Below are 288,358 nucleotides of genomic sequence, written 5' to 3'. Positions count from 1 at the left end.
GGTGTAAGAGAGGCTCCCTCAGCCTGTACTGGTGTAAGAGAGGCTTCATCAGCCTGTACTGGTGAAAGAGAGGCTCCCTCGACCTGTACTGGTGTAAGAGAGGCTCCCGCAGCCTGTACTGGTGTAAGAGAGGCTTCATCAGCCTGTACTGGTGAAAGAGAGGCTCCCTCGACCTGTACTGGTGTAAGAGAGGCTCCCTCAGCCTGTACTGGTGTAAGAGAGGCTTCACTCAGCCTGTACTGGTGAAAGAGAGGCTCCCACAGCCTGTACTGGTGTAAGAGAGGCTCCCACAGCCTGTACTGGGGTGAGAGAGGCTTTACTCAGCCTGTACTGGTGTAAGAGAGGCTTCACTCAGCCTGTACTGGTGTAAGAGAGGCTCCCTCTGCCTGTACTGGTGTAAGAGAGGCCTTCCTCAGCCTGTACTGGTGTGAGCGAGGCTTCTCTCAGCCTGTACTGGTGTAAGAGAGGCTCCGGCAGCCTGTACTGGTGTAAGAGAAGCTCCCACAGCCTGTACTGTGTGAGAGAGGCTCCCACAGCCTGTACTGGTGTGAGAGAGGCTTCTCTCAGCCTGTACTGGTGTAAGAGAGGCTCCCGCAGCCTGTACTGGTGTAAGAGAGGCTCCCACAGCCTGTACTGGTGTGAGAGAGGGTTCACTCAACCTGTACTGGTGTAAGAGAGGCTCCCTCAGCCTGTAATGGTGTAAGAGAGGCTTCACTCAGCCTGTACTGGTGTAAGAGAGGCTCCCTCTGCCTGTACTGGTGTAAGAGAGGCCTTTCTCAGCCTGTACTGGTGTAAGAGAGGCTACACTCAGCCTGTACTGGTGTAAGAGAGGCTCCCTCTGCCTGTACTGGTGTAAGAGAGGCCTTTCTCAGCCTGTACTGGTGTAAGAGAGGCTTCATCCAGCATGTACTGTTGTGTGAGAAGCTCCCTCAGCCTTTACTGGTGAGAGGCTCCCTCAGCCTGTATTGGTGTAAGAGAGGCTTTACTCAGCCTGTAGTGGTGTAAATGAGGCCTCCCTCAGCCTGTATTGGTGTGAGAGAGGCCTACCTCTGCCTGTACTGGTGAAAGAGAGGTCTCCCTCAGCCTGTACTGGTGCAAGAGAGGCCCACTCAGCCTGTACTGTTGAAAGAGAGGCTCCACCAGCCTGTGCTGGTGTAAGAGAGACCCGCTCAGCCTGTACTGGTGAAAGAGAGGCCACCTCAGCCTGTACTGGTGTAAGAGAGGCTCCTTCAGCCTGTACTGGTGAAAGAGAGGCCTCCCTCAGCCTGTACTGGTGAAAGAGAGGCTCCCTCAGCCTGTACTGGTGTAAGAGAGGCTCCCTCACCCTGTACTGGTGTGAGAGAGGCTCCCTCCGCCTGCACTGGTGTAAGACGGGCCCCCTCAGCCTGTACTGTTGAAAGAGAGGCTCCCTCAGCCTGTACTGGTGTAAGAGAGACCCACTCAGCCTGTACTGGTGTAAGAGAGGCTTCACTCAGCCTGTACTGGTGTACGAGAGGCTCCCTCTGCCTGTACTGGTGTAAGAGAGGCCTTTCTCAGCCTGTACTGGTGTAAGAGAGACCCACTCAGCCTGTACTGGTGTAAGAGAGGCTCCATCAGCCTGTACTAGTGTAAGAGAGGCTCCATCAGCATGTACTGGTGTAAGCGAGACCTTCCTCAGCCTGTACTGATGTAAGAGAGGCATCCCTCATCCTGTACTTGTGTAAGAGAGGCCTCCCTCAGCCTGTACTAGTGAAAGAGAGGTCTCCCCCAGCCTGTACTGTTGAAAGAGAGGCTCCTGCAGCCTGTACTGGTGTAAGGGAGGCCACCTCAGCCTGTACTGGTGTAAGAGAGGCTTCACTCAGCCTGTACTGGTGTGTGAGAGACTCCCTCAGCCTGTACTGGTGTGTGAGAGACTCCCTCAGCCTGTACTGGTGTGTGAGAGGCTCCCTCAGCCTATACTGGTGTGAGAGAGGCTTCACCCAACCTGTACTGGTGTAAGAGAGGCTCCCCCAGCCTGTACTGGTGTAAGAGAGGCTTCACTCAGCCTGTACTGGTGTGTGAGAGACTCCCTCAGCCTGTACTGGTGTGTGAGAGACTCCCTCAGCCTGTACTGGTGTGTGAGAGGCTCCCTCAGCCTGTACTGGTGTGAGAGAGGCTTCACCCAACCTGTACTGGTGTAAGAGAGGCTTCACTCAGCCTGTACTGGTGTAAGAGAGGCTCCCTCAGCCTGTACTGGTGAAAGAGAGGCCTCCCGCAGCCTGTACTGGTGTAAGAGAGGCTCCCTCGGCCTGTACTGGTGAAAGAGAGGCTCCCTCAGCCTGTACTGGTGTAAGATAGGCTCCCTCAGCCTGTACTGGTGTGTGAGAGGCTTCCTCAGCCTGTACTGGTGCAAGAGAGGCTCCCTCAGCCTGTACTGTTGAAAGAGAGGCTCCCTCAGCCTGTACTGGTGTAAGAGAGGCTTCACTCAGCCTGTACTGGTGTGTGAGAGACTCCCTCAGCCTGTACTGGTGTGTGAGAGGCTCCCTCAGCCTGTACTGGTGTGAGAGAGGCCCCCACAGCCTGTACTGGTGTGAGAGAGGCTTCACCCAACCTGTACTGGTGTAAGAGAGGCTCCCTCAGCCTGTACTGGTGTAAGAGAGGCTTCATCAGCCTGTACTGGTGAAAGAGAGGCTCCATCAGCCTGTACTGGTGTAAGAGAGGCTCCATCAGCCTGTACTGGTGTAAGAGAGACCCGCTCAGCCTGTACTTGTGAAAGAGAGGCCATCTCAGCCTGTACTGGTTTAAGAGAGGCTCCTTCAGCCTGTACTGGTGTAAGAGAGGCTCCCTCGACCTGTACTGGTGAAAGAGAGGCTCCCACAGCCTGTACTGGTGTGAGAGAGGCTTCTCTCAGCCTGTACTGGTGTAAGAGAGGCTCCCGCAGCCTGTACTGGTGTAAGAGAGGCTCCCGCAGCCTGTACTGGTGTAAGAGAGGCTCCCGCAGCCTGTACTGGTGTAAGAGAGGCTTCACTCAGCCTGTACTGGTGTAAGAGAGGCTCCCTCTGCCTGTACTGGTGTAAGAGAGGCCTTCCTCAGCCTGTACTGGTGTGAGCGAGGCTTCTCTCAGCCTGTACTGGTGTAAGAGAGGCTCCGGCAGCCTGTACTGGTGTGAGGGACCCTTCTCTCAGCCTGTACTGGTGTAAGAGAGGCTCCCACCGCCTGTACTGGTGTACGAGAGGCTCCCACCGCCTATACTGGTGTAAGAGAGGCTCCCACAGCCTGTACTGGTGTGAGAGAGGCTTTACTCAGCCTGTACTGGTGTGTGAGAGGCTTCTCTCAGCCTGTACTGGTGTAAGAGAGGCCTTCCTCAGCCTGTACTGGTGTGAGAGAGGCTCCCGCAGCCTGTACTGGTGTAAGAGAGGCTCCCACAGCCTGTACTGGTGTAAGAGAGGCCTCCCTCAGCCTGTACTGGTGTAAGAGAGGCTCCCTCAGCCTGTACTGGTGTAAGAGAGGCTCCCTCACCCTGTACTGGTGTGAGAGAGGCTCCCTCCGCCTGCACTGGTGTAAGACGGGCCCCCTCAGCCTGTACTGTTGAAAGAGAGGCTCCCTCAGCCTGTACTGGTGTAAGAGAGGCCCACTCAGCCTGTACTGGTGTAAGAGAGGCTCCATCAGCCTGTACTAGTGTAAGAGAGGCTCCATCAGCATGTACTGGTGTAAGCGAGACCTTCCTCAGCCTGTACTGATGTAAGAGAGGCATCCCTCAGCCTGTACTTGTGTAAGAGAGGCCTCCCTCAGCCTGTACTAGTGAAAGAGAGGTCTCCCCCAGCCTGTACTGTTGAAAGAGAGGCTCCCTCAGCCTGTACTGGTGTAAGAGAGGCTTCACTCAGCTTGTACTGGTGTGTGAGAGACTCCCTCAGCCTGTACTTTTGTGTGAGAGACTCCCTCAGCCTGTACTGGTGTGTGAGAGGCTCCCTCAGCCTGTACTGGTGTGAGAGAGGCTTCACCCAACCTGCACTGGTGTAAGAGAGGCTCCCTCAGCCTGTGCTGGTGTAAGAGAGGCTTCATCAGCCTGTACTGGTGAAAGAGAGGCCTCCCGCAGCCTGTACTGGTGTAAGAGAGGCTCCCTCGGCCTGTACTGGTGAAAGAGAGGCTCCCTCAGCCTGTACTGGTGTAAGAGAGGCTCCCTCGGCCTGTACTGGTGAAAGAGAGGCTTCATCAGCCTGTACTGGTGAAAGAGAGGCTTCATCAGCCTATGCTGGTGAAAGAGAGGCCCCCTCAGCCTGTACTGGTGTAAGAGAGGCTCCCACACCCTGTACTGGTGTAAGAGAGGTTCCCTCAGCCTGTACTGGTGAAAGAGAGGCCCCCTCAGCCTGTCCTGGTGAAAGAGAGACCCCCTCAGCCTGTACTGGTGTAAGAGAGGCTCCATCAGCCTGTACTGGTGAAAGAGAGGCTTCATCAGCCTGTACTGGTGAAAGACAGGCTCCCACAGCCTGTACTGGTGTGAGAGAGGCTTCACTCAGCCTGTACTGGTGTAAGAGAGGCTTCACTCAGCCTGTACTGGTGTAAGAGAGGCTACACTCAGCCTGTACTGGTGTAAGAGAGGCTCCCTCTGCCTGTACTGGTGTAAGAGAGGCCTTCATCAGCCTGTACTGGTGTAAGAGAGGCTTCACTCAGCCTGTATTGGTGTAAGAGAGGCTCCCTCAGCCCGCACTGGTGTGAGAGAGGCTCCCTCAGCCTGTACTGGTGTAAGAGAGGCTCCCACAGCCTGTACAGGTGTGAGAAAGGCTTCTCTCAGACTGTACTGGTGTAAGAGAGCCTTCACTCAGACTGTACTGGTGTAAGAGAGGCTCCCACAGCCTGTACTGGTGTAAGAGAGGCTCCCACAGCCTGTACTGGTGTGAGAGAGGCTTCTCTCAGTCTGTACTGGTGTAAGAGAGGCTTCACTCAGCCTGCACTGGTGTGTGAGAAGCTCCCTCAGCCTGTACTGGTGAGAGGCTCCCTCAGCCTGTACTGCTGTAAGAGAGGCTTCACTCAGCCTGTAGTGGTGTAAGAGAGGCCTCCCTCAGCCTGTACTGGTGTGAGAGAGGCTCCCCCAGCCTGTACTGGTGTGCGAGAGGCCTACCTCAGCCTGTACTGGTGTAAGAGAGGCTCCATCAGCCTGTACTGGTGCAAGAGAGGCTCCATCAGCATATACTGGTGTAAGAGAGACCCGCTCAGCCTGTACGGGTGAAAGAAAGGCCACCTCAGCCTGTACTGGTGTAAGAGAGGCTCCTTCAGCCTGTACTGGTGAAAGAGAGGTCTCCCCAAGCCAGTAAGAGAGGCTCCATCAGCCTGTACGGGTGAAAGAGATGCTCTCTCAGCCTGTACTGGTGTAAGAGAGGCCCACTCAGGCTGTACTGGTGTAAGAGAGGCTCCGTCAGCCTGTACTGGTGTAAGAGAGACCTACTCAGCCTGTACTGGTGAAAGAGAGGCCACCTCAGCCTGTACTGGTGTAAGAGAGGCTCCTTCAGCCTGTACTGGTGAAAGAGAGGTCTCCCCTAGCCTGTACGGGTGCAAGAGAGGCCCCCTCAGCCTGTACTGTTGAAAGAGAGCCTCCCTCAGCCTGTACTGGTGTAAGAGAGGCCCACTCAGCCTGTACTGGTGTAAGAGAGGCTCGATCAGCCTGTACTGGTGTAGGAGGCTCCATCAGCCTGTACTGGTGTAAGAGAGGCTTTCCTCGGCCTGTACTGGTGTAAGAGAGGCTCCATCAGCCTGTACTGGTGTAAGAGAGACCCGCTCAGCCTGTACTGTTGAAAGAGAGCCTCCCTCAGCCTGTACTGGTGAAAGAGAGGTCTCCCCCAGCCTGTACTGGTGCAAGAGAGGCTCCCTCAGCCTGTACTGGTGTAAGAGAAGCTTCACTCAGCCTGTACTGGTGTGTGAGAGACTCCCTCAGCCTGTACTGGTGTGTGAGAGGCTCCCTCAGCCTGTACTGGTGTAAGAGAGGCTCCCTCAGCCTGTACTGGTGTAAGAGAGGCTTCATCAGCCTGTACTGGTGTGAGAGAGGCTTCACCCAACCTGTACTGGTGTAAGAGAGGCTCCCTCAGCCTGTACTGGTGTAAGAGAGGCTTCATCAGCCTGTACTGGTGTGAGAGAGGCTTCACCCAACCTGTACTGGTGTAAGAGAGGCTCCCTCAGCCTGTACTGGTGTAAGAGAGGCTCCCTCAGCCTGTACTGGTGAAAGAGAGGCCTCCTACAGCCTGTACTGGTGTAAAAGAGGCTCCCTCGACCTGTACTGTTGAAAGAGAGGCTCCCACAGCCTGTACTGGTGTGAGAGAGGCTTCTCTCAGCCTGTACTGGTGTAGGAGAGGCTCCCACAGCCTGTACTGGTGTGAGAGAGGCTTCTCTCAGACTGTACTGGTGTAAGAGAGGCTCCCGCAGTCTGTACTGGTGTAAGAGAGGCTCCCACAGCCTATACTGGTGTGAGAGAGGCTTCACTCAGCCTGTACTGGTGTGAGAGAGGCTCCCTCAGCCTGTACTGGTGTAAGAGAGGCTCCCTCAGCCTGTACTGGTGTAAGAGAGGCTTCACTCAGCCTGTACTGGTGTAAGAGAGGCTCCCTATTCCTGTACTGGTGTAAGAGAGGCCTTCCTCAGCCTGTACTGGTGTGAGAGAGGCTTCTCTCAGCCTGTACTGGTGTAAGAGAGGCTCTCGCAGCCTGTACTGGTGTGAGAGAGCCTTCATCAGCCTGTACTGGTGAAAGAGAGGCTTCATCAGCCTGTACTAGTGTAAGAGAGGCTCCCACAGCCTGTACTGGTGTACGAGAGGCTCCCACAGCCTGTACTGGTGTAAGAGAGGCTCCCACAGCCTGTACTGGTGTGCGAGAAGCTTCTCTCAGCCTGTACTGGTGTAAGAGAAGCTCCCACAGCCTGTACTGGTGTGAGAGAGGCTCCCACAGCCTGTACTGGTGTGAGAAAGGCTTCTCTCAGCCTGTACTGGTGTGAGAGAGGCTCCCGCAGCCTGTACTGGTGTAAGAGAGGCTTCCTCAGCCTGTACTGGTGTAAGAGAGGCTTCACTCAGCCTGTACTGGTGTAAGAGAGGCTCCCTCTGCCTGTACTGGTGTAAGAGAGGCCTTTCTCAGCCTGTACTGGTGTAAGAGAGGCTTCACTCAGCCTGTACTGGTGTAAGAGAGGCTCCCCCAGCCTGTACTGGTGTAAGAGAGGCCTCCCTCAGCCTGTACTGGTGTAAGGGAGGCCACCTCAGCCTGTACTGGTGTAAGAGAGGCTCCATCAGCCTGTACTAGTGTAAGAGAGGCTCCACCAGCATGTACTGGTGTAAGCGAGACCTTCCTCAGCCTGTACTGATGTAAGAGAGGCATCCCTCAGCCTGTACTTGTGTAAGAGAGGCCTCCCTCAGCCTGTACTAGTGAAAGAGAGGTCTCCCCCAGCCTGTACTGTTGAAAGAGAGGCTCCCTCAGCCTGTACTGGTGTAAGAGAGGCTTCACTCAGCCTGTACTGGTGTGTGAGAGACTCCCTCAGCCTGTACTGGTGTGTGAGAGACTCCCTCAGCCTGTACTGGTGTGTGAGAGGCTCCCTCAGCCTGTACTGGTGTGAGAGAGGCTTCACCCAACCTGTACTGGTGTAAGAGAGGCTCCCTCAGCCTGTACTGGTGTAAGAGAGGCTTCATCAGCCTGTACTGGTGAAAGAGAGGCCTCCCGCAGCCTGTACTGGTGTAAGAGAGGCTCCCTCGGCCTGTACTGGTGAAAGAGAGGCTCCCTCAGCCTGTACTGGTGTAAGAGAGGCTCCCTCGGCCTGTACTGGTGAAAGAGAGGCTTCATCAGCCTGTACTGGTGAAAGAGAGGCTTCATAAGCCTGTACTGGTGAAAGAGAGGCCCCCTCAGCCTGTACTGGTGTAAGAGAGGCTCCCACACCCTGTACTGGTGTAAGAGAGGTTCCCTCAGCCTGTACTGGTGAAAGAGAGGCCCCCTCAGCCTGTCCTGGTGAAAGAGAGGCCCCCTCAGCCTGTACTGGTGTAAGAGAGGCTCCATCAGCCTGTACTGGTGAAAGAGAGGCTTCATCAGCCTGTACTGGTGAAGGACAGGCTCCCACAGCCTGTACTGGTGTGAGAGAGGCTTCACTCAGCCTGTACTGGTGTAAGAGAGGCTTCACTCAGCCTGTACTGGTGTAAGAGAGGCTACACTCAGCCTGTACTGGTGTAAGAGAGGCTCCCTCTGCCTGTACTGGTGTAAGAGAGGCCTTCATCAGCCTGTACTGGTGTAAGAGAGGCTTCACTCAGCCTGTATTGGTGTAAGAGAGGCTCCCTCAGCCCGCACTGGTGTGAGAGAGGCTCCCTCAGCCTGTACTGGTGTAAGAGAGGCTCCCACAGCCTGTACAGGTGTGAGAAAGGCTTCTCTCAGACTGTACTGGTGTAAGAGAGCCTTCACTCAGCCTGTACTGGTGTAAGAGAGGCTCCCACAGCCTGTACTGGTGTAAGAGAGGCTCCCACAGCCTGTACTGGTGTGAGAGAGGCTTCTCTCAGTCTGTACTGGTGTAAGAGAGGCTTCACTCAGCCTGCACTGGTGTGTGAGAAGCTCCCTCAGCCTGTACTGGTGAGAGGCTCCCTCAGCCTGTACTGCTGTAAGAGAGGCTTCACTCAGCCTGTAGTGGTGTAAGAGAGGCCCCCCTCAGCCTGTACTGGTGTGAGAGAGGCTCCCCCAGCCTGCACTGGTGTGCGAGAGGCCTACCTCAGCCTGTACTGGTGTAAGAGAGGCTCCATCAGCCTGTACTGGTGCAAGAGAGGCTCCATCAGCATATACTGGTGTAAGAGAGACCCGCTCAGCCTGTACGGGTGAAAGAAAGGCCACCTCAGCCTGTACTGGTGTAAGAGAGGCTCCTTCAGCCTGTACTGGTGAAAGAGAGGTCTCCCCAAGCCTGTAAGAGAGGCTCCATCAGCCTGTACAGGTGAAAGAGATGCTCTCTCAGCCTGTACTGGTGAAAGAGAGGCCCACTCAGGCTGTACTGGTGTAAGAGAGGCTCCGTCAGCCTGTACTGGTGTAAGAGAGACCTACTCAGCCTGTACTGGTGAAAGAGAGGCCACCTCAGCCTGTACTGGTGTAAGAGAGGCTCCTTCAGCCTGTACTGGTGAAAGAGAGGTCTCCCCTAGCCTGTACGGGTGCAAGAGAGGCCCCCTCAGCCTGTACTGTTGAAAGAGAGCCTCCCTCAGCCTGTACTGGTGTAAGAGAGGCCCACTCAGCCTGCACTGGTGTAAGAGAGGCTCGATCAGCCTGTGCTGGTGTAGGAGGCTCCATCAGCCTGTACTGGTGTAAGAGAGGCTTTCCTCGGCCTGTACTGGTGTAAGAGAGGCTCCATCAGCCTGTACTGGTGTAAGAGAGACCCGCTCAGCCTGTACTGTTGAAAGAGAGCCTCCCTCAGCCTGTACTGGTGAAAGAGAGGTCTCCCCCAGCCTGTACTGGTGCAAGAGAGGCTCCTCAGCCTGTACTGGTGTAAGAGAAGCTTCACTCAGCCTGTACTGGTGTGTGAGAGACTCCCTCAGCCTGTACTGGTGTGTGAGAGGCTCCCTCAGCCTGTACTGGTGTAAGAGAGGCTCCCTCAGCCTGTACTGGTGTAAGAGAGGCTTCATCAGCCTGTACTGGTGTGAGAGAGGCTTCACCCAACCTGTACTGGTGTAAGAGAGGCTTCCTCAGCCTGTACTGGTGTAAGAGAGGCCCCCTCTGCCTGTACTGGTGTAAGAGAGGCTTCATCAGCCTGTACTGGTGTGAGAGAGGCTTCACCCAACCTGTACTGGTGTACGAGAGGCTCCCTCAGCCTGTACTGGTATAAGAGAGGCTCCCTCAGCCTGTACTGGTGAAAGAGAGGCCTCCTACAGCCTGTACTGGTGTAAAAGAGGCTCCCTCGACCTGTACTGTTGAAAGAGAGGCTCCCACAGCCTGTACTGGTGTGAGAGAGGCTTCTCTCAGCCTGTACTGGTGTAAGAGAGGCTCCCACAGCCTGTACTGGTGTGAGAGAGGCTTCTCTCAGACTGTACTGGTGTAAGAGAGGCTCCTGCAGTCTGTACTGGTGTAAGAGAGGCTCCCACAGCCTATACTGGTGTGAGAGAGGCTTCACTCAGCCTGTACTGGTGTAAGAGAGGCTCCCTCAGCCTGTACTGGTGTAAGAGAGGCTTCACTCAGCCTGTACTGGTGTAAGAGAGGCTCCCTCTTCCTGTACTGGTGTAAGAGAGGCCTTCCTCAGCCTGTACTGGTGTGAGAGAGGCTTCTCTCAGCCTGTACTGGTGTAAGAAAGGCTCTCGCAGCCTGTACTGGTGTGAGAGAGCCTTCATCAGCCTGTACTGGTGAAAGAGAGGCTTCATCAGCCTGTACTAGTGTAAGAGAGGCTCCCACAGCCTGTACTGGTGTAAGAGAGGCTCCCACAGCCTGTACTGGTGTAAGAGAGGCTCCCACAGCCTGTACTGGTGTAAGAGAGGCTCCCACAGCCTGTACTGGTGTAAGAGAGGCTCCCTCTGCCTGTACTGGTGTGAGAGAGCCTTCACTCAGCCTGTACTGGTGTAAGAGAGGCCCCCTCAGCCTGTACTGTTGTGAGAAAGGCTTCTCTCAGCCTGTACTGGTGTGAGAGAGTCTCCCGCAGCCTGTACTGGTGTAAGAGAGGCTTCCTCAGCCTGTACTGGTGTAAGAGAGGCTTCACTCAGCCTGTACTGGTGTAAGAGAGGCTCCCTCAGCCTGTACTGGTGTAAGAGAGGCTCCCTCAGCCTGTACTGGTGAAAGAGAGCCTCCCTCAGCCTGTACTGGTGAAAGAGAGGCTCCATCAGCCTGTACTGGTGTAAGAGAGGCTCCATCAGCCTGTACTGGTGTAAGAGAGACCCGCTCAGCCTGTACTTGTGAAAGAGAGGCCATCTCAGCCTGTACTGGTTTAAGAGAGGCTCCTTCAGCCTGTACTGGTGTAAGAGAGGCTCCCTCGACCTGTACTGGTGAAAGAGAGGCTCCCACAGCCTGTGCTGGTGTAAGAGAGACCCGCTCAGCCTGTACTGGTGAAAGAGAGGCCACCTCAGCCTGTACTGGTGTAAGAGAGGCTCCTTCAGCCTGTACTGGTGAAAGAGAGGCCTCCCCCAGCCTGTACTGGTGAAAGAGAGGTCTCCCCCAGCCTGTACTGGTGAAAGAGAGGCTCCATCAGCCTGTACTGGTGAAAGAGAGGCTCCCTCAGCCTGTACTGGTGTGAGAGAGGCTCCCTAAGCCTGTACTGGTGTGAGAAAGGCTTCTCTCAGCCTGTACTGGTGTGAGAGAGGCTTCACCCAGCCTGTACTGGTGTAAGAGAGGCTTCACTCAGCATGTACTGTTGTGTGAGAGGCTCCCTCAGCCTGTAATGGTGTAAGAGAGGCTTCACTCAGCCTGTAGTGGTGTAGATGAGGCCTGCCTCAGCCTGTATTGGTGTGAGAGAGGCCTACCTCAGCCTATACTGGTGTAAGAGAGGCTCCCTTAGCCTGTACTGGTGTAAGAGAGGCTCTATCAGCCTGCACTGGTGTAAGAGAGGCTCCATCAGCCTGTACTGGTGTAAGAGAGACCCGCTCAGCCTGTACTTGTGAAAGAGAGGCCACCTCAGCCTGTACTGTTGTGAGAGAGGCTTCTCTCAGACTGTACTGGTGTAAGAGAGGCTCCCGCAGCCTGTACTGGTGTAAGAGAGGCTCCCACAGCCTATACTGGTGTGAGAGAGGCTTCACTCAGCCTGTACTGGTGTAAGAGAGGCTCCCTCTGCCTGTACTGGTGTAAGAGAGGCCTTCCTCAGCCTGTACTGGTGTGAGAGAGGCTTCTCTCCGCCTGTACTGGTGTAAGAGAGGCTCCCTCTGCCTGTACTGGTGTAAGAGAGGCCTTCCTCAGCCTGTACTGGTGTGAGAGAGGCTTCTCTCCGCCTGTACTGGTGTACGAGAGGCTCCCACAGCCTGTACTGGTGTGAGAGAGGCTTCTCTCAGCCTGTACCGGTGAAAGAGAGGTCTCCCCCAGCCTGTACTGGTGTAAGAGAGGCTCCCTCTGCCTGTACTGGTGTAAGAGAGGCTTCTCTCAGCCTGTACTGGTGTGAGGGAGGCTCCCTCAGCCTGTACTGGTGTGAGAGAGGCTCCCTCAGCCTGTACTGGTGTGAGAAAGGCTTCTCTCAGCCTGTACTGGTGTGAGAGAGGCTTCACTCAGCCTGTACTGGTGTAAGAGAGGCTTCACTCAGCATGTACTGTTGTGTGAGAGGCTCCCTCAGCCTGTAATGGTGTAAGAGAGGCTTCACTCAGCCTGTAGTGGTGTAAGAGAGGCTCCCTCATTCTGTACTGGTGTAAGAGAGGCTCCATCAGCCTGTACTGGTGTAAGAGAGGCTCCATCAGCCTGTACTGGTGTAAAAGAGACCCGCTCAGCCTGTACTGGTGTAAGAGAGACCCGCTCAGCCTGTACTTGTGAAAGAGAGGCCACCTCAGCCTGTACTGGTGTAAGAGAGGCTACTTCAGCCTGTGCTGGTGAAAGAGAGGTCTCCCCCAGCCTGTACTGGTGTAAGAGAGGCCCACTCAGCCTGTACTGGTGAAAGAGAGGTCTCCCCCAGCCTGTACTGGTGCAAGAGAGGCCCACTCAGCCTGTACTGTTGAAAGAGAGGCTCCATCAGTCTGTACTGGTGTAAGAGAGACCCGCTCAGCCTGTACTGGTGAAAGAGAGGCCACCTCAGCCTGTACTGGTGTAAGAGAGGCTCCTTCAGCCTGTACTGGTGTAAGAGAGAGGCCTCCCTCAGCCTGTAGTGGCGAAAGAGAGGCTCCCTCAGCCTGTACTGGTGTAAGAGAGGCTTCATCAGCCTGTACTAGTGAAAGAGAGGCTTCATCAGCCTGTACTGGTGAAAGAGATGCCCCCTCAGCCTGTACCGGTGTAAGAGAGGCTCCCACAGCCTGTACTGGTGTAAGAGAGGCCCCCTCAGCCTTTACTGTTGAAAGAGAGGCTCCCTCAGCCTGTACTGGTGAAAGAGATGCCCCCTCTGCCTGTACTGGTGTAAGGGAGTCCACCTCAGCCTGTACTGGTGTAAGAGAGGCTCCTTTAGCCTGTACTGGTAAAAGAGAGGCTTCATCAGCCTGTACTGGTGTAAGAGAGGCTCCCCCAGCCTGTACTGGTGTAAGAGAGGCCTCCCTCAGCCTGTACTGGTGTAAGGGAGGCCACCTCAGCATGTACTGGTGCAAGAGAGGCTCCCTCAGCCTGTACTGGTGTAAGAGAGGCCTCCCTCAGCCTGCACTGCTGTAAGGGAGGCCACCTCAGCCTGTACTGGTGTAAGAGAGGCCCCCTCAGCCTGTACTGGTGTATGAGAAGCTCCCACAGCCTGTACTGGTGTGAGAGAGGCTCCCACAGCCTGTACTGGTGTGAGAGAGGCTTCTCTCAGCCTGTACTGGTGTGAGAGAGGCTCCTGCAGCCTGTACTGGTGTAAGAGAGGCTCCCTCAGCCTGTACTGGTGTAAGAGAGGCTTCACCCAGCCTGCACTGGTATATGAGAGGCTCCCTCTGCCTGTACAGGTGTGAGAGAGGCTCCCTCAGCCTGTACTGGTGTGAGAAAGGCTTCTCTCAGCCTGTACTGGTGTGAGAGAGGCTTCACTCAGCCTGTACTGGTGTAAGAGAGGCTCCCACAGCCTGTACTGGTGTAAGAGAGGCTTCACTTAGCATGTACTGTTGTGTGAGAGGCTCCCTCAGCCTGTAATGGTGTAAGAGAGGCTTCACTCAGCCTGTAGTGGTGTAAATGAGGCCTGCCTCAGCCTGTATTGGTGTGAGAGAGGCCTACCTCAGCCTGTACTGGTGTAAGAGAGGCTCCCTCAGCCTGTACTGGTGTAAGAGAGGCTCCATCCGCCTGTACTGGTGTAAGAGAGGCTCCATCAGCCTGTACTGGTGTAAGAGAGACCCGCTCAGCCTGTACTTGTGAAAGAGAGGCCACCTCAGCATGTACTGGTGTAAGAGAGGCTCCTTCAGCCTGTACCGGTGAAAGAGAGGTATCCCCCAGCCTGTACTGGTGTAAGAGAGGCCCACTCAGCCTGTACTGGTGAAAGAGAGGTCTCCCCCAGCCTGTACTGGTGCAAGAGAGGCCCACTCAGCCTGTACTGTTGAAAGAGAGGCTCCATCAGCCTGTACTGGTGTAAGAGAGACCCGCTCAGCCTTAAGCATGGGCGAATTTTGCGGATCTCGCGTTCGCGAATTTTGCGGATTTGCGAACTCGCAATCCGCAAAATCCGCGAATTTTTGCGAATTTGCGGATTTTTTTTTTTTTTTGTGTTCGCGAGGGTTTCGTACCAGTTCGCAATTGCGAACTTACATTTCGTCGCGCAACGGTCACGAATTATGTTGTTTCTACGTCTGGTTCATCATCACAGGTTCCCAGCACCCTCTGTTTCACCACTGCAACCCTCTGTTACATCAATGCCACCCTCTGGTTCATCATTACTGTAGATTATGGGGGGGAAAAGCAAGCACACCATCCCTGCTTCAACTCAGATGAATTAATTTGGGGTTAGTTTATTAATGTGTCACTGTTTTAAAATTCCAGTCTGGCACCTGCTTCCTTATCTGTAATTTTGCTTTCTGTTGCAGTGCATTTTTTTTCCCCAGGACCTTCTTTGTGGCCTACTTGTAGCTATTGTATGAGCCTGCTGTGAGGGTCAGAGCAGGGTCATACAATTGTTGCAACTAGCAACTGAATTCTGGAGGGGCCCCAGTCAGGAAGCACTACCGGGAATTGTTACTAATGATGAGTTTGAACTCTTGCCCCTGCCGAGTGCTTTCACTTTTGAAAAACTCGTTTTTCTGCAATTTCGCGGGGTTCGCGGGGTGCGAACACGCGCAAGATCGGATTCGGAAGCCGCAAATTCGTGCGAATATGCAATTTGTTTTTTTTGCGGCGTGTTAGTTGGCAAGGTTTTGTGCGGTTTTGCGAGCCGCTCGTAGCGCAAGACGCGAAGTTACCCTCGCGGTCGTTCAAGGGCGCAGCCATCTTGTTTGCCTGACGTATTTCCGTTTCCGGGCGCGAAGTGTAATCTCGCAAAGTCCGCGGCTTGCCAGTACAGTCTCGCGCGTGTTCGCAAGGAAAATCTCGCGCGAACTTACCCGCGCGGTCGTGAACGGGCGCGGCCATCTTGTTTCTCATTCATTGCTATGGTTCTGGGCATGGTCTTTGTATCCTCTGTCAATCTCTGCCATCCTTTGCTTGTTTGAAGTTTTTTTTTATCTATTTTACTTATTATCTATCCCTCTATTTTTCTAGCCCTATATTTTTGTGTTTACTGCTACTTTTGGTTAATTTTAAACTACTTTTGTAAACTCTTTTCTTTTCTTCTCTTCCCTATTCTATTTTCTTTATTCCTTTCCGCCCAGACCATGGTGAAGGGAGCCGGGAAGCATCCCGAGAAGGGGAAGGGTCCCGCACCCCGTGTCCGGCTCCCGTGCGGGCGTTTGAGGGGGGAGCTAGTGATGCCACGGGAGATCTTTACCCCGGAGGAGGTGGCCCAACTCATTTTTTATGTTCAGCGCCGCCTCCCCAGGACCATCATGGGAGGCGGCAAGATCAGTGCCGGGTACGGGGCCCGGGAGCGCCGGAAGCGGTGGGAGAAGGTGTGCCAGGCCATTTACCACCACTCTCGGGTCTGGCGCACCTACAACCAGGCCACCCACCGCTGGACGGATGTCCTGACCCGTGAGCGAGATCTGCTCGACCTCCTTGGCCTTGAGATCCCCGGGCTTGGTGAGTAGTAGTAGCTATGTCTTTACTACTATGTTTTCTCCTGCTGTGTTATTATATTGCAAATTTTTGTTTTTTACCAAGAGCAATAATGCTGCTCATTACATTGTAGGTACATTTTATTTCAAAATCTTCTGTGCATTTCAGGTACACTGCTCTCCTTCTCAGTAGTGTTGCTACTATGCTTATTTGTTTTAGATTTTGTGTTCATTTCATTGGCCTGTGAAATTATGTATGAGTGTAGTTGAAAGAACTGCGCAATGCTACACACTAAGGTTCAGATTTTTAATTACCGGCGCATCCCTGCAAAGTTGCAGGGATGCGCCAGTAATTGTGCGTCACGCCACCATCACCCATGGTGCGCCGTATTACAATGCGGCGCGCCATGGGCCCAAAACGTCACCAAAGCGTTACGCATCTGTGCCGTAAAGGTGGCGCATTGCTGGAGTTGCGTCGCAACGATGGTGCAGCTCCATCAATTCTCTGGGGTGCCCTATCTCCCCAATGCTGCGTCAAGCCGTACGTCTGCTTCAAGCAGGCGCAGGGTTTGAGTCACGCATCATTGTCCTCAAAGTGACTGATTGAAATCTTGTAGATTTCCCTCAGCCACTTTTAGGATGCGTTCCTGCGCAGGAACGCCCTCCCTTGCGCCGGAACACCCCTATTGGCGCAGGGCTTTACAACGTGATGCATCTCCCAGATGCGTCACGTTGTTAATATACGCCGCACCATTGCGCCTCTTTTGTGCTGTCGCTGCGTCACAAAAGTCACGCAACAATGGAGCAAAAGAGCCGCAAGGGCCTTATAAATCAGCCCCTACAGACTCAAGTCCAGTCCTTCCTTTGTACACATGGCGATAAGAAGAAATAGTGGTGGTGGATTAATAGTTTGAGTATTTTAATGACTGGTGAATTTAGTAGGAAACTTTAGTGTTGTCGCTGATCTTCAATCACGATGGACTTTGGCTGTCACTTTGCGTGCTGCGGACTGCTGCCTGCCAATCCTAGGCAAACCTTTTTAGTACTTTGTTTAGTGAGTTACATAGGGTAGTTTCCAATTCGACGGTCCGCAAATCAAGCAATACTAAAGTAATGACGTAGTCGACCACATGAGATTGGTCAATAATATATCCCGTGGAGTCGTTCCCTATTTGCTATTTCGCAAAAATATTTTGTTACTTTGTTAGTTCTTTTTTAAATGTTTGATTTGGTTGAGAAATAAATATCATCCATGTTTTCTGTTTTTCTTTCTTTCATGTTGTACATCAGCTTCCCCCAGGGGCAAGAGGAGGACACAGGAGGAGGAGGAGGAGGGTGCTGTTGTCGATGCAGGCCAGGACCGGGCAGTCGAGGGCTCCTTTGCTGGCCCCAGTAAGTTTTAATTTTAATATAGAGTACTTATTTTTTCCTAGCGTTCCTCATTCGATTTTTTCTAAATCGTCTTTGATCTTCTTGTAGACAGGATCTAAATTCTTATCCCTATGACTCCGTGTGGTATTACTAGATTATTCTTATTAGTCTGTCTGTGTAGCTAACTAAGATTGCACATTTGGCATTTCCATTGGACTCCCATTCTAGTCAGCAATAGCTCTATGCACTGAGTGTAGTCCTCTGGGATTGTCCATAATGTCTTTTCAAGTATTCTAAATGTTTATGCTTTGACCATTGCCAACAATAAAAAGGTGAATGACCACCACCAAGAAATAATAAGATACTACTTTACTTTTGGTTTGGATAGGACAATCCATTCTACTACTGTTGCAGGGACAAATCTGCACAAACAGAACTATGGACACTAAATAATGCATCACTTAGCTTATCAATTATAATAGGTGCTGTAACTGTTAGACTTTCCACATACCTCAGTGATAACAGACTTTGTAGTTGAACCCCCAATCTCCTTACTGACTAGATAGTGTGGCAGAGTCATTTAGCTCCCAAAGTCACCGATGGCAGAGGCACGGACTCATGCTTGCAAAAATTCGAAAACCTTTAGCTCATCCACTCTAGTCTGGAGGACCAAAAACCACAGAGTCTATTTAAGTTTAAAAGCTTTATTAAAAGTAAACACATTTATTAAATTCAAGTTTGTCATAAAAGTGAACGTGTAACTGAAAATGGAAAAGTGCTTAGTGCTGACGATTAATTGGACACATTTCTTGTGGTCGAGCCGAGCTCTCACCTGGTTTGAACTTGATCCTGCTCGTGTTCTTAGAAGTCAAGGTTCTGTCTGTTAGGAGAAAAAGTGGTGCGTGTTAAAAAGTAAAAAGCAAACATTCATCAGTTGTGCCAAAAAGTGCAGCAAGACAACAGCCTTCCCTGGAAAAAGGGACATTTTTACTCTAGAGTACACAGTCAAAAATTATTAAATTGTACACTTTTTTTCACATTTCTTTCTTCCTCCTAGACCAAATATTATATAGTAGTGAGTGGTGTATTCTAACATTATTAAATGTACTTTGTAGGTGGAACATCTGGAGACGGGGCCAGCGCGGAGGTGGTGGCATTGGACGAGGAGGACAACTCTGGGGAGGAGGCGGTGCAAGTGCCGGAAAAGGACATGCCTGTGAGGGTTCACACGGTGGTGGCGGGCAGAGGTAAGCTATACATTCCTTAGTCATTGAGATTGAAGACTGCAGAGTGTGCTTTCTGCACGGGTGTATTATAAAAAAAGCAGGTAGTAGCCTCCTCTAAATGTACTTCGACTTAGCTGTGAAGTTTTTGGCGAGAAGAATCCCAATCAGATCTGAGGTGAACTTGATGGATGGGATGAACGAAAAGCGAAAGAAGGGTGTAAGTAAGTGTGGAAGCACGAGAAATGTAATGATGACTGGCAAAGAAGAATGATATGTGTTTGCTTGGTCCCCGAGGTGGCTGGGAAGGTAAGAAAATGGTATGGTGCATGGCTGGGTGAATGATGAAGCAAGGATGGGTGGAAGGAGAACAGCCTGGGTGGGTGAGACAGAAACTGTATGTGTGCAATATACTTTGAATGGATGGATGCCTGGATCATTCATGGTACTATCTGACTCTTAGATAGCATATGTGAATCTAGAGAGAGTAGACGGTCACTGGATGAACTAAGTGTTACTTTGAAGAGCATGTAACACCGCACCCGCACGTCCGTTCCAGTGTAGGAAAGGCAAGGAAAAGAAGTTGTAACGTTGTCCAAAGACTACCATGAATAGTAGCAGTAGTTTGTATTGCAACTGCAAGCACAGCATATATCCAGTTATTACGGTGGGCACTCCCTACCTCCCTTAATAACTTTAGTTTAGTAGTAGTACGTCATTCATGTGTGGGGGTATCACTGTTCACTCAATAATAAGCAAAGCACCTAAAGTCATCCCATATGTCATCAAATACATCCCATGTGAAGTGATAGATAATCAGATAATTTAGCTTCTTCATTTTCCTTTTCTAATACTCATTTGCACTGTAGGGTGAAAGCTAAATTAATTAAGCAGTAGCCCTTTTAACAGAGTATTCTCAGTGCCACCCGTAATAGAAAAGTAAGAGCTTCACCACCTGCATGTACTGGACCGGTACAGTAACGCAAGTCTGTCTCACTCACCATGGTGTGCGTCTGTTTTTCTCGGGTGCAAGTTCACTGCGCTGGCATTATGCCGGCTTGCATAAGATAACGTACCAATTTTCCTAAACAAGAGAGAAGAAGAAGAATAAGAGTGGTGTACTGTCATAGTCGACTGTAATAGAAGTCCATAGTGCTCGTAGAATTTGTTCCTTAAACTCCCACTAATGTTAGAGCAAGGATGAAGAAGTCGGAGGTTACATAGATACTGTCCTCAATAGTTATGCACTGTGCTTTCAATTTGCTACTTGTACTGTGACAACTTTCTGCTCAATCATTTTGTGTTAATCTTAAGGAGCATTGGTTACAGACTATGTCTTTCTTTTTTCATGTAGTTGCTCCTTCCAAATCCAAGACACCATCAAGGAGGAAGGAGCTGGCTCGAATGGCCCGGCAACGGAGGCTGGATGCCACTGTTGCTGAATATCGGCGGCTGGTGGCCCTGGAGGAGGAGGAGACGCAGTCTGGAACAACAACAACGTCCACTGGGACAGCTGCCTCCTCCTCCGTGCGGGCTGCCAGCCAGCGCAGTGCTCCAGCGGTACGGAGCCGGGCTACCAAAGCCAAACGCCACCGCCCAGTGCAAAGAAAGCAGCTGCCCCTCACAGGATTTGCAAGGCACACCGGCGCCGCTTATCCCTCAGACTGTCCTACCTGGAGCAGGAGGTCCATAATTATAAGAACGTGGTGGAGGGCCTCCGCTTCGAACTTGCCACCCTCCGCAAGGAGCATGATGCCCTGGCTGCTAATTCCAACAGCACCCTGCCATAGTGTCCCTTGCCCCTTTTTTAGAGACTTTTGGGGGGTGGGAATTGGGAGTTGTGATTTTTGGGGACTTTTGAAGGACAATCGTTGGGGTTAGGGAGGGTCTTGCGGGAGATTCTTTTGTTAGGGCTATAAAAATATACTTTTTGAAACTTTATCTGACCATACCTGTTTTTTACTGCTTTTGAGTCTGGTGGGTGGGGGTTTAACATAACAGTAAGTTTGTTTTCCTGAATAGTCCTAGGACTTTAGTAGTACTACCGTCAATCAAATCTCTCGTCTCTCCTAATACTCCATTATACTACCTCCAACCAAACGCCTATCTTACCTGTAATTTCTGTTTGCAAGTAGGGCTAGGCCCAGGGCTGGCTCCACGGGAAACAGCAAATAAGGTTGGCAATCCTGGGCGGATAAAATTTCCTCATAGCGGTGGTACTAGTGGTGTGACACAGTGGCAGTTGCTTGCCTATGAAAAAAAGAAAATGAAATCTGGTTTGTCCTCCTGAGCAATACAAAGGTACAATACAGAATATAGCAGGTGACAGAAGTACACTAGAACAGTGCCACGTTGTAGCCTAACAAATGTTAAAGTATAACTAATTCGGTTGAAGTTCTTTGACATTAGCCATGGGTCTTTGTCAAGCAGAGTAAGAATATATCCTCGGATTTCTTCACCAGCCTGTTGCTATCACCTTATCCTCCCCAGCAAGTGTGTGGATTTATTGCTGTAATTTAGTCACACATCAATCAAAACCACACAGCCCGGGGGAAGAGGGTTAGGGTTTGAAAAATGGATGGGTACGGGGGTTTTTGGGAAAGGTTTTGGGAGACAAGAAAAAGTAGCACAGCATGGACGAACAATTGTGAACATAAACAAATCTTTGGGTACAAACCTATCCATCAATCTTTGAAAGTGCATACACTACTGTAACTGCATGCATGTCATTTAAAAGTAAGTAGTACTTTCGACAACTGTGGAAGAAAGAATGCGACAGTGCAGGGCGTGGGTGGAAATATTGATAACTATATTCAACATAAGGTCTCTGTAGCCAGATACCTGAGAGCCTTGCTGGTCACTATAAATCCATTCACAACAACACTCAATGGGGTTGGTCTGGAAGGTGTCAGGTTTACTCCCCGTGATCCAGTCGATGCAAATATGGTTCCACCTCCAAATGTCACCAACACCCAGAAGTGTAAACACAGGGTGTTCGAGGCATTAGGCGGGGGAGAAAAATAACAAACTAAAATAAAAAATGTGGGATGGGTAAAGGTAGGGTCAGCAGGGAAAGGATACCTGTAACAGAAGACAAGACAGGCATCAGTGAAGTGCTGTCCTAACATACAAGGGTACTCTCATATAGTCTCACTAAATAGTCTGCAAGTCTCCCGCCTACTCATGGGAAATGTAGTTTCATAGTACGGTAGGCGCTTAGGGGCTGCGTAACCTGACAGAAGGTATAGTAGATAGAAAAGGAGAAATTGCTTTTTTTCTAGGTGTCCCCTCACTCACCAGGGTTGCCCCTTGGTGACATGCTTCATCATTGGGGCCATCCCAGTCCTCTACGGCCTGGGGCGTGCTGCGACTTGCGAATTACGTAGGAGCACTTACAAATGACTATGTGTGGTGCAGATGTGATAGTGGAGTGGACTAAGTGATGTGTTAAGGGATCAATGTAGAAGCAGAGAGAGAGCCAAGAAATGCAGTCACAGTCAGAGAAAAAGGCAAGGGATACTGTATCTATGTGGTTGTAGTGGTCCTGTTGGAAGTGGTAAGTAAGTTGCCCGCAGAAAAAAAATCCTCCTATTAGCGGCACTCCTCCATTGCAGCCGACGCTTCGTCCATCGATGTTGGTCACCAGAAGACACCCTGTCCACTGCCTGCCTGATGCTGAATTGTGGCTCGCTACTGTGAAGCCTGACTCCATCCTTTTTTCCCCATTGCAGAGACTGAAACCCGGCCTGTAATTATTCAACGAAAAACAGGAAGTGATATAATATTACAACACCACTGATAAATAAATATAAGGTATGTAGGCTGTGGAGTGCAAAAAGTCACAATTTGTTTTTCCTAGTAGACAGTACAATGTTTTCGAAAGTGCGTACTCTGAGTCACCTTTTGAAGGATAAATAAGTATGGGCAAATTAATGTATCGGATCTTGCCCCTCAAGCTAGGTGTACTTGAAACTGTGTTTTAGAACAAAATTAGATCTTCCTAGCAGTGCTCCCACCCAGACCCTTACTAAAGCCAGTCGCAAAAATGTAGAAGACCCCCAATCAAATCTCAAAAAACGAGGCCTAGCAGAAAACTGGTGACAAAACTTACTTTGAAAGTAAAAGTAGGCCGAAGTACCCTAATTACCCATTACCCACCGTGGATTGCATTCAAACCACTTGCAAGCAACCAAGCAAAAGTAGCCATAGCCAGCATCGCTCCAAGACTCGAAATCCCCCCCACTCAAACACATGCAATAGAAATACTGCTAACCCTAACGAACCCTAAGTTAAGAACAGTGGCAAAGGCTTTCTTTAACTATGCCAAATCCCCCCTTTCCCACCATGGATTTTCTTTAAATGACTTGCAACCAAAATTACACATTCTCACGAGTGCTCTAAGACCCCAGAACTCAGTTTGAAAAATCTAGAACACCCCGAAACACATGCAATCCTGCTGCTAGGGCTAACCCTAACGAACCCTAAGTTACAAAAAGTGCCAAAACTAAAGGCTTTTCCGCGCGGATTTTGTCCCAACCACTTCTACCCGGTATTAGACCTTCCCAGGAATGCCCCAAGACCCGGCAACCCACCTGCCAAGAAGCGTAACACCCCCAAACAGGCCAAAAGCAAAATCTCATACTTGCAATATTTCTGGGCCTTCGGTCCAAACGCGCTGCGTAGCTAGGCCATAAGTCGGGGTTGGCACGACGGATTTCCTGAAAAGCAAATGCAATCAAGATTAGAGTGTCCCAGCAGTGCTCCCAGACCACGAAACTCACCCGCAAACAGACGGAACCCCCCCTAAGAGCACCTCAAAGGCAAGCAAGTCATCAAAAACACAAAAAAAATTCCGCCTGGGATTTGGTCCAAAACACTTTTATCCGGTATTAGAGCTTCCCAGCAATGGCCCCAGAGCCGTCAACCCAGGAGAAAACGAGTAGAAGACCCCCAAACAGCCAAAGAGCAAAAGTACAAAAATGGGGACTTAGTCACTTTTTCACAAATTTCCCAAATCACTCTGCGCGCGCTCTGCAGCTAGGCCCTAAGTCCCCTCTGCCACCATGGATTTGCTTCAAACCTCTTGCAAAGTAAAGTATATATAGCCAGCAGTGCTCCCAGACCACGAAACTCACCCACAAACACCAGGAAGCCCCCCAAACAGGCCCCCGAAAACGCTACATAGAGCAAAATGTCAGAAATAGCCAAAAAAAAAATCGGCCTGGATTTTGTCCCAACCACTTCTACCCGGTATTAGACCTTCCCAGGAATGCCCCAAGACCCGGCAACCCACCCGCCAAGAAGCGTAACACCCCCAAACAGGCCAAAAGCAAAATCTCATACTTGCAATATTTCTGGGCCTTCGGTCCAAACGCGCTGCGTAGCTAGGCCATAAGTCGGGGTTGGCACGACGGATTTCCTGAAAAGCAAATGCAATCAAGATTAGAGTGTCCCAGCAGTGCTCCCAGACCACGAAACTCACCCACAAACACCAGGAAGCCCCCCAAACAGGCCCCCGAAAACGCTACATAGAGCAAAATGTCAGAAATAGCCCAAAAAAAAAAATCGGCCTGGATTTTGTCCCAACCACTTCTACCCGGTATTAGACCTTCCCAGGAATGCCCCAAGACCCGGCAACCCACCCGCCAAGAAGCGTAACACCCCCAAACAGGCCAAAAGCAAAATCTCATACTTGCAATATTTCTGGGCCTTCGGTCCAAACGCGCTGCGTAGCTAGGCCATAAGTCGGGGTTGGTACGACGGATTTCCTGAAAAGCAAATGCAATCAAGATTAGAGTGTCCCAGCAGTGCTCCCAGACCACGAAACTCACCCGCAAACAGACGGAACCCCCCCTAAGAGCACCTCAAAGGCAAGCAAGTCATCAAAAACACACAAAAAAATTCCGCCTGGGATTTGGTCCAAAACACTTTTATCCGGTATTAGAGCTTCCCAGCAATGGCCCCAGAGCCGTCAACCCAGGAGAAAACGAGTAGAAGACCCCCAAACAGCCAAAGAGCAAAAGTACAAAAATGGGGACTTAGTCACTTTTTCACAAATTTCCCAAATCACTCTGCGCGCGCTCTGCAGCTAGGCCCTAAGTCCCCTCTGCCACCATGGATTTGCTTCAAACCTCTTGCAAAGTAAAGTATATATAGCCAGCAGTGCTCCCAGACCACGAAACTCACCCACAAACACCAGGAAGCCCCCCAAACAGGCCCCCGAAAACGCTACATAGAGCAAAATGTCAGAAATAGCCAAAAAAAAAATCGGCCTGGATTTTGTCCCAACCACTTCTACCCGGTATTAGACCTTCCCAGGAATGCCCCAAGACCCGGCAACCCACCCGCCAAGAAGCGTAACACCCCCAAACAGGCCAAAAGCAAAATCTCATACTTGCAATATTTCTGGGCCTTCGGTCCAAACGCGCTGCGTAGCTAGGCCATAAGTCGGGGTTGGCACGACGGATTTCCTGAAAAGCAAATGCAATCAAGATTAGAGTGTCCCAGCAGTGCTCCCAGACCACGAAACTCACCCACAAACACCAGGAAGCCCCCCAAACAGGCCCCCGAAAACGCTACATAGAGCAAAATGTCAGAAATAGCCCAACAAAAAAAAATCGGCCTGGATTTTGTCCCAACCACTTCTACCCGGTATTAGACCTTCCCAGGAATGCCCCAAGACCCGGCAACCCACCCGCCAAGAAGCATAACACCCCCAAACAGGCCAAAAGCAAAATCTCATACTTGCAATATTTCTGGGCCTTCGGTCCAAACGCGCTGCGTAGCTAGGCCATAAGTCGGGGTTGGCACGACGGATTTCCTGAAAAGCAAATGCAATCAAGATTAGAGTGTCCCAGCAATGCTCTCAGACCACGAAACTCACCCACAAACAGACGGAACCCCCCCTAAGAGCACCTCAAAGGCAAGCAAGTCATCAAAAACACAAAAAATTTTCCGCCTCGGATTTGGTCCAAACCACTTTTAGTGCTTCCCAGCAATGGCCCCAGACCCGTCAACTCACCTGCAAAGAGGTAGAACAACACCCCCACAAGTGCTGAGTCTTTCTTCATTGGGCGTAAACCAGCCCTCTGCTTTGATGGAAATAGGAGTCTGGAGGAGGAGGATAGAGGAGCATGTTCTTCTGAACTTGTGAACCTGAGGAATGCAGACTGCGGCACCTTCAAATAAATTAGCAAACAAGTGAAGACAGTTCTGCTGATGGGCTTGTTTTTGTGATTATCTGATTAAAGTTTGAATTATATTAACTGTGCACAACAAAGAAAGACAGACACACAGGAATAAAAGTGAATAAGGATGAAAAAGAAAGTTATTGATTCGTTGTCTCATTTTCAGGGCTCGAAGTCGGTATCACGGTCCAGGAATAAGAATAAGGCTTCGTCATCATACTCTGCGAATTCAGCCAGGGTGAGGTCAGTGCCACCTGACAGAGTAGAAATTCCCTCATCTATGTTGCTGGCCACCTCCTCTTCATCCGGCACGCTCTCTCGTACTCTTATATCTGGTGGTATGAGGTGCTGATTCATCTTGATCATTGTTAACCTCTCCACATTTTTGGGCGAGAGGCGGCTCCGTTTGGGAGTTACAATCCCACCAGCCGCACTGAAAACCCGTTCAGAAGACACACTTGCGAGTGGGCAAGACAAGTAGTTTATAGCCAGGTTGGTGAGCTGTGGCCACAATTCTTTTTTCCCATGCCAATACGCCAATGGGTCAGAATTAACATAGACCTCTGTGGAGTCATTCAGATAGTCCTTCACCATCGACTCAAGGTCCTCCTCCAAGGTTCCTCCACTTTGCGTAGCTCTTGCTGTGCCTCTGACCTTTTGAGAACCAAACCCACGCAGAGCTAGCCAATCCTCTTCAGCCTCCAATGTTTCTGTTGTCTTTCGTGCAGATGATCCGGTTGCCGGTGTCTTTAACGGCTGAGAGGTCACTTGTGCCACAGCCACAGGTGCAGAAGTGGATTGTTTTGACTGGGGATGGCCTGCTGATGTACTGCCATTTCCTTCAATTTCCAGCCGTTCTGTTTCAAACTTCTTGGCTGACAAGGCTAGCCAACGTTTGTACTTTGTAACATCTTCATCACCAAAAGGAAAGAATGCTCTGCCTGCCAGCGCCTTTTTGTAGCGTGGATCCAGAATAGTAGCACAAATGTAATGCTGTTCTGAGTGGATCTTTTTAAGACGTTCATCACCTTGTAGGAGCTCTAATAATTGCTCAGCCAGAAGCAAAGAGTCTTTCTTTTTGTCATCTTTTCGAAACACAGAACACACCTCCTTCAGTTGGTCCTCCAGCATGTACAACAATGGGATAGCTTTTCCCAAATTAGAGTCCTCCTTGCTGACTGCACGCGTGAAGACCTCAAAAGGACGAAGCATGCGTGTTAGGCTTTCAACTATGTTCCATTGCGGCCCACCCATCCTCAGCTCCTCTATACCCTCTTTCAAGAAATATTGATCGAGTTGCGTATACTGCTCATACAGACGCTCAAGCATGTAGAAGGTTGAGTTCCAACGTGTTACCACCTCCTGGATGAGTGCTTTCACTGGCATTTGACATTGATATAGCATGCTCCTCAGCTGCTTCCGGGCCTTAAAAGAATGCCTGAAATGCTTGCAAATTTTTCGGCAGTTCTCCAATACACTGTACGCTGCACTGCGTTTATTACCCAAGAATATTTGGACAACCAGGTTTATACAGTGCGCCAAACACGGCACTCTGAAATAGTAACCGTCCCTCATGGCCTTAACTATATTGGAGCCATTGTCCGTGGAAACATAACCAACCTTGCGTTTTAGTGGGGACAGACAGTTAAGGACCTTTGTGTTAAAGACATCCAAAATGTTTTCTGCTGTGTGACGTTTCTCCAAACCAAACATGGCTAGTGTTGCATGTTTCCGAGCACCTTTAAAAACAATGTTAGTGTCAACACCTGAGTTTAGCTTTGCTTTAGCCCCTGAAAAAGAGACCCAGTGTGCAGTGATGCACATGTAATCAGCGCCTGCGCCACTGGTCCACATGTCTGTTGTCAGATGTATAGTGTGAACAGCACTCTTCTGCAAAGCTGCCCCAATCACCTTCAGAACATCTTCATGTAGTGCTGGAACCGCAACTCGGGCAAAATAGAACCGGCTAGGAACCTTCCATTTAGGGCAGAGCGCTGTCACTAATTCTAGAAAACCAACCCCTTCTACAAAAGAAAAAGGGAGAAGGTCCAGAGCTAGCATTTTAGCCAGCTTAGTGTTATACAGACGGGTCATTGGGTGGTTGCGTTCATATTGCGCTTCTGTAAACAACATCTTTTTAATGTTGCCCTGGACCAATGATTTACGGGATGATGATGATCTCTTCGACCCAGTTACGCTCGCTGATGAACTTTTCCGCATTGATGTCTCACTCTCTCCCACACTCTTAGTGTGGCTCCCATGGGGTGTGCTGCTGACATGGGAACTGGGTGTAAGTGAAGTGTTTGAATCGTCTTCTTCTACCTCCTCGTCATCAGCAGATGACAAATCAACGTTTTCATTACGTGCAATTCCGGCTTTCTTGACCGCCTCTAGGTGCGGAAACCATTCGACAGCGTGCCTTCTCTCAAGATGACCTCTCTGGCCTCCGGTACCATAGTTAGAACCAAGCTTACCACGACTAAATCGAAGCTTACAAAGGCTACAAATGGCTACGTTTTCCTTTTTTGGGCAAACACTAAAGAAGTCCCAAACTGGAGACTTGAAATGTCTTCGGGGGCCGGAGGAGGCGGCGATACTGGTGGTGGTGGTCCTGCTGCTAATGACAGATGAAGTGGAGGATGTGGATTGCCGAACTTCAGTACGTTTTGCACTTTCACCACCACGAATTGAGGTCGAGGACGAGGTGGGTACCTTCTTGCGAAGAAATATGGAAGCGGTAGGTTTTGGTGTACTACTTAACTCCAAATCTAATGATTCCATTTCCATTGCCTCCTCGCCGACATCATCATCACGCTCAGCAGCTTCTCGGGATAGGGTCAAAATGTCTCTTTGCTGCATGCCCGGTGGGGCTGCAGTGACCTTTGTGATGACTGGCTCGTCGTCATCGTGAGAGGCTTCATCACCAGCAGTATCTGTCACTTCTTGTTGAGCCTCATCACACTCCATAGGTTTGAGTTTTTGGACGACCTTCCTTTTACGCTTAGGTGCCGGTGTCAGATCATGGTGTGCCTCTGCCTCACTGTCAGACCGCAGTTGTGGTTCCCAAGACAGATCACTTGCACCAGAACGAGGTGGGCTTGAAGAAGATGTAGACACCCCCCTTGATCTTTTCCTTGCTAGGGATGTGGAAGACAATGAATGATCATCAGGAGGAGTGGCTTCCAATGATACCTCAGCTTCAATGTCGATTTCCAAATGTGCCCCTACTTCGGGAGGAACAACTATTGTGGGCACTTGTGAACCTCCATGCACCTTTGCTTGCGCATCTCCTTTTGCTGCCTCTCCTTCCACATGTACTTGGGCGTGTACTTGCACATGGTGTTGTTGTTGCGGCTGTGGTTGTTCAACACTTGTCAGATGAGTTACAACAACCTGTGTTGATTCAGGGACATTGCTGCTACTTTCTTGCGATGAGCCAACATCACTGGTCGATGGTGATTGGAGAAGTACACTGACTGCCTCTGAAGCACTCAAGGGCTTTGACTTAAGTTGGCGTGGTGGTGGAGGCACTGAACCCAATGGAGCAGGGGTGCTGCTCTCAGGGTGGTCCCCAGCAGATCCTGCTGCTGCAGGCGTACTTTTTTTTTTGCTCCCAAAAAAAGTGGCGGGTGGCACACCAGCCTCCTTGGTAACTTGCTTCTTCTGCTCCTTACTAGCAACTTTCTTGCTAGAGGAGCTACGGAGAACTTTCTTTGGGGGCGGGGCCATCTTCTTCAGAGCAGGTCAGACAGCAGGCCGCAGTTGCACGAATTGTAGAGTTGTCTGAGGCCAGACGTGACGTCGCGTGACGTTATGCTGCACACACACACCGCTGCAGGACTTCTTCCTGGCACTGGTGGTTCTCTTGAGTCTTGTGCACCTAAAAAAAATGGAAGACAGAGGAACATCAGTTCAGTTATAGAGCACAAAAAAAATCGAAAAACACTGCAAAATCAGCACAATCCCAATCCATCCATGCCCTCCATAATGTTTAAATTCAAGACAACCCACAGAAAGACTAGGCCCATGCAAGACTCACTACCCCTGGGCATAAATAAAGGTTGAAAAGTAGGCAAAATGGTTGGAGGCCTAACAACAAAGCCTGCATTCAAAATGGCCACTTGCCTGCCAGCACATGGCCAGTGCCTGTAGCTGCACTCAAAATGGCCACCAGCCACATGGCATGTCCCTCCCCATGAACACACCCAAAAATCGAAAAACACTGCAAAATCAGCACAATCCCATTCAATCCATGGCCTCCATGATGTTTAAATTCAAGACAACCCACAGAAATACTAGGCCCATGCAAGACTCACTACCCCTGGGCATAAATAAAGGTTGAAAAGTAGGCAAAATGGTTGGAGGCCTAACAACAAAGCCTGCATTCAAAATGGCCACTTGCCTGCCAGCACATGGCCAGTGCCTGTAGCTGCACTCAAAATGGCCACCAGCCACATGGCATGTCCCTCCCCATGAACACCCCCAAAAATCGAAAAACACTGCAAAATCAGCACAATCCCATTCCATCCATGGCCTCCATGATGTTTAAATTCAAGACAGCCCACAGAAAGACTAGGCCCATGCTAGACTCAAATACCCCTGGTGAAAAGGCCACAAGTACAGGCCCAAAAATCGAAAAACACTGCAAAATCAGCACAATCCTATTCCATCCATGGCCTCCATGATGTTTAAATTCAAGACAGCCCACAGAAAGACTAGGCCCATGCTAGACTCAAATACCCCTGGTGAAAAGGCCACAAGTACAGGCCCAAAAATCGAAAAACACTGCAAAATCAGCACAATCCCATTCAATCCATGGCCTCCATGATGTTTAAATTCAAGACAACCCACAGAAATACTAGGCCCATGCAAGACTCACTACCCCTGGGCATAAATAAAGGTTGAAAAGTAGGCAAAATGGTTGGAGGCCTAACAACAAAGCCTGCATTCAAAATGGCCACTTGCCTGCCAGCACATGGCCAGTGCCTGTAGCTGCACTCAAAATGGCCACCAGCCACATGGCATGTCCCTCCCCATGAACACCCCCAAAAATCGAAAAACACTGCAAAATCAGCACAATCCCATTCAATCCATGGCCTCCATGATGTTTAAATTCAAGACAACCCACAGAAAGACTAGGCCCATGCTAGACTCAAATACCCCTGGTGAAAAGGCCACAAGTACAGGCCCAAAAATCGAAAAACACTGCAAAATCAGCACAATCCTATTCCATCCATGGCCTCCATGATGTTTAAATTCAAGACAGCCCACAGAAAGACTAGGCCCATGCTAGACTCAAATACCCCTGGTGAAAAGGCCACAAGTACAGGCCCAAAAATCGAAAAACACTGCAAAATCAGCACAATCCTATTCCATCCATGGCCTCCATGATGTTTAAATTCAAGACAGCCCACAGAAAGACTAGGCCCATGCTAGACTCAAATACCCCTGGTGAAAAGGCCACAAGTACAGGCCCAAAAATCGAAAAACACTGCAAAATCAGCACAATCCTATTCCATCCATGGCCTCCATGATGTTTAAATTCAAGACAGCCCACAGAAAGACTAGGCCCATGCTAGACTCAAATACCCCTGGTGAAAAGGCCACAAGTACAGGCCCAAAAATCGAAAAACACTGCAAAATCAGCACAATCCCATTCAATCCATGGCCTCCATGATGTTTAAATTCAAGACAACCCACAGAAATACTAGGCCCATGCAAGACTCACTACCCCTGGGCATAAATAAAGGTTGAAAAGTAGGCAAAATGGTTGGAGGCCTAACAACAAAGCCTGCATTCAAAATGGCCACTTGCCTGCCAGCACATGGCCAGTGCCTGTAGCTGCACTCAAAATGGCCACCAGCCACATGGCATGTCCCTCCCCATGAACACCCCCAAAAATCGAAAAACACTGCAAAATCAGCACAATCCGATTCCATCCATGGCCTCCATGATGTTTAAATTCAAGACAGCCCACAGAAAGACTAGGCCCATGCTAGACTCAAATACCCCTGGTGAAAAGGCCACAAGTACAGGCCCAAAAATCGAAAAACACTGCAAAATCAGCACAATCCCATTCCATCCATGGCCTCCATGATGTTTAAATTCAAGACAGCCCACAGAAAGACTAGGCCCATGCACCACTCACTACCCCTGGTCAAGGCCCCAACAACAGGTCAAAAATCGAAAAACACAAAATTTTACAAAAAAAAAAAAAATCGAAAAACACAGAAAAATTAGCACAATCCCAATTCATCTATGGCCTCCATGATGTTTAAGTTCAAGACAACCCACAGAAAGAATCAGTCCACCCACCACTGAGTACCCCTGGGCAAAAGGCCCCAAAACAGCCCAAAAATCGAAAATCCCAACATTTTAGTTGCAGCAACTGTAATGCCCCAAACAAACTTACTTGTAAACAGTGATCCAAACAAAGTCAAAAAGGCCTCAAATCCAAAGATCCAGCAGCATCCACAAAAAGTAATCCTTCCAGGTCCACATCCAAATGAAAAGTGACCAGGAGATGGACAAAGCACTGGGAGGAGCCTGCTGAACAGGAAGTTGAAGACTATGGGGCACTTCCTTCCTCCCACCCCCCTGCCCCCTCCCCAAAATGGACTCCTCGCTAAAAAAGTGCAGGCAAATGTCAAACTAAGGAGTTATTCACATAAAAATCATCATTTCTAGAAGGTTTATGCTGCTTGCTGGTGGATTTCTTGTGCAGAATTGCAAATTTATATTTTCGCTCGCCGCATCTCAAATCTCGCAATTGCGAAGTACCGCGAGACGTGATCTCGCCGTACTCGCGTTGACAAACTATCGCTGGCAAGCCGCGATGACGTAATCGCGCTCGCCAATTCCCGCGGGATCACACAGCAAGATCCAAAATGGCGCAGCACTTGCAAACTATCGAAAAAAACAACTCGGCAAACGATGATAAACGCCGCGCGCCGCAAAAATTGTATCACCAACGCCGCGCGCCGCCAAAAAAATCCGCTCTGTGCGAATTTGCGGATTTTGCGGGAAATCCGCAAATCTCGCGGATTGCGGATTTCCCGAAAATCCGCAAAATCCGCGAGCGGAACGGATTTTCCGCCCACGCTTACTCAGCCTATACTGGTGAAAGAGAGGCCACCTCAGCCTGTACTGGTGTAAGAGAGGCTCCTTCAGCCTGTACTGGTGTAAGAGAGAGGCCTCCCTCAGCCTGTAGTGGCGAAAGAGAGGCTCCCTCAGCCTGTACTGGTGTAAGAGAGGCTTCATCAGCCTGTACTAGTGAAAGAGAGGCTTCATCAGCCTGTACTGGTGAAAGAGATGCCCCCTCAGCCTGTACCGGTGTATGAGAGGCTCCCACAGCCTGTACTGGTGTAAGAGAGGCCCCCTCAGCCTTTACTGTTGAAAGAGAGGCTCCCACAGCCTGTACTGGTGTAAGAGAGGCCCCCTCAGCCTTTACTGTTGAAAGAGAGGCTCCCTCAGCCTGTACTGGTGTAAGGGAGTCCACCTCAGCCTGTACTGGTGTAAGAGAGGCTCCTTTAGCCTGTACTGGTAAAAGAGAGGCTTCATCAGCCTGTACTGGTGTAAGAGAGGCTCCCCCAGCCTGTACTGGTGTAAGAGAGGCCTCCCTCAGCCTGTACTGGTGTAAGGGAGGCCACCTCAGCCTGTACTGGTGCAAGAGAGGCTCCCTCAGCCTGTACTGGTGCAAGAGAGGCTCCCTCAGCCTGCACTGCTGTAAGGGAGGCCACCTCAGCCTGTACTGGTGTAAGAGAGGCCCCCTCAGCCTGTACTGGTGTATGAGAAGCTCCCACAGCCTGTACTGGTGTGAGAGAGGCTCCCACAGCCTGTACTGGTGTGAGAGAGGCTTCTCTCAGCCTGTACTGGTGTGAGAGAGGCTCCTGCAGCCTGTACTGGTGTAAGAGAGGCTCCCTCTGCCTGCACTGGTATATGAGAGGCTCCCTCTGCCTGTACAGGTGTGAGAGAGGCTCCCTCAGCCTGTACTGGTGTGAGAAAGGCTTCTCTCAGCCTGTACTGGTGTGAGAGAGGCTTCACTCAGCCTGTACTGGTGTAAGAGAGGCTCCCACAGCCTGTACTGGTGTAAGAGAGGCTTCACTTAGCATGTACTGTTGTGTGAGAGGCTCCCTCAGCCTGTAATGGTGTAAGAGAGGCTTCACTCAGCCTGTAGTGGTGTAAATGAGGCCTGCCTCAGCCTGTATTGGTGTGAGAGAGGCCTACCTCAGCCTGTACTGGTGTAAGAGAGGCTCCCTCAGCCTGTACTGGTGTAAGAGAGGCTCCATCAGCCTGTACTGGTGTAAGAGAGGCTCCATCAGCCTGTACTGGTGTAAGAGAGACCCGCTCAGCCTGTACTTGTGAAAGAGAGGCCACCTCAGCCTGTACTGGTGTAAGAGAGGCTCCTTCAGCCTGTACCAGTGAAAGAGAGGTCTCCCCTAGCCTGTACTGGTGTAAGAGAGGCCCACTCAGCCTGTACTGGTGAAAGAGAGGTCTCCCCCAGCCTGTACTGGTGTAAGAGAGGCCCACTCAGCCTGTACTGTTGAAAGAGAGGCTCCCACATCCTGTACTGGTGTGAGAGAGGCTCCCACAGCCTGTACTGGTGTGGGAGAGGCTTCACTCAGCCTGTACTGGTGTAAGAGAGGCTCCCTCTGCCTGTACTGGTGTAAGAGGCCTTCCTCAGCCTGTACTGGTGTGAGAGAGGCTTCTCTCAGCCTGTACTGGTGTAAGAGAGGCTCCCGCAGCCTGTACTGGTGTGAGAGAGCCTTCTCTCAGCCTGTACTGGTGAAAGAGAGGTCTCCCCCAGCCTGTACTGGTGTAAGAGAGGCTCCCTCTGCCTGTACTGGTGTAAGAGAGGCTTCTCTCAGCCTGTACTGGTGTGAGAGAGGCTCCCTCAGCCTGTACTGGTGTGAGAGAGGCTCCCTCAGCCTGTACTGGTGTGAGAGAGGCTTCAATCAGCCTGTACTGGTGTAAGAGAGGTTCCCTCAGCCTGTAATGGTGTAAGAGAGGCTTCACTCAGCCTGTAGTGGTGTAAATGAGGCCTGCCTCAGCCTGTATTGGTGTGAGAGAGGCCTACCTCAGCCTGTACTGGTGTAAGAGAGGCTCCCTCATTCTGTACTGGTGTAAGAGAGGCTCCATCAGCCTGTACTGTTGTAAGAGAGGCTCCATCAGCCTGTACTGGTGTAAAAGAGACCCGCTCAGCCTGTACTGGTGTAAGAGAGACCCGCTCAGCCTGTACTTGTGAAAGAGAGGCCACCTCAGCCTGTACTGGTGTAAGAGAGGCTACTTCAGCCTGTGCTGGTGAAAGAGAGGTCTCCCCAGCCTGTACTGGTGTAAGAGAGGCCCACTCAGCCTGTACTGGTGAAAGAGAGGTCTCCCCCAGCCTGTACTGGTGCAAGAGAGGCCCACTCAGCCTGTACTGTTGAAAGAGAGGCTCCATCAGCCTGTAGTGGTGTAAGAGAGACCCGCTCAGCCTGTACTGGTGAAAGAGAGGCCACCTCAGCCTGTACTGGTGTAAGTGGGGCTCCTTCAGCCTGTACTGGTGAAAGAGAGGCCTCCCTCAGCCTGTACTGGCGAAAGAGAGGCTCCCTCAGCCTGTACTGGTGTAAGAGAGGCTTCATCAGCCTGTACTAGTGAAAGAGAGGCTTCATCAGCCTGTACTGGTGAAAGAGATGCCCCCTCAGCCTGTACCGGTGTAAGAGAGGCTCCCACAGCCTGTACTGGTGTAAGAGAGGCCCCCTCAGCCTTTACTGTTGAAAGAGAGGCTCCCCAGCCTGTACTGGTGTAAGAGAGGCTTCTCTCAGCCTGTACTGGTGTAAGAGAGGCTCCTTCAGCCTGTACTGGTAAAAGAGAGGCTTCATCAGCCTGTACTGGTGTAAGAGAGGCTCCCCCAGCCTGTACTGGTGTAAGCGAGGCCTCCCTCAGCCTGTACTGGTGTAAGGGAGGCCACCTCAGCCTGTACTGGTGTAAGAGAGGCTCCCTCAGCCTGTACTGGTGTAAGAGAGGCCTCCCTCAGCCTGCACTGCTGTAAGGGAGGCCACCTCAGCCTGTACTGGTGTAAGAGAGGCCCCCTCAGCCTGTACTGGTGTATGAGAAGCTCCCACAGCCTGTACTGGTGTGAGAGAGGCTCCCACAGCCTGTACTGGTGTGAGAGAGGCTTCTCTCAGCCTGTACTGGTGTGAGAGAGGCTCCTGCAGCCTGTACTGGTGTAAGAGAGGCTCCCTCAGCCTGTACTGGTGTAAGAGAGGCTTCACTCAGCCTGCACTGGTATAAGAGAGGCTCCCTCTGCCTGTACAGGTGTGAGAGAGGCTCCCTCAGCCTGTACTGGTGTGAGAAAGGCTTCTCTCAGCCTGTACTGGTGTGAGAGAGGCTTCACTCAGCCTGTACTGGTGTAAGAGAGGCTCCCACAGCCTGTACTGGTGTAAGAGAGGCTTCACTTAGCATGTACTGTTGTGTGAGAGGCTCCCTCAGCCTGTAATGGTGTAAGAGAGGCTTCACTCAGCCTGTAGTGGTGTAAATGAGGCCTGACTCAGCCTGTATTGGTGTGAGAGAGGCATACCTCAGCCTGTACTGGTGTAAGAGAGGCTCCCTCAGCCTGTACTGGTGTAAGAGAGGCTCCATCAGCCTGTACTGGTGTAAGAGAGGCTCCATCAGCCTGTACTGGTGTAAGAGAGACCCGCTCAGCCTGTACTTGTGAAAGAGAGGCCACCTCAGCCTGTACTGGTGTAAGAGAGGCTCCTTCAGCCTGTACCGGTGAAAGAGAGGTCTCCCCCAGCCTGTACTGGTGTAAGAGAGGCCCACTCAGCCTGTACTGGTGAAAGAGAGGTCTCCCCCAGCCTGTACTGGTGTAAGAGGGGCCCACTCAGCCTGTACTGTTGAAAGAGAGGCTCCCACAGCCTGTACTGGTGTGAGAGAGGCTCCCACAGCCTGTACTGGTGTGGGAGAGGCTTCTCTCAGCCTGTACTGGTGTGAGAGAGGCTCCCGCAGCCTGTACTGGTGTAAGAGAGGCTCCCTCAGCCTGTACTGGTGTAAGAGAGGCTTCACTCAGCCTGTACTGGTGTAAGAGAGGCTCCCTCTGCCTGTACTGGTGTAAGAGAGGCCTTTCTCAGCCTGTACTGGTGTAAGAGAGGCTTCACTAAGCCTGTACTGGTGTAAGAGAGGCTCCGTCAGCCTGTACTGGTGTAAGAGAGGCTTCTCTCAGACTGTACTGGTGTAAGAGAGGCTCCCGCAGCCTGTACTGGTGTAAGAGAGGCTCCCTCGACCTGTACTGGTGAAAGAGAGGCTCCCACAGCCTGTACTGGTGTGAGAGAGGCTTCTCTCAGCCTGTACTGGTGTAAGAGAGGCTCCCACAGCCTGTACTGGTATGAGAGAGGCTTCTCTCAGACTGTACTGGTGTAAGAGAGGCTCCCGCAGCCTGTACTGGTGTAAGAGCGGCCTTTCTCAGCCTGTACTGGTGTGTGAGAGGCTCCCTCAGCCTGTACTGGTGTGAGAGAGGCTTCACCCAACCTGTACTGGTGTATGAGAGGCTCCCTCAGCATGTACTGGTGTAAGAGAGGCTTCATCAGCCTGTACTGGTGAAAGAGAGGCCTCCTGCATCCTGTACTGGTGTAAGAGAGGCTCCCTCGACCTGTACTGGACTGGTGAAAGAGAGGCTCCCACAGCCTGTACTGGTGTGAGAGAGGCTTCTCTCAGCCTGTACTGGTGTAAGAGAGGCTCCCACAGCCTGTACTGGTGTGAGAGAGGCTTCTCTCAGACTGTACTGGTGTAAGAGAGGCTCCCGCAGCCTGTACTGGTGTAAGAGAGGCTCCCACAGCCTATACTGGTGTGAGAGAGGCTTCACTCAGCCTGTACTGGTGTAAGAGAGGCTCCCTCAGCCTGTACTGGTGTAAGAGAGGCTTCACTCAGCCTGTACTGGTGTAAGAGAGGCTCCCTCTGCCTGTACTGGTGTAAGAGGCCTTCCTCAGCCTGTACTGGTGTGAGAGAGGCTTCTCTCAGCCTGTACTGGTGTAAGAGAGGCTCCCGCAGCCTGTACTGGTGTGAGAGAGCCTTCTCTCAGCCTGTACTGGTGAAAGAGAGGTCTCCCCAAGCCTGTACTGGTGTAAGAGAGGCTCCCTCTGCCTGTACTGGTGTAAGAGAGGCTTCTCTCAGCCTGTACTGGTGTGAGAGAGGCTCCCTCAGCCTGTACTGGTGTGAGAGAGGCTCCCTCAGCCTGTACTGGTGTGAGAGAGGCTTCAATCAGCCTGTACTGGTGTAAGAGAGGTTCCCTCAGCCTGTAATGGTGTAAGAGAGGCTTCACTCAGCCTGTAGTGGTGTAAATGAGGCCTGCCTCAGCCTGTATTGGTGTGAGAGAGGCCTACCTCAGCCTGTACTGGTGTAAGAGAGGCTCCCTCATTCTGTACTGGTGTAAGAGAGGCTCCATCAGCCTGTACTGGTGTAAGAGAGGCTCCATCAGCCTGTACTGGTGTAAAAGAGACCCGCTCAGCCTGTACTGGTGTAAGAGAGACCCGCTCAGCCTGTACCTGTGAAAGAGAGGCCACCTCAGCCTGTACTGGTGTAAGAGAGGCTACTTCAGCCTGTGCTGGTGAAAGAGAGGTCTCCCCCAGCCTGTACTGGTGTAAGAGAGGCCCACTCAGCCTGTACTGGTGAAAGAGAGGTCTCCCCCAGCCTGTACTGGTGCAAGAGAGGCCCACTCAGCCTGTACTGTTGAAAGAGAGGCTCCATCAGCCTGTACTGGTGTAAGAGAGACCCGCTCAGCCTGTACTGGTGAAAGAGAGGCCACCTCAGCCTGTACTGGTGTAAGTGGGGCTCCTTCAGCCTGTACTGGTGAAAGAGAGGCCTCCCTCAGCCTGTACTGGCGAAAGAGAGGCTCCCTCAGCCTGTACTGGTGTAAGAGAGGCTTCATCAGCCTGTACTAGTGAAAGAGAGGCTTCATCAGCCTGTACTGGTGAAAGAGATGCCCCCTCAGCCTGTACCGGTGTAAGAGAGGCTCCCACAGCCTGTACTGGTGTAAGAGAGGCCCCCTCAGCCTTTACTGTTGAAAGAGAGGCTCCCCAGCCTGTACTGGTGTAAGAGAGGCTTCTCTCAGCCTGTACTGGTGTAAGAGAGGCTCCTTCAGCCTGTACTGGTAAAAGAGAGGCTTCATCAGCCTGTACTGGTGTAAGAGAGGCTCCCCCAGCCTGTACTGGTGTAAGCGAGGCCTCCCTCAGCCTGTACTGGTGTAAGGGAGGCCACCTCAGCCTGTACTGGTGTAAGAGAGGCTCCCTCAGCCTGTACTGGTGTAAGAGAGGCCTCCCTCAGCCTGCACTGCTGTAAGGGAGGCCACCTCAGCCTGTACTGGTGTAAGAGAGGCCCCCTCAGCCTGTACTGGTGTATGAGAAGCTCCCACAGCCTGTACTGGTGTGAGAGAGGCTCCCACAGCCTGTACTGGTGTGAGAGAGGCTTCTCTCAGCCTGTACTGGTGTGAGAGAGGCTCCTGCAGCCTGTACTGGTGTAAGAGGCCTTCCTCAGCCTGTACTGGTGTGAGAGAGGCTTCTCTCAGCCTGTACTGGTGTAAGAGAGGCTCCCGCAGCCTGTACTGGTGTGAGAGAGCCTTCTCTCAGCCTGTACTGGTGAAAGAGAGGTCTCCCCCAGCCTGTACTGGTGTAAGAGAGGCTCCCTCTGCCTGTACTGGTGTAAGAGAGGCTTCTCTCAGCCTGTACTGGTGTGAGAGAGGCTCCCTCAGCCTGTACTGGTGTGAGAGAGGCTCCCTCAGCCTGTACTGGTGTGAGAGAGGCTTCAATCAGCCTGTACTGGTGTAAGAGAGGTTCCCTCAGCCTGTAATGGTGTAAGAGAGGCTTCACTCAGCCTGTAGTGGTGTAAATGAGGCCTGCCTCAGCCTGTATTGGTGTGAGAGAGGCCTACCTCAGCCTGTACTGGTGTAAGAGAGGCTCCCTCATTCTGTACTGGTGTAAGAGAGGCTCCATCAGCCTGTACTGGTGTAAGAGAGGCTCCATCAGCCTGTACTGGTGTAAAAGAGACCCGCTCAGCCTGTACTGGTGTAAGAGAGACCCGCTCAGCCTGTACTTGTGAAAGAGAGGCCACCTCAGCCTGTACTGGTGTAAGAGAGGCTACTTCAGCCTGTGCTGGTGAAAGAGAGGTCTCCCCCAGCCTGTACTGGTGTAAGAGAGGCCCACTCAGCCTGTACTGGTGAAAGAGAGGTCTCCCCCAGCCTGTACTGGTGCAAGAGAGGCCCACTCAGCCTGTACTGTTGAAAGAGAGGCTCCATCAGCCTGTACTGGTGTAAGAGAGACCCGCTCAGCCTGTACTGGTGAAAGAGAGGCCACCTCAGCCTGTACTGGTGTAAGTGGGGCTCCTTCAGCCTGTACTGGTGAAAGAGAGGCCTCCCTCAGCCTGTACTGGCGAAAGAGATGCTCCCTCAGCCTGTACTGGTGTAAGAGAGGCTTCATCAGCCTGTACTAGTGAAAGAGAGGCTTCATCAGCCTGTACTGGTGAAAGAGATGCCTCCTCAGCCTGTACCGGTGTAAGAGAGGCTCCCACAGCCTGTACTGGTGTAAGAGAGGCCCCCTCAGCCTTTACTGTTGAAAGAGAGGCTCCCCAGCCTGTACTGGTGTAAGAGAGGCTTCTCTCAGCCTGTACTGGTGTAAGAGAGGCTCCTTCAGCCTGTACTGGTAAAAGAGAGGCTTCATCAGCCTGTACTGGTGTAAGAGAGGCTCCCCCAGCCTGTACTGGTGTAAGCGAGGCCTCCCTCAGCCTGTACTGGTGTAAGGGAGGCCACCTCAGCCTGTACTGGTGTAAGAGAGGCTCCCTCAGCCTGTACTGGTGTAAGAGAGGCCTCCCTCAGCCTGCACTGCTGTAAGGGAGGCCACCTCAGCCTGTACTGGTGTAAGAGAGGCCCCCTCAGCCTGTACTGGTGTATGAGAAGCTCCCACAGCCTGTACTGGTGTGAGAGAGGCTCCCACAGCCTGTACTGGTGTGAGAGAGGCTTCTCTCAGCCTGTACTGGTGTGAGAGAGGCTCCTGCAGCCTGTACTGGTGTAAGAGAGGCTCCCTCAGCCTGTACTGGTGTAAGAGAGGCTTCACTCAGCCTGCACTGGTATAAGAGAGGCTCCCTCTGCCTGTACAGGTGTGAGAGAGGCTCCCTCAGCCTGTACTGGTGTGAGAAAGGCTTCTCTCAGCCTGTACTGGTGTGAGAGAGGCTTCACTCAGCCTGTACTGGTGTAAGAGAGGCTCCCACAGCCTGTACTGGTGTAAGAGAGGCTTCACTTAGCATGTACTGTTGTGTGAGAGGCTCCCTCAGCCTGTAATGGTGTAAGAGAGGCTTCACTCAGCCTGTAGTGGTGTAAATGAGGCCTGCCTCAGCCTGTATTGGTGTGAGAGAGGCCTACCTCAGCCTGTACTGGTGTAAGAGAGGCTCCCTCAGCCTGTACTGGTGTAAGAGAGGCTCCATCAGCCTGTACTGGTGTAAGAGAGGCTCCATCAGCCTGTACTGGTGTAAGAGAGACCCGCTCAGCCTGTACTTGTGAAAGAGAGGCCACCTCAGCCTGTACTGGTGTAAGAGAGGCTCCTTCAGCCTGTACCGGTGAAAGAGAGGTCTCCCCCAGCCTGTACTGGTGTAAGAGAGGCCCACTCAGCCTGTACTGGTGAAAGAGAGGTCTCCCCCAGCCTGTACTGGTGTAAGAGAGGCCCACTCAGCCTGTACTGTTGAAAGAGAGGCTCCCACAGCCTGTACTGGTGTGAGAGAGGCTCCCACAGCCTGTACTGGTGTGGGAGAGGCTTCTCTCAGCCTGTACTGGTGTGAGAGAGGCTCCCGCAGCCTGTACTGGTGTAAGAGAGGCTCCCTCAGCCTGTACTGGTGTAAGAGAGGCTTCACTCAGCCTGTACTGGTGTAAGAGAGGCTCCCTCTGCCTGTACTGGTGTAAGAGAGGCCTTTCTCAGCCTGTACTGGTGTAAGAGAGGCTTCACTAAGCCTGTACTGGTGTAAGAGAGGCTCCGTCAGCCTGTACTGGTGTGAGAGAGGCTCCCTCAGCCTGTACTGGCGTGAGAAAGGCTTCTCTCAGCCTGTAATGGTGTGAGAGAGGCTCCCTCTGCCTGTACTGGTGTAAGAGAGGCCTTTCTCAGCCTGTACTGATGTGTGAGAGACTCCCTCAGCCTGTACTGGTGTTTGAAAGGCTCCCTCAGCCTGTACTGGTGTGGGAGAGGCTTCCCCCAACCTGTACTGGTGTAAGAGAGGCTCCCCCAGCCTGTACTGGTGTAAGAGAGGCTTCATCAGCCTGTACTGGTGTAAGAGAGGCTCCCTCGACCTGTACTGGTGTGAGAGAGGCTTCTCTCAGACTGTACTGGTGTAAGAGAGGCTCCCGCAGCCTGTACTGGTGTAAGAGAGGCTCCCCCAGCCTGTACTGGTGTAAGAGAGGCTTCATCAGCCTGTACTGGTGCAAGAGAGGCTCCCACAGCCTGTACTGGTGTGAGAGAGGCTTCTCTCAGACTGTACTGGTGTAAGAGAGGCTCCCGCAGCCTGTACTGGTGTAAGAGCGGCCTTTCTCAGCCTGTACTGGTGTGTGAGAGGCTCCCTCAGCCTGTACTGGTGTGAGAGAGGCTTCACCCAACTTGTACTGGTGTATGAGAGGCTCCCTCAGCCTGTACTGGTGTAAGAGAGGCTTCATCAGCCTGTACTGGTGAAAGAGAGGCCTCCTGCATCCTGTACTGGTGTAAGAGAGGCTCCCTCGACCTGTACTGGACTGGTGTAAGAGAGGCTCCCGCAGCCTGTACTGGTGTAAGAGAGGCTCCCACAGCCTATACTGGTGTGAGAGAGGCTTCACTCAGCCTGTACTGGTGTAAGAGAGGCTCCCTCAGCCTGTACTGGTGTAAGAGAGGCTTCACTCAGCCTGTACTGGTGTAAGAGAGGCTCCCTCTGCCTGTACTGGTGTAAGAGGCCTTCCTCAGCCTGTACTGGTGTGAGAGAGGCTTCTCTCAGCCTGTACTGGTGTAAGAGAGGCTCCCGCAGCCTGTACTGGTGTGAGAGAGCCTTCTCTCAGCCTGTACTAGTGTAAGAGAGGCTCCCACAGCCTGTACTGGTGTACGAGAGGCTCCCACAGCCTGTACTGGTGTAAGAGAGGCTCCCACAGCCTGTACTGGTGTGAGAGAGGCTTTACTCAGCCTGTACTGGTGTGCGAGAGGCTTCACTCAGCCTGTTCTGGTGTCAGAGAAGCTACCACAGCCTGTACTGGTGTGATAGAGGCTCCCTCAGCCTGTACTGGTGTAAGAGAGGCTTCTCTCAGCCTGTACTGGTGTGAGAGAGGCTCCCGCAGCCTGTACTGGTGTAAGAGAGGCTCCCTCAGCCTGTACTGGTGTAAGAGAGGCTTCACTCAGCCTGTACTGGTGTAAGAGAGGCTTCACTCAGCCTGTACTGGTGTGAGAGAGGCTTCACTCAGCCTGTACTGGTGTAAGAGAGGCTCCCTCAGCCTGTACTGGTGTAAGAGAGGCTTCACTCAGCATGTACTGTTGTGTGAGAGGCTCCCTCAGCCTGTAATGGTGTAAGAGAGGCTTCACTCAGCATGTACTGTTGTGTGAGAGGCTCCCTCAGCCTGTACTGGTGTGAGAGAGGCTTCACTCAGCCTGTACTGGTGTGAGAGAGGCTTCTCTCAGCCTGTACTGGTGTAAGAGAGGCTTCACTCAGCCTGTACTGGTGTAAGAGAGGCTCCCTCAGCCTGTACTGGTGTAAGAGAGGCTTCACTCAGCATGTACTGTTGTGTGAGAGGCTCCCTCAGCCTGTAATGGTGTAAGAGAGGCTTCACTCAGCCTGTACTGGTGTGAGAGAGGCTTCTCTCAGCCTGTACTGGTGTGAGAGAGGCCTACCTCAGCCTGTACTGGTGTAAGAGAGGCTCCCTCAGCCTGTACTGGTGTAAGAGAGGCTCCATCAGCCTGTACTGGTGTAAGAGAGGCTCCATCAGCCTGTACTGGTGTAAGAGAGGCCTCCCTCAGCCTGTACTGGTGCAAGAGAGGCTCCCTCAGCCTGTACTGTTGAAAGAGAGGCTCCCTCAGCCTGTACTGGTGTAAGAGAGGCTTCACTCAGCCTGTACTGGTGTGTGTGAGACTCACTCAGCCTGTACTGGTGTAAGAGAGGCTTCACCCAACCTGTACTGGTGTAAGAGAGGCTCCCTCAGCCTGTACTGGTGTAAGAGAGGCTTCATCAGCCTGTACTGATGAAAGAGAGGCCCCCTCAGCCTGTACTGGTGTAAGAGAGGCTCCCACAGCCTGTACTGGTGTAAGAGAGGCTCCCTCAGCCTGTACTGGTGAAAGAGAGGCCCCCTCAGCCTGTACTTGTGAAAGAGAGGGCCCCTCAGCCTGTACTGGTGTAAGAGAGGCCCTATCAGCCTGTACTGGTGAAAGAGAGGCTTCACTCAGCCTGTACTGTTGAAAGAGAGGCTCCCTCAGCCTGTACTGGTGTAAGAGAGGCTCTATCAGCCTGTACTGGTGAAAGAGAGGCCTTCTCAGCCTGTACTGGTGTAAGAGAGGCCCCCTCAGCCTGTACTAGTGTAAGAGAGGCCTTCTCAGCCTGTACTGGTGAAAGAGAGGCTTCACTCAGCCTGTACTGTTGAAAGAGAGGCTCCCTCAGCCTGTACTGGTGTAAGAGAGGCTCTATTAGCCTGTACTGGTGTAAGAGAGGCCTTCTCAGCCTGTACTGGTGAAAAAGCGGCCCCCTCAGCCTGTACTGGTGTAAGAGAGGCCTTCTCAGCCTGTACTGGTGAAAAAGCGGCCCCCTCAGCCTGTACTGGTGAAAGAGAGGCCCCCTCGGCCTGTACTGGTGAAAGAGCGGCCCCCTCGGCCTGTACTGGTGAAAGAGAGGCCCCCTCGGCCTGTACTGGTGGTCATTCTGCCTCTCACCACGAGGGGCCTGGCTTGATATGCATCAGGTCGGGCTTAGTATAGGTTTGCACAGACTAACTGCAGCCTCTGAGTTTGTGCCCCAGCAGTGGAGGCCGAGGGGTGTCACACAGGCCCAGCGCCCATGGGCAGAGCTCTGCCTTCCAATCCGACCCGAGGCTGGCTAGGGGAGTGTAATAATCCAAGAAATGTAGATCTTCAAAGTAGGTTTATTGAGCAGCACAGCATCAAGTCTAAGCACAGAGGTGTCCAGGTTACAACTGACAATAGCAGCAGAATGCTGTTTGAGGAAAGCTCTGTTAAGAACATAGAACATCTTAGGAAACATAACATGGCTCATGCACTTAAAGATACATAATAATAAAACAGATTAAACTAAACTAAACAGGATGTAACACATCTCCCTTATTAAAAGAAAGATAAAATACATATCTAAACAAAATCTTGTAAGGAAGTGGGTCTTCTCCTGGTACGCACATCATCTTTGACTCTAAAGGCCACAGAATCAGAAGATGTACCTGGAACAGAACTTCTGTTAGCATTGTCACATTGGACAAGATTATCCTGACATTGAGGTTGTAAAACAGTATGTGTAGGACATTTAGCAACTTTACTCAAGTTCCAAACTTTGCCATCTTGTGTGATGACTGAATTATCAAAAACTCTTTTAATTTGAATGGGTATACCATACTTGCTAGTACCTTTGCTAACAATAAAAGGTTTCAGGATCCTAACCCAATCACCCACACAAAAACTATGTTCCTTTGCCCTCCACTTTTTATTGTACCACAAGGCAGACCTACTCTGTTTACAACCAACCCTATTTGCCACACTCTGGATGTCCACTTCATCTTCTCCTAAATCTTTAAATTTTTCCTTAAACCACCACGGACAAATGTTGGACGCAGGATTCCTACCTTTAAGTAACTTAAATGGACTAACTTCTGTCGTGGTATGGGGAGTTATGCGATAGGTCCACAGCTTTTCCCTAATCACATTCAACCAATTATTCTTTTCTTTAACGGCATCAACAACAATACTCTTCAATACCCGGTTAAAGCGTTCGACTTGCCCATTCTCATGTGGTTCATAAAGAGGTGTCCGTAAATGCTTGATGTTATAAGTTTGCAAGAAAGATTGCATCTCGGACGACACTAACTGTACACCGTTATCAGACACTAATACAGATGGGCAACCTTCCCTTGCAAAAACTTCCTTAAAGAACGTAATCACAACTTCAGAAGTAACTTTAGCCACAAATTTCACTTCAGGCCATTTAGAGTGGTAGTCAATCATGACCAAAGCAAACCGTGAGGCTTCAGGTAATATCTGAAAAGGACCTGAAATGTCAAAGGCTATTTTATTCCAAGGAAGCTCAGGCCACTTGACAGATTTAAGTGGAGGAACATGCAACTTCAACATTTTGTCCTTGGTACAACACTCGCTACACTCCCTGACAGTACGGTCAATATACCTGTCCATTCCTGGCCACCAAAAATTCAGCCTTATTAAACGCTTCATAGCAGAAGTTCCAGGATGCGTTTTGTGTGCCAACTTGAGAATGATTTCCTGTACACCCACAGGTGGAATGCATTTTCCAGATTTGAATATCAAATCCCCTTCACAAAATAGCTCATCAGCAACATTATAGAAAGGAAGCTAATCATCCCTGACATTTGTCTTATTAGGCCAACCCTTGAAAATATAGTTCTTTAGCATTCCAAACTTCTCATCCTCCTCTTGACATTTTAACCACAATTGTTCTGTGATATCCTGATATTGAGGAGTAACAACATCAGACAAATTTAAAACAAAATCAACCTCACTGACACTATTAACTTTGTCTTCCTGATCTTTGCAAGGAAGACGTGAAAGAAAGTCAGCAGTGACATTTTTTTTCCCCGGAATGTATTCCACAGTGAAATGATATTCCTGTAACTTGGATGCCAAACGCGCAATCCTAGCTGTAGAGTTCCAACCCCCACCAACTGATAAAATATGTACAAGCGGCTTGTGGTCGGTTCTCAAGACAAACTCACTGCCCCAAATGTAAATCCTATGGTGTTCAATTGCCCATACACAGGAAAGCAGTTCCCGTTCAATCACAGCATATCTGCGTTCTGTCTCTTTCAAAGTCCTGGATGAGAAAGCTACATTCCATTCCATAGCCCCATCAGTTTGAGATAATACACAACCCAACCTGTACAAGCTAGCATCAGTGGTGATGATGCATTTCTTACCCATTCTAAAGGGTTTTAAAGTTGGTGAATTGACAATGTCATGCTTAATGTCAGTAAAGGCTTTTTCTTGTTCAGCTTTCCACACAAATTCATTACTTTGTCTCAATAACTTCCTCAATGGTTCCATTTTGGTAGCAAAATTAACCACAAACTTGCTGTAATACTCACACATGCCCGAGAAAGACAATAATTGTTCCTTATTGCTTGGTGCAGGAGCATTGAGAATAGCTTCAACATTTGATTTTTTTGGAATTAAACCTTCCCCAGACAACGTATGTCCCAAGTACTCTACAGATTTTCTGAACAGTTTGCATTTGTGCGCTTTGAGAGTAAGACCATATTTTTCTAACCTGCAACACACTTCATTTAAATGTGAAGAATGCTCAACCTCATTTTTCGAAAAAATCAATATATCATCTTGAAAGCACTTAACGAACACATCAAGATCTCTGAAAATTTGGAACATGACGCGTTGAAAACGGAAGCAGCTGATGCCAAGCCAAAAGGCATTCTTCTGTATTGAAAAAGGCCTATGGGAGTGATAAAGGCTGTGTACTTTTTAGAGTCTTCCGTAAGTTCAATTTGATGGTACGCAGATCTAAGATCTAAAGTGGAAAAAATCTGCGCACCATCAAAAAGAGACACAAGTTCATTGATATTGGGTAAGGGATGGCAATCAATGATAATATTGGAGTTAAGTGCCCTTAAATCAATGCAAACTCTCAATTTTTGGTCGGGTTTGCGCACCAAAACAATGGGCGAAACCCATTCAGATGATTCAATGGGTTCTATAATATTGTCTTTAAACAAATCATTCAACATTTCTTTTAATTCTTCTCTGACATTTAGGGGAACTCCTCTTAACTTTTGTTTAACAGGCATAGCACCTTCTTTTAAAACAATCTTATGTGAAAAACCTTCTAATTTCCCTAAACGTTCACAGAAAACATTGCTAAACTTGTTGCTCCAAAAGGAAACAACATCTTCCTTTCCATCATTTGAACAAATAGGGTTTATCATTTCCTTTTCGCTGCACAGAGAAATAGGATCTTTGGCTCTAGGATTTAAAGTGATCCCAAGTTCCCATTGGTCATGCCAACCTAGAACATTTAATCCCTTAACAGCAATATATAACTTAATAAAGGCAGATCTTCCTCTAAAATTTAATGGAACTTCCAAAAATCCTTCAATATCAATCTTATTCCCATTGAAACCTTCCGCAAATATATCTGAAGGTTGTAGAGTAGAAATATTGCATACAGATTGCAGTTTTTCATTGAAATATTCTTTGGTAATTATAGTCCATGGGGACCCAGAATCCACCATAAGCTCAATATTAGTAGTAAAAACTTGAAAAATACATTTTGGGGATTTCTTACTCATTAACATTATACATCCAGTTTGAAGAATGGAAACTACATAGCCACGATCTAAATCTTGCTTATTCTCATTAACAATATTAAGTGCAGAAATTTTAGTGGAGGTACTATTGTTAGAAGGCATCTGTTGCCCTGAACGAGACTGAGAATTAAAACGTCTTTCCCTACACACATTACTAAAATGCCCCAATTTATTACAAATATTACAAGTTTTTCCTATGGCAGGGCAACTTTGGAAAGAGGCAATGTGTGATTTGCTACCACATCTAAAACATGAAGGAGAAGTATTAGTATTAGGAATATCTGTTCTCCTATAATTAGAATTGTAAGAATTTTTGTTTCTAAATTGAGTAGATAAAGCATTTTTAGTATCAATCTTGGATTTAACTATACACACCTCTTCAACAATATTACTTTTGCTAGAATGAGAACTTTGTTTATCAACTATGTCCATCCACTTTTCTGACATCTCGGTTGATTTAGCAATAGCAATAGTTTCTTCTAAATTAGGATCACCTATACACCACAATTTGTCCTGCACCTTTTTGTTCTTAACATGGACGATAATTTGGTCACGGATCATTTCGTCACACATGGCTCCAAAACTACAATGAATACTTAATGCTCTCAATGAAGTGAGAAAATCATCAAATGATTCTTCTTGCTTTTGTGCCCTAGTATAGAATTTAAAACGATTTAAAGCAATATTGGCCGTAGGTTTAAACCTTTTTTCTAATCTAGTAAGAGCTTCAGTGTAAACATTCATTGTATCACCACTTCAAGAAGCAACAGGTAAATGGAGTAAAGTTCTAAAAATCTCCTGTCCCTCAGATCCTAAACAATGTAATAAAATACTCTTTTTCCTCTCTGCACCCATGCGTTCTCCATCTATAGCTCGCATGTAGTTGAAAAATTCCTCCTTCCACCTTGACCACGGAATAGGAGGATCACCCTTGACCTGTAAAAATTTAGCTGGAGGATCAAACTGCATGTTAAAATAGTACAGAGATACAAAAGAAATAATAAATCAAAACAAATGCGATACTAATAAAATTTTCCAAACCAATGAAAATAATAAAAGAAATAAATGCAGTACCACAGTAAACAAATGATAAAGTACTTGAATTGGAGGAAAAACGAGATGAATATATAAATTCAATGTAGCAGGGCAGAAGAGCTGAAAACGTTGATAAAATGTAGAATAATTCCAAAGCGCTGCAGTAATTCACAAAATTATCTGCCAAATGAACTTGAAACGATATCAGTAGACTCGCCGTATAATGGTTGCTAAGATACCAGCAAACGAAACAAATCAAAATGGAGTCACGTTGCGTGAATTGCGCAATGACGTTTTGAAAGCTGCGCTGTGACGCAATACGTTGCGTAATGACGTTCTGTAACTTCCGCAATAGACAGTGTTTACTTTTAGAGTTCCAGGCGGTGTCCGTCCACGTAGCGCACCAACAACAGAGCACAGGGATCGGTGACGTATCCGCAGCTGAACAGCACTGACGGAAGCAGCAACGTTCGAAATGACTCGTCACAGCGATGACCGGCGAGAAAGCATAAACAACAAGCGGTTGCCAGGGAACGCCAACGCCAACGCGAGCAAGTACATCAATGAAGGTAGAATAAATCAAAAGATGCAATTGATGTACAGGAGGGTAGAAAGTTCAAAATATTTCCAGGAAAGCAGGTTTAAGGCAGATTAAGTTCCAAGGCAGTCAAATGAAGTAAAGAATTCCTCAAAGTTTTCTTTAAGCTTAAAAAACAATGAACAAATTCCCAATATTTCAAAAATTGAAGAAAATGGGTTCAAACACCGCTCCTGTGCTGAAGATGGCTGGAGTAGGTTATTCTCGTCACCAAAATTTGTAATAATCCAAGAAATGTAGATCTTCAAAGTAGGTTTATTGAGCAGCACAGCATCAAGTCTAAACACAGAGGTGTCCAGGTTACAACTGACAACAGCAGCAGAATGCTGTATGAGGAAAGCTCTGTTAAGAACATAGAACATCTTAGGAAACATAACATGGCTCATGCACTTAAAGATACATAGTAATAAAACAGATTAAACTAAACTAAACAGGATGTAACAGGGAGGCTTTGACTCCATATGTCCTCTGGGGGGGGTGCTGGACGCCGCACTACACCCCGGCACTGCCTGACCTAAACACACAAGGACCCCCGGGCTGGTTCCGGCGAGGGGCTTGGTGGTCCTGCACAGCTGGGGCCAGGGTCGCAGTCTCTCCCGTCCGCGGGGTCGTCTTTTTCAAGCCCTGGGGTTTCGATTTACAAACTATTGTCACTTTGTGGCTGCCTACCCAAAGTACCGTATATCCGGCCTATGTACCTCCTATCCACCCCTTGTACCCGCTATCCGCCCAGGGTTTGCTGTGCTCCTCAAATACCTTGTATCCACCGAGTACCCTTTATCCACCCAGAGCGCCTCTCCGTGTCCAGCCAAGGATGCCTTTTCCACCCAAGTACCTTTGTGCCACAACCACCTCACGTGCCCCCAAGGCACCTCAAACAAACCTCCTGCCCATCCACCCCGCGCCACAAGAGCAGCTTCAGGAAGGGCAAACCCTGCAGAGAGGTACCCGGGTCCGGATGACGTGTGTGAGTAATAGCCAGACTGGTAAAGGGGTTTCAGTACAGTTCCTTCCTCGCGGCACTGGCCTTACACTCCCGCATCCCCCCCCCCTCCCTTCAGGTCTCCAGCAACTTTCAACCTGCGCTTGCCTTGGAGCAGACCAGGCGAAGAACGACCCTTACTCTAACACCCACCCAATGGACGCCTGAAGCCTGGCTCCCCGAGGCCTGCTTGAAACAGAAGCCGCAGCACCCGCCACGGACTGCGGACGAGCGCAGGGCCAAGAGGGGTCCAGCAGAGAACCGCACCTTCACCCCACGCCCGGGACACCCAGAGCCAAGACAGCAGCAGGCGCTGCCGGCTCAAGAGGGGAGGCTCTCCTCCCGGGACCAACCTCAGGAGAGCCCTCCATGCATCAGCCTCACTGCACTGCCCCACAGGACGGGAGAGGCTGGGGCACTAGAGCCAGCCATCGACAGCCTCAAGGGCTCCTTGGCTCCCTTGATCACTTTCAGAGCTGTGACCTGGAGCACTCCTCCCCACCTGGCACGCACCAGCGCCCGCAGCCTTCACCACTCTGGCTGCACGGAGGGCACCAACTTCAGAACCAACAATACTCGGCCGCAAGCCTTTCTGCTGCTACCAGAATCTGAAACTCCTAGACACATCATGGCAACAGGACCCCCACCCCACACATCGCATGCATCCCACAAATAACACACTACACACCAGTGTTCGATTGGGAAGAAACTGCTGCAGGTTTATTACATACAACGTTATGTAATCATTGTGGGTTATCTTACGGGCGATCCAAGGGCAGGCCGCGCTCTCGCCACCTGCCCGCCTGATGAGCCAAGCAGCACCGTGGCGAACCACCATGTGCTGCCCCTTATGGTAAACATTATACTCACGCCCCTTGCGGTGCGAAGCTAGGCAAGCCCCCGGTTGCACAGGCACACAACCGCCCGAAGGACTACTGGGGCACCGACACGTGTTCCCGGAACCTCCCATGAGGCCCCAGGTCTTAGGCTCTGGCACCCCTATGTGCCCGCTGAGGTCCAGTGCTGCACCTCTTCTTCCGGATCGCCCTGTAACTCCGCCACAGCCCGGCCGGCGGCCACCGTCGGCGGGCGGGCCCCCCACTACCTAGCTTCCTTCCTACCTGCAACCTTTGTCATTTGTCTTGCAATTAACTTTTCTCAGTAGCAGTGTCCCTACTAAGGTATCTAGCATAATTTTTATACCTTTGTAGCTTTACTTGCTTACTCGCAGCCATCAATCCTTAGCGTCCACAATTGGCACAGCCTTTTGACCAGACTCGCCCATAAAATCCAATAGATTATTAGTGCATTGAGAGCGTCCATAATAAAAGGGGGAATGCTGTTGGAAGTTCTGTTTCACAGGGAATGCACTTTAGAGAATTCTGAAATAAAAACATGTAGGGTAAGCTACAGGGCACGCTGCCCCAGCTACTCCATGGATTAATGTCAGATCTCCATAATCAGTAACGTGCCTCCACCCTGACATTTCCATCTCTCTGATAACTAAATAAGTTATGGTTAGAAAACGAAGAAAATTACCATGACTATCAGAAAGAACATTTTCTTATTTCTGCAGCACATTCTAAGCCATAAGTGTGGCAGGGTATGCTCAGACGTGAGTCCCTTGCTCACTTTGTCACTGGATTCGAGCAAGCCGGGCTGAAGACGGCTGGAATACCAGAAACCGGTCCTCGGAAGCTTGTTTCCGTGCCAGAAAAGACATGGCTTGGCAGTTCGGGCTGGACTGTTCCCATGAGGCACAGGGTCAGACCGATTTGCATATAGCCATGTCTGAACTGGGGTGGCAGAGTGGGCTAAAGAACGGTGATGGATTAAACCCAGATCTTTTGACTGGGTGTGAGTGTTTGATTGATTCAGATGCTCCGTCCATCACCACCCCCTTTTGTACAGCTTTTGCCGCCATAAGTGTGGCAAGGTATGCTCAGACGTGAGTCCCTTGCTCACTTCGTCACTGGATTCAAGCAAGCCGGGCTGAAGACGGCTGGAATGCCAGAAACCGGTCCTCGGAAGCTTGTTTTCGGTCCAGGGAAGACATGGCTTGGCAGTTCAGGCTGGACTGTTCCCATGAGGCACAGGGTCAGTCTGATTTGCATATAGCCATGTCTGAACTGGGAGTCAACCCAGCACGGCCGCCCAGTGGTAAGCACCGTTCCGCTAGCGTCTTCGAAGCCTCATCGAAGGCACCGAGCAATATGGAATGCAGCTTCAATCGAATGTCTTCAACATCTAAGTCATGTATGGCCCTTTCTCAATAATGTAAAGGAGCTGATTAGCCCTATGCCACCAACTCTCAGAGAGGGGACCCTGCCTACATGCGGCGCTAGGAGAGGGGAGGGGGCAGACCGACATGTATTCTAAGGTAAGTATTTCAATGCATCAATACAGAAGGAATTTAATATTTAAACCTTACATTTCTGATGGGTCATGAATACCTAATATGACACCCGTTAAATTCAATTAAGGATGGACACGATTCAAGATGCCAGCAGGTTGTTGCCAGCACAAGAGTTGATACTTTCGTTAAATTAACCTTTCCACTAGGAAGGTCACATGGGAAGAGGTCTGACGGGTGACAAACAGTATTTAGACCAATTGAAAAACACGATATGAAGAGAGATGAGGGGGCAGCAGTAATTCCTCTCCAACCGACTATGCTAGAAGGAGAAATAATTAAGCTTTATCTTTCAAAAGAGTTCCTAAAGAAGCAAAGATCACAAATTCAACATGAAAGAGCTCGTAGTCCCCGCTTCCCAAGCAAGAGCAGCCCTTCACCCCCAGCCGAGCACCCCAGGGACAGCACATGGGCAATACACAATCGGTACACGTGGACCCCCGCTGGGGCTCCAACGCGCTCTTGAAGCGCGCACTGACTGTGAGAAGTTGGCCTGATATGTAGTGCTCACTATTGTAGTGATCACTGTGTATCATTCCAAACGACCCTTATGGTGAATGGTTGTAAGTCAACCTTATAGACCGGCTATCCTAGTAGCGTGGATACGAGCAGTCTTCGGGCTAAACTCTAGAGGGCGTGTTAAGCCAGCTGTTATACCATCACATATACCCCTTGAACACCAAGTGAAAGGACACCACACAAGTGTTATGAAAATAAACAGTGTATTTATTTAGATCACAACAGCCCTGGACTCTTTATGAGGACAGGGTACTAAGCACACAACAAAACTCTTACGAAAATACTTTAAGTTGCACAATTTACACAAATGCCCGAGGGGCACGAAAAACCATATACTCTGAAAGTGGAATGCGAAATTACTAGCAGGTAAGTACTGGACTAATAGGCTTTGGAATCGCTAGGACTACGTTACTGAACCTTCAGATTACTAGTAGGAGGCCTAGGGGACTCGGGTGCAGAGTGTGCACTCTCACGCGGGATGCGGGACAAAGTCTATGGGAGCTAGTAAAGGCAAAGTTAGTGTTCTCGGGCGAAACCGATAAGGTAGGCTGAAAACGAAAGTGGATCTGGACCCTTGGATAGTGAGGCTATGCTGGGGCACCAAAATGCCGAAGTTACCTAGCCCAGGGGCTGCGGCTGCATAGGGTTCAAGTGTCGTCGGAAACCCTCGTTGACGAACCAGGAGCCTGAAAGAAGGAGTTGCTGGCAGGCGACCAGTGAAGATTGTTCGGTGGATCCAAGCCTGGATCGAAGATGGAAGACACCTGTAAGCAGAGGGGACCAAGTCCTGAATCACTAGCCAGTGATCAGATGGGCACCAGGATGGCACCAGACGAAGTCACCTCGACCAGGTGAGTGGGCGGCGCTGGGCTCTGCAGTCTCTCGGACCAGGAGGCGTTGTCGGCGACCAGGATGGAGGTGCGAGCTGTCCCACGAAGGTCTCTGCTGTCGACGTCGCTGGACCCAGGATTGGGGCAACAAGTCTTGGCAAATTCAAGCCCACGCGGTGGACCTAAAATGGCGTCTGGTGTGGACCAGGAGGGTCCGGGGTGCTCCTCTTTTGGAAGGGAGCAAGGGCCAGTCTGGCGCAACCAGACTAGCAGTGGTGATGTCGTCGGTCATCGTTGGTAAGGCCACAAGCCAGCGGGCTAGTAGCCAGACAACGCGGTGAGCAGCCAAAAAGCAGAAGGGCCCCACGCAGATCTCGTGGATGCTGGGGGGCTGGTCTTCGGTGCTGGAGCTGCTCAGGGTCGGGGCTTCTCAGACCCCAAAGCACTCACCAGAGGATCCCTCGGCGGTCGTGCTGGATAGAAGTCGTGCAGTTCTGATGATGGCCGGTCCCTCGAGGTCTCGTCGCACCTACGGTTCTCAGCTTAGCTGTAAAGGTAGGTAGAGGTCAGAGGTGCCAGGGAAGCCGGGTCTCGTCGTGCTGGTTGGTCGGATTCCGGAGGAAGGACGTGCAGCAAACCGCAGAGTTCTTAGATGGTGCCTGCGGATGCAGGGTGACTACTCCTTAGCCACAAGAGAGAAATCTTGAGAAGAAGTCGAGAGTTCCTTTCGTAGAAAGTAGTATCTTGATTCAAAGATGATCTAATTTGGAAGGGTCCCCGCTCCTGCCTTTATCCTAAAGAAAGGGGTGGGTACGTGACTAGGTCCTGCCCTAGGGGTGGGACCAGGAAGGGGGGTGGTTACACCCCTCTCCCATGCCGGGCTTTCCCCAGCTCAGGGGCTGGTGTGCCCCTGGAACTGGTTCTAGCCGGCAGATGCGTAGTGAGCACCGTGGTGCCACTCTGCAGTCACCTTCCTGTAAAGCCCTGCCTACCCAGGATACACAAAACCCTGTCTGGGATGGTGCTAGCACCGCCCCTGACAGGAAACCCTTTGTCCAAGCTCCCTTCGCTGGAAGGACTCCCAGCTGCAAGGGGTCAGACTTGTGTCTGTGGTGGCAGCATCCATTTTGTGATGCTGAGGCTCGAGTTAACTTTAACTGAGGTTCACAGTTACATACATGTCGTGTCTCTCTAGAAGGGTGGAATGCTAACCTCGTCGCCAGAATTGGCGAGGGGTTAGTATTCCAATTTGTATGACACCTTACTCGACATGTTTTGATAAAGCGATACCAAAGATAGCATTTAACCGCGAGGATTATAATGCACTTAAGAGTATATGGTATGCGTTATCATGGAACAGCTATTAGGACTTGGTTCCGCAAGCTGCAAACGGGCTCAGCTCATGCCAGAGCACCATCTCACACGATTCCAAGCACTCTGCCTTCAGGATTGTCAAGGCCTGCCATAGGAGTGACTGATAGGAACCTGTGTGTCCATTTTAGGGTTAGATATAGGTATACTATATCTAAAGCAAAGGGTGATTACACCACCTTGCCCCAGCTGTCGTGCAGCCAGTTGTGTCAGATTTAGATGGCCAGCCAGGGGTGGCATAATACATGCTTCAGCCCCTGGTAGGCCCTGGGTACACCTAGGCCCTGAGTTACAGGGTCTGATAAGGTGGCCCAGTACCAATTGGATAATGCACCTAAGGTACACGTGTCAATTTAGTGCGAGAACAGCTAGGCTGTGGGTCTGATTAGCAGGCCCACAGCCAGAGAAGTCGTAAACCAGTGAAACAAAAGCAAAAAATCTGGGTGATCATAGGATTGCAGACCCTACTCTCCTACACTGACCACTGCCCGGAGCTCCAGCGGACAGCTCGTAAGGGCCAAATGCGCCCATCATTCAAAACCGCTTTTGCCATGAAAATCAACACCCTTGATCGTGAGATACAATTGTAATGGATTGCGCTTATTTCCAGAAAATTGCAGTTCCTGCCGCTACTAAACCCGACCACATAAGAGCTCAAACCTTGAACCTTCTAGTCCGAGGACGGATGCCTCTTCCATTAGACCACGAACTCGCCATCTGTAGCGAGAGCGATGGGGGGGGGTTCCGTAAATTCAAACAGCTCCCTACCAATAGCGTATAACTTCTGCCGGGCCAGAAAAAGGCCGCGCAGCTCTATGCTCGGGACAGGCCTCACTAAATCAGATTACTATGCCCACTCAGCCATGCCCCGGGAATCATCAAAACAACGACGCCAGACCCAGGACAGGAGGCGTGTCCAGCGGGGGCAAATACCCAAGCCTCAACACCTTCACCTCGCTGTGCACCACATTAACCCGTGAGCCACCAATTGACACTGGGAGCGCCCCAGTGGACGTGGACTCACCGTGAAATCACAGACACAGCTCGATAAAAGGCGCGACGCAGCACAACAAAAAGAGACCCATGGCTGCAAAATGTGTGTCCCCGCCACGAGGTCACCACGACGCGTCTGGTGCAGCAAAGAGGCAGAGAAGATGGCGAGGGGGGCTTAAGTACCCCTCGCCCTGCCTGCTGAGCGGACGTGACCACTCAGCTCCTCCTACCTCCCCTTGGGACTCCACCTGCCCGGGGGAGGAGAGGGGCTAGAGAGGGGCGTGGGGACCCTGTGTCTAGGGGGGCGCCTCCTGATGGCCACTGCGTGGCCTCGGGCAGCCGCATTCTCGCCACAAACTTGAGCAGCCTCTCCCTCCTGCACGCCTGAAACAAGCCACTACACGCTCCACCCACTTCTAAACAAAGCATGGCGAGGAACCTTGTGACCAGTAATCTGTGAGCTGCTCTTGGACACGCTCACTGGTGTCCATCACTACACTCTGTGCAGATGCTTCTGAGCTGGGTTTGTACGTGAGACGTACGTGCACGCACACACACACACACGCACACACACACACACAAGCACACACATAATATAGCTTCAGGTGCAATGAAGTAAGTGTTTTTTACTCTGAGAATCAGTCATGCACTTAAAATAGTTCATAACTTCTCCAGATGCAGGTAGCTTGTTAAAAAGAAGAGCATGTGGTGCTAAGGACCAAGATTGATTGTCATTTGACTGTCAACACTACCACAATAACACCTCGATGTTTAAACCATGCAACGCCTGATGTTGGTTACGGACCCCCACCTCTTGTGCCTGGAGTGCGACCACAACCCTAAGTCGTGCTCCTACTGCTGGGCCATGAATCCGAAGTCTTTGCGAGGTTGGCCCAAATGCTCTTGGGGGCCTGGCAGTCAACTCTGCATCGCTCGCAGTCCTGGTCGAGAGGAAGGTCTTCGGATGGGTCACGAAGTCACCATCACCATTCACCATCCAAGTCTTCGAGATCATCGGGTAAGTCAAAGCACAAGAAGCAGCCTCGCCTTGCACCTTCTCCCCGTCAGTCGACCGACGAGGGACCTGGAGCGCTGTTGCTCTCCTCCTCTGTTGTCAGAGCCTGCTCCTGGGACGGCTCCACGCTTCCCTTATTTTTTCAGAGCCGGAGCATCCCCTACCCAGCTTCGAGTTTTCTACGAAAAGCTTCACAGCATCTTTGGGAAGCCCGACTCAACCGGCGCGTCTTCGGGCCCCGCGGTCTCGGCTGGGGGCCCTGGGCCTTTGATGCCGGCGGCCCTGGCAACAGAGAGCCCCCTGTGGATCCAGGCCTGGATCTAGATCGACGCCAGTCGACCTCAGGGTACCTCCCCCGGCCTGATTCCAGTGACCACGGCCCCGGTCATGTCCCCGACCCGCACCCACCCCCAACTTGTACAAGGTGCCGGACCGACGATGATTGACGTCAGAACCACTGCAGCAAGGTACGTTTGTGCCGCTGTTCATTCCTGGTGTTCCATTCAGACCTGAATGGCAACCAGAAGAGCGATCCCTTCTGAGCCCCTTCTGCCTTCATACCTCTCACACCGTAAACGGTGTGAGAGGTATGATTCCAAGCACTGGAAGAGCCTTGTGTTCAGCTCTCAGTGCTTCCGGTACCAGTCTTCTAGACTCAGACTGCACAACATGGTTGCTGCCTACCAGAGACACGATTCTGCCCTCATGCTGCTGAGCCAAGCTCGAGCAGGGGAAGGCAGAAAAATAGGTATCCCATCACAGGGACGTGCAACTACCTCCCAGGAAGGATTTAGTGTATTGGGCCAGGTTGGCGCACTTGCCAGCGCCACTCAGTCTGCATGAGGGGCACATTTGGTGCCTCCTTTCATAAACCAGTTCTGGGAAATGTTGGCTCCCGCTCTGGTGTAAAACTGGACAAAGGACATGGGAGTATCCTCCCCCTCATCCAAAATCTCCCCTGGGAGGGTGGCCTAAATCGTCCTAACCCTTTCCTTGGAATACTTAAGGGCTTACGTGGGTGTAGGTCCCTAGATTAGTCGTGGGATACGGTTCAATTCAGACCCCACTTCAACTTCTACCGTCTGGGCATTCCGGACTTTGTTGCACTTCGTCTCCCTTCCAGTCTGCTGCATCCTCTGTGCCTGTGCTCCATACAGGAAGCTTCCAAGGCCTGTGGGCATCCAAGACACCTGAAGGAATCTCCCTTGGAGTGAAGGAGTCTCTTCCCTGCATCTGCAGGCACCGCAACTAAGCTGACCGGTCTGCTGATCCTGAGCTCCTACGCACTCCGAAAGGCTCAGCAACACAGGTGGAGGCTCTCCATAATTCTTAAGGCCTGCCCTGCCCTCTCACCAAATTTGAAGCCAGTATCTCTTGTAGGAGCCGCATGAACCGAACCCCTGTGCACCGCATCAACTTGCCGTTGCAAGGGCTTGTTGGCTTCCTTCCACCAAGATCCCAGGACTCCAAGTAGCCCCAACCTCAAGAATCTCCAGTGACCAGAATCTTTGTCCACTCCGCATTGTTTGCACCATGGCCTGCATCTTTTGGTGAGCTGCTAGAGGTCCTCTTGCGACCCCAGTGCCTCCAGCCTGTGGGTCCTATTGAGAGTCACCTTTGTTTCACTTGGGTTCCCCTGATTGCTTGGGGCCTGCTCTGACTCCCCTGCTTGTGGCGAGTCCCCTGGACCTTGCAGGTCCCGACATTGCATCTTCCACTTCTACGTTGTTTGCAGTTGCCAAGGCTTGTTGGTGCTCCGGATGGATATCGATCCCTCCGCTCTCAACATCAGACATGGGTCAGCTCGTGCACAGCTCCTGGTCTTCCACAGCGTCGCCTGGTCCTCACAGCTGCAGAGTCAAGGTCACCCTGAACTCTCCTGCAACTCTCGACGCCTGTGGGCATTCGTCTTCCAGGTCTCCGGGTCACTCCTGAGTGACAGACTCTGTTCCTTCACCTTGCAGGTACTCTTCAACTTGAGCCCATCTTTGAATTCCACTGGACACTTTCTCCTTCTCCAGCACCGGCATTTTCCTGAAGTCCTCCACTGGGTTCAACGGCGGTTTCCAACGCCATTTCACAGCTATGCACCCAGCTTCCCTAGTGTTGGTAACGTGGGTACAAGGGTATCCACGGGTGGGGTGGCTCTCCAACCTTCTGTCTTCCATGGGGTTTCTTCAGGGTCTACTGTATAGTGCCCGAATCCTTTTGGTTTTAAGGGGCTCCTCTTTATTTTTATTGGCCACTGGGAGTGGTCCTTAATCTTTAGAATTGCAACCACGACTTAAACGTTGATTTTTACAGAGAAAGCAGTCGTGTTCTCACACTGCACGCAAACTTCGCCGTGTTCCTAGTCTCTCACCTTGGGTGGTTCCTTGGGTCCCCATCACTTCTACATCCTCTGGACATGGTCTTGACCTGAGTCGTGGTTCTTATACCACTTTCTTAGTATATGGTTTGGTCCCCCCTGGGGTCCACTGTGTATTCTGTGCAATTTGCGTGATTTCTATGCAAAGTATTGTGTGCACTGTGCATTTCTCCAGGCAGGAGATATCTGTATTTGTTAGCAAGTATTATATAAAATAAGTATATTTTTATAAATACATTCTGTGGTACTTTTTCATTTAATCTATACCTATAAGATTGCATTCTAGTACAACAAGCTGCTTTACATTCCTTGTGGACTAAGCCTGAAGGCTGCTCTCCATAGCTATCACTTAGAGAGCTTTCTATGGTCGTCTTATACCTCCTAAATCACCATAAGGGTTGTCTGGACTGGTGCAGGGTGTCCACTTACATAAGTGTAAAAGTCAAGAAGAATCCCTGGAAAAGAGAATTCATTCACTCACTCTAGATATTCTGAACCTCATTCGTAATCACTGGTCAAAAACTAGTTAATAACGTTCACAGACTTTTATTAAAAGATATTTACATTTATTAATAAAACACAATTCATTACATAATAAATTGAGAAACTCGTTAGGGGAACAATATGATAAAAACAATAGTAAAAAAGCAATTTATCAGTGTTTAAACTTATATATAACAAACGAAGCACAGATACAAAACATCATATCTATGTTAAAATTTCAAATCAGAATAGGAAAATCTTACTGCGAGTAAGAAAAAACTAGTAGTACTCTTAAGCATAGAGTGTGCACAATGTATTCCCAATGTATTTCGAAAAGAAGGTGAATCTTTACTCCAAGATGTTTGTCATTTTTGACGATTAGTTTATTTGGATATCATATTGACTTCATATGATTGCACAGTTACGACGTAATTGTTTTGAGCATCAATAATACTTATATATCATGTATGCGGTCCACATAGGTTTTAAATTCCCCAATGCATTTCGCACAGCAGTGCGCTTCCTCAGGGGGTCTGTGAAATGAAAAGAAATAGGACTACTAAGTATAGGAGGAACACGGGGGGCGCGGAATACAAGATGAGGAGAAATGGAGCTAATAAAGAACATGCTCATTACCCTAATGTGATATAGACTATTGGAGGTGAAAAAACCTTAAAGGTGAAAAACCCAAGGTGACAAAAACGATAACTGGCGTGCACTCGAACAATTACAAGTGTCCTGCACAGAACGGTGTTTTGTAAAACGTGTGAGTCCTAAAAGTGAAAAAAGAAATCAGACAACGTACCCAGTGATTATTTAAGAAAATGAGTGTGAACGAGCACAAACTATAGAACCCAACCTCGCGTTGAAATACAGGAAATTCACCGTGCCAAAACGGGTGAAAAAACGGGTCTTACCGCGTTATGAAAGCAATAGGAAAGTAAACCGGCGTGCTCCGTGTGTAGGCGAAAACCAGGCTCCGCTAGCTGGAGGAACCCGGAAGACGCCACGCATGCGCGTGCGAGTGTTTAAAAAAGTAAAAACATAGTCAACATAAAAGGCGGACTAAGGAAACGAGTGAGATGAGGGGACGGAGAGACATAGTGAAGAAATGCATGAATATCGGAGCATACAAATGGAATAGTTAGAAAAGAAAAAATAAAACGAAGTAATTAGGATGAATGAAGAAATAGACTGCAGTATACTAAAGTGAACCACAAGATATGTGGTAGTCACCGAAGATACAGAAGAACATACCAAAGGGGTGAAATAGAGAATATTACAGGAAAAAGAAAGCAAATAGTAAGAGAGGTGAATACAGAGATCAATGTATACTAGAATAGTGGTATACATAAATAATAACTAAATCACAGCTTACTGAAGAGACCAATCAGTATCAGATCATAAATACAAACGGTTAAACAACTCAATCATAGATAATACTAGATCATAAATGACAGCTGAATTCTAGGCGATCATTAAGTCCTTTCGGTTGGACCGCCCTAAGGCGGTAAATCCAGTATAATTCGCGTTGCAATAGGTTTTTGTTGTTGTCTTGATGTGGTAATTTGTCAACAGTTTCCAGAATTAAGAATCTGATTTGGCTGGGGTTGTGTGAATGTTGGTTGAAATGAGCAGCGATACAGGATTTGAGATTTTTGGTACGGATGTTACTGCGGTGTTCGTTTAACCTGATTTTGATTTTGCGTTCTGTTTTGCCAACGTATGGGAGGCCACACGGGCATTTGATCATGTAAATCACGTTGGTGGTATCGCATGTTGCATTCACACGGAGGTTGATAATGGTATCTTGAGTAGGGTGAGTCATGGTCGATCCAGGAATTATGCTGTTGCAGTGACTGCAATTGTGACATGGAATGGTGCCTTTGTAGATGGTCTGACTGGTAGTTGTCGGTTGTTTAATGATCTGTTGTATGGTTTTTGTACGTTTGTATGCAAAAATTGGTGGTTGTCCAAATATTTGATTGAAATCGGTTTCTGATTGTAAAAGTGGCCAGTGTTTGCGAATAACCTCTTTGATTTGGCGAGCATGAGTAGAGTATTTAGATGTGAACACAGACCGTGTATCTTGTTGTTGAACCTTGGCTTTGGGTTTGAGTAATTCTTCACGAGTCTTGAGTTTGACCCTCTCTTTGGCACACTCTGTGATGTTTTTAGGATATCCACGCTGGTGGAATTTTTCCAGAATTTTGGAGCTGTTGGTACTGAAGGCTTCTTCTGTAGATGCAATACGTTTGGCTCTCAATAACTGAGAGTACGGTAAATGCCGTTTTAAACTAGGTTGATGAAAGCTCTTGTGGTGAAGATAATTGTTGCGATCCGTGGCTTTGGTGTACACTGAGGTTCTGAATTTAGTATCATGGAATTGAACTAGTACATCTAGAAATGGAATTTCAGTCTTGTTGAGAGTATGAGTAAATTGGATCCGTTCATTCACAGTGTTGAGGTGGTTTATTGCAATTGAAAATTGAGATTCTGTACCTTTCCACACAAGGAAGATGTCATCAATGTATCTATAGTATGCACATATGAATGGTTGCCATAGTGCGTTCTGGAGTATATGCTGCAGTTCAAAGTTGTACATAAACAGATTAGCATATGCCGGGGCAGCACAGTTGCCCATTGCTACTCCAGACAGTTGTAGATAGTAATGATGATCCGGAGTCTTGAAATAACTGTGTTGTAAGATGAATTGCATAAGTTCCAGTATGAACACCTGTAGTTCCAGTGGTTTGTCGGTTTGTACTAAAGCTCTCTCCAGTGCTTCTAATCCCAGATTGTGTGGAATTGAGGTGTACAAAGCGTTAACATCTATAGTACATAAGATGATGGGTTGGTCATTAGGAATCACAATTTGCTCCAATTTGTTGAGAAAGTCTGTCGTGTCTTGAATATATGTTGTCATGCCTTTGACACTCACTTGTAAATGTTTATCAATGTAAGCCCCAGTGGGAGCGTGTATTGAGTTGGTAGTGCTAACAATTGGTCTAAAAGGCGGTTGTCTTAAATTCTTGTGAATTTTAGGTGCAAGATAAATGTATGGTACTTGCTTAATCAGATATCTTTTGTCTCTGTCAGAAATTGTGTTAGCAGATGCTGCTTTGTTAATTATTTTGAGGAGTGTCTCTTTGAATGCCAAGGTAGGATCAGAATTCAATAACATGTATAGGTCAGTGTTGTTTAGATGACTTTTGAGGCTTTCTGAATAGAACGTTGACTCCATGACGACAATGGCGCCGCCCTTGTCCGCTTTACATATGGTCAAAGTTTGGTTGTTAGCAAGTTGTTGTATAGCTTGTTTTTCAGAAATCTTAAGATTGCTCCGATAGCTCTTTTGAGTGTCAAACATTGAATGTAGGTCTTGTTGAACTGCTTTTTCAAAAACATCCAGGACTTTATGGCTGGTAGGGGCCATGAAATTACTATGGGGACGTAGTCCCATGAGAGTGTCTTTGTCTCCGGTATTTGATGGTATACAAATGTTCTCAAAGAAATGTCTTAGTCGAAGTGTTCTCATAAATTTGTAGAATGAGATGGAAATTTCAAGTTCATTAGTTTGATACGTAAGAACAAAATTCAAGCTTCAGCAAATAACAGAAGCTGACATTGGAAGCAGACGTACCCGTGGTAGAAGTATCCCCTTCACAGGCAAAGACCGGACATATCCACATCCCAGCCTCCTACTCCTATCCTGAAGTGGGTGAGCGAGCAAAAGAAAGAATACCACGGGTAAACGGCATCCCCCCACGGCGGCAGGAGCTAACCGCCACCGAATTGTATCCTGAGAACGGTTCCACATATCCCTATCAAAAGCGACCGTACAAAATCAAGAAAACATTGGGGGTCCCATCCTTTTAACAGAGGAACTTCTTATATCGTAAGGATCATCCATCCACCAGACAAGGCACCCAATAGAGTATGAGAACTACAAATAACGACCGCAGATACTCCAACGGTCGAGTCCAAATATCCAGGAACCCATAAGGTCTTAACGCTATCCTTTATACAAGGAACCTCATTGTGGAAGGAAAGGACACATGAGGTTAACTCCAACCACTCCAAAACTGTCCTGAGGAAGGTGTGCCATTATCTAAAGGCAGAGACACCGAAACGCGTCGACGCTTTTTCTTATGTATTAGAATTCAAGCCCAGGAAATCTCTGTCATTAGGCCTATGGGTGAAGTAGAGATGTGTTAGAATATATAATAAGGGCCTTTGAATCTCGAAATCAGTAACAACCATACATGTGCTTTTTTGTTGGGGTTTGTTTCCAAGTCTAAATGTCATGTGCTTGATTTGAAATTTTAACATAGATAGGATGTTTTGTATCTGTGCTTCGTTTGTTATATATAAGTTTAAACACTGATAAATTGCTTTTTTACTATTGTTTTATCATATTGTTCCCCTAACGAGTTTCTCAATTTATTATGTAATGAATTGTGTTTTATTAATAAATGTAAATATCTTTTAATAAAAGTCTGTGAACGTTATTAACTAGTTTTTGACCAGTGATTACGAATGAGGTTCAGAATATCTAGAGTGAGTGAATGAATTCTCTTTTCCAGGGATTCTTCTTGACTTTTAGTCTTTGGTACCCTGTTCCCTGGAACTTGTGGGGTTGTCTCTCTTTTTTTAAGTCACTTACATAAGTGTACATCATATACCAGGCCAGCCTCTCGCACACACCCACCTCGCCAACCCCCGACCGGCCATCCTGGGAGGGTGGGCAGTGCCGCTTTCTTATTGGCTTCGGGCGAAGGTAGATGGGAACTCATGCTGTTTACCCTTGGCCTTGGGAGGGTCGGCCTTGACACCCGGGCCACCAGTGTACCAGTGTACAGTACAGTCCCCTGCCTGACCTCAAGATGGCTTCCATAATGGCCCCTACATGTTTTACTTCCCCGGGATAACAATTGGACATTGACCAGACCTTGAACCTATCCCCTAACCTGCCTACTCATCAGGACTTAGAACCTGTGGAACTTAACCCAGACTGTGGAGATTTAGCGATTTGGTTGATGCCCGGTGGAGCTACCATATAGCTAATGAGGAGATGATTTGTGGACTCCCCCCCCTCCTTCCCCTGCCATCACCTACCCAGCCGGACTGTGGTCAGATTTTCTCCTTGTCTCTACGTCCTACCTTCCTCCTACCCCTTTACCCTATCCCCTTACCCTTCCTGGCTCCATTCACCTTGTCCCCTATGTTCTTTAAATACCTTTCTTGATACTTATGTAACTTTTAACTGATGTAAATTGCAACATTATTGTTCCTCATGTAAAGGGATCTGATTCCCTCGGGTCTAGCCAGCGCTGTATAATAACTCATTAATTAAATGTGTTCCCATTTAGTACTCTTTCTCTCTTTGTCTACCTCCCTAGCTCCTACCCCCTACCCCCTCTCCCCTGAATCTCTCATCTTGCTTGCTAGTCTGCCTAGCCCCCTGTCCTTTGTGCCCTTTGACTAAGTACTCCTTCTCCCTTTGTTGGGGAAAGGTCCAATATTTATACTCTGGAGTCTCAGTGAACCCGCTGACAGACTCCACTGCACCAAAGGAGCCAATTGCAGCTGAGGTATGGTATGGCACCCCTTGCCAAAGCACTCCCTCTCACCTATTTGGGATAGGATCCAGTATGTAGGACTTGGCGTCTCAGAGACCCCTCTGAGAGAGTTCACTACGTAAAGGGAGCCTCCCGCAACTGAGATAGGGAAGTGATACCACTTTCCCTGGGATCACAGCTTACTTGACTTTGGACGTAGCTTTCACTTGTCTACCAGTTTGTGTTACCCGTCGCCCTTCCCCTCCTCTTTCCATGCGGTGTCCTTCACCCTCCCCTCCTCTTTCCCGCCTTCATTACCCGACTACTTCCCCAGCTCCTTCCCCCTCCCCTGAACCTTTCCCCTTGCCTGCTTTTCCCCTTTCGTATTTGTGCTTATTGTTTATCTCGACCATACAAGTAACTATGCTGCCATGCTCTAATGACTGTGTACCCTTTGTAACGATGTAACCTGTGACTTTGATCTGATGCTCATGTAAAGCGCTCTGATACCTCCGGGTCTAGCCAGCGCTATATAAAACCTTTAAAATAAATAAATAAATAATTGACGTACCTAGCTTGCAACACAAGGTTAAACCACTTACTTCCTGGCCCCCTTTACCTGGCTAGTCGTGTCCTGAGAGAAACATTCTTGGAGCGCCGCATTAAACCTCGCTTAACCTTCGTTTGGGACGGACAAACTGTGGACGGGGACAAGTGTGGGACATTGCACACACCTCTTGAAAGTGGTTCGGGATCAGGCGCTCAGAAGTTGCTCCACGCTCAGTTCTAAAAAAGTATAGGATTCAACACCTCGTGTTCATCAGCCAGGTTGGGATCAAGTGTGGGTTCAGTCACTTGGAGGTCCTGGGTCTCGCAAGGGCGGTCTTGAAAAGCTCTGATACACTATCACAACATTCTCCAAGTGTTGAGAGGTCTCATTGTACCTCCTTTATTGTAGCTAGTAGCTTCATCGGGGGAGGGGGGTTTTGAAGAGAAAGGTAGCGCTTTCGCCTTCGCGTCCTCGTCTGCAGCATGTGCTGTCTCTACCTCCGGGTGGACGGAGGTAGAGACAGCACATGAGACCTCTCAACACTTGGAGAATCAGGTTATAAATTTACCTATTCTTTCACTTTTTTCACTACTCTCACCCCCTGGTCCTGAAGAAAGCTGCCTGACAAATTGTCAACTAGAGCTGAAACATGTCGACCATTTTATTAGACCATTAAAGTGTGCTACAATCCATAACAGATTCCACAGCAGCACAAACTCCTTTTTTAAGAATAGCCCGAATCCAGATTTAATAAAATTTCAAGTACTGGCTGTCCTGACTATTTTTTAAATCACCCACCACTTTCCCGATCACTTTTTCCACGATCACTACGCCTTAAACTTAAGGTATAACCTCCTGGTGGAGGGTGCACACAAATGAATTGACCCAGTGATTACGCACGCACGTGTGATATAAGCGGTGACACATCATATACTGCTAACGAAAACAAGTGAGAACTAAAACACACGTGTATGAGGGTCATTTTATTGGGAGACACCCAGTTACCAACCTGCAGACCTAAGTTTTTGCAGGACAAGTGATCCTTTCCCCATTTGATGAGATGAAGTTCTTGTACTACATCTGGGCACACCGAGAAGGGGCAGCACGCCCGGGCCACAATGATGAGGGCACAAACAGGGTTTAAAAACAAACACTTTTATTTAAAAATATACCACACAACCAAGCGAAGAAGTGCAAACTTTTTACACATGAAAATCTAACTTTCCTGCTCAGGACTGAAGTGAACGGTGCGATTCCAGCTGGGAAGACCCCTACGAAGGCAGTCACCAAATACACCCATGCCAGGGTTCAGCCTGGTCTCAGAGAACATTCCCCAGGGCCTCCCTGTCCATGGTGCAAGGAAATCACCCCTCCCCAACTGCAGCGCACAAGAAAAGACCCCTCTCCTCAAAACAACAAAAAAAGCAGGTTTGGGCTTTTCCTTTGAATCTTTGCTCTGTTGCAGAAGCCATTGCTCCAGGAATGCCCTAGAAGAAGGGGGAAGAGTCCAGTGTTGCTTAGAGTTGGCATCAACTGTGCACAAGCATTGCGTTCTGACTCTTGGGACAAGGCAGCTGGATCAAGGGGGCGTGGACACTTGCATGGCCTGGCTCCTCCGTCCCATGGCTTCTGTGGTGGTGCACGGCCTTCCCATCCAACACTCACACTCTGGGCACCTTCTCTAGAGGAGCTTTGCTCTGTTCCCACTCACCCGTGATATCACCACTCTCACACCAACTGCAGCATAATGTACCAGACCATCCATCGCCAGAGAGGGAAACCCCTCTTGTTGCACCACAGCCATCGTCAGAGAAACAGCAACCCGACCCGTCAGCCGGGATGACCCATTCCTCCAGGCACAATCCTATGAGGTGAAGGGCTTTGTCCCAGCACCATGGGGAACATTTCCCTCCTGACAAATCTCGAGTTTTGCGGCACTGTGCCCTGACTGCTTCTCGCTGACTCATCGCAGCGTTTGAGTTTTCACTGGAGTCTCTTGGCATTCACACGGTGATCCGGCGGCAAACCCAGCGGAAGAGGTCCCCACTAATCTTGCAAGTAGGGCATCCTCTCACACACTTTTCCCGATCACGGACCTTCCGGGGTCTTGTAGATGAAGTATCTCCCCTGCTCAACTCATTGCCTTGCAAGTGGGAAACAAAACACAGATTGGACCTCCTCCATCATTGCCCTGGAAGAAGCCCAATTCTACAAAGAAATGTGGGCCAACACCAGACCATAGATGGGAAAGAATCCTGTGGGAGGAGGATGCCCACCCAGTCCCCTCTTAGACGATGCTTCGAGTCCCAAAGGTACATTGTACTAGTCCGCTATGAACAGAAGAAGCTGGCTCTAGAGTCGCAAGGGTGTATCGTACCACTGGGGAGTCCTTTGGAACAAGTGGCTAGAGCCATACAGGGAGGTCGTACCACCGGGCACAGCCCAGAAAAAGTCAGCTCTAGAGTTCCAGGGGTGGACCTGGTTAAAGAATGTCTTTATTTGGAGAAGTTTGGACTTGCTGCAGAACTTTATCATCATTCAGTTGGAGCAGCCAATTAAAATTCAGCGAGCAGCTCTCCACAGTGATATCGTTGTGATATTTCAGTGCGAACATCATCCTGAAAGAGGACAAAAGTAAGACTTGGTAAACAAATAGAGCACAACACAGTAGGAGATTAGCACGAAGAACAAAGACTCATGAAAAAAGAATAAGAGAGAACAATACAAAGTTACATATGTTTAAAGAGTGTCTCTTTCCTCATGTACAGATAGCCCCTCATTATCAATAGACACACTTGTCCCTCTCTTAACACAGAATCCTACACAGAATCTTCCAGCCCTGAGGAAGACCTTCTGAAAATCATCACGGTCCCTAAACGAAGGTCAAAACGCATCGGCACCCCCTCACTGAGACCAAGGGTTTCCCTGTGTGGAACTACACAGCTACTAGTAGATTTCTAACTAAGCTGACTTGAGACAGCATTTTCTTGAACTTTGCCAGGCTCTCCCTGACTTCATCACTTTGGACCCAAGAGTGACCACAGTATCGAAGGTGCACAAATGAACGAGACTCGATACTTTACAAATTTAGTAGGACTATCAAAAATCATTTAGATGAAGACCCATGAAGTTAATGCAATGCGCGGCCTGTTTTGCTGTCAGTGTATATAGAGCGTTATGTAAATGGACTGTTGAAAAAGTGTTTGTCATGTTTGTATAACTGTGTTTCTGTCAACAAAAGGAAACCAAAGAAAGAAAAAACAAATACACCCTTTTGATGAACTGAACTTTGAGTTTTGGTTTTTAAACTAATGACTGTAGGATGGCTTCAATAAAAAAAGGTACCAAACGTTGTTGATTAATTCAAAGCTACCTGCAGGCGAAATCAAAAGACCTGTGGTAAAAAAGAATAGCGCATTGCGGTCCAAGAGGCACACGCGTGGTGTCTTGTTTAACCGATTCCAGCCTCTTGGCAGCGTTCATAGGCGGGTGCCCTCTGTGGGTACAGAATGCATGGATGTGCCAATGTTTATCTTTATGATGGAGTAGGAACATATACAACTTCACTAACATTAGCAGCCTCACTGCCTGCAGCCAGCACACACGCCTGCTGCTCTACCTCCCTCAGCAGTACAAAAGGGGGTGGTGATGGACGGAGCATCTGAACCAATCAAACACTCACACCCAGTCAAAAGATCTGTGTTTAATCCATCACCGTTCTTTAGCCCACTCTGCCACCCCAGTTCAGACATGGCCATATGCAAATCAGTCTGACCCTGTGCCTCATGGGAACAGTCCAGCCCGAACTGCCAAGCCATGTCTTCCCTGGACCGGAAACAAGCTTCCGTGGACCGGTTTCTGGCATTCCCATTGAGAGCAGAAGGCTTGAGATAGTGGGACAGGAGCCGGGGTGTGACCGGGAGGTGGGGGGGGGGGGGGTCAGAACATGGAGGCTCCAGAGATGCTGGAGTGGTCTTGCCAGTTTCTTGGATCTCTTGAGAACAAATAGATTTGGGAAGAGATAGGATATGGCAGAGGTACGCAGTGTGCAGCAAAGGCAGAGCTGCGCAAGTGTTCTTCTGGGTAGCCGAGTCATCCTAGGATCCTGGAGGGGGGCGTCTGACCTCGGTACCAGCTGTGAAGCTATTCTGTTGGGGCATCTGATGAGCCTCTGGAAATGTGGGCAGGAGCGCCTACTGTGCGTAAAGCTGCTGATCGAGGGATCCCAGGAGCACAGAGGAAGTAGAGTTAGGACAAGTGCTAAGGATGCTCAAGGTTTGAGGTTGCTGGTTTGAAGATGCTGAGGTTTGAGGTTGCTTGTTTGAGGATGCAGAGGTTTGAGGTTGCTTGTTTGAGGATGCTGCGGTTTGAGGTTGCTCGTTTGAGGATGCTGAGGTTTGAGGTTGCTTGTTTGAGGATACAGAGGTTTGAGGTTGCTTGTTTGAGGATGCTGAGGTTTGAGGTTGCTTGTTTGAGGATGCGGAGGTTTGAGGTTGCTTGTTTGAGGATGCTGAGGTTTGAGGTTGCTTGTTTGAGGATGCTGAGGTTTGAGGTTGCTTGTTTGAGGATGCTGAGGTTTGAGGATGCTGAGGTTTGAGGTTGCTTGTTTGAGGATGCTGCAGTTTGAGCTTGCTTGTTTGAGGATGCTGCGGTTTGAGGTTGCTTGTTTGAGGATGCTGCGGTTTGAGGTTGCTTGTTTGAGGATGCTGAGGTTTGAGGTTGCTTGTTTGAGGATGCATAAGGTTTGAGGTTGCTTGTTTGAGGATGCTGAGGTTTGGGGTAGGTTCAGAGGTTGAGAAGCCAATCAATCAATCAATCAATCAATGCATTTATATAGCGCACTACTCACCCGGAGGGTCTCAAGGCGCTTGGGGAGAGGGGGGGGGTCCGCTACTGCTCGAACAGCCAGGTCTTGAGCTGCTTCCCGAAGGCGAGGTGGTCTTGGGTCAGGCGGAGATGGGTCGGGAGGGAGTTCCAAGTCTTGGCGGCCAGGTAGGAGAAGGACCTTCCTCCTGTGGTGGCTCTTCGGATGCGGGGGACGGCGGCGAGGGCGTGGCTGGTCGATTGAAGCTGGCGTGTGGGAGTGTAGAAGTTGAGGCGGCTGTTGAGGTATCTTGGGCCTTGGTTGTGTAGGGCTTTGTGTGCGTGGGTGAGGAGACGGAAGGTGATTCTCTTGTTGACCGGGAGCCAGTGCAGGTCTCTCAGGTGTCCGGAGATGTGGCTGTGTCGGGGGATGTCGAGGATGAGTCTTGCTGAGGCGTTCTGGATCCTCTGGAGTCTCTTCTGGAGTTTGGCGGTCGTTCCGGCGTAGAGGGAGTTGCCGTAGTCCAGTCGGCTGGTGACGAGGGCCTGGGTGACCGTCTTCCTGGTCTCGGTGGGGATCCACCGGAAGATCTTACGTAGCATGCGCAGGATGTTGAAGCACAACGATGAGACGGCGTTGACTTGTCTGGTCATGGAGAAGGAGGAGTCCAGGATGAAGCCCAGGTGGCGTGCGTGGTCCGTTGGCTTGGGTGCGCTGCCCAGGGCGGGGGGCCACCAGGAGTTGTCCCAGGAGGAGGGCGAGGAGCCCAGGATGAGGACTTCCGTCTTGTCCGAGTTCAGTTTCAGGTGGCTGTTCATCATCCACTCGGCTACGTCTGTCATCCCTTCGTGCAGGTTGGCTCTGGCGGTGGCGGGGTCGTTGGTGAGGGAGAGGATCAGCTGGGTGTCGTCGGCGTAGGAGATGATGTTGAGGTTGTGTTGGCGTGCGATGGCCGCAAGGGGCTCATGTAGACATTGAAGAGGGTGGGGCTGAGTGAGGAGCCTTGAGGAACGCCGCAGATGACTTTGGTGGCTTCTGATCTGAACGGGGGAGGCGGACTCTCTGTGTTCTTCCGGCGAGGAAGGAGATGATCCATTCTAGTGCCTTCTCTTGGATTCCGACGTTGCTGAGGCGCTGCACTAGGGTGCGGTAGCAGGCAGTGTTGAATGCCGCAGAGAGGTCCAGGAGGATGAGGGCCGCAGTTTCCTTGTTGTCGAGCAGGGCTCGGATGTCATCGGTGGCTGCGATGAGTGCGGTCTCGGTGCTTTGGTTGGCCCGGAAGCCAGACTGCGAGAGGTCGAGGGATCCGTTCGTCTCGAGGAAGGCGGCCAGCTGCTTGTTGACGGTCTTCTCGATGACTTTGGCCGGGAACGGGTGGAGCGGGATGGGGAGGTAGTTTTTGAGTTCGGTGGGGTCCGCTGATGGTTTCGTCAGTAGAGCGCTGAGTTCGGCGTGCTTCCAGCTCTCCGGGAAGGTAGCGGTGTCGAAGGAGGCGTTGATGATGTCCTGTAGGTGGGGTGCGATGACAGCGTCAGCCTTGTTGAAGACGTGGTGAGGACAGGGGTCGGTTGGAGATTCTGAGTGGATGGAGTTCATCGTGCGTCGGGTTTCTTCGGTGTTGATCGGGGTCCAGGCACGGAGGGTGGTGGTGGGGGGTGCAGGTGCGGTCGTGGGGTGCGTTGGCTGTGTGATGAAGCTGTTGTGTATGTCTGTGATCTTGTTGTGGAAGTAGGAGGCGAGGGAGTTGCAGAGGTCTTGTGATGGGGTGATGTCTTTGTTTCCGGAGTTGGGGTTGGAGAGCTCTTTGACGATGTTGAAGAGTTCCTTGCTGTTGTGTGCGTTGTTGTCCAGTCGTTCCTTAAATGCGGTTTTCTTGGTGGTGTGGATCAGTTGGTGGTGTTTTCGGGTGGCGAGCTTGAGGGTGGTCATGTTGTCTTGAGTTTGGTCTCTGTGCCAGGCTCTCTCGAGGGCTCTGCAGTTCTTCTTGGAGGTCTTGAGTTAGTCGGTGAACCATGGTGCTTTCTTACTGCCGGGTCTGCTAGGTGGGGTCCTCAGAGGGCCGAGGTCGTCTGCGCAGTTGCTGATCCACTTCGTGAGGTTGTTGGCGGCCTGGCTGGGGTTCGCTGAGCTGGCGGGGGGGTCCTGGCTCAGGGATGCGGCGAGCTGGTCGGCTGTGATCTTGTTCCAGCTTCTGCGTGCAACCTGTTGCTGGTGGTGGTGGATCGTGTTCTTTCTGAAGCTGAAGTGGACGCAGCTGTGGTCCGTCCACTGGAGACCGGTGGCGTGGCTGAAGGCGATGTCCTTGCTGGATGAGAAGACGGGGTCGAGTGTGTGTCCCGCGTAGTGGGTGGGGTTGGTCACCAGCTGCTTGAGACCGAGGTTGGCGAGGTTGTCCAGCAGGGTGGTGGTGTTGCGATCGTTGTAGTTCTCCAGGTGGAAGTTGAGGTCCCCGAGGAGGATGTAGTCAGCGGAGGGGAGGGCGTGCGGGCTGATGAAGTCGGCGATGTCTTCGCTGAATTGTGTGCGTGGTCCCGGGGGTCTGCAGATGAGGGTGCCTCTGAGGGTGGTCTTGGGGTCGGTGTGGATCTGGAAGTGCAGGTGTTCGGCAGATGTGAGGGTGTCGTCGGTGTTGGTCGTGATGCAGATGGTGTTCCTGTGGATGATGGCGATGCCTCCTCCGGTCTGATTGCCGCGGTCCCTCCGGGTGATCTTGTATCCGTCCGGGATGGTGATGGTGATGTCGGGTGCTGAGGAGGCGTTCATCCAGGTTTCCGTGAGGAAGGCGACGTCTGGAGATGTGGTGTCGAGCAGGTTCCAGAGCTCTACGGCGTGTCTGTGGACGGAACGGGTGTTGAGCAGGATGCACTTCAGGTAGTTGCTGCTGGGGGTCGGCACGGTGGGAGCGGTCGCAGTGCAGGACCGGATGCAGGTGAACTTGCAGGAGTGGCAGCTGAAGGGTCCGTGGGTGCGTCTCGGGGTGGCCCTAAGTGCGCTGGGGATGCCCAGACGTGGGTCCCAGGCACTCCACACCACTTGGAGTCAAGCTAGCCGGGCTGATGAGAGGTGTTACCTCGAAACCGGTCCGGTCCTCGGATGCTTGATTCAGTTCTGGGAAGGACATGGCTTTTGTAGTTCGGACTGGACTGTTCCCATGGGGCAACAGGGTCAGAGCTGATTTGCATATCGCCATTGTCTAACCCAGGGTGGTGTGGAGTGCAAAAAAACGATGGATTTGGGCCCAGATCTTTTGACTGGGGGAGTGTGTGACATTGATCCACATTCAGTCCATCACTTGTTGTTTTTGCAATTGCCGCCCTAAGTGCACTGGGGATGCCCAGACGTGGGTCCCAGGCACTCCACACCACTTGGAGTCAAGCTAGCCGGGCTGATGAGAGGTGTTACCTCGAAACCGGTCCGGTCCTCGGATGCTTGATTCAGTTCTGGGAAGGACATGGCTTTTGTAGTTCGGACTGGACTGTTCCCATGGGGCAACAGGGTCAGAGCTGATTTGCATATCGCCATTGTCTAACCCAGGGTGGTGTGGAGTGCAAAAAAACGATGGATTTGGGCCCAGATCTTTTGACTGGGGGAGTGTGTGACATTGATCCACATTCAGTCCATCACTTGTTGTTTTTGCAATTGCCGCCCTAAGTGCGCTGGGGATGCCCAGACGTGGGTCCCAGGCACTCCACACCACTTGGAGTCAAGCTAGCCGGGCTGATGAGAGGTGTTACCTCGAAACCGGTCCGGTCCTCGGATGCTTGATTCAGTTCTGGGAAGGACATGGCTTTTGTAGTTCGGACTGGACTGTTCCCATGGGGCAACAGGGTCAGAGCTGATTTGCATATCGCCATTGTCTAACCCAGGGTGGTGTGGAGTGCAAAAAAACAATGGATTTGGGCCCAGATCTTTTGACTGGGGGAGTGTGTGACATTGATCCACATTCAGTCCATCACTTGTTGTTTTTGCAATTGCCGCCCTAAGTGCGCTGGGGATGCCCAGACGTGGGTCCCAGGCACTCCACACCACTTGGAGTCAAGCTAGCCGGGCTGATGAGAGGTGTTACCTCGAAACCGGTCCGGTCCTCGGATGCTTGATTCAGTTCTGGGAAGGACATGGCTTTTGTAGTTCGGACTGGACTGTTCCCATGGGGCAACAGGGTCAGAGCTGATTTGCATATCGCCATTGTCTAACCCAGGGTGGTGTGGAGTGCAAAAAAACGATGGATTTGGGCCCAGATCTTTTGACTGGGGGAGTGTGTGACATTGATCCACATTCAGTCCATCACTTGTTGTTTTTGCAATTGCCGCCCTAAGTGCGCTGGGGATGCCCAGACGTGGGTCCCAGGCACTCCACACCACTTGGAGTCAAGCTAGCCGGGCTGATGAGAGGTGTTACCTCGAAACCGGTCCGGTCCTCGGATGCTTGATTCAGTTCTGGGAAGGACATGGCTTTTGTAGTTCGGACTGGACTGTTCACATGGGGCAACAGGGTCAGAGCTGATTTGCATATCGCCATTGTCTAACCCAGGGTGGTGTGGAGTGCAAAAAAACGATGGATTTGGGCCCAGATCTTTTGACTGGGGGAGTGTGTGACATTGATCCACATTCAGTCCATCACTTGTTGTTTTTGCAATCGGGGTGGCTCGGTAGCATCCAAGGATCCGGTCGGTGTTTAGTGCGTTGATTTCGGTGGCGTTGTAGGTCTGGCGGGTGGGCTGGTGTCTGCGGGGGCCAGGGGTCCGGGCGCTGGGCGCGGGCCAGGCGCGGACGGGCGCAGACGGGCTTACCTTTGGCGCGCCTTCGGCACGCTTAGGGCGCCCCCGCTGCGCGTCAAAGCTGAGCGTTTGCCACTCTGCCATATGTGGAGGGTGGGGGGGGCGGAGCGAGGGAGAAGCAGCTGGGAGGCGGGAGCGGGGCGGCGAATGGGAAGGGCGGCCGAGGGAAGGGGGCAGAGCCACAGGGGGGCAGCAGCAGGGAGCGGGGAGGTGGCGGGAAACGCGGCAGGGGCTAAGCACAACGAGGGGCAACAGGGGACAAAGGCAACGAACTAAGTATAACTAAATACCACAGGGAGGGAATACAATCACAGAAATACAGGGCAGAAACAGCACACTAAAGCGGAACGAGAAAACAGGAAAAAATTACAATACAATACAAGGCAATACAATACAAGGCGGCGCAAGCAGCAGCGGTCGGGGGCCAGGAGCACAGCTGCAGGCAGCGGCGGCACTCGGGGGCAGCCTGGGCTCACACACGGAGGAGTGAGCGCGGTGCGTGGGGTGACCAACCCAGAGGGTCAGAGGCCATGAGCCAGGTTAACCCTGAAGGAGTGCTCAGAAGAATACTGACCACAAAGGCATTATGTAAACAAAGTAAGATTACTCTTTCTTACCACTTGTGTCATCTTCTCGAGGACCGGGATCAGCCGGAGGAGCTCCTCGTCTTCAGGGTCCCCCAACCAGCTCTTCACCGGGACGCGGTTAGAATTCTGCAATGAGAGGGAAAGACATGGATGAAGAGGAGGAGGGTCTGAGCTAATGGAGCGACTGGCTCATTAAGAGCAGTGGAGAATCCACGAATAGATAGGGCTAGGGCTATGAACAAAGAGTTAAAAGGCCCATGAAGACATCCGGAGAGGGTCTGTGACCAGATGGTAGGAGAGTCCGTGAAGTGAAGGAGGCTGGCTTGGTATATGGTGCACACTTATTCGAGTGTAGCACCCTGCACCACCCCAGACGACCCTTATGGTGTTTTTAGTGGTTTGGACAACCTTAGAAAGATTTCCAAGTGGCAGCTGTGGAGAGCAGCCTTCGGATTTAGTCCAGAAGGAGTGTGAAGCAGCTTGGATAAGCAGTATCTGATCTTATAGTGCTCATCTTGCACAAAGACATCCGTCTCTTCAGTAAGGCACCTTATGTTTCATAATCTATTGTCAGACAAACAATATAGACCTTTCTCTCTTCTGCCATGACAAAGTAAGCTTTCAACACTAACAAAAAGAGAAATTAAACCTTTCAGCCACATTCCTTTTGATTCCATTTGATACGGGGGACCCTGCAGCGGCTGCCAGATAAAACTATCATAAAGGAGCTGCGACCCGTGCTCAGGCACAACCAGATTATGAAATATTGCCATAGTATCCATCACAGCATACAAACAACCACCTAACCTATGAACCCTGCTTGCAACATTTTACCAGAAATCAAACTATGGACAAATGAAAACACGAGTTCTTATAGCTGTAAAAAATGCAGAACTTGCAGACGCGTCCAAAGACCCATCAAAGTGACTGAACCTCTCCAGATAACTTTACCTTTCTCTTGGAAACCCGTGAACATGGTCCTTCATCTCTTCAGTGACCCTTACCCGTCTATTCACAGACCCTCTGTCTCTTCAGACTCTTCCCAGTCTAGTCATAGACCCTTTAAAGTGTTCGCATTTAACATTATATCATAAAAAACGTTTAGTCATACAGATGTATACAAAATCTCAAGAGGACACTTTGCAAACGCCCAATCCTGTCCATGGACTTCTTGTGAAGGGGAGTTCTAAGAATCCAGTGGTTTCCAGACGCGGACTGTCTCAGTAAAGTGTCCAGTGTTGAGTGTGTGGAGGTTAACATTTGCATGAAATTGCGGTGGTGAGACACGAATGCCATCTCAGATGCTGAACGCATCTTCGACATGACATAGATGCACCTATGGCTTCGTTCAGCAGTGTTACCCATGAAGAAGGTTTGCATAGTGTGGTGCCATGCATGGTCCCATTACCATGATTGAAGTGCAGGAAGGGTGCACTTCAATCCACAAGGCTTTGTCCAAGGTAATGAAATGTGTGTGCACAAAGATGAAGCCAGTGTTTTCAGTGGTTGCAGTGTCTGGAATGGAGGTTGGAAACTTGGGTCGGCAACAGCACAGTCCTTGGGTTTCAAATGCACGGTGCAGCATTCCAAGCTGTCAAAGGCGGCTTCCATAGAAGGGTCCACTTTTTGTATTTTGCAAAGGAAAGAAAGTGTGGCTTGTATGACACTTTTACTGTCTGAAAACAATATTTTCAGATTCGTTTCAGTGAGAGCAGAGAGGTTCTGAGAAGATTTTAATTCCAGAAATGATTGGCTAACAGACTAATGACTGTGGCAAACCGCGAACCCTTCAGTCTTCTCTGTGGTGAATGTTTATGGATAGAGGTAAACCAGGAGACCAAAGCTGTTGCCATGAGATGTTTGATTACTGTGCAACTCCCGCACCCCGCCCCCGGACAAGGGGCGTGCCGTAGGTTTGCTGCTGCATACCTGTGGATCTTTTTTTAACCCATATTTTCTCCTAGGTATGTGTCCTTGGCACAGTAGCTGTGGCTGTGTACCCCATTATTCATGTTGATGGTTCACTGTAATTATGCAGATGTTCTGTTGCATTCAGTCTTCGGTGGACTTCAGACCTGTGGTCATTTCTGGAGGAGATCCGCTCTCATCCATGGATTAACTCGCCCTCCAATCTTGCTTCACTTCTTCATGGCTGCCAAGTAAGCAGACTAGCAATGCCTTAAAACCCCAAATATGTATACTTTACTGCTAAGTGTTCTCTCTTCGATGTTTACGACTGGTTTGCATTTGCGTAGCAGAGCATATTGGAAGAACATCGCACACGAAAGGTTACGTTTCTCATCTCACTTGATTTCCAGATGAAAGGTTTGGCCAGGATTGATCGTGACTCTGGTGGAAGTGTTTTCTGCCTTTCAAGAGGCTATTATTGCGGGTCCTAGACTCGTGGCCTTTCCACCCTGCATGTTTAGGTAACTATGGCCCCCACTCCATTTTAATTTTCAGCTTGCAGTCAATGTGTAATATTAACCCCTTCGATGCTCATGACGGAACCGTTCCGTCATGACCACACCCATTGCTATTATCCCTCAGCACCGGAGGGGAATATGTGCAGCAGCGATGAGGTTAATACACAATTCTCCACTATGGAATTCATCTTGGGGTTAGCCAGCATGTCCCCAGATCATTACAGTCAAACCCTACAAGCTGCTCTTATCCAACACCAGAAAAAAGGGGCCGGGTCAGTTCAAAGCAAGATTCCACACACAGACATCCACTGGAGGCAGGAACCAGACCAGGGCAGACGTTTTATCCTTTATTGGTGGAGTTAAATTCTGCATCTGATAGAGACCTCTAGCCACAGTTTCCTTAACGTTGAATTTCCCAGGCGTTTGACTGGATCCAGAAGATCTTTCTTTGAGCAATACCCGTGCGCGCCTGTAGGCGGCACCGGTCAGCTCCATGTGATGTTGTTGGCGCTGCTGTGACGTCCGCATTCCCTATAAAGCCACCACCTGACATCACTTCTTTTCTTTCTACTCCAGCCAGCGCAAATTCGTGAAGAGAGCTACCCTTTGTCACTTTTTCGCAACATTTTGTTGACTCCTTTTTTGGTCTGTAGGTTTTTCCTCATGTCCAAGAAGACTGCTGGGTTCGAACCCTGCGTGCTGGTTGCGGTGCCAGGTTGGTGACTAGCCCAAACCTGGTTTGTCTCTGGTGCTTTGGTAAGGATCACGACTCGAAGTCATGCTTTGACTCCTGGGCCATGGCACCGAAAGCTTTGAGGGAGCGGTCCCTAAAGCTGCTTGTGGCCTGGCACTCAGCACCACGTCGGTCTCCTCGGAGGTCTTGTTCACAGTTCCAGTAGAGAGGAAGGTCCGGGCACTGTTCTGGGGGTCCTAAGTCTTCATCCTCCCACTCTAAGTCATTGAGTTGGTCGAAGGTACAGAGGAGTCTTGGCGTTCTAGGCCTCGTTCTTCTGAACATGCGCCTGGCTCTGCTCCACACTTTCCAGTCTTCACGGTAGCAGGAGCAACCACCGCCCAGCAAAAAAGAATTTTAGAACACCATGTGCCTCATATTTCGGTGGCCTGACCCTCCCCGTGTACCTTTGGGCTCCGGAGGCTCAGAGGGGGCTCCATCGCGTTCAGCGCCGGCTGTACTGCCGCTGCACCGATGGCACCCTATGGATCTGGTGATATATCCAGACCAATGCCGGTCATGCCACTGTGACCTTTCCCGGCCGAACACAGAGACTCCCGGCACCAGCCCCATTCTCCTCCCCAAAGACGAATCGGCACCTACTGACACCAATACCAGGCCAGACAGAACCCTTGGGCCCTAGGTTGGTTCCTCAGCCTAGGAATGGAGAAAGCTTGGGAGGGTTCGCTGGACCCTTTACAAGACCAGTCTTATCAACACATGGACTGGTACAAGGAATTGGGTGTGGCCAACGGACTGGATACCTCTCCAGATTCTGGACTGCTTTCTCCCCCTACCATGGCTACGAAGGAGGGAACGTCATTTGCTTTGGTGGTGAAAAGGGCAGCCGAGGTCCTGACCTTCAGCTCTCTTCTGTGGCAATCAAAACTAATATCTTGATAGAGGTCCTGTAGCTAGGTGTTGCCTCTTCAGATCCCTGACTACTCTTCAACAAGACCTTAACTGATGGTCTATTGGGAACCTTTTCCAAGCCAAGCACAGGGCCTCCTGTGAATAAGATAAATTGCCCGCTGCCATCGCCCTGCACCGGCGACCCAAATATCCTCACCAACCACCCTACCCCCGAGCGCTTGGTGGTCCAAGCCTCTACCTGCCATGGTGCATTCCCTTTCACAACCCCAGACAGGGAATCCAAGAGGTTGGACAGTTGGGATAAGAAAATGTTATTTGTAGCATGTGTTGGCTGCAGACACAGATGCTATGCATACTTCTGGCTGCCTTATAGTGTTGGACCTGGACTTTGCAAGTTGTTGTTCTCGTGGAAGCTTTACGATTGGCATTGTGTGTCGAGTCTCCTACCTCTCAAGGCATTGTGCATGTCTAAGTCTTTCAGCCCCACAAGACATACCCCAGCCACAGAACTATGCAAGTTCAGCAACCTCTGTATGGCCGTGGGCACAGCTCATTCCGACCCCTTGGGTCAGTCCACCAGAGGTCAGGTCAGACTCCCAGCTTGCCTGCAGCCTCAGCCTCCAAACTTTCCTAGTCTGACCCTTCCAGATCAGCCATCACCGTAACCACTGGCAGAACATCACTTCGGACAGGTGGTTCTCCAGATTGTCCGAAGGGGCTACTCCCACCCATTCAAGACCGCTCCTCCCTCCTTGCTCCAACTTACGACCGGCTGACGGAGGATCAGCTGACTTTGCTTCAGGAGGAAGTCATAACTCTCTTGGTCTAGGGCGCCATAGAGAGGGTGCTCGAGCCAGAAGTAGGCTGTGGTTGTTATTTTTGCTACTTTTCGGACCCGAAAAAGGACAAGGGTCTTCGCCCTATCCTAGATCTGCAAGCCCTCAACTACTTCCTCAAAAAAGGAAAATTTCAAGACGCTGACTCTGGCTCAGATCTTGTCTGCCTGGACCCTGGAGACTGGATGGTAGTGCTGCCCTTGCAGGACGCTGATTTTCACATTCCCTTCCTGCCTGCTCACCGGCGCTACCTGCGGTTCACAGAGGGCCATGAGCACATTTAGTTACCCATGCTCCTGTTTGGCCTTACCAGCGCCCCTCGGGTGTTCACCATGTTGATGGCAGTGGCCCCGGCTCATCTGCGCAGCTCGGGGGTGCCAGTCTTCCCCTATCTCGATGATGGGCTCTTGAAGGCCCCTTGTCGTCGTCTTCCACCTCCAGACTATGGCGGACCTCCTGCATATCCTGGGGTTCACTATCAACCTGCCGAAGTTATACCCGACTCCCTCTCAGACTCCCCCTTTCATCTGAGCTTTTCTGGACACAGTACAGTTGCAGGCCTATCCTCCCGAGCGGCCAGTCTAGGATACTCAGACTATGATATCGATGTTTCAGCCTCTATCCTGGATTTCGGTGAGAATGACTGAGGCTGCTGGGCCTCATGGCCTCCTGCATTCTGCATCCTGCTAGGGCACCTGCCAGGTGGCGTATGTGCGCTCTGCAGTGGGACCTGAAGTTCTAGTGGGCGCAGCATCAGGGGAATCTCTCCAACATGATCTAGATCGAGGGAGGGAAATGCACAGGACCTGCAGATGGGCTGAACAACCGTGATTGGGTAAGAGGCAGACACCACTCCCTTCCCCAACCAGACACACAGTAGCGACAGATGTCACTTTTGAGATGGGGCGGCCATCTGGTAAATGTTGAGATCAGAGGAATCTGGTCTTTGGCGGAATCCGGACTCCACATTAACTTGCTGGAGCTCTCAGCGAGTTGTTTGGCATTGAAAGCCTTTCTTCCTTCAGTTAAGGGAAAGCTGGTTCTGCAACAAACAGGGAGGGTGGGGTACTGGACATTTGTCAAGAGGATCTGCATCTCTGGACACAGCAGGAACATCAGGGCATATCCTTGATCCGATCAGTTCTCTGAAAGCCAGGGCAAACAAACTTAGCCGTCGATACCTAGTGTATCGCAAATGGTATCTCCATCCGGAGGTGATGCAAGGTCTTTTTCAATAGTGGAGAAAGCCTTGTGAATATCTGTCTGCCTCTGCTGAGAACACACAATGTAAGCAGTTTTGCACACTGGCGTTTCCAAGGTGTCTCAGGCCTCTTACACGCCTTTCCGGCCATAGCACTGCTGTGCAGACTGCTCAAGAAGAGCAGGAGCGACCTGGCTCAAGTCATTCTTGTGGCTCTGGACTGGGCACGGAGAGTCTGGAACCCCAAGCTTCTCCAATTGAGCATCGATCCTCCAATCAGGCTGCCCCCTTCAGGAGAATCTTCTGTCGCAGCAGCAGGGGAGAGTCCTCCAGCCGCATCTGTCAACTCTCCGCCACCTTGCATGGAGATGGAGCGGCGCCAGTTGATAGCCTTCAACCTTCCTCCCGAAGTCCGTAATGTTATTTTGGAGGCCACGCCCTCCACCAAGACAGTATACTCCTTCCAGTAGAAAAAATGTGTAAACTACTGTACAGAAAGTTCTATTAATCCTCTTTCTGCTTCACTTTCTCAAGTTTTGCTTTCTTTGACCCTTGCCCAAGGAAGGCTCTGCACTGGCCACTCTCAAAGGGTACTTTCCGGCCCTGTCTGTCTCCTCCAATGATTGGTTAGTGAACAAATAATAAAACTACAATCTCGGAATCTCCTTCCTTCCTTTTTTAAACAAAGGGAACCTGCATTTCATGCATAAAAGAAGGGTGCAGTCAAGAATTAATATTGGAGATAGTCACAAAAGCAATCAATATTAATATGACTCGAATCGATATCCACCCCTAATAAACTTCCAAGATTTCTGGTATAAGTATAGCGGGATGAGAAGCATAGAAGAAGGCGGGTATGAACGAGATGCCAGCAGAGTGTCATTATCTCCTGGATATAAGCATCATCATAGAGGTCGATTATAGGGAATCATGTATTAATTTATTGAACCGAACATGTATATGCACTCATTTTATGTATATTTATTGTAGGGAGAAAATTGTTGACCCCTCGTATATGACAGAAAAAATTGAAAAGTCTTGATAAAGATGGTGTAACAAACTGTATCCATCGAAACGCGTCGATGCATTTTTCTAGTACAATCTGGGAATCCAACACTGTTGTTTTAATATAGATTGTATTGATGTATAAAACAAAGTGGTAACACAGGAGGTCGGATGTACAACTGTATTGAACAAGTCTGATGTCTTACATGTTTCTGTCTATCTTTAATTATGCTGGTCATAATTAGGATGTATTAGTTTGATTTTAATTGTAACATTTTTGTATTTGGCAAGTTTTTTACTGTATGATGCATAGTAGATTGTGTTTTTAATGTACCATAACAGTCTGTTCTGGGAATTAAAGAATTATTTCCCTATATTTGGTTGCAGAGCAGTTGTTATTGAATGTGTTGAATTTTGGTTAGAGCTTAAATTAGATCACGGGGATCGCTTTGCTTGCAGGCCTTCTGAGGCTGCCAGACCAACCAACCCTCATTCTTCAAGTCTCCCATTGAAATAGATTCCTCAAAGGCCTTGTACATATGTTCCAGCCTTCCCCTTTCATTATGCCTCAGTGGGACTTTAGTTTTCTTCTCACCTTCCTGATGTGCGCTCCATTCGAATCTCTGCACAACGGCCCCCTCCGGCTGCTTACCATCAAAACAGCCTTTTTAGTGGCAATCACATCTGGCAGGAGGGTGAGGGAATTTCAGGCTTTGTCATCCAAGCCTCCTTACCGGACAATATTACCTGATAAATTGTCGCTTTTCTCTAGGGCCTCTTTACTCCCGAAAGTGGTAACACTAGTCCATGTGGAGCAATCCTTCACCTCGCCCACTTTCTACCCTCCTCAGCCCCACCGGAAAAGAAGAGGAGCGAGTCCACCGCCTGGACCCCAAAAAAGAGTTGTTGTTCGATCTTGACTGCACTAATGAGTTTTGGGTGGACGACCAACTCTTATTGGAGTACGTTGGAATGAAGAAAGGTTATGCTGTGCAGAAGAGTATCTTACGATGGGTCATCCTGTGCTTCAGAATTTGTTACGCTCTGGCCAAAAAGCAACCTCCTGAAGGCTTAAGAGCTCATTTCACCAGCACTAAGGGTGCTACAACGGTGCTGCACCGTGGAGTTCCAGTCCTTGACATTTGTCAGGCAGCAACGTGGGCCTCCCTGCACACGTTTACCAAGTTCTGCTGCCTGGACAGACAAGTCTGTAGGGACGGTCTTTTTGGCCTCTCTGTCCTGCAGGACTTCCTGGTCTAAACTGGTCTGCAGTCCCTCCTCTGGGGATGGTATCGCTTGGGTAGCTACTGAAAGGTAAGGAATCTGCGGCTATAGATCTCTATCAGATGAACAAGTTACTTACCTTCGGTAGCGCCTTATCTGGTAGAGACCTGTTCTAGCCGCAGAGTTCTGACCGACCCACCCATCCTCCCCGCACTGTTGACAGGTTTCTAGGGTCAGGGCTGAACCCCTTCAGGGCCTTAGTTCTTTAGAAACAGGCCAATGTCAGAGCACTTCATGGCTCAGAGCTTCTGGCATGGAAAGTCATGAAAAGTAACAGACGTCAGCATGCCGGGGTATTGCCTATATATGTTTTGCTAATGTCACAAGAGCGCAGACGATGCCAACGTCACATGAAGCTAACCAATGCCACCTACCGGAGCATAGGGGTACTGCTCTAAGATAAATCTTTCAGATTGTGAGAAATTGCCTACCGGATCCCCTCAACTACGGTATCCAGACTCCTCATCTGTCTTCGCAGGGATGCGAACGGGAACACAACCCGGAAGTCCCTCCTTCGAACACCGGAAGCAGTTACCCGGGGCCAATAAGAGAGGAGTGGAATGACCGTTACGGGAAGGAAGACGCGGGACCCGGTTGCAAGCAGGAAGACACGGGACCCGGTTTCAAGCAGGAAGACGCGGGACCCGGTTTCAAGCAGGAAGACGCGGGACCCGGTTTCAAGCAGGAAGACGCGGACCCGGTTTCAAGCAGGAAGACGCGGGACCCGGTTTCAAGCAGGAAGACGCGGGACCCGGTTGCAAGCAGGAAGACGCAGGACCCGGTTTCAAGCAGGAAGACGTGGGACCCGGTTTCAAGCAGGAATACGCGGGACCCGGTTTCAAGCAGGAATACGCGGGACCCGGTTGCAAGCAGGAAGACGCGGGACCCGGTTTCAAGCAGGAAGATGCGGGACCCGGTTGCAAGCAGGAAGACGCGGGACCCGGTTGCAAGCAGGAAGACGCGGGACCCGGTTGCAAGCAGGAAGACGCGGGACCCGGTTGCAAGCAGGAAGACGCGGGACCCGGTTGCAAGCAGGAAGACGCGGGACACGACCAAAAGAAGACCTGGACATCAGGAACTATCGAGGGCGAAGACGAAACGTGGTCCGAAGATTGGTGGTGTCCGGAGGTGGCTGGAGAGCGGCCGTGACTCAGGAGAGTTACGGCGGAGCCAGGTTAGTGATTGTAAACTGGGAATAGCCGGGAGAGGGTGGCAAAGAGTGGGTGGGGGTAGCGTTCAACAAAGTGGTATCTCTGAATTCTTTGTGAATGAAAAACGCTGCCTTAGTTTAAAAACCCCCTGTTTTACCGTATAGACGACTTGTTCAAGCACCCTTCTTTTCCAGTCGTACACTAGCTGGTCCTCTGAACAAATAATCCGTGTAATGTTTCGGGTACTATAGAAAAACCCTATTTCTTTTCCTCTTTTTCACCTTTACTTTGGTTGTGGGACTGTTCTCCGAACACTTCAGCACATTAGTGCACCGTGGTAACGGTATGACATTTTGAAACAGCAATACATTGTTCTGACGGCTCCTTTCATTTCTTTGTTCTTCTATGAGCCTCCGGGGAAAACACCACAATCAAGGACAAACCGAAGACCGGACTTCGTCATCCTCGTCGGACTCGGATGAAGCCGTAAAACAACCAAAACCAATAACCCAACAAATTTTTTTGAAAAAGGACAAGATAGAAGGTTCTTCAACTTGCGCACAAATGTCTAATATTTAAGTAAAAACAAATCTCAATGTTGCTATCCAGCGTCATAAACAATGTAGTAAACTACATATGAAACATTTGTAAGCAATATATCCCGAGCAGTTGCAATCCGCGTTAGGAAAAGCAATAAAGAAGAAAAAGTCTTTCAGTATCAATCTTCTTCTTTTAATGTTCTCAAAATGATATTTCTTCAGATCTTTAGCCTTTAGCCAACACGGGTTTCGTCTACAGCAGTTTATGCTGATAGACTTCGTCAGGGCTGTCTGTTTGTTAGAGCTAGATCTGTATTTCTGATTAGATTTCTCCCATAGACAATTTCAATATCACTCGTAAAATCTTAAAAGGACTATCCAGTCCGATGAAGTAGCAGAAAGAAATTAATGTTCTTGAATCGCAAACCCACGTCTGGGTTGGTCAATTCCCACAACTGTGTGCAGTTGAATCTGTATCTCACGAGTATTCCGGGCGCAATAACCCAACAACCTACAACTTCTATACCTCTTATTAATAAACCTTCCTTTAAACCTATCCTTCAGCCTCCTCGCCTGTTTATCAAGCCTGCCCTCCCACACAGATCCAGTCTGACGACGCCTGGGAAATTGAAAGTTAAGGGATCTGCTGCATCTTGTCCTTTTGTATTTAACACGTCTAATGTTAGAAAGCAATTAAAGATATTGCCCATAGGGGGAAATCTAACATAGCAATGCATATTAAAAGAAAATTCTGCTTGTTGTGATGCCACAAACCCACCCATTGCTGTGTTTGTGATGACCCACCCTAATGGTCTCCTTTGGCTAATGGGATGTGCCAACTCTGGTTTTGGGGCAGACTTGACCCTTTTAGAAAGTGAATAACTGCAAACAGGGCCATCGCAAGAAACCTTGCCTAGGTTGGAGTGGGCTCAAGGGTATGCCCAGGGTTCGCATGCGGCCAGGCTTCTCTTTGAAAGGAGTTCTAACTGGTCTCAGCAGAGTGGCTGTATTGAGCGCTGAGCTGCATATTCACTGCTCCGTGGATAATGTATCTCTCCATGGTGAGTCGCACGCTGCCCATAGGGGCAGCATTTCAGGCCTTGTTTTTAGACAGGGAAACAAACTGGATTGCATCGAAATTTGTACTCCCAACAATCTGGTTAATGGGTTATGAAATGTCACAATCTGTCTGCTTTTATGTGGCCGAGTTTGCTCACAGGGTCTGGAAAGAGTGGCCAAAGTGTTGGTCAAGTGTCGGCCTTCTGCCGTGAAGCACCCAAAGGAAGGAACAAACCAACTGTAAAACAATGAGGGTTTGTTGCTATCCATCTTTTCAGCACTGATCTGGGCTCAGGAGTGTGCTTGTGTCTGGACTATGGTGAAGTGCAGTCATTGGCTGATGGCTGGACCCTTGGGATTCCCTGAGGAATGAGTTGTCACTGGTCTTGTCAGTCTCATTTCAAAGGATTGAAGGTCTCTCAAATGTTTCTCCCCAAGGACCTGCAATGGACCAAGGTTTCGACTGCATCCTTGGGGTAAGGAGTAATGAGAGATAACAGGCCTGAGAAGCTAGCTGGCGCTGCTCCTGCGGCTGGCGCAAGATGCTGTACATCAGACAGGTGACGGTGCCCGGGGCTCTTGCGCACTTACCTGGTATGGGCAGGTGTGTGGAGCATCATCCAAAATCACGGTTTTTGCCAAATCCCTCTGCAGCACCTTTAAATTCTTGATATAGTGGCCCAAGAAGCAGACACAATCTTCCTGGAAAAGTCGGTGTCTGAAGAAAGGAAGAGAGGGACACAGATGAGACAGAGACAGAGGAAGAACGTTAGAAGACGCCAGCGCAAGGGTGGTGGTAGGGTCAGGGCATGTTGTCATTATAGCGCAGGGTTCTTTTTGGCCAATGTTAAATATGTAGGTAATGTGGCTAGTAGGGGGTGCAACCACTAACTTGGGACCATATGCCTCACATTAAGTTTATACATGAAAAGAATCACCTGTACACTTGCAGCTTCTTTAAAGAAGTATAAAGTGTTGATCCAGTCGGAGGTAGGTCCCTCCCTATACACATTTAGGCTTCTTGCTCAAGGTAAAGAGTAAGTATGCAGTTTTAATCCCTTCATGTTACCAAGCAATTATTCACATCCCTCCTTTTAAGCTCTTTTACTCAACTCCGTTTCATGAGACTGCTCATGGCTTCATCACTTCCGAACTTTACCAGTTACTTTCTGGGCTGAACTGTTCTTGGGGTGATCACGTGCCTCAGTGGCCTTGTGGGGGTTTCTACTCAGTTTGTTGAAATGAGGATACAAGTAACCGTGACCATCATCTCTTTCCAAGTGGTGGGCACGAAGGGCAGGCTTCGAATGACAATAGAAACTGGACTCCCAGGTGCTGACCTCTGATAAGCACAGGGCCTTGTCCACTAGAGGTATCAGCATCTCTTTAGAGTCTGTTGTGTTAGAATGGGTAGCTCTTGATGGCTTCCTATACAACGCAGCTATGAGCACCTCTCGGGTGCTAGGCTCCCATACACACGACGGACTCATACATTTAACAAATAAATGTCTCTTGGCTCATTTGCTACTCTCATCCTTGTGAGCCTGCCTTCCGGGAGTGCTCAGCAGGGACGTTGCTGTAATCCATTTCTTTTCTTTCAGGACCTTAATGGGTAGTCTCATGTCCACACAAATGCGCACTTCTCTTAGCTGCTTTTGTGATCATGATAGGAGATATCCGGTGAGATAGGCTGGCTTCTTTACGGTGCCCCCTTTCAGCTTTCATATTTCCTTTCCTTCTGTAGGTATGGTATATGAGAGAGAGAGCCATAGCTTTCCTTGCCAGGTCCTACATCTGTTGTCCTACTGCACATCTTTGTAACCATTGCTCTTATTGAATTCAGGTTGTAATTGTCTTCTTCTACCTTAACATGAAATTGATAATTTGCTAGTATTTTCAAACTTAATATGTATTTAGAACATGAACTGAATCCTGTATTAAAACACATTTAAATGTTTGTTTTCTTCACAAAGCAATCGTGGCTTGCGCTAAACACAAAGTTCATGGAAGAGGTCATCCAACATCAATGCCCAGACACTAAACACACAGTCAATGGTTTCAAGAGCTGAGGTGTTTGTGGAGGTGAATCCTTAGGACATTAATGTGTCTGCCTCATGTTAAACGCTGAATGTTAACCTTGAACATGTTGACCAAGTTTGTGCTACAGAAATTCCACAGACATTGACACATACCTATGTGAGGAACAGGTTGAATATCCCAGTAAGTAAGGATCTTACAGTCTTTACGTTACATGAGGCTGGGGAACAAGCGACTGGAGCGTCTCTTATGGAATAACTTGAAAGGATCATATATTTATGTATGGTTGTTTGGAGCCCTTTGGGCCTGTACCTGCCTTTTCTTGGTTCCCTTAGATCATCGATATGGTGGTGTCTGCCTAGAGTTCTGGTCCCCAAACTCTGATGTGTTTTCGGCCATTGTGCTTGTTATGGGTGCCCTGCACTCCACGCACGGGAGGCTTTGGTAGCCCTGTTATATCCTGCTCTTCCTCTCTCTTTGTGCTCTTCCTGTGCCTGTGCTATTTCTGGAATCTGCTGTTTAAAAGATTGTCAGCTCACTTTGTGACTTCAGTTTATTGCCTGCCCAACTTGTGCCAACCTGCTGTTTAAAGGTCTCCTGTTTAAAAAAGCGCTACTAACTGGGACCGTTACAACCTGCACTTAAAATTAAAGTCTTGCTGCATCAATCTGTGTGAACTCCGTGTTTCGGTACCTTGGAGGTTGTGCACTGGCAGTTTGAGTGAAGAGAGGGCTATTCTACTTTGTTATTTGGCTTGCCGTGTGGCCTACGCTGAGACCTGATGCCTATTTCTTGCCAGCTGTTTTTTTCAAAATTTAAAAATAAAGATGTGGCTCGAGCTCCAGGGCACACTCACCTCACTTCTAGCGTTGCGTGGAGGAAGAGTGCTTCTCTTACGTCTTTCTCTCTTCGTTCCTCCATGACTCCTGTTCAGCTGCCTATCAATGCCTGCATGCTTCTGCGTGCCATGAGCCACCCAGCTTGGCGTCAAAAAATGTACCGCCACAAAAAATGTACTGCCAACCATGTCCTTAGCATACTCTGCAAAGCCAGCGCTTGGCTCTGCACCATTTGGGAGTCTGTCTACATTCCTGACTTCGAGAATTGGAACTTGATCTGCACACCATTAACTTCTGACATTACACTACATTTGGATCTACAACCCGGGTGAGAGATCGCTCACCGGAGTTCACTGTTTCATGATTTATTTATTTATTTATATTACTTGGAAAAAAGGGTGTTCCCCAACAAGGTACTGTTTGATTTTCTTTACATTTTCCCATGAAGATTTCTACAAGCCCTTTAGCAGGCCCATCTACTCATGGGGTAAAACTCCACTGCAGGGCCTAAGGTTCAAGGTATGGCCATGAAGTCACTTGGCCATCGAGATTTTAGAGACAGTCGCACATCTGGGATGTGTGGCTATCATGACAACATTCTCTTTTTTGATGTAGGGCAACAGGGAGGTTGGGGGAGGGGGGGCAATGTGGGCAATGCTGAAAGGCCAGAGAACGTCTTCCCACTGCTACTCAACCAGACAGAGCCTGGTCACCAGTGCAGGAGCTCTCCTAACATCGGACCGTCACATGAGCAGTTACGCCCTGGGACAGAACTCAGCAGCCATTCTTTGTGGATGCCCCTTAGCCACCCACCCAGTGGGCACATTTATGCCATGGTCACGTCATTTTAACATAAAAGACCATCTGCTCACCAAGTGTCCAGCATAGATTAAAAATGGAGCACATAATGCCTTTTTTTTTTAGAAATCCAAGGAACCTGCTCCTTTCATTTGAGAAGCAAAGCGGCTACAACACCCCTCTGTGCCCCATACTTAACAGAGCCTTCAACCTCCCCCCCCACCATGCCAAGTTCTACATCCTTCTATAAAATCCCACTCCAGTGTCCTAAAGAGGCTGCATTCCTCACCGTATCAGCTTCCTCTGGGGGTCCAGGACATCCAGAACCTTTTCAGCATACTCCTTCTTTGCTGTGGTAAAGACAAACATCTGCAATGGGAGTAGGGAGAAGTAAAGCATGGAGACCCAGTAGATCTGCTGTTTATCCCTACAGCTCACCTGGTGCGCTGGCCAGGGATTGGTTGAGGCAAAGCCTGTGCACATTTTGTACGTAGGGGAGCCCTCTCCTGCTGTGGAGACCAAGGGAAGCTGGGTTCATCAACCAACTACCGGCCAAGGAGCGGGAAAGCCCCCCACCCCGCAATACAAATGTGTGGAAATTGGAGAAGGCTAATATTCTATGAAAACTTGAGGGGCCCCCACCACACACACACACACACACACACACACAAATCCTCCTAGAAAATCCCCCAACATGAAACTGCAGCTTTGTGGACCATGACAGTCAGGGTACACGGACCTGTAACTACTAACTTGCCTCTCAAAACACCTGGAACCGCCAACCCACCAGGACCATGTTAGACCTGCAACCCTCCGATAGACCCAGGCACGTGGTGACCGGGATTTCATTCATGTAAGGATACTGCTCTAACCAATGTGATTGCATCTTGTAAAATTAACTAAATACTATATTTGTATTTCTCCAGAGAAATTTGTCATGCGTGTATCTGAAAGAAACAAGTTATTTATAGATTCCTTACCTTAGAATTACCCCCAGGCGTCAGACTGGATAGGGAAAGTTTTTTGATCAGCAGTACCTCTGCACGTTAGAAGGTGACGTCAGTTGGCTCCACAACCGTCGTTGGCATTGTAGTCTCCGGAATGACGTCGCAGTAGCTACTTAAACGCCGCCTTCGCGTTCTGACATCAGTGCTTTCTTTTCACGCGCCAGCTAGCGCAGCTCCTGAGAGAGCGGTACCTCCAGTCACTTTTTGAGCGACTTGTCGACGTCTTTGAGTCTACGACTCCTGGTGCTTGAGGGATGCCCGAATTCAAGGCATGCGGTTCCTGTACCCGACTGATGTCGGTTACAGATCCGCACCAAGTGTGCATCTTTTGCGTGGAGCGCGACCACGACCAAGTTGTGCTCGGACTATCGGTCCATAGCTCCGAAGTCTTTGCGGGAGCGGTCCCGGAAGGTGCTTGAGCGCCGGCCGTCTGCTCCGCGCCGTCCCAGCTCCCGGTCGCAGAGCCATCACCATTCGTCCGAGTCATCGAAGTCTTCACCCTCGGGGTCGGGTAAGTCGAAGCATAAAAAGAAGTCGAAGAAGCATCATCGCTCTTTGACTTCTCCCCGTCGGTCGGCTGACGCGACGAGGGATGCGGGCGGTGCCCCTCCCATGACTCCGCGTGCGGAGCCTGGAGAGTCGACTCCGGGCTTGACTCCCTTCACGGGACCTAGATCAATTCCTGCCCAGCTTCGTAAATTTTACGAGGCGATGCACGCAATCTTTGGGCAGCCCGAACCCACTGGTGTGCCTACCGGCCCCCTGGACTCGGTTGGGGGGCCTAGGCCTTCTCCACTGTCAGCTCCGGCTCCGCAGGCCCCCAGTGGATCGAGGCCTGGATCCGGAACGGTGCCGGTTGACCTTACAACACCTCCACCGGCGCCGCTTCCTCTGGCACCGCAACCACTACTGACGCCGGTCATGTCCCCGGCCTCCATCCTGATGTGGACCCAGAGCCGGACCTGTGGCGCCCGACGCCGGACCTGGCGCAGAGAGGTTTTTTTTTTCTTTTTGTCCCTGTTCACTCCTGGGGTCCCTTTTCAGCCAGATTGGCAACAGGAGGACGAGGAGGAGGACTAGTAGGGGTCATCTGACCCGCTTACTGATCAGCTAGAATCTGAACAGGACTGGAGAGAGGAACTGGCGGATGCCAGTGGTCTAGACACCCCCCTAACCGTGGCCTGTTGTCTCCTCCTACCGTGGCTACGGAGGAAGGAGCAGCATACGCAGTGGAGTTGCGTAGTGCGGCCGAGGCTCTCAACCTTGAACTTCCTACAGTGGCGGTCAGGATTAACCTCCTGACAGGTGCTTCAGCCGGCAGCGAGCTCTTCGGAGCCCCTGCCTTTAATGAGGCCCTTACCGATGTCTTTTTGGGCACATGATCCAGGCCCAACACGGGGGCTCCTGTGGATAGGATGATTTCCCAATGCCACCGCCCGACTCCGGGCGACCCTACTTTCCTCTCCCAACACCCCACCCCGGAGAGCTTGGTGGACCCAGCCTCCACTTCCAAGAGCACATTCCCTACTGCTCAGCCTGAAAGGGAATCCAAGAAGCTGGATCATCTTGGGAAGAAGATTTTCTTTTCCGCCAGCTTGGGACTGTGGTCGGTAAATACTGCAAGTCTATTTGGCCGTTATTCCCACTCTGTGTGGGATACGGTGGCACAGGTGCTGCCTCAGTGTCCGGAGGAGGCCCGGACAATGCTCTCCCAGGCTATCGCCGTCGGGAGGGATGCAGCGAAGTTTACCATCTGCTGTGGGCTGGATACCGCCGACTCTCTAGGCAGGACAATTTCTCTGTCTGTAGCACTTCGTCGCTATGCCTGGATGAGGTCGAGTGACTTTTAGGGGGATGTCCAGAACACCCTCATGGACATGCCTTTTGGTGGCCGTCACCTTTTTGACAACAAAGGGGACAACGCTCTAGAGCATTTCAAGGACTCACGGGCTACGGCCAAGTCCTTGGGCCTCTCCAGACGCCCAGCGGAGTCTGCTTTTCTACCATTTCGTGGCTGCAGAATGGGTGCCCCACTACGTCCCGCCCAGAGCAACAGGCCGCATCAAGTTTCCCAACCTTCACGGGGACATGGGAACCACCGTCTAGGTCCACCAACCACCCCTCTGCAGCAGCCTCCAAACCCTCCTAGTCCGACATTTCAGGCCCATCAAATGCCAGTGGGTGGCAGGATACGCCATCACCTCCCCACTAGCGAACCATCACGTCGGACAGGTGGGTTTTGCAAATAGTCCGACGGTACTATGCCCTCCCTTTCAAGGCTACCCCTCCAGCAATGCCACCTCAATACCACTGCATGTCGGAGGATCACCTGGCACTTTTCCAACAGGAACTTTTGGCTCTCTTGGCCAAGGGAGCCCTAGAGCGCTTTCCTGCCCCAGAAGTAGGTTGTGGTTGTTATTCCCACTACTTTCTGGTACCCAAGACGGACAAGGGCCTGCATCCTATCTCGGATCTCAGGAACGTCAACCTCTTCCTCCGGAAGGAGAAGTCCAAGATGTTGACGCTCACTCAGGTCTGGTCTGCCCTCGAACCTGGAGAGTGGATTGTAGCGTTGGACTTGCAGGACGCTTACTTTCACATCCCCGTCCTGTCGGCCCACCGGCGTTACCTGTGGTTCACAGAAGGCCATAAGGATTTTCAGTTCACCGTGCTCCCCTTTGGCCTTGCCAGTGCCCCTCGGGTGTTCACAAAAGTGATGGCGGTGGTCGTAGCTCATCTCCGCAGATCAGGGGTTCCAATGTTACCCATCTCGACGATCAGCTGTTGAAGGCGGCTCGCCCCCGGCAGTCGTCTCCCACCTCCAGACTATATGCCTTCCTTCGGCTTCCAGATTAGCCTTCCCTTTTCAAGTCCCCGTGGTTCATTGTTTCTTGAAAGACATAACTCATCTCTTTCCTCCTATAGTCCCTTATTTACCCCTCAGTGGGAATTGAATCTAGTCTTAACCTATTTAATGTGCGCTCCCTTTGAGCCGCTTCACAACTTTCCTTTGGGGCTTCTAACACTTAAGACTGCATTCCTGGTGGCCATCACATCTGCCAGAAGGGCGAGTGAGCTCCAGGCTCTTTCTTCCAAGTCTCCTTTCTTGCCTGTCCATCCGGACAAAGTGGTTCTCAGTACTCTTCCATCCTTCTTTCCTAAGGCTGCCACCGCCTTTCACATGGGGCGGCCCATCACTTTGCCCACCTTCCTTCCGTCTCTGCATCCTATGAAAGCGGAGAAGCGGCTCCACCCTCTGGACCCAAACTGTGCGCTTTCTTTATATCTGGATCGCACAAAACAGTTTCGGGTGGATGACCAACTCTTTGTTGGCTAGGTGGGCGCCAAAAAAGGTTGGGCCGTACACAAGCGGACCAACTCTAGATGGGTCATTTTGTGTATTAAAGCCTGCTATTCTCTGGCGAAAAAGGAGCCTCCAATGGGGTTACACGCCCATTCCACCAGAGGGACGGCAGCCACTACCGCCTTGGGAAGAGGAGTGCCTCTGAATGACATTGGTCAGGCAGCTATGTGAGCATTGCTGCACATGTTTACCAAGCACTACTGTCTGGACAGCCAAGTCCGGAGAGACGGCTTCTTAGTCCGTTCTGTTCTCCTGTACTTCTTGGTGTTTTCTTGGTTCGCAGACCCACCACCGGGGTTGGTATTGCTGGGATATTTATTCTAAGGTAAGGAATATATAAGTAATGTGTTTCTTTCAGATGAACCAGTTACTTACCTTCGGTAATGATATATCTGTAAGAACCATTAGTTATAGATGCTTTACCAACTCACCCATCCTTCCCGTTCTGCAAACTTATTTCTAAGGTTAAGGACATCCTTTCAGGGCCCTAGTTCTGTCCACCAGTGGTCAGTGTCTTGCATGGCTCTGCGTTTCTGGCGCAGAAAGTCGTGTACAGAACGGACGTCAGCACGCAAGGGTGGCATCTAAGTAGTGTATGCGATGTCATCCCAGCGACCACAATGCCAACGACGGACGCAGAGCTGACCGACGCCACTTTCCGACGTTCAAAGGTACTGCTGATGAAAAAACTTTCCGGATCCAGTCTGACACCTGGGGGTAATTCTAAGGTAAGGAATCTATAACAAACTGTTTCTTACAGATATATCGTTACCGAAGGTAAGTAACTTGTTCGTCAAGTCATTGCAGGCAGCTGTAGCGGCTGGATGGGACCGGTGGTTGGGGAGTGGGGTGACCAGTGGCCGGGGAGTGGGGTGACCAGTGGCGGGGGAGCGGGGTGACCAGTGGTGGGGGAGCGGGGTGACCAGTGGCGGGGGAGCGGGGTGACCAGTGGCGGGGGAGCGGGGTGGGTGACCAGTGGCGGGGGAGCGGGGTGACCAGTGGCCGGGGGAGCGGGGTGACCAGTGGCCGGGGGAGCAGGGTGACCAGTGGCCGGGGGAGCAGGGTGACCAGTGGCCGGGGGAGCAGGGTGACCAGTGGCCGGGGGAGCAGGGTGACCAGTGGCCGGGGGAGCAAGGTGACCAGTGGCCGGGGGAGCAAGGTGACCAGTGGCCGGGGGAGCAGGGTTACCAGTGGCCGGGGGAGCAGGATTACCAGTGGCCGGGGGAGCAGGGTTACCAGTGGCCGGGGGAGCAGGGTTACCAGTGGCCGGGGGAGCAGGGTGACCAGTGGCCGGGGGAGCAGGGTGACCAGTGGCCGGGGGAGCAGGGTGACAAGTGGCCGGGGGAGCAGGGTGACCAGTGGCTGGGGGAGCAGGGTGACCAGTGGCCGGGGGAGCGGGGTGACCAGTGGCAGGGGGAGCGGGGTGACCAGTGGCAGGGGGAGCGGGGTGACCAGTGGCGGGGGGAGCGGGGTGACCAGTGGCCGGGGAGCGGGGTGACCAGTGGCCGGGGAGCGGGGTGACCAGTGGCTGGGGAGCGGGGTGACCAGTGGCCGGGGAGTGGGGTGGTCGATGCAGAGCCCAGCCTTTACTACAGTTGTATTAAAACTCATGGTAAAATCGGTCCTGGTTGGACAGACATTTGCTGGATCGCCAGGGAGTGGTGTACAGCGCCGTAAAGTGACCTCCAGGAGTAAGAAGGGGTGGAGGTGTTTACACGGCTTACCCTTCGATGCCCATACCCTACCTAGGAGAAGGGAGAAATGGGGGGAGGTGGACAGGGGGGTAAAGGCTGTGGGGAGGAGAAAAGGACCAATGAACCATCTTGTGGAGAGGAGGTAGGAATACGTTACTAAGAATGAGTGGTGGGTCAGCCTGACCAAGAGGAAGGGAAGGAATGAGTGAGCCCACCTAAGGAGAGGAGGGGTGAGGAACGAGTCAGCTTGGCCATCAGAGGACGGAGGCAGGAGCGAGCCTGCAGGTGAAAATGAGGGAGCCCACATGAGGCAAGGAGGGTGGAATGAGTAGGCCAACCCATGGGGAAGGAGGGAGGAAGTAGATCACTTAAACAAACTAAGAAAATAAAATGAGCGGAATTTTCTAGAATGCAGAGGGCTTGCAGCATCTTCATTAATATTATGAAGACCATCCCTTCCCACAAAACTGGGTGAGGCGACAAACGCCAGACTCTCCTCGCCCACATCAATGAAGGTACATCTCGTGTGCCCGTGCAATGCTGCGTCCACACACGCCATTGACTGTCCTCTGAAATGGTCCATACATATCTGGCGCTCCCATAGGATGCGCATCAGAGTTGCCCACGCCATATTTGACCCGGGCTGCTGAACATCTATCTGATCGCCTATGCCATACCTTACTCCGGCTACTAAAAGTATGTCTAGTTACCCACGCCAAACCTGACCCAGGCCACTGAATGTTTGTCTAGTTGCCCATGCCAAACCTGACCCAGGCCACTGAATGTTTGTCTAGTTGCCCACGCCAAACCTGACCCAGGCCACTGAATGTTTGTCTAGTTGCCCATGCCAAACCTGACCCAGGCCACTGAATGTTTGTCTAGTTGCCCACGCCAAACCTGACCCAGGCCACTGAATGTTTGTCTAGTTGCCCACGCCAAACCTGACCCAGGCCACTGAATGTTTGTCTAGTTGCCCAGGCCAAACCTGACCCAGGCCACTGAATGTTTGTCTAGTTGCCCATGCCAAACCTGACCCAGGCCACTGAATGTTTGTCTAGTTGCCCATGCCATACCGCACCTTCGATTGTATGTCTAAAGCTTCTCAAACCTGTAAGGAATGATAGAGCTTCTCTTCCATACTTGCCCACACACTTACCTCATAGATCTTGGAAAGTGTTTCCAGGAATTCTCTGACATGAGGCCTCAACTTCATGTAAACCTTCAGAAAGGAATGCAGGGGAAGCATTAGGGAAAAGGATGAAATAGAGCTGCGAAAGAAACATGACTTCAGCAGACTTGGAGGCATCATAGACAAGATTCACTTTTAACAAATAATGTGGTTTGTCAAGTCTTTATAAATTAGATCAACGTTTGGAAAAATAAACCCACTGCAAATGATGTAAAGATGGAACTACTACTACCGTGCAATAAGCCCGACCTGCTTCTGCTATGACAGACAGCCCACGCAGCATGCGCCTGTGGGTCGGAAGCATCAGGGTCCGCTTCAGTGAGCGTTGTCGGACTCAGACAGAATGAGTTTAGGGGGAAAATCTAGAAAGAATATATTGGATCTTTCAGGGCTCAAATCAGTGACCCAAATTACGTTATACGTCGACATTTGGTCATTTAGACCGTTGCCAGCTGAAAGGTTCGAGTGTCACTGGGCAAGAAAGAATGAAGGGGACTGGATGGAGCCACGTGCTCGGCAGCCCCGGATGTGGAGAAGGTGAAGGAGCAGCACATGGACCACACTGGGCAGAGGGACCCTCCGCCTGGACATACAGGAATGTTTCTCATGGTTCAGATCTTTCCATCTGTGGCCAAGCATTGCTCTGCTTTTTCATATTAAGGCCACTTACCTGACTTTTCATTGTGGTTCTGAGCCTGGCGGATTAAGCCCAAGTCCCCAGCCTTACAGTGAGCGTTCAGTTGAGAGAGCTGGGTGAAGGTGGGTAAGGAACTGGTGGAGGAAGAGCGGATCACAGACTGTGGCCAAATGTGTACTCTGCCTTGGTGAATGCATTCGAAAGGGGGACTTCCTAAGGTCTTTTTCTGTGGCCGTCGATCATTTTGATTTGTGCATTTATTTTGTCTTTACCTTCCGGAGAACTCCTTTAAAAGGTGCTGTTCGTCTCCGTTTTTGCATTGCTTGGATTCAGTTTCCCAAAGAAGGTTTGAACTCGGAGTCATTCTGGGTAGAGGACGTGTCCCCTGAGAAGTGATCGAATAGTGTGGTGGTCTTCAGGCTGTGTTAGTCTCAATATTGTCTCAAGAAGGAACTTTCTGCTTTTAGAATACCATTCACATTTGAGGGCGCGCGAGGTCACATTCGAGGAGGACGAGCGCGTGCACATTCGAGGAGGACGAGCGCGTGCACATTCGAGGAGGACGAGCGCGTGCACATTCGAGTAAGACGAGCGCGTGCACATTCAAGGAGGACGAGCGCGTGCACATTCAGGGAGGACGAGCGCGTGCACATTCGAGGAGGACAAGTGCGTGCACATTTAAGGAGGACGAGCACGTGCACATTCGAGGAGGACCAGTGCGTGCACATTCGAGGAGGACCCTCGAGCGCGTGCACATTCAAGGAGGACGAGCGCGTGCACATTCGAGGAGGACGAGCGTGTGCACATTCAAGGAGGACGACCGCGTGCACATTCAAGGAGGACGAGCGCGTGCACATTCGAGGAGGACAAGCGCGTGCACATTCAAGGAGGACAACCGCGTGCACATTCAAGGAGGACGAGCGCATGCACATTCGAGGAGGACGATCGCCCTCGAGCACGTGCACATTCAAGGAGGACGAGCGCGTGCACATTCGAGGAGGACGAGCGCGTGCACATTCGAGGAGGACGAGCGTGTGCACATTCGAGGAGGACGAGCGCGTGCATATTCGAGGAGGACGAGCGCGTGCACATTCAGGGAGCACGTGTGAGATGCTTTCAATTGATTTTCCATTGGAAAGGCATTCTGGCTGGGAGGTCTTGTCCGGTCCCTGGCTTCCATGATTCGACTCCAACAAGTCGAATCTTGCCACATTGAAGTTTCTGCGATCATTTTGATCTCCTCCTCGGCCTTTATTTTGGGAATGTACAAGCGTCAGTAATCGTACCAGTGTTCCTTTTGCTCAAAGGTTTAGACACAGGTTTGTTTTGAAGACAAACAAACAACAAGATAACTGTGGGTCAACAAAGTAGTGTCTAGCATAGAGTGTGTCTGAGTGGCTGCGTGAGTGTTAAGCAAGTTGTTAAAGCAGCACGCAACAGAGTATCGCACTGGATGGGAAGATATCCATCAGTTGATCATACTATTCCACCCTGTCATCATTTGAAACCTTTCCCATAGCAAGGAGGCTGAGTTGTTGAGAAAGAGGTGCTCTGCGGTTATTTGATCAACACAGCTCAGGAAGATAGTGCACCGCTCTGCCCGTCGGTACACTCCCCGAGCCCGTCGGTACACTCCCCGAGCAGCACAGACGGCTGCCGAGTGTACCGACGGGCAGAGCGGTGCACTATCTTCCTGAGCTGTGGCCAGGTGAGGAGAGGCACGCTCCTCTTACCCTATAGGAGGATCACCAGGTTTGAGCAGGTGACAACTGTATCACATACCTTTTTATCGCACACTGAGCAGTAGCAAACACCATAGGTCCTGATGAAGCGGATGATACTTTGTTGATCAAATAACCGCAGAAACATGTCGACCACCACAGACCAGTGACTATTAGGGTTACTCACTGGTTGTTTTGCACTAATCTACTACTATTTTTTAACCTTGGACGTAAACAGCACCAGAATAAAGCTCTTTAGCGTTTACTATCCAATTTTAATATAGAGCACCTCTTTCTCTTTTTTTCACTCACTCTTTCTTGCACTGCTCCTCAGTTATCAAAAAATCCACTTCACCACGCATCTCCCTTTCCATGTTGAAGTGGCAACAACTCAGCCTCCCTGCTATGGGAAAGGTTTCAAATGATGACAAGGTGGAATAGTATGATCAACTGATGGATATCTTCCCATCCAATGCGATACTCTGTTGCGTGCTGCTTTAACAACTTGCTTAACACTCACGCAGCCACTCAGACACACTCTATGCTAGACACTACTTTGTTGACCCACAGTTATCTTGTTGTGTGTTTGTACTTGTGTTAAGGGGACTATGACTGTGTGGTCTTTAAATATTCACTGGGACCCTCTACTCACTAGTTTGTTGTTTTTGTTTTGAAGACATCCTTAAAATACTGAACCCATGAGGCTTATGAGATTTTGAACTCAATACTAGTGGATCTTTTCTGAGGACCCCCAAGCCACTTTCTTCCAGAAGCTTTTTGCATTCAGCATCACCTCCTTGAGTTTCTTCCATTTCTTTTTGAAGAATTCCATTTTCTTTTTTTCGGTTACAACATTCTTACCTCAGGTATTATTTTTATGTTCATCATTTAGAGTGTATTTTGTCCTATCAGCTGCTGCCACAGCTCCTTTTTTCTTCAGAGCACACTCTTCGCCAAGCCAAGTACTTAACAGCTAGACTGAGTTCAAAGTGTCTCTCTGAGGAGGTTCCTCCTTGGTGCTTTTCATGTACATTGCAAAACCAAAGGGGATGATGGACGGAGTGTTGAACAATACAAGCACTCACCCCCAGTCAACTGATCTGGGTTTAATCCATCACTGTTCTTTAGCTCACTCCGCCACCCCAGTACAGACCTACCCCCGACATTGCACCCTGCTACCAAACTCTACTCTACACCCCACAACCTACCCTACACCTTGTCCCCTACGCTGCTCCCTGGACCCTTCTCTTGCAACTCCTGCAAGTTCGACGGCACCAAGAACAACTCCTCATCCACTAACACCAATCAGATATCTGACACCAACCACCTTAAATGCATCCTGCTCAACACCCGCTCGGTCCACAGACACGCCATCGACCTCTGGAATCTACTAGACACCATTTCACCGGACGTCGCCTTCCTAACAGAAACATGGATGAATGCTTCTTCAGCCCCAGACATCACCATTGCCATTCCGGAAGGATACAAGATCATCCGAAAGGACCGCATCAAGCATACAGGAGGAGGCATCGCTATCGTCCATAAGAACTCCACCCGCATCTCAACCAGCTCAGACGTCAACCTCGCTAGCGCCGAACACCTTCACTTCCAGATCCACACCGACCCCAAGACGACACTCAGAGGCACCCTCCTCTACCGGCCTCCAGGACCCCGTGCACAATTCAGTGACGACATCACTGACTTTATCACCCCACACGCCCTCCCCTCCGAGGACTACATTCTATTGGGAGACCTCGATTTTCACCTGGAAAAGAGCAACGACAGCAGCACCACCACCCTTCTGGAAAATCTCGCCAACCTGGGACTCAAACAACTTGTCTCTACGCCCACCCACATCGCAGGTCACACGCTCAACCCTATCTTCACCTCCAGCAAACATATCTCATTCAGTCACACCACAACTCTTCACTGGACGGACCACAGCTGCGTTCACTTTACCTACAATAAGACCACAATCCACAACCATCCTCAACCCACCCTGCGAAGAAACTGGAACAAAATCACCAGCGACCAGATCTCCTCATCGCTTCTACTAAACCCCCCCGCCCACTCCTCAAACCCCGACCAAGCAGCCATCAACCTCACCCAATGGCTATCCAACAGTGCCGACATCCTAGCACCGTTGAAAAAACGCCAAATCAAGCTAGGCAGCAAAAACGCATCCTGGTTCAACGATGATCTTAAGAAATCGAAGAAACTCTGTCGCTCCCTCGAAAAGACCTGGAAAAAAGATCCTAACACCAGCACCAGGGACGCCTTCAAAAACGCTACCTGCATACACCACCAACTAATCCGGTCTGCCAAGAAAGCCGCATTCAAAGACCGTCTAGATAACAACGCCCACAACAGCAAGAAATTATTCAACATCGTCAAAGAATTCACCAACCCCATTGCCAACTCCAACGACATCACCCCCTCCCAAGCCCTCTGCGACTCCCTAGCTTCCTTCTTCCAAAACAAAATCGCAGACATCCACAACAGCTTCGACAACCGACCCGAAGACCAACCCACCCAATCTTCTGCAGGACCTTCACCCCCCTTGAACATCCTTAACGACTGGAACCCAATCTCCACTGAGGACACCATCCGCCTGATGAACTCCATCCACTCAGGATCCCCAACTGACCCATGCCCTCACCACATCTTCAACAAAGCAGACTCCATCATAGCACCACACCTCCGAGATGTCATCAACTGCTCCCTCAACTCCGCCACCTTCCCGGAAAGCTGGAAACACGCAGAACTCAGCGCCCTCCTGAAAAAACCCACAGCTGACCCCACCGAACTCAAAAACTACCGCCCCATCTCGCTCCTTCCATTCACGGCCAAAGTCATTGAGAAAGCTGTCAACAACCAGCTCGCCGCCTTCCTCGAAACCAACAAATCCCTCGACTCCTCACAGTCCGGCTTCCCAGCCAAACACAGCACTGAAACCGCCCTCATCGCAGCAACAGACGACATTCGAACTCTACTGGACAATGGAGACACAGTCGCCCTCATCCTCCTCGACCTCTCCGCTGCCTTCGACACAGTCTGTCACAGCACCCTTCTACAGCGCCTCAGAGACGCAGGAATCCAAGGAAAAGCACTGGAATGGATTACCTCGTTCCTCACCGGAAGAACACAGAGAGTCCGCCTCCCACCGTTCAAGTCAAAGGCCTCTGAAGTCATCTGCGGCGTGCCACAAGGATCGTTACTCAGCCCCACCCTCTTCAACGTATACATGAGCCCCCTTGCGGCCATCGCTCGCCAACACAATCTCAACATCATCTCTTACGCGGATGACACTCAACTGATCCTATCACTCACCAAAGACCCTAACACCGCCAAAACCAACTTACACGAAGGAATGAAAGAAGTAGCCGAGTGGATGAAGCACAGCCGCCTGAAACTGAACTCAGACAAAACAGAAGTCCTCATCTTAGGCACCTCCCCCTCCACCTGGGATGACTCTTGGTGGCCTGAAGCCCTTGGAAAAGCCCCCATCCAGACGGACCATGCACGGAACCTGGGCGTCATCCTGGACTCCTCACTCTCGATGACCAGACAAGTCAACGCCGTTTCATCATCTTGCTTCAACATTCTTCGCATGCTCAAAAAAACATTTCGCTTGATCCCCACCGAAACTAGAAAAACGGTCACCCACGCACTGGTCACGAGCCGCCTGGACTACGGAAATACACTATACGCCGGGACCACCGCAAAACTCCAGAAAAAACTCCAACGCATCCAGAACGCTTCAGCCAGGCTCATACTAGACATCCCGCGTAAAGAACACATCTCTGGTCACCTGAAAAACCTCCACTGGCTCCCCGTAAATAAGAGGATTACTTTCCGCCTCCTAACCCACGCACACAAAGCACTTTACGAACTTGGGCCCGAATGCCTCAACACACGATTATCCTTCTACACCCCCTCCCGCCAGCTGCGATCCTCCAACCAAGCCCTTGCCACTGTACCTCGCATCAACAAAACCACCATGGGAGGTAGATCCTTCTCCTACCTGGCAGCTAAAACCTGGAACTCACTTCCCACTCAACTTCGCCTTACTCAGAACCACCTAGCATTCAGAAAGCAACTTAAAACTTGGATATTCGACAAGTAATTCCCCACCCTCCCTCCAGCGCCTTGAGACCCTATGGGTATGTAGCGCGCTATATAAATCTCTTGACTTGACTTGACTTGACACCGGGACTACTGCTCTGCACCCCATGTTCATATAGACTAAGGAGAAAGAAAGCAATGTCATCCTAACGATAGAGACCGGCATCAGTCTGACAACTGCCATTCTTAGAATGTGCGGTACAAAAGGGGGTGGTGATGGACGGAGCATCTGAATCAATCAAACACTCACACCCAGTCAAACGATTTGGGTTTAATCCATCACCGTTCTTTAGCCCACTCTGCCACCCCAGTTCAGACATGGACATATGCAAATCAGTCTGACCCTGTGCCTCATGGGAACAGTCCAGCCCGAACTGCCAAGCCATGTCTTCCCTGGACCGGAAACAAGCTTCCAAAGACCGGTTTCTGGCATTCCAGCCGTCTTCAGCCCTGCTTGCTTGAATCCAGTGGCAAAGTGAGCAAGGGACTCACGTCTGAGCATACCCTCCCACACTTATGGCGGCCAAAAGCGGTACAAAAGGAGATGGTGATGGACGGAGCATCTGAACCAATCAAAGACTCACACCCAGTCAACAGAACTGGGTTTAATGCATCACCGTTCTATAGCCCACTCTGCCACCCCAGTTCAGACTTGGCCATATGCAAATCAGTCTTGACCTTGTGCATCATGGGAACAGTCCAGCCCCAACTACCATGCCATGTCTCCCCTGGACCGGAAACAAGCATCCTGGGACCAGTTTCTGGCATTTCAGCCGTCTTCAGCAAGGCTTGCTTGAATCCAGTGGCAAAGTGAGCAAGGGACTCGTGTCTGGGCATACCTGCCAACTTTGGGTCATTGCATCACGGCAGACAGATGGAAGTGGTCCTGCAGCAGTAATCTTACAGAAGGAATCTTTTTCCTACCGATGCAGAGTTATTTGCCAGGGAGCACCCGCAATCGTTAAAAGAAAGATGACAAGAGCTGATTTTACAACCAACCCACGAAGCACAGACAAGAGCCATCGAGCTAATTTACAATTGGATCGCTAGGTTCACGCCCTCACTGGGGAACCTGGCTGGGTTTCTGTTCTGACCGACTTTGTGGGCCCTTTCATGAGGGAAGGTGATTGGAGGTGACTTTAGTCTACTATCATTCTAATGAAGGATTAGAACCGTAAATAGAGCCTATTCACAGGGCGTGTTGATACAATCCCGTACCCTTTTCCATAGATCAGGGCTTATAAACCTATGTTAAGGGATAGATTCATGAGTATTAGTGCTAATCCGTCCTTTTGTAAGAGTGTTAGTATACTTTTCTTGGAGTTATGCTGATCTCGGGCCTTGTAGGCCTCAAACGGGAGAGACTCCATCTTTCTTTCTGCCCCGGCAGCTTGAGATGCTTCTAGGTCAAATGTAATGTTTTAGTTACGAGGTGTTGTTCGCTTGGAGAGAACCGGCTCAGGCTGGCCCTTATCGGAAGACTGTATTTTTCTCCATGCAGAAGACATAACATCAGGCCGGCCGGCTGAGAACGTGTCCTTGGTACGGGGAGGTACAAGAATTTGATGGGCGGCAGGTTACTGGCCGTAACTTTCCATGAAGGGACAAGCTTCCATATTAGCGAAGGCATGAGGCAGTGAGTCAGTCAGTCTGTAGGTGGCAGCTAGCCGTTAGCATCAATGCCATTAATTATTTCCAGGCAGACAGTCGCCATTTTGAAGTCCGAGAAAGACCGAGAAGCTGATACTCTCTTAGAAAGATTGAAGTTATTTTAGTTGGAGCAGCTGGCGAGCTCTGACATTAAGATCAGAGCATTCCGAATGAAGCAGTTAGTCAGGAGAACGAAGACCCGAGTGGTAAGAAACTGAGTTATAAGATCGAAGCCGAGAAGTGAAGATGGTCCGTGATTGAGAGGAGAGAGGAGTAGTGCAGAACAGCCAGAGAGAAAGCAGCTGATGAGGGGAAGGTTCCAGTGACTTGGAGGGAAGCGGAGGAGACAGAGCATAGCGGTGCAGACGTGTATCCGTGACTGCAGAAGTGTGGCCCTAAGATGAGCCAAGGCACAGACGAGGAGGGAACCCAGATGACTGCTGAGTCCAGACTTCATATCAATAAGGTGACGTCGACCCTTTCATATTAGCGTGCACATTCTAACCTTTCATTTTCCTTTTCAGGCTATATGTTATAGTATAGTGTTATATTGTTATTGTTATTTTAATAATAAAGACACCCCAGTTCTTAGTGAACCAGTGTGTATATCCTTTATTCTTATACAGTAAAGTTAACCTTTCTTCTAGTCAGGTGCTATTGTATGAACGGATGCTACTCCCGATCAGGTAAATGGTAACTGAATAATGAGGGAGAGAGGAGCCCTTGAAATAGAGAATAAGTTGCACACCGTGTAATTCGGCAATTCTTGTGTGATCCATAATATTGTAGTATTGTACCTCTAGTGAATAGTGAGAGATTCCCCAACATGAAGAGCTAATGGTATTCATCGGAAAGTGATCGTCGTTGTAAGGCGGCGTTAATGAAAGCACCAGGGGGGACACTGGTGTATATACCCACAGGATTGTGGCTTGTAGGAAGGAGAGAGCACCAGGGGGGACACTGGTGTATATACCCACAGGACTGTGGCTTGGGCGAGCACTGGTTGCAGTCAGTGTGTAATGGTAAGTAATCAGAACTGCCCCAGGGTAGATTAGTCTGGGCCCATGTGGTCGCGAGACTATGAGGTATGAGTGTGGTGTTGTAGAAGATCTAAGCATGTATATTGCTAATTCCCCATTCTTGGGTAGGAAACATAGATACCTGTTGTAAATAGGTCCTGAGGAGGGAGGTGGTTGCGTTTCGGCTGGGTTAGTGGTGCTCTGGTGAGCTGATTCTATCTGGTCCGAAAATCCGGTCGTTTCAGTTTCCTAGTGAGTACTTTCTCCTTCCCTACTACACGGGCCGCACACACCCCACTAATAACCTTGCAAGTCTATGTTCAGATGTCCGTAATACTATAGCTCCTGGCAAGACCCTACACCCAAAACAGGGTTGAAACAATGTCGACAGTAAAGAAGAAAGCGAACCACTGAAAACTGCACTCTATGAATGTATAGGGGCTATATATCTGTGAAAATAACTGAAAATTGGTCCCCTTCTAAAAACAAATGTCTTAGAAACCTTGTGAATATAACTTCACAATGTCACACATTTTTAGGTTCATATTTCCCTTGGGGCACTTTACACAACTGTGAAAATGTCGTTTTCTCCTATGTATATATTTGAGCAATTGTCTACTTAATAAAACTACTGAACTAAATAATCAGTGTTTGTGGCTCCATCTTTCTGACACCACCGCTAATCCCTGGTTATTGCAATTTCGCAATTTCCCCTTTTTTTAAATCAATATGAAGTATAAATTCCCACTGGAACTGTTGTTTTGCTTAAAATACTTAATTACCCTAGTTCCGTAGTGAGTAGGGTTCCCTTGTCCTCCCTCTTGGCCTGTTCCCATGAGGCACAGGGGCAGACTGATTTGCATATGGCCATGTCTGAACTGGGGTTGTGGAGTGAGTTATCACCTCTATGCCGATGACACACAACTTCACTACAAGATCAAATCCCACAACGACATCTTACATCTTAACGATGCACTGACCAACATTCAATTGTGGTTCCATCAAATCCACCTCAAATTAAATCCCCAAAAAATGAAAATCATCCTATTCTCTTCCAAGATCAGCTCGCTCCCTATTCAACACTGGATCATTAAAGCTCTCAACTGCTCAACTGCTCTCTCGCCATCTCCTCCTCGGTCAAATCCCTCGGCATTAGCGTTGATCAGAACCTCAATCCTACTCCCCATATAAAAAACTCGGCAAAAGGTGCTCTCTTCCCACTACATCACCTCAAAAAAAATCAAACCCTTCATTCCAGCAGATGACTTTAAATCAGTCGTACAATCACTGGCCCAGTGTAGAATGGATTATGGCAACGCCACTCTTGCTGGTACCCCTAAAGTCCATCTAGCCCCTATCAAATCCGTTCTTAACCTCGCCGCCAGGCTTATCTCAGACTGTGAGCGAGACAATCACATCTCCCCTCATCTCAAAAACCTCAAATGTCTTTCGATCAACCTACAAGATTGCCTGCATCACACACAAACCCCTTCACCAAAATACCCCCTCTTACCTCTCGGACAAACTCCAAAAAGCCGGGGGCACCAGAACAATGAGGAGCACCAACGCTCTGGTCTTAGTCCCTCCTCTGCTAAAAAAGAAATCAACTCCGTGTCGCTCGTTCTCTGGCAACGCCCCTTCGATCTGGGATACTCTCCCCAAAGATCTACGTTGTACCCCATCTAACCCCCGCTTCAAAACAAAACCTCCAGTTGCTCCTTCTCAACAAATATTGGGGTTCTTAATTATACTTCCTGTCACTGGCCTTGAATTCCCACGCGTTTCATTACGTGCCCCCTCTACCTATAATTCGCCTCCCCACTTCCTTCCACTAATGTTTCTAAACCTCTCGCCTTCTCCATCTGTACCCCATCATTCCTCTCAGTCTTCCTGACCGGCTGTCTTCAATTTGCTACATGATTTTGAACTTCTGAACTTAAATCATTCTTAAAATTCAACTGCCTTACCTTATTAAATCAACTGTGCTTCGTTTGGCCTGTCTCTATGTTTAATCAAATCCTGTAAAGCGCTCCGATACTCTTGGGTCCAGCTAGCGCTATATAAACCCTTTAAAATAAATGCATGTTCAACACTCCACCCATCTTCCCCTTGGGTTTGCGTCGATGTACATTGGGCAAACAGGTCTGTTCTCCCCTCGCAGAATACACGGTTCTCACCGGTGGTCGCTCCCGGTGGGAGGGAGGGTTCTTGTCGACAGGGCTTAAGATCTTTCCGCAGTGCGGGTCTGGAAGGTTTATCCCCTCTGAGCACAGGCCACAGAGAGAAGACGGCAGCCGCTGAGCGGCATGTGTGTAGCCTGTTGGCTCTTGCAGATACTGGGGTTCACGCGCAGCTGTTTCTGATAGTTACAGGGATCCCACAGAAGGAAAAACCCAGAAATGTAGTGGGTGGAATGCTCCATTTAATATCCCCCTCAAGGGTTACTCAAGGGTGCATTTCCGTCCATCATCGCTTCCGCGGACTGGTCCATGTCGGATGAGGGTAAGCGATGTGGAGGTCAGCCCGGGTCCGGCTGCAGTAGGTACAGTCCGGCCTGTAACGCCAGGCCTAGACCCCTCCAAACAGAAGGACACGCACCCAGGCATGCCTCAGGCAGTGACTCAGGCTCCCTCTGCGTCCTCACCGAGGCACAGCTGGAGTCCCATGGGTCAGCAAAGATGACAAACGGCTCGTGGCCCAGAGTGATGACCGGTGGCGGAGATGAATTAACATGCCACCCATGACGTCATCCCACAGGCTGGCCAGGTGGCAGCCACAGGGCGAGGGTGCAGGAGAAGCAAGCGTTGCGTCATCGCCGAGTCTGTGGATATCTGGCAAGAGGAACAGAGGACATGAAGTGCATGTGAAGACACATGTATGACGCAGAGCCACCCTCCACTCTGATGCATGCAGGTCTGTGTGCGCGGAGGTCACAGCACAGGTACTCCAAAGTGAGAAGCAGGGCCCTGGAGCACTACACCGGAGTTGTGCCAGGGGTAGCTGCTTGCTAAGCTTCAGTAACAAAAAATTCAACTAGACCCAACGTGTTAAAGACTCCCAGAGGTATGCAGCCTCAGTCAGTGTTACAGACTCCCAGAGGTATGCACCCTCAGTCAGTGTTACAGACACCCAGAGGTATGCACCCTCAGTCAGTGTTACAGACACCCAGAGGTATGCACCCTCAGTCAGTGTTACAGACTCCCAGAGGTATGCACCCTCAGTCAGTGTTACAGACTCCCAGAGGTATGCACCCTCAGTCAGTGTTACAGACACCCAGAGGTATGCACCCTCAGTCAGTGTTACAGACTCCCAGAGGTATGCACCCTCAGTCAGTGTTACAGACACCCAGAGGTATGCACCCTCAGTCAGTGTTACAGACTCCCAGAGGTATGCACCCTCAGTCAGTGTTACAGACTCCCAGAGGTATGCACCCTCAGTCAGTGTTACAGACTCCCAGAGGTATGCACCCTCAGTCAGTGTTACAGACTCCCAGAGGTATGCACCCTCAGTCAGTGTTACAGACACCCAGAGGTATGCACCCTCAGTCAGTGTTACAGACTCCCAGAGGTATGCACCCTCAGTCAGTGTTACAGACACCCAGAGGTATGCACCCTCAGTCAGTGTTACAGACTCCCAGAGGTATGCACCCTCAGTCAGTGTTACAGACTCCCAGAGGTATGCACCCTCAGTCAGTGTTACAGACTCCAAGAGGTATGCAGCCTCTGTGTTACAGACACCCAGAGGTATGCACCCTCAGTAAGTGTTACAGACTCCCAGAGGTATGCACCCTCAGTCAGTGTTACAGACTCCCAGAGGTATGCAGCCTCAGTCAGTGTTACAGACACCCAGAGGTATGCACCCTCAGTCAGTGTTACAGACTCCCAGAGGTATGCACCCTCAGTCAGTGTTACAGACTCCCAGAGGTATGCAGCCTCTGTGTTACAGACACCCAGAGGTATGCAGCCTCAGTCAGTGTTACAGACTCCCAGAGGTATGCACCCTCAGTCAGTGTTACAGACTCCCAGAGGTATGCAGCCTCAGTCAGTGTTACAGACACCCAGAGGTATGCACCCTCAGTCAGTGTTACAGACTCCCAGAGGTATGCACCCTCAGTCAGTGTTACAGACTCCCAGAGGTATGCAGCCTCTGTGTTACAGACACCCAGAGGTATGCACCCTCAGTCAGTGTTACAGACTCCCAGAGGTATGCACCCTCAGTCAGTGTTACAGACTCCCAGAGGTATGCAGCCTCTGTGTTACAGACACCCAGAGGTATGCAGCCTCAGTCAGTGTTACAGACTCCCAGAGGTATGCACCCTCAGTCAGTGTTACAGACTCCCAGAGGTATGCACCCTCAGTCAGTGTTACAGACTCCCAGAGGTATGCACCCTCAGTCAGTGTTACAGACTCCCAGAGGTATGCAGCCTCTGTGTTACAGACACCCAGAGGTATGCAGCCTCAGTCAGTGTTACAGACTCCCAGAGGTATGCACCCTCAGTCAGTGTTACAGACTCCCAGAGGTATGCACCCTCAGTCAGTGTTACAGACTCCCAGAGGTATGCACCCTCAGTCAGTGTTACAGACTCCCAGAGGTATGCACCCTCAGTCAGTGTTACAGACTCCCAGAGGTATGCAGCCTCAGTCAGTGTTACAGACACCCAGAGGTATGCACCCTCAGTCAGTGTTACAGACTCCCAGAGGTATGCAGCCTCAGTCAGTGTTACAGACTCCCAGAGGTATGCAGCCTCTGTGTTACAGACACCCAGAGGTATGCAGCCTCAGTCAGTGTTACAGACACCCAGAGGTATGCACCCTCAGTCAGTGTTACAGACACCCAGAGGTATGCACCCTCAGTCAGTGTTACAGACTCCCAGAGGTATGCACCCTCAGTCAGTGTTACAGACTCCCAGAGGTATGCACCCTCAGTCAGTGTTACAGACACCCAGAGGTATGCAGCCTCTGTGTTACAGACACCCAGAGGTATGCACCCTCAGTCAGTGTTACAGACACCCAGAGGTATGCAGCCTCTGTGTTACAGACACCCAGAGGTATGCAGCCTCAGTCAGTGTTACAGACTCCCAGAGGTATGCACCCTCAGTCAGTGTTACAGACTCCCAGAGGTATGCACCCTCAGTCTGTGTTACAGACACCCAGAGGTATGCAGCCTCTGTGTTACAGACACCCAGAGGTATGCAGCCTCAGTCAGTGTTACAGACTCCCAGAGGTATGCAGCCTCTGTGTTACAGACACCCAGAGGTATGCAGCCTCAGTCAGTGTTACAGACACCCAGAGGTATGCACCCTCAGTCAGTGTTACAGACACCCAGAGGTATGCACCCTCAGTCAGTGTTACAGACTCCCAGAGGTATGCACCCTCAGTCAGTGTTACAGACTCCCAGAGGTATGCACCCTCAGTCAGTGTTACAGACACCCAGAGGTATGCAGCCTCTGTGTTACAGACACCCAGAGGTATGCACCCTCAGTCAGTGTTACAGACACCCAGAGGTATGCAGCCTCTGTGTTACAGACACCCAGAGGTATGCACCCTCAGTCAGTGTTACAGACACCCGGGGTTATGCACCCTCAGTCAGTGCTACGGACACCCAGAGGTATGCACCCTCAGTCAGTGTTACAGACTCCCAGAGGTATGCACCCTCAGTCAGTGTTACAGACGCCCAGAGGTATGCAGCCTCTGTGTTACAGACACCCAGAGGTATGCACCCTCAGTCAGCGTTACAGACACCCAGAGGTATGCAGCCTCTGTGTTACAGACACCCAGAGGTATGCACCCTCAGTCAGTGTTACAGACACCCAGAGGTATGCAGCCTCAGTCAGTGTTACAGACTCCCAGAGGTATGCAGCCTCTGTGTTACAGACACCCAGAGGTATGCACCCTCAGTCAGTGTTACAGACACCCAGAGGTATGCAGCCTCAGTCAGTGTTACAGACACCCAGAGGTATGCACTCTCAGTCAGTGTTGCAGACACCCAGAGGTATGCAGCCTCTGTGTTACAGACACCCAGAGGTATGCAGCCTCAGTCAGTGTTACAGACTCCCAGAGGTATGCAGCCTCTGTGTTACAGACACCCAGAGGTATGCAGCCTCAGTCAGTGTTACAGACACCCAGAGGTATGCACCCTCAGTCAGTGTTACAGACACCCAGAGGTATGCACCCTCAGTCAGTGTTACAGACTCCCAGAGGTATGCACCCTCAGTCAGTGTTACAGACTCCCAGAGGTATGCACCCTCAGTCAGTGTTACAGACTCCCAGAGGTATGCACCCTCAGTCAGTGTTACAGACACCCAGAGGTATGCAGCCTCTGTGTTACAGACACCCAGAGGTATGCACCCTCAGTCAGTGTTACAGACACCCAGAGGTATGCAGCCTCTGTGTTACAGACACCCAGAGGTATGCACCCTCAGTCAGTGTTACAGACACCCAGAGGTATGCACCCTCAGTCAGTGTTACAGACTCCCAGAGGTATGCACCCTCAGTCAGTGTTACAGACTCCCAGAGGTATGCACCCTCAGTCAGTGTTACAGACACCCAGAGGTATGCAGCCTCAGTCAGTGTTACAGACACCCAGAGGTATGCACCCTCAGTCAGTGTTACAGACACCCAGAGGTATGCACCCTCAGTCAGTGTTACAGACACCCAGAGGTATGCACCCTCAGTCAGTGTTACAGACACCCAGAGGTATGCACCCTCAGTCAGTGTTACAGACACCCAGAGGTATGCACCCTCAGTCAGTGTTGCAGACACCCAGAGGTATGCAGCCTCAGTCAGTGTTACAGGCACCCAGAGGTATGCACCCTCAGTCAGTGTTACAGACTCCCAGAGGTATGCACCCTCAGTCAGTGTTGCAGACACCCAGAGGTATGCACCCTCAGTCAGTGTTACAGACTCCCAGAGGTATGCACCCTCAGTCAGTGTTACAGACACCCAGAGGTATGCACCCTCAGTCTGTGTTACAGACACCCAGAGGTATGCACCCTCAGTCAGTGTAACAGACTCCCAGAGGTATGCAGCCTCAGTCAGTGTTACAGACTCCCAGAGGTATGCAGCCTCAGTCTGTGTTACAGACTCCCAGAGGTATGCACCCTCAGTCAGTGTTACAGACTCCCAGAGGTAGGCACCCTCAGTCAGTGTTACAGACACCCAGAGGTATGCACCCTCAGTCTGTGTTACAGACACCCAGAGGTATGCAGCCTCAGTCAGTGTTACAGACACCCAGAGGTATGCAGCCATCAGACAGTGTTACAGACACCCAGAGGTATGCACCCTCAGTCAGTGTTACAGATTCCCAGAGGTATGCACCCTCAGTCAGTGTTACAGACTCCCAGAGGTATGCACCCTCAGTCAGTGTTACAGACTCCCAGAGGTATGCACCCTCAGTCAGTGTTACAGACTCCCAGAGGTATGCACCCTCAGTCAGTGTTACAGACTCCCAGAGGTATGCACCCTCAGTCAGTGTTACAGACTCCCAGAGGTATGCACCCTCAGTCAGTGTTACAGACACCCAGAGGTATGCAGCCTCTGTGTTACAGACACCCAGAGGTATGCACCCTCAGTCAGTGTTACAGACACCCAGAGGTATGCAGCCTCTGTGTTACAGACACCCAGAGGTATGCACCCTCAGTCAGTGTTACAGACACCCAGAGGTATGCAGCCTCAGTCAGTGTTACAGACTCCCAGAGGTATGCAGCCTCTGTGTTACAGGCACCCAGAGGTATGCACCCTCAGTCAGTGTTACAGACACCCAGAGGTATGCAGCCTCAGTCAGTGTTACAGACTCCCAGAGGTATGCAGCCTCTGTGTTACAGACACCCAGAGGTATGCAGCCTCAGTCAGTGTTACAGACACCCAGAGGTATGCACCCTCAGTCAGTGTTACAGACACCCAGAGGTATGCACCCTCAGTCAGTGTTACAGACTCCCAGAGGTATGCACCCTCAGTCAGTGTTACAGACTCCCAGAGGTATGCACCCTCAGTCAGTGTTACAGACACCCAGAGGTATGCAGCCTCAGTCAGTGTTACAGACACCCAGAGGTATGCACCCTCAGTCAGTGTTACAGACACCCAGAGGTATGCACCCTCAGTCAGTGTTACAGACACCCAGAGGTATGCACCCTCAGTCAGTGTTACAGACACCCAGAGGTATGCACCCTCAGTCAGTGTTACAGACACCCAGAGGTATGCACCCTCAGTCAGTGTTGCAGACACCCAGAGGTATGCAGCCTCAGTCAGTGTTACAGGCACCCAGAGGTATGCACCCTCAGTCAGTGTTACAGACTCCCAGAGGTATGCACCCTCAGTCAGTGTTGCAGACACCCAGAGGTATGCACCCTCAGTCAGTGTTACAGACTCCCAGAGGTATGCACCCTCAGTCAGTGTTACAGACACCCAGAGGTATGCACCCTCAGTCTGTGTTACAGACACCCAGAGGTATGCACCCTCAGTCAGTGTAACAGACTCCCAGAGGTATGCAGCCTCAGTCAGTGTTACAGACTCCCAGAGGTATGCAGCCTCAGTCTGTGTTACAGACTCCCAGAGGTATGCACCCTCAGTCAGTGTTACAGACTCCCAGAGGTAGGCACCCTCAGTCAGTGTTACAGACACCCAGAGGTATGCACCCTCAGTCTGTGTTACAGACACCCAGAGGTATGCAGCCTCAGTCAGTGTTACAGACACCCAGAGGTATGCAGCCATCAGACAGTGTTACAGACACCCAGAGGTATGCACCCTCAGTCAGTGTTACAGACTCCCAGAGGTATGCACCCTCAGTCAGCGTTACAGACACCCAGAGGTATGCAGCCTCTGTGTTACAGACACCCAGAGGTATGCACCCTCAGTCAGTGTTACAGACACCCAGAGGTATGCAGCCTCAGTCAGTGTTACAGACTCCCAGAGGTATGCAGCCTCTGTGTTACAGACACCCAGAGGTATGCACCCTCAGTCAGTGTTACAGACACCCAGAGGTATGCAGCCTCGGTCAGTGTTACAGACACCCAGAGGTATGCACTCTCAGTCAGTGTTGCAGACACCCAGAGGTATGCAGCCTCTGTGTTACAGACACCCAGAGGTATGCAGCCTCAGTCAGTGTTACAGACTCCCAGAGGTATGCAGCCTCTGTGTTACAGACACCCAGAGGTATGCAGCCTCAGTCAGTGTTACAGACACCCAGAGGTATGCACCCTCAGTCAGTGTTACAGACACCCAGAGGTATGCACCCTCAGTCAGTGTTACAGACTCCCAGAGGTATGCACCCTCAGTCAGTGTTACAGACTCCCAGAGGTATGCACCCTCAGTCAGTGTTACAGACACCCAGAGGTATGCAGCCTCTGTGTTACAGACACCCAGAGGTATGCACCCTCAGTCAGTGTTACAGACACCCAGAGGTATGCAGCCTCTGTGTTACAGACACCCAGAGGTATGCAGCCTCAGTCAGTGTTACAGACACCCAGAGGTATGCACCCTCAGTCAGTGTTACAGACACCCAGAGGTATGCACCCTCAGTCAGTGTTACAGACTCCCAGAGGTATGCACCCTCAGTCAGTGTTACAGACTCCCAGAGGTATGCACCCTCAGTCAGTGTTACAGACACCCAGAGGTATGCAGCCTCAGTCAGTGTTACAGACACCCAGAGGTATGCACCCTCAGTCAGTGTTACAGACACCCAGAGGTATGCACCCTCAGTCAGTGTTACAGACACCCAGAGGTATGCACCCTCAGTCAGTGTTACAGACACCCAGAGGTATGCACCCTCAGTCAGTGTTACAGACACCCAGAGGTATGCACCCTCAGTCAGTGTTGCAGACACCCAGAGGTATGCAGCCTCAGTCAGTGTTACAGGCACCCAGAGGTATGCACCCTCAGTCAGTGTTACAGACTCCCAGAGGTATGCACCCTCAGTCAGTGTTGCAGACACCCAGAGGTATGCACCCTCAGTCAGTGTTACAGACTCCCAGAGGTATGCACCCTCAGTCAGTGTTACAGACACCCAGAGGTATGCACCCTCAGTCTGTGTTACAGACACCCAGAGGTATGCACCCTCAGTCAGTGTAACAGACTCCCAGAGGTATGCAGCCTTAGTCAGTGTTACAGACTCCCAGAGGTATGCAGCCTCAGTCTGTGTTACAGACTCCCAGAGGTATGCACCCTCAGTCAGTGTTACAGACTCCCAGAGGTAGGCACCCTCAGTCAGTGTTACAGACACCCAGAGGTATGCACCCTCAGTCTGTGTTACAGACACCCAGAGGTATGCAGCCTCAGTCAGTGTTACAGACACCCAGAGGTATGCAGCCATCAGACAGTGTTACAGACACCCAGAGGTATGCACCCTCAGTCAGTGTTACAGACTCCCAGAGGTATGCACCCTCAGTCAGTGTTACAGACTCCCAGAGGTATGCACCCTCAGTCAGTGTTACAGACTCCCAGAGGTATGCACCCTCAGTCAGTGTTACAGACTCCCAGAGGTATGCACCCTCAGTCAGTGTTACAGACTCCCAGAGGTATGCACCCTCAGTCAGTGTTACAGACTCCCAGAGGTATGCACCCTCAGTCAGTGTTACAGACACCCAGAGGTATGCAGCCTCTGTGTTACAGACACCCAGAGGTATGCACCCTCAGTCAGTGTTACAGACACCCAGAGGTATGCAGCCTCTGTGTTACAGACACCCAGAGGTATGCACCCTCAGTCAGTGTTACAGACACCCAGAGGTATGCAGCCTCAGTCAGTGTTACAGACTCCCAGAGGTATGCAGCCTCTGTGTTACAGACACCCAGAGGTATGCACCCTCAGTCAGTGTTACAGACACCCAGAGGTATGCAGCCTCAGTCAGTGTTACAGACTCCCAGAGGTATGCAGCCTCTGTGTTACAGACACCCAGAGGTATGCAGCCTCAGTCAGTGTTACAGACACCCAGAGGTATGCACCCTCAGTCAGTGTTACAGACACCCAGAGGTATGCACCCTCAGTCAGTGTTACAGACTCCCAGAGGTATGCACCCTCAGTCAGTGTTACAGACTCCCAGAGGTATGCACCCTCAGTCAGTGTTACAGACACCCAGAGGTATGCAGCCTCAGTCAGTGTTACAGACACCCAGAGGTATGCACCCTCAGTCAGTGTTACAGACACCCAGAGGTATGCACCCTCAGTCAGTGTTACAGACACCCAGAGGTATGCACCCTCAGTCAGTGTTACAGACACCCAGAGGTATGCACCCTCAGTCAGTGTTACAGACACCCAGAGGTATGCACCCTCAGTCAGTGTTGCAGACACCCAGAGGTATGCAGCCTCAGTCAGTGTTACAGGCACCCAGAGGTATGCACCCTCAGTCAGTGTTACAGACTCCCAGAGGTATGCACCCTCAGTCAGTGTTGCAGACACCCAGAGGTATGCACCCTCAGTCAGTGTTACAGACTCCCAGAGGTATGCACCCTCAGTCAGTGTTACAGACACCCAGAGGTATGCACCCTCAGTCTGTGTTACAGACACCCAGAGGTATGCACCCTCAGTCAGTGTAACAGACTCCCAGAGGTATGCAGCCTCAGTCAGTGTTACAGACTCCCAGAGGTATGCAGCCTCAGTCTGTGTTACAGACTCCCAGAGGTATGCACCCTCAGTCAGTGTTACAGACTCCCAGAGGTAGGCACCCTCAGTCAGTGTTACAGACACCCAGAGGTATGCACCCTCAGTCTGTGTTACAGACACCCAGAGGTATGCAGCCTCAGTCAGTGTTACAGACACCCAGAGGTATGCAGCCATCAGACAGTGTTACAGACACCCAGAGGTATGCACCCTCAGTCAGTGTTACAGACTCCCAGAGGTATGCAGCCTCAGTCAGTGTTACAGACACCCAGAGGTATGCACCCTCAGTCTGTGTTACAGACACCCAGAGGTATGCACCCTCAGTCAGTGTAACAGACTCCCAGAGGTATGCAGCCTCAGTCAGTGTTACAGGCACCCAGAGGTATTCACCCTCAGTCTGTGTTACAGACTCCCAGAGGTATGCAGCCTCAGTCAGTGTTACAGACTCCCAGAGGTATGCACCCTCAGTCAGTGTTACAGTCTCCCAGAGGTATGCACCCTCAGTCAGTGTTACAGACACCCAGAGGTATGCACCCTCAGTCTGTGTTACAGACACCCAGAGGTATGCAGCCTCAGTCAGTGTAACAGACACCCAGAGGTATGCAGCCTCAGTCAGTGTAACAGACTCCCAGAGGTATGCAGCCTCAGTCAGTGTTACAGACTCCCAGAGGTATGCAGCCTCAGTCAGTGTTACAGACTCCCAGAGGTATGCACCCTCAGTCAGTGTTACAGACTCCCAGAGGTAGGCACCCTCAGTCAGTGTTACAGACACCCAGAGGTATGCACCCTCAGTCTGTGTTACAGACACCCAGAGGTATGCAGCCTCAGTCAGTGTAACAGACACCCAGAGGTATGCAGCCTCAGTCAGTGTAACAGACATCCAGAGGTATGCACCCTCAGTCAGTGTTACAGACTCCCAGAGGTATGCACCCTCAGTCAGTGTTACAGACACCCAGAGGTATGCACCCTCAGTCTGTGTTACAGACACCCAGAGTATGCAGCCTCAGTCTGTGTTACAGACACCCAGAGGTATGCAGCCTCAGTCAGTGTAACAGACACCCAGAGGTATGCACCCTCAGTCAGTGTTGCAGACACCCAGAGGTATGCACCCTCAGTCAGTGTTACAGACTCCCAGAGGTATGCAGCCTCAGTCTGTGTTACAGACACCCAGAGGTATGCAGCCTCAGTCAGTGTAACAGACACCCAGAGGTATGCACCCTCAGTCAGTGTTGCAGACACCCAGAGGTATGCAGCCATCAGTCAGTGTTACAGACTCCCAGAGGTATGCAGCCTCTGTGTTACAGACACCCAGAGGTATGCAGCCTCAGTCAGTGTTACAGACACCCAGAGGTATGCACCCTCAGTCAGTGTTACAGACACCCAGAGGTATGCACCCTCAGTCAGTGTTACAGACTCCCAGAGGTATGCACCCTCAGTCAGTGTTACAGACTCCCAGAGGTATGCACCCTAAGTCAGTGTTACAGACACCCAGAGGTATGCACCCTCAGTCAGTGTTACAGACACCCAGAGGTATGCACCCTCAGTCAGTGTTACAGACACCCAGAGGTATGCACCCTCAGTCAGTGTTACAGACACCCAGAGGTATGCACCCTCAGTCAGTGTTGCAGACACCCAGAGGTATGCAGCCTCAGTCAGTGTTACAGGCACCCAGAGGTATGCACCCTCAGTCAGTGTTACAGACTCCCAGAGGTATGCACCCTCAGTCAGTGTTGCAGACACCCAGAGGTATGCACCCTCAGTCAGTGTTACAGACTCCCAGAGGTATGCACCCTCAGTCAGTGTTACAGACACCCAGAGGTATGCACCCTCAGTCTGTGTTACAGACACCCAGAGGTATGCACCCTCAGTCAGTGTAACAGACTCCCAGAGGTATGCAGCCTCAGTCAGTGTTACAGGCACCCAGAGGTATTCACCCTCAGTCTGTGTTACAGACTCCCAGAGGTATGCACCCTCAGTCAGTGTTACAGACTCCCAGAGGTAGGCACCCTCAGTCAGTGTTACAGACACCCAGAGGTATGCACCCTCAGTCTGTGTTACAGACACCCAGAGGTATGCAGCCTCAGTCAGTGTTACAGACACCCAGAGGTATGCAGCCATCAGACAGTGTTACAGACACCCAGAGGTATGCACCCTCAGTCAGTGTTACAGACTCCCAGAGGTATGCACCCTCAGTCAGTGTTACAGACACCCAGAGGTATGCACCCTCAGTCTGTGTTACAGACACCCAGAGGTATGCAGCCTCAGTCAGTGTAACAGACTCCCAGAGGTATGCAGCCTCAGTCAGTGTTACAGACTCCCAGAGGTATGCACCCTCAGTCAGTGTTACAGACTCCCAGAGGTAGGCACCCTCAGTCAGTGTTACAGACACCCAGAGGTATGCACCCTCAGTCTGTGTTACAGACACCCAGAGGTATGCAGCCTAAGTCAGTGTAACAGACACCCAGAGGTATGAAGCCTCAGTCAGTGTAACAGACATCCAGAGGTATGCACCCTCAGTCAGTGTTACAGACTCCCAGAGGTATGCACCCTCAGTCAGTGTTACAGACACCCAGAGGTATGCACCCTCAGTCTGTGTTACAGACACCCAGAGTATGCAGCCTCAGTCTGTGTTACAGACACCCAGAGGTATGCAGCCTCAGTCAGTGTAACAGACACGCAGAGGTATGCACCCTCAGTCAGTGTTGCAGACACCCAGAGGTATGCAGCCATCAGACAGTGTTACAGACACCCAGAGGTATGCACCCTCAGTCAGTGTTACAGACTCCCAGAGGTATGCAGCCTCAGTCTGTGTTACAGACACCCAGAGGTATGCAGCCTCAGTCAGTGTAACAGACACCCAGAGGTATGCACCCTCAGTCAGTGTTGCAGACACCCAGAGGTATGCAGCCATCAGACAGTGTTACAGACACCCAGAGGTATGCACCCTCAGTCAGTGTTACAGACACCCAGAGGTATGCACCCTCAGTCTGTGTTACAGACACCCAGAGGTATGCAGCATCAGTCAGTGTTACAGACTCCCCGAGGTATGCACCCTCAGTCAGTGTTGCAGACACCCAGAGGTATGCAGCCTCAGTCAGTGTTACAGACACCCAGAGGTATGCACCCTCAGTCAGTGTTGCAGACACCCAGAGGTATGCAGCCATCAGACAGTGTTACAGACACCCAGAGGTATGCACCCTCAGTCAGTGTTACAGACTCCCAGAGGTATGCAGCCTCAGTCAGTGTTACAGACTCCCAGAGGTATGCACCCTCAGTCAGTGTTACAGACTCCCAGAGGTATGCACCCTCAGTCAGTGTTACAGACACCCAGAGGTATGCACCCTCAGTCTGTGTTACAGACACCCAGAGGTATGCAGCCTCAGCAAGTGTAACAGACTCCCAGAGGTATGCAGCCTCAGTCAGTGTTACAGACTCCCAGAGGTATGCACCCTCAGTCAGTGTTACAGACTCCCAGAGGTAGGCACCCTCAGTCAGTGTTACAGTCTCCCAGAGGTATGCACCCTCAGTCAGTGTTACAGACACCCAGAGGTATGCACCCTCAGTCTGTGTTACAGACACCCAGAGGTATGCAGCCTCAGTCAGTGTAACAGACACCCAGAGGTATGCACCCTCAGTCAGTGTAACAGACACCCAGAGGTATGCACCCTCAGTCAGTGTAACAGACACCCAGAGGTATGCACCCTCAGTCAGTGTTACAGGCACCCAGAGGTATTCACCCTCAGTCTGTGTTACAGACACCCAGAGGTATGCAGCCTCAGTCAGTGTAACAGACACCCAGAGGTATGCACCCTCAGTCAGTGTTACAGGCACCCAGAGGTATGCAGCCTCAGTCAGTGTAACAGACACCCAGAGGTATGCAGCCTCAGTCAGTGTAACAGACACCCAGAGGTATGCACCCTCAGTCTGTGTTACAGACACCCAGAGGTATGCAGCCTCAGTCAGTGTAACAGACACCCAGAGGTATGCAGCCTCAGTCAGTGTAACAGACACCCAGAGGTATGCAGCCTCAGTCAGTGTTACAGACTCCCAGAGGTATGCAGCCTCAGTCAGTGTTACAGACACCCAGAGGTATGCACCCTCAGTCTGTGTTACAGACACCCAGAGGTATGCAGCCTCAGTCAGTGTAACAGACACCCAGAGGTATGCACCCTCAGTCAGTGTAACAGACACCCAGAGGTATGCACCCTCAGTCTGTGTTACAGACACCCAGAGGTATGCAGCCTCAGTCAGTGTAACAGACACCCAGAGGTATGCACCCTCAGTCAGTGTAACAGACACCCAGAGGTATGCAGCCTCAGTCAGTGTTACAGACACCCAGAGGTATGCACCCTCAGTCTGTGTTACAGACACCCAGAGGTATGCAGCCTCAGTCAGTGTAACAGACACCCAGAGGTATGCACCCTCAGTCAGTGTAACAGACACCCAGAGGTATGCACCCTCAGTCTGTGTTACAGACACCCAGAGGTATGCAGCCTCAGTCAGTGTTACAGACACCCAGAGGTATGCACCCTCAGTCAGTAACAGACACCCAGAGGTATGCAGCCTCAGTCAGTGTTATAGACACCCAGAGGTATGCACCCTCAGTCAGTGTTACAGACTCCCAGAGGTATGCAGCCTCAGTCAGTGTTACAGACTCCCAGAGGTATGCACCCTCAGTCAGTGTTACAGACTCCCAGAGGTATGCAGCCTCAGTGTTACAGACACCCAGAGGTATGCACCCTCAGTCAGTGTTACAGACACCCAGAGGTATGCACCCTCAGTCAGTGTTACAGACACCCAGAGGTATGCACCCTCAGTCAGTGTTACAGACTCCCAGAGGTATGGGCCATCAGACACAGTGTTACAGACACCCAGAGGTATGCACCCTCAGTCAGTGTTACGGACACCCAGAGGTATGCACCATCAGTCAGTGGTACAGACACCCAGAGGTATGCACCCTCAGTCAGTGTTACAGACACCCAGAGGTATGCACCCTCAGTCAGTGTTACAGACACTCAGAGGTATGCACCCTCAGTCAGTGTTACAGACACCCAGAGGTATGCACCCTCAGTCAGTGTTACATACTCCCAGAGGTATGCAGCCTCAGTCAGTGTTACAGACTCCCAGAGGTATGCAGCCTCAGTCAGTGTTACAGACTACCAGAGGTATGCACCCTCAGTCAGTGTTACAGACTCCCAGAGGTATGCACCCTCAGTCAGTGTTACAGACACGCAGATGTATACAGCCTCAGTCAGTGTTACAGACACCCAGAGGTATGGGCCATCAGCCACAGTGTTACAGACACCCAGAGGTATGCAGCCTCAGTCAGTGTTACAGACACCCAGAGGTATGCAGCCTCAGTCAGTATTACAGACTCCCAGAGGTATGCACCTTCAGTCAGTGTTACAGACTCCCCAAGGTATGCACCCTCAGTCAGTGTTACAGACTCCCAGAGGTATGCAGCCTCAGTCAGTGTTACAGTCTCCCAGAGGTATGCACCCTCAGTCAGTGTTACAGACACCCAGAGGTATGCACCCTAAGTCAGTGTTACAGACTCCCAGAGGTATGGGCCATCAGCCACAGTGTTACAAACACCCAGAGGTATGCAGCCTCAGTCAGTGTAACAGACACCCAGAGGTATGCACCCTCAGTCAGTGTTACAGACTCCCAGAGGTATGCAGCCTCAGTCTGTGTTACAGACACCCAGAGGTATGCAGCCTCAGTCAGTGTAACAGACACCCAGAGGTATGCACCCTCAGTCAGTGTTGCAGACACCCAGAGGTATGCAGCCATCAGACAGTGTTACAGACACCCAGAGGTATGCACCCTCAGTCAGTGTTACAGACACCCAGAGGTATGCACCCTCAGTCTGTGTTACAGACACCCAGAGGTATGCAGCATCAGTCAGTGTTACAGACTCCCCGAGGTATGCACCCTCAGTCAGTGTTGCAGACACCCAGAGGTATGCAGCCTCAGTCAGTGTTACAGACACCCAGAGGTATGCACCCTCAGTCAGTGTTGCAGACACCCAGAGGTATGCAGCCATCAGACAGTGTTACAGACACCCAGAGGTATGCACCCTCAGTCAGTGTTACAGACTCCCAGAGGTATGCAGCCTCAGTCAGTGTTACAGACTCCCAGAGGTATGCACCCTCAGTCAGTGTTACAGACTCCCAGAGGTATGCACCCTCAGTCAGTGTTACAGACACCCAGAGGTATGCACCCTCAGTCTGTGTTACAGACACCCAGAGGTATGCAGCCTCAGCAAGTGTAACAGACTCCCAGAGGTATGCAGCCTCAGTCAGTGTTACAGACTCCCAGAGGTATGCACCCTCAGTCAGTGTTACAGACTCCCAGAGGTAGGCACCCTCAGTCAGTGTTACAGTCTCCCAGAGGTATGCACCCTCAGTCAGTGTTACAGACACCCAGAGGTATGCACCCTCAGTCTGTGTTACAGACACCCAGAGGTATGCAGCCTCAGTCAGTGTAACAGACACCCAGAGGTATGCACCCTCAGTCAGTGTAACAGACACCCAGAGGTATGCACCCTCAGTCAGTGTAACAGACACCCAGAGGTATGCACCCTCAGTCAGTGTTACAGGCACCCAGAGGTATTCACCCTCAGTCTGTGTTACAGACACCCAGAGGTATGCAGCCTCAGTCAGTGTAACAGACACCCAGAGGTATGCACCCTCAGTCAGTGTTACAGGCACCCAGAGGTATGCAGCCTCAGTCAGTGTAACAGACACCCAGAGGTATGCAGCCTCAGTCAGTGTAACAGACACCCAGAGGTATGCACCCTCAGTCTGTGTTACAGACACCCAGAGGTATGCAGCCTCAGTCAGTGTAACAGACACCCAGAGGTATGCAGCCTCAGTCAGTGTAACAGACACCCAGAGGTATGCAGCCTCAGTCAGTGTTACAGACTCCCAGAGGTATGCAGCCTCAGTCAGTGTTACAGACACCCAGAGGTATGCACCCTCAGTCTGTGTTACAGACACCCAGAGGTATGCAGCCTCAGTCAGTGTAACAGACACCCAGAGGTATGCACCCTCAGTCAGTGTAACAGACACCCAGAGGTATGCACCCTCAGTCTGTGTTACAGACACCCAGAGGTATGCAGCCTCAGTCAGTGTAACAGACACCCAGAGGTATGCACCCTCAGTCAGTGTAACAGACACCCAGAGGTATGCAGCCTCAGTCAGTGTTACAGACACCCAGAGGTATGCACCCTCAGTCTGTGTTACAGACACCCAGAGGTATGCAGCCTCAGTCAGTGTAACAGACACCCAGAGGTATGCACCCTCAGTCAGTGTAACAGACACCCAGAGGTATGCACCCTCAGTCTGTGTTACAGACACCCAGAGGTATGCAGCCTCAGTCAGTGTTACAGACACCCAGAGGTATGCACCCTCAGTCAGTAACAGACACCCAGAGGTATGCAGCCTCAGTCAGTGTTATAGACACCCAGAGGTATGCACCCTCAGTCAGTGTTACAGACTCCCAGAGGTATGCAGCCTCAGTCAGTGTTACAGACTCCCAGAGGTATGCACCCTCAGTCAGTGTTACAGACTCCCAGAGGTATGCAGCCTCAGTGTTACAGACACCCAGAGGTATGCACCCTCAGTCAGTGTTACAGACACCCAGAGGTATGCACCCTCAGTCAGTGTTACAGACACCCAGAGGTATGCACCCTCAGTCAGTGTTACAGACTCCCAGAGGTATGGGCCATCAGACACAGTGTTACAGACACCCAGAGGTATGCACCCTCAGTCAGTGTTACGGACACCCAGAGGTATGCACCATCAGTCAGTGGTACAGACACCCAGAGGTATGCACCCTCAGTCAGTGTTACAGACACCCAGAGGTATGCACCCTCAGTCAGTGTTACAGACACTCAGAGGTATGCACCCTCAGTCAGTGTTACAGACACCCAGAGGTATGCACCCTCAGTCAGTGTTACATACTCCCAGAGGTATGCAGCCTCAGTCAGTGTTACAGACTCCCAGAGGTATGCAGCCTCAGTCAGTGTTACAGACTACCAGAGGTATGCACCCTCAGTCAGTGTTACAGACTCCCAGAGGTATGCACCCTCAGTCAGTGTTACAGACACGCAGATGTATACAGCCTCAGTCAGTGTTACAGACACCCAGAGGTATGGGCCATCAGCCACAGTGTTACAGACACCCAGAGGTATGCAGCCTCAGTCAGTGTTACAGACACCCAGAGGTATGCAGCCTCAGTCAGTATTACAGACTCCCAGAGGTATGCACCTTCAGTCAGTGTTACAGACTCCCCAAGGTATGCACCCTCAGTCAGTGTTACAGACTCCCAGAGGTATGCAGCCTCAGTCAGTGTTACAGTCTCCCAGAGGTATGCACCCTCAGTCAGTGTTACAGACACCCAGAGGTATGCACCCTAAGTCAGTGTTACAGACTCCCAGAGGTATGGGCCATCAGCCACAGTGTTACAGACACCCAGAGGTATGCAGCCTCAGTCAGTGTTACAGACACCCAGAGGTATGCACCCTCAGTCAGTGTTACAGACTCCCAGAGGTATGCAGCCTCAGTCAGTGTTACAGGCACCCAGAGGTATTCACCCTCAGTCTGTGTTACAGACTCCCAGAGGTATGCAGCCTCAGTCAGTGTTACAGACTCCCAGAGGTATGCACCCTCAGTCAGTGTTACAGTCTCCCAGAGGTATGCACCCTCAGTCAGTGTTACAGACACCCAGAGGTATGCACCCTCAGTCTGTGTTACAGACACCCAGAGGTATGCAGCCTCAGTCAGTTTAACAGACACCCAGAGGAATGCAGCCTCAGTCAGTGTAACAGACTCCCAGAGGTATGCAGCCTCAGTCAGTGTTACAGACTCCCAGAGGTATGCAGCCTCAGTCAGTGTTACAGACTCCCAGAGGTATGCACCCTCAGTCAGTGTTACAGACTCCCAGAGGTAGGCACCCTCAGTCAGTGTTACAGACACCCAGAGGTATGCACCCTCAGTCTGTGTTACAGACACCCAGAGGTATGCAGCCTCAGTCAGTGTAACAGACACCCAGAGGTATGCAGCCTCAGTCAGTGTAACAGACATCCAGAGGTATGCACCCTCAGTCAGTGTTACAGACTCCCAGAGGTATGCACCCTCAGTCAGTGTTACAGACACCCAGAGGTATGCACCCTCAGTCAGTGTTACAGACACCCAGAGGTATGCACCCTCAGTCAGTGTTACATACTCCCAGAGGTATGCAGCCTCAGTCAGTGTTACAGACTCCCAGAGGTATGCAGCCTCAGTCAGTGTTACAGACTACCAGAGGTATGCACCCTCAGTCAGTGTTACAGACTCCCAGAGGTATGCACCCTCAGTCAGTGTTACAGACACGCAGATGTATACAGCCTCAGTCAGTGTTACAGACACCCAGAGGTATGGGCCATCAGCCACAGTGTTACAGACACCCAGAGGTATGCAGCCTCAGTCAGTGTTACAGACACCCAGAGGTATGCAGCCTCAGTCAGTATTACAGACTCCCAGAGGTATGCACCTTCAGTCAGTGTTACAGACTCCCCAAGGTATGCACCCTCAGTCAGTGTTACAGACTCCCAGAGGTATGCAGCCTCAGTCAGTGTTACAGTCTCCCAGAGGTATGCACCCTCAGTCAGTGTTACAGACACCCAGAGGTATGCACCCTAAGTCAGTGTTACAGACTCCCAGAGGTATGGGCCATCAGCCACAGTGTTACAGACACCCAGAGGTATGCAGCCTCAGTCAGTGTTACAGACACCCAGAGGTATGCACCCTCAGTCAGTGTAACAGACTCCCAGAGGTATGCAGCCTCAGTCAGTGTTACAGGCACCCAGAGGTATTCACCCTCAGTCTGTGTTACAGACTCCCAGAGGTATGCAGCCTCAGTCAGTGTTACAGACTCCCAGAGGTATGCACCCTCAGTCAGTGTTACAGTCTCCCAGAGGTATGCACCCTCAGTCAGTGTTACAGACACCCAGAGGTATGCACCCTCAGTCTGTGTTACAGACACCCAGAGGTATGCAGCCTCAGTCAGTTTAACAGACACCCAGAGGAATGCAGCCTCAGTCAGTGTAACAGACTCCCAGAGGTATGCAGCCTCAGTCAGTGTTACAGACTCCCAGAGGTATGCAGCCTCAGTCAGTGTTACAGACTCCCAGAGGTATGCACCCTCAGTCAGTGTTACAGACTCCCAGAGGTAGGCACCCTCAGTCAGTGTTACAGACACCCAGAGGTATGCACCCTCAGTCTGTGTTACAGACACCCAGAGGTATGCAGCCTCAGTCAGTGTAACAGACACCCAGAGGTATGCAGCCTCAGTCAGTGTAACAGACATCCAGAGGTATGCACCCTCAGTCAGTGTTACAGACTCCCAGAGGTATGCACCCTCAGTCAGTGTTACAGACACCCAGAGGTATGCACCCTCAGTCTGTGTTACAGACACCCAGAGTATGCAGCCTCAGTCTGTGTTACAGACACCCAGAGGTATGCAGCCTCAGTCAGTGTAACAGACACCCAGAGGTATGCACCCTCAGTCAGTGTTGCAGACACCCAGAGGTATGCAGCCATCAGACAGTGTTACAGACACCCAGAGGTATGCACCCTCAGTCAGTGTTACAGACTCCCAGAGGTATGCAGCCTCAGTCTGTGTTACAGACACCCAGAGGTATGCAGCCTCAGTCAGTGTAACAGACACCCAGAGGTATGCACCCTCAGTCAGTGTTGCAGACACCCAGAGGTATGCAGCCATCAGTCAGTGTTACAGATTCCCAGAGGTATGCAGCCTCTGTGTTACAGACACCCAGAGGTATGCAGCCTCAGTCAGTGTTACAGCCACCCAGAGGTATGCACCCTCAGTCAGTGTTACAGACACCCAGAGGTATGCACCCTCAGTCAGTGTTACAGACTCCCAGAGGTATGCACCCTCAGTCAGTGTTACAGACTCCCAGAGGTATGCACCCTCAGTCAGTGTTACAGACACCCAGAGGTATGCACCCTCAGTCAGTGTTACAGACACCCAGAGGTATGCACCCTCAGTCAGTGTTACAGACACCCAGAGGTATGCACCCTCAGTCAGTGTTACAGACACCCAGAGGTATGCACCCTCAGTCAGTGTTACAGACACCCAGAGGTATGCACCCTCAGTCAGTGTTGCAGACACCCAGAGGTATGCAGCCTCAGTCAGTGTTACAGGCACCCAGAGGTATGCACCCTCAGTCAGTGTTACAGACTCCCAGAGGTATGCACCCTCAGTCAGTGTTGCAGACACCCAGAGGTATGCACCCTCAGTCAGTGTTACAGACTCCCAGAGGTATGCACCCTCAGTCAGTGTTACAGACACCCAGAGGTATGCACCCTCAGTCTGTGTTACAGACACCCAGAGGTATGCACCCTCAGTCAGTGTAACAGACTCCCAGAGGTATGCAGCCTCAGTCAGTGTTACAGGCACCCAGAGGTATTCACCCTCAGTCTGTGTTACAGACTCCCAGAGGTATGCACCCTCAGTCAGTGTTACAGACTCCCAGAGGTAGGCACCCTCAGTCAGTGTTACAGACACCCAGAGGTATGCACCCTCAGTCTGTGTTACAGACACCCAGAGGTATGCAGCCTCAGTCAGTGTTACAGACACCCAGAGGTATGCAGCCATCAGACAGTGTTACAGACACCCAGAGGTATGCACCCTCAGTCAGTGTTACAGACTCCCAGAGGTATGCACCCTCAGTCAGTGTTACAGACACCCAGAGGTATGCACCCTCAGTCTGTGTTACAGACACCCAGAGGTATGCAGCCTCAGTCAGTGTAACAGACTCCCAGAGGTATGCAGCCTCAGTCAGTGTTACAGACTCCCAGAGGTATGCAGCCTCAGTCAGTGTTACAGACTCCCAGAGGTATGCACCCTCAGTCAGTGTTACAGACTCCCAGAGGTAGGCACCCTCAGTCAGTGTTACAGACACCCAGAGGTATGCACCCTCAGTCTGTGTTACAGACACCCAGAGGTATGCAGCCTAAGTCAGTGTAACAGACGCCCAGAGGTATGAAGCCTCAGTCAGTGTAACAGACATCCAGAGGTATGCACCTTCAGTCAGTGTTACAGACTCCCAGAGGTATGCACCCTCAGTCAGTGTTACAGACACCCAGAGGTATGCACCCTCAGTCTGTGTTACAGACACCCAGAGTATGCAGCCTCAGTCTGTGTTACAGACACCCAGAGGTATGCAGCCTCAGTCAGTGTAACAGACACCCAGAGGTATGCACCCTCAGTCAGTGTTGCAGACACCCAGAGGTATGCAGCCATCAGACAGTGTTACAGACACCCAGAGGTATGCACCCTCAGTCAGTGTTACAGACACCCAGAGGTATGCACCCTCAGTCTGTGTTACAGACACCCAGAGGTATGCAGCATCAGTCAGTGTTACAGACTCCCCGAGGTATGCACCCTCAGTCAGTGTTGCAGACACCCAGAGGTATGCAGCCTCAGTCAGTGTTGCAGACACCCAGAGGTATGCACCCTCAGTCAGTGTTGCAGACACCCAGAGGTATGCAGCCATCAGACAGTGTTACAGACACCCAGAGGTATGCACCCTCAGTCAGTGTTACAGACTCCCAGAGGTATGCAGCCTCAGTCAGTGTTACAGACTCCCAGAGGTATGCACCCTCAGTCAGTGTTACAGACTCCCAGAGGTATGCACCCTCTGTCAGTGTTACAGACACCCAGAGGTATGCACCCTCAGTCAGTGTTACAGACACCCAGAGGTATGCAGCCTCAGCAAGTGTAACAGACTCCCAGAGGTATGCAGCCTCAGTCAGTGTTACAGACTCCCAGAGGTATGCAGCCTCAGTCAGTGTTACAGACTCCCAGAGGTATGCACCCTCAGTCAGTGTTACAGTCTCCCAGAGGTATGCACCCTCAGTCAGTGTTACAGACACCCAGAGGTATGCACCCTCAGTCTGTGTTACAGACACCCAGAGGTATGCAGCCTCAGTCAGTGTAACAGACACCCAGAGGTATGCACCCTCAGTCAGTGTAACAGACACCCAGAGGTATGCACCCTCAGTCAGTGTAACAGACACCCAGAGGTATGCACCCTCAGTCAGTGTTACAGGCACCCAGAGGTATTCACCCTCAGTCTGTGTTACAGACACCCAGAGGTATGCAGCCTCAGTCAGTGTAACAGACACCCAGAGGTATGCACCCTCAGTCAGTGTAACAGACACCCAGAGGTATGCACCCTCAGTCAGTGTTACAGGCACCCAGAGGTATGCAGCCTCAGTCAGTGTAACAGACACCCAGAGGTATGCAGCCTCAGTCAGTGTAACAGACACCCAGAGGTATGCACCCTCAGTCTGTGTTACAGACACCCAGAGGTATGCACCCTCAGTCAGTGTAACAGACACCCAGAGGTATGCACCCTCAGTCTGTGTTACAGACACCCAGAGGTATGCAGCCTCAGTCAGTGTAACAGACACCCAGAGGTATGCAGCCTCAGTCAGTGTAACAGACACCCAGAGGTATGCAGCCTCAGTCAGTGTTACAGACTCCCAGAGGTATGCAGCCTCAGTCAGTGTTACAGACACCCAGAGGTATGCACCCTCAGTCTGTGTTACAGACACCCAGAGGTATGCAGCCTCAGTCAGTGTAACAGACACCCAGAGGTATGCACCCTCAGTCAGTGTAACAGACACCCAGAGGTATGCACCCTCAGTCTGTGTTACAGACACCCAGAGGTATGCAGCCTCAGTCAGTGTAACAGACACCCAGAGGTATGCACCCTCAGTCAGTGTAACAGACACCCAGAGGTATGCAGCCTCAGTCACTGTTACAGACACCCAGAGGTATGCACCCTCAGTCTGTGTTACAGACACCCAGAGGTATGCAGCCTCAGTCAGTGTAACAGACACCCAGAGGTATGCACCCTCAGTCAGTGTAACAGACACCCAGAGGTATGCACCCTCAGTCTGTGTTACAGACACCCAGAGGTATGCAGCCTCAGTCAGTGTAACAGACACCCAGAGGTATGCACCCTCAGTCAGTGTAACAGACACCCAGAGGTATGCACCCTCAGTCTGTGTTACAGACACCCAGAGGTATGCAGCCTCAGTCAGTGTTACAGACACCCAGAGGTATGCACCCTCAGTCAGTAACAGACACCCAGAGGTATGCAGCCTCAGTCAGTGTTATAGACACCCAGAGGTATGCACCCTCAGTCAGTGTTACAGACTCCCAGAGGTATGCAGCCTCAGTCAGTGTTACAGACTCCCAGAGGTATGCACCCTCAGTCAGTGTTACAGACTCCCAGAGGTATGCAGCCTCAGTGTTACAGACACCCAGAGGTATGCACCCTCAGTCAGTGTTACAGACACCCAGAGGTATGCACCCTCAGTCAGTGTTACAGACACCCAGAGGTATGCACCCTCAGTCAGTGTTACAGACTCCCAGAGGTATGGGCCATCAGACACAGTGTTACAGACACCCAGAGGTATGCACCCTCAGTCAGTGTTACGGACACCCAGAGGTATGCACCATCAGTCAGTGGTACAGACACCCAGAGGTATGCACCCTCAGTCAGTGTTACAGACACCCAGAGGTATGCACCCTCAGTCAGTGTTACAGACACCCAGAGGTATGCACCCTCAGTCAGTGTTACAGACACTCAGAGGTATGCACCCTCAGTCAGTGTTACAGACACCCAGAGGTATGCACCCTCAGTCAGTGTTACATACTCCCAGAGGTATGCAGCCTCAGTCAGTGTTACAGACTCCCAGAGGTATGCAGCCTCAGTCAGTGTTACAGACTACCAGAGGTATGCACCCTCAGTCAGTGTTACAGACTCCCAGAGGTATGCACCCTCAGTCAGTGTTACAGACACGCAGATGTATACAGCCTCAGTCAGTGTTACAGACACCCAGAGGTATGGGCCATCAGCCACAGTGTTACAGACACCCAGAGGTATGCAGCCTCAGTCAGTGTTACAGACACCCAGAGGTATGCAGCCTCAGTCAGTATTACAGACTCCCAGAGGTATGCACCTTCAGTCAGTGTTACAGACTCCCCAAGATATGCACCCTCAGTCAGTGTTACAGACTCCCAGAGGTATGCAGCCTCAGTCAGTGTTACAGTCTCCCAGAGGTATGCACCCTCAGTCAGTGTTACAGACACCCAGAGGTATGCACCCTAAGTCAGTGTTACAGACTCCCAGAGGTATGGGCCATCAGCCACAGTGTTACAGACACCCAGAGGTATGCAGCCTCAGTCAGTGTTACAGACACCCAGAGGTATGCAGCCTCAGTCAGTATTACAGACTCCCAGAGGTATGCACCCTAAGTCAGTGTTACAGACTCCCAGAGGTATGGAGCCTCAGTCAGTGTTACAGACACCCAGAGGTATGGAGCCTCAGTCAGTGTTACAGACACACAGAGGTATGCACCCTCAGTCAGTGTTACAGACACCCAGAGGTATGCAGCCATCAGACAGTGTTACAGACACCCAGAGGTATGCAGCCTCAGTCAGTGTAACAGACACCCAGAGGTATGCACCCTCAGTCAGTGTAACAGACACCCAGAGGTATGCACCCTCAGTCAGTGTAACAGACACCCAGAGGTATGCACCCTCAGTCTGTGTTACAGGCACCCAGAGGTATGCAGCCTCAGTCAGTGTAACAGACACCCAGAGGTATGCAGCCTCAGTCAGTGTAACAGACACCCAGAGGTATGCACCCTCAGTCTGTGTTACAGACACCCAGAGGTATGCACCCTCAGTCAGTGTAACAGACACCCAGAGGTATGCACCCTCAGTCTGTGTTACAGACACCCAGAGGTATGCAGCCTCAGTCAGTGTAACAGACACCCAGAGGTATGCAGCCTCAGTCAGTGTAACAGACACCCAGAGGTATGCAGCCTCAGTCAGTGTAACAGACACCCAGAGGTATGCAGCCTCAGTCAGTGTTACAGACTCCCAGAGGTATGCAGCCTCAGTCAGTGTTACAGACACCCAGAGGTATGCACCCTCAGTCTGTGTTACAGACACCCAGAGGTATGCAGCCTCAGTCAGTGTAACAGACACCCAGAGGTATGCACCCTCAGTCAGTGTAACAGACACCCAGAGGTATGCACCCTCAGTCTGTGTTACAGACACCCAGAGGTATGCAGCCTCAGTCAGTGTAACAGACACCCAGAGGTATGCACCCTCAGTCAGTGTAACAGACACCCAGAGGTATGCAGCCTCAGTCAGTGTTATAGACACCCAGAGGTATGCACCCTCAGTCTGTGTTACAGACACCCAGAGGTATGCAGCCTCAGTCAGTGTAACAGACACCCAGAGGTATGCACCCTCAGTCAGTGTAACAGACACCCAGAGGTATGCACCCTCAGTCTGTGTTACAGACACCCAGAGGTATGCAGCCTCAGTCAGTGTAACAGACACCCAGAGGTATGCACCCTCAGTCAGTGTAACAGACACCCAGAGGTATGCAGTGTGAGAAGTTGGCCCGATATGCAACGTTCGCTATTCTAGCGACCGCTATGTATCGTTCCAACGACCCTTATGGTGTTTGGTTGTAAGTCAACCTATAGACCAGCTATCCTAGTAGCGTGGATACGAGCAGTCTAAGGCTAAAGACTCGAGAGGGCGTGTTAAGCCAGCTGTTTACCACACGTGTACCCCTTGAACACCCAGTGAAAGGACACCACACAAGTGTTATGAAAATAAACAGGATATTTATTAAGAATCACAACAGCCCTGTACTCTTTATGAGGACAGGGTACTAAGCACAAACCAAATCTCTTTAGCAAATACTTCAAGTGCACAATTAAAACAAGTGTCCGAGGACACGGAAAGGTTAAGGTCTCGGGCGGACCCGATAAGGCAAGTCGGAAGCGAGGGACTCGGGACCCTAGAGTAAGGAGGCTATGCAGGCACCGAAATGCCGAGTTACCTAGCCACGAGGGCTGCGGCTGCACAAGTCTTACAGGCGTCGGGGTCTTCGCTGACGAGCCAGGAGCCGGAAGAGAGGAGTTGCTGGCCGGCGACCAGTGCTGAATAGTTCGTAGAGATCCAAGCCTGGATCGGAGATTGATGAAACCTGAAAGCAGAGGGGACCAAGTTCGTACTACTAGCCAGTAGTCAGAGGGTACCAGGAAGGCACCGGTTGGCCGTCACCTCGACTAGGTGAGTGGGCGACGCTAGGCTCTGCAGTCTCACGGACCAGGAGGCGTTGTCGGCGACCACGGTGGAGGTGCGAGCTGTCCCACGAAGGATGATGCTGTCGGCGTCGCTGGGCCCAGGATGGGGCAACAAGCCTTGGCAGATCTCAGGGCCACGGGGTGGGCCTAAGATGGCGTCTTGAGTGGACCAGGAGGGTCCGGGGTGCTTCTCGCAAAGATGGAAGCAAGGGCCAGTCTGGAGCAACCAGACCAGCAGTGATGATTCTCGGATGTCGTCACAGAAAGGCACAAGCCAGCGGCGAGTGACCAGACAACGTGCTGAGCAGCGAGCAGAAGGGCCCCGCGCAGATCGTGGAGATGCTGGGAGACTGCACTTCGGTGCTAGAGCGGCTCAGGGTCGGGGCTTCTCGGACCCCCGGAGCACTCACCAGAGAGTTACCTCGATGGTCGTGCTGGTTTTTAAGAGCGTGCAGGTTCTGATGATGGCCGGTCCCTCGAGGTCTCGTCGCACCCACAGATCACAGCTGAGCTGATGACGTGGGTAGAGGTCAGAGGTGCCAGGGAAGCCGGTTCTCGTCGAGCTGGGCCGTCGGATCCTTGAGGAAGGACTTGCAGCAAACCGCAGAGTTCTTAGATGGTGCCCGCTGATGCAGGGTGACTACTCCTTAGTCACAAGGGAGAAATCTTGAGAAGAGTCTTGAGTGTCCTTTCGTAGAAAGTAGTTCTTGATTCAAAGATGATCTAATTTGGAAGGGTCCCCGCTCCGGTCTTTATCCTAAAGAAAGGGGTGGGTACATGACTAGGTCCTGCCCTAAGGGTGGGACCAGGAAGGGGGGTAGTTACGCCCCTCTCCCCTGCCGGCTTTCCCCAGGCCAGGGCTGTCGCCCCTGGAACTGGTTCTAACCGGCAGATGCGTAGTGAGCACCGGGGTGCCACTCCGCAGTCACCTTCTCGCCAAAGCCCTACCTACCCAGAATACACAAACCCTGTCTGGGACGGTGCGAACAGCGCCCTCGACAGGAAACCCTTTGTCCATGTGCTCCTCGCTGGAAGGACTCCCAGCAGCAGGAGGTCAGACTTGTGTCTGTGGTGGCAGCATCCATTTTGTGGAGCTGAGGCTTCAGTTAACTTTAACCGGGGTTCACAGTTACTTACATGTCGTGTCCCTCTAGAAGGGTGGGATACTAACCCCATCGCCAGAATTGGTGAGAGGGCAGCACCCCGATTCGTATGACACCTTACTCGACATGCTTTGATAACGCGATACCGGAGTTACCGATATGGTACGCGTTATCATGGAACAGCTATTGGGTCTTGATTCCGCAAGCTGCAGCCGGGATCGGCTCGGGCCTGAACCTAGCTCACACGAGCCCACGCACTCTGCCTTCAGGATTGATAAGGCCTGCCATAGGAGTGACTGATAGGGACTCGGGTGTCCAGTGTATGGTTAGATATAGGGCTACTATACCTAAAGCGAAGGGTGGTTACACGTCTTCGCCCCAGCTGTCGTGCAGCCAGTTGTGTCAAATTTAAGAGGCCAGCCAGGGGTGGCATAATACATGCTGCAGCCCCTGGCGGCCCTGGGTACACCTATGCCCTGCGTTACGGGGTCTGATAAGGTGGCCCAGTACCAATTGGTAAATGCACCTAGGGTACATATCGTAATTTAGAAAGAGAACAGCCAGGCTGTGGGTCTGATTAGCAGGCCCACAGCCAGAGAAAGTCGTAAACCAGTGAAACAAAAGCAACAAAATCTGGGTGATCATAGGATTGCAGACCCTACTCTCCTACATGCAGCCTCAGTCAGTGTTACAGACACCCAGAGGTATGCACCCTCAGTCTGTGTTACAGACACCCAGAGGTATGCAGCCTCAGTCAGTGTTACAGACACCCAGAGGTATGCACCCTCAGTCAGTGTAACAGACACCCAGAGGTATGCAGCCTCAGTCAGTGTTATAGACACCCAGAGGTATGCACCCTCAGTCAGTGTTACAGACTCCCAGAGGTGTGCAGCCTCAGTCAGTGTTACCGACTCCCAGAGGTATGCACCCTCAGTCAGTGTTACAGACTCCCAGAGGTATGCAGCCTCAGTGTTACAGACACCCAGAGGTATGCACCCTCAGTCAGTGTTACAGACACCCAGAGGTATGCACCCTCAGTCAGTGTTACAGACACCCAGAGGTATGCACCCTCAGTCAGTGTTACAGACTCCCAGAGGTATGGGCCATCAGACACAGTGTTACAGACACCCAGAGGTATGCACCCTCAGTCAGTGTTACGGACACCCAGAGGTATGCACCATCAGTCAGTGGTACAGACACCCAGAGGTATGCACCCTCAGTCAGTGTTACAGACACCCAGAGGTATGCACCCTCAGTCAGTGTTACAGACACCCAGAGGTATGCACCCTCAGTCAGTGTTACAGACACCCAGAGGTATGCACCCTCAGTCAGTGTTACATACTCCCAGAGGTATGCAGCCTCAGTGTTACAGACACCCAAAGGTATGCACCCTCAGTCAGTGTTACAGACACCCAGAGTTATGCACCCTCAGTCAGTGTTACAGACACCCAGAGGTATGCACCCTCAGTCAGTGTTACAGACACCCAGAGGTATGCACCCTCAGTCAGTGTTACGGACACCCAGAGGTATGCACCCTCAGTCAGTGTTACAGACACCCAGAGGTATGCACCCTTAGTCAGTGTTACAGACACCCAGAGGTATGCACCCTCAGTCAGTGTTACAGACTCCCAGAGGTATGCAGCCTCAGTGTTACAGACACCCAGAGGTATGCACCCTCAGTCAGTGTTACAGACTCCCAGAGGTATGCAGCCTCAGTGTTACAGACTCCCAGAGGTATGGGCCATCAGACACAGTGTTACAGACACCCAGAGGTATGCACCCTCAGTCAGTGTTACGGACACCCAGAGGTATGCACCCTCAGTCAGTGTTACAGACACTCAGAGGTATGCACCCTCAGTCAGTGTTACAGACACTCAGAGGTATGCACCCTCAGTCAGTGTTACAGACTCCCAGAGGTATGCAGCCTCAGTCAGTGTTACAGACTCCCAGAGGTATGCAGCATCAGTCAGTGTTACAGACTCCCAGAGGTATGCAGCCTCAGTCAGTGTTACAGACTACCAGAGGTATGCACCCTCAGTCAGTGTTACAGACTCCCAGAGGTATGCACCCTCAGTCAGTGTTACAGACACCCAGAGGTATACAGCCTCAGTCAGTGTTAAAGACACCCAGAGGTATGGGCCATCAGCCACAGTGTTACAGACACCCAGAGGTATGCAGCCTCAGTCAGTGTTACAGACACCCAGAGGTATGCAGCCTCAGTCAGTATTACAGACTCCCAGAGGTATGCACCCTCAGTCAGTGTTACAGACTCCCCGAGGTATGCACCCTCAGTCAGTGTTACAGACTCCCAGAGGTATGCACCCGAAGACAGTGTTACAGACTCCCAGAGGTATGGAGCCTCAGTCAGTGTTACAGACACCCAGAGGTATGGATGGAGCATCAGTCAGTGTTACAGACACCCAGAGGTATGCAGCCATCAGACAGTGTTACAGACTCCCAGAGGTATGCAGCCTCAGTCAGTGTTACAGACTCCCAGAGGTATGCAGCCTCAGTCAGTGTTACAGACACCCAGAGGTATGCACCCTCAGTCAGTGTTACAGACACCCAGAGGTATGCAGCCATCAGACAGTGTTACAGACACCCAGAGGTATGCACCCTCAGTCAGTGTTACAGACACCCAGAGGTATGCAGCCATCAGACAGTGTTACAGACACCCAGAGGTATGCAGCCTCAGTCAGTGTTACAGACTCCCAGAGGTATGCAGCCTCAGTCAGTGTTACAGACTCCCAGAGGTATGGGCCATCAGACACAGTGTTACAGACACCCAGAGGTATGCACCCTCAGTCAGTGTTACAGACTCCCAGAGGTATGCACCCTCAGTCAGTGTTCAGACACCCAGAGGTATGCAGCCATCAGACAGTGTTACAGACACCCAGAGGTATGCAGCCTCAGTCAGTGTTACAGACACCCAGAGGTATGCAGCCTCAGTCAGTGTTACAGACTCCCAGAGGTATCCACCCTCAGTCAGTGTTACAGACACCCAGAGGTATGCACCCTCAGTCAGTGTTACAGACACCCAGAGGTATGCAGCCTCAGTCAGTGTTACAGTCTCCCAGAGGTATGCAGCATCAGTCAGTGTTACAGACTCCCAGAGGTATGCACCCTCAGTCTGTGTTACAGACACCCAGAGGTATGCACCCTCAGTCAGTGTTACAGACACCCAGAGGTATGCAGCCTCAGTCAGTGTTACAGGCACCCAGAGGTATGCACCCTCAGTCAGTGTAACAGACACCCAGAGGTATGCACCCTCAGTCTGTGTTACAGACACCCAGAGGTATGCACCCTCAGTCAGTGTTACAGACACCCAGAGGTATGCAGCCTCAGTCAGTGTTACAGACACCCAGAGGTATGCACCCTCAGTCAGTGTTACAGACTCCCAGAGGTATGCACCCTCAGTCTGTGTTACAGACACCCAGAGGTATGCACCCTCAGTCAGTGTTACAGACACCCAGAGGTATGCAGCCTCGGTCAGTGTTACAGGCACCCAGAGGTATGCACCCTCAGTCAGTGTTACAGACACCCAGAGGTATGCAGCCTCAGTCAGTGTAACAGACACCCAGAGGTATGCACCCTCAGTCAGTGTTGCAGACACCCAGAGGTATGCAGCCATCAGACAGTGTTACAGACACCCAGAGGTATGCACCCTCAGTCAGTGTTGCAGACACCCAGAGGTATGCAGCCTCAGTCAGTGTTACAGACACCCAGAGGTATGCACCCTCAGTCAGTGTTGCAGACACCCAGAGGTATGCAGCCATCAGACAGTGTTACAGACACCCAGAGGTATGCACCCTCAGTCAGTGTTACAGACACCCAGAGGTATGGACCCTCAGTCTGTGTTACAGACACCCAGAGGTATGCACCCTCAGTCAGTGTTACAGACACCCAGAGGTATGCAGCCTCAGTCAGTGTTACAGGCACCCAGAGGTATGCACCCTCAGTCTGTGTTACAGACACCCAGAGGTATTCACCCTCAGTCTGTGTTACAGACACCCAGAGGTATGCACCCTCAGTCAGTGTTACAGACTCCCAGAGGTATGCACCCTCAGTCAGTGTTACAGACACCCAGAGGTATGCACCCTCAGTCAGTGTTACGGACACCCAGAGGTATGCACCCTCAGTCAGTGTTCCAGACACCCAGAGGTATGCACCCTCAGTCAGTGTAACAGACACCCAGAGGTATGCAGCCTCAGTCAGTGTTACAGACACCCAGAGGTATGGGCCATCAGCCACAGTGTTACAGGCACCCAGAGGTATGCAGCCTCAGTCAGTGTTACAGACTCCCAGAGGTTTGCAGCCTCAGTCAGTGTTACAGACACCCAGAGGTATGGGCCATCAGACACAGTGTTACCGACACCCAGAGGTATGCACTCTCAGTCAGTGTTACAGACTCCCAGAGGTTTGCAGCCTCAGTCAGTGTTGCAGACACCCAGAGGTATGCACACTCAGTCAGTGTTACAGACACCCAGAGGTATAGACCCTCAGTCAGTGTTCCAGACACCCAGAGGTATGCACCCTCAGTCAGTGTTACAGACTCCCAGAGGTATGCACCCTCAGTCAGTGTTACAGACACCCAGAGGTATGCAGCCATCAGACAGTGTTACAGACACCCAGAGGTATGCACCCTCAGTCAGTGTTACAGACTCCCAGAGGTATGCACCCTCAGTCAGTGTTACAGACACCCAGAGGTATGCAGCCATCAGACAGTGTTACAGACTCCCAGAGGTATGCACCCTCAGTCAGTGTTACAGACACCCAGAGGTATGCAGCCATCAGACAGTGTTACAGACTCCCAGAGGTATGCAGCCTCAGTCAGTGTTACAGACTCCCAGAGGTATGCACCCTCAGTCAGTGTTACAGACACCCAGAGGTATGCAGCCATCAGACAGTGTTACAGACACCCAGAGGTATGCACCCTCAGTCAGTGTTACAGACACCCAGAGGTATGCAGCCTCAGTCAGTGTTACAGGCTCCCAGAGGTATGCACCCTCAGTCTGTGTTACAGACACCCAGGGGTATGCACCCTCAGTCAGTGTTAGAGACACCCACGGGGCGCTAGATGGCCGCACTGTCGTGAGGCTCCCGCTGCCCGGAGCTATTATCCGCCTAGGTATCCTGATTACCATCGCTGCGCCTTGAACTGACCCCACGGCTCGGCTGGGTTATCGGCTGTCCACCCACGGTCCAACTCCTACGCCGCTCGGAGGTTGCTGGCCGAAGTTACGGGGCCCAAAGGTTTCTCCGACTCGTGCTCTGGAGATCTGATGCCCTCTTGCCCGGCGTCACTGTTCATGCCAGTCCGGGGCTCTGCACGTGGGGTGTAGGCCTAGCTCCGCCCTTCTCCGCCAGGTTCATACGCTGGCCGGGCGAGACGCTTGGCTCTCCCCTGCTGGCGAACTTCTCTCTTGGCTCTCCTGCCTGCCAGCCCAGATACCATCACCCGCGGAGGTACAACGGATTTAACACTTGGATTTTGAAGGTTTGCCCTCCTTGGGCTGGGAACGGCGACGGCCTTTACTCTTCGGTGGGAGTGGCGGGGCGCGCTGGCCTGCTCGTGCCCCCACGGCTCGAGCCGCTTATTGCTTGGCCGGGTCCCTTGGCCGAACTGTATCCTGATTCCCATTTGCCTCGTTTCCCTTCTGTACCACCGTTATGGGGAAGCCGGACACTAAACAGTCTAAACTGTCCTTTGACTCTGGTGGGGCCAAACGTGGGACGCGTTCGCTCCAGGAAGCTGGGGCCTCGCGGTCCCCCCCCCCGAATGTCGCTGAGAGTGTCCCGCACCCTCCTCCGCCGGACTTTGCCCAAATGATGCAGGAGATGAGGCAGGGGTTCGCCACTATAGTGGACAAAGTGGACAAGATTTCGTCGCGCATGGATGCGGTCGTCCAGAAATTGGACGTGCATGAGGAGCGCTTGACGGCGGCAGAACAGCGCATTTCGGACCAGGATGACACGACGGCCACCCATACCACCCAGCTGGCGAGAATGGACAACATTTTGCGTGTTATTGCCGCCAAGAACGAGGAGTTGGAGGCGAGGAGCAGGCGCAACAACGTGCGCATAGTAGGTGTGCCGGAGTCCACGAATGTGGGCAAAATGGAGACTTATGTGGAGAGGCTACTGGTGGGCGCCATTGGGACGGAAGTTTTCTCGTCCCAGTTCATCGTCGAGAGAGCGCATCGGACGTTGGGACCTCGTCCGGCCTCGGGGGCTGCACCGCGTCCCATCATTGCGCGCCTCTTGAATTATCGTGATCGAGACGCTGCTCTTCAGGCCGCCCGCACTAACAGGGCTCTCTCCTTCGAAGGGGTGTCTTTTACCATGTACCCCGACTTCACACCGATGGTGCAGGACCAGCGTCGGAAGTTTTTGGGGGTGAAAAGGAAGCTTCGGGACCTTCAAGTGGACTACGCCTTGCTTTATCCGGCTAAACTTAGAGTGACGCATCAGGCTAAACAACATTTTTTCACCAACCCACAGCACGCTGAGGACTTTGCGAAGCGCCTCCAGCGCGAGCGCGCTGCTGCGGATCGTGGTGACGATCGTGATCCGGAGGGTGAACAATCGGCTGCTGAGGAGGAGGTCGCCTGATTCTGGTGACTTTGGACTATGTGTATCTTTCTTCCGGTTCTTGTAGTATTGTGGACGTGTGACTTTTGTATTGAGACCTGCTGGCTGCCTGCTCAGTATTTGCGGCCTAGCTATTGTCCGTTTTCTGCTGGTGCGTGGGTTGTGCTTGTATTACGATGAGTGGGTGCGTTGATTTGCTGGCTACGTGGGGTTGGGATGGCACCGCGGGATGGTGTTCTGGGATGTCGCGCTCTGGGCACCCACCCCCCCGTGCTGCGCCTGGGGCCGCCTGATACTCGTTGGCGCGGACACTGGCGTGGCGTGAGGGAGTGGCGTCGTGCACCTCTGGAAGGTTCCCCGGAGGGTGTGCCCCATGGTTACCTTTTGTTTGGATTCTAGTCTTATGTTGGTTGACTGGATGTGTGCTGAGGGATGGGGGGGGGGGGTGTATGCGGCCTGATAGTTGGGGCGGTGTCAGGTGGGTGGATGGGGGGGGGTTGTCGCTATCCATGACTGTTTGCTTGGACCGTTTTGGTAGCTGCTACTGTTGTTTGAGTGCACGGAAATCTCGCTGCGCCCGCTATCCGGGCTGTTTCACTTTCCTAACTTATGTGATGGGTTCTGGGATCCGAGCTCTCGTCCATTCTGGGCCCGAGTGCGCTGGCCGCCATTTTGGGCTGCCACGTGCCGGGACGCATTCTGCGTGCGTAGCACATGTGCGAGTTGTGGGTCACGTGGTATGGCTGGGCGGCGAGTGGCGCGTAGATTGCCCTGAGTGCTTGCTACATGGATGGGTCGATTTGGGGGGAGTTGTTGTGTTCTTGTTTGGTTGTTCTGGAGATGATTGGGAAGTGTATGGAGTGTATGTGGAGGTCGTCCCGTGCCTTGGGGCGCGGACCTATCGTTGGCTGTTGCTGGGAGTTGGATGCCCTGTATTTGGTTATTGGGTCCTGTGGGGCCCTTACGTTATGTGATGTCGACTGCTGTTCTAGATCAGATCTCAATTTTGTCCTGGAATGTACGGGGCCTTAATGATGCCAGGAAGTGTCGTAATGTGATACAGTATTTGGACAGGCATGCTATTCATGTTGCTTTTCTCCAGGAGACGCACCTGCGCCCCGCTCCCTCCCCCACTTTCGGCGGAAGGTGGGCTGCGGCCAGGGGTTTTGCTTCATACTCTTCATATGCACGTGGGGTTGTCACCCTTGTTAAGAGGTCGCTTGCATTTCAGGAACTTGGATCTTTGGGGGACCCTGAGGGGCGCTATGTGCTGCTGTGGGGACGGCTCGGGCAGAACACTATACTGTTTGTTAATTGCTATGCTCCCAATGTTGATACGCCAATCTTTTTCGTTACTCTGTGGGGTCATGTTCTTGCTGTGGATGCTACTCACATTGTGTGGGGGGGGGACTTCAATTTTGCATTTCAGGCCCAGTTGGACAGATCTGAGGGCAGCCCTCAGTACAATGTACAGGCTAGGGATGTGCTGCGGGGGATAGTGGAGGAGGCTGGGATGGTTGACAGTTGGAGGTACACCCACCCTGCCACTAGGGAGGGCACCCATTACACTACACATGCTCGGTCATGGGCAAGACTGGACTATGTATTTCTCTCTAGAGGGTTGGTGGCTGGCCTGAAGGGGGCCGCACATTTAGCTAGGACGTTTTCAGACCACTGTCCGGTGAAGGTTGATTTGTCCGTCCCCGGGTTGCACAGGCCGCGCCCGCCTTGGCGTTTGTTTCCGAGTGCTTTGCTTGACCCGGTGTTCAAGGAGGAACTTGGTGTGGAGGTGGAGGCGTTCTTCCCTAGAAACAAGGGCTCTGTGGAGAGCATTGAGGTCATTTGGGAGGCATTCAAGGTCACGATCCGGGGTGTCACTATTTCCAAAAGCTGTGGCGTACTCCGTCTGATCGTTCGGACCCTCGAGAGGCTGGAGGCTGACTTGCGAGACTTGGAGCGCAGGATGCGGGTGACTTCGGACCCCGATCTCTTGGCACAATTCCGCACTAAGCTCTCCGAGTATGAGGAGGAGGCTGCTCGTGAGGCTAAGCACAGGGGGAAATACTGGACGGCGAGGCGATACTGCGAAGGGGAGCGGCCCGGCAAGGTCCTCGCTGCTCTTACTAGACATCCTAGGCATGGGTCGGACGTGTTGGAATTGGTGTCCCCGGATGGCACTCGCTGTCGGGACACCTCGGAGATTCAACGCACTTTTATTGACCACTATGCACACCTCTACACGACACAGCAGACGGGTGAGACTCGATACGGAGGGTTCCTCGATGAGTTGGCGCTTTGTTGGCTATCGGATGGTCATCGGGAGTTCTTAGGCAGGCCCCTGGAGGTGGAGGAGGTTAGGAATGCCATCATGTCTCTTTCTAATGGGAAGGCCGCCGGGCTGGATGGCCTTCCGGCTGAATTTTATAAGTGTTATATTGACGTCATGGCCCCTGTGCTCCGTGAGGTGTTCGAGGAGTCTCTGGAGGAGGGACGTCTACCGGGCTCCATGCGGGAGGTCGCCATCACGTCGCTGCTCAAGCCGGGTAAGGATCCACTGGATGTGGGCTCCTACAGACCCCTCTCATTGCTCAACTGCGATGTAAAAATTCTCGCGAAGGTCTTGGCGGTGAGATTAGCCGAACTCATGCCCGTTATCGTGTTGCCGGATCAGTCGGGTTTTGTGCCCGGTCGCGCCACCTCTCACAATCTTCGCACTTTGTTTTCGCTTGTGTCGACCATCGATCCCACTGTCCCGGTTGCCGCTATCTTTCTTGATGCCACTAAGGCGTTTGACTCTGTCGAGTGGGGCTACCTTATTGATGTTCTTTGTCGGATGGGGTTCCCCAGGATTTTCATCTCTTGGGTTAAGCTTTTATATACTGATCCGATGGCGAGGGTGGTAGTGAATGGGGTGCTGTCCCCCTCGTTCCCTCTCTCGAGAGGGACCCGACAGGGCTGCCCCCTCTCACCCCTCTTGTTTGCTATCGCCATTGAGCCGTTAGCCTGTAGGATACGTCAGTTTCATCAGCAGAGCGCCTTTAACTGTCTTCAGCGGCAGGTCGGCATTTCTTTATACGCCGATGACGTCACACTCTATGTCAAGGACCCTGAGAACAACCTTAATTCGCTCCTGCGGGAGCTGGTCGCTTTTGGAGGCGTATCCGGGGTTCATATCAACTGGCGGAAATCTCAATTTTTCCCCCTTACGGCTGCGGTGGCTAGGTTTCCCCTTGACTACCCTTTGGAATGGTGTGACTCGGAGTTGCGGTATCTCGGTATTGTTGTGTCCTTGGATAGGGGAGACGCGGTTCGGCTCAACTATGGTGTGGCCATTACTAAATTGGCGGATGATGTCACTAGATGGATGTCTTTACCTCTCTCCATGGCCGGCAGGGCGTCTCTTATCAAGATGGTGGTTCTGCCCCGCTTTCTTTATCTTTTTCAGAACCTCCCATATCATCCTGGTGCTTATTTCTTTCGTAGACTTCGCTCTGAGCTTCTGCGATTGTTCTGGGGGGGCAAGCAGCCGCGTGTGGCCTGGGCTACCCTTACATTGCCTTACGCTGATGGCGGTTTCGACGTCCCTGACTTTGAACTCTATTATCTCAGCGCTCAGGCGCATTATGCCTATCATTGGATGCGCCCCACGCCATTCATGCCCCAGATTGCTGCTGAGCATTGGGTCGCCCACCCGCTCCCACTGGAGGGGATGATCTTGGGCAAGGTGTCAGATGTGGAAACACCCCGCACGACGGTGACATGCACGGTGGATGCTTGGAAGCGGATGGCTCGTTTGCTAGACGTTTCCTTCCTCTACTCGCCGGCCTTGCCTCTGGCTTATCATCCGGATCTGTCGCTGTTGTTGGAGACGGGGTTTCAGCGAATGTGCAAGCGGCTAGGTGTCCTCACGTGGGGCGACTTGTTTCATGAAGGTGCCTTCCGAACGCAGGCTCATTTCTTCGGTTCGGCTGCTTGCTCCCCTCTGGACCTGTTCTACTTTGTTCGCCTGCGGCAGGGCATGCGTGCTCTGCTGCCGGACTACCCTTCGGAGCCGGGGGTAACCCTCCCCCTCCATGTGCTGTTGGTTTCAGATGGGCGACACCTAGTGTCGAAGTTATACGGGGCTATTCGCCGACAGCGATTGGTCCCGACCAATCGAGTGCGCGAGCAGTGGGTTGCCGAATTGGGTGCTCCTATCACGGACGAGCAGTGGCAATACTGTTGCGGACTTACGGCCAATGTCTCTTCTAGTTGTCGCCTTAAAATTATCCACTATAAGTTTGTTCAGAGGTACTACTATACCCCGGCAAGGAAACTGCGGTTTCATTTGGCGGAGGATGATAGGTGTGCTAGATGTCGAGCGGAAGGCGCTGATTTTTTGCATTTGGCTTGGAGCTGTGCGGGGGTTGCGGAATATTGGACCCAGGTTCATGAAGCCCTGCGGGTTATGGCGGAGGATGGGGTGGCGTTTGACCCCTTGGTGATGTTACTTGGCTTTTCTAAAGACGTACCTGCCCCTCACCGTAGATTTGTTGACGTGGCCTTGTTGTTGGCTAAGCGTAGGGTTGCTTGTTGCTGGGGTCGTGGTAGAGTGCCGCGCTTTCAAGACTGGGTGACTGACCTCATTTACTGTCAGGATCAGTATAACATCTATTCTGACTTGATGCCTGTTCGATGCAGACCAAGGGATTTTTGGAGTCCGCTCCAGGTGTACCTCCTGACCAGAGCGGCGCGGGACTCTGATTCTGACCTTGAGGACCGTGAGGGGATAGGCTGATGACAACGTGGTGGGCTGGGATTTCACACGACACCTGCTGTTCTTTTGATATCGGGGGGGGAGCTGACTGTCTCCTATGCCTGCGAGCTTTGGGAGGGTGGGAGTCTGCCTTCGGACAGGTAGTTTAACGGGAATCCAGATTGTATCCCTATGCGGCACCCTTCTATTCAGTGCTCCTCATACTTGTGTCCCCTCTGGCTAATGTGGTATCCGCTGATGTACTGTATTTATATTGCATTGCCTTATTGGCTTGCCTGCCCATGCTGGATCGCTGTATTTTAATATCTCTTGCACACCTCGTTGGTGCTCCTGGTATTGACTGATGCCCTGCCCTGTACTTCCTTGTGTCTCCTTATTTATGTATTTTTTGTATGCTTTCTAGGCACTGACGTACCATTGTAATGGCTGATTGTGACTGTATGTTTTGAATGTACACTCCCCTTGTACCTTCTTGTCTCCAAATAAAGGTTTAAAAAAAAAAAAAAAAAAAAAAAAAAAAAAAGTGTTAGAGACACCCAGAGGTATGCACCCTCAGTCAGTGTTACAGACACCCAGAGGTATGCAGCCATCAGACAGTGTTACAGACACCCAGAGGTATGGACCCTCAGTCAGTGTTAGAGACACCCAGAGGTATGCACCCTCAGTCAGTGTTACAGACACCCAGAGGTATGCAGCCATCAGACAGTGTTACAGACACCCAGAGGTATGGGCCATCAGACACAGTGTTACAGACACTCACCTTGTAATAAATATCCTGGAAAAGGATGGGAAAGGTGAACTCTGTATCTTCTGAAGGGGACAAGGAGCAGCGGACAAGGGTGTCATCCTGTAAATGAAGCACAGGTTATTATCGGATGTACACCCAGGTCATGCACACACACAGGACTGCACACGTCATGCACAGGCAAATATGTGCACGTGTTCACACACATACAGGTACATGCCAGCACATGCTCATGCTGGGACACGTACACTGGCATGCATACAGAAATGCAGTCAGCTACTCACAGACACAAGCGCACACTCGACGACTGGCTCATACTTCGGCAGAGGCATGCATGTACCACTCAGACATGTAGAGATACACAGCTCTGCGTACAGGCACACTCTGTGGTGTGTGTACACACAGGCAGACAAGCAATCTAGGATACGCACACATGCATGCATGTACACACATCCTCCCTCAAACGAGAGTTCACAAAAGTAAGGCGTGCAGACATGGGGTGGTATATTCACAGTAGTCCCTCCTCCATCAGAACCCCTTTTGCTCTCATAGGGGACTTCCTTCCATTGATAGTCATAAGCACTAAACAGCCCCGCCCCCGTGCGGGGACTCCAGAGCACTTCAATATATATCTTATTGATTTATTTTATTTATTTATCAAGTCTTCTTAAGTATTGGTGTTGCCTTTCTTAAGGAAAGCCTACAGAGAAACTTAAGAAAGAAAACAGATACTGCAGCCTATAGACAAAGGCTATAATGGCCCACTTATTCAGAATGAGCAAAAAAAAGTGCCATAAGGAAGCATATATGTATCAATTCATGATTGTTGGAAATGGCCCATTTTGCAGGGTCATCCCTAAACTTTTTGCCTGCCTCTTGTATTTTTTCTGACCTGTTGTTGTTGGTTTCATGACTCTGGGAACTTTACCACTGCTGATCAGTGCTAAAGTGCATATGCTCCCCCTGTGTAAATATGACTGTGTGAATTGGTATATCCCTAATTGGCTTATTTGGGTTACCTGTTCAGTCCCTAGTAGTGTGACCTGTGTATGCCCAGGGCTGGTAACGCACATGCTGCTGGTGGGCCTGCAGCGCTGGTTTGCGCCACCCACAGAAGCAGCTTGTAAATTATACCCCAGACCTGCCACTGCAGTGTCTGTGTGCAGCCTAGAACTGCCATCTTGGCTGTGAAGCGCTCACACTTCCCAGCCCCTGAACCTTCCCTTAGCATCATGTCAGTCACCCCTAAGCTAGGTGCATTGTGTGTGTAAGGCAGGACATGGCTTGATATGTGTAGCATGTCCTGGTAGTAAATCACCCTCCATTTTGTTTTTCCCTGCTGCAAGACAACCTGTTCTCCATAGGCTAGAATGGGCAGACTGGCTATTACATCTTATAGAGTTCAACAAAAGGAGGTACCCCTGATGTCTATAACAGGGAAGGGGGTATATGTATCAGAAAACAAGAAACCCTGTTTTAACAATTGTAGGCTAATGTGGCCAAACAGAATCGTAATGGGCGGGGTAGGAGAAAAATGAGTGATTTTCCCTATGACAATTCACTCAAAGTGACCTATTCAGGCAGGCAAGGACTAAGCTATTCACATGGCAGAAAAATATATATAAAAAAATATATAAACAAATATAATACACAGGTCAAATTTTTGTTGGTTGCACCAAAGTTAAAACAATTTATTACCTCCCAGTATGGGTTACAATCTACACATCATAAAAACAATGAGATTAAAAACCACATGATGTGGTAAGACAATAAATGTATAGTAAAACAGAACAAAACAGTCGACGCGGCGTTTCGGTGTATTTCTAATTCTTCACACCTTCTTCAGGACTTTTTGTAAAATATTCATTCAGTATCTGGTTTGATACGGACAGTTTCATAAATTTTCTTTTCCTTTAAGCTTGAATTGCTTTGAGCTTGAGATGCTTTTACTAGTGTATCATGGGCTTCATATTAAATTGATGAGAGCCTACGTATACACGGAGGAGCCACCGTCATTGAGAAAGGATGGTCATCTTTTTCATATGATCTGTTTCTGTTTACTCTTCAGAAAGTTATTAAAGGTTTTGACCAAGGTACGAAAATCTCGTTGCATCAATCTTCACCTTCTTACTTTGATGAATTGGTCTCTGATTCCAAATACGGCCTCCCTGCTCCTCCGTGCGTCAGGACTTCATGTGGATTCGAAGTTCTTCGAATCCACATGAAGTCCTGACGCACGGAGGAGAGTAAACAGAAACAGATCATATGAAAAAGATGACCATCCTTTCTCAATGACGGTGGCTCCTCCGTGTATACGTAGGCTCTCATCAATTTAATATGAAGCCCATGATACACTAGTAAAAGCATCTCAAGCTCAAAGCAATTCAAGCTTAAAGGAAAAGAAAATTTATGAAACTGTCCGTATCAAACCAGATACTGAATGAATATTTTACAAAAAGTCCTGAAGAAGGTGTGAAGAATTAGAAATACACCGAAACGCCGCGTCGACTGTTTTGTTCTGTTTTACTATACATTTATTGTCTTACCACATCATGTGGTTTTTAATCTCATTGTTTTTATGATGTGTAGATTGTAACCCATACTGGGAGGTAATAAATTGTTTTAACTTTGGTGCAACCAACAAAAATTTGACCTGTGTATTATATTTGTTTATATATTTTTTTATATATATTTTTCTGCCATGTGAATAGCTTAGTCCTTGCCTGCCTGAATAGGTCACTTTGAGTGAATTGTCATAGGGAAAATCACTCATTTTTCTCCTACCCCGCCCATTACGATTCTGTTTGGCCACATTAGCCTACAATTGTTAAAACAGGGTTTCTTGTTTTCTATTACATCTTATAGTCCTAACTGTCCCAGGGAACATGGTAGAAATTCGAGTTTAGTATGCCTGAGCTCATAATAATAAAATACATCTTTTAGCAAAGTTGGTTTTAAAATTCTGTGTTTGAAAATACCACTTTTAGAAAGTAGGTATTTTCTTGCCTAAGCTTTCCAGTGTGCTCTACTGTTATGTGTATTGGCTGTCTGGGTTTAGAGGGGCAAGGCAGGTTGGGTCAGACCTGGGTTGAATGGAGAGATCTGCATTGAGTACGGGGGAGGGGTAGCTCCTTGTCCTGAATAGGGCTGTGCCTGGCAAGGTGAATGCTGGTTCCACCTCCTACGCGTCTGATGGCAGACCCCCTCTTTCTGAAAGGAAGGATGCAGCTTGGTAAACAAAGTGCTCCAGGCCTGAGCAGAACTGGTTTTGGCTGGTTTCAGTGACTAGAGACTTTTGAGAACAAAGGCTTTTGGGGTATAGATATATGTGCCCAAACCCCTACAATTTGTATTGCTCCTGGATGTCAAGAGGAGCCTCTGTCCGTGTTACTGAGGGAATCTGCAGGAGAGGACTGTCCTTGTGCTTGTGTGCTATTTTTTGGATTGTCCTCAGTAATTCACCTTGGACTTGGAGGAAGAGGAAAAAAGGACTTTTGAGAGACTTTTTTTTTGCTAAGCAATCACCCAAGGGCTAGAAGAGAGCTAGCCTCCTGCTGGAGTCGCAGGCCCATCTGACTCCCCCACCAGCTTCCTGATTCCTCCCAGCGAGGATTTCTATCTGCAGGTGAGACCCCTGTGAGTTCCAGGGCCTCTAATTCTACTACAGAGAAGAGAGAGCTGAAAATCGTCGCTAACGCCGTTTGCGAGCCACCGCAGCTGAAGAGTGCCAGAAAAATCCACGCGCTGCTGCCGCCGAGCGCTCGCAAACCAACAATCATTGCACGCTTGCGGGCCACAAAGTGCTTGCTATCCCCAGGGATCATCGCATCAAGATCGTCGCATCACGACATCGCAGAGAGGCCTCCGAACGTCCGCCATTTTCCTCGCATCGCACCTGGATCGTCAATCCCCTGCGGGGCGCCATTTTCTTTTGTCGCAGCAAAATCGCACACGCAACAGGATCAGCGCATCATCCTCCCTTGCGGCAAGGATTCAACGCATCGCTGGCCTAGTGTGAAGAAGTTTGTCCCTTTGTCCCGCACGCACCCGCAGACCGGCGCATCATCCTCCCTTGCGGCCAGGATTCAACGCATCACCCACCTTGTGTGAGGAAAATCATCGTTACAGCTCCTGTGCGACAATTTGTTGGTTTTGCTACAAAATCCAGGTACTTTGTAAGTAAAAGGGTCGAAGTGACCAATGCTTTGAACTGAACCCCTATTTGAACACTTTGAACTCTTTTTCCAGCTTTTCAAGAGTACCCCCCTTTTTCAGTATTGTGGCTTTTTACCGTTATTGGTCTTGTGTGAAGTCTTTATATAAAGATACTTATTTTTTATAACTATTTGTGTGGTGTCCCTTTGTAGTGTCCTTCACTATGTTACTGTGAATGATAATAAATGCTTTACACACTGCCTCTGAGAGAAGCCTAGCTGCTCGTGCAATGTTACCACAGGGTTGAGCAGGGGTTATCAAAGGGTGTAGCCCCCATACTCTGACTTAGAAAGAAGGGTCCCTACTTGGACTGTGGCCAGCCACTGCCAACTAGAGACCCCCATTTCTAAAAATGATGCCTTGCCAAAACCCCTTTTTATTATAGAAAAGGAGGAGACAAGGACAGTTTAGCCTCATAGGCGGTCATTATATGGTTAAAAAGTACCTTTAAGAACCCAGAGCCCACCAGCATCCCATCATGCATGTTGCAGTTGCTTCAATTCTTTTTTCCAGCTCCTGCTGACAGACCCTGGTGCTTTATTCTACATCTTTCATCTCTCCCTGCCCTTTTCTGTTATTTTTGGACAGAAAAGTGAGGTGTTTTGTCAAATCAAATGCCTTCTTCATTTGACAAGTGCCCAAAATGCAGGAGGAAGATGATCAAAACAGACCATAACGAGTTCTTTATCCTCTGTCTACCTTCTTCTCATGTTCCTGATGCCTGTCAACACTGCGGGAACTTTTCACTACACACCTTACGTGACAGGGAGAAGATTCTTTTTCATGGGACTGAAGGGACACAGCACCAACAAACACTGCCTGAGGTGAGACCTCCGAGCGAGTGGAAGGTCAGTCGTCTACCAAGGCTCCGAGGACGTGTGAGGTCAGAAAAGAGGTATTCTGGCAAAAAACGACATTGGCCCTGGTTGACGTCAAAAAGATAGACATTGATGCAAGGTACGGCTCCGACTCGCTGGCTGTCGACAGCGTTCTCGACATTGAGGAAAGAACGTTTGTTGTTGAGGCAACTCTAGTCGACATCGTAAGGCCATACACTATCCACTCACAAGCTGCGGTTGATGTCGAGGAGTGCATCGGGGAGGGGTGGTTCAGCGTTGAGGGAGGTCCGCATCGAGGAGTAGAACATCAAAATGGTGTCGTGAAATGTCGACGTCAAAGAGTTTCGACATGAAGGAGACTACAGGAGACCAGAAAAAAGAGGGTATAAAATTCAAGACTGTATACACCTTCTCCTATTCTGGTGCCATCATCACCGTCTCCTCATCGTACGTCACCAGCTTCCCATTCTCCATCTTCTTCTCCTCCGCATCCACCACTGGCACTACCTCAACCAGCCATGTCTTCTCCACCAATAGCACCTCCTCCAGTAACACCAGTTCCTCCTAGGGATCCTACTCCCAGAAATAGGTCAGGTTATTGGAGCACGCCACTGCTCTCGCTATCATTCTCATCACACTCCAAGGCTTTCACCATCATCTCTGCACCATTCATCACGGTGACAGACACCACACAAGGTCAAGATACAGGTCTCATCGCAGACATACCATTACTCCGTCCTAATCTATAAGAGGACACTGTCCAACGCTATCAGACCCTCCACCGCCGTATCTCCTCTGTGGATGATATAACAACCTTCCAAGAGGTTCTAGTGCATGGAGCAGTCAAACTAAATATACTGATTTCGGTACCAACACCTTCCACATCTGTAATTGAATCTCTACACCAGCGAACAGCTTCAAGACCACTACGTCCACTGGTCCCAGGCCTTCTAGAACCTGCCATGGATCGGTTTTTAACAACGCCCTCCGTTAAAACTGCTTTTGAGGTTGAAGAAGAAATAACCGCCTCCATATCAAGACCCTTTATTCCTCCACTCTCACCCCCCTCCAGATTCTGTAGTGATGTAGGAAGGCGGATATAGGACTATGGTTACCCCCAACTTTTTGCCTGGTGTTTTGCTGGTTTTTCGACTTAGTTGACCTGGGGCCCTGCTATTCAGGCCCCCAGGCCCACTGCTCTCTCTCTAAAATGGATTCCATGTACCTTAGGTACATATCTAATTGGATACTGAGTCACCTTATCAGTCCCTGTACAGTGTACCTTAGGTATCCAGGGCATAGGTGTACCCAGGGCCTACCAGGGGCTGCAGCATGTATTATGCCACCCCTGGCTGGCCATCCAAATCTGACACAACTGGCTGCACGACAGCTGGGGCAAGGTGGTGTAATCACCCTTTGCTTTAGATATAGTATTCCTATATCTAACCCTAAAATGGACACATGTATTCCTATCAGTCACTCCTATGGCAGGCCTTATCAATCCTGAAGGCAGAGTGCTTGGAATTATGTGAGATGGTGCTCTGGCATGAGCTGAGCCCGTTGGCAGCTTGCGGAACCAAGTCCTAATAGCTGTTCCATGATAACGCCTACCATATACTCTTAAGTGCCTTATAATCCTCGCGGTTATTTGCCAACTTTGGTATCGCTTTATCAAAACATGTCGAGTAAGGTGTCATACGAATTGGAATACTAACCCCTCGCCAATTCTGGCGACGGGGTTAGCATTCAACCCTTCTAGAGGGACACGGCATGTATGTAACTGTGAACCCCGGTTAAAGCTAACTCGAGCCTCAGCATCACAAAATGGATGCTGCAAATACAGACACAAGTCTGACCTCCTGCTGCTGGGAGTCCTTCCAGCGAGGAGAGCTTGGACAAAGGGTTTCCTGTCAGGTGCGGTGCTAGCTCCATCCCAGACAGGGTTTTGTGTATCCCAGGTAGGCAGGGCTGAGAGGAAGGTGACTGCAAGTGGCCCCCCCCGTGCTCACTGTGCATATGCCGGCTTAAACCAGTTCCAGGGGCACACCAGCCCCTGAGCTGGGGAAAAGTCCGGACAAGGGAGAGGGGTTAGTGGCCTTCCTCACGACGTACCACGACGATTTCACCGCTGGTCTGGTTGCTCCAGACTGGCCCTTGCTCCCTTCCAAAAGAGGAGCACCCCGGAACCTCCTGGTCCACTTCAGACGCCATCTTGACTCCACCGCGTGGGCTTGCCTTTGCCAAGGTTTGTTGCCCCCATCTTGGGTCCAGCATCGCCGACAGCAGAGACCTGCGTGGGACAGCTCGCACCTCCAGCTTGGTCGCCGACAAAGCCTCCTAGCCCGTGTGACTGCAGAGTCCAGCGTCACCCACTCACCTGGTCGAGGTGACTTCATCCAGTGCCATCCTGGTGCCCACACAATCACTGGCTAGTGATTAAGAACTGAGTCCCCTCTGCTTTCAAGTCATCACCATCATCGATACAGGCTTGGATCCCTCCGAATATCTTCACTGGTCGCCTGCCAGCAACTTCTTCTTTCAGGCTCCATGGACTACAACGAGGATTCCCGACGTCTTTTGAACCCTATGCAGCCGCGGCCCCTGGGCTAGGTAGCCTGAGCATTTCGGTGCTCCAACGTAGGTTCACTATCTAAGTGTCCAGATCTTTTTTCGTTTTTAGTCTACCTAGTCGGATTCGTCCGGAAACAGTGACTTTACAAATACTAGCCTCCATAGACTTTGTCCCGCATCCCGCGTGAGAGTGCACACTCTGCACCCGATCTCCCTAGGCCTCCTGCTCCTAACCTTAGGGTTCAGTAAGGTAGTCCTAGCGATCCTGAAGCCTTTGGATCCTGTTACTTACCTGCTAGTATTTCGCATTCCACTTTTAGTGTATATGGTTTTTCGTGCCCCTCGGGCATTTGTGTAAATTGTGCAACTTGAAGTATTTTCTTAAGAGTTTTGTTATGTGCTTAGCTCCCTGACTCATAAAGAGATCAGGGTAGACTTGTTATAAATAAATATCCTTTATTTTCATAACAACTTGTGTGGTGTCCTTTCCCTGGTGTTCAAGGGGTATATGTGATGGTAAACAGCTGGCTTAACACGCCCTCTAGAGTTTAGCCTAAAGACTGCTCTTGTCCATGCTACTAGGATAGCTGGTCTATAAGGTTGACTTACAACCAATCATCAATAAGGGTCGTTTGGTATGATACACAGTGATCACTAGAATAGTGAGCACTACATATCAGGCCAACTTCTCACAATATTGGTGGCTAGGAAACACCACTCTTCTTCTCCATCATCAGCAGCTCCTCCGGATAGAGAGAGCAGGAACCCAGACTCGGCAGGCAGCAAAGTATGCAACATCCATGAGAGCAGCCAGTGCAACAGCTCTTAGAGCCCTCTGGGATTCCATCCTGCATTCTGCTGAGCATCTCCCAAGGGATAAGAGGGAAGACTTTCTTTATATCGTAAATGAGAGGTTATGGTATATACTCCGTTCATTAACGCTACGGCAGATTTATCCGTATTGGCCACTCAAGGTTATTGTCACAGAGGAACTATAAGGAGACATGCGTGGGTCTGGTTGACATCCCTCAAGCCTCAAAGTCAGCTTTGCATACAAAATCTTCCATTCTCCAGCTCTGCCCTCCTTGGAAGTCACGCTGACGATAAATTGCAAGAATGAAGAGCGAAATGGATACCCTAAAAGCACGAGGTCTATGGCGAACATAGGAGCACAGGAAATCTTCTAACCTACCAGCGTCCTTTTATTCTCAGAGGGCTAAAATCCCTCGGTGGTGCACAGGCAGATCTCAGCAGCAACACCAGAGACATTCCCAGCAACAACATAAACAGACAAAAGGGCGCTCTACCCATCAGCCTGCCCAAGGAGGTAAACATGCAACAGCGTCCAGCCCATGAGTTCTTACTTCCCCCTCTTCTGTTACACGCTCCGGTAGGGGAAAGCATTACTTATTATTTAGCAGAGCGGCAAAACAGCACAAAAAAAGCCTAGGCTCGGAATATTGTGCAAAATGGATATTGTCTCTGGTTCACCAGTCCACACCGTCCAAAACCGACTAATTTCCATCTTTCATTGCTACGGTCGGAAGTCAACATCCTATTACAGAGGAAAGCGGTGGAGTCGTACCCCACAGTCACCGGGGGACAGGCACCTATTCCAGGTACTTTCAGGCAAAAAGAAGGACAAAAATGAAATCTGAAAGAAACATGTTAGTTATATATTCAATACTTTAGAATTCCCCCCAGGCATCAGACTGGATCCGGAAAGTTTTCCATCAGCAGTACCTCTGCACGTCGGTTGTGGCGTCGGTCAGCTCCACGTTCGTCGTTGGGGTCAGGTCGCCAGGATGATGTTGCGGTAGCTACTTAGATGCCGCCCTCTTGCACTAAAGTCAGTTCTTTCTTTTTCTGCACCAGTCAGCGCAGATCCAGAGAGAGTAGTACCTCCAGTCACTTTTTGTCTGAACTTTTTGAGCGACTTTTGTGAACGTCTTTGTTGGACAGGCCACGTGAAGGGCCGCTCCCCCTCTGCCCGACCAGGCCCGAGCCCGGTCCCTCAAGTGTCACACACCACCACTTCACGCTTTCCGTCCCCTCCGGGACCCTTGCCTCTGAACATATCGACCTCGTGGGCCCGATCCCTCACTGGCCCGCGCGCCCAGCCTGGGCGCCATCTTGGACACTCCGCCACGAGGCCGCGTGGCCCCCGATCGACCCCAACCCTGGGCCTGGCCAGGCCTCAGACATCCCGGCACCATCATCCACCCAGGAGGTGAGCGGACTACTTGGCGGGTCAATGGGAGAAAGAGGTGTCGATGGCTCTCCCTCGCCAGGTGCCGCTCGCCCACCATCTCCCCGGGCGCTGGCTCCACCCCCCTGCTGGGTGTCTGGACCCCTTCATCCCGGACCCCCCAACCTCCAAGGGCGAGGGTCCGGACATCAAAGAGGATCAGCCCTATAACTGGGGCAGCTCCAGAGCAGGAAGGCAGTTGTATCCTGGAGTCGAGAGACGCAGTGAAGAACTCACCCTTGACGGACTACTGGCGCTGCCGTAGCCCTGCCTTGCGAACCATCGTCCTGCCTGTTGGCGCTGCCAAGACCTTCGTAATCATCATCGTCGTCGGGACCTGCTGGCGTGGCCGCGGACCGTTTGTAACTACCATCTTCATCGGGACCTGCTGGCTCCGCCGCGGACCGTCGCTTCCTTCATCCATCTCGGGACCTGCTGGCTCCGCCGCGGCCCGATCATCTAGAACGCCGAGCTCGAGGATTGAGAGCTATTTTCATCTATTGGTAACAAGACTGTCCCGCTACCCTTTTCCCAATCCAGAGACCAGAATCGAGGGGACCCCTGAGTCCAGACCTCCTTGTATAATTTTACCGTAACTAAAGAATTGCTGATAAAGTATCGTTGAACCTTATCCTGGTGTGGTGTCCGTCTGTGGGGGGGAAGTTACTTGTCTGTACGATCGCTGGAGACGGCTCTCCCCGGAGACCTCTCCCCTTGTCCTCGGCCGACCCTCCCGGTCCGTCTAACATTGGTGGCAGCGGCGGGATCCGAATCACCGCATAATCGTACAGAGAGTAGCTCACCCCACGACGAAATCACGATGACAACTAAAGAAAGCGGATCCACCGAGAAATTTCAAATGGAGAAATTGAACGAGTACAGCCATCGTGAACTAAAACAATTCTGCATCGAACTAGGTATCGCTACCACCGGTCTAAGTACCAAAGACGATTTTAAGCAGGCCTTAGAGTCCTGGGCAGAAACCGGGGCCGTGGAAACCACCGACCAAAATATCGCAGCAGTAGAAAAAAACACCACGGCACCCGAGGAGCAAAGAACGGGTCTCTCACAAGACGAGATCCAGGAACGAGAGAAAACACGACTACATGAACTAGAAATGGCCCGGCTCAAAATGGAGGTTGAACTTAAACTGGCCGAACAAAAAATAAGCTTAGAGCACCTGCGTCTCCGAGAAGAAAGAGAGGAAAAACAGAGACAAAGGGAGCTCGAGGAAAAGAGACTGGCGTATGAACATGAGCGCAAACTAGCGGAGATAGACTTACGCAAGCAGAACAGAGAATTAGGGGTGCCCGAGCAACCCCGCGACCCAGGGACAACAGAGAAAAAGGTACACATCCCCAAGGATGTCGTCCGAGAATACTTCCGAGAGGACGACATCCAGCAATGGTTCAAGGCCTACGAAATCGCTATGACCGCCCACCGGATCGATCGAAGCGATTGGGGAGCCGGTCTCTGGGGGAGATTCCTCAATGAGGGCCGCGATGCCCTGCTACAACTCCCGGACCATCAGATGACCTCCTATGACCACATGAAAGCTGCCCTCCTCACCCGCTATGGGCTCACACCCGAGATGTACCGTCAGAGGTTCCGAGACTGCACCCGCATCCCGGGTACAACTTGGGTGGACTACGTGAACTATTTTAGCCGAGCCTTCGAGGGCTGGATCAAAGGAAGCAATGTCACCACGTACGAACAACTCTTCAACCTCATGGTGTGGGAGCATCTATCAAACAATTGCTTCATTGAGCTCCGGCAGCACCTCCTCGACAGCAAATTGACTGATCCACGGCAGCTCGCAGCCGAGGCTGACCGGTGGGAAATCACCAGAGTGGGCCGAAATGGATCCTATGAACAGAACCGGAACAACAACGGTCAGCACCGTCCCCGAGGAGGAGGAGGGGGCCAAGGGCGAGGAAGAGACAACGCTCCGGTCGCCCCCGCTACCAGCTCCACCCCCCCGGCCAACCGGGGCAGCACCCCGGCGCGACCGGGATACAGAGCCAATGTCACGTGTCACCGATGCCAACGAGTCGGCCACTATGCAAACGACCCAAATTGCCCGCAGTACCAGAGCCCAAGACCCCGCCAAGTGGCCGCTGCTGCCCTAGGGGAAGAACAGATCTCCGAGGAGCAGGAAGAATACGAACAAGAGCATCAAGAATGGGAGCCAGCCGCCATGACTTTAGCATGCTTAGGGGGGAAAGACATGGTCCCGCGGGTCCCCCTACCCGCTAACACCCGGAAGTACAGCCAATGGGTGAGCATCAATGGACGCCGGGCCGAAGCCCTCCGTGACACCGGGGCCAGTGTAACAGCCGTCCGCTGTCACCTGGTGACCCCAGAACAGTTCATACCAAACATTCTCTGCCCTGTCCGTTCAGCCGATAACTCAGAAAGTCTGTGTCGGATGGCCTGCGTCCCTTTCGAATGGGGAGGGGTCTCCGGCATGTTGAAAGTAACGGTCCGAGATGATGCTCCCGTAGACTGTCTCCTGGGAAATGACCTTGAAAGCTCGCCCTGGGCAGCCGTAGAACGAAGAGAACACCTGGGGATGTTGGGCGTCCCGGACTGGGCGTGCGTCACCACCCGGTCCATGGCCGCCCGTGCCAATCCCCGACAAGAGGAACCCGAATGGCCGGCACCTCCTCCCCCGGTCGCCCCAGTCGAAGACACCGACCGTGCCATCCCCCCAGAACCAGCTCAACCTCCGGACCTCGCTGGCCTCGACCAGTGGCATCAAGAGGGGGGACCCACACAGGAACAGTTTCGCCAAGAGCAAAAGACCTGTCCCTCCCTCGAGGGACTCCGCCAACAAGCCCTCGCCCAGAGCGCAGGGGATACCTCCGGAACACATTGGGTCTACTGGGACAATGATCTGCTATACAGTGAACAAAGGATCGCGGAGTTGGGGGCCAGCCGAGTGCTAGTGGTGCCCCTCCGTTTTAGAGACTTCTTGCTAAACCTAGCCCACGATGCCCCCCTGGCGGGACACCTGGGTCAGGATAAAACCTACAGCCGCCTAGTAACCCACTTCTTCTGGCCCAAAATGAGGAATGATGTTCTCCAGCATTGCCGATCTTGCCCCACGTGCCAAGCCAGTGGAAAGAGCGGCCGCAAACTAAAAGCCCCCCTGCAACCATTTCCCGTGGTCACCACCCCGTTCGAGAGGGTCGGGATAGACATTGTGGGGCCCCTGGACCCCCGTACAAAACAAGGACATCGGTTCATCCTGGTACTAGTGGACCACGCCACCCGCTACCCCGAGGCTATTCCCCTGCGAACTGTGACAGCCCCGGTGGTCGGTCGGGCCCTGATGGGGATCTTCTCCCGTGTGGGCTTCCCCAGAGAAGTCGTCAGCGACAGGGGCACAAACTTTATTTCCAAATATATGAAGTCCCTCTGGCAACAGTGTGGGGTCACCTACCGATTCACGACCCCCTATCACCCTCAAGGAAACGGACTCGTTGAGCGGTTCAACCGCACGCTCAAAGGGATGATTGGGGGGTTGGAAGAGCCCCTCCGTCGCCAGTGGGATGTGCTGCTGCCGTGCCTCCTCTTCGCATATCGAGAGGTCCCCCAGAAGTCCCTCGGCTTCAGCCCGTTTGAGTTGTTGTATGGACACCCCATACGGGGGCCTCTCAGTCTAGTCAAGGAAGGCTGGGAAATGCCCCCTCTAAAGAACCCCCCGGATGTCTTCAAATACCTCCTGACCCTCCGCAACCAGACCCGACGGTTCAGAGAACTGGCAAAAGCAAACCTGGAGGCCAGTCAAGAGGACATGAAAAAGTGGTATGACCAGAATGCCTCCTCCATCGAATTTGAACCCGGACAACAGGTATGGGTCATGTCCCCCACCGAGCCCTGCGCCCTGCAAGACAAGTGGACGGGGCCCTTCAAAGTAGTCGAACGTAAGGGTCCTGTCACCTATCTCATCGACATGGAATCTTCACGGAACCCCCTCCGAGTCCTCCACGCTAAAAGGCTGAAACCCCACTTTGTGCGTTCAGAACTCAGCCTCCTGATGGCCACAGACAATGGAGCCGAAGAAGACTCCGAACCCCTTCCTGACCTCCTACGGACTGGGGAGAAAGATGGCTCCGTGGATGGGGTCCGACTCTCGGGAGCCCTCACCCTGGACCAACGCCAGGAATGTCGGGACCTTCTGTTGCAGTTCGCCGACCTGTTTTCCCTCACCCCAGGTGTCACTTCCTGGTGTGTGCACGATGTGGACACGGGGGACAGCCCCCCTATCCGCCACCGGGCCTACCGCGTACCAGATCGGGTACGGGCTTGCATCCAGGGAGAAGTAACCAAAATGCTCACCCTCGGGGTCATTGAGCCCTCAGACAGCCCCTGGGCCAGCCCAGTAGTACTGGTCCCCAAAGCAGCCGCTCCCGGCACCACACCGGAACTCCGGTTCTGCGTCGACTACCGGGGCTTGAATGCGGTCACCAGGACGGACGCACACCCCATCCCCCGGGCAGATGAACTAATCGACCGCATGGGAGCTGCCCGCTACCTCAGCATTTTCGACCTGACGGCGGGCTACTGGCAGATCGGCCTCACACCCCGGGCCCAAGAACGATCTGCATTTTCCACTCCTGATGGCCATTATCATTTCAAGGTCATGCCCTTCGGCATGAAGAATGCCCCCGCAACATTTCAGCGGCTAGTCAACCAGGTCTTGGCCGGGCTCGAAGGATTCAGCGCCGCCTACCTAGACGACATCGCTGTGTACAGCCACCACTGGTCCGACCACCTCCACCACCTCCGAGCGGTGCTACAGGCCCTTCAGCAAGCTGGCCTCACGATCAAGGCCGGCAAATGCCAAATTGGTCAGGGGTCCGTAACCTACCTCGGACACCAGGTGGGAAGCGGCCTGGTGGCCCCCCTGCAGCTTAAGATTGCCGCCATCCAGTCCTGGCAGCCCCCCATCAGCCAGACCGAGGTCCGCGCCCTTTTGGGACTCACGGGCTATTACAGACGGTTCGTGAAAGACTATGGTACCATAGTGGGGCCCCTCACGGAGCTCACGTCCAAAAATCAACCCAAGAAGGTCAACTGGACCCCAGATTGTCAAACAGCCTTCGAACAACTGAAGGCCGCCATGTGCTCCGCCCCTGTGCTCCAGGCCCCCGACTACAGCCGGGAATTCGTCGTACAGACGGACGCCTCCGACCACGGCATTGGGGCGGTCCTGTCTCAATTGAACACCGAAGGCCTTGATCAGCCAGTGGCCTTCATCAGCAGGCGACTCCTACCTCGAGAACAACGCTGGAGCACCATCGAGAGAGAGGCCTTCGCCGTGGTATGGGCCCTCAAAAAGCTCCGGCCCTACCTCTTTGGCACACACTTCCGGGTGCAGACCGACCATCGACCCCTGCAGTGGCTGATGCAGATGCGGGGGGAAAACCCAAAGCTACTACGTTGGTCCATCTCCCTACAAGGGATGGACTTCACTGTTGAACACCGGCCTAGGCCAGACCACGCCAACGCAGATGGCCTGTCCCGGTTTTTCCGCCTCGACGAGGAGAGTCCCCAAGAGGATGGGTGACTCTCCCCGCCTTCAGCTGGGGGGGACGCATGTTGGACAGGCCACGTGAAGGGCCGCTCCCCCTCTGCCCGACCAGGCCCGAGCCCGGTCCCTCAAGTGTCACACACCACCACTTCACGCTTTCCGTCCCCTCCGGGACCCTTGCCTCTGAACATATCGACCTCGTGGGCCCGATCCCTCACTGGCCCGCGCGCCCAGCCTGGGCGCCATCTTGGACACTCCGCCACGAGGCCGCGTGGCCCCCGATCGACCCCAACCCTGGGCCTGGCCAGGCCTCAGACATCCCGGCACCATCATCCACCCAGGAGGTGAGCGGACTACTTGGCGGGTCAATGGGAGAAAGAGCTGTCGATGGCTCTCCCTCGCCAGGTGCCGCTCGCCCACCATCTCCCCGGGCGCTGGCTCCACCCCCCTGCTGGGTGTCTGGACCCCTTCATCCCGGACCCCCCAACCTCCAAGGGCGAGGGTCCGGACATCAAAGAGGATCAGCCCTATAACTGGGGCAGCTCCAGAGCAGGAAGGCAGTTGTATCCTGGAGTCGAGAGACGCAGTGAAGAACTCACCCTTGACGGACTACTGGCGCTGCCGTAGCCCTGCCTTGCGAACCATCGTCCTGCCTGTTGGCGCTGCCAAGACCTTCATAATCATCATCGTCGTCGGGACCTGCTGGCGTGGCCGCGGACCGTTTGTAACTACCATCTTCATCGGGACCTGCTGGCTCCGCCGCGGACCGTCGCTTCCTTCATCCATCTCGGGACCTGCTGGCTCCGCCGCGGCCCGATCATCTAGAACGCCGAGCTCGAGGATTGAGAGCTATTTTCATCTATTGGTAACAAGACTGTCCCGCTACCCTTTTCCCAATCCAGAGACCAGAATCGAGGGGACCCCTGAGTCCAGACCTCCTTGTATAATTTTACCGTAACTAAAGAATTGCTGATAAAGTATCGTTGAACCTTATCCTGGTGTGGTGTCCGTCTGTGGGGGGGAAGTTACTTGTCTGTACGATCGCTGGAGACGGCTCTCCCCGGAGACCTCTCCCCTTGTCCTCGGCCGACCCTCCCGGTCCGTCTAACAGTCTTTTTGAGTCTACGACTCCTGGTGCACGTAGGGATGCCCGGCTTTAAGGCATGCGGTTCCTGTAGTTGATTGATGTCGGTTACGGATCTGCACAGTCTGTGCCTGTTTTGCCTGGAGTGCGACCACGACCACAAGTAATGCTCAGACTGCCGGTCATTGGCTCCGAAGGCTTTGCGGGAGCGGTCCCAAAAGCTTCTTGAGTGCAGTCAGTCGGCTACGCGCCACTCAAGGTCCCGGTCGCAAGGGAGGTCGAGGACTGGACGCGGAGCCATCATCAGTCTTCGAAGTCTTTGCACTCGTGGTTGGGTAAGTTGAAGCACAAGAAGAATTCAAAGAAGCATCGTCACTCTTCGACTTCTACCCGTCGGTCGGCTGACACAACAAGGGATGCGGGTGGTGCCCTCCCGCGGATCCGCATGCTGAGCCCAGAGTCGACTCCGGGCTCAAGGGCTTGCCTCCGTTCCCGAGACCCTGGGCGACTCCTGCCCAGCGTAGTAAATTTTCTGTAGCGATGCATGCCATCTTTGGGTAGCCCGAACCCGCCGGCACGCTTTCGGCCCCCGCAGATTCAGTAGGGGCCCCTTGGATCCAGGCTTGGATCCGGATCGACGTTGGTTGACCTTATTACGCCTCCACGGGTGCAGCTTCATCTGGCACCGCTGCCTCATTTGACGCCGGTCTGCGCTTCGGCCAGCATCCACCCCGGGCTCCATCCTGATGTGGACCTGGAGCCAGACCGGCGTCACCGGACGCCGGATTCGGCGCCGAGCGGTCTTTTAGTGCCCCTGTTCACTCCTGGGGTCACTTTTCGGCCAGATTGCACCCAGAGGATGAGGAGGAGGACTGGGAGGGGTCAGGTGACCCTCAGTCAGATCAGCTAGAATCTGAACAGACTACAGAGAGGAACTGGGGGTGCCAGTGGTCTAGACACCTCCCCTGAACTTGGCATGTTGTCTCCTACTGCGGCTACGAAGGAGGGAGCGTCATACGCAGGGGTGTTGTGTGGGGCGGCCGAGGCTCTCAACCTTGAGCTTCGTACGGTGGGGGTCAAGACTAACCTCTTGACAGAGGTTCTTCAAGTGGTGCATAATGGGAGCAGAGGGCTCCTAGAGGGCTTAAAGGCACGGTTTCCAGGTTCTTGGAATTCTTAAAAGCAGTGTGTCCGTTTTTTTGTAACAGTGATGTTTTATCATCGATGCAGACCAAGGGCTAACTGCCCCCTATTACTTGCCTTTTTATCTGAAAATAAAGGGCTGAGTTGGAACATTAATGGAGTGCATTTTTTCTGTTACAGAAATGATATATGGAATTGTTTTCAGTTTAATGAAAAACCCAATTAATATTGGCATATTAGCCTATTTAAGTTATGGTAGGCTGCATGTTTATATTTGTGCACATGTAAATATGTATGTTTGAAGGTATCCCATATGTTTTTTAGCTAAACATACACATATATGTATTTTTTGTGTATGCTCCGGGTTCCTGCATGTGGGCGGGGATTATTCAGTGCTTAGGACTATTGAGGAGTATACCTGTGGAAGAGAACTAGGATTACAGTTAAGCAACTTATCCTTCTACTTTCCCCTGCTCGAGCCCAGCTTAGCAGGAGGGCAGAACTGTGTTTGTGTCGTCAGCAGCAGTAGCTGTTAGACCCTGCAAGGCTGGTACTGGGAATACCGTACATGGGATCCTACGTCCATCACTGGAATCAGTGTTGGGGTAGGATCCCAACATGTTTGAAACCAAACATAACCGGTTTCAGTGCTGCCTTCAAGATTGAAAGGCCTGCCCTAGGGGTGACTTATAGGTTTTAAGTGCAGTGACTTAGATAGAAGGAAACCTATATATCGTAAGTGGTGCTAGCTCCAGCTCACACAGGCTGCAATGGCAGGCCGTAGTCACAGTTTTAGTTTTTTCCCATGGGTGGCACAATACATGCTTCAGCCCATGGGGGACCCCTGGTGTACCTATGCCCTGGGTACCTCAGTACCATATACTAGGGACTTGGGAGGGTACACCAGTAACCAACTGAGAAGGTACCAAAGTTCTTACCGTAGTCAATTTAGGGAGAACGCACAGTGACTGAGGTCCTGATTAGCAGGATCCCAGTTAGACACAGAAGGACGCCAGCAAAAAGTAGGAGTGACCTTGAAAGCAGTTCCTACCTATCTACATCCACCATATGCAAGAGCTCGGCTAGGGGGATCGCGTATCTGCCAACATGTATCGGCCACAGTACGGATCCCTGAAGTACTCCACAGGATGCGGACTTAAGGTCAGTATTAAAGAGTGGAATGACAAGGATTTTTGTACAAGATTTTCCACAGGCATTCTATCTCCAATGCTCATGTCCACTCTCCCAGTACTCTCAGCTCATCCTTTCAAAGCCCTTTATACCATTTGTGCTTCTTCTCACCCACTCGTGCCTCTGACACCCGCTACCATGATAGTCACACCCTCAGGATTCTCCAGCCAACTATCAACAGCCTTCTTCCCCACTCACTGCTCAACCCACCCTGTAATTGGCATACATATTTCCTCAATCGTCCCCCCTCCTTCCCATCATTGGCTGATATGCTCTTTACGCTCTTAGCTCCCCTGGCAGGAACTCGTGCTCTTCCCAGACCCAGTATCCACTTCTGTCTCCAGCCCCCTGGCCTTCGCCCTCTCGGTTACCAAGTCCCCTCAGTAAGCTGGCACTAGGTTGCAAGCTCTCATATCCCAGTTTCAGCCACATTGCCCCAAATGGTGTTGATCAGTTACCAGATCCAGGACCAGGGTGCTCTCGGGTGCGCTGCGGGTCTTGAACGGGATGTCTTTCCTCTTCAGAGAGGGGCTGTCTGAAGGTGGGGGCAGGTTGTACACAAAGGAATGTCTGAAAAAAGAAGAGCTCTCGGTTAGGAGCACTGGCGTTCGGTCTGATGCCATCAATTCATCCACTTTCATGCAGCACTATTACTACTTCCTGCGTATTTTTACGAGCCACCCCAGTTGCTCAGATCAACATAAGCCAGCTCTTGTTGAGCATCCTGTCTGCCACCAACTGCATCACACTCCCAGGAGGAATTCAGTCAAGAAGATACTGAAGCAACAGTTGGGAGCATTTCAGAGCAGACTGAAAAGTGATCTGGCTGAAGTTATACAATCAGCAGGAAAGTGGGCTGCTAAGTTAAGGAAGGTGACAGGCCGGGCACCAAGGAAGGTGACATACTGGGCACCAAGGAAGGTGACCGACCGGGCACCAAGGAAGGCGACAGACCGGGCACCAAGGAAGGCGACAGACCGGGCACCAAGGAAGGCGACAGACCGGGCACCAAGGAAGGCGACAGACCGGGCACCAAGGAAGGCGACAGACCGGGCACCAAGGAAGGCGACAGACCGGGCACCAAGGAAGGCGACAGGCCGGGCACCAAGGAAGAAGAGCGCGGTGGCGCCCATGGCCTGAAGAGAAATACGTAGATTGAGGGGGATCTCATTGGCTGAATAGACACTCCTGGTCTTAAGGGCAGCTGTGGGCCAAGCCAGCAGAGGACTGATTCGACCGGTTGGTTAAGAGTGGTCTCTGTGACTTTGGGGGCACCCACGGGCTGTGAAGGTACTCACCGGCTGAAGAGGTCCTCTGTGTCATCGATAGGAAGCTCGCTGAAGTATGGGGCATCTTCTGGCCTAGGACGCTTCCTCTTCACTCTCTGCATGGGTTGGCTGCAGCAGTCTGCAACAGAAAGAGGGCACTGGAAGTAAGACAGACAGACAGATACCTCTAAACTCAGAGTACCAACAGAACCCAGGAGAGCTGCATAAGGAGACAAGTGGACCAGTGAGAATACGGATGGGAGAAGAGAACGGGGATCACTCAGAAGGGCAAAGGTTCTGCAGAGTTAGGAGCAAGAAGCAGGATCGAGGGAAGTAGTACTCACACCCCAATTGTCACAGAAGGGTCCCTGTAAGATTACATCCTGCACCACATTCATATCACACGTGTCCTGACTGTGGTCCATCTGGTGTCAAGACTTGGTAACAATGGCCATATCTCACAAAGGTGCATGTACCACAGCCCTTCTGGGCCACCCTCTGCCAATACTACAACTAAGACAAAGAGGTGCATGCACTAAAGGTTGGTGGAGTAGAGCTCGCCTGGATACAGGATCCTATATCTCTCTCCTCGAAATCCACATGAAAATTAAAAGAGCAACTTATACCAGAGGGTGTCTAGGCGCAGATCTCAGAGAGGCGCCTGCAGCAAAGGAAACAGAGACTTGAATTATTGCTTTTAAAGCCAGGGTTTGGGCGCTTCTCTAAAAGCTAGCAGACCAGTTTCAGTTTTCAGTTCCAGAGTCTGGTTGTGCCCACAATAAAGCTTCCGCGGCCCAGTCAACTTTTGTGTATTTAGGCGCTATAAGGCTAAGCGCGGAGGCAGGCCAAAGGGGTCTGGGTGGGGTTTACCATTGAACGCTGTGCTTAAGGTACTCTGGGCCAATGCACAAGGCTTTGAATCAATGCACTTCTGGACTGGACGCCAGTGCAGGAGACTGAACGCGTAAGAGGCAGACGCCTATGAACACCCTCTCACTGTGCATTTGAACTATGGAGATTGAGCAGACGGAGCTGGACATGCGGAGCACCAAGGGTTCATGGGGCTGGGAGGTGCTGAAGAACAGGGTGGACCACACTTGAGCGAGAGAGGAGGAGTGAAAGCTTGCAAAGTGGAGGCAGCCAGAGAGGCCCCCGCTTCCGTGGCCACGGTCATTCAGACCCCGCAATGCTGCTGTTTCTCAACTGGAACATCAAACTGGATTGATGGTGGGCATCACCACCGGCGTATCTTCTGGGACAAGTATTACATTTCAAACTCAAGTAAGAAGTTGAGTGGCTGAATTAACCTTTTTCACCTCAAGATTAAGATGATCTATGACAATTTCAATAACCAAGACCTCCGCGCCGCTCCAGCTACCCCGAAGCCCCCCCCCATCCCCTCCAATGATGCCACCCAATAGACCCGGCTTACTTGCACCCCACTCATGACAGGACACACCTTGAAGACCATGAAGATCATCCACTCCGGAGCACCCTGAGACCCCTGCCCACCCCACAGCTTCAACAGAGCCACCACAACCATCGTGCTCAAACTACACTGGACGATCAACTGCTCCGTTGAAACCACCACATTCCCCGACAACTGGAAATACGCCAAAGTCAACTCTCTCCTGAAGAAGCCCTCCACAGACCCAACGGACCTCGAAAACCTCAGGCCCATCTCCCTGATTCTGTTCACAGCCAAGGTCATCGAAAAGGCCATCAACACATCGCTAGCAAACTACATTGATGCTAACAACGTCCTGGATATCTCCCAATCCGGATTCCGCAGCAACCACAGCACTGAGAACGGCGTACTTGCCGCCACCGATGACATTTGCTCCCTACTCGACCAGGGCCAAATGGCAGCCCTCCTCCTCCTGGAACTCTCGTCTGCCTTTGACACCGTCTCCCACTGCACACTAGCCACCAGACTCTACAATGCCGGCATGTGCAGGAAGGCCATTGACTGGATAAGCTAACTTCTCACCGGCAGAAGTCAGCGAGTCAGGAGCCCGCTCGGAACCAACAGAGACCAACGGTGGAGTGCCCCAGGGATCCTCTCTCAGCCCTACCCTCTTCAACATCTACATGGCCCCCTCACAACCATCATTAGAAACCACAGGCTCAACATCGTCTCCTACGCCGAGGACACCCAGCTTATCCTCGCCCTCACCAACAAATCCAACATCACCAGACACAACTTATAAGAAGGGATGAAATCCGTCACCACCTGGCTAAAGAAGAGCTGCCTAAAACTCAACTCTGAGAAAACAGAAGTCCTTATCCTTGGCTCCACCCCCTCCGCATGGGGCGACTCCTGGTTGCCCCCCACCCTCGGAAAGCCCCCCACCCCGAAGGACCACGTATAAAACCTCTACATCATACTATCGCTCAATGAACCGCCAGATCAACGCCGTATCTTCTGCCTGCTTCAACACCCTCCGCATACTCCGAAAAATGTTCAGATGGATCCCATCCGAATCCAGAAAAACTGACGCACAACCTCATCACCGGCAGACTGGACTACAGCAACGCTCTCTACGCCGGCATCAACAAGAAACTACTTCGCAAACACCAGACTGTCCAGAACGCCGCAGCCAGACTGATCCTAGACTCCCCCCCGCCCCAGCCACATCACCCAACATCTCTGCGATCTCCACTGGCACCCTATTGAAAGAAGAATAACATTCAAACTCCTGACCCATGCATACAAGGCCCCCCACAACACCGAACCAACATACCTGAACTACCGCCTCTCCTTCCACACCCCCAAAAGACACCTCCCATCAGCGGACCCCTCACTAGCCACCACTCCACGCATCTACAGGACCAGAACGGGAGGAAAGTCCATCTCCTACCTCGCAGCTAAGGCCTGAAACGGCCGCCCCCTCCACCAAGCCCTCACACTGCTCCAGTTCAGGAAGAACCTCAAGACCTGGCTCTTCGGATGACCCCAGCACTCAACGGAGCCGCCCCTTTACCCAGCACCTTGAGACCCTCACTGGTGAGTAGTTGTGTTTTACCAACCTAAATTGATTGATTGATTGATTGATTGATTTATTGAATGAAGAACAGAAGGCAGCACCTTGACCAAGTTGCCTCCCCCTGATTGGGAACAAGGTTATTCTGGAGTTTAGGGACTGCATAAAGGATGCAATCCGCTTGGAAGGACTCCCAGCTAAATACGAATGGGCTTGAAGAAGACCTGTAGGTTCAACTAGACTCCTGGGGTGCTTGGATGCAGGGTGTGCATCAGGTTAGATGGTGTGGTGAAAAGGACAGTTTACAAAGATGTTTGTCACCTCTGGTTAGTGTCTTTTGAACAGCTGTCCTGTGTTGCTCCAACAACATCTGGCTGATTCACAAACTGGTATCCCAAGTAGTTGGTCATAGCAACTTACCAGTGGGCCTTAGATAGGCTAATCCAGAAAGAGCTAAAGCGAATGCAGACAATAACTACCTACCCATGTGTTATGGCAGAGTTTTTGGCTTTATTTAGCAGTGATATAGATCATTAATCTTGCTCGCATCTAGTATAGGTATTCTTAGCCTGTGTTGGCCCTTTTAAGCCCTTTTTCCAGACCTAGAAGAGGATAGCTGCTTAATATGCCTTTATTCTGGACTTTAACCTGTCTATTGCCTATTGGCTTTGACATATTAGACACATTGGTATGGTTTATGTAGGTATTCTGACAGAGCTAAGGAGCATTTCACCCCTTTCAGGCCTACAGGCCTAGAGCTAGAGGGACTCCATCTTGATGAAGCTGAGAGGCTTTTCAGGGTAAAGGCAAAGTTTATAGTTAAGGCTGTTGTGTGCTAGAGGAAGATCCAGTTAGGACCGCTTCTTATCCGAAGAATGTGTTTTTCTCTTGGGCCCAGACGTAACAAGCAGATGGCCACTGCGGTTGCGTGGAAGCCTGGGAGCTGGCACAGGAATTCGGTAAGAGACAGCCCTCTGCTGGAAATTTCCATGAGGGGAGAGGAATCCATATTAGCGAGCTACAGGAGAGGAGGAGTGTTCATTCCAGCTTGTGTGCAGTTCAGTTCAGTTTGGAGTGCAGTGCAGCGTGGTGCTCAGAACAGCTTGGAGCACAGAACAGCTTGCAGAGAGAGAGATGATGTCTGCTGGAGCTGCAGAATAGAGTGCAGTTCTTGAATGGAGAAAGAAGGCAGACGATTGCTGAAGATGAGGAGAGAGAAAGCAGTGCAGAGAGCATCAAAGAAGGCTGTCAGCTGGAGCAATTGGACCAGAGGCGTGGTGATGTGGTGAAGGAGGGAGAGACAGAGAGAGAGATCCCTAATCCCACCAGAGGCAGAGAGAGAGCCCTAATCCCACCAGAGGCAGAGAGAGAAATCTTCCTTCTAATAGGTGAGGTAGTCTGAATTAGTTACACTTACACTTTATGTCTAATCTTTTCCCTTTCAGCGGAGTGTTCCTGTTATGTTTAATCCTTCTCTTTCAAGCGGTGTGTTTTACCTATAGTCTTTGTCAGTTCTGTGTAAAGGTTTATATTGTACTACTAATAAATGACCCCATTAATTAGTGATGCCTGAGTTCTTTTATGATAAAGTTATCCTGGCTTCAAGCCAGTTGCTGTTGAGCCACTGATGGATCAAAAAGGGGGGTAGGAGCGCTTAAATCAAGAAATAACTCAGTCACATAGTGTGTATATCTTTATCCCCATACAGTGAGGGTAATCACTCCTGGTAAGTATTACTGTTTGAACAGATGCTACCCCTGATCAGGTAAGTAATAGTGAGGGAGAGAGGAGACTTGCAACCAAGGGACTAAGTTAGTACACCATCCCATAATATTATTGTAGTAGCAGACCCTTAGTGAAGAGACTTCCCAATATATATGTATAGGTGTTCATAGGAATGTGGTCGTCGTTGATATGCGGCGTTAGTGAGAACACTGGGTGGGAGACCAGTGTAGATACCCACTAGATTGTGGCTTGAATAAGTGAGAGCGTCAGGGGGGACACTGGCGTGGAGTTCGACAGGATTGTTGAGCGTTTGGAAAAGGGAGCATTGGGTTCTGCAGGCCCATGTGTAGTCGCACCGGATTGTGCGCAATATCTGCCCTAGGGTAGACCGGTCTGGGTCTGAGTGGCCGCGAGACCAACTGATGTGAATAAGTGTGGTGTAGGGTATGGATATCCCTAGTAATCAGTGAGTATTCTTAGTATCCCTATAGATTTAGTGGTGTTTTTGATAATATGAGCTTGTATATTGCGAGTTCCCCATCCTCAGGAAGGTACCAGGTGCCTGGATAGGTGGTCCTGAGGAGGGAAGGTGAGTACGTTCTGGCTGGGTTGGAGGGGCCCCTGGGGGCTGATCCCACCTACTCAGAAAATCCAGCCATTACACCATGCCCTGAAGTAAACACGAAAGGAACAGAATCCCATGGGCTCCTAGGAGGGTAACAAGCTGCAGAGGTGTGCGTTCTACATAGGAAAAGAAGCAAAGACGGGGCAAGGGTACCTAAAGCAAGAAGGACTACTGGGGCAACAGTACCTAGAACAATGCACAGCACGGACCAGTCACTGAGGATACATGACCGATTCAACAGAACTATCTCGGGGAGATGCTAACTCCCCAGATTTGCAGCCATCCATCACATCTCATGAATGTAAACATACCACGGCCCTCTGCTCACAACTTGCACTTGCATCACATCTGGCATGAATGTATAGACGCACCAGGGCCCTCTCTATGCACTCTCGTCCTTTCTCTCATGGGCATATGCACAACATTCCCCCTGAGCTCCCATGGTGCACATCTATCTGTTCGTATACAACAGACCATGGGTCCCGAGACATGTCTCAACAGGATGCTCACCACGGTCCCCACTGTGAGGGGAGAAGAAGTTGATGACCGGTGAATAAATGCTGCTGAGAAGCTCCGGCTTGCCAAGGAAGGGCTCGTCCAGTTGGAAATGGACACGCATCTCTCGCGACTTCAGAGGAGTCTCCTCCAGGCCTGCAAACCCAAAATAGACCATGAGTCACTCCTTTGTGTTGCACAAGAACCCAGATTCACCACGGCTTTGGAACAGACATTCCCTCCTAGGAGCATTTGTAGACCTGGTGACGGATGGTCTCAGAGGAGCTCTCTGCCTCTCACCTGCACATACACTACTGTAAAGTATTTAATGCTCACCCGGGCCAGGCTTGCTTGGTCCTAAAAATAAACAACAGTATATTTTGTTATATAAAAACAATTGGCCTAGAGTTCAGTTCTTGAGTGTGTGAATGCATTTGCTAACTGAGTGTGCACAACAAATGCTTCACACTGCCCTCTAATACTGCCTTACTGCCCGACCACAAATAGAGAGCACCTTTTTATCTAACTTTAACCTCCGCCTACCTCTGGGGTCACCTGGACTCTATCCACTCTATACCTCATTTTGGGGTGGTATATATAGCGGCAGTTTCCTACAATAAGGCTTCCAGATCCCAGTCATCTCAACCTTGCGATCTGGTACCTGAAATCCTAGAGTTTGGCTACCTCAGTCTCCAGCCAGACTGCATGAACGTTATCAAAGAGGCAAGGCGTCCTACCACAAGAGCATGCTACGCAGCAACGTGGAAACAATTTGTGATATACTGCAATTACAATCAAATCGATCCACTGGCCGCTTCAGTTAAAAACATAATTTGCTATTTATTACATCTGCAGCGTTCCAATTTAGAGTACTCTTCCATACGCTTACATCTTGCTGCAATAGAAGGCCAGGGGATGCTGAGCAAGACCAGGAGCTGTGCACGAGCTGTCCCATGTCGGAAGTCCAAAGCGACTTCGCTCGGATATGCTTTTCATCTGGAGTTGAGCTCAGGCCTCCTGTACGCCTTTGTTGAAGTTACATAAAACACAATATAACATTGGTTGAAAATCAGTGGAGGAGGGGTGTTGTCTCCCGAAACTCTTGGATGCACCAGCAATATAACTAGGGGAATAAGATTCTTATGTTTAATTCTATATGAGCGTCAGTTACCCATAACACCCGAAAGTGTGTACTTCTGTATGCCTTGCTGCCCACACCACTCCTGCCCAGAGTTCAAGAGGATCAGGAACGACGGGGCCCAAGTCATCCTTGTGGCTCTGGACTGGGCACAGAGACTTTGGTATCCCGAGCTACCGTGCATGGCAATCACTCTGTGAGAAGTTGGCCCGATATGCAACGTTCGCTATTCTAGCGACCGCTATGTATCGTTCCAACGACCCTTATGGTGTTTGGTTGTAAGTCAACCTATAGACCAGCTATCCTAGTAGCGTGGATACGAGCAGTCTAAGGCTAAAGACTCGAGAGGGCGTGTTAAGCCAGCTGTTTACCACACATGTACCCCTTGAACACCCAGTGAAAGGACACCACACAAGTGTTATGAAAATAAACAGTATATTTATTAAGAATCACAACAGCCCTGTACTCTTTATGAGGACAGGGTACTAAGCACAAACCAAATCTCTTTAGTAAATACTTCAAGTGCACAGTTTAAAACAAGTGTCCGGGGACACGGAAAGGTTAAGGCAAGTCGGAAGCGAGGGACTCGGGACCCTAGAGTAAGGAGGCTATGCAGGCACTGAAATGCCGAGTTACCTAGCCACGAGGGCTGCGGCTGCACAAGTCTTACAGGCGTCGGGGTCTTCGCTGACGAGCCAGGAGCCGGAAGAAAGGAGTTGCTGGCCGGCGACCAGTGCTGAAGAGTTCGTAGAGATCCAAGCCTGGATCGGAGATTGATGAAACCTGAAAGCAGAGGGGACCAAGTTCGTACTACTAGCCAGTAGTCAGAGGGTACCAGGAAGGCACCGGTTGGCCGTCACCTCGACCAGGTGAGTGGGCGACGCTAGGCTCTGCAGTCTCTCGGACCAGGAGGCGTTGTCGGCGACCACGGTGGAGGTGCGAGCTGTCCCACGACGGATGTCGCTGTCGGCGTCTTGAGTGGACCAGGAGGGTCCGGGGTGCTTCTCGGAAAGATGGAAGCAAGGGCCAGTCTGGAGCAACCAGACCGGCAGTGATGATTCTCGGATGTCGTCACAGAAGGGCACAAGCCAGCGGCTAGTGACCAGACAACGTGCTGAGCAGCGAGCAGAAGGGCCCCACGCAGATCGTGGAGATGCTGGGAGACTGCACTTCGGGGCTGGAGCGGCTCAGGGTCGGGGCTTCTCGGACCCCAGAGCACTCACCAGAGAGTTACCTCGATGGTCGTGCTGGTTTTTAAGAGCGTGCAGGTTCTGATGATGGACGGTCCCTCGAGGTCTCGTCGCACCCACAGATCACAGCTGAGCTGATGACGTGGGTAGAGGTCAGAGGTGCCAGGGAAGCCGGTTCTCGTCGAGCTGGGCCGTCGGATTCCTTGAGGAAGGACTTACAGCAAACCGCAGAGTTCTTAGATGGTGCCCGCTGATGCAGGGTGACTACTCGTTAGCCACAAGGGAGAAATCTTGAGAAGAGTCTTGAAGTCCTTTCGTAGAAAGTATTCTTGATTCAAAGATGATCTAATTTGGAAGGGTCCCCGCTCCGGCCTTTATCCTAAAGAAAGGGGTGGGTACATGACTAGGTCCTGCCCTAAGGGTGGGACCAGGAAGGGGGGTAGTTACGCCCCTCTCCCCTGCCGGGCTTTCCCCAGGCCAGGGCTGTCGCCCCTGGAACTGGTTCTAACCGGCAGATGCGTAGTGAGCACCGGGGTGCCACTCCGCAGTCACCTTCTCGCCAAAGCCCTACCTACCCAGAATACACAAACCCTGTCTGGGACGGTGTGAACACCGCCCTTGACAGGAAACCCTTTGTCCAAGCGCTCCTCGCTGGAAGGACTCCCAGCAGCAGGAGGTCAGACTCGTGTCTGTGGTGGCAGCATCCATTTTGTGGAGCTGAGGCTTTCGTTAACTTTAACCGGGGTTCACAGTTACGTACATGTCGTGTCCCTCTAGAAGGGCGGAATGCTAACCTCGTCGCCAGGGTTGGTGAGAGGGCAGCATCCCGATTCGTATGACACCTTACTCGACATGCCTTGATAACGCGACACCGAAGTTACCGATGTGGTACGCGTTATCATGGAACAGCTATTGGGTTTTGATTCCGCAAGCTGCAGCCGGGCTCGGCTCGGGCCTGAACCTAGCTCATACGAGCCCACGCACTCTGCCTTCAGGATTGTTAAGGCCTGCCATAGGAGTGACTGATAGGAACTCGGGTGTCCATTGTATGGTTAGATATAGAGCTACTATACCTAAAGCGAAGGGTGGTTACACGTCTTCGCCCCAGCTGTCGTGCAGCCAGTTGTGTCAAATTTACGAGGCCAGCCAGGGGTGGCATAATACATGCTGCATCCCATGGCGGCCCTGGGTACACCTATGCCCTGAGTTACAGGGTCTGATAAGGTGGCCCAGTACCAATTGGTAAATGCACCTAGGGTACATATCGGAATTTAGAGAGAGAACAGCTAGGCTGTGGGTCTGATTGGCAGGCCCACAGCCAGAGAAAGTCGTAAACCAGTGAAACAAAAGCAAAAAATCTGGGTGATCATAGGATTGCAGACCCTACTCTCCTACATGACCCCCCCCCAAACGTCGGAACAACTAGCTAACCTTGACCAGGTGAGTCTTCTTGTTCTAAGTGGAAATATCTGGAGAGCCCATCGGCATTGCCATGATCAGTACCAGGTCTATGTTCCACTGTAAAGTCCATCCCCTGTAGGGAAATGGACCACCTTAGCAGTTTGGGGTTTTCACCCTTCATCTGATTTAGCCACAAGAGGGGCTTATGGTCGGTCTGAATCTTGAAGTGAGTGCCAAACAAGTATGGCCTCAGCTTCTTCAGGGCCCAAACCACAGCAAAGGCCTCCCTCTCAATAGCTGACCAATTTTTCTCTCTAGGGGTCAGCCGTCTGCTTATAAAAGCAATGGGCTGGTCTTGACCATCAAAATTCAGTTGAGAAAGAACAGCTCCCACACCCAACTCAGAAGCATCTGTTTGGACAATGAATGGTTTGGAGTAGTCCGGACTCTTGAGGATAGGCGCCGTGCACATGGCCTGCTTTAGGTCATCGAATGCTTTTTGACAGCTCGCTGTCCACTGAACCTTCTTTGGCATTTTCTTACTTGTCAGTTCGTTTAATGGTGTCACGATGGAACCATAGTTCCTGACAAACTTCCGGTAGTATCCAGTCAGGCCCAAGAAAGCTCGAACCTGAGTCTGGGTGGTTGGAGGAGCCCAGTCCCTGATCGACTGTATCTTGCTCTCCAGTGGCTGAACCTGGCCTCCACCTACAAGGTGGCCCAGGTATACAACCTGTGTCTGCCCTATCTGGCACTTGGTGGCCTTGATAGTGAGGCCTGCTGCTTGCAGCGCCTCCAATGTCTTCCGCAGGTGGACCAGGTGATCCTCCCAGGTGGAGCTAAAGACAGCAATATCGTCAAGATACGCCGCACAGAAGTCATCCAGCCCAGTAAGGACTTGATTCACCAACCGTTGGAAGGTGGCAGGTGCATTTTTCAGACCAAAGGGCATCACCACGAACTGATAATGCCCACCAGAGGTTGAAAATGCGGTTTTAGGCTTGGCGTCCTCAGCTAACCTGATTTGCCAATACCCAGCTGTCAGGTCAAACGTACTTAGGTAGTTGGCAGAAGCCAATCTATCGATAAGCTCGTCTGCCCTTGGTATTGGGTGGGCGTCAGTCTTAGTGACTGCATTGAGACCCCTGTAGTCTACGCAGAACCTCATCTCTCTCTTACCACCCTGGGTGTGAGGTTTCGGCACTAGAACTACGGGACTAGCCCAAGGGCTATCCGAGGGTTCAATGACTCCCAGCTCCAACATTTTCTGCACTTCACTCTTGATGCAGTCTCTAACGTGATCAGGCTGCCGGTAGATTTTACTCTTCACGGGCAAGCTGTCACCAGTGTCAACCTCATGGGTACACCAATCGGTCTGGCTGGGTGTTAGAGAAAACATATGTCTGAACGACTGAAGAACCTGTTTACAGTCGCTCTGTTGATGTTCGGAGAGGCTGCCACAAAAGACAACACCATCTACCGATCCATCGTCAGGATTCTGAGTGAGCAGGTCGGGGAGAGGGTCACTCTCCTCCTCCTGTCCCTCATCTAGGGCCATGAGCAAACTCATGTCCTTCCTGTCGACATATGCCTTGAGCCTGTTGACATGAAGCACCCTGTGGGGGCTCCGGGGAGTTCCCAGGTCAACCAGGTAGGTGACCTCTCCCTTTTTCTCCAGGATGGTGTAGGGCCCGGACCATTTGTCCTTGAGTGCTGCTGGGGCCACTGGCTCCAACACCCACACCTTCTGTCCAGGCTGGTAAACAGTCAAGACAGCCTTTTGGTCATGCCAAGCTTTTTGGAGTTCTTGGCTGGCCTTAAGGTTTTCAGATGCCTTTTCCATGTACTCAGCCATCCGCGAGCGGAGGCCGAGCACATAGTCCACTATGTTGGTTGCAGGCTTTTTGAGAGGTCTCTCCCATCCTTCCTTCACCAAACACAGGGGTCCTCTTACAGGATGCCCGTACAAAAGTTCAAAAGGGCTGTAGCCAACCCCCTTCTGTGGGACTTCTCTGTAGGCGAACAAGAGGCAGGGGATCAGGACGTCCCATCTACGCCGAAGCTTTTCCGGTAGTCCATGAATCATCCCTTTTAGGGTCCTGTTGAATCTCTCAACAAGCCCATTGCATTGTGGATGATAGGGTGTAGTGAACTTGTAGTTGACACCACATTCCTTCCACATAGCAGTTAAGTAGCTCGACATAAAGTTTGCACCTCTGTCGGAGACGACCTCCTTAGGGAAGCCCACTCTGGAGAACACTCCAACTAGGGCTCTTGCCACAACAGGTGCTGTAGTGGTCCTAAGGGGAATAGCTTCAGGATACCTGGTGGCATGATCCACTACCACCAGTATAAACTTGTGCCCTGATGCTGTCGGTGGTTCCATGGGACCGACGATGTCGATCCCCACCCGTTCAAAGGGTACCCCCACCACAGGCAGTGGTATTAGGGGGGCCTTCGTCGTGCCACCTGACTTACCACTGGCTTGGCAAGTGACACAGGAGCGGCAAAACTCCTTGGTATCTTCGTTCATGTGAGGCCAGTGAAAGTGTGAGACAAGCCTGTCCCACGTTTTCGTCTGGCCTAAGTGACCTGCTAAGGGAATCTCGTGGGCCAAGGTAAGTAGGAAACCACGCTGAGACAAGGGGACGACCAGCCTCCTGGTCATGCCAGGCTTGGGGTCTCTCGACTCAGTGTACAGGAGTCCATCTTCCCAGTATACCTTGTGGGTACCTGTGGCGTTCCCAGCAGCCTCAGCAGCAGCCTGCTGTCTGAGGGGTTCAAGAGAAGGGCAGTCTAACTGGTCCTTCCCCAGGTCTTCCCTTGAGGGTCCCCCTGAACCCAAGAATTCAACTTGATCAAGTTCGAATTCCCTAGGCTCAGTTTCCCGCAATTCCTGTAGGTCAGCCTCCTCTGAGACTTGATCCTCGACCTGGGGCAAGGGGGAAGGCGCAGCCTTAACCCTACTGCTCTTTTTCTTGGGAGGTGTCTGGTCCGTTGTTCCAGGATCCAGCACCTGTTCAGTGGGGCATTTCCTGACCTGCGACCTAGTCACAGCGAACACATGTGCTGGCAAACCTAACATTTCCATGTGAGTCCGGTGCTCCACTTCTGACCATTGTGACGACTCCAAATCATTGCCCAACAAACAATCCACTGGGAGGTCTGGACTAACTACAACCTTCTTTTGGCCAGTTACCCCTCCCCAGGAGAAAGCTACAATTGCCATACTGTGATTGGTAGGGACATTGCTTGCATTGGTCACCAGGAATTCTGTACCTGGCATGATCTGTCCAGGGTCCACAAAGTTAGGCGTCACCATGGTGACGCTGGCACAAGTGTCCCTATAGGCCTGAGCCATCTTTCCATTTATGAAAGGCGTCTGTCTGTATTTGCCCAAGGTATTGGGGCTTACGTCAGGGGACACGTCCACGTCCCCTGTACTGACAAGGACAGCCTGAGTGAGCGTGCCAACTAAGTTGTCACGCCCCTCAGAACCCAGGGTTAACCCTACTAAACCCTTGGGAGGCGCACTACCACTGCTGACTGTACTAGGGGGCACAGGTGCCTTAGGGGCTGCAGTGGCAGGAGTCTGCCCTCCTCCTTTCTTGGTGCACTCACTAAACCAGTGAGATTTACTTTTACAGTACTGGCACCATCGTTTGGATTGGCCTTCTTTCTTCTTTTGGGGAGCCTGACCCCCACCCTCTTTGGGTTGTTGGGGACCTGTCGAAGACTTCTGGTCATTTTGTTCCCCTTTAGAATCTTTACCCTTTTGGTCTGCTTTCTTCTGACCACCTTGATTCTGGCCCTGGTTCTGTTTAACTCTCGTACGAACCCATTTGTCTGCCTTCTGCCCCAATTCTTGGGGAGAGGTCAGATCCGAGTCGACAAGATGCTGATGCAACAACTGGTTCTGACAATTGTTTAAAATTTGTTCTCTCATCATCAAATTATACAATCCCTTGTAATCAGTAACCTTACTGCCCAGCAACCAGCCCTCAAAAGCCTTAGTGGCACAATCGACAAAATCAGACCAATCTTGAGACTGCGTTTTCTGGGTATCCCTGAACAGCACCCTGTACTGCTCAGTGGTTAGGCCGAACCCTTCAACGAGTGTATTCTTCAAGACTTGGTAATTATTAGCGTCCTCTACCCTTGTGGTGAGGAGCTTGTCTCTTCCTTTACCTTCAAAGGAGAGCCACAAGATAGCTGCCCACTGACTCTGGGGAACACCTTGCACAGTGCAGGCCCTCTCCAAAGCAGTAATCCATTTGTGGATGTCGTCCCCTTGTTTAAAGGGGGGCACTATCTTCCCAAGGTGTTTCGTATCGAAACTCTTTTCCCTATTACTAGGTACATTGCTGCCACCAGTGGGGATTGCCCCACTTAACTGTTGCTCTCTAGCGAAAGCAAGCTTTTCCTTGGCCAGGGCAAGTTCTTCCCTTTCGATCCTTAGATTAGCTGCCCTTTCTTTCGCTTCGTACACTCTCCTCTGAGGGGACGTCATCCCTCTTTGAGAAGAGTTGTGAGAGCCGTTGGTATGAAGGGATCTGCCAGAGTCTCTTGACAGAGATCGGGCTCGTCCATTCCCCAGGTTAAGCGGAACCGACAGTAGCGCCGGGGTTCCCCCCGTACCACTATCGTGTCTGCTTAAGTTGGACCGTGTTAGTCTGACGACTTCTACCTGTCCCTTATCTGCCTCGTCCCCAGAGAGATCCTCATCCTCATCCTCCTCCACATCCTCGTTCTCGGTTGCGAGGTGAATGAGGTCAGGGTCGTCCCGGGTTCCCTCGAGGGGAGGCATGTCTCCTTCTGGATTAGAAGAGCTACGAAGTTTCTCAGCTCTTCTGGCATCATAAGTCTCCAAGAGACCAATCAGAAAGGACGTTGTGGGGTTAGACCCCTGCTGAATCTTCCGGGAGTGACATAATCGTCTTAACTCCTTGAAGCTCAGCACAGTATATCCTGAAGGGATGACCTGTGGAGGGTCAACTGACACAAGGGGAGACTCAGAGTTTCCTCCTTGGCCCGACATACTGTTTCTAGTGTGGTGTAAGTGATGCACCTACCTACACTATGTGTTTTCCTACTGTACCCTTGCTAAGAGTTGTAGCCAAGGTGTGCTAAGCCTTGAGGAGCTACAACAGCTGGTTCAGTAGAACTCAGAGTATTCTAAGCTTTAGTTATATGTACTAACAGTACTTGTGCGATCTTTCAACAAGATATTCTTAGGATACGTGTGGTAAAACAACAGCAAGCTCAAATCCCAACCGCTGCTCACCAATGTGAGAAGTTGGCCCGATATGCAACGTTCGCTATTCTAGCGACCGCTATGTATCGTTCCAACGACCCTTATGGTGTTTGGTTGTAAGTCAACCTATAGACCAGCTATCCTAGTAGCGTGGATACGAGCAGTCTAAGGCTAAAGACTCGAGAGGGCGTGTTAAGCCAGCTGTTTACCACACATGTACCCCTTGAACACCCAGTGAAAGGACACCACACAAGTGTTATGAAAATAAACAGTATATTTATTAAGAATCACAACAGCCCTGTACTCTTTATGAGGACAGGGTACTAAGCACAAACCAAATCTCTTTAGTAAATACTTCAAGTGCACAGTTTAAAACAAGTGTCCGGGGACACGGAAAGGTTAAGGCAAGTCGGAAGCGAGGGACTCGGGACCCTAGAGTAAGGAGGCTATGCAGGCACTGAAATGCCGAGTTACCTAGCCACGAGGGCTGCGGCTGCACAAGTCTTACAGGCGTCGGGGTCTTCGCTGACGAGCCAGGAGCCGGAAGAAAGGAGTTGCTGGCCGGCGACCAGTGCTGAAGAGTTCGTAGAGATCCAAGCCTGGATCGGAGATTGATGAAACCTGAAAGCAGAGGGGACCAAGTTCGTACTACTAGCCAGTAGTCAGAGGGTACCAGGAAGGCACCGGTTGGCCGTCACCTCGACCAGGTGAGTGGGCGACGCTAGGCTCTGCAGTCTCTCGGACCAGGAGGCGTTGTCGGCGACCACGGTGGAGGTGCGAGCTGTCCCACGACGGATGTCGCTGTCGGCGTCTTGAGTGGACCAGGAGGGTCCGGGGTGCTTCTCGGAAAGATGGAAGCAAGGGCCAGTCTGGAGCAACCAGACCGGCAGTGATGATTCTCGGATGTCGTCACAGAAGGGCACAAGCCAGCGGCTAGTGACCAGACAACGTGCTGAGCAGCGAGCAGAAGGGCCCCACGCAGATCGTGGAGATGCTGGGAGACTGCACTTCGGGGCTGGAGCGGCTCAGGGTCGGGGCTTCTCGGACCCCAGAGCACTCACCAGAGAGTTACCTCGATGGTCGTGCTGGTTTTTAAGAGCGTGCAGGTTCTGATGATGGCCGGTCCCTCGAGGTCTCGTCGCACCCACAGATCACAGCTGAGCTGATGACGTGGGTAGAGGTCAGAGGTGCCAGGGAAGCCGGTTCTCGTCGAGCTGGGCCGTCGGATTCCTTGAGGAAGGACTTACAGCAAACCGCAGAGTTCTTAGATGGTGCCCGCTGATGCAGGGTGACTACTCCTTAGCCACAAGGGAGAAATCTTGAGAAGAGTCTTGAAGTCCTTTCGTAGAAAGTATTCTTGATTCAAAGATGATCTAATTTGGAAGGGTCCCCGCTCCGGCCTTTATCCTAAAGAAAGGGGTGGGTACATGACTAGGTCCTGCCCTAAGGGTGGGACCAGGAAGGGGGGTAGTTACGCCCCTCTCCCCTGCCGGGCTTTCCCCAGGCCAGGGCTGTCGCCCCTGGAACTGGTTCTAACCGGCAGATGCGTAGTGAGCACCGGGGTGCCACTCCGCAGTCACCTTCTCGCCAAAGCCCTACCTACCCAGAATACACAAACCCTGTCTGGGACGGTGTGAACACCGCCCTTGACAGGAAACCCTTTGTCCAAGCGCTCCTCGCTGGAAGGACTCCCAGCAGCAGGAGGTCAGACTCGTGTCTGTGGTGGCAGCATCCATTTTGTGGAGCTGAGGCTTTCGTTAACTTTAACCGGGGTTCACAGTTACGTACATGTCGTGTCCCTCTAGAAGGGCGGAATGCTAACCTCGTCGCCAGGGTTGGTGAGAGGGCAGCATCCCGATTCGTATGACACCTTACTCGACATGCCTTGATAACGCGACACCGAAGTTACCGATGTGGTACGCGTTATCATGGAACAGCTATTGGGTTTTGATTCCGCAAGCTGCAGCCGGGCTCGGCTCGGGCCTGAACCTAGCTCATACGAGCCCACGCACTCTGCCTTCAGGATTGTTAAGGCCTGCCATAGGAGTGACTGATAGGAACTCGGGTGTCCATTGTATGGTTAGATATAGAGCTACTATACCTAAAGCGAAGGGTGGTTACACGTCTTCGCCCCAGCTGTCGTGCAGCCAGTTGTGTCAAATTTACGAGGCCAGCCAGGGGTGGCATAATACATGCTGCAGCCCATGGCGGCCCTGGGTACACCTATGCCCTGAGTTACAGGGTCTGATAAGGTGGCCCAGTACCAATTGGTAAATGCACCTAGGGTACATATCGGAATTTAGAGAGAGAACAGCTAGGCTGTGGGTCTGATTGGCAGGCCCACAGCCAGAGAAAGTCGTAAACCAGTGAAACAAAAGCAAAAAATCTGGGTGATCATAGGATTGCAGACCCTACTCTCCTACACACTCTTCCAATCAGACTGCTAAAAAGCAACCTTCGGAAGGCTTCCAAGCTCATTCCACCATGCCTCAAGCTGCGACCACTGCATTAGCACGTGGAGTTAGGACCCTGGACAGCTGTGGCCCATGTAGGTAAGAGCGGGGGCGGGTGAGATTATTTAATTTTCCCTCGACATCGTCTGTCGAAATCCCCCACCGCTCTTATTTGCACGGGCAGCGGCTGGTTCTGGATATCAAGCAGGCAGCAACTTGGGCTTCCCTACACACGTTCTCCAAACATTACCGTCTGGAAAGTCATGTCCACAGAGATGGTCACTTCACCCGCTCGGTCCTGCAGGACTTCCTTGTGTGAAATTTGTCAGCAGACTCCCCTTCGGGGAGGTAGTTCTTGGGTATCTTTTCTAGGTAAGGAATCTGCAGCCAGACGTCTCCATCAGATGAACAAGTTACTTACCTTCGGTAACGCCTTATCAGGGAGAGACTCCATCTAGCCGCAGAGTCCTTACCGACTCACTCACCCCCGCACTCTGCGAACGGATCTCTAGGGCCGGGCGGATCCTTTTCAGGGCTCTGGTTTACTCATCAACGCTCCGTGCTCTTCATGGCTCCACGCTTCTGGTGTGAAAAGAAAATGAGGTCTGCGCTCCAGGGTGGACCCTATGAAGGTGCCGTTGAAGCCACTTCCATCTCGAACTAGGCATGCTTAGCCGATCAAGGCCACCTACCAGCGCATAGGGGTACGCTCATGGACCATCTCTGGATCCAGTCCTAAAGCTGGGAAAATTCAGAGGAAGGGAATCTGCAGCTAGATACAGTCTATCCCTGATAAAGCGCTATCGAAGGCAAGTCACATGTTCGTTAATGAGAGAAAATCCCTGGCTCTTCGCTGTGCAAACTGCGTTGAACCCTGGCGCGGGGGTGGGCACACTGCGTTAAACCCTGGCGCGGGGTGGGCACACTGCGTTAAACCCTGGCGCGGGGTGGGCACACTGCGTTAAACCCTGGCGCGGGGATGGGCACACTGCGTTAAACCCTGGCGCGGGGTGGCTTTTCATGGGAGACGCTCCCCGTCTCTCAGATGGGCACGCTTTCCATTAGAAGCGCCTGCTTTGCAGATGTGAAGATGGTTTTTTAATTGAAATAATCTGGAATCTGCATTGGCTTTACCTTGAATCTCTTCTGACCGTTTTCGCTTCATCTTCTCCCACCTTGAAGCTCTCTTCATGGGCCTTGTAAACAGGTCCTCCTCTTCCTGGCCACATAAGGAGGAGCTGCATCTTTTCTGAATAAAACAGAAGAATCCACTTTGATTATCTAATTTCAGGCTGATGGGTGCAAGTCCCAATAAAAGCCAGCATGCAAGGCAGATCGTGGCGCTTTATTTCCCCGCCCTCCCTCCCCCCCCCCCGTGACATGCAGGACAGACACAGCTATGTCTGAACACTGCTTCAGCCCCCACCAGCCTGGCAGAACAAACTGACCCTATGACAACACCCTTCACTCCCCCAAGACATGGAGAACAGACACACCATGCGTTGGCACCCCTTCACCCACCTCCCCGCGCCCCCGAAGGACATTCAAGACAGTGGTCATGTATCGACACCCTTCACTCCCCCCACAGACATGCAACACATTCTGACCACAGTCGTCAAGCAAGATGTTTACATTAAAAAAGGGAACATTCTGTCACTTTGATTTGTTTTAAATGTCATTCAATGCATTGGCTCCGCCCCACCAGTCCTGCCTGCTTGGGCCGGCACTCACCCCTCTCTGGGCTCTCAATTCTAACCCCGGTGTTCGTGGGGTTTTGGGGGTTCGTGGGCTTGCATCAAAGTTCCGGGGTCGCGGGGTGCGGGGCGTGGTTGGTTCTGGAAGTTCTCTCACTGCGATCTTACGTGACCGGAGGATCATTTCTGTAGGAAAAAAAACAACCATCAGAGGAGGTTTGGGGAAAGAAGAGCCATGTGAGTGCAAGACCAGCGACAGGAGCCCCAGACCAGCGACAGGAGCCCAAGACCAGCGACAGGAGCCCCAGACCAGCGACAGGAGCCCCAGACCAGCGACAGGAGCTCCAGACCAGCGACAGGAGCCCCAGACCAGCGACAGGAGCCCCAGACCAGCGACAGGAGCCCAAGACCAGCGACAGGAGCCCAAGACCAGCGACAGGAGCCCCAGACCAGCGACAGGAGCCCAAGACCAGCGACAGGAGCCCCAGACCAGCGACAGGAGCTCCAGACCAGCGACAGGAGCCCCAGACCAGCGACAGGAGCCCCAGACCAGCGACAGGAGCCCCAGACCAGCGACAGGAGCCCCAGACCAGCGACAGGAGCCCCAGACCAGCGACAGGAGCCCCAGACCAGCGACAGGAGCCCCAGACCAGCGACAGGAGCCCAAGACCAGCGACAGGAGCCCCAGACCAGCGACAGGAGCCCCAGACCAGCGACAGGAGCCCCAGACCAGCGACAGGAGCCCCAGACCAGCGACAGGAGCCCCAGACCAGCGACAGGAGCCCCAGACCAGCGACAGGAGCCCCAGACCAGCGACAGGAGCCCAAGACCAGCGACAGGAGCCCAAGACCAGCGACAGGAGCCCCAGACCAGCGACAGGAGCCCCAGACCAGCGACAGGAGCCCCAGACCAGCGACAGGAGCCCCAGACCAGCGACAGGAGCCCCAGACCAGCGACAGGAGCCCCAGACCAGCGACAGGAGCCCCAGACCAGCGACAGGAGCCCCAGACCAGCGACAGGAGCCCAAGACCAGCGACAGGAGCCCCAGACCAGCGACAGGAGCCCAAGACCAGCGACAGGAGCCCAAGACCAGCGACAGGAGCCCCAGACCAGCGACAGGAGCCCCAGACCAGCGACAGGAGCCCCAGACCAGCGACAGGAGCCCCAGACCAGCGACAGGAGCCCAAGACCAGCGACAGGAGCCCCAGACCAGCGACAGGAGCCCAAGACCAGCGACAGGAGCCCAAGACCAGCGACAGGAGCCCCAGACCAGCGACAGGAGCCCAAGACCAGCGACAGGAGCCCAAGACCAGCGACAGGAGCCCCAGACCAGCGACAGGAGCCCAAGACCAGCGACAGGAGCCCCAGACCAGCGACAGGAGCCCCAGACCAGCGACAGGAGCCCAAGACCAGCGACAGGAGCCCAAGACCAGCGACAGGAGCCCCAGACCAGCGACAGGAGCCCCAGACCAGCGACAGGAGCCCAAGACCAGCGACAGGAGCCCCAGACCAGCGACAGGAGCCCAAGACCAGCGACAGGAGCCCAAGACCAGCGACAGGAGCCCCAGACCAGCGACAGGAGCCCCAGACCAGCGACAGCAGCCCCAGACCAGCGACAGCAGCCCCAGACCAGCGACAGCAGCCCCAGACCAGCGACAGGAGCCCAAGACCAGCGACAGGAGCCCCAGACCAGCGACAGGAGCCAAAGACCAGCGACAGGAGCCAAAGACAAGCGACAGGAGCCCCAGACCAGCGACAGGAGCCCAAGACCAGCGACAGGAGCCCCAGACCAGCGACAGGAGCCCAAGACCAGCGACAGGAGCCCCAGACCAGCGACAGGAGCCCCAGACCAGCGACAGGAGCCCCAGACCAGCGCCAGGAGCCCCAGACCAGCGCCAGGAGCCCCAGACCAGCGACAGGAGCCCAAGACCAGGGACAGGAGCCCAAGACCAGCGACAGGAGCCCAAGACCAGCGACAGGAGCCCAAGACCAGCGACAGGAGCCCAAGACCAGCGACAGGAGCCCCAGACCAGCGACAGGAGCCCCAGACCAGCGACAGGAGCCAAAGACCAGCGACAGGAGCCCCAGACCAGCGACAGGAGCCCCAGACCAGCGACAGGAGCCCCAGACCAGCGACAGGAGCCCCAGACCAGCGACAGGAGCCCCAGACCAGCGACAGGAGCCCCAGACCAGCGACAGGAGCCCCAGACCAGCGACAGGAGCCCCAGACCAGCGACAGGAGCCCCAGGAGCCCCAGACCAGCGACAGGAGCCCCAGACCAGCGACAGGAGCCCCAGACCAGCGACAGGAGCCCCAGACCAGCGACAGGAGCCCCAGACCAGCGACAGGAGCCCCAGGAGCCCCAGACCAGCGACAGGAGCCCCAGACCAGCGACAGGAGCCCCAGACCAGCGACAGGAGCCCCAGACCAGCGACAGGAGCCCCAGACCAGCGACAGGAGCCCCAGACCAGCGACAGGAGCCCCAGACCAGCGACAGGAGCCCCAGACCAGCGACAGGAGCCCCAGGAGCCCCAGACCAGCGACAGGAGCCCCAGACCAGCGACAGGAGCCCCAGACCAGCGACAGGAGCCCCAGACCAGCGACAGGAGCCCCAGACCAGCGACAGGAGCCCCAGACCAGCGACAGGAGCCAAAGACCAGCGACAGGAGCCCCAGACCAGCAACAGGAGCCCCAGACCAGCGACAGGAGCCCCAGACCAGCGACAGGAGCCCAAGACCAGCGACAGGAGCCCAAGACCAGCGACAGGAGCCCAAGACCAGCGACAGGAGCCCCAGACCAGCGACAGGAGCCCCAGACCAGCGACAGGAGCCCCAGACCAGCGACAGGAGCCCCAGACCAGCGACAGGAGCCCAAGACCAGCGACAGGAGCCCCAGACCAGCGACAGGAGCCCCAGACCAGCGACAGGAGCCCCAGACCAGCGACAGGAGCCCAAGACCAGCGACAGGAGCCCAAGACCAGCGACAGGAGCCCAAGACAAGCAACAGGAGCCCAAGACCAGCGACGGGAGCCCCAGACCAGCGACAGGAGCCCCAGACCAGCGGCAGGAGCCCCAGACCAGCGACAGGAGCCCAAGATCAGCAACAGGAGCCCAAGACCAGCGACAGGAGCCCAAGACCAGCGACAGGAGCCCAAGACCAGCGACAACGACAGGAGCCCAAGACCAGTTCAGTTCAGTAAATTTTTATTTTGATGATTAAAAACCATCATAAAAATACATAGTACATAATACAAATCATCAGAATCATCAATAACATTACATTTCTGAACCGTACAGTGTCAAAAAACAAGATTGATTAAAAAAAGCATTCAATGCCGCCTGAGTCAGCCCCCTGGTATTTCTTAATTTAACAGCAAGTTTTAAAAAGCTCAAGATAGAGCACAAAGTGCGTGTGTCAGTTGCTCTCTGCAAAAATGATAGGGCAGTTTTGATGTGACGCAGTTTTGACTCTTAAAATATTTACAAGAAATCTACGACGGGGGGGGGTGCAATAAAATGAACATAATAATACAAAATGAAGGGTGTCCTGCGGAGACCTATTGTCGCAGCCGCAGGCACCCTTCTGCTCAATTGTTAGGGTAAAACCAGATGGGTAAGCTAAAATATTGGGTAACAAATTAAGCCTAAAACGACACATTAAAAATCTATCTTGCTGATTATACATTAAAAATAAATATGGTTCCATACCCTCTCCGTTACTAACTAGAGAATGTGATATTACAGATGTTTTTGTAGAGTCAAGTAGTTTCCTGTTCATATCATATTTGCCCAGTAAGAGTTTCTGGATCCGATTGTTGCAGCTTGGGTCAATCGGAGATGGATCTGTGAATAGTGTTTGTTGGTCTATGCACCCGAGGGTTTCTTTGACATATTTAAGCCAGGGGATTTGTAGCCACCGATCTCCCTGGAGACAATCTTCAATTATTTGTCTGCTGAGCTCCGCTTCTGGGTTTTCCCAGATTCAGAGCCAGGTCAGAATAGGTCTTAATTGTATCTGGTCTGTAATGTATGGAATACCAAGTTCCGTGTGTACAATCGCTGCTGGGATGCACTGTGGTGTTTTCAGCATCTTACGTAGGAATTTATCTTCCCCTACTTGCAGCTGGTGTACGTCCCTAAAACCCCACACCTCTGCCCCATACGTGGCTTTGGCGATGCTGACCGCTCTATACAGCGTCATCACTTGCTCTGGTGACCACCGACCCAGTCTACGTGCAGAATTTAAAATAGCACCATTTGTTGAGATCAATTTCCTGCATCTTTCCTCCAACAAGGGGGCAAACCTAATCTTACCATCAAACAGGAGGCCCAAGTACGAGAATGTATTAACAGTTTCAAGGACATGCGTTCCTATTTTAAATCCAAATCTTTTGGTGGGTTTTTTCCCTGCCACCATAACGAACGATTTGGTCAAGTTCACGGAGATGTCCAGATTCTCCATGAACTTTACAAATCCATTCACCAGATGTTGTAGGCTCATTGCTCTTCGTGCCAGCAGGACCGCGTCATCTGCGTACAGCAGAACTGGTATATGGCGCGAACCTGCTTTAGGGCAGTCAGTCTTCACATCCAGCAAGGAGCTTTCTAGGTCGTTTTTATAAACGGAAAACAGGAAAGGGGCCAGGATACACCCCTGCCTCACTCCGCTGGTGCACGGGAAGGGATCAGTACTCACCCCCCGCGCTGTAGCGGACCTTGGCAGTGGTGTTCCAGTGTAGTTCTTTTAAGATGTTTATAAGTTCAGGGTCAATTCCCAGTTTGAACATGAGGGCCCAGAGTTTACTTCTATTTACGTTATCGAATGCCGCCGCCAAGTCCATAAACCCCATATACAGCGTTCCGTTACTGGCTTTAGTGTATTTGGCAACTAGGAGGTAGAGGTTGAGGCATTGGTCACTAGTTGATTTGCCCGTTCTGAATCCGTATTGGGTGTCTGCTAGGTTGTGGTGTGCTTCAGTCCACTCAGCAAGGCGATGTAAGACGGCCCTGCCTAATAGTTTAGCTGACACGTCTATCAGCTAGATTGGTCTATAGCATTGTGGGTTGTCCCTACTCCCTTTCTTGTAAATAGGGACAATCTGTGCTGTAGACCAAGATCGTGGGAGCCCAGTTCTAATCGCTGCATTTAGTACTCTGGTCATGATCGGCGCCCATAATTCGGTGTTACTTAGGTAGAGATCGGGGGTGCCGTCCGGCCCTGGTGCTTTGTTTTTGGTGAGACCTTGGATTGCTTTAGTGATTTCCAATAGAGAGAATTCCAATTCCGTGGGTCTCGCCCCCACCCATGGTACGGTCTTAGCTGTTTCGCCCTGATGATTATATAAACTCTCAAAGTGAGTGACCCATTGTTCGGGAAGAATGTTAGTGCTGATAACAGGGGAACTGGAATCTTGGAAGCAGGGACTATTGATGATTCTCCAAAATTGGGTGTAATCCCTATTTTCTCCTGCTTCCCGCAGGTCTGCCCAGACTTCCTTTTGGAGCGTGATCTTTCTTTGTTTAACCTGCATTTTATAGTTATGTATACACCAGGCTACTTTGTTTTTATCTCTTGGGAGCGTCTTTAGGCGGAATTTTAGCTCCCTCAGAGCTTGTGAGCAGTTGGAGTCAAACCAACGTGGATTTGGGGAGTCCTTTGCAGGACGCTTAGTTTTTAACAATCCATCAACCACCTTGGTTAAGGACTCAAATGCCAGGACCACCTCTCTGTCCTCTATTGTAAGTTCAAGGCAGGCCTCTATTTGTTCTTTCCCTCTTTCCATTAAGGAGCAATAACATTCTTGTGCATTGATCTTTGCCCATCTTAAGCACCTCCCCTGGTCAGTTGGACGAAGTTCAATGTCTAAAGGAGCATTCCTTGCTGTCCTCGTATTATAGGGGATTTCAACGGTTAGGGGGTTATGGTCGCTAAAGGGGCTCCATTCCGTTTTTACCTCTTTGACCTGCTCTTTTGCAAAACTAGATATTACATTAAAATCTATGATGGAAGAGCAGCCCCTTCCCTTGAATGTTGGTGTGAGAGTATCTCCTACTCTCAGGGCCAACAGGTCAATAGTGTTTGTGAGAGCAAACCTATCGAGTAGCTTCATGAGGAGTGTTCCCTCTTTATTGTGTTCAAAGTGTGGGCCACTTTCTACAGGGCAGGAGGACCAATCTGGGCTCACGGGCAGAAGTTTCTGGCATAAGTGGCAATTGAAATTTCCCATGAGTAGGATTATTGGTTCTGGGCCGCCCCGCCTTTGATCAATTTCTTCGCTTAGTCTGCTCTCTAATTCGTGTATCACTGGGTAGTTCCCATCTATCGGCCCTGAGTTGTAAAAGTTTAATATTAGGAACCTCTGACCCGGTCCCTGCTTGTAGGGTGTCTGATACCCATGAGGGTTGTGACCATGTGCCTTTTAAATCTAAGTCAACATATATGGCCAGCCCTCCCATCCCCCTTCCTGATCTGCCTTCCGATGCTGGCATAAAGAAGCATTTGTAACCCTCCAGCTGGTAGAGAGAGAGGTCTTGTGCCCAAGTCTCCTGTAAAGCTATGATATGGAAGCCAGTGATATACTCACTCCAGTCCTTATTATCAAATTTTCCCCCCAGGCCGGCTATATTCCAGGACAGTAGAGCTAGCCCTGCCTTGGGGTCTTTTCCTCCCTCTGATACCTGGTTGATTGGTCTACACACTTTCTTGTTATGAGTCATAAGCTCAATAGCTTCCTTGCCTCTCATCATGGAGGGGATTTCTGTCCTCAAGACTCCCAGGCTTTCCCCCACCCCTTTCGTGCTGTGGTTATATTTTGTTGTCCATTTTCAGCGGGAGGTAGTCAGTCGTTTTCATCTAGCGACTGCAAGGGGGCAAATCTGTTTCTCCGCTGTGGATAGTCTCTGGTTGGTAAGAATTGGCCTGTCTGATTAGGCCTTCTGTCCCTTTGTCTGAATGGTGCCCTTGCTGTGTTCCAGATTTGACAAATCTGATTGTTAATGCTCCGCCTCCTTGGGTAAAAATATCCCAGGGGGAAAGTGCAGATTGTACTAGTGTGGTTTCTGTTTGTGTTTCCCAATATGTAATCTACCAGATTAACATCTCTGAAGTTTGCCACAGTAAAGTCCCCTATTCTATCTTTTTTCTTCTTCCTGGCCAGTTCACTCTTCTTACATGTAATATCTCCCCCTTTCCCCGGTGTTCAAGGGTCTGTGGATATTTAGCCATTTTATTATTTTGGATTTTAATTCTAAATGGGTTTCTTTTTCTGCGGGTCTGAGTTCTGGCACCCCTGCAAAAACTAAGACATAGGGGCAAGCTTCCGGGGGTAGATTTATGTGTGGCGGGGGGCTTTCTAATCTCTCAAATGGCTCGCATTCGTATAGAGGTAAACTAGTTGGGCCTTGAGCTAAATGCTGGACTTCCTGCACTATTTTGGTGGTTGTTTGCTGTTGGGGTTTAGCTAAATATTTCGTTCCGCCATTGTGGGAGGGTCCCCTCTCTGGGTGTACTGGCGCTTTAGGCGGATCATGGACCTGTGCAATCGTGTGTTGTGTGTATCTAACACAATTATTAATAGCCGCAGTTTGATTAGAGGACGTCTTTATGGCTTGGTCGAAGCCTACGGTAGGGTTCTTGCTTATCGGGGCCATTGTCTTGCCCTGTTTGGTCAGTTCATTTGCAATTTTGTCCATCCTGCTGTTTATCGGTTTCATCTGGTCTATGATAAAGACTTACAGATGTTTTTTTAGATTGCCAATTACCTCCTCTATCCACCCTGGCGGTCTTACGCTGGGGGCTCCTACTTCGTCCTCAGCGATGGTCTTCTTGCTATTTTTTGGTCTACGGGCACCTGTATTTGATATATTTTTCCTGGGTTGTCCCTTGCCCCCTCGTTGTTGTTTGGCTCTACTCCTTGGCTCTCCTGCCCCAGGTTGTGCTGGCTGTTGAGCACAGGGAATACCCTCAATTGAGTTGGTCACTATTTCTATGTTTGGGCTTTCTGAGAGAGTTTGGTCTCTAGATTGTGTGGGGGTAACTAATATTGGGATTGGCGAGGAGGACAAGCTCCTTTCCATGCGCTCAATCTCCCCCGAGACTTTCCTCAGCATCAGGTCTATCCCAGTAGGTTCGTTAACATCGTTAGGTGGCGCATCACTTGCTCCAGCAATGACCTGATTTGGTCTATCAACTAGGTTTGCTTTGCTCGTAACCGAGCGTGTTTTTGGTGATTTGGTCATGACTGGGGTTCGATGGCTTATCACCCAACCTGTTCACCCTGAATTCCTACTCATAGGTACACGAAAAGTCTAGAGCAGTCTAATCCAGCCCGTATCCAGATTCACAATCTTGTGTTAGACGGGGCGAGTTCAACAGACAATTCAGTAGTGAAGTCAATGTATTATTATTATTGGACCCCAGCAAGAAAACCATCCAGAGTGAAAACAAAGTGCCTTTGGAATGTGTCAGAGTCAAGGGGGGTGGCCCAGCCCGGCCTTGTCCAGCCCTGGACGGCCACAGACGGCCACAGACGGCCACAGACGGCCCGCCCTCTGACCGGGCTCAGCCCGACGACCGCCCGCGCGTGTCCCGCGAGGCGGGAGATGACGCCATTTTCAAGCGCCTCCGGGTGCGTTTGGGGGCATGGCCAGCTGCGACCTCCTGGGTATTGCAGTGCGCACCGTTCCCCCCGCACTGCAGCTGCGTCTGATGACCTGCGGCGCTTGCAGCGGGGGGGGAACGGCAACAGGGCAACAGGGCGGTGTAGCGGCAAGCAGAGCCCCGGCAGGAAAGGCAGCAAGGCAAGGGTCCCAGCGGAGAAATGCACAGGGCAAATGTCCTCAGCGTCCGGCGTGTCTGAGGTGAGTTCTATCTACTGGCAACTCAAGCCCAAGACCAGCGACAGGAGCCCAAGAATCACAAACACAGCAAGACAGAGTCCAACTGGAAGCGAGGAGCAGGGGAGTCTGAGAAGACAATCACAGAACATCAGATGTGTTGGACAGGCCACAGGAAGAGCTCGCTCCCTCCCAGCATGACAGGGCCCGAGCCCCGGCCCTCCAGGTGTTACCCACAGAAGTACCCCGCACCCAGTCTCATACGGGACTCCTGCCCCCGGACATCTCTGTATCATGGGGCCGAACCACCACCGGCCCTCGCCCGGCCGCCATCTTGGACACTGCACCACGAGGCCGCGTGGCCTCAGATCGACCCTAACCCTGGGCCTGGCCAGGCCCCGACATCCCGGCACCACCATCCACCCAGGAGGTGAACGGACCACTTGGCAGGTCAATGGGAGAAAGAAGTGTCGATGGCTCTCCCCCGCCAGGTGCCGATCGCACCCAGCTCCCCCCGGGCGCTGGCTCCACCCCCCTGCTGGGTGTCTGGACTCCCTCATCCCGGACCTCCCGACCTCCAAGTGCGAGGGTCCGGACATCAAAGGGTGCCAGACCTATAACTGGGGCAGCTCCAGAGCAGGAAGGCAGTTGTATCCTGGAGTCGAGAGACACCGTGAAGAACTCATCCTTGACGGACTACTGGCGCTGCCGTAGTCCTGCCTTGCGAACTATCGTCCTGCCTGCTGGCGCTGCCGCAACCCTCTGCATCCTTCATCTTCGTCGGGACCTGCTGGCACGGCCGCGGACCGTTGTAACTACCACCTTCATCGGGACCTGCTGGCGCCGCCGCGGACCGTCGCTACCTACGATCATCTCGGGACCTACCGGCGCTGCCGCGGCCCGTCCATCTAGAACGCCGAGCTCGAGGATTGTGAGCTATTCATCATATCATCGCACCTACCAGATTGGTAATAAGACTGTCCCGCTACCCCCTTCCCATCCAAGAGACTAGAATCGAGGGGACCCCTGAGTCCAGACCTCCTTGTACCATTCTACCGTACTTAAAGATCACTTATAAAGAACGTTAAACCTTATCTCTGTGTGGTGTAGTCTGTGGGGGGGAAGTTACTTGTCTGTACGATCGCTGGAGGGGTTCTCCCTGGAGACCTCTCCCATTGTCCTCGGCCGACCCTCCCGGTCCGTCTAACATTGGTGGCAGCGGCGGGATCCGAATCAACGCGTAATCGTACAGAGAGTAGCTCACCCCACGACGAAAACACAATGACAACCAAAGAGAGCGGATCCACCGAGAAATTCCAGATGGAGAAATTGGAAGAATACAGCCATCGTGAATTGAAACAATTCTGCATGGAATTAGGCATTGCTACCACCGGCCTGAGTACTAAAGACGATTTCAAGCACGCCATTGAGTCATGGGCAGAAACCGGGGCAGTCAGACCCCCGGACCAAAACGTTGCAGCATCAGAGAGGAACACCACGGCTCCCGAGGAGCGAAGAACGGGTCTCTCGCAGGAAGAGATCCAAGAGAGAGAAAAAAGCAGACTGCATGAGTTAGAAATGGCCCGAATCAAAATGGACAGTGAGTTCAAATTAGCCGAACAGAAACTGAACCTAGAACATTTGCGGCTCCGAGAAGAACGGGAAGAAAAACAGAGGCAGAGAGAGCTTGAAGAAAAAAAATTAGCGTACGAACACGAGCGCAATCTAGCAGAAATAAACCTACGGAAACAGAACAAAGAACTCGGAGTGCCCGAGCAACCGCTCACCCCAGGAACGACAGAAAAGAAAGTACACATCCCCAAGGATGTCGTTCGAGAATATTTCTGAGATGACGACATACAACAGTGGTTCAAGGCCTACGAGATCGCCATGACCTCCCACCGGATTGATCGAAGTGACTGGGGAGCCGGTCTATGGGGGAGGTTCGTCAATGAAGGCCGCGATGCCCTGTTACAGCTCCCAGACCATCTGATGACCTCCTATGACCACATGAAGGCGGCCCTCCTCACCCGATATGGGCTCACACCCGAAATGTACCGCCAGAGGTTCCGAGAAGGCACCCGGATCCCAGGTACAACTTGGGTGGAATATGTAAACTATTTCAGCCGAGCCTTCGAGGGTTGGATCAAGGGAAGCCATGTAACAACCTACGAGCAACTTTTTAATCTCATGGTGTGGGAGCACCTCTCTAACAACTGCTTCGTCGAGCTCAGGCAGCACCTCCTCGACAGTAAATTGACTGACCCACGGCAGCTCGCCGCCGAAGCTGACCGGTGGGAGAGCACTCGAGTAGGCCGGAGTGGGCCACACGAACAGAACCGGAACAACCGAGGTCAGCACCGTCCCCGCGGAGGAGGAGGAGGCCAGGGACGAGGAAGAGACACCGTCCCGGCCGCTCCCGCTGCAAGCACCCCGCCCCCGGCCAACCGGGGCAACCCCCCGGTGCGCCCGGGGTTCCGAGCCAGTGTCACATGTCACCGATGCCAGCGAGTCGGCCACTACGCCAATGACCCGAACTGTCCCCAGAACCAGACTCCGAGACCCCGCCAGGTAGCTGCCGCCACCCTGGGGGGAGAACAAATCTCCGAAGAACAGGAGGAGTGCGAACAAGAACAACAAGAGTGGGAACCGGCCGCCATGGTTCTAGCGTGCCTAGGGGGAAGAGACATGGTCCCGCGGGCTCCCTTACCCACCAACACCAGAAAATATGGTCAGTGGGTGAACATTAATGGGCGCAGGGCCGAAGCCCTATGTGACACAGGGGCCAGTGTGACGGCCGTCCGCTGTCACCTGGTGACCCCAGAACAGATCCTGCCGAACATTCTCTGCCCCGTCCGTTCAGCCGACAATTCGGAGAGTCTATGTCGGATGGCCTGCGTCCCCTTCGAATGGGAAGGAGTATCCGGCATGTTGAAGGTGACGGTCCGAGATGACGCCCCCGTGGACTGTCTCCTGGGAAATGATCTTGAGAGTTCCCCGTGGACCGCCGTAGAAAGAAGAGAACACCTGGGGATGTTGGGCCTCCCAGACTGGGCGTGTGTAACCACCCGGTCCATGGCCGCCCGTACCATCCCCCGACCAGAAGAACCCGAATGGCCAGCACCCCCTCCCCCGATCGCTCCAGTAGAAGACACCGACCCACCGGAACAAACTCCCGAAGGGCTCGCTCAACCCCAGGACCTTCCCAGCCTGGCTCAGTGGTGTCAAGAGGGGGGGCCCACCCAAGAACAGTTCCGTCAAGAACAGAAGGCCTGTCCCTCCCTAGAGGGACTCCGCCAGCAAGCCCTCGCCCAGAGCGCAGGGGACACCACCGAAGCCCATTGGATCTATTGGGACAACGACTTGTTGTACAGTGAACAGAGAATCGCGGAGTTAGGGGCCAGTCGAGTGCTGGTGGTGCCCCTCCGTTTTAGAGACTTCTTGTTAAATCTGGCCCACGATGTCCCCCTGGCTGGAAACCTGGGTCAAGACAAAACCTACAGTCGCCTGGTGACCCACTTTTTCTGGCCCAAGATGAGAAACGACGTCCTCAACCACTGCCGGTCCTGCCCCACGTGCCAGGCCAGCGGGAAAAGCGGCCGCAAACTTAAAGCACCTCTGCAACCCTTCCCGGTTGTCACCACCCCGTTCGAGAGGGTGGGCATAGACATTGTGGGGCCCCTGGACCCCCGTACAGCACAAGGTCATCGGTTCATCCTGGTACTGGTGGACCACGCCACCCGCTACCCAGAGGCTGTTCCCCTGCGAACTGTAACAGCCCCGGTGGTCGGCCGGGCCTTAATGGGGATCTTCTCCCGGGTGGGCTTTCCCCGAGAAGTCGTCAGCGACCGAGGCACAAACTTTATTTCAAAATATATGAAGTCCCTCTGGCAACAGTGCGGGGTCACCTACCGATTCACGACCCCCTATCACCCTCAAGGAAACGGACTCGTCGAGCGGTTCAACCGCACCCTCAAAGGAATGATTGGGGGGTTGGAAGAGCCCCTCCGTCGCCAGTGGGATGTGCTACTGCCGTGCCTCCTCTTCGCATATCGAGAAGTCCCCCAGAAGTCCCTCGGCTTCAGCCCGTTCGAACTCTTGTATGGACACCCGGTGCGAGGGCCCCTCAGCCTAGTCAAAGAAGGTTGGGAGATGGCCCCCCTAAAGACCCCCCCAGATGTCTTCAAGTACCTCCTGACCCTACGCAATCAAACCAGGCGATTCAGAGAAATGGCGAAAGCGAACCTGGAGGCCAGTCAGGAGGACATGAAAAAATCGTACGATCAAAATGCCTCCTCCATCGAATTAGAACCTGGCCAACAAGTGTGGGTGATGTCCCCCACCGAACCCTGTGCCTTGCAGGACAAGTGGACGGGGCCCTTCAAAGTGGTCGAGCGCAAGAGCCCCGTCACCTATCTCATCGATATGGAATCTCCACGGAACCCCCTCCGGGTCCTCCACGCCAATAGACTCAAACCCCACTTTGTGCGCTCGGAGCTCAGTCTCCTGATGGCTACAGACAGCGGAGCGGAAGAAGACTCCGAGCCTCTCCCTGATCTCCTAAGGACCGGGGAAAAAGATGGTTCCGTGGACGGGGTCCGACTCTCAGATGCCCTTACCCCGGAACAGCGCCAAGGCTGCCGGGACCTCCTGCTGCAATTCGCGACCCTGTTTTCCCTCACCCCAGGGGTCACCCCCTGGTGCTTGCATGACGTGGACACTGGGGACAGTCCCCCTATCAGACATCGGGCGTACCGCGTACCAGATCGGGTACGGGCCTGCATCCAAGAGGAGGTGTCAAAGATGCTCACGATCGGGGTCATCGAGCCTTCGGACAGCCCCTGGGCCAGCCCGGTCGTGCTGGTCCCCAAAGCTGCTGCCCCCGGCACCACCCCTGAGCTCCGATTCTGCGTCGACTACCGGGGCTTGAACGCTGTCACCAGAACCGACGCTCATCCCATCCCCCGAGCAGATGAACTGATCGACCGCATGGTGGCTGCCCGCTACCTCAGCATCTTCGACCTGACGGCGGGCTACTGGCAGATCGGTCTCACACCCCGGGCTCAAGAACGATCCGCTTTTTCCACTCCCGATGGCCACTACCACTTCAAGGTCATGCCGTTCGGCATGAAGAATGCTCCAGCTACTTTTCAGCGACTGGTGAACCAGGTCTTGGCGGGGCTCGAGGAGTTCAGCGCCGCCTACCTGGACGATATCGCTGTGTACAGCCGCCACTGGTCCGACCACCTCCACCACCTCCGAGAGGTCCTGCAGGCCCTCCAACGGGCCGGCCTCACAATCAAGGCCAGCAAGTGCCAAATTGGTCAGGGGTCCGTAACCTATCTCGGACACCAGGTGGGAAGCGATCTGGTGGCCCCTCTTCAACTCAAGATTGCTGCCATCCAGTCCTGGCAGCCTCCCGTCACACAGACCGAGGTCCGAGCCTTCTTGGGGCTCACCGGCTACTACCGGCGGTTCGTGAAGGATTATGGCAGCATTGTGGGGCCCCTCACGGAACTCACATCCAAAAACCACCCGAAGGAGGTCAACTGGACCCCAGACTGTCAAGCGGCCTTCGAGAAGCTGAAGGCCGCCATGTGCAATGCCCCTGTGCTCCAGGCCCCCGACTACAGTCGGGAATTCATTGTACAAACGGATGCCTCCGACCATGGCATTGGGGAGGTCCTCTCCCAGTTGAACCCCGAAGGACTTGACCAACCAGTGGCCTTCATCAGCAGACGTCTCCGGGCCCGAGAACAGCGCTGGAGCACCATCGAGAGGGAGGCCTTCGCAGTGGTGTGGGCCCTCAAAAAGCTCCGGCCCTATCTCTTCGGTACCCACTTCCGGGTGCAGACAGATCATCGGCCCCTGCAGTGGCTAATGCAGATGCGGGGGGAAAACCCCAAACTATTGCGTTGGTCCATCTCCCTGCAGGGGATGGACTTCACTGTGGAACATCGACCCGGCCAAGACCACACCAACGCAGATGGCCTGTCACGCTTTTTCCGCCTCGACGAGGAGAGTCCTCAAGAGGATGGGTGACTCTCCCCGCCTTCAGCTGGGGGGGACGCATGTTGGACAGGCCACAGGAAGGGCTCGCTCCCTCCCAGCATGACAGGGCCCGAGCCCCGGCCCTCCAGGTGTTACCCACAGAAGTACCCCGCACCCAGTCTCATACGGGACTCCTGCCCCCGGACATCTCTGTATCATGGGGCCGAACCACCACCGGCCCTCGCCCGGCCCGGCCGCCATCTTGGACACTGCACCACGAGGCCGCGTGGCATCAGATCGACCCTAACCCTGGGCCTGGCCAGGCCCCGACATCCCGGCACCACCATCCACCCAGGAGGTGAACGGACCACTTGGCAGGTCAATGGGAGAAAGAAGTGTCGATGGCTCTCCCCCGCCAGGTGCCGATCGCACCCAGCTCCCCCCGGGCGCTGGCTCCACCCCCCTGCTGGGTGTCTGGACTCCCTCATCCCGGACCTCCCGACCTCCAAGTGCGAGGGTCCGGACATCAAAGGGCGCCAGACCTATAACTGGGGCAGCTCCAGAGCAGGAAGGCAGTTGTATCCTGGAGTCGAGAGACACTGTGAAGAACTCATCCTTGACGGACTACTGGCGCTGCCGTAGTCCTGCCTTGCGAACTATCGTCCTGCCTGCTGGCGCTGCCGCAACCCTCTGCATCCTTCATCTTCGTCGGGACCTGCTGGCACAGCCGCGGACCGTTGTAACTACCACCTTCATCGGGACCTGCTGGCGCCGCCGCGGACCGTCGCTACCTACGATCATCTCGGGACCTACCGGAGCTGCCGCGGCCCGTCCATCTAGAGCGCCGAGCTCGAGGATTGTGAGCTATTCATCATATCATCGCACCTACCAGATTGGTAATAAGACTGTCCCGCTACCCCCTTCCCATCCAAGAGACTAGAATCGAGGGGACCCCTGAGTCCAGACCTCCTTGTACCATTCTACCGTACTTAAAGATCACTTATAAAGAACGTTAAACCTTATCTCTGTGTGGTGTACGTCTGTGGGGGGGAAGTTACTTGTCTGTACGATCGCTGGAGGGGTTCTCCCTGGAGACCTCTCCCATTGTCCTCGGCCGACCCTCCCGGTCCGTCTAACAAGATGCAAAACTCAAAGTCACTGCTTCAGACTAACTGCCTACACCAGGAGCCACAAACTTTATTCTCCAACTCACCCTTCACAAACTAGTCCCTTAAAAATCGAATGGGCAGACTGTCAAACTGTCTGCAGGCAGCCGACCGCCCCTGGATAGGCAGACAGTCTGCAGCAGGGGTCTCCAAACCGGTCCTGGAGGGCCGGATCCATGCCAGATTTTTTGGATATCCCTATTGAGATACATGTATTAATTTTAAAATCTGGCATGGATCCGGCCCTCCAGGACCGGTTTGGAGACCCCTGGTCTACACAGGCAGCCGACCGCCACTGGATAGGCAGACAGTCTACAGGCAGCCGACCGCCGCTGGATAGGCAGACAGTCTACAGGCAGCCGACCGCCACTGGATAGGCAGACAGTCTGCAGGCAGCCGACCGCCGCTGGATAGGCAGACAGTCTACAGGCAACCGACCGCTGCTGGATAGGCAGACAGTCTGCAGGCAGCCGAACGCCGCTGGATAGGCAGACAGTCTGCAGGCAGCCGAACGCCGCTGTATAGGCAGACAGTCTACAGGCAACCGACCGCTGCTGGATAGGCAGACAGTCTGCAGGCAGCCGAACGCCGCTGGATAGGCAGACAGTCTACAGGCAACCGACCGCTGCTGGATAGGCAGACAGTCTGCAGGCAGCTGAACGCCGCTGGATAGGCAGACAGTCTGCAGGCAGCCGACCGCTGCTGGATAGGCAGACAGTCTGCAGGCTGCCGACCTCAGCTGGATAGGCAGACAGTCTGCAGGCTGCCGACCGCAGCTAGATAGGCAGACAGTCTACAGGCAGCCGACCGCCGCTGGATACGCAGACAGTCTGCAGGCAGCTGACCGCAGCTGGATAGGCAGACAGTCTGCAGGCAGCTGACCGCAGCTGGATAGGCAGACAGTCTACAGGCAACCGACCGCTGCTTGATAGGCAGACAGTCTGCAGGCAGCTGACCGCCGCTGGATAGGCAGACAGTCTACAGGCAACCGACCGCTGCTGGATAGGCAGACAGTCTGCAGGCAGCTGACCACCGCTGGATAGGCAGACAAAGCAGGCAGCCGACCGCCGCTGGAAAGGCAGACAGTCTGCAGGCTGCCGACCGCAGCTGGATAGGCAGACAGTCTACAGGCAACCGACCGCTGCTGGATAGGCAGACAGTCTGCAGGCAGCCGACCGCCGCTGGATTGGCAGACAGTCTGCAGGCAGCCGAACGCCGCTGGATACGCAGACAGTCTGCAGGCAGCTGACTGCAGCTGGATAGGCAGACAGTCTGCAGGCAGCTGACCGCAGCTGGATAGGCAGACAGTCTACAGGCAACCGACCGCTGCTTGATAGGCAGACAGTCTGCAGGCAGCTGACCGCCGCTGGATAGGCAGACAGTCTACAGGCAACCGACCTCTGCTGGATAGGCAGACAGTCTGCAGGCAGCTGACTGCAGCAGGATAGGCAGACAGTCTGCAGGCAGCTGACCGCAGCTGGATAGGCAGACAGTCTACAGGCAACCGACCGCTGCTGGATAGGCAGACAGTCTGCAGGCAGCTGACCGCCGCTGGATAGGCAGACAGTCTGCAGGCAGCCGACCGCTGCTGGATAGGCAGACAGTCTACAGGCAGCCGACCGCCGCTGGATAGGCAGACAGTCTGCAGGCTGCCGACCGCCGCTGGATAGGCAGACAAAGCTGGCAGCCAGCCGCTGGTTAGGCCGACGGTCTGCAGGCAGCCGAACGCCGCTGGATAGGCAGACAAAGCTGGCAGCCAGCCGCTGGTTAGGCCGACGGTCTGCAGGCAGCCGGCCGCTGGATAAACAGTCTGCTGGCAGCCGAACGCTGGATAGGCAGACGGAATGCTGGCAGCTGGATAGGCAGACAGTCTGCAGGATGCCGACCGCAGCTGGATAGGCAGACAGTCTACAGGCAACCGACCGCTGCTGGATAGGCAGACAGTCTGCAGGCAGCCGACCGCCGCTGGATAGGCAGACAGTCTGCAGGCAGCCGAACGCCGCTGGATACGCAGACAGTCTGCAGGCAGCTGACCGCAGCTGGATAGGCAGACAGTCTACAGGCAACCGACCGCTGCTTGATAGGCAGACAGTCTGCAGGCAGCTGACCGCCGCTGGATAGGCAGACAGTCTGCAGGCAGCTGACCGCCGCTGGATAGGCAGACAAAGCTGGCAGCCAGCCGCTGGTTAGGCCGACGGTCTGCAGGCAGCCGGCCGCTGGATAAACAGTCTGCTGGCAGCCGGCCGCTGGATAGGCAGACAGTCTGCAGGCAGCCGAACGCCGCTGGATAGGCAGACAGTCTGCAGGCAGCCGACCGCCGCTGGATAGGCAGACAGTCTGCAGGCAGCCGACCGCTGCTGGATAGGCAGACAGTCTACAGGCAGCCGACCGCTGCTGGATAGGCAGACAGTCTGCAGGTAGCCGAACGCCGCTGGATAGGCAGACAGTCTGCAGGCAGCCGAACGCCGCTGGATAGGTAGACAGTCTACAGGCTGCCGACCGCCGCTGGATAGGCAGACAGTCTACAGGCAGCCGACCGCCGCTGGATAGGCAGACAGTCTACAGGCAGCCGACCGCAGCTGGATAGGCAGACAGTCTACAGGCAACCGACCGCTGCTGGATAGGCAGACAGTCTGCAGGCAGCCGACCGCCGCTGGATAGGCAGACAGTCTGCAGGCAGCCGACCGCCGCTGGATAGGCAGACAGTCTGCAGGCAGCCGACCGCCGCTGGATAGGCAGACAGTCTGCAGGCTGCCGACCGCAGCTGGATAGGCAGACAGTCTACAGGCAGCTGACCGCCGCTGGATAGGCAGACAGTCTACAGGCAACCGACCGCTGCTTGATAGGCAGACAGTCTGCAGGCAGCTGACCGCCGCTGGATAAGCAGACAGTCTGCAGGCAACCGACCGCTGCTGGATAGGCAGACAGTCTGCAGGCAGCTGACCGCAGCTGGATAGGCAGACAGTCTACAGGCAACCGACCGCTGCTTGATAGGCAGACAGTCTGCAGGCAGCTGACCGCCGCTGGATAAGCAGACAGTCTGCAGGCAGCCGACCGCCGCTGGATAGGCAGACAGTCTGCAGGCAGCCGAACGCCGCTGGATACGCAGACAGTCTGCAGGCAGCTGACCGCAGCTGGATAGGCAGACAGTCTACAGGCAACCGACCGCTGCTGGATAGGCAGACAGTCTGCAGGCAGCTGACCGCCGCTGGATAAGCAGACAGTCTGCAGGCAACCGACCGCTGCTGGATAGGCAGACAGTCTACAGGCAACCGACCGCTGCTGGATAGGCAGACAAAGCTGGCAGCCAGCCGCTGGTTAGGCCGACGGTCTGCAGGCAGCCGGCCGCTGGATAAACAGTCTGCTGGCAGCCGGCCGCTGGATAGGCAGACGGAATGCTGGCAGCTGGATAGGCAGACAGTCTGCAGGATGCCGACCGCAGCTGGATAGGCAGACAGTCTACAGGCAACCGACCGCTGCTGGATAGGCAGACAGTCTGCAGGCAGCCGACCGCCGCTGGATAGGCAGACAGTCTGCAGGCAGCCGAACGCCGCTGGATACGCAGACAGTCTGCAGGCAGCTGACCGCAGCTGGATAGGCAGACAGTCTACAGGCAACCGACCGCTGCTTGATAGGCAGACAGTCTGCAGGCAGCTGACCGCCGCTGGATAGGCAGACAGTCTGCAGGCAGCTGACCGCCGCTGGATAGGCAGACAAAGCTGGCAGCCAGCCGCTGGTTAGGCCGACGGTCTGCAGGCAGCCGGCCGCTGGATAAACAGTCTGCTGGCAGCCGGCCGCTGGATAGGCAGACAGTCTGCAGGCAGCCGAACGCCGCTGGATAGGCAGACAGTCTGCAGGCAGCCGACCGCCGCTGGATAGGCAGACAGTCTGCAGGCAGCCGACCGCTGCTGGATAGGCAGACAGTCTACAGGCAGCCGACCGCTGCTGGATAGGCAGACAGTCTGCAGGTAGCCGAACGCCGCTGGATAGGCAGACAGTCTGCAGGCAGCCGAACGCCGCTGGATAGGTAGACAGTCTACAGGCTGCCGACCGCCGCTGGATAGGCAGACAGTCTACAGGCAGCCGACCGCCGCTGGATAGGCAGACAGTCTACAGGCAGCCGACCGCAGCTGGATAGGCAGACAGTCTACAGGCAACCGACCGCTGCTGGATAGGCAGACAGTCTGCAGGCAGCCGACCGCCGCTGGATAGGCAGACAGTCTGCAGGCAGCCGACCGCCGCTGGATAGGCAGACAGTCTGCAGGCAGCCGACCGCCGCTGGATAGGCAGACAGTCTGCAGGCTGCCGACCGCAGCTGGATAGGCAGACAGTCTACAGGCAGCTGACCGCCGCTGGATAGGCAGACAGTCTACAGGCAACCGACCGCTGCTTGATAGGCAGACAGTCTGCAGGCAGCTGACCGCCGCTGGATAAGCAGACAGTCTGCAGGCAACCGACCGCTGCTGGATAGGCAGACAGTCTGCAGGCAGCTGACCGCAGCTGGATAGGCAGACAGTCTACAGGCAACCGACCGCTGCTTGATAGGCAGACAGTCTGCAGGCAGCTGACCGCCGCTGGATAAGCAGACAGTCTGCAGGCAGCCGACCGCCGCTGGATAGGCAGACAGTCTGCAGGCAGCCGAACGCCGCTGGATACGCAGACAGTCTGCAGGCAGCTGACCGCAGCTGGATAGGCAGACAGTCTACAGGCAACCGACCGCTGCTGGATAGGCAGACAGTCTGCAGGCAGCTGACCGCCGCTGGATAAGCAGACAGTCTGCAGGCAACCGACCGCTGCTGGATAGGCAGACAGTCTACAGGCAACCGACCGCTGCTGGATAGGCAGACAAAGCTGGCAGCCAGCCGCTGGTTAGGCCGACGGTCTGCAGGCAGCCGGCCGCTGGATAAACAGTCTGCTGGCAGCCGGCCGCTGGATAGGCAGACGGAATGCTGGCAAAGTGCCATCCAATCACAGGATACAAAGTCTGTTGACAATTGATTGCTGGATGCAAAGTCTACAGGCACAAACCTTTCAGGAGTCTTGTCACTGGATGTACAATTTACAGATGACGTCCCTGAATGCAGACCATCTGCACACACCGGTTATCAGTAGATATTCACGGTTGCGGGCAGTGGAATAATAGACAACTCAATCTGCCAGCAGCACACCACTGGACGTGCACTGCGTGCAGGCAGCACACCACTGGACGTGCACTGCGTGCAGGCAGCACACCACTGGACGTGCAGTGCGTGCAGGCAGCACACCACTTGACGTGCACTGCGTGCAGGCAGCACATCACTGGATGTGCACTGCGTGCAGGCGGCACACCACTGGACGTGCACTGCGTACAGGCAGCACACCACTGGACGTGCACTGCGTGCAGGAGCAACCCACTGGGCGTGCACTGCTTGCAGGCAGCACACCACTGGACGTGCACTGCGTGCAGGCAGCACACCACTGGACGTGCAGTGCGTGCAGGCAGCACACCACTGGAGGTGCACTCTGTGCAGGCAGCACACCACTGGATGTGCAATGCGTGCAGGCAGCACACCACTGGACATGCACTGCGTGCAGGCAGCACACCACTGGACGTGCACTGTGTGCAGGCAGCACACCACTGGATGTGCACTGCGTGCAGGCAGCACACCACTGGACGTGCACTGCGTGCAGGCAGCACACCACTGGACGTGCACTGCGTGCAGGCAGCACACCACTGGACGTGCACTGCGTGCAGGCAGCACACCACTGGACATGCGCTGTGTGCAGGCAGCACACCACTGGATGTGCACTGCGTGCAGGCAACACCCCACTGGATGTGCACGGCGTGCAGGCAGCACCCCACGGGATGTGCACTGCGTGCAGGCAGAACACCACTGGATGTGTACTGCGTGTAGGCAGCACACCACTGGATGTGCACTGTGTGCAGGCAGCACACCACTGGATGTGCACTGCGTGCATTGTGGATGTGCACTGCGTGCAGGCAGCGATCCTACTGGAAACGAAAGGTCTGCACCCATACCCGGTCAGACAGCGCCACCCAGCGGTAGTCGAACGCAGTGCTAGTTCACCGCCATATGCGATACACGATGCTTTTCCCTTATCCGATCCCACAGCGCCACCTGGTGTCACACAACGATAATCGAGACTAAAGATTCTGAGATGCGGCAAGACACTCGGGGTGAAAAACAGAGGGGGCGGCCCGCCGGAAAAGACAGGAATCTATCAGGAATCTATCATGGAATCTATCATGGAATCTATCATGGAATCTATCATCTATCAGGAATCTATCTGCCAACATTCACCAGACACACTCAATGTAGAGCCTCCCAGCAGAGCTACTCTCCTGCCCCCAGACAGACTCCCCGCTCCCCTCCTGCCCCCGGTCACACTCCCAGCTCCCCTCCTGCCCCCGGTTAGACTCCCAGCTCCCCTCCTGCCCCCGGTCAGACTCCCCGCTCCCCTCCTGCCCCCTCCCCTCCTGCCCCCGGTCAGACTCCCCGCTCCCCTCCTGCCCCGAGCTGACCCCCAGCTCCCCTCCTGCCACGGGCAGACTCCCAGCTCCCCTCCTGATACCCCGGGCAGACTCCCAGCTCCCCTCCTGATACCCCGGGCAGACTCCCAGCTCCCCTCCTGCCCCGGGCAGACTCCCAGCTCCCCTCCTGACGACCCGGGCAGACTCCCGGCTCCCCTCCTGATGACCCGGGCAGACTCCCCACTCCCCTCCTGCCCCCGGTCAGACTCCCAGCTCCCCTCCTGCCCCTGGCAGAGCCTCCCCTCCTGCCCCCGGTCAGACTCCCAGCTCCCCTCCTGCCCCCGGTCAGACTCCCTGCTCCCCTCCTGCCCCGGGCAAACTCCCAGCTCCCCTCCTAAAGCCCCGGGCAGACTCCCCGCTCCCCTCCTGCCCCCAGACAGACTCCCCGCTCCCCTCCTGTCCCCGGTCAGACTCCCAGCTCCCCTCCTCCCCCCGGGTAGACTCCCCGCTCCCCTCCTGTCCCCGGTCAGACTCCCAGCTCCCCTCCTCCCCCCGGGTAGACTCCCCGCTCCTCTCCTGCCCCCGGGTAGACTCCCCGCTCCCCTCCTGCCCCCGGTCAGACTCCCTGCTCCCCTCCTGCCCCCGGACAGACTCCCAGCACCCCTCCTGCCCCCAGTCAGACTGCCAGCTCCCCTCCTGCCCCCGGTCAGACTCCCCGCTCCCCTCCTGCCCCGGGAAGACTCCCAGCTCACCTCCTGCCCCCGGTCAGACTCCCCGCTCCCCTCCTGCCACCGGACAGACTCTCAGCTCCCCTCCTGCCCTCGGTCAGACTCCCAGCTCCCCTCCTGCCCCCGGTCAGACTGCCAGCTCCCCTCCTGCCCCCGGTCAGACTCCCCGCTCCCCTCCTGCCCCCTCCCCTCCTGCCCCCGGTCAGACTCCCCACTCCCCTCCTGCCCCGGGCAGACTCCCAGCTCCCCTCCTGCCCCGGGCAGACTCCCAGCTCCCCTCCTGACGGCCCAGGCAGACTCCCAGCTCCCCTCCTGCCCCCTCTCCTCCTGCCCCCGGTCGAACTCTCCGCTCCCCTTCTTCCCCGGGAAGACTGCCAGCTCCCCTCCTACCCGCGGGCAGAGTCTACTCTCCTGCCCACAGACAGACTCCCAGCTCCCTCCTGCCCCCGGGCAGACTCCCAGCTCCCTCCTGCCCCCGGGCAGACTCCCAGCTCCCCTCCGGACTCCCCGCCTCCTTCCTGCCCCCGGGCAGACTCCCAGCTCCCCTCCTGACACCCCGGGCAGACTCCCCTCCTGCCCCCGGGCAGACTCCCCACTGCCCTCCTGCCCCCTCCCCTCCTGTCCCCGGTCAGACTTCCAGCTCCCCTCCTCCCCCCGGGCAGACTCCCAGCTCCCCTCCTGACACCCCAGGCAGACTCCCCTCCTGCCCCCGGTCAGACTCCCCGCTCCCCTCCTGCCCCGGGAAGGCTCCCAGCTCCCCTCCTGCCCCGGGTCAGACTCCCCGCTCCCCTCCTGCCCCCGGTCAGACTCCCAGCTCCCTCCTGCCCCTGGGCAGACTCCCAGCTCCCCTCCTGACACCCCAGGAAGACTCCCCTCCTGCCCCCGGTCAGACTCTCCGCTCCCCTCCTGCCCTGGGAAGACTCCCCGCTCCCCTCCTGCCCCTGGGCAGACTCCCAGCTCCCCTCCTGCCCCTGGGCAGATTCCCAGCTCCCCTCCTGCCCCCGGCAGACTCCCAGCTCCCCTCATGCCCCCGGTCAGACTCCCCGTTTCCCTCCTGCCCCTGGGAGACTCCCCTCCTGCCCCCAGGCAGACTCCCAGCTCCCCTCCTGACACCCCGGGTAGACTCCCCTCCTGCCCCGGTCAGACTCCCCGCTCCCCTCCTGCCCCGGGCAGACTCCCAGCTCCCCTCCTGACGGCCCAGGCAGACTCCCAGCTCCCCTCCTGCCCCCTCTCCTCCTGCCCCCGGTCGAACTCTCCGCTCCCCTTCTTCCCCGGGAAGACTGCCAGCTCCCCTCCTACCCGCGGGCAGAGTCTACTCTCCTGCCCACAGACAGACTCCCAGCTCCCTCCTGCCCCCGGGCAGACTCCCAGTTCCCTCCTGCCCCTGGGCAGACTCCCAGCTCCCCTCCGGACTCCCCGCCCCCTTCCTGCCCCCGGGCAGACTCCCAGCTCCCCTCCTGACACCCCGGGCAGACTCCCCTCCTGCCCCCGGGCAGACTCCCCACTGCCCTCCTGCCCCCTCCCCTCCTGCCCCCGGTCAGACTTCCAGCTCCCCTCCTGCCCCCGGGCAGACTCCCAGCTCCCCTCCTGACACCCCAGGTAGACTCCCCTCCTGCCCCCGGTCAGACTCCCCGCTCCCCTCCTGCCCCGGGAAGGCTCCCAGCTCCCCTCCTGCCCAGGGTCAGACTCCCCGCTCCCCTCCTGTCCCCGGTCAGACTCCCAGCTCCCTCCTGCCCCTGGGCAGACTCCCAGCTCCCCTCCTGACACCCCAGGAAGACTCCCCTCCTGCCCCCGGTCAGACTCTCCGCTCCCCTCCTGCCCTGGGAAGACTCCCCGCTCCCCTCCTGCCCCTGGGCAGACTCCCAGCTCCCCTCCTGCCCCTGGGCAGATTCCCAGCTCCCCTCCTGCCCCCGGTCAGACTCCCCGTTCCCCTCCTGCCCCCGGGGAGACTCCCCACTCCCCTCCTGCCCCCAGGCAGACTCCCCGCTCCCCTCCTGCCCCCAGGCAGACTCCCCGCTCCCCTCCTGCCCCCGGTCAGACTCCCAGCTCCCCTCCTGCCCTGGGAAGACTCCCCGCTCCCCTCCTGCCCCTGGGCAGACTCCCAGCTCCCCTCCTGCCCCTGGGCAGATTCCCAGCTCCCCTCCTGCCCCCGGCAGACTCCCAGCTCCCCTCCTGCCCCCGGTCAGACTCCCCGTTCCCCTCCTGCCCCTGGGAGACTCCCCACTCCCCTCCTGCCCCCAGGCAGACTCCCCGCTCCCCTCCTGCCCCCGGTCAGACTCCCAGCTCCCCTCCTGCCCCTGGCAGAGCCTCCCCTCCGGCCCTGGGCTCCGCTCTTTCCCATGGGCTGGCCCTCTTCTCTCCTCTCCTCCCCTCCCCTCCCCAGCCTTCTGTGCCCGGTGATAAGAGTCCACAAGGGGAGTGGCGGGGCAGGGAGGGGCAGGGCATGGGTGCGGGGGAGGGGTGGGGCGGGGAGCACGGGGGTCTCTCTGGGCCCCACACGTGGAATCAAAGGAGGGCGCACCCAGAGGCGCTCGTAAGAGTCGCCCGAGGGGCCTTCATTTGCACACTTCTGCGGAGTCCTTGCGTGTGCAGCGCCTCGGCCGCTCTGAAGCCGCTTCAAAGCGCTGAAAGTTTTACTTACACTTCGAGCTGTGCACCGGGAGCACAGTGCGGTGAAATGTGGCCCGGGTCACTTACCCGCTCCTGTGTTAAAACATGGCAGCTTAGCGGACTCCGCATTCAGGGGCGGCTGGTGACATTTGACAGTGGGGGGCCGTAAGCTAATTTGCATATTGCAAATCAAGTTAAATAAAAAATATATATAATGTCACACATGAGGTCCCGTTGAGAGTGCAAACCCTTAATCATGGCAGCTGCTTTCCCCCTGGGATAAAATCGACTTAAAGCCAGGCCTCAAATCTAAAACACACAACATCAGATTGCTTATAAACTGCAAAAAACACTAGCAAGCTGACACTGGTAACTCGTGAAAGGGGGGTGTTCTCTACAAAGTATCAGTTTCACATTTGTTTCCTACGTGAGAGCTGGACCTCGAGCGAGGGACAGCTTCACGCACGCATTTACCACGACCTTCGGGGCAGATGAAGGAGCACTGGAAACTAGCACTGCTCATGGGGTTTCTGCACCGGCTCCGTGTCCCACCTGTAATCCACGTGAAGGAGGCATTTTACTAGTAGTTCCACTGCTGCTACTCTGGCGAGAGGGCAAGTCTCTGAAACTAGCATTGTTTAAGACCAGTAACCCGCGAGAAGGGGACAGAGGCCGCAGTACGAGTGAGGGGGACAGGGGGGTTTGTACCCGGGCTATGTATTGACCAGCCAATCCTGGCGCTGTATGCAGCGCCAGGATTGGCTGGGGGGCACCATGACTGCTCGCCCAGTCGCCCTGCGCAACCCCGGGGGCTGCTGCCCGCACCCTGCTCCTCTCTCTAAGGGGAACTGCACAGGGGAATCAATCTGCGCATGCACAGCAGGTTAGTTTCTGCCCTAAAATCCACCTGCGCAGCTGCAGCAGGCCCATCCTCCCCCCCTCCCCCCCCCCCTGCGCACTTCGGAAAAGCCGGGTGTCTCCCGGATGGCAGGTAGCGAGCGCGATTATTTCAATATTTATTGTATTTGTATTTTCGTGACGACGTGGTGGGTCCATGGGGCTTAGTGGGGCTACGCCCCAAGGCCCCAATGGACGCACCGCGCCTGTCCTCATTGGTTAAAATGAGGGTCAGCTCAGCAGACTCCGCATTTGTTAAAATGAGGGTCAGCTCAGCGGACTCCACATTGGTTAAAATGTGAAGCAGCTCAGCGGACTCCGCATTGGTTAAAATGAGGGTCAGCTCAGCACACTTCTTTTATGTTAAAATGCGGATACACTCGGCACACTCCGGATAGGTTATTATGTAGGCCCTTCGAGATGCGGCTCCTTTCAGAGCTGCTGAGATTTCACAGGTGTACTTACCTGTGGGTGTCGCGGGTCTGATGACCACTGTGAGGTGCAACACTCCCATAGTGTTCACAGACACCCGCATACGACCAAATATACAGACGGCCTGAACGAGGTCTGTTCGTGAAACGTTTACAAATGGCAAGCCCCTAAGGAGAGCCGGGCCGAGCCAGGGTTGACCCCAAGAGCCCGTGTACGAGCCAAGCCAAACCAGGGTGGAGACTTGGCCCCAAGAGCCCGTGTACGAGCCGAGCCAAACCAGGGTGGAGACTTGGCCCCAAGAGCCCGTGTACGAGCCGAGCCAAACCAAACCAGGGTTGAGACTTGGCCCCAAGAGCCCGTGTACGAGCCGAGCCAAACCAAACCAGGGTGGACACTTGGCCCCAAGAGCCCGTGTACGAGCCGTTACAATACTTGGCTTGTATATCGTGCAACAAACCTCATCCAGGGCCAGTAGGTAAACAGATGTGTAGCTGTGGTGTTTACCGCATAATAAATTAATCCACTACATTTGCCACAATTCGTAGATTTCCCACAAAAAAACCCTGGTCTTTATCTCAAAGGATGAAAATACTGCTAGAGAACGTGCTGCATAATGTGCCCTTTTTGTTGCATAATTTGTACAGGCTGCGGCAGAGTCCTAATAGCCAGACGAAGGTAAGGCGCTGAAGAGTGGGTTGTGGGACTGTCATTATGGTGTTGAAACCTGTATCTGAGGTCACCCTTGCGAATCTGAAGTGATATTATTGGGCATCTCAAGGGCTGGGTGTATGAGACGCAGCAGGACCGTCTGGGTATGCGGACAGGAGGGCTGGGCCCGGGCCCGGACTTCTCTGGATATATGGGACAGGGAATGATGGATACATCTGCCAGTGGATTCCTCACCTTGTGAATATCCCCTGCACCAGCAGCATTCGGCAATTTTTCGTAGCTCTCCACGCCAACGAGGACGACGTCACAATTGCATGGCTCCGCTTGCGGCTCCACTGACGTCACCGGAGCCATAAGAGAGCCTTGTCGGCGTGATGACGTCCGTTCCCTTTTTTCAGCGCCGTCGACGCGAACGGTTTTCTGGGACCCTCCATGATTTTCTAGTTACTTTGTGTTTCTGGCTTGCTTCTCTTCTATCTTTTTTAAAATAGGACTTCGAGGAAGTCAGGTTTCAAGCCCAGTAGAGAACGTGGGGGACATATGTCCGTCACATACCCCCACGAGGATTGTGTTTGGTGCCTTTCATCGGATCACGATGCCGAGGGTTGTCTTGCTGTCGCAAGAAGAACCCCAAGGCTTTGAAGGAGAGAGAGGCCAAGTTATTTATGGCTAAGATGAGAAAAGAGAAGAGAGGTCGAAAAAGATCAAGATCGAGGTCCAGGTCAAGATCGAGGTTGAGATCGAAGTCGACGTCAGGTCATGCTTCAAACTCAAAGAAGCACAAGAAAAAGAAGAGACATAGCTCTCGGCGCCGTTCAGACAAGGATTCGGCTCTGAAGACTACGTCACCTGAACCTCGACATCATAAGGACTTCGTCTCTCCGACACCTTCAGGCTCAGTTCAAGGTACTCCTGTTCGTTCGGCTTCGCCTGAAGCTTCTCCAGTTCATTCTCTGACGCCGGCTCAGTCTCCGGTTCTGGTTGATGAAGCTCAGGTTCCAGATGAAACAGTGGCTCCATTGGCTCCACCGTCGGCGCTGACTGGCCCAACTCCGGTAATACCTCAGCCTGAGAATGTCCCGGACCCTATCCACCTTTTCCTGGCCCGGGTACTGATCCATCACATTACTTGAATGCAATGTATGGAGTCTTTCCGAGAGCTATGTACCCCTCGGGAGCACCTTCGGGTCCCATGGGTCCGATGCCCTTTAATCTGGGAGTTTCTCAAGCTTACGTTCAGGCTCCTTTTATGCCATTTCTTCCAGCGGCTCCGTCCTGGCATTTTCCGGCACACCAAGGACATCGACGTCATATGATTTATCTCCGGCGCCATCAGCCCGACCTCGTTCAACTCAGGCTGTGCCACCGGATCCATGTTCAACGGCGGCACCGGATCCATCGGAGTTGTGTCTGGCGCGGCCGGTGCCGAGGATAAGGTCGAGGCGAGAGGCACAGAGAGTTTTGGATGAACAGCACTATCAGGCAGAAGTAGAAATGGGGGAAGGTGAGCTGGAAGAGTCGGAAGACTTATTTGAAGGAGGCGAGTGGATTGGATACATCCCCGGAGTGGGAACTTTCTCCCTCTGCAGATATTCCTTCCAAGGATGTGGCTCCTTACCACACAGTTATGAAGAAGGCAGCAGAACTTTTAGATCTTCAGCTTCCAACAGCGGAGTATAAATCTGATATCTTAACTGAGGTTCTACATTCACCCTCCAGGGTGATGGAGCCATTATTGCCTTTTAATGATGTCATCACTGAACCGGTTATGGAAGTTTGGAGTAAGCCCTATTCAGCTCCGGCAGCGTCGAGGTCTGTTGCTAGAAGGTACAGGGCGGCCCCAGGAGACCCAGATTTTCTTACATCTCGTCCTTCTCCTTAGAGCCTTCTGGTGCAGGCTGCTTCTTCTAAGAGATCATCTGGATCTTTTCCTCAAGTCCCTGGATTCTAAGAGACTTGATCAATCGGCTAAAAAGATCTGTTCATCGGCTAGTATGGCCCTGAAGTCTACAAACGCCACCTGTCTTTTGGGCCGTTACAAACATGCCCTATGGATTCTGCAAAACAGCTTGCTCCTAAATTATCTGAAGAGGACAGCATTTTTTTTAACGAAGTCTTAGCGGACACTCAGACAGCTACATGCCAGCTGATACAGAGTGGTCTGGACACTGCGGACGCTGTGGCTAGAATAATGGGTTGTTCGGTTGCCACAAGGAGAAATGCTTGGCTCAGGTCATCTGAGTTCTCTTCGGATGTTCAGGTGACTCTTCTTGACCTCCCTTTTGATGGTTCTGGACGGTTTGGTAAAAAAAGCAGATGCGACCTAACAAAGGTTCAAAGACAGCAACGCCATGGCTAAGTCCTTGGGCCTGCAGGCACAGCCTAAAGCTCCAGTTACAGGAGATACAGAGGTTTGGAAGGTCGACCTACAGGCAGCCTCAGCAGCAGCAGCAGCAAAATACTCTGTATAAGTCATACAGAGGCAAGAATAGAGGACGTCCATGAGGTCGTCAGCCCTCCTCCTTCTCTACCCCCCCTCTTGCCACAGCAAAGCAGCCCTAGATCCACCATTCTGGATCATGTGGGTCCTGTGGGGGGGGGGGGGGGGGGGGGGGGCGTCGGCTTACCCATTTTATAGAAGATTGGGAATTGGTCACTACGGACCTTTGGGTTCTAACAGCCATATTCATCAATCTCCCGTTTTGCGAGGCCCTAATAGCGATTCGCTATTAAGGACTCGCAAAACGGGATTCATGTAGGATTAGCAGAATTTATTGCGATTCCTAATTTGCGATTAGCAAATTGCTAATCGCTAATAAGGAAAAACTCCCCATTCATTCCTATGGGCCAAAAGGCCCATAGGAATGAATGGGGAGTATTCCTTATTTGCGATTAGCAATTTGCCAATCGCAAATAAGATTGCGATTTGAAGGTTGCCAGGGGTGTCCAAAGGACACCCTGTAGCACCCCTCAAATGCACATTTGAACAGGTGTTGCGCACACACATGTCCAGAGGACATGTGTGTGTGTAACATGCAAAAGAAAAAAATGCACTAAAGTGCTTTTTACTCTTTTTTCGCAATTTACCACAAAGTCAGATTTTGTGGTAAATTGCGACCAAATATTGCGAATTCGCAATTTCAAATTGGGTGATGAATTGGATTTAAGGAATCTCTATTAGAGATTCCTTAAATCCAATTCCTCGCAAATATGCGATTTCGGTAATAGCGATTTTTGCATTTGGGATGATGAATCCCAAATGCAAAAATCGCACTCGCAAACGGCCAGATTCTCAGAATCTGGCCATTTGCGAGCGCAATTCATGTTGATGAATATGGCTGTAAATCTTGTGGAAAATAGGTATGCTCTTCCCTTTTAGAAATTATCTCCAAATTACCCTCCTTGCCAAGGGGCATGTTCAGAGGACCCCTTCTTCTTCTGCAGGAGGAAGTCCTTACGTTACTAAAGAAAGGAGCGATAGAGATGATTCCGGAGCAGGAAAGGGGTCAGGGATGCTACTTCCGGTATTTCCTGATACCCAAGAAGGATGGCAGGTTACGTCCAATCCTGGCTCTCAGGATCTTGAATCTTTTTCTGAAGCATGAGAAGTTCAAGATGCTCACCCTAGCGCAGGTTCTTTAAGCGCTGCAACAGGAGGACTGGATGGTGTCGATCGACTTGCAGGATGCGTAATTTCATATCCCAATCCTGAAGTCAAACAGGAAGTATCTCAGTTTCACGGTGGGTCGCAACATTATCAATTTGCGGTTCTCCCGTTTGGACTTACTACTGCACCGCGAGTCTTCACCAAGGTGATGGCAGTGGTGGCAGCCCATCTCAGGAGATCGGGGATTCCAGTTTCCCCCCATCTGGACGACTGGCTGCTCAAAGCAGAGTCGCCAGAGAAGGTGCTTCATCATCTGCAGGTTGCAACTCAGCTGTTGTACAAATTGGGTTTCTCGATAAACGTGCCCAAGTCTCACCTGGTGCCCTCTCAGCGCAACCTGTTCATAGGGGTGGTACTGGACACTACTGCTGGTCGAGCATTCCCTCCTCCACAAAGGATTCTTGACATACAGGAAATGATACCCTTGTTTTACAATGGAGCGGTTCCAGTTCTGAAGGTCCTTTGCCTGCTCGGTCTGTTCGCTTCCTGCATTCTGTTGGTCAACCATGCACGCTGGCACATGAGGGCACTCCAGTGGTGCCTCCGCAGGCAGTGTTATCAGCACAACGGAGATCTCGGGGAGTCAGTGAGGATCTCCAGAGAAGCTGCGGCGGATCTGTCTTGGTGGAGCGTGGAAGGCAACTTGTCTCAAGGGAAGCCTTTCCATCTGCCTCCATCGGTGGTCACAGTGAAAACGGATGCATCCACTCTAGGGTGGGGTGCTCATCTGGGGGATCTGGAAATCAAAGGTCTTTGGGCTCCAGAGGAAAGGTTGCTTCACATCAACCTTCTGGAATTGCGGGCGATACGATTGGCGCTCAAGGCCTTCCTTCCTCCCTTCCCTTCCTGGTCAGTCAGTTCAAGTCCTGACGGACAACACGACCGCGATGTGGTATGTCAACAAGCAGGGAGGAGTAGAGTTGCATCATGTTTGCAGAGAGACTCTGCGTCTCTGGTCCTGGGTTCAGGACCACCAGATTTGTCCGAAAGGCAAATCATCTGGCTGGAGTTCTGAACGTGCTTGCAGACAGTCTCAGTCGGCAGGTCTCAGCCGACCACGAGTGGAGACTTCATCCGGAGGTGGTTCGTCACGTCTTTCAGACGTGGGGAACTCCTCGGGTGGACCGGTTTGCCACTCACGAGAACGCTCACTGCCCGTTATTCTGCAGTCTCCAGTATCCGTTGCAGGGAGCTTTAGGGGACGCGTTTCAGTGGAGTTGGGGCTCTCGACTCCTTTACGCGTTTCCTCCCATACCCTTGATTCCTCGGGTTCTGAGGAAGATTCGCCAAGACCGGGCCCAAGTCATATTGATCGCCCCAGATTGGCCAAGAAGGGTGTGCTACACAGATCTACTTCACCTCTCATCACACCCTCTGCTCCGTCCCCCTCTCAGGGCAGACCTCCTCTCGCAGTCGCAGGGGCAGGTTCTACACCCCCACCTCCAGACCTTACACCTTCATGCCTGGAGATTGAATGGGGCAACTGAACTCTTTCTCTCTTCCGCCTGATGTGGTGGACGTTATTTTATCGTCCAGGCGCCACTCCACCAAGTCTATCTATTCCTACAGGTGGTCCAAATTTGTCAGGGTTTTGCTGTGGCTACTGTGAAGGGCTTTTTATCAGCTTTGTCGGCGTTCCTTTGTTTGCCGGATCAGCCGTTCTTGTTTAAATCACCCCTTTTTGTGTTTAGGTTCATTAAGGGCCTTATCAACAAATTTCAGCCCACTCCATTTTTCGTGCCTCAATGGGACTTAAATCTTGTCTTAACCTATTTGATGGGTTCTCCCTTCGAGCCCTTACACAAGTGTCCCTTGAGACTATTGTCTTTTAAAACAGTATTTCTTGTTGCCATGACTTGGGCAAGGAGGGTAAGTGAGCTTCAAGCTCTGAGTTCAAAACCCCCCGTTCTTGACTATTCATGCCGAAAGAATGGTTCTCAGGACCAGGGCCGCTTTTCTGCATAAGGTGGTAACTCCCTTCCATCTGGGGCAGTCCATGACCCTTCCTACCTTCTATCCTACACTCTTTCTAGGTGGATTATCTTGTGCATCAAGATCTGTTATTCTTTGGCTGGTAAGGAACCCCAGAGGGTATTAGAGCTCATTCGAACAGAGCAAAATCTCCTATATCTGCCTTGTCTAGGGGTGTTCCTGTGGAGGACATTTGTAGAGCGACAACTTGGGCCTCCCTCCACACTTTTACAAAGCATTACTGCTTAGATTCCAAAGTGAGGAGGGACGGACACTTTGCACGTTCCGTCCTACAGGACTTTTTGGTTTTAGAAGGGTGGACACCCTCCTCCGGGAGTGGGGACTGCTGTGGGACTCTATTCGCAAGGTGAGGAATCCACTGGCAGACGTATCCATCAGAAGAAAAAGTTACTTACCTTCGGTAACGCTTTTTCTGGTGGATACAGTATCTGCCTGTGGATTCCTCATTGACCCACCCGCCTCCCCGCTGTCCACCCTTGTATACTGGCAATAGTGACAATGTTTTAATGTATATCTGTTACTTTCAAAGGAAGTGTATTATTCTATTTGCTTTCCTGCATTGATTTCACACGATGTGTGTTAGTTTTAATACTATGTACTGTGTATACTGTATATTTGTAGTCGGTCCGCCCGTATGCCTCAAAGGCATGGAAATAAAGGGCGGAACTGATGTCATCACGCCGACGAGGCTCTCTTAAGGCTCCGGTGATGTCAGCGGAGCCGCGAGCGGAGCCATGCAATCGTGACGTCATCCTCGTCGGCGTGGAGAGATACGAAAAATTTCCGAATGCTGCTGGCGCAGGGGATATTCACAAGATGAGGAATCCACAGGCAGATACTGTATCCACCAGAAAAAGCGTTACTGAAGGTAAGTTACTTGTTCTTCCATGCCGAACCCCACTGCCCCAGTGATTGAAGTCTGGCGGGAGGCGACTTGGGCTACAGGTCAGAAGGAACGTGTGGCTCTGGAGACTCCCCTTTGGGCCTGGCAATGGTAGCGACCTGCAATGGATGGAGAGTCACCAGAAGTGGGATAACGGGGGATATCCAAGATGGGGGACATCTGGGGAGGAGGAGGGTCTAATTGGTATGGACAGGGGGAGAATTTTTGCGCTATTGGCAGATCAGGCACATACTGCAGGGGTACAGGGACTTTCGCCAGGAGGTGGTTGACCAGGCTCCATTAGAGAAGATGGTTTTGGGGTATCATTTTTGCAAGCACGCGGTTTCTTAGATATATGCCTCCCCAGGGACGCATACCCAGCCCCAACAGACCATCCTCAGTGGTAAATGGGCAATGGACTGGGGAAGGAAGGAGGCTGACATCTGGGTCGAGGCCGGTTGCTTCCCACTGGAAGTAGCAATCCGGACGGGCTTGCAGCTGGTGCACTTGAAGCTGGTGCCTAGGGCCTCCTATACACGGACGCACCTATACCTCATGGGCAGGGCAGATACGCATCGCTGTCAGGGGTCCCCTGCTACACCCGCTGTGGGACTGTCCGAAGCTGAAGCTGTGCTGGGAGGCAGTGCAGGGGAGGATTGTTGTGGTGCTGGGCTGCCCTTGCTCTTACCCCGCAGCTGGTGATGTTGGGAAGTAGATATCCGCTCTTGTATTGCTAGTTGAACACCTTCCAGGGATAGACAAAGATCTTGCGGCCCCTCTTAGCAGGATGTGTCAACATGTACAGAAGTGGGAATTCCCCCCCCCCACCCCAAGTCTTCCTCCCATACTTCCACAAATGGGTCTCCACAAATTGATCTCTTTGTGTTGGGACGGGAAGTCTCCTGCATGTCTCTGGAGAGAGTGCTTCGCCTGCCTTATACTAATCTCCAGGCAAGTCATTTAAAAGCTACTGTGTAGTTTCTAGATCCCTACCTCAGTGAGCATGACAATCATACATGTCCACGGAGGGTCTCCCTGTTTACATGGATGGAGACCCTAGAGCTTGGCTCTGAGGTCGAGGGGGCATACCTAGTGCACCCCTATTTTTCAGAGAGTGGCTACTGCCCTCTCTAATAAGGCTGTGGTAGACTGACAGTGGTGGCAGCAATAAATCTATAGTCAGGAGGGGTGAGTCCCTGGACACCCTCCTGACCAAGTCTGTGCAGTTTGCCATGCCTGTGGGCCTGTTGCCTTTGTCTGACTGATGTGTGTTTGAGAGCCCGTGGGTGTTCAGGGGAAGAATGGGGATTTGAGCCAGTGTGAGGAATGCCAGCTGTTCTGCTGTACATCCCAGCTCCCCCGCGCCCCTCCCTATTTCCTTGGAAAGGCCTGGTGGGCTGGGGGAGACACTCAGCTCTTATCTGGGTTTAACTGCACTAACTGTGTGGAGAGGACCCCCCCCCCACTGGTCAGGGCCTCCTGGGCTGGAGTTAATTAAAATTCCTCTCTACGGAGTTGCACAGCCTGATACAGGAAAGGACCTGGTACATGCTTGACCCATGCATTGAACACGCGGTGAATGGTTTATGATTGGAGGTGTATTCAGGATGCAAACATAGCAGACCCTCTGATTGGATGAGCCTATCAATCAGAAGGTGATAAAAGTCTGGTCTGAGTGGTCAGCTGTTGTTCAAGACTGGTCTATGACTGACGAGCGGCCACACCAGAGCCCTCTGACAGTAACCAGCCGCGACCCCGCGGTGTGAAGGCAGAAGATAAGACTCTGTTCACTGCGGTCTGGAAGGAAGGACCAGCTGTTTTTGTGAGGCTTGGAGGAGCGTTCGCTTTGGACCAAGGAAATTACAGACAGCTGCCCAAGGAAGCTTGCGGCACATCAACCAAGGTGTGGAAAGGAAGCTTACAGCACATCACAGAGGCTGGTGGAAAGAAGCTTGCAGCACATGATGAGAGCCAGAGAGGAGGATGCTTGATTCTAGTCTTTGAAGGTGAGATCAAATCCCCTCTAGGCTCCTCCCTTGCGCTGTGGGAGCCTGTACAAGCAGTAACTGGGAATAGAGGCCAGTGAAGCAGGCCCCCAGCTTTCTTTTTGTGATCTCTGAGGGTATCAGGGTGAACTGGCACTCTGCCCAGCCACTACCCTCCTACAGCTAGCCAGTGGCTAGTGGGACTCCAGTAAACTGCGCCAAGACATCAGGCACCTCTGATCAGATCCCTGACACCACTAGAGCGGTGTCCTCACTCACAACGGGAGGGCACTTCTGTTGCTTTGGGTGGGGGGTTTTGGGGCTGATCACGAACATTTGACTTCACATCATATGCTGAAACTATATCCTTTCAATACAAAGTTTGGTATCAAGGCTCTAGTGAATGAGAACAGCCTTGTGTAACGATCTGTAATATGCAATGCTTACTGTGTGTTTTCATGTTAACTGTGTTTTTATAGTGCTTGGTGTCTAGGCGCTATAATACTGTTTGGGGTCAGAACTCTGCCCAGAGGGTTGTAGAGACTTCTGGTTTTCACTGTTTATCCTAGTTTTATGTGTAGAATAATTATCTTATGTGTAATAAAGTACTTTTCTTTTATAAAAAGTAAAGCACTGACTGGATATTGAGTTTATCAGTGGGTGGTACGGTTTACACTGTATTTTGAATGTCACCTCCTTGAGTAAGCCTTGGACTGCTCTGTCTCGCTACCCTGAGAGAGTCAAGTGCTGGAGAGGAGTACTTGGTTATCCAGTTTTGGGTCCCTCCGTACTGAGGCCCCAGGACACCAGTGAGGGAACACTCCAGTTGATGCGATTGGAGCGCAGTTACCCCTGAGTGCCCTGGTGCCCAGGAAGCCGGGTCTAACACTTTGCAACAGCAGAGAACTAAAAATGCCAAACCTTCACCTCCATTTTCCCACACCCTCTATCCAAAGGCAATGCCATGTGGATGAATTGGTCGGGGATATTTGCGTGCACTTTTCCGCCTCGCCCTCTTCTTCCATTTCGGTCTTGGAAGCTTAGACAGACGTCGCTCACAAATGGGCCCTTTAACCGTGGTTCGCCACACTCGGAACCCTCCGCGGTTCCACACCAGACGCTTCTCCTCAAACCTTGAACCATCTAGAAATCAGACCCCTAAACCCAGAGGAGCTCAACCTAGTGATTTGGCTCCTGATGTCCTCGTGCTTGAATACCTAAATCTACCATCAGATTGCATGACAATTGTTAAAGAAGCGAGACAACCCGCCACTAAAGCATGCTATGCAGCAAAGTGGAAAAGGTCTGTTTTAGGTTGTGATAATCCAGCATTTGAACCACTAGATGCTTCTATACAACAAATCACGTGTTATCGAATGCATCTGCAATGTGCTGGCCTTGCATACACAACCATCGGAGTACACCCTGCAGCCGTGGCCGCAGATCTTCATAAGAGACAAGGCGTATCCCTATTCAAAGTACCAGTAATTAAAGCCTTTATGGAAGGCCTTAAGAGTGACACCTCCAAAGCTTCCCCCTGCATGGAACCGTAATATTGTTCTATACGTCCACCTTTTGAACCATTGAACAATTTCCCTCTGCAATTCCTCTCCTGGAAGGTTGCTTTATTGATTGCTGTCACTTCACTAAGACGTGTCAGTGAGATTCAGGCACTAACTTTAGTACACCCGTGTGGGACCGGTTTGCCCTTCCTATTTACTGTACCGCCCTATACAAGTTGTTGCTATATTTGTATACTGTTCATTTTATATTATTCTATGTAAACCCTTTCCGAACCTCTTTTTTTCTTTATCTTATTTTCTTCTAGATACTGGTGTTCTGTTAATATTTCTCCATAATGGCCCAAATTCAGACATTTGGCTTTTCTGACGAAGACTTTGCCACGTTAGTTGGCACAAGTGTGTCGTCCGGTACCAGCTTTACGCCAAATACTCAAAATAACAGCGATATCGGCAAACTGCCCAATTTAAGGAAAAAACTAATCCGAATAGAGGCCCACGGGGAATTCATGCTCAACTACTTCAAAGCCGGTATCATCCCATTAGGATTCAGAGTTAGGAACATCCCCGGTCTTTTTGTAGATGTGAAAACATTTCTACACAAATGGAGCTTGATAGCCAGTAGATGTTCCCGTGACCTCATGATTCTAATAATAGCCACATCCAAAGAATTAGCTTCACAAATAAAAAAAGAAATAGAAGATTTGGAAGATAAAATAAAGCAACATCTACAATAGAAGAGGCTGACAAACAATTGGAAACTCTAAAGAAAGATATCTCATCCTTTGCTGAATATTTAACAAAAAGGAAAAATGAGAAATTTACAAAGGATAAGAGATTCTACACTCTAGAACGAACATACCCTTATCTCGGGGAAAATTTCTAAAAAAAAGATTACCATCAAGGAGAATCCAATTATAATCCCCAAAAGATTAATACTTTCTCAGATTCCTCAGATTCTGACTCTGATGGAGATAGTAATTCTAACTACCATGAGGAGGGTCCGTACAAACCACATAATGGACGTAGAAACACACGCCAGCCTTTTTTAGGCCACCACGGTGCCAAACGGGGACGGCAAAGAGTAAGATCCCAGCCCCAACCGAGAGGCCACTATCAGACCCACCAGTACCCCCCGGAAATATCAACACTATTTAGAGACCCGCAGCAAACAATATCAGGGACAATGGATGAAAGACCCATTTTCAACCTATCAACACACAATTTAGATGCTGCAGACATGTCTCTTTTAACGAAAGGATTAACATTTGTTCCCCACTCTAAAGCGGATTTATTTGAACTACATCAGGATATCCACTCTTTTTTTCCAGAAAGAGAAGATTAAAAAAGTTCTTTATCAACAGGGAAGAAATCGATCAAGACACTAGAGTAGATAACATATGTGAGAAGTTGGCCTGATATGCAGTGCTCACTATTCTAGTGATCACCTTGTATCATTCCAAATGACCCTTATTGATGATTGGTTGTAAGTCAACCTTATAGACCAGCTATCCTAGTAGCATGGACAAGAGCAGTCTTTAGGCTAAACTCTAGAGGGCGTGTTAAGCCAGCTGTTATACCATCACATATACTCCTTGAACACCAAGTGAAAGGACACCACACAAGTTGTTATGAAAATAAAAGGATATTTATTTATAACAAGTCTACCCTGATCTCTTTATGAGTCAGGGAGCTAAGCACACAACAAAACTCTTACGAAAATACTTCAAGTTGCACAATTTACACAAATGCCCGAGGGGCACGAAAAACCATATACTACAAAAGTGGAATGCGAAATACTAGCAGGTAAGTAACAAGATCCAGAAGCTTTAGGATTGCTAGGACTGGACTACTGAACCTTCAGGTTAGGAGCAGGAGGCCTAGGGGGATCGGGTGCAGAGTGTGCACTCTCACGCGGGATGCGGGACAAAGTCTATGGATGCTAGATTTCGTAAAGTTAGTGTTATCGGGCGAACCCGACTAGGTAGAGCTGAAACGAAAAAGGATCTGGACACTTAGAGAGTGGTCCCGTGCTGGAGCACCGTGGTACTCGATTTACCTAGCCCAGGGGCTGCGGCTGCATAGGGTTCAAGTGACGTCGGGAATCCTCGTTGACGAACCAGGAGCCTGAAGTAGAAGTTGCTGGCAGGCGACGAGTGAAGATGTTCCCGGCTGATCCAAGGATGGATCAGTGAAGAAGGATACCTGTAAGCAGAGGGGACCAAGTTCTGAATCACTAGCCAGTGATTAGGTGGGCACCAGGATGGCACCGGACGAGGTCACTCAGCCAGGTGAAGAAGTGACACTGGATTCTGCTGCTGCACGGACCAGGGCGCTAATGTCGACCAGGCTGGAGGTCTGCGAGCTGTCCCACGTCGGATGTCTGCTGCTGGCGATGCTGGCGATGCTGGATCCATTGAAGGAGGCAACAAGCCTTGGCTAAGGCAAGCCCACGTGGCGACACAAAATGGCGTCTGGAGTGGACCAGGAGGGTCCGAGGAAGTTCCCCTTCAAGAGGAGACAAGGGCCAGTCTAGAGGAGCTAGGCCAGCGGTGAAACAAACGTAGGACGTCGTCTGCAGGGTCACTAGCCAACGGGCAAGTGACCGGACAATGTGGCAAACAACGCAGAAGCAAAAGGGCCCCACGCAGATCTGGTGGATGCTGGGGGGCTGGACTTCGGTGCTCGTGCTGCTTGGGGTTGGGGATTCTCTTACCCCAGTGCACCCACTCAAGGGTCCCTCGGCGGTCGTGCTGGGTCAGTGTCGTGCAGGTTCTGATGATAGCCGGTTCCTCTGGTCTCGTCGCACCCACGGTTCTCAGCTGTGCTGTAGAGGCAGGTAGAGGTCAGAGAGGGCAGGGAGTCCGGGTCTCGTCGTGCTGGTCGGTCTGGTTCCGGAGGAAGGACGTGCAGCAAACCGCAAGATACTTAGTTGGTGCCTGCGGATGCAGGGTGACTACTCCTCAGTCACAAGGGAGAAATCTTGAGAAGAAGTCGAGAGTTCCTTTCGTAGAAAGTAGTTTCAGGATTCAAAGATGATCTAATTTGGAAGGGTCCCAGCTCCTACCTTTATTCTAAAGAAAGGGGCTGGCAAGCAACTAGGTCCTGCCCATGGGTGGGACCAGGAAGGGGGATGGTTACACCCCTCTCCCCTGTCCGGACTTTCCCCAGCTCAGGGGCTGGTGTGCCCCTGGAACTGGTTCAAGCCGGCATATGCACAGTGAGCACCGGGGTGCCACATGCAGTCACCTTCCTCTGAGCCCTGCCTACCTGGGATACACAAAACCCTGCCTGGGATGGTGCTAGCACCGCCCCTGACAGGAAACCCTTTGTCCAAGCTCTCCTCGCTGGAAGGACTCCCAGCAGCAGGAGGTCAGACTTGTGTCTGTGGTGGCAGTATCCATTTTGTGATGCTGAGGCTCGAGTTAACTTTAACCGGAGTTCACAATTACACACATGTCGTGTCCCTCTAGAAGAGTGGAATGCTAACCCCGTCGCCAGAATTGGCGAGGGATTAGTATTCCAATTCGTATGTCACCTTACTCGACATGTTTTGATAAAGCGATACCAGAGTTGGCAAATAACCGCGAGGATTATAATGCACTTAAGAGTATATGGTACGCGTTATCATGGAACAGCTATTAGGACTTGGTTCCGCAAGCTGCAAATGGGCTCAGCTCATGCCAGAGCACCATCTCACATAATTCTAAGCACTCTGCCTTCAGGATTGATAAGGCCTGCCATAGGAGTGACTGATAGGAATATATGTATCCATTTTAGGTTTAGATATAGGGATACTATATCTAAAGCAAAGGGTGATTACACCACCTTGCCCCAGCTGTCGTGCAGCCAGTTGTGTCAGATTTAGATGGCCAGCCAGGGGTGGCATAATACATGCTGCAGCCCCTGGTAGGCCCTGGGTACACCTATGCCCTGGGTACAGGGACTGATAAGGTGGCCCAGTACCAATTGGTAAATGCACCTAAGGTGCACGTGTCAATTTAGAGAGAGAACAGCTAGGCTGGGGGTCTGATTAGCAGGCCCACAGCCAGGGAAAGTCATAAACCAGTGAAGCAAAAAGCAAAAATCTGGGGTGATCATAGGATTGCAGACCCTACTCTCCTACAACATAGTAGCCCTACCGTTCACCAGAAATGGCAATATTTGAAAAAGTGGTCTTAAACAAACTGGACCAAGCTCTGCGGTTTGTACCTAAACCCAGATATAACATCTCCAAAGAAGAACACATATTCCTAAATAATTTGAAAAATAACAAATCAATTGTCATCAAACGTAGTGACAAAGGAGGAGGCACAGTCCTCATGGACTCTACAAACTATGAGACCAGCATACAAAAAATGTTAAATGATCCCTCTTTCTACAAAAAGATTACAATTCACCCCAAAGACAGAGTAATTAAAACCATCCAAAAAAATACCACCAGGGCTCTAGACACAGGAGTAATAAATAAAAGAGAATATGATTTTCTAAACAAATCAGAGAAAAAGGTATCCTGTATTTATGGGGTACCTAAAATACACAAGAATCAACAGGACCCCCCTATCGCCCAATCGTCTCAACAATAGGTACCCCCACCGAAGCCATTTCAAATACTTAGAAAATATTTTGAGACCCTACATTCCATTAACACCCTCTTACATCAAAGATACAGGGTCAATTATTACAAAGGCTGGACATCTGCCCTTCAATCAACATAGTGACCTACTGGTCACTCTGGACGTTGAATCTTTGTATAGCAACATTCCCCAAACAGAAGCAATAGACGCAACCATGCGGTTCATAGATACGTACTGCATACCATGTTCCAAACCGTTCATCCGTGAATGTCTCTCCGTAGTTCTTAAAGAAAACGTTTTCCAGTTTGGGGAGCACAAGTATCAGCAAACAAAGGGTGTGAGCATGAGGGCAGCCATGGCTCCTTTCTTTGAGTCTGTTTCCCATTGGCACCGTTATATTGATGACATTTTTTTTGTCTGGACCAATGGGGAACAGACTCTACAAGAATTTTTGGTTTGGCTCAATCTTGCCGACATCAATCTTCACTTTACTGCCCACATTAATACAACGCAAGTTGAGTTTCTGGACATCTATATCAGGAATGAATCTAATATGCTTGAGGTGGACTTGTACACCAAGCCGACGGCAAGGAATACCCTTCTTCACTTCACTAGTTACCACCCTAGGAATCAGAAGGACAACATCCCCTTTTCCCAGTTTCTTAGGATAAGAAGAAACTGTACAAACCTGAAGAACTACGATACCCAATCGGTTGCAATGAAACAAAAATTTCTTGACCGAGGCTATCCTCACCGCCTCATGAGAGAAGCTTATAAAAGGACACGGTTTTACGACCGAGATGCTTCACTCAAACCACAAAAAGAACAACAAGAACCAAAGTTGGTTTGCATCATCAAGCATTCCACACTAGATGCCATCGTCAAACAGATCATTAATGCCAATTGGAACCTCCTAAATGTGGATTCATCTCAAACTAAACTAAGAAAACCAATGTTTGCACACCGCCGAAACAAGAATCTAAAAGACCTCATAGTCCGATCACGCTATACCGCATCGACTACTAAATTTCCATTTATACAAAAATCAATTGATGGAACCAACCCAGTGAGGGGATCTTCCCGATGTGGCTCTTGCCAGTCATGTGATCGCATCATACCAGGAGAGTCATTTACCTTCAATCAATTTAACATCCAAGCAAAAGAACTATGGACGTGTAACACACGTAACATAGTATACCTGATGATATGCCCATGTAATTTGGGCTACGTGGGAGAAACCTCACGTACAATAAAAACACGGTTAACAGAACATAGGTCTGCCATCAAAACACGTAAGCTCACAGCCCCACTGGTCAACCATTTTTCTGAATTCAAACATTCCCCTTCTGACATCAGACGGCGCAACTTGGATGAGATCCATACTCCAAACAACAATGGCGGCGATAAAATCAGAAAGAAGAAAGAAGTATTTGGGATCTTCTCCTTCGGAACATTCACCCCGGGTTTAAATAATGAATTACGCTGGGAAAACGCCATCCTGTAGATCTGAAGACAACAGACTTGGTCCGACACTATAGCCCTCTCTGAAAAAACCACTGCACCCCCTAATAAGACACAAAACTCAGCTCCTCAACATCGTGCAAAACCCTTTCCCTCCCCTTTCTTATTCCCTAAATAGGACCAACCATTATATGCAACTTGCAGGAAAATGGCCGGAGTGCATTTTGGATATATTTGCCCTATATCTTCTTCGAAAATAATATAATGTAACCCTGCCAAATACGCAACAACTATCGATCTACCTCCATATGCATGTCCCAATAGATGAAATTGATCCATCGCCATACTGTTCCTATACCTTATGGACGTTTAGAAGACATTTTTAAAAGGTGGAATTGTTAATCCACACTATCATTTCGTCATACCGTTTCAACATCACGCAGTCCCGCTGGGGCTATAGATGCCAGATCACGCAGCTCCAATCCATCATTATTCTTTTAAACACAGGTAAACACTGTGAAGAAATCTAACCGTTCGTGTGATCACTATCATCTAAAACATTGACCCGGTGTGCTGTTCCGTATTTGTCGCTATCTTACTTTCAGATAGCTGATAATTTGAGCCCGCCCAGACTGTGTGTAGCTGCAAAGCCTAACTGCCCCGGCCCATTATACATGCCTCCACACAGGTAAACGGCATCGTAAACATCTTAGCACTTGACAAATTTCGCTAGTACCTGGAGTAATTAATTGTTGCTTTGTCCTTTATCTATGGTTATCTTTATGTCTTGACAGCCGGTAATATATCTCTGGCAATTCTTCTCTTGAAACACGATGACACGGGGCTCCGAACTTTAAAACCACGCTGCTCCGGTCCGTTGCATAGATCTTGATAAAGGTAATAAAACACGCAGACATATCGCTACGCGACAACTGCGATAATGTAATAAATATTTGACCATAGCATTACCCCTTTGTTCATGGTTGTAGTCCGATTATGCCCTAGACTTTCAAATGTGAAGCTACTAGGCTTAACTAATACTTCTTCCATATAGCTGCAGCTTGATCATGTCCAGAATTTCTTTAAATGTGAAGCTACAAGGCTTAGCTAATATTATACATTTCTCCAAGATTGAAAACATTCTCGTTACACGTGTATATGCGAATGAGGATCTAATCATCGCCTGACCATCTATATATAGATATTTTATTTTCAGCATTCAGATAACGGCTCTGGCAGCCGGCTACTTGACCTCTATCATCACCTGATATATACACATTTGAAACATCTACTTATGCATTAACGTATGATCAATACAAGATTGGTACCATACCTACTTTCAGGTAAAGAAAACTATCGACATACATGCTGGTTCCAATAAGAACACATTGTTCTTCTTCTGAAATTGGAATGAGGTCTATCGTGCCTATCTTTTACTAGCTAGGAAATATCCAGCTATCTATAGGACAGATAAACAGGATGTGAATACAAGATAAAACAGTCAGGATGGTACCTTTTTATTTTAAACACCAATATGGGCCCAAATAATCTACTGTACGCTTAGACTTAGTTATCAATAGACTCTGCTCATAGTAGATTTATCAACAGACGCATCACGTACCCCCATGTAATCTAACCACACTGTCCATACCTTTGACCTTTTAGGAATTGAAGATAACCTTATGGAAATCTCTATTTATCCTAAGCAACGTTGATGCAATTTATCCACACAGAGAACTATATCATTATTTACCAGCTGTACCTCAGGTATTTATCAGGATATATCATCTACCTAATATTAATGTGATTTCATTCTAAATTGTCGATACTACATCTCCTCTGTAACAAAATTTTTACATTTTCCCATCATTCTGTCCAATATAATCCTGCCTTGGATCTAATATACTTTTTCACTGTTCAAATAATATCCCCAACTGATTAGATACCCTGCGAGCTATAATACTCTCTATTAGATACCCCCCGAACTATAATGCTCTTTATTAAACTTAGAACGGCTCCCTTTTAAATGCTACCGAATAGGTTAAAAAGAATCCTTGACTGTGTCAATATCTGCAAGGAACAGATAAACACCACTTTCCTCTCTTCTCTGCCTAATATCTGTGTATTACTTTCATCACTCTCCTCTGTAATTCTCTTTTGGCATTTGCCTACAATGAAATGTGAACTGTCTGATTTAATTGAACTATGTCCTACCAAAATTTCTTTCTGAAATAATTAGTATGAGCTAAATTATGATCTGTCAGTATCTTTTTGTATGTTAAATAAAATGAACTGATATTATGCGGTATATCATGAAATCTTATCAACCCACTGGCCCAAATGCTCTAGTAAACTGTATTAATCACTGTACACTGTCTAGCACAAAGACATATTTTTAAATACTGTTCATTTATTTCTAGTATCAAGATGGTAGTGTCCTGAGGAAGACACCTTCAACGTGTCGAAACGCGTAGACAGGAAACCATCTCTCCACTATACTATTTTACTGTACAAACAAACAATGTACATCTGTTAAAAGAATCTTTTTAACATGTTTTATCAATATGTCAATGATTTATCTCATGAAACTTTTTATGAAATCTATTAAATTGTACTTTTTGTGCTAACTCGGTGTCTTACCATTTACTCTCACTCTGTTTGCTTATTGAATTGTGCCAGTGCTTATATTGCTTGCCTGGGTACGTTACTTTTCATATACTAACTTTAGTAAAACCTTTCTTCCTAGTCCATAAAGACAGAGTGGTTATTTGCAATAACCCAAAGTTCCTTCCAAAAGTAGTCTCAGCTTTTGATATTAAACAATCAGTTGAGTTATCTGTTTCCAGCTCTCAACCGGATTCTGTAGCAGAAAGAGATCATCATACATTCGATGTCAAATGAGCTTTATCTTATTAAATTGATAGAACAAAAGATTTTTGCAAAACAACTTTTTTGTTGCCTTTGCTCCCCCTCATAAAGGGAAACCGATCTCAAAACCTGGTATTTCTAGATGGATCGTTAAATGTATCCAAACATGCTACGTTAAAGCCAAAAGAATGTCATCAAGCGTCTGAGAGGACACGGCGCTGCAATGTTGTTGTGCATTGACACGGCAACGCAGTTACGGCTTCCACGTTTTTAAGGATTAAGTCATTTTCGCCCACACGGAAATATATTGCTCATAAAGAATCGAATTACCCAACACCAAAAAGGTTCCGTAATCGTACCCTTCGCCCATCGGACAATAGCAGTCTGTTCCCTCATTCACTGAGGCAATTTCTTAAATCAATCAGGCATGAACTTATCAGTGTCCTGAAGATGATCCTACTATTTTGCTGGAAGGATCGAAATGTCGTCGACCCATGTTAAACAGCTTTGCGCATTTATCCATTGCGTTAAATAAGTGCATGTCTGTTTATACGAAGCTTGAAAAATTCACATTTGATAAGCCAGACCCGTTTTGCCTGAAATGTCTTTCCGTATGTTTTGTACCGGTCATGTCTCACATTGGATACAGAATTGTGTCCCACTATAATGATGTTCTGAACTACAGTTGTCTAACAGTTTTGCATTATTACATTTACTGTGCGGCTGGACATGTGAAAGATGGACTTGATTTCGGTCTATATTTATCTTGTTAGTATTTGATTTTGTAGGGACCATGGTTTATGTTTAAGTCAATACCTCCGAGAGCACATTATACTCGTAAAATAGGAACATCTGTGGCTTTTTAGGTAACATTCCCATCGCTGACGTATGTAAGGCAGCTACATGGTCTACTCCACACACATTTACCAAACATTCTTGCGTTGATGTATTAGTACGTCAACAAGTTAATGTAGGACAGGCAGACAACTGCAACGCCCCCGGCTAGCCACCGCTTCGGGAGCTATACAGACTATCCAAAGCATGTGTATCTACAGCGCACGCATGCCTCGAACGGAGCATTTTACTTACCCTGAAAGCAGCTGTTCTTGGCATGTAGGGCTGTATATTCACATGTGCCCTCCCACCTCCCCAGGCACGTATTGCCGTTGCAGTTATTTACATTGTACACACATGCACATCTCTGTACTACACTTACTTACTCTATTCTCGCCCTCTGTGGCAAAACAATAACAATGGAGTTGATGCCCATGCGCACGATCACCGAAAGGAGGAGTCACCCACCTCGTGACTAGGAAAGACTTCTTCGAAGAAAAACAAAGTGCAAACATCCAGACCCAACACTAGATGGCAGGAGTGTGCAAAGCATTTGAACAGATGCTTAAAGTTTAAGTAACATAATCCTTAATATTTATTTTAAGTTTAAATTTTAAGATAGACATGTTTTTTATGCAATCCACACCAACACTAGGACCTGGTTCCCTGGAGTCGATATCGGCAGCTCTGTTTGTTATGCTGAAGGCACAGTTATGCACTTCCCCCAAACCCTGACTCATTAGATGCTTCCGAGGGTGCCAGCTCTGCACTTCCTCCTCCGGCGTTGGCACACACAATATTTCATCAGACGTGGGTGGGGCGCACTTCCGCCTCCTGCTTGTTTAACGGAGCCCTTGTCATGGTCGTATATGGGCGTGAACTCCGCGGTTTGAGCCCGCTGGCGCAGCAGTGGGTTGGGACATTAAATAGAATCACTCCAGTGCAAATAGTAAAAACAAATTGTAATTTTAAATGCTAAAAGCTAAACCTTTCACAATTACGAGCCCGATTGCAAACATTCCAGCAGTCTCACATCCTAGCTTTTAAAAAAAATTATTATTATTAGTCCGTTGGCATGCACAACGGAAGTGCTTTAAAAAACAGACTCCCCCCAATTGTCTGCCAGTGATATGCCAGCGAGCTCGGCTGCTCCTCTTCAGCTTGCCTTCCTCCTGGTCACTATGAGTGCCGCGGGAGCTGGTGCCGGCAGCTGGAGAGGAGTCCGAGGTCCCAGTGTCGCGGACAAGTAGTCCATAGGCCGTATATATTGCCAGATGGATTTAATACATTCATTTTGATGTACTTATCTGCATTCTGCTTGAAAGCACAGTTGTTGAATAACTTATTATAAATCCCCACATGCACGCGGTTTCTCATATTTTCCTCGTCTACACTGAATACATTTAAAGTTCTTCATCCTGTTCGCTGTACTTGTAAACCTCCTCACCCATAGCTTACAACGCCCATAGCTTTAACTCACAAAAATGTGAGGCCTCTTGCATTGCAAATGCTTGTTAGACTTGTTAACATTGTTTGGGCATTGGTCACACCCCATTAGTATGAATTTCACACTAAAATATAGGTAGAAGCAAAAGAAAGGTGACCAGGTAAGCTTTGCAAAGAGCCTTCAACTGCGCTGCAACACAAGCCGCTGCACTTAAAAAAAAACAATTAATCTGCAGAGAATGCAGCAGATGGTTGATTACATGGCAGATCTATAGCCATGCCAAAGTGCCACCGTTGCGCAATCATGTAATTCATGTGGAGATCCCAACGCCGACGGGGAACAGATCGGGTTTTGCTTCTCAATGTCGATCCGGCCCTCTTTTTCTTCTGTCTCACCGGAGACCTTCCTCTCTCAGAAAGTCCATAGAGGCGCATCCTTTCTCTCTCCTCGAGAGTTCGCCTAGACAGCTTCTTGCAATGCTGACAGGTGTCTGAGGAACGAGAGTCACAAAGGCAGAGAAAACACACAGAACGTGCATCAGATCTGGCCTTCTTCTTACCACAGGAGGGGCAGGGATCAAAAAGAGGTGGCATTATTACAGAAAATAAATCACTTTCTGTCAAAAATTGGTTGTACATCACTCTGGGACCTGAAAGACGTCGAGTGAAAGGTAGAAAACCAGAATAAACGGAAGAAGTATTTGACAAAAAGGTTAAAAAGTCAGAGCTGTGAATGCCAGGGTCCTGACTGAAGGAGCTGGAAAGAACCAAACTGTCCCCCCTGGGGCATGAGAGGAAGCTGGGGCCATGGCTGCCTTAAAGGCACGGTGACAGTTTTGGTGTTCACAATTGCTTTCATTGTCTATGCTGTTGGTTTTCAATGCAGCCCAGAGGCTAGCAATGCTTGCTTTTTTGCAGATTGGATTCAAGTCTACTCATTAAAAAGAGTTCCAGTAATGCTCGCCCGCCTGTGGCCAATATTCTGTAGTATTTATTTAAGAAGTTTTTTGCGCTGTCAAGACCCAAAGGTATCAGAGCGCTTTACAGTAGGAGCGTGGCATATAGTCAACAGAAACATGACCTATGAGCGATATAGCAATCAGCGAGTGACAGTATAGAGCGGCGTAATTGTAATGTACAGCTCCTTTGGTTTCAGATTCTTAGGGGTCGGCTGTGGTTACTGTCTGTCCCGTGTTATCCACAACCTAGGGAACGGTTGAGGAACAGGGATTTGAGTTGACTTTTGAATTCCACAAAGTAAGGTATGGTTCTGATGTGCGGGGGGATGGAATTCCAAATTTTGGGGGTGTTTCCAGTGAAAGAGCAGTCCGCTGTTCTTTTCCTTCTGGTTTTAGGTGGGATGAGTAGGAGGGAGTTAGAGCTTCTCAGATTCCTGGCCTGACCGGCTTTTATGAGTTTTTTTGCCAGGTATTCAGGTTTGCCGGTGTGGAGGGCTTTGTGGGTTAGGCAGGCCGTTCTGAAGTTACTTCGCATTTCTACTGGGAGCCATTTGAGTTCTCCGATTGCAGGGGAGATGTGATCAGATTTTTTGATGCCGGTGATCATTCTGGCTGCCGCATGTAATGTTGTTTTGATCGGTGCCAGGTGCGATTTAGGGATTCCGGTTAGGACTGCTTTCCCATAGTCCAGTCTTGACAGTACCAGAGATTGAGTGGCCAGTTTGAGATCCTTGGTTGGAATGTTGGGTTTGATTTTGTTCAGAAGTCTAAGGTTAAGGAATGCGCTTTTGGCCGAGTTCTAAATGTGTTTCATCATGTTCAGTTTTGGTTCTAAGGTGATGCCTAGAGATTTGACAGAGTCTGTTAGAGTAAGATTCCCTTTGAGCGCATCGATAGCCTTTAACCATTCGGTGATTTGTGGGTGATCCTCCTTGTTCGAGATGAGGAGTGTCTCGGTCTTTTCTGGATTTAGTTTCAGGTGGTTGCTTATCAGCCATTCTTGAACATCTTTCAGGACATCATTAAGTCTTTGGATGTCTTTGAGAGAGGTAGTTTCCAGATAGATCTGCGTATCATCTGCGTAGAGGTGGAAGCGGATGTTGGCTGTTCTGAGTAGTTTGGCGAGCGGTTCCTGTTAAATGTTAAAGAGTTGTGGAGAGAGCACCGATCCTTGGGGGACGCCCTTGTTGACTTGCTGGGTTTCGGAGGTGAAGTTCTTGATTTTGATTTTTTGCGTGCGATTGTGTATGAAGGAGGAAAACCACTTGAGAACTGCCCCGCCGAGACCAGCTCTTTCTTGAAGAGCCCTGATGAGGAGTTTGTGGTCCACCGTATCAAATGCTGCCGAGAGGTTAAGGAGAATGAGGAGGCAGCATTTGTCAGAGTCTGTGATTGCAAGAGCAGCTATTTATTGTTACATTGATTAGCCTCTTTTATAGGGGCTGCATTGATGTGTGAATAAAGTATATTCTTTGGCTGAAACAACAATGCTTATTCGGGCTTAAAACTTTCATGCTTGCTCTACACATTACTTACCCGGAAATTATTCCTTCTGGGAACTGTAGTTTTAACCTGTCTGCAGTTACTATGAGATCACGTGCAAGCGTACTCCCACCAGTGGGAGAGGGACATGGCATTCAAAGGCACGGGTGGAGCAGCACCCTGAGAGCAGCAGCATCCGAAGAAGGGTAATGAGCCGAAATGCATCATGCCCAATTTGTCCATTAAAGGTCTTCTAAAGTTTTCCTGAGTGGCCACAGGGGTTTTTGAAAGGAGATATATATGTTTTCATATATATATTTTATTATTTATGGGGTCCTCTCACATGGGCGGAAATATTTAGTGCTTATGACTTTGAGAAGGATACACCTAGAAGAGAATAATGCTGCTTTATTGCTGAAGGGGAGAGCCAGTCACTGCGAGGAATTCTGCCGGAAAAACCATCACTTCTCGCGGCCCCCGCTGCGCGGGAGCCGCTGGTGCAGGGAGGCTGTGGACTGTTAAGCCTTGGTAATCTTGAACCCTATGCCTATTGCGGGACTGCAAGGACCAGCATGCTGAGCGGCTGGTGATCGGTCGCAGCTGGTCTTCTTCCCGCCCTACCTTCTGTTATTTAGCCCTCACCCCTTCCGCGAACGCGGAGCGCGCGTGGGTGGGCGCCGGGCGAAGCCCGGGCCAAGGGCGGGCCCGTTTTAGCCCGTTCCAGACCGATCAAGACCGGACCGGGCCACCCCTCTTGAGTGCCAATTCGGGTGGGACTAAAAACCGTATGTACTGTAAAACCTCTTATTGATTACGTGAGCTTGTGTCTCTTTGTTGAGTTAGTGCTAATAGGATGGCCACTCGTGAAAGCAGGAGCAAGGCAGCAAAAGGGGGGGGGGGCAGCTAACAGGTACTCTTGATAACTTCATCAGTAGAGCTAACTCTGTAATAGACCAAGGCATAATTTTGATGGAAAAAAAGAATATCATTGGACCTAGCAGCAGCCAGAAGAATGTCATAGGACCCTGCAATGACCAAAAGATCGTCCCTGGGTCAGATAGCATCTGCCAGAACTCCGGAACACATTGACTGCTCAGTCCCTATTGTATTACTTGCAGATGTGCACCACACTCCTAACTCACATCCAGACTCATCTACTGTTGCTCAAGTATCAATGCATCAACCCAATGACCCTATAATCCTTTCAGGGTAAGCTGCTGAGGATGAAGATTTAATTGAAACCTTGGAGCGGGAGGGCCAGGAAGATGAGGCCAGCAAAAGACAATTACGTGGGAGACGGAAGGGCGCTATATCGAAACGGAAACGCCCGACCGCGCCTCCACCTGCTCATAATAATAGTAAAAAAGCAAAAGTTACAGAAGCACAGGAGAATAGGGACATGGTAAATAAAAAGGGGGAGGAGACAGGAGCAACACGACAGGTAGCACAAAGTGGGCATAACGAGGCAGATGTTCAAACCGTTGTCAATCTAGATATAACAGAAGAAACTCAGGACTCTCTACTTAGAAATGAGCGGGGAGACAGTAGAGCTGGGTTGATAGATGATGGGACCGCAATCTTGCTAAAGAACATGGGGGAAATTTAAAAAAAACTCCTAAACCCACTGGAAACGAGACTGACACGGATAGAAAACCAGCTATTAAAAGGTAGAAAAAAGTATTATAACACTGGCAAGCCTCAGTATAGTTGGCTTACCTTCGAAACCCTCTGAGGGTACTGCACCAATAGTACCAATAGCACCAGTACCTGATAAGACTATACCTCAACCCGCTACCCAGGGTACTAGTAAAAACAATAAAAATGCTATTGTGGAAAATGTAGTAAACCCCGATGCAATAGCCAAAGAAATAAAATCAATAAAACCAACCAGCAGGATCAGAAAGGGCATCTGACCGAGAGAAAACCAAGGGGAGGCTTCATTCATCTCCCACCAAACGCCAGCCCCCATGTAATTGTTCTGACAGGGGTCCCTGAGCTAGGTATCCAACATGAAGAATCCTTTTGGTTAAACGAAAATAGGCCCCTTCCTACACATATAAAGAGTAACATTTTAATGGTACGAAGGGTTCCTTGATAGGGCCCACAAGAAAAACAGTAAGTGGTGATTGTGTGGTAATCAATTTTGAAGACCCACGAACTGTGCACCATATATGCTTATGGGATTCCCAAGGAGGGAACTCTGCAATTGAAACTAGACCTCTTTCGTTTTTTTATCCTCCCGGGATGTGCCCTGAAGGTGGCGGAGGTTGGACTAGGGTCAATTATCATGCTCGGAGTGGGACACGTGATAGGGGCGTGATCAATCGAAATCAATGGCCAGGGGCACCAACCTCGAATAGACTCAGCTGTTTAGATGCAGTTGATTGACTGAAGTTTGCCACGCCGAGCCCTATGCCCAATCATGACCATGGGAAAGGATACGTAGAAGTTTACAGTGCCCTTAGTAGTGAAGGAGAAGCCATGGCAGTTAGTGACCAGGCGATCAAACCACAGGACCCACCTACATACGCATCAGGGCATTTAAACTGTGTATCTACACAGGAAGAGCGAATGGAATCCCTGGAGGGACAGAATCCCTCAAGAGAGCTTCCTGTGGGAATTATAATTCCAGACACTAGGACACCAAACTTGGGACTGTTACCCACGAGAAGCAGTAATGATGAGACCCTGAAACTAATATCATGGAACGTAGCTGGTGTAACAAAGACCTTGAGGGATCCTGAGTGGGCTAAGTACATCGATTCCGCTGATTTTTGCCTTCTTCAAGAATCATGGGCACTCGATACGCCTCATAGGGTAGGCTATAAGTCTTTCGGAACTGGTGCCATCCCCTCCGTAAGGGGAAGGCCATCAGGGGGTTGAATCACTTGGGTTAGAGTAACGCTGAGGATTAAGGTAGAAATTATAGACACTAGCTCATTGGACATACTTGCTCTAAAAATCACAACCAGTGAGGGCAAATCACTTCATCTAATTAATGTCTATAATAGACCCGCTCCCGCACATAAGGAATCATTAACCCTGACAAAGCTGGATTCCTTTTTAAGCAGATTAGTTGATGAAGAGGCGGCCATTATAGCTGGTGATCTAAATTGCAACTATGAACCAATCCCAGGGCTGAGTGATGTTTTCGACAAAGAAGACCAGGCAAATAACATTCCCCTGCTGGATAACAATGATTCTGTACACTGTACAGCACTGGCAGTTCAATTAGTGAAGCTGTCCGCGGAACATGGTCTCAGGGCCTGTAACGGTCGTCTTCCATCAGATACGATCAAAAAAACAACATTTCATAGGAACAGTTGCAAAAGCAATTTAGATTTTGTAATTGTTTCATTGGCCATCAGGCAACATATGATTGACCTAGAGGTGAAGGACAGGATAGAGAGTGACCATTGTCCTTTGGAACTACAGCTAGAAGCATGTTTGGTAAAGGGGGCTGGGAGTGCAAAGATAACTGATTCATATACTGGCCAATGTGATGAGATTCTTGTTAGTAACAACAGACGAGCTTTAATGTGGGCACATATACTGGAACATGGCGATATTCTTGCTGAAATTTATCTACAACTTGCGAGCTCATTGTCGACCTTTATAAGTTCTCCATCTAAGGCAGCTAACCCTGGCCACTTTATTGCTCTTCACAATGAGCTCTTTAATATCGTGAAACTCCTTGTCACAAAATTACCAAAAAAGAGCCACCAGAAATCGCAAAATCTGTCTCATTGTAAAATTTGGTACGATAAAACATGTAGACAGCACAAAGCAAGTCTCCTACTGGCGATTAAAACTAAATCCTTGGACCAGGTTAGGTTGGTAAGGAAAGCATACAAGGAGGTGCAGGTCGCTTCAAGGAAAGCTTGGGAGGAGAAAATGTGGGCGGATATGCTGGTAGCTGTAAAGGCTAAGGACAATTAAGCTACTGGAGGTTAGTTGCTAATGGGAAAGAATTGTTAAAGATGTTTACCTTGACGAAGCGAAGTGGGTCAATCACTTTACTACTCTCTACAAGAAATATGATGATACCTCCAATGTAACCAGTGAGGAGGTTTTACGGTTTAGACCTTCTGGCGTTAGCATGGATTTTACTTTAGAGGAAACTGAGGCAGCTATTAATTCTGTGAAAAATGGTAAAGCACCTGGCTTAGATAAAATCCCTGGGGACCTCTACAAGCATGATTTAAAGGTCTGGGTACCCTACATTAATCATTTTTGTAACACGCTGTCTCGTAGTGTAGATTTCCCTGAAAGCTGGAGGGGAACTGAGATTGATTTAATTTTTTAAAAGGGTGATCGGTTGGAACCCTCTAACTACCGACCAATTAGCCTAATGGATATTCTCCAGAAAATCTATTCTAGGCATATTTTAATCCGTGTTAACTTGTGGTTGGAAGACAACTCGGTCCTCACAAAGTTCCAAGCTGGGTTTAGGAACAAAGTGAGCACCATCGACCAAGTTTTTAGACTTTGCTGCCTTTATTGAAAATATGTTCAGATTAAAAAGGGATGTCACCTTTGTCGACCTCAGGGCAGCTTTCGATCTAGTGCCACAAGATCTTCTATGGAAGTCACTTCATAAGGCAGGGCTACCCAACTGTCTGTTGGTTCAGATAATTGGGTTACATGCCAAGAATTTCGCCAAAGTAAGATGGGGCCCGAATGGGGAACTGACCCACAATATACCCATTGAGAGTGGGGTTCGCCAAGGCTGTGTTTTGGCCCCCACTTTATTTTCCATCTTTGTGAATGATATTCCTGCTCACTTGGAGGGTTGCAAAAACGACTCGCCAAAACTAAATGGGGAAAGGGTGCCCGCGCTATTATTTGCGGATGACACCATTCTAATTTCCCAAACTAAGAAAGGTCTACAGGCATTACTACATTCATTTAGCGAGTATTGCAACAAGAAAGGTTTGGAAATCAATGCCAAAAAAACTAAATGTATGGCCTTAAACCCCATCAAACCAGATAAAGGTCACCTATCATTAAATAGCCAAAGACTGGAATCGCTCCAAAACTTTTCCTATTTGGGGGTCACAATCGACTCCAATTTCATGTGGAGACTCCAAATTGAGAAAAGTAAGTTAATATTCACCCAGAACACCACACCCATTCTGAAGAAGCAGGGTGCAAGTATTAGCAAAGCTGTGTCACCAGCACTAGAGCTGTTTAAAGTCAAAGTTCAACCCGCTGCACTCTATGGTGCGGAGATCTGGGGGCCAATATCAAAGGATGTGTTTATGATTTCCGATAACAAATTTATGAGAAGTCTTGTAAGGGCCCCAAAGGGCACCCCTTTAGTACCACTTCAGCTGGACTTAAATGTCAGAAGAACTGACCACTACACCATTATCCGACCGTTAATGTTCTGGGTAAGACTTTGGCAAACACCAGAACTGCTTGATTATAAAAATGGGATAAAAGAGGTAATGGTCATGGATGGATCAAACAAAACATGTTAGGTTGTGGTGAACCAAGAGAGGATTATCACAGTTTTGGTAGAATCTGGAAAGGTTGCCACATAATTAAAAAAAATTGTGAAAATGGCCTTCTGGGGCTTTATTAATAACCAAATGACCAACGGAAACAGTGGTGGGACACTAGTAAATAACTTCTTATGGTTCAAAGATGAACCATTCTTAGAGAACTTTTTAGATGAAGTTGAGCCCCGCTAGCTAAAACCCTTTTTTTGAACCTTGTGACCAACACAACCCTGGCACGCTGGTCTAGAAGGGGTAATGTTGTTGAGGACCACACGACTAGTGAAATATGTACTATGTGCGAGGGTAATCACAAGGAGGATGACCAGCACATCCTATTCTTCTGTCCAGCCTATGTGTGGGCCAGAAGGAAGTGGATCAAACCTCTATGTACCCTGTTGGGAATAAGGTCATGCACAACGCCGCTGAGAACGATCAAATCGGATACAACTCAAGTAATTGTATTTAGTGTCAGTCGTTTTTTGTACTCCATCTATATTGTGCGCAGGAAAAAAGGCCTAAAGCTATAAGGTCCAAATCACTAACCACTTGTTCACTCGGTTTTACCTGTTTTGTGGTTTAAATGGATGTATTTATATTGTAAATTTCTCGGCTCCGCGTCCTATTGCTTTTAAAGCTAGAGATGTCAATATTTTTCACATTTGTATTCTTTTTAAATTCATATTGATTTTAATGGCAATCCCAATCAATTGTTCTAAATTTAATGTGTATATTATTAATGAAATGTATATGATGTGTAAATCTTTTATGGCAGTGCCGAAATAAAGATCAATTGAATTGAATTGAATTGAATAAGATTACAGGTAAGTAACTTATCTTTTTATACACCTCATGGCTGGGTTTTCAGAGCTGGGCTGGGGGAAGGAAACCCCAAGCCAAAATGTATTTTTTAAATGTTCACTTAAAGGGTGGCCCCTTGGAGGCTGATACCCCCATCACCATCCCAACCCATGCCAGGATCATATGGGTGCTCTCCCACCACCTTACTAAACTGAGGGAATTGGGTCCGTAGTCCCTAAACAGACGCCGGGAGTATAAGTTCTTTCATCTAATCACACATATTTATTTTCATTTTTTATTAGGCCTGCGGATGTTCCATGAAAGTGGATTCACAGACTTGCAAGGAATAATGGTCCGTATAGCTCTACCTTTTTAACCCTTTCAAGTTCCCCCAAAAACTATGTCTGATAGAGACCGTTAGTTGTAGATGCCTTACCATAGAATTTCTCCCCAGGCGTCAGTCTGGATACAGAGATTTATTCAATACCCTTGCATGTTGTAGGCGGCCTCGGTCGACTCTGCATCCTTCGTGGTCACCGGGATGACCTTGCAGTGTCTACTTAGAAGCCGCCCCTACACGCGACGTCAGTTCTTTCTTTTTCTGCGCCAGCCTAGCACAGATCTGGAGAGAGCGACCTCTGAGCTGTTTTTTACCTAGATTTTATGACTTTGGTCAATGTCTTTTCAAGTTTTGGACTCCTTGGTGTGTGATGGATGTCCCAACGTTGGACTGGCTCCAAGCCCTGCAGTTCCCGTCTCAAGATGTTTGTGATGGATCCGTGTGCTTGTGGTGTCGGGAGCGTGACCTGACCCGAACTTGTACTTCGACTGCCGGGCCATGCGCCTGAAGACTTGTGGGAGCTGTCCCGAAAGTATTTGGAGGCCAGGCGGTCGGCTTCACGTCGTTCCCGGTCTCGTTCGAGAGGAAGGTCACAAAACCATTTGCGGAGCCCCTACTCCTCGACGCACTCCAAGTTGTCGAGGTCCTTGGGTAAGTCGAAGCACAAGAGGAAGGAGAAAAAGCACACGCGCTCTTCACCTTCTCCCTGTTGGTCGGCTGACACGACGTGCGACTCAGAGCATTGTCAGTCGAAGGCTCCATCTCCGGGGCCTGCTTCAGGACGGACACTGGTCCTGGGCCTTTGATGCCAGCGGCTCCAGCACCAGAAGGCCCTGTGGTTCCAGATTGATGCCGGTGAATCTCACTCGACCTTGCCCGGTGCATATCTCGATGGCAACGCCCCTGGCACCAGCTGTGCCCCCTGCCGACGCCATCCCCATCCTTGAGTTGGACAAGGAGCCGGACCGACGTCGGCCAAGGTCAGAACCAGAGGGTACATTTGTTCTCTGGTGTTCCCTATCAACCAGACGGTGGTGATGAGAACTGGGAGGGGTCGCTGGACCATTTAACTGACAAGCTGGAAGAACCAGACTGGTAAGAGGACCTGGGTGATGCCAGTGGTCTGGAAACCTCTCTAGACACTGGTTTGCTTTCGCCCCCTACCGTGGCTACGGAGGAGGGAGCATCCTATGATGTGGTGGTGAGAAGGTCGACCGAGGTTCTGGGCCTTGAGCTCCCTTCAGCGGCAGTCAGGGCTAAACTCCTTAAAGAGGTGCTTCAACCTGTAGCTTTCTCCCCTGAATCCCTCCTGCCATTCAATGAAGCCCTTAATTATGTCCTCCAGGCTGTTGGTCCAAGCCCAGCACAGGGGCTCCTGTGGAGAGGACAATCACCCGCCCCCAGGCGACGCAGTGTTCTTGTCGCAGCACCCTTCCCCGGAGAGCTTGGTGGCCCAGGCGTCTTCTTAAGGCTCAGTCCCTTCTGCTCCTCCAGATAATAAATCCAAGAAGCTGGACCATATTGGAGAGCGAATGTTCTCTTCCTCCAGCTTGGCACTGTGGGTGGTGAATACCGTGTGCATCTTGGGCCAATACTCCCATACCATTGGGGTTACGTTTGCACAAGTGCTGCCAAGGTGCCCGGAGGAGGCCTGGCCGTTTCTCTGATAGGCAGTTGCGGATGAGAGAGATGGAGCCAAATTTGCTATTTAGTGTGGACTGAATACCACAAACTCACTGGGTAGAACAACTGACACGTCGGTAGCCCTTAGACGCTACACCTGGTTGAGAAATCTGGCTTTTTGGGGGAGGTCTATTTAACCTTGATGGACAGGCCCTTTGATGGCCATCAATTTTTTGGCGACAAAGCAGACTCGGCGCTTGAGCGCTTTAAAGACTCTTGTGCTACGGCCAGATCTTTGGGCCTCACTGCGCCTTTTTCATCCACCATAGTCTGCTTTTCGTCCCTTTCGTGGCTACGGAAGGGGTGCCCAACCACATCAGGTCTAGACTAGCCTCCGAAACACGCAAGCTGTCCAGCCTCCGGGTGGCCGCGGATGTGGGGCCAGCGTCTTCACGGGTCTGGGAGCCAGCGGGAGGACCAATCCACCATCTCCCATTCTTCCATGGCCTCCAAACCCTCCTAGTCTGACATTCCAGGTCCATCTTCAGCCAGTGGGCGGCAGGATTCGCCATCACCTCCTCCACTGGCAATCCATAACGTCGGACTGGTGGGACCTGCAAATTGTCCATTGGGGCTGCTCCCTCCCCTTCGAGACTACTCCTCCCTCCATGCCACTGTCTTACAATCTCATGTTGGAGGATTGTTTGGCCCTTCTCCGCCAGGAAGTTTCAGCTCTTTTGACCAAGGGAGCTATAGAGAGGGTCCCTGCGCCAGATCTAGGTTGTGGAAGTTGTTCCCGCTACTTTCTGGTGCCCAAGAAGGACAAAGGCCTGCGTCCTATTTAAGACCTAGGGGCCCTCAACCGATTCCTCCAGAAGGAGAAGTTCAAGATGTTGATACTTGCTCAGGTCCTGCCTGCTCTCAACCCTGGAGCCTGGATGGTAGCGTTGGACTTGCAGGACGCTTATTTTCACATCCCCGTCCTTCCGGCCCACCAGCACTACCTGCGGTTCACGGTAGGCCATGAGCACTTTCAGTTTACCGTGCTCCCCTTTGGCCTTACCAGCGCCCCTCGGGTGTTCACGAAAGTGATGGCGGTGGTCGCAGCCCATCTGCACAGATCAGGGATTCCAGTCTTCCCTTATCTCGCCGACTGGGTGTTGAAGGCGGGCTCGCCCCAGGCTGTCGTCTCTCACCTCCAGACTACGGCAGACCTCCTACATTCGCTGGGGTTCACTATAACGTGCTGAAGTCACACCCGACTCCCTCTCAGATGCTCCTTTTCATTGGAGCCATTCCGGACACAGCGCAGTTTCTGGTTTTTGTAGTGAGTCTGGGATATCCGGGCTATTATTCTGATCTTCAGCCGGTATCCCAGATCTGTGAGACGGACCCCGAGACTGCTGGGCCTCTTGGCCCCCTGCATCCTGCTGGTCAATCATGCCGGGTGGCATATGCTGCCTCTGCAGTGGGCTCTGCAATTCCAGTGCGCTCAACATCTGGGGAATCTTTCCAATTGCGTCCAGATCTCGGAGGCCACTGCACGCCAATTGCAGTGGCGGCTCACGAACCAGGATTGGGTCTGGTCACCGGCGGAGTCCGGGCTCCACATCAACCTTCTGGAGCTCTTGGTGATGAGACTGGCACTGAAGGCATTCCTTCCCCCTCTCAAAGGGAAGGTGGTGCAGGTGTTCTCAGACAACACCACTGTCAAACAGGGTGGGGTGGGATTGTGGATCCTGTGTCAGGAGACCCTACGTCTCTGGGCATGGCTGAAACATCAGGACATAACTCTAATGGTGCAACACCTGGTGGGTTCTCTGAATGCCAGGGCGGACGAACTCAACCGTTGGTGCCTTATGGATCACAAATGGCGTCTTCATTCAGAGGGGGTGCAAGGTCTCTTTCGACAGTGAGGAGATCCTTTGTTAGATCTGTTCGCCACCGGCAAGAACCCGCAATGTCAGCAGTATTGTGTGTTGGAGTTTCCAAGGCGGTCCTCTCTCTGCGACACTTTTTTGTCGCGAGTGGAACTGCGGCCTCCTGTATGCCTTTTGTCCTTCGAAGCTTGCAGACTGCATCATGCAGGTGAAACAAGCTTTGAAGCTTGCAGACTGCATCATGCAGGTGAAACAAGCTTCGAAGCTTGCAGACTGCATCATGCAGGTGAAACAAGCTTCGAAGCTTGCAGACTGCATCATGCAGGTGAAACAAGCTTCAAAGCTTGCAGACTGTATCATGCAGGTGAAACAGGCTTCGAAGCTTGCAGACTGCATCTTGCAGGTGAAACAAGCTTCGAAGCTTGCAGACTGCATCTTGCAGATGAAACAAGCTTTGAAGCTTGCCGACTGCATGTTGCAGGTGAAACAAGCTTTAAAGCACCTCCTGTGTGCAGAGCCCCCAAGACTAGTTATAAAGCACCTCCTGTATGCAGAGCCCCCAAGACTAGTTATAAAGCACCTCCTGTGTGCAGAGCCCCCCAGACTAGTTATAAAGCACCTCCTGTGTGCAGAGCCCCTAAGACTAGTTATAAAGCACCTCCTGTGTGCAGAGCCCCCAAGACTAGTTATAAAGCACCTCCTGTGTGCAGAGCCCCCCAGACTAGTTATAAAGCACCTCCTGTGTGCAGAGCCCCCCAGACTAGTTATAAAGCACCTCCTGTGTGCAGAGCCCCCAAGACTAGTTATAAAGCACCTCCTGTGTGCAGAGCCCCAGACTAGTTATAAAGCACCTCCTGTGTGCAGAGCCCCCCAGACTAGTTATAAAGCACCTCCTGTGTGCAGAGCCCCCCAGACTAGTTATAAAGCACCTCCTGTGTGCAGAGCCCCCAAGACTAGTTATAAAGCACCTCCTGTGTGCAGAGCCCCAGACTAGTTATAAAGCACCTCCTGTGTGCAGAGCCCCCCAGACTAGTTATAAAGCACCTCCTGTGTGCAGAGCCCCCCAGACTAGTTATAAAGCACCTCCTGAGTGCAGAGCCCCAGACTAGTTATAAAGCACCTCCTGTGTGCAGAACCCCAGACTAGTTATAAAGCACCTCTAGTGTGCAGAGCCCCCAAGACTAGTTATAAAGCACCTCCTGTCTGCAGAGCCGCAGACTAGTTATAAAGCACCTCCTGTGTGCAGAGCCCCAGACTAGTTATAAAGCACCTCCTGTGTGCAGAGCCCCCCAGACTAGTTATAAAGCACCCCCTGTGTGCAGAGCCCCAGACTAGTTATAAAGCACCTCCTGTGTGCAGAGCCCCAGACTAGTTATAAAGCACCTCCTGTGTGCAGAGCCCCCCAGACTAGTTATAAAGCACCTCCTGTGTGCAGAGCCCCCCAGACTAGTTATAAAGCACCTCCTGTGTGCAGAGCCCCCCAGACTAGTTATAAAGCACCTCCTGTGTGCAGAGCCCCAGACTAGTTATAAAGCACCTCCTGTGTGCAGAGCCCCAGACTAGTTATAAAACACCTCCTGTGTGCAGAGCCCCCCAGACTAGTTATAAAGCACCTCCTGTGTGCAGAGCCCCCCAGACTAGTTATAAAGCACCTCCTGTGTGCAGAGCCCCCCAGACTAGTTATAAAGCACCTTGTTGGACAGGCCACATGAAGGGCCGCTCTCCCCCGGCCCGACCAGGCCCGAGCCCGGTCACGCAAGTACCACACACCACCATTGCACGTCCTCCGTCCCCTCAGGGACCCCTGCCTTCAAACATATCGACCTCGTGGGCCCGATCCACTGCTGGCCCGCGCGCCCATCCGGGACGCCATCTTGGACACTCCACCACGAGGCCGCCTGGCCCCCGATCGACCTCAACCCTGGGCCTAGCCCGGCCTCAGACATCCCGGCACCACCATCCACCCAGGAGGTGAGCGGGCTACTTGGCAAGTCAATGGGAGAAAGAGGTGTCGATGGCTCTCCCCCGCCAAGTGCCGCCCGGCCATCGCCTCCCCGGGCGCTGGCTCCACCCCCCTGCTGGGTGTCGGGACACCCTCATCCCGGACCTCCCGACCTCCAGGTGCGAGGGTCCGGACATCAAAGAACATCAGCCCTATAACTGGGGCAGCTCCAGAGCAGGAGGGCAGTTGTATCTTGGAGTCGAGAGACGCAAAGAAGAACTCATCCTTGACGGACTACCGGCGCTGCCGTAGCTCTGCCTTGTGCACCTTTGTCTTGCCTGCTGGCGCTGCCACAACCTTCGTAACCTTCCGATCCTTCATCGTCGTCGGGACCTGCTGGCGTGGCCGCGGACCGTTTGCAACCATCATCTCATCGGGACCTGCTGGCTCCACCGCGGACCGTCGTTTCCTTCGTCCATCTAGGGACCTGCTGGCTCCGCCGCGGCCCGATCATCTAGAACGCCGAGCTCGAGGATTGAGAGCTATTTCCACCTTTGGTAACAAGACTGTCCCGCTACCCTTTTTCCCAAACCAGAGACCAGAATCGAGGGGACCCCTGAGTCCAGACCTCCTTGTACCATTCCATCGTACTTAGAGAATTGCCTATAAAGTCTCGTTGAAACTTTACCCTTGTGTGGTGTCCGTCTGTGGGGGGGAAGTTACTTGTCTGTACGATCGCTGGAGACGGCTCTCCCCGGAGACCTCTCCCCTTATCCTCGGCCGACCCTCCCGGTCCGTCTAACATTGGTGGCCAGCGGCGCGATCCGAATCACCGCATAATCGTACAGAGAGTAGCTTACCCCACGACGAAATCACGATGACGACTAAAGAAAGCGGAGCAACCGAGAAATTCCAGATGGAGAAATTGGACGAGTACAGCCATCGTGAACTAAAACAATTCTGCATCGAACTAGGTATCGCTACCACCGGACTAAGTACCAAAGACGATTTTAAGCATGCCCTGGAATCTTGGGCAGAAACCGGGGCTGCCGGAACCCCTGATCAAAGCATCGCAGCAAAAACCACCACGGCCCCTGAAGAGCGAAGAACGGGTCTCTCGCAAGACGAGATCCAGGAACGAGAAAAAACCAGACTACACGAGCTGGAAATGGCCCGGCTCAAAATGGATATTGAACTTAAGTTGGCCGAACAAAAAATCAACTTAGAGCACCTGCGTCTCCGAGAAGAAAGAGAGGAGAAACAGAGACAAAGGGAGCTCGAGGAAAAGAGACTGGCATATGAACACGAGCGAAAACTAGCTGAGATCGACCTACGCAAGCAGAATAAAGAAGTAGGGGTGTCCGAGCAACCCCACACCCCAGGGGCAACAGAGAAAAAGGTACACATCCCCAAGGATGTCGTTCGAGAATACTTCCGAGAGGACGACATCCAGCAATGGTTTAAGGCCTATGAAATCGCTATGACGGCACACCGGATCGATAGAAGCGATTGGGGAGCCGGTCTATGGGGGAGATTCCTCAATGAGGGCCGCGACGCCCTGCTACAGCTCCCGGACCACCAGATGACCTCCTATGACCATATGAAAGCTGCACTCCTCACTCGCTATGGCCTCACACCCGAGATGTACCGTCAGAGGTTCCGAGACTGCACCCGCATCCCGGGTACAACTTGGGTGGACTATGTAAACTATTTTAGCCGAGCCTTCGAGGGCTGGATCAAAGGAAGCAAGGTCACAACCTACGAACAACTGTTCAATCTCATGGTATGGGAGCACCTGTCGAACAATTGCTTCATTGAACTCCGCCAGCACCTCCTCGACAGCAAGTTAACGGATCCCCGGCAGCTCGCAGCCGAAGCTGACCGGTGGGAAATCACCAGAGTGGGCCGGAATGGGTCCTACGAACAGAACCGGAACAACAATGGTCAGCACCGTCCCCGAGGAGGAGGAGGGGGCCAAGGACGAGGGAGAGACAACGCCCCGGTCGCCCCCGCTACCAGCACCACCCCCCCGGCCAACCGGGGCAGCACCCCGGCGCGACCGGGATACCGAGCCAATGTTACGTGCCATCGATGCCAACGAGTCGGCCACTATGCAAACGACCCAAACTGCCCCCAGTACCAGAGCCCAAGACCCCGCCAAGTAGCCGCTGCTGCTCTGGGGGAGGAACAGATCTCAGAGGAACAAGAGGAATATGAACAGGAACATCAAGAATGGGAGCCAGCCGCCATGGCTCTAGCCTGCTTAGGGGGGAAAGACATGGTCCCGCGGGTCCCCCTACCCGCTAACACCCAGAAGTACAGCCAATGGGTGAGCATCAATGGACGCCGGGCCGAAGCCCTTCGTGACACCGGGGCCAGTGTAACAGCCGTCCGCTGTCACCTGGTGACCCCAGAACAGTATCTACCAAACATTCTCTGCCCAGTACGTTCCGCCGATAACTCGGAAAGTCTGTGCCGGATGGCCTGCGTTCCCTTCGAATGGGGAGGGGTCACCGGCATGTTGAAGGTAACGGTCCGAGACGATGCCCCCGTAGACTGCCTCCTGGGGAATGACCTTGAAAGCTTTCCGTGGGCAGCCGTAGAACGAAGAGAACACCTGGGGATGTTAGGCGTCCCAGACTGGGCGTGTGTCACCACCCGGTCCATGGCCGCCCGCGCCAACCCCCGCCCAGAGGAACCCGAATGGCCGGCGCCGCCGCCTCCGGTCGCCCCGGCCGAAACCACCGACCGTGACGTCCCCCCAGAACCAGCTCAACCTCCAAACCTCGCTAACCTCGACCAGTGGCCTCAAGAGGGGGGGCCCACGCAAGAACAATTTCGCCAAGAACAGAAGACCTGTCCCTCCCTCGAGGGACTCCGCCAGCAAGCACTCGCCCAAAGCGCAGGGGATACCTCCGGAACACACTGGATCTACTGGGACAATGATCTGCTGTACAGTGAGCAAAGAATCGCGGAGCTGGGGGCCAGCCGAGTACTAGTGGTGCCCCTCCGTTTTAGAGACTTTCTGCTAAACCTGGCCCACGACGTCCCCCTGGCGGGACACCTGGGTCAAGATAAAACCTACAGTCGTCTGGTGACCCACTTCTTCTGGCCCAAAATGAGGAACGATGTACACCAGCATTGCCGATCTTGCCCCACGTGCCAAGCCAGTGGAAAGAGCGGCCGCAAACTAAAAGCCCCCCTGCAACCTTTTCCCGTGGTCACCACCCCGTTCGAGAGGGTCGGGATCGACATCGTGGGGCCCCTGGACCCGCGTACAAAACAAGGCCATCGATTCATCCTGGTGCTAGTGGACCACGCCACCCGCTACCCCGAGGCTGTTCCCCTGCGAACTGTGACAGCCCCGGTAGTCGGCCGGGCTCTAATGGGGATCTTCTCCCGTGTGGGCTTCCCCCGAGAAGTCGTCAGCGACAGAGGCACGAACTTTATTTCTAAATATATGAAATCCCTCTGGCAACAGTGTGGGGTCACCTACCGATTCACGACCCCCTATCACCCTCAAGGGAACGGACTCGTTGAGCGGTTCAACCGCACGCTCAAAGGGATGATCGGGGGGTTGGAAGAGCCCCTCCGTCGCCAGTGGGATGTGCTGCTGCCGTGCCTCCTCTTCGCATATCGAGAGGTCCCCCAGAAGTCCCTGGGCTTCAGCCCGTTTGAACTGCTGTATGGACACCCAGTACGGGGGCCTCTCAGCCTAGTCAAGGAAGGCTGGGAGATGCCCCCTCTCAAGAACCCACCAGATGTCTTCCGGTACCTCCTAACCCTCCGCAACCAGACCCGGCGGTTCAGAGAGCTGGCAAAAGCCAACCTAGAGGCCAGTCAAGAGGACATGAAAAAGTGGTATGACCGGAATGCCTCCTCCATCGAGTTTGAACCTGGGCAACAGGTATGGGTGATGTCCCCCACCGAACCCTGCGCCCTGCAAGACAAGTGGACGGGGCCCTTCAAAGTAGTCGAGCGCAAGGGTCCTGCCACCTATCTCATCGACATGGAATCTTCCCGGAACCCCCTCCGGGTCCTCCACGCTAACAGACTGAAGCCCCACTTTGTGCGTTCCGAACTCAGCCTCCTGATGGCCACAGACAATGGGACTGAAGAAGACTCCGAGCCCCTCCCTGACCTCCTACGGACTCGGGAGAAAGACGGCTCCGTGGATGGGGTCCGACTCTCAGAAGCCCTCACCCGAGAGCAACGCCAGGAGTGTCGAGTCCTCCTATCACAGTTCGCCAGCCTGTTCTCCCTCACCCCAGGTGTCACTTCCTGGTGTGTGCACGATGTGGACACGGGGGATAGCCCCCCTATCCGCCACCGGGCCTACCGCGTGCCAGATCGGGTACGGGCCTGCGTCCAGGAAGAGGTAGCAAAAATGCTCACGCTCGGGGTCATCGAGCCCTCAGACAGCCCCTGGGCCAGCCCTGTAGTACTGGTCCCCAAAGCGGCCGCCCCAGGCACCACACCGGAACTCCGGTTCTGCGTTGACTACCGGGGCTTGAATGCGGTCACCCGAACAGACGCACATCCCATCCCCCGGGCAGATGAACTAATTGACCGCATGGGAGCTGCCCGCTACCTCAGTATTTTCGACCTGACGGCGGGCTACTGGCAAATCGGCCTCACACCCCGGGCCCAAGAACGTTCTGCCTTTTCCACCCCCGATGGCCATTACCATTTCAAGGTCATGCCCTTCGGCATGAAGAACGCTCCCGCAACATTTCAGCGGCTCGTCAATCAGGTCCTGGCGGGGCTCGAAGGGTTCAGCGCCGCCTACCTAGACGACATCGCTGTATACAGCCACCATTGGCCCGAGCACCTCCACCACCTCCAAGCAGTGCTACAAGCCCTTCAGCGAGCTGGCCTCACGATCAAGGCCAGCAAATGTCAAATTGGTCAAGGGTCTGTAACCTACCTCGGACACCAGGTGGGAAGCGGCCTGGTGGCCCCTCTGCAGCTCAAAATTGCCGCCATCCAGTCCTGGCAGCCCCCCATCACCCAGACCGAGGTACGAGCCTTCCTGGGCCTCACGGGCTATTACCGAAGGTTTGTGAAAGACTATGGTACTATAGTGGGGCCCCTCACAGAACTCACGTCCAAAAATCAACCCAAGAAAGTCAACTGGACCGCAGATTGTCAAACAGCATTCGAACAATTGAAGGCCGCCATGTGTTCCGCCCCGGTGCTCCAGGCCCCCGACTACAGCAGGGAGTTCGTCGTCCAGACGGATGCCTCCGACCATGGCATTGGGGCAGTCCTGTCTCAAGTGAACACCGAAGGCCTGGATCAGCCAGTGGCCTTCATCAGCAGACGACTCCTACCACGAGAACAACGATGGAGCACCATAGAGAGGGAGGCCTTCGCTGTGGTATGGGCCCTCAAGAAGCTCCGGCCCTACCTCTTTGGCACACACTTTCGGGTGCAGACCGACCACCGACCCCTGCAGTGGCTGATGCAGATGCGGGGGGAAAACCCGAAGTTACTACGTTGGTCCATCTCCCTACAAGGGATGGACTTCACTGTTGAACACCGGCCTGGGCCAGATCACACCAACGCGGATGGCCTGTCCCGGTTTTTCCGCCTCGACGAGGAGAGTCCCCAAGAGGATGGGTAACTCTCCCCGCCTTCAGCTGGGGGGGACGCATGTTGGACAGGCCACATGAAGGGCCGCTCTCCCCCGGCCCGACCAGGCCCGAGCCCGGTCACGCAAGTACCACACACCACCATTGCACGTCCTCCGTCCCCTCAGGGACCCCTGCCTTCAAACATATCGACCTCGTGGGCCCGATCCACTGCTGGCCCGCGCGCCCATCCGGGACGCCATCTTGGACACTCCACCACGAGGCCGCCTGGCCCCCGATCGACCTCAACCCTGGGCCTAGCCCGGCCTCAGACATCCCGGCACCACCATCCACCCAGGAGGTGAGCGGGCTACTTGGCAAGTCAATGGGAGAAAGAGGTGTCGATGGCTCTCCCCCGCCAAGTGCCGCCCGGCCATCGCCTCCCCGGGCGCTGGCTCCACCCCCCTGCTGGGTGTCGGGACACCCTCATCCCGGACCTCCCGACCTCCAGGTGCGAGGGTCCGGACATCAAAGAACATCAGCCCTATAACTGGGGCAGCTCCAGAGCAGGAGGGCAGTTGTATCTTGGAGTCGAGAGACGCAAAGAAGAACTCATCCTTGACGGACTACCGGCGCTGCCGTAGCTCTGCCTTGTGCACCTTTGTCTTGCCTGCTGGCGCTGCCACAACCTTCGTAACCTTCCGATCCTTCATCGTCGTCGGGACCTGCTGGCGTGGCCGCGGACCGTTTGCAACCATCATCTCATCGGGACCTGCTGGCACCGCCGCGGACCGTCGTTTCCTTCGTCCATCTCGGGACCTGCTGGCTCCGCCGCGGCCCGATCATCTAGAACGCCGAGCTCGAGGATTGAGAGCTATTTCCACCTTTGGTAACAAGACTGTCCCGCTACCCTTTTTCCCAAACCAGAGACCAGAATCGAGGGGACCCCTGAGTCCAGACCTCCTTGTACCATTCCATCGTACTTAGAGAATTGCCTATAAAGTCTCGTTGAAACTTTACCCTTGTGTGGTGTCCGTCTGTGGGGGGGAAGTTACTTGTCTGTACGATCGCTGGAGACGGCTCTCCCCGGAGACCTCTCCCCTTATCCTCGGCCGACCCTCCCGGTCCGTCTAACACACCTCCTGTGTGCAGAGCCCCAGACTAGTTATAAAGCACCTCCTGTGTGCAGAGCCCCAGACTAGTTATAAAGCAGCTCCTGTGTGCAGAGCCCGAGACTAGTTATAAAGCACCTCCTGTGTGCAGAGCCCCAGACTAGTTATAAAGCACCTCCTGTATGCAGAGCCCCCCAGACTAGTTATAAAGCACCTCCTGTGTGCAGAGCCCCAGACTAGTTATAAAGCACCTCCTGTGTGCAGAGCCCCCCAGACTAGTTATAAAGCACCTCCTGTGTGCAGAGCCCCAGACTAGTTCAGTTTCAGTTCAAAAGCTTTTATTCGATTTGTACATACAAATCATACAAGCAAAAACACAATTAAAAATATTAAAATCGCAAAATAATCTTTCCTAAAAAAGGGAAAAAGCTAAAGTGCAGCAAGTGAAAGGTATTCATGCCTCTATGGGTCAAACATGTTCTTATAAAATGCATGACATTCTTACATGGACTAACTGGGAATCAGTAGAAATTACTTACTAGGCCTTTACTGGGAACTGTATATTAAAATTGTTAAATAATCATTCAATACTGTGGGCACTGCATAAATACCTTAATACAGACATTGATATAAAGTTCAAAGCAAAATAAAACATATGTATACAGACAGGGATAAGAACATTAATTTCATCATGAGTAAACCCTGGCAGCTGTATAGCACAAGTACAGACAGGTCAGTAAACAGCATTAAAGTACAATACTTTTCCTGGCAGCTGTACATTTTAAAATAAAAGTAGCCAAGAAGAAACAAATCTCCTCGTTCGCTAATAAAGATAAAAATATCAATGCTGTTTGTGTGGTACAGATGTTATATTTAATAAAAATTGGTTTAAGGTATTTAAGCCTAAAATACTGATAAAATTTACAAAAAAGTAAGAAATGGCAACTACTCTGACGAGAAGTACCGTCACACGGACAAAGTGTGTTTGAACTAGTCTTTATGTTTGGAAAAGCAACCAAGTGGTGTACAATACCCAATCTGACCCGTGTTAAAACATACTGGTGGGAAGGGCGGGTCACAAATACAAGATAAGTTTGCAGTCCAGAAGCTAAATTTAGATCTTTGTAAAATTTCAAAGTAGCAAGATTTCCAACAGCTTTGTCTCGCTCAGCCTTACGAAAATTAAGGAACATTATCTTAATTTCTTTTTTGGAAATGGATACAACCTTTTCCGGCTCACGGAACACATTAATGTTAAACAAAAGTAGATACCAATGATGGATGTATCTTAACCGTAATACCCGTGAGGAATGATCCAAACCTATACAGTCAAGGATAATATCCTGAGTGAATCGGGTCTCCGACTTAGCCCAAATAGATCGCCACAATAAAAGTGGCCGAACTGCTGCTAAGTCAGAGATGTACTCGATCCCAACTTCGTCATGGATCAACTGTATGGAGGCGAAAGGGGGAACACATAATAGCCTCCTTAAGAACTTATTTTCCTCCTTCTGCAAGAGAATACCCTCACAGTGACCCCACACCCCTGCCCCATACAGAGCAGAGGAAACACAGCATACATTATATATGTTCGTCATATCATAGATACTTCGTGAGCCAAGTTTAGAGGCAAAACGAAAAATGCTACTAGTGGACCGTAACATTTTTGTTTTTACGGCTTCAAATTCCGCATTCCAGGACCCGCTGTTACTATATGTTATTCCCAAATAACAAAAGGATTTAACAGAGGTCAGCTTTTCCTTATCTAGGAAGAAAGTATGTTTTCCCTGCTTGGCTGCCTGACCACATGACATTACATATGTCTTAGTTTTATTCACACGAAGCTGCCTAGCTTGTATAAACTGCGTGAAATTATCAATAAGGCGCTGTAGGCCCAACTGTGTTCGAGATAAAAGAACAGCGTCATCCGCATAAAGTAACAGCGGAACAGGTTTACCACCAATCAGGGGGGCATCTGCTAAAATGTTGGTCAAGGATCGATCTACACCATTAATAAAAAGGGAAAATAAAAGCGGGGCTAAAACACAACCCTGACGAATGCCCCGAGACACTTTAAAGAACGGGGTACATTCGCCAAGGGTGCCATAGCGGACTTTACATGAAAGTTTTTCGTATAGTCTGGCTAAAAAATACACTATTTCCCTTGGTGCCCCTGCATCAAGCAGAACTTCCCAAAGAATACTATGGTTAACCAAATCAAAAGCGCTGCTCAAATCAGCAAAACATAAAAAGAGGTTGCCACTTTTAGCCACAGTATATTTACTGATTAAAAGGTCCAGATTTACGCATTGGTCCAGTGTACCCAGACCTTTGCGGAAACCGTATTGGACTTTAGTTAAGATGTTAAAATCAGTTGCCCAGTCTTCTAGCCTCTTCAGTAAAATCCTACTCATCACCTTTACAGAGGCATCCAGTAATGAGATTGGGCGATAATTAGAGGCCTCTGACTTATCGCCCTTCTTATGTAAAGGGATGATAATCGATTGACCCCAGGTAGAAGGGAATTCATTTTCAGCCGCACAATTAAAAATCCTTGTCAAAATGGGAGCCCATAACGCTGTTTCATCTTTATATAAATCCAACGGGACCCCATCGGGGCCCGGTGCCTTGCCTCCTTTACTTAATGAAATTGCTTCCTGACATTCTTCCAATGTTATAGCCAACGAAAGGGGCAACCATGGGTTTATATCAGATGGTGGTAACTCCGAAGTTGGCCCTTCAGGGTTAAATATTTTAGAAAAATGATTAACCCAGTCGCTACATGCCACATATGAGGTCAGTTCTGGAACATTTTCTCTACTGAGAAACGAACTATTAATCGTTTCCCAATAGAGTTTACTGTTTTTAGTCTCAGCAGCCTCCCTCAGCTTGTCCCACGCCTCAGACTGTAATACCCTTTTCCTTTTATTGATGGCTAATTTATAACTAGCCCTGAGGTGTTGTATCACAGTCTTAACACGTGGTTTGGTGCCTAGCGCATTCTTTAGGTTACGGAGGGCGACAATACATGTCTTATCAAACCACCCCTGCTTTTGACCACTATTGGCTGACGGGGTCTTAGTGAAGATACCCTCAATAATGATGTTCAAAGATACAAAACATCCTATTAAACAGCCAGAATCGCTGTCATCATCCAAACAATAACTAATTTGATTCTTGCATTGGGTGACAACCTCCTTCTGCTTAACTTTGGAATTTACACCGGTCCATTTAACCCTAAGGCCCTTTGGTCTAGTAGGCACTATATCGGTTGTACATTTACCACCTGAAACTGTTGAGGTGCCATGCCCCAAGAGGGTAACACGTAGGCTATTATGGTCACTGAGACTTTCTTCATTCACGTATAAGTCAGTGTAGTCTCCACTGCTAGACAACAAGATATGATCAATAAAAGAACATGCATCTCTACCCGTGAATGTAGGGCATGTTATTGCCCGATTGTTAACATTACAGTTTAACAGGGTCATATCTAGCATGGCTAGCATATTATTTAGGGTGGAACCATAACTGCAGTGTTGGAAATGAGGAGAATCCTCCTTCCCCCCCTGATCTCTCCAATGGCTATTTAATGCTACATCAAAGAATATATGGAAGGTGAAGGGGCGGGAAGAGGACCAGCTGCGGCCGATCAGCGCCGCGCTGCCTGCTGGTCCTCGCAGTCCCGCCTCACGTCCTCTGATGAAATGCTGGCTCCACAAAGCCGCGTTGGTGCTTCTAAGCACTAGGGTGTTGGTCCAGCCACACAAGACCGCAAATTGACCTGGCCTGCGAGCGGCACCCGCGAAGCGGGGGCCGCGAGGCGTAGGTCTCGGCAACAGAGGAAAAGGAATGAAGGATCTGCACTCGCTGCACAACAGCTGACGAAGAGAGTCCCAGGCAGCTCACTCGGCAAGATGTATTTAACCGATGGAGGGGCGGGAAGAGGACCAGCTGCGGCCGATCAGCGCCGCGCTGCCTGCTGGTCCTCGCAGTCCCGCCTCACGTCCTCTGATGAAATGCTGGCTCCACAAAGCCGCGTTGGTGCTTCTAAGCACTAGGGTGTTGGTCCAGCCACACAAGACCGCAAATTGACCTGGCCTGCGAGCGGCACCCGCGAAGCGGGGGCCGCGAGGCGTAGGTCTCGGCAACAGAGGAAAAGGAATGAAGGATCTGCACTCGCTGCACAACAGCTGACGAAGAGAGTCCCAGGCAGCTCACTCGGCAAGATGTATTTAACCGATGGAGGGGCGGGAAGAGGACCAGCTGCGGCCGATCAGCGCCGCGCTGCCTGCTGGTCCTCGCAGTCCCGCCTCACGTCCTCTGATGAAATGCTGGCTCCACAAAGCCGCGTTGGTGCTTCTAAGCACTAGGGTGTTGGTCCAGCCACACAAGACCGCAAATTGACCTGGCCTGCGAGCGGCACCCGCGAAGCGGGGGCCGCGAGGCGTAGGTCTCGGCAACAGAGGAAAAGGAATGAAGGATCTGCACTCGCTGCACAACAGCTGACGAAGAGAGTCCCAGGCAGCTCACTCGGCAAGATGTATTTAACCGGACTAGTTATAAAGCACCTCCTGTGTGCAGAGCCCCAGACTAGTTATAAAGCAGCTCCTGTGTGCAGAGCCCCAAGACTAGTTATAAAGCACCGCTTGTGTGCAGAGCCCCAGACTAGTTATAAAGCACCTCCTGTGTGCAGAGCCCCAGACTAGTTATAAAGCACCTCCTGTGTGCAGAGCCCCAGACTAGTTATAAAGCACCTCCTGTGTGCAGAGCCCCAGACTAGTTATAAAGCACCTCCTGTGTGCAGAGCCCCCAAGACTAGTTATAAAGCACCTCCTGTGTGCAGAGCCCCCAAGACTAGTTATAAAGCACCTCCTGTGTGCAGAGCCCCCCAGACTAGTTATAAAGCACCTCCGGTGTGCAGAGCCCCCCAGACTAGTTATAAAGCACCTCCTGTGTGCAGAGCCCCCAAGACTAGTTATAAAGCACCTCCTGTGTGCAGAGCCCCAGACTAGTTATAAAGCACCTCCTGTGTGCAGAGCCCCCCAGACTAGTTATAAAGCACCTCCTGTGTGCAGAGCCCCCCAGACTAGTTATAAAGCACCTCCTGTGTGCAGAGCCCCCAAGACTAGTTATAAAGCACCTCCTGTGTGCAGAGCCCCAGACTAGTTATAAAGCACCTCCTGTATGCAGAGCCCCCCAGACTAGTTATAAAGCACTTCCTGTGTGCAGAGCCCCCCAGACTAGTTATAAAGCACCTCCTGTGTGCAGAGCCCCAGACTAGTTATAAAGCACCTCCTGTGTGCAGAGCCCCAGACTAGTTATAAAGCACCTCCTGTGTGCAGAGCCCCCCAGACTAGTTATAAAGCACCTCCTGTGTGCAGAGCCCCCCAGACTAGTTATAAAGCACCTCCTGTGTGCAGAGCCCCCCAGACTAGTTATAAAGCGCCTCCTGTGTGCAGAGCCCCCCAGACTAGTTATTAAGCGCCTCCTATGTGCAGAGCCCCAGACTAGTTATAAAGCACCTCCTGTGTGCAGAGCCCCCCAGACTAGTTATAAAGCACCTTCTGTGTGCAGAGCCCCCCAGACTAGTTATAAAGCGCCTCTTGTGTGCAGAATCCTGCTTCTTTGCACACACGGACTAGTTTTAAAGCACCTCATGCAGGTAAATGGAGCTTGTAAGTATATAGACTATTTTAAAAATTATTTGTGTAGGTAAAACCCTGATTCTATGCATGTGAACTAGTTATAAGGAACTTCCTGTAGGTACAGCTGTGCTTCCATGCTTGTAAAGTTGTTATAAGGCATTTCCCATGAGTAAACCGTGAGCTCAAACCGGCTTCCTATGCAGTATTCACCATGATCAGCTACAAGCAGGTATTCCTTCTATGCACCAATCACTTGTATAGCGCCTCAAGCAGGCAGCCCTTCTTCTATGCACCGATCACTTGTTTAGCGCCTCGAGCAGGCAGCCCTTCTTCTATGCACCGATCACTTGTATAGCGCCTCGAGCAGGCAGCCTTTCTATGCACCAATCACGTGTATAGTGCCTCAAGCAGGCAGCCCTTCTTCTATGCACCAATCACTTGTATAGCGCCTCGAGCAGTAAGCCCTTCTTCTATGCACCAATCGCTTATATAGCGCCTCAAGCAGGCAGCTTTTCTTCTATGCACCGATCACTTGTATAGCGCCTCGAGCAGGAAGCCCTTCCTCTATGCACCAATCGATTATATAGCGCCTCAAGCAGGCAGCCCTTCTTCTATGCACCGATTACTTGTATAGCGCCTCAGGCAGCGAGGCCTTCTATGCACCAATCACTTGTATAGCGCCTCAGGCAGCGAGGCCTTCTATGCACCAATCACTTGTATAGCGCCTCAAGCAGGCAGCCCTTCTATGCACCAATCACTTGTATAGCGCCTCAGGCAGGCAGCCCTTCTATGCACCAATCACTTGTATAGCGCCTCAAGCAGGCAGCCCTTCTATGCACCAATCACTTGTTTAGCGCCTCGGGCAGCGAGGCCTTCTAAGCACCAATCACTTGTATAGCGCCTCAAGCAGGCAGCCCTTCTATGCACCAATCACTTGTATAGCGCCTCAAGCAGGCAGCCCTTCTATGCACCAATCACTTGTATAGCGCCTCAGGCAGCGAGGCCTTCTATGCACCAATCACTTGTATAGTGCCTCAGGCAGCGAGGCCTTCTATGCGCCTCGCACGGTTCGGCTCCTCGAAGCCCTCCCTCCCTCTCCAGGACGGACAGATGTTGTCTTTTGAACGTGTCTTGTCCTCCGCCAGCGCCCCCTCCGGTCACTCTGTGAAGTGCGCCTCGAAGCGGGAGGAGGCGCCCTGATCTTCTTGTAAACAAACACCCCCCCCCGCCTGGGCCGTTGGTCCGAAGCCTGAGCCCCCCCCCCGTCCCCCCGACGGGGCATTAATGGAGGCCACGCGTGCTTCGAAGTAATAGCGCCTCCTACAGAATCAACACCACACTAATGCACCTTTAATGCCGCCCCCACCGGCCGGAGGGGGCTTCACCCCATGACCCCCCGCGCCTCTCGGGGCAACTACACCCCACACCAGGGCTGGGCCCTGGGAGACCACGCCCCCTGGGGGGAGGGAGGGGGGGGGGGGTCCCGGGCTGGACTCTCTCACTCACCTCCGTCCGTCTGTCTGTCTGTCTCTCACTCTCTCGGGCTCCGGCAGGAATCACCTGGAGGGGGCGGGGCAAGGATTTAAAGGGCCCGGATCAGCCCCCCTCGCACCGGCGGCGGCCACTGCCCCCAGCACGGCTGCCCCTCGCCCACCGGCCCCTCACGTCTGACCCGTGCTCTTGTTCCTTATTAAAGCCCCTAAACCCGATCCTATCCCGGATCAGACTCCTGTCCCGGGTCAGACCCTCTCACACCCGGTCAGACCCCCCCACCCCCTGTCCCGGGTCAGGCCCCCTCCCTTCCTGTCCGACCCTCTTCCCCCCCCCCTGTCCCGGTTCAGACCCCCTCACACCTGCTCCTGTCCCGGGCCAGTGAGACCCCCGCGCTCTTCTGCTCCGGACCCTCAGAGCGGCTCCTGTCCCGGGTCCGGGTGCGGAGGCTCTTTGGGGCCCCCCTGCGCCCCGCCCATGACCCGGCGGGTCTGTCTATGACGTCACCGACGGGCGATCAGCCCCTCCCCCTGCGGGCCACACCCTGCCCTTGTGAACTCTTCCTGAGGCCGTGACGTCATGAACGGGAGGGGCCCCGGGGACAGACGGGAGGGGCGGGGCTTCCCTGTACTGTAAACTCTTGGCAGCCCCCCCTCCCCCATAGAGACTGGTGCCCCCTGCCGAGAATACCCGGGCACACATTCCATGCCAAGGGGCGCACATTCCATGCCAAGGGGCACATTCCATGCCAAGGGGCGCACATTCCATGCCAAGGGGCGCACATTCCATGCCAAGGGACACACATTCCATTCCAAGGGGCGCACATTCCATGCCAAGGGACACACATTCCATTCCTAGGGGCGCACATTCCATGCCAAGGGACACACATTCCATGCCAAGGGGCACATTCCATGCCAAGGGGTGCACATTCCATGCCAAGGGGCACACATTCCATGCCAAGGGGCACACATTCCATGCCTAGGGGAGCACATTCCATGCCTAGGGGCGCACATTCCATGCCAAGGGACACACATTCCATGCCAAGGGGAGCACATTCCATGCCTAGGGGCGCACATTCCATGCCTAGGGGCACACATTCCATGCCAAGGGGCACACATTCCATGCCTAGGGGAGCACATTCCATGCCTAGGGGAGCACATTCCATGCCTAGGGGCGCACATTCCATGCCAAGGGGTGCACATTCCATGCCAAGGGGCACACATTCCATGCCAAGGGGAGCACATTCCATGCCTAGGGGTGCACATTCCATGCCAAGGGACACACATTCCATGCCAAGGGGAGCACATTCCATGCCTAGGGGCGCACATTCCATGCCTAGGGGCACACATTCCATGCCAAGGGGCACACATTCCATGCCAAGGGGCGCAGATTCCATGCCAAGAGGCACACATTCCATGCCTAGGGGAGCACATTCCATGCCAAGGGGCTCACATTCCATGCCAAAGGGCGCACATTCCATGCCTAGGGGCGCACATTCCATGCCAAGGGACACACATTCCATGCCAAGGGGCGCACATTCCATGCCTAGGGGCGCACATTCCATGCCTAGGGGTGCACATTCCATGCCAAGGGGCACACATTCCATGCCTAGGGGCGCACATTCCATGCCAAGGGGCGCACATTCCATGCCAAGGGACACACATTCCATGCCAAGGGGCGCACATTCCATGCCAAGGAACACACATTCCATGCCAAGGGGCACACATTCCATGCCAAGGGGCGCACATTCCATGCCAAGGGGCACACATTCCATGCCAAGGGGCACACATTCCATGCCAAGGGACACACATTCCATGCCAAGGGGCGCACATTCCATGCCAAGGGGCGCTCTGGACTCCTGCTCCGGGCACCAAGACCTCTGGAGTGTTATCAGTGCGGGTTTCGACCGTGTGTCCTGCACTAATGCACCATGTCCTGGGACAAGCACTTCTAGGCCCTGCCAGCACCTAGAGACCCTCACAGGTGACAAGGAGCGCTCAACATGTCTACTGATTGATTGCCTATTGTTCCAGGCAGATCGATATTGCCTGAGGTAGGCTTCATTCCCTTCCCTGTACGTTATTAGAACACTGGACTGTGGGGAGCCCATTGAAAGCAGCGGGCACCATGGGCTTCTAATGGCCGGTAGAGACCCACCTCCAACATTCCAGTGTTGTCCAAAGGCCTGAGGGAGCCGAGGGGGTCCCTGCTTGAGGCCTTTGCTTTATTTCTTAGAATATTCTGCCCTCTAGTGGCAGAATGTTCTATTAGCTTTATAGCCCTCCATAGCTGAGCTATAGGGCATTAAAGTCCCACTCTCTTGTTAAAGGTCCTCGCCTTCAGCTTGGGACTTTAACGCTGGAGCGGGCCTTTGCTGGCAGGCTGTAGGTGTTCGTAAACCTCTAGCAATGCCAACTTCGACTCTATCCATATTTATCCTGTTTGATATTTCTAGTTCTTTTCCATTGTGTGTTTTATGGTGTTCCAAGCACATAGGTATTCAGGGCTGTATGGGTTACATCTCATTATTGGTGGTATCCGTTACAACAGGAAAGTAAGAACACCATGATGCTGTATCAGATTTTCAGGGGCTGTTGTCTCCAGGGGCCCTATGCGTTGCGTCAACCCTCATCTCCCCCCTGCCCCCTCCCACCCCGTTCTGGACCCGGTGGCCACAAAAAGAGGAGAACAGGAAAAGGAAAAATAATCTTTGGGCCCCCCCTTGAGGAGTTACCTTCCATGGCGGCCAGGGCGGGTTGTCCTCGCGCAGGCGCAAGAGCCGTAGGTATTTGGGACAAGTGAGCTCCGGTAAGTCTGATCTCAGTAGGGTCAAAGGGCCCCACAGTTTGTGAAATGCGCCCCTTGGTTGGATGAGGAGAGGCGTGCGTCCCATCCCTGTCATGAGCCACAGACGGTGCAACCAGCCTGAGTCTGGGATCTGCCCGGTGCCCCGGTGAGATCAGCCGTTCTGTAGGGCCACGCCCAGGGCTGGCCAATCTGCCGCCCGCTGTGACCGAAGAGGACAGGGGAGGGCACTGGGGGCCAGGCATATATAGGCCGGGGATTGGGGAAGTTGCGCGTCAGTGTCCGGGAGTGCCTTAAGTTTCGGGTCGTCCCACGGGGTGCGTAGTGGGCACCAGGGAGCGCGCGCTGGCGCCAGCCCAGGGGCTCTGGACAGGGTTTATGTGCGCAGTCCTGGGGGGGGGGGTGTATAGTCCCAATAGGTGGTGGTTTTCATGGCGGTTTCGATACTGGCAATGCTGTGGGCGGGGAGCGAGACCAGGGTTGGTCAGATGTCTTAGATGGAGCCAGCCTTCGAAGGGGTGCGGGGCGGATAGAGGGGTGCGGGGCGGCTCTGCTCCGGGGCGGTAGAGGGGTGCTTTGCGGATAGAGAGGTGCTTTGCGGGTAGAGGGGTGCTTTGCGCATAGAGGGGGGCTTTGCGGGTAGAGGGGTGCTTCGCCCAGTGGCGCATCTGTAGGTAATGCCGCTGCTCCAATCCTGGGAGTGCAAACCCTCTGCGGAGGCCCCAAAAGGGAAGGAACCCCCCAGATGGAACGGGGGCCGCGGCCCTGCAGCCGCTTGATTCCAGATCTGGAGTGCAGGGTCCTGTGCTGCTTGCCTGATGAGCCAAGTAGCACCGTGGCGAACCACCCAACTGCTGCACAATTATGGTAATAACTCTACTCATGCCCCTTGCGGGGCGTATCTAGGCAAACCCCCGGTTGCACAGGCCCACAACCGCCCAAAGGACTACTGGGGCGCCAACACGGGTTCCCGGACCTCCCATGAGGTTCGAGGTTAGGCTCTGGCACCCCTATGTGCCCGCTGAAGTACAATGTTGCACCTCTCTGCTTCCGGATCGCCCTGTAACTCCGCCACAGCCCGGCCGGCGGCCACTGGCGCCGCCCGGGCCCCCCACCACTTCGCTACTTAGGGAAACCTGCAACCCTTGCTCTGCAGAGCTTCTCGTCAGTCCAATGGGAACAAGTCAAACCGACAGGAGAGGGTTGGACCCCTTCCACTTCAAAGTGACCTGATCCTGTCCTGAATCAACACATGCCTGACGAACCAAAGCCCCTCTGTCACTAATCTGCAGATACCCCCGGGTCTGTATTTATTTATTTATTTGTTGGTTTGTATAGCGCTCAAATCGACTCCAGTTGAAGTATCTCTGCGCTTATGGATCCGGTGACAACGGAAGTTATGTTTGAGTCGGAATGAATAGAATCTAGATCTCATTTCTAAACAAAGCAGTTTTCAAGAGTTTTCTGAATGTAAGATGTTCCTTACATTGTCTCAAAGACAGGGGAAGTTTGTTCCATAGGGTGGGTCCAGTGATAGATAACGCTTTACTCCCATGTCTAGCTTTCTTAGCACGGGGGACCACTAAAAGAAGAAGGTTGCTAGACCTAAGAGATTGGGTGGGAATGTAGGGAGCAAATTTCTTTTCAAGATAGGCGGGTCCTTGTTAAGCATGGGCGAATTTTGCGAATCTCGCGTTCGCGAATTTTGCGGATTTGCGAATTCGCAATCCGCAAAATCCGCGAATTCTCGCGAATTTGCGGATTTTTTTTGTGTTCGCAAGTGTTTCTGCCAGTTTGCGAGGATTTGGTACTAGTTCGCAATTGCGAACTTACTTGTCGGCTCGCAACGGTCGCGACTATGTTGTTTCTACGTCTGGTTCATCATCACAGCCTCCCAGCACCCTCTGTTTCACCACTGGCACCCTCTCTTTGACCCATGCCACCCTCTGTTACATCAATGCCACCCTCTGGTTCATCATCACTGTAGAAGATGGGGGGGGGGAAGCAAGCCCACCTGCCCTGCTTGAACTGACATGAATTAATTTGGGGTTAGTTTATTAACAACACCTGCCCTGCCCCAACTGACAATAATGAATTAGGGGCTAATTAATGTGTCACTGAAAGAATTTCAAGTTCCAGCCTGGCACCTGCTTGTCTGCTCCTTTAGCTGTAAATCAGGACCTTTGTGGCATACAGTTAAGGTCAGAGCAGGGTCACACAATAGTTGCAAGCAGGCAACCGAATTCTGGAGGGCCCCCTCAGGAAGCACTACAGAGAATCGTTACAAATCATGAGGTTGACCTTTTGCACCTGCTCATTGCTTTTGCTTTTGCTAAAATCGTTTTTCGTTTTTTTCGCGCTATTCGCGGGGCGCGGCGTCGTGCGAAACCGACCGCGGAAGCCGTCAATTCGTGCGAATGAGCATTTTATTTTTTTGCGGCTTGTTGTTTCGCAAGTTTTTTTGCAGTATTCGCGAGCCGCTTGCAGCGCAACACGCGAATTTACCCCAAGGTCGAGTACGGGCGCGGCTATTTTGTTTGCGTGACGTATTTCCGTTTCCGCCCGCTATGTATAATCTCGCGCAGTAAGCGCATTGCGAGTAGAGGTTCGCACGAGATCGCGCGGGAAATCTAGAGGTTCGCACGAGATCGCGAGGAAAATCTCGCGCAAACTTACTTTCGCGCTCGTGAACGGGCGCCGGCCATCTTGTTTTTCATTTATTTCCTGTGTCTGGGCATGGTGTTTAATCCTCTTGGTATCTTTGCCATCCTTTGCTTGTTTTCAGTTTTTTTTTTACGATTTTGCTTCTTATCTATCCCTCTCTTTTCCTAGCTGTATATTTTTGTCTTTTCTGCTATTTTTCTTTACTTTTAAACTACTTTTTTAAACTCTTTTCTTTTCTTCTTCCCTATCCTATTCTTTCTTAATTTTCTACTTCTTCCTACCTTACCTGCCCAGACCATGGTCAAGCCAGGCGCCGTGAAGCTGCCCAGGCACTTGAGGGCCGCAGCGGCGGCGGGGAGTAGTGCTGGACCCAGTGCCAGGACAGCATGCGGGAGATTGAGGGGGGAGCAGGTGACGCGACGGGAGATATTCAGCCCGGAGGAAGTGGGCGCGCTGGTCTACTTCGTCCAGCGCCGCCTGCCTAGGACCATCGCGGGAGGCGGCAGGATCGCGGCCGGCGGCTACAACATGCGGGAGCGCCGGAAGCGGTGGGAGAAGGTGTGCTGGGCCATATCCCACCTCTACAGGGTCCAGCGCACCTACAGCCAGGTCACCCATCGCTGGACGGACCTCCTGGACCGCGAGCGCGACCTGCTGGACCAGCTCGGCTTGGAGATCCCCGGGCTTGGTGAGTAGTAGTAGCCATTTAATCACTCACTACTATGATGTTTTCTCCTGCTCTGTGTTGTTGTATTGCAAATATTTGTTTTTTACATGGAGCAAGCCAATAATGCCGCTGATGATGATTACATTGTAGTTAAATTATATTTCAAAATCTTCTGTGCATTTCAGGTGCACTGCTCTCCTTCTCAGTGGCGTTGCTACTATGCTTATTTGTTTTCTATTTCGTGGTCTCATTGGCCTGAGTAACTATTATGTATGAGTGTACTTTACAGAACTGCGTAATGCTAGACACTAGGGGGCAGATTACATTTACAAGCCCCTTGCGCCACGTTTACGTTGCCTTGCGTGACGCAACAGCGGCGTTAACGTGCCGCATCCCTGCGAGTCATTTACAGCATGACGCATCTAGGGAGATGCGTCACTTTATAAAGCCATGGGCCTGCACCACAATGGGTGCGTTCCTAGTACGCAGGGTGGGCGGTCCGGCGGCTGTGCGCCTCGCAAAATTGCCTGCGTGAAATCTACAAGATTTAACGCAGGCACTTCTGCGACGCTGCTACGTCAATTCAATTCCTTATGTCTGCTGAAAGCAGGCGAAAGGACTGACACAGCATGTTAAGTATTGGGTGGCCCTGAGCATTACTGGAGTTGCATTGCGTTGGCGACGTGACTCCAGCGATGCGCCGCTCTTACGTGACGAGATGCGTCACGCAAGTGCCTACCCTTGCGCCAGGGCGCGCCGCATTGTAAATGAGGCGCATCTGCCGTGTCGCAAGGGTAGTTTTGCGTGACGCATTTGATCTGGCGCATCTCTGGAGATGCGCCAGAACGCGTAAGTAAGTATGCCCCTAAGGGGCAGAATTGCAATTACCGTCGCATCCCTGCAAAGTAGCAGGGATGCGCCATTAATTGTGCGGCCCGCTACCACCACCAAACATGGTGCGCCGTATTTGCAATGCGGCGCACCATGGGCCCAAAACGTCACCGAAGCTTTACTGCTGGAGTTGCGTCGCAACGATGGCGCAGCTCCAGCAATGCTCTGGGGTACCCTATCTCCCCAATGCTGGGTCAAGCCGTACGTCTGCTTCAAGCAGGTGCAGGGTTTGTGTGACGCATCATTGTCCTAAAGGTGACTGATTGAAATTTTGTAGATTTCCCTCAGCCACTTTTAGGATGTGTTCCAGCGCAGGAATGCCCTCCCTTGCGCCGGAACGCCCCCTGATGGCGCAGGGCTTTATAACGGGATGCATCTCCCAAATGCGTCACGTTGTTATAATATTATACGCCGCACCATGGCGCCCTTTTTTGTTTAGCTGCTGCGTCACAAAAGTCACGCAAGAACGGCGCAAAAGAGCCGCAAGGGGCTTAAATCTGCCCCTTCCTTTGTACCCCTGACAATAAGAAAAATAGTGGCGGTGGATTGATAGTTTGACTATTTAAATGACTGGTAATGTAGCAGGCAACTGTTAGTGTTGTCACTGATCTGACTGAAATCACAATGGAGTTTGTCTGTCACTTTGCGTCTTGCCTGCGGACTGCTGCCTGCCAGTCCTAGGTGAACGTTTCAGTACTTTGTTTAGTGAGTTACGTGACTTTCGAAGTCACAGGTCCGCAAATAAATGAAAACTAACCCTAATCAATATAATTTCGCGGAAATATTTTGTTATTGTTCTTTTGAAATGTTTGATTTGGTTGACATTGACAAGCAACAATCATCCATGTTTTCTGTTCTTTCTTTCATGTTGTACGTCAGCTCCCCCCAGGGGCGAGAGGAGGACACAGGAGCAGCAGGCGGCGGATGCTGTTCAACAGGGCCAGGATCGGGCAGGCGAGGGCTCCTCTGCTGGCCCCAGTAAGTTTTCATTTTAGACTAGTACCTATTTTTCCTAGCGTTCCTCATTTGACTTTTTTCAAAATTGTCTTTGATCTTCTTGTAGACTGTATCTAAATTCTTATCCTGCCTCTACTATGACTCCCTGTGGTATTACTAGATTATTCTTATTAGTCTGTCTGTGTAGCTAACTAAGATTGCACGGTTGGCGAAACTCCCATGATTCTAGTCAGCAATAGCTCTATCAACTTAGTGCAGTCCTCTGGGATTGTCCATAATGTCTTTTGAAGTGTTCTATCTGGACTCATGCTTGCAAAAATTGCAAAACCTTTCGCTCAGTCACTCTAGTCTGGACCAAAAAACACAGATTGTATTTAAGTTTAAAAGCTTTATTAAAAGTAAACACATTTATTAAAATGAAGTCATAATAAAACTAAACGTTTAACTGATAATGGAAAAGTGGTTAGTGCTGACGATTAATTGAAGACATTTCTTGTGGTCGAGCCGAGCTCTCACCTGGTTTCAACTTGATCTTGTTGTTAGAAGTCCATCTTCTGTCTGTGTGGAGAAAAATGGTGCGTGTTAAAAAAACAGCCTTCATCAGTTGTGCCAAAAAGTGCAGCAAGACAACCTTCCCTGGAAAAAGGGACATTTTTTTTAACTTTAACGTAGGCAGTCACAAATTACATTGTTTTCACATGTCTTCATTCCTAGACCAAAGACTAGTGAGTGCTTTATTCTAACATTCTTAAATGTACTTTGTAGGTGGAATATCTGGTGGCGGGGCCAGTGTGGAGGTGGTGGTGCTCGACACGGAGGCGGAGGGCGATTCTTCAGGGGAGGAGGCGGCGGCTGTGAGAGTTGAGACGGTGGTGGTGGCGGCCAGAGGTAAGCTCTTATATATTCCTTACTTATTGAGATTGAAGACTAGCTGGGAAGGCAAGAATATGAGATGCATGGCTGGGTGAATGATGAAGCAATGATGGGTGGAAGGACAACAGCCTGGGTGGGTGACACAGAAACTGTATGTGTCCATATACCTGGATCATGCTACTATCTGACTCTTAGATAGCATATGTGTATCTAGAGCAGGGGTACTCATAGTACGGCCCGCGGGCCGGTGGTGGCCCGGCAAGCCTTCCTTGGCGGTGCGCAGACCTTGCAGACAATCACTGCTCCCCCGGGCCCCACAGAGCAGAGGCTTTTTTGTATTTCACCTGTTAGCGCCCCTGCATCTCCACTCTGACAATCACTGCTCCCCCGGCCCCCACAGAGCAGAGTGGAGATGCAAGGCCACAAAGAGGTGAAATAGAACAAAGCCTCTGCTCTGTGGGGCCGGGCAAGCAGTGATTGTCAGGGTGGAGAAGCAGGGGCGCTACAACAAACAAAGCCTCAATAATATGTTAATGGTGTTTTAAAGACCTGTTAAGTACTTTGGTGTTGTTGTCTGTGTGTGCGCTTTGAGGAAGCGGTCTCAACCCGGGCTGAAGGCTGACACAGATAGACACACACACAGTGAGATGACAGAGGGGGAGGGAGAGGGAGGGCAGGAGGGAGAGAGAGATGGAGAGGGAGGGCAGGAGGGAGAGCAGGAGGGAGAGAGATGTATGTAAATGCTGGGTCTGGTGGCTCAGTGGATGAGGGCATCTGCTGCAGGGACCTGTGTGCAACCTCATGGTCACAAGTTATCGTTTTGCTTTAGCCCCGCCCCCTCTGACTCCGCCCCCACCAGTGCGGCCCTCGGCCCCAAACTACACTGTAAATGTAGCCCCTGAGAGAAAGTTTGTGAGTACCCATGATCTAGAGAGAGTAGACGGTCAGTGGATGAACTAAGTGTAACTTTGAAAAGCATGTAACACTGCACCCGCACGTCCGTTCCAGTGTAGGAAAGGCAAGGAAAAGAATTTTTAATTTTGTCCAAATACTACCATCAATAGTAGCAGTAGTTTGTATTGCAAGCACTGCATAGATCTGGTTATTACGGTGGCCACTCCCTACCTCTCTTAATAAGTTTAGTAGTACTCAGTCATTCATGTGTGGATGTATCACTGGTCACTCAATAAAAAGCAAAGCACCTAAAGTCATCCCATATATAAGCAAAAACATCCCATGTGAAGTGATAGATAATCAGATTATTTATCTTCTTCAATTTTCCATTTCTAGTACTCATTTCCACTGTAGGGTGAAAGTTAAATTAATTAAGCAGTAGCCCTTGAGTTGTAACAGAGTATTCTCAGTGCCACCCGTAATAGAAAAGTAAGAGCTTCACCACCTGCATGTACTGGACGGGTACAGTAACGCAACGCAAGTCTAGGTCATTCCTCATGGCGTGCGTCTCTTTTTCTCGGGTGCAAGTTTACTGCGCTGGCATTATGCCGGCTTGCAGAAGATAACGTACCAATTTTCCTAAACAAGAGACAAGAAGAAGAATAAGACTGGTGTACTTTCATAGTCGACTCCAATGGAAGTCCATAGTGCTCGTAGAATTTGTTCCTTAAATTCCCACTAATGTTAGAGCAAGGATGAAGAAGTGTGAGGTTAGATAGATACTGGCCTCAATAGTTATGTAATGCGTTTGCAAGTTGCTAGTTGTAGTGCAACACAAATTTCTGCTGAATGATTGAGTTAATCTTAAAGAGCATTGGTTACAGACTATGTCTTTCTTTCTTCATATAGGTTCTCCTTCCAAACGAACAAGGAGGAAGGAGCTGGCTAGAGCGGCCCGGCAACGGAGGATCGATGCCACTGTGGCAGAATATCGGCGGCTGGTGGCCCTGGAGGACGAAGAAAGTGTGCAGTCGACCACAACAACTACGTCGTCTGCATCGGCCTCCGTTCCCCCACGGGCTGCCAGTGCCACCCAGCACAGTGGTCCACCCAGACTGAGCCGGGCTGCCAAAGCCAAACGTCACCGCCGAGTAGCAAGGACAACAGCTTCCTCTCACAGCCGTTGCACCTGCAAGGCATTGAAGGCACGCCTGCTCCGCAGTACCCTGATGGTGTCCCGCCTCCAGCAGGAGCTCCACCACTTTTCAAAGGAGTTGGAGGGGCTCCGCGTAGAGCACGCCTTGCTCCGCCAGGAGCATGATGCCCTGGCCCAAAAAGTTGACAGCATCCACCCATAGTGTCCCTTGCCCCTTTTTTAGAGACTTTTGGGGGGTGGGAATTGGGAGTTGGGTTTTTGGGGACTTTTGAAGGACAATCGTTGGGGTTAGGGAGGGTCTTGCAGGAGATTATTTTGTTAGGGATATAAATATACTTTTTCAAACTTTATCTGAGCATACCCGTTTCTTACTGCTTGCCTGGTGGGTGGGGGTTTAACAGTGACTTTGTTTTCCTGAAAGTTTAGTTCCATTTTCTTCCTTTAAGTGTAAATGCCCAAATGTTTTCAACACTAAGTGCCTCTCACAGACTAAGTGAAGTGAATCCAAGAGTCCTAGGACTTTAGTAGTACTACCTTCAGTCTCTCGTCTCTCCTACTAATACTCCATTATACCCCCAAACCACCAAACGCTTATCTTACCTGTAATTTGTGTTTGAAAGTAGGGCTAGACCCAGGGCTGGCTCCACAGGAAACAGCGAATAAGGTTGGCAATCTTGGTCCGATAAAATTTCCTCATAGCGGTGGTACTAGTGGTGTGACACAGTGGCAGTTGCATGCCTATGAAAAAAAAGAAAATGAAATCTGGTTTGTCCTCCTGAGCAATTCAACGGTACAACTGAGAATATAGCAGGTGACAGAAGTACAGTAGAACAGTGCCACATTGTAGCCTAACTAATGGTAAAGTATAACTACTAATTCGGTTGAAGTTCTTTCACATTAGCAATGGTTCTTTGTCAAGCAGAGTAAGAATATATCCTCGGATTTCTTCACCAGCCTGTTGCTATCACCTTATCCTCCCCAGCAAGTGTGTGGATTTATTGCTGTAATTTAGTCACACATCAATCAAAACCACACAGCCCGGGGGAAGAGGGTTAGGGTTTGAAAAATGGATGGGTACGGGGGTTTTTGGGAAAGGTTTTGGGAGACAAGAAAAAATAGCATAGCATAGACAAACAATTGTGAACATAAACAAATCTTTGGGTACAAACCTATCCATCAATCTTTGAAAGTGCATGCACTACTGCATGCATGTCAGTGAAAAGTAAGTAGTACTTTCGACAACTGTGGAAGAAAGAATGCGACAGTACAGGGCCTGTGTGGAATTATTGATAACGATATTCAACATAAGGTCTCTGTAGCCAGATACCCGAGAGCCTTGCTGGTCACTATAAATCCATTCACAACAACACTCAGTGGGGTTGGTCTGGAAGGTATAGTAGATAGAAAAGGAGAAATTGCTTTTTTTCTAGGTGTCCCCTCACTCACCAGGGTTGCCCCTTGGTGACATGCTTCATCATTGGGGCCATCCCAGTCCTCTACGGCCTGGGGCGTGCTGCGACTTGCGAATTACGTAGGAGCACTTACAAATGACTATGTGTGGTGCAGATGTGATAGTGGAGTGGACTAAGTGATGTGTTAAGGGATCAGTTTAGAAGCAGAGAGAGATCCAAGAAATGCAGTCACAATCAGAGAAAAAGGCAAGGGATACTGTATCTATGTGGTTGTAGTGGTCCTGTTGGAAGTGGTAAGTAAGTTGCCTGCAGAAAAAAAATCCTCCTATTAGCGCCACTCCTCCATTGCAGCCGACGCTTCGTCCATCGATGTTGGTCACCAGAAGACACCCTGTAAAAAAAAGCACAGCATAGACAAACAATTGAACATAAACAATTCTTTGGGTACAAACCTATCCATCAATCTTTGAAAGTGCATGCACTACTGCATGCATGTCAGTGAAAAGTAAGTAGTACTTTCGACAACTGTGGAAGAAAGAATGCGACAGTACAGGGCCTGTGTGGAATTATTGATAACGATATTCAACATAAGGTCTCTGTAGCCAGATACCCGAGAGCCTTGCTGGTCACTATAAATCCATTCACAACAACACTCAGTGGGGTTGGTCTGGAAGGTATAGTAGATAGAAAAGGAGAAATTGCTTTTTTTCTAGGTGTCCCCTCACTCACCAGGGTTGCCCCTTGGTTACATGCTTCATCATTGGGGCCATCCCAGTCCTCTACGGCCTGGGGCGTGCTGCGACTTGCGAATTACGTAGGAGCACTTACAAATGACTATGTGTGGTGCAGATGTGATAGTGGAGTGGACTAAGTGATGTGTTAAGGGATCAGTTTAGAAGCAGAGAGAGATCCAAGAAATGCAGTCACAGTCAGAGAAAAAGGCAAGGGATACTGTATCTATGTGGTTGTAGTGGTCCTGTTGGAAGTGGTAAGTAAGTTGCCTGCAGAAAAAAAATCCTCCTATTAGCGCCACTCCTCCATTGCAGCCGACGCTTCGTCCATCGATGTTGGTCACCAGAAGACACCCTGTAAAAAAAAGCACAGCATAGACAAACAATTGAACATAAACAATTCTTTGGGTACAAACCTATCCATCAATCTTTGAAAGTGCATGCACTACTGCATGCATGTCAGTGAAAAGTAAGTAGTACTTTCGACAACTGTGGAAGAAAGAATGCGACAGTACAGGGCCTGTGTGGAATTATTGATAACGATATTCAACATAAGGTCTCTGTAGCCAGATACCCGAGAGCCTTGCTGGTCACTATAAATCCATTCACAACAACACTCAATGGGGTTGGTCTGGAAGGTATAGTAGATAGAAAAGGGGAAATTGCTTTTTTTCTAGGTGTCCCCTCACTCACCAGGGTTGCCCCTTGGTGACATGCTTCATCATTGGGGCCATCCCAGTCCTCTACGGCCTGGGGCGTGCTGCGACTTGCGAATTACGTAGGAGCACTTACAAATGACTATGTGTGGTGCAGATGTGATAGTGGAGTGGACTAAGTGATATGTTAAGGGATCAATTTAGAAGCAGAGAGAGATCCAAGAAATGCAGTCACAGTCAGAGAAAAAGGCAAGGAATACTGTATCTATGTTGTTGTAGTTGTCCTGTTGGAAGTGGTAAGTAAGTTGCCTGCAGAAAAAAAATCCTCTTATTAGCGCCACTCCTCCATTGCAGCCGACGCTTCGTCCATCGATGTTGGTCACCAGAAGACACCCTGTAAAAAAAAGCACAGCATAGACAAACAATTGAACATAAACAATTCTTTGGGTACAAACCTATCCATCAATCTTTGAAAGTGCATGCACTACTGCATGCATGTCAGTGAAAAGTAAGTAGTACTTTCGACAACTGTGGAAGAAAGAATGCGACAGTACAGGGCCTGTGTGGAATTATTGATAACGATATTCAACATAAGGTCTCTGTAGCCAGATACCCGAGAGCCTTGCTGGTCACTATAAATCCATTCACAACAACACTCAATGGGGTTGGTCTGGAAGGTATAGTAGATAGAAAAGGAGAAATTGCTTTTTTTCTAGGTGTCCCCTCACTCACCCGGGTTGCCCCTTGGTGACATGCTTCATCATTGGGGCCATCCCAGTCCTCTACGGCCTGGGGCGTGCTGTGACTTGCGAATTACGTAGGAGCAGTTACAAATGACTATGTGTGGTGCAGATGTGATAGTGGAGTGGACTAAGTGATGTGTTAAGGGATCAATTTAGAAGCAGAGAGAGATCCAAGAAATGCAGTCACAGTCAGAGAAAAAGGCAAGGGATACTGTATCTATGTGGTTGTAGTTGTCCTGTTGGAAGTGGTAAGTAAGTTGCCTGCAGAAAAAAAATGCTCTTATTAGCGGCACTCCTCCATTGCAGCCGACGCTTCGTCTATCGATGTTGGTCACCAGAAGACACCCTGTCCACTGCCTGCCTGATGCTGAATTGTGGCTCGCTAATGTGAAGCCTGACTCCATCCTTTTTTCCCCATTACAGAGACTGAAACCCGGCCTGTAATTATTCAACGAAAAACAGGAAGTGATATAATATTACAACACCACTGATAAATAAATATAAGGTATGTAGGCTGTGGAGTGCAAAAAGTCACAATTTGATTTTCCTAGTAGACAGTACAATATTTTTGAAAGTGCGTACTCTGTCTGAGTCACCTTTTGAAGGATAAATAAGTATGGGCAAATTAATGTAGCGGATCTTTCCCCTCAAGCTAGGTGTACTGTAAACTGTGTTTTAGAACAAAATTAGATCTTCCTAGCAGTGCTCCCACCCAGACCCTTACTAAAGCCAGTCGCAAAAATGTAGAAGACCCCCAATCAAATCTCAAAAAACGAGGCCTAGCAGAAAACTGGTGACAAAACTTACTTTGAAAGTAAAAGTAGGCCGAAGTACCCCCTTCCTAATTACCCCTTACCCACCGTGGATTGCATTCAAACCACTTGCAAGCAACCAAGCAAAATTAGCCATAGCCAGCATCGCTCCAAGACTCGAAATCCCCCCCACTCAAACACATGCAATAGAAATACTGCTAACCCTAACGAACCCTAAGTTAAGAATAGTGGCAAAGGCTTTCTTTAACTATGCCAAATCCCCCCTTTCCCACCATGGATTTTCTTCAAATGACTTGCAACCAAAATTACACATTCTCATGAGTGCTCTAAGAGAGAACACCCCGAAACACATGCAATCCTGCTGCTAGGGCTAACCCTAACGAACCCTAAGTTACAAAAAGTGCCAAAAGGCTTTTCCGCGAGGATTTTGTCCCAACCACTTCTACCCGGTATTAGACCTTCCCAGGAATGCCCCAAGACCCGCCAACCAACCCACCCGCCAAGAAGCATAACACCCCCAAACAGGCCAAAAGCAAAATCTCATACTTGCAATATTTCTCGGCCTTCGGTCCAAACGCGCTGCGTAGCTAGGCCATAAGTCGGGGTTGCCACGACAGATTTCCTGAAAAGCAAATGCAATCAAGATTAGAGTGTCCCAGCAGTGCTCCCAGACCACGAAACTCACCCACAATCAGACGGAACCCCCCCTAAGAGCACCTCAAAGGCAAGCAAGTCATCAAAAACACAAAAAAATTTCCGCCTGGGATTTGGTCCAAAACACTTTTATCCGGTATTAGAGCTTCCCAGCAATGGCCCCAGAGCCGTCAACCCAGGAGAAAACGAGTAGAAGACCCCCAAACAGCCAAAGAGCAAAAGTACAAAAATGGGGACTTAGTCAATTTTTCACAAATTTCCCAAATCACTCCGCGCGCGCTCTGCAGCTAAGCCCTAACTCCCCTCTGCCACCATGGATTTGCTTCAAACCTCTTGCAAAGTAAAGTATATATAGCCAGCAGTGCGCCCAGACCCCGAAACCCACCCACAAACACCAGGAAGCCCCCCCAAACAGGCCCCCGAAAACGCTACATTGAGCAAAATGTCAGAAATAGCAAAAAAAAAAATCAGCCTGGATTTTGTCCCAACCACTTTTACCCGGTATTAGACCTTCCCAGGAATGCCCCAAGACACGCCAACCCACCCGCCAAGAAGCATAACACCCCCAAACAGGCCAAAAGCAAAATCTTATACTTGCAATATTTCTCGGCTTTCGGTCCAAACGCGCTGCGTAGCTAGGCCATAAGTCGGGGTTGCCACGACGGATTTCCTGAAAAGCAAATGCAATCAAGATAAGAGTGTCCCAGCAGTGCTCCCAGACCACGAAACTCACCCACAAACACCAGGAAGCCCCCCAAACAGGCCCCCGAAAACGCTACATTGAGCAAAATGTCAGAAATAGCCAAAAAAAAAACGGCCTGGATTTTGTCCCAACCACTTCTACCCGGTATTAGACCTTCCCAGGAATGCCCCAAGACACGCCAACCCACCCGCCAAGAAGCATAACACCCCCAAACAGGCCAAAAGCAAAATCTCATACTTGCAATATTTCTCGGCCTTCGGTCCAAATGCGCTGCGTAGCTAGGCCATAAGTCGGGGTTGCCACGACGGATTTCCTGAAAAGCAAATGCAATCAAGATTAGAGTGTCCCAGCAGTGCTCCCAGACCACGAAACTCACCCACAATCAGACGGAACACCCCCTAAGAGCACCTCAAAGGCAAGTAAGTCATCAAAAACACAAAAAATGTTCCGCCTGGGATTTGGTCCAAAACACTTTTATCCGGTATTAGAGCTTCCCAGCAATGGCCCCAGAGCCGTCAACCCAGGAGAAAACGAGTAGAAGACCCCCAAACAGCCAAAGAGCAAAAGTACAAAAATGGGGACTTAGTCAATTTTTCACAAATTTCCCAAATCACTCCGCGCGCGCTCTGCAGCTAGGCCCTAACTCCCCTCTGCCACCATGGATTTGCTTCAAACCTCTTGCAAAGTAAAGTATATATAGCCAGCAGTGCGCCCAGACCCCGAAACCCACCCACAAACACCAGGAAGCCCCCCAAACAGGCCCCCGAAAACGCTACATTGAGCAAAATGTCAGAAATAGCCAAAAAAAAAATCGGCCTGGATTTTGTCCCAACCACTTCTGCCCGGTATTAGACCTTCCCAGGAATGCCCCAAGACACACCAACCCACCCGCCAAGAAGCATAACACCCCCAAACAGGCCAAAAGCAAAATCTCATACTTGCAATATTTCTCGGCCTTCGGTCCAAACGCGCTGCGTAGCAAGGCCATAAGTCGGGGTTGCCACGACGGATTTCCTGAAAAGCAAATGCAATCAAGATTAGAGTGTCCCAGCAGTGCTCCCAGACCACGAAACCCACCCACAAACACCAGGAAGCCCCCCAAACAGGCCCCCGAAAACGCTACATTGAGCAAAATGTCAGAAATAGCCAAAATAAAATCGGCCTGGATTTTGTCCCAACCACTTCTACCCGGTATTAGACCTTCCCAGGAATGCCCCAAGACACGCCAACCCACCCGCCAAGAAGCATAACACCCCCAAACAGGCCAAAAGCAAAATCTCATACTTGTAATATTTCTCGGCCTTCGGTCCAAACGCGCTGCGTAGCTAGGCCATAAGTCGGGGTTGCCACGACGGATTTCTTGAAAAGCAAATGCAATCAAGATTAGAGTGTCCCAGCAATGCTCCCAGACCACGAAACTCACCCACAAACAGACGGAACCTTCCCTAAGAGCACCTAAAAGGCAAGCAAGTCATCAAAAACACAAAAAAATTTCTTCCTGGGATTTGGTCCAAACCACTTTTATCCGGTATTAGAGATTCCCAACAATGGTCCCAGAGCCGTCAACTCACCTGCAAAGAGGTACAACAACACCCCCACAAGTGCTGAGTCTTTCTTCATTGGGCGTAAACCAGCCCTCTGGTTTGATGGAAATAGGAGTCTGGAGGAGTAGGATAGAGGAGCATGTTCTTCTGAACTTGTGAACCTGAGGAATGCAGACTGCGGCAACTTCAAATCAATTAGCAAACCAGTGAAGACAGTTCTGCTGATGGGCTTGATTTTGTGATTATCTGATTAAAGTTTGAAATATATTAACTGTGCACAACAAAGAAAGACAGACACACAGGAATAAAAGTGAATAGGGACGAAAAAGAAAGTTATTGATTCGTTGTCTCATTTTCAGGGCTCGGTATCACGGTCCAGGAATAAGAATAAGGCTTCGTCATCATACTCTGCGAATTCAGGCAGGGTGAGCTCAGTGTCACCTGTCAGAGTAGAAATTCCCTCATCTATGTTGCTGGCCACCTCCTCTTCATCCGGCACGCTCTCTCGTACTCTGAAATCTGGTGGTATGAGGTGCTGATTCATCTTGATCATTGTTAACCTCTCCACATTTTTGGGCGAGAGGCGGCTCCGTTTGGGAGTTACAATGCCACCAGCCGCACTGAAAACCCGTTCAGAAGACACGCTTGCGAGTGGGCAAGACAAGTAGTTTAAAGCCAGGTTGGTGAGCTGTGGCCACAATTCTTTTTTCCCATGCCAATACGCCAATGGGTCAGAATTAACATAGACCTCTGTTGAGTCATTCAGATAGTCCTTCACCATCGACTCAAGGTCCTCATCCAAGGTTCCTCCACTTTGCTTAGCTCTTGCTGTGCCTCTGACCTTTTGAGAACCAAAACCACGCAGAGCTAGCCAATCCTCTTCAGCCTCCAATGTTTCTGTTGTGTTTCGTGCAGATGATCCGGTTGCCGGTGTCTTTAACGGCTGAGAGGTCACTTGTGCCACAGCCACAGGTGCAGAAGTGGATTGTTTTGACTGGGGATGGCCTGCTGATGTACTGCCATTTCCTTCAATTTCCAGCCGTTCTGTTTCAAACCTCTTGGCTGACAAGGCTAGCCAACGTTTGTACTTTGGAACATGTTCATCATCAAAAGGAAAGAATGCTTGGCCTGCCAGCGCCTTTTTGTAGCGTGGATCCAGAATAGTAGCACAAATGTAATGCTGTTCTGAGTGGATCTTTTTAAGACGTTCATCACCTTGTAGGAGCTCTAATAATTGCTCAGCCAGAAGCAAAGAGTCTTGGTTTTTGTCATCTTTTTCAAACACAGAACACACCTCCTTCAGTTGGTCCTCCAGCATGTACAACAATGGGATAGCTTTTCCCAAATTAGAGTCCTCCTTGCTGACTGCACGCGTGAAGAACTCAAAAGGACGACGCATGCGTGTCAGGCTTTGAACTATGTTCCATTGCGGCCCACCCATCCTCAGCTCCTCTGTACCCTCTGTAAGGAAATATTGATCGAGTTCCGTATACTGCTCATACAGACGCTCAAGCATGTAGAAGGTTGAGTTCCAACGTGTTACCACCTCCTGGATGAGTGCTTTCACTGGCATTTTACGTTGATATAGCAGGCTCCTCAGCTGCTTCCGGGCCTTAAAAGAATGGCTGAAATGCCTGCACATTTTTCGGCAGGTGTCTAATACACTGTATGCTGCACTGGCTTTATTAGCCAAGAATTTTTGGACAACCAGGTTTATACAGTGCGCCAAACACGGCACTCTGAAATAGTAACCGTCCCTCATGGCCTTAACTATATTGGCGCCATTGTCCGTGGAAACATAACCAACCCGGCGTTTTAGTGGGGACAGCCAGTTAAGGACCTTTGTGTTAAAGACATCCAAAATGTTTTCTGCTGTGTGACGTTTCTCCAAACCAAACATGGCTAGTGTTGCATGTTTCCGAGCAGTTTTAAAAACAATGTCCGTGTCAACACCTGTGTTTAGCTTTGCTTTAGCCCCTGAAAAAGAGACCCAGTGTGCAGTGATGCACATGTAATCAGCGCCTGCGCCACTGGTCCACATGTCTGTTGTCAGATGTATAGTGTGAACAGCACTCTTCTGCAAAGCTGCCCCAATCACCTTCAGAACATCTTCATGTAGTGCTGGAACCGCAACTCGGGCAAAATAGAACCGGCTAGGAACCTTCCATTTAGGGCAGAGCGCTGTCACTAATTCTAGAAAACCAACCCCTTCTACAAAAGAAAAAGGGAGAAGGTCCAGAGCTAGCATTTTAGCCAGCTTAGTGTTATACAGACGCGTCATTGGGTGGTTGCGTTCATATTGCGCTTCTGTAAACAACATCTTTTTAATGTTGCCCTGGACCAAGGATTTACGGGATGATGATGATATCTTCGACCCAGTTACACTCGCTGATGAACTTTTCCGCATTGATGTCTCACTCTCTCCCACACTCTTAGTGTGGCTCACATGGGGTGTGCTGCTGACAGGGGTACTGGGTGTAAGTGAAGTGATTGAATCGTCTTCTTCCTCCTCGTCATCATCAGGTGAAAAATCAACGTTATCATTACGTGCAATTCTGGCTTGCATAAACGCCTCTAGGTGCGGTAACCATTGGACAGGGTGCGCTCTCTTAAGATGACCTCTCTGGCCTCCGGTACCATAGTTAGAACCAAGCTTACCACGACCAACTCGAACCTTACAAAGGCTACAAATGGCTACGTTTTCCATTTTTGGGCAAACACTAAAGAAGTCCCAAACTGGAGACTTGAAATGTCTTTGGGGGCCGGAGGAGGCGGCGATACTGGTGGTGGTGGTCCTGCTGCTAATGCCAGATAAAGTGGAGGATGTGGATTACCGAACTTCAGTACGTTTTGCACTTTCACCACCACGAATTGAGGTCGAGGTGGGTACCTTCTTGCGAGGAAGAAATATGGAAGCGGTAGGTTTTGGTGTACTACTTAACTCCAAATCTAATGATTCCATTTACATTGCCTCCTCGTCAACATCATCATCACGCTCAGCAGCTTCTCGGGATAGGGTCAAAATGTCTCTTTGCTGCATGCTCGGTGGGGTTGCAGTGACCTTTGTGATGACTGGCTCGTCGTCATCGTGAGAGGCTTCATCACCAGCAGTATCTGTCACTTCTTGTTGAGCCTCATCACACTCCATAGGTATGAGTTTTTCGACGACCTTTGTTTTACGCTTAGGTACCTTTGTCAGATCATGGTGTGCCTCATCCTCAGACCGCAGTGGTGGTTCCCAAGCTGGATCCGTATCATCAGAAGGAGGTGGGCTTGAAGAAGATGTAGACACCCCCCTTGATCTTTTCCTTGCTAGGGATGTGGAAGACAAATAATGATCATCAGGAGGAGTGGCTTCCAATGATACCTCAGCTTCAATGTCGATTTCCTGATGTGCCCCTACTTCGGGAGGAACAACTATTGTGGGCACTTGTGAACCTCCATGCACCTTTGCTTGCGCATCTCCTTTTGCTGCCTCTCCTTCCACATGTACTTGGGCGTGTACTTGCACATGGTGTTGTTGTTGCGGCTGTGGTTGTTCAACACTTGTCAGATGAGTTACAACAACCTGTGTTGATTCAGGGACATTGCTGCTACTTTCTTGCGATGAGCCAACATCACTGGTCGATGGTGATTGGAGAAGTACACTGACTGCCTCTGAAGCACTCAAGGGCTTTGACTTAAGTTGGCGTGGTGGTGGAGGCACTGAACCCAATGGAGCAGGGGTGCTGCTCCCAGCTTGGTCCCCAGCAGATCCTGCTGCTGCAGGCGTACTTTTTTTTTTGCTCCCAAAAAACGT

At 51.4% G+C, this 288,358-nt stretch overlaps 1 protein-coding gene across 5 annotated transcripts; it reads right to left on the bottom strand.

The window, feature by feature from the left end:
- Nucleotides 1-67,798: 67,798 nt before the first annotated feature.
- LOC147666042 (CTD small phosphatase-like protein 3) lies at nt 67,799-266,957 on the bottom strand. 5 transcript variants are annotated; one of them, XM_086949300.1, is made up of 12 exons: nt 266,799-266,957; nt 189,093-189,241; nt 188,496-188,610; nt 175,941-176,081; nt 170,127-170,235; nt 169,287-169,398; nt 150,014-150,100; nt 98,835-98,897; nt 91,903-91,982; nt 88,531-88,657; nt 76,863-76,958; nt 67,799-69,282 (listed from the first exon to the last, which is right to left on the bottom strand). In XM_086949300.1, exons 2-12 carry the CDS (start codon nt 189,237-189,239, stop codon nt 69,220-69,222), a joined length of 1,140 nt encoding a protein of 379 aa, XP_086805426.1. In that variant the 5' UTR covers nt 189,240-189,241; nt 266,799-266,957; the 3' UTR covers nt 67,799-69,219. The 5 variants fall into 5 exon arrangements, with proteins under 5 accessions (XP_086805426.1, XP_086805427.1, XP_086805430.1 ...); XM_086949301.1 differs by lacking the exon at nt 266,799-266,957 and adding an exon at nt 266,452-266,582; XM_086949304.1 differs by lacking the exon at nt 266,799-266,957 and adding an exon at nt 237,110-237,358.
- Nucleotides 266,958-288,358: the final 21,401 nt, after the last annotated feature.

This window comes from Lissotriton vulgaris, unplaced genomic scaffold, assembly GCF_964263255.1.
Source record: "Lissotriton vulgaris unplaced genomic scaffold, aLisVul1.2 SCAFFOLD_1937, whole genome shotgun sequence".
NCBI lineage: Eukaryota > Metazoa > Chordata > Amphibia > Caudata > Salamandridae > Lissotriton > Lissotriton vulgaris.
This window is presented reverse-complemented; position numbering and strand designations above follow the sequence as displayed.

What these genes read in the sequence shown, in the direction of transcription:
- LOC147666042 (XM_086949300.1), bottom strand. Translation starts at nt 189,239, where the DNA reads ATGATCCTCCGGTCACGTAAGATCGCAGTGAGAGAACTTCCAGAACCA. An exon ending in CACACACCTGCCCATACCAG is followed by an intron (nt 76,959 to 88,530) that starts GTAAGTGCGCAA and finishes CTCTCATTGCAG; the next exon opens with AATTCTAACCGCGTCCCGGT. An exon ending in TCGAGAAGATGACACAAGTG is followed by an intron (nt 69,283 to 76,862) that starts GTAAGAAAGAGT and finishes GTCCTCTTTCAG; the next exon opens with GATGATGTTCGCACTGAAAT.